The following is a 243,793-nucleotide window of genomic DNA, read 5'->3' on the forward strand; positions in this document are numbered from 1 at the left end:
CCACAGAGATCTCCCACATGCCCACTTCAAGCCATGAAGCCCAGCACCATGGTGAGAACAGCAGTGTCCCACAAGTCTGGTGCCAGAGAGAGCTTGGGCCCTCTCAGGCATTGCACAGGCGCAGGCTGTGGGGGTGCCCCAGAACTTGGCTTGGCTTGTAAACTTCAGTAGGTCAAGCAGGTGGCAGGGGCCGGGCCAGCCCAGAGGGGCAGGATTGGGAGCCTGGGGCAACCGTCTGAATGTCAGGCCTGTGTGTAGGGTGTACGTGTAACTGTCTTTTGAGGAGTCAGCACGGTGACCACCATGTGGGACTTCGTGTGTGCTTTTGGCTGCTTTGCTCCCTGAGGCACTTCAGCTCCTGGGGCAGAGCCCGTGGCCTGAGGAGCTGCCTGCTTGAGTGGAGGGAGGATCTGCACGGGAATAGGCCTCAAGCCTGCGGTACTCCTCGGGACCTCATCTCTGTGTTTCTCCTCTTGCCATGTAGCTCCACGTGATTTGTTTTGGTTTGGTTTGGTTTCTCTAAAGTGTATATGAGTTTGGAGGTTGCTTGAGACTGAGGACATGTTGGAAGCTTCAGGGATGGATTTGTGAAAAGGATTGTGAGTCTGTGAGGTAACACCTCACACCGTTAGATGCAAGACACCATCCATCCTCAGATGCACTTTTTAAAAAACGAGAAAACAAGAAATCTTAAGTTGAACTCCTTTTCGACTTAGAGAAAAGGGGGGAAAACAGGTCACAGAGTTGTTATAACCCATAATTTTCCCTTCCCCTGATGTTAATATCTTACCTAACCACAACTAAAATTACTAAGAACAGGAGGGTAATATTGGTACAATATTTTAAAATAAACTACAGACCTTATTGAAAATTCACCAGTTTTCACTAATGTCCTTTTTCTGATCCAGGTTCCACACTGCAGTTGGAATGATTCCTCAGCTGCCTCTAGCCTTTAATATTTCCTCAATTTTTCCTTGTCTTTCATGACTTTGGTGCAATTTTCTTTTTCTGTTACTCTTAGAAAGAAAATATTTTCCCCAATTCGATTATGAAAAAATTCTATGAAGTAAATTACTTTTTCCTTATATATTTTATATATAAATCATAGATATATATTTCTTATTGGGTGCATAGTATTATCATCTCGGTCTGTGTTTTCATGCTTTCTGTATAAAAAATAACGATTTGATTTAGCACAAAATCGTATGGCTGTGTGATTTCCATACAGTGAGTGCATCCATCCTTCACTTTTTAATTCATGATGTCCAGTTACTTCATCTGCACAATGAAAGTTCTCATTTACCTTGAGTGACAGCGAATTCTGATTTAGCTGTTAGTTATTTCCTGTAACCACTTGCTCTTCTCACTTCCATTCTTTTGATTGAGGAGGCAGTCCTCAATACAATTGGTTCTCCTTCGAAACCCCTCATTTTTTCCTTTGCAAGAATCTACAGGGCCGGCCCGTGGCTTGGCGGTTAAGTGCGCGCGCTCCACTGCTGGCGGCCCGGGTTCGCATCCCGGGCGCGCACCGAGGCACTGCTTCTCCGGCCATGCTGAGGCCGCGTCCCACATACAGCAACTAGAAGGATGTGCAGCTATGACATACAACTATCTACTGGGGCTTTGGGGGGAAAAATAAATAAATAAAATCTTTAAAAAAAAAAAAAGAAAGAATCTACAATTTTGTCTTTGGCCATCATCCCATTGCCTCTTATGGTCCTGGTTGTGGTTTTCTTTTTCTCTAGCCTTCTTGGGCTTCTAAGAGCTTCTTAAAAGTGTTAGTTGGGGTCAGCTCTCCGTTTTGGAATCTCCAAATATTGCCTCTGATCTTTCTCCGTCTTTTATTCCTCTAGGATTCCAATTCCACATACGTTAGACTTTATTACTGTATACCTTTTGCTTGTACTTTCTCTGTACTATTTTCTTCTCCTATTTTATTCTGGACTTTGCGTCTTATATTCTATTTTAGTTGGTTAACGTATTCTTCAGCCGTGTCTACTATGTTCTTAAACATGTCTCTTCAGTTCTTTCTTTCATACTTTAAATTCATGGATATGCCCTTTGTAGCTTTTTACTTTTTTCTGGTGAGGAAGATTGGCCCTTAGCTAACACCTGTTGCCAACCTTCATCTTTTTTTTTTAATTTGGCCTAGTAGTTTTCTTTTTAACAGATAATTCCTTTCAGCATGGTTGGTTTTTTTTTTTTTTTTGAGGAAGATTGGCCCTGAGCTAACATCTGTTGCCAATCTTCCTCTTTTTTTTCTTTTTCTACCCAAAGCCCCCAGTACATAGTTGTATATCCTGATTGTAGGTCCTTCTAGTTCTTCTATGTGGGATGCCGCCTCAGCATGGCTGAGGAGCAGTATGTAGGTCCAATCCAGGGATTGGAACTGGTGAACCCTGGGCTGCCGAAGCAGAGTGTGTGAACTTAACCACTATGCCGCCAGGCCAGCCCCTGTAGCTTTCTACTTTTACATGAGTTCCTATTTTCTGCCAAAAGTGAAATCTCTTTTATGTATGTTAACATTGACTGTAGTTATTTTTGTACCTGTCCTATATCTGTAAATCAGCTTTATTGTCATATAATATATATCAAGTAAAATGCATCACTCTGAATTTTGAAGTTTGATGTGTTTTGACAAAAATACCTGGAAATAGCGTGAATTCACAAGTGCAACCTCAAATGTGGGAGCAGGCAGAACCTGGTAAGCCACTGAGGACAATGTTAGTGAAAGCAAGCAAAGTCTGGAAGAAACTATTTATTTTTTATTGTGTTAACTTATTTTAATTAAGTTAATTTAATAACTAAAACCATTTCCTTATAAGCACCATTAGAAAGATGACAAAACTATAGCAGAGAGGATTTAAACCAATAGCCTAAGCACCCAAAGATGGTAATGTGTAAGCTAGGACTCAGAGCCAAGCTGAATGAAACCCGGGTTTGGGCTCTTCACCACCAAGCTCTACAGTCTCCCGTAATCCACCGAGGAATTCGACCTGAAACAAACTCAGGTGGTTAAACCTTAAAACAAACATAGTTCTTACTACATTGTTCTAGATCAGACCCTGCCCCTTAACCCAAACCATTCTGACTCTAAACACACTCAACTGCCATGCATGACAGTCCCTCAAAGCAACGTCCTTGTCACCTAATGAGTGAAACAAACAGCTCGTACCCTCCCTTGTTTTCAAAATCAGTTCTGTGGAGATGAAATCTATCTACTATCTCCTTTCAGCTAGGCCTAATTCTTCCCAAACAAATACTATCTAAAATAAAGGCCTTAACATTTACCTCTAGGAGGGAGACAATCCCTGTAAACACAGAAAGTTGAAAGGCTTGCCAAATAAATCCGTAAACACTAGGCAGGGGTGAGACAAGCACTGGGCAGGGTCCTCCCTCATCACCACTCCTGAACCCCGTGACCCCATCATTCAGGCTGAAGTATCCATGTGAAGAAGGAAAGCACTTGTTAGTAAGACAAACAAGAAAGCCCTTGGAAAACAAAAAAGCACGTTGAATTTCCTATTTCAGAAGGAAATTCCATGTTCCAGGGAATGAGGCTTCTAGGTAAGCAGCAGCCATGCTTACCTGCTCCTAAGGCACTTCTCTTGGAGAAATGCAGAGCTGGGGAAGGAGAATGGCCTTAGGAGAGTAGAAGGCTTTCTCATAACAAATTAACACCAAGCCATCCTGTGGCCTTTTCCCTGTGTAAGTTGATGCAGATCCAAGAGAGACTAGAACCATCTACTTTTCCTAGTTTCTCAAAGGAAGGGCACAGTCCCTGCCACCTAGGGCTAGACTCTCTCAAGTGTCACTTACCTGGGAAAGAGCCTGGCTTGGGAAGGCTCCGAGGATGTATTATCACTCCCCATTAAAGAAGTAAGACTTTGCTCAAGTGGTGCAATGAGCTAGCTCCTGTATTCCAGCTAGCTAACATTTTCTTCAACTATTCACCGTTGCTTGTAGTAATGTAAAAAATGTTCCTCTTGAACTGAGTGATCTAGCTAAGATTTCCAAGCAGAATGTTGAAGGTGTAACCTGATTAACTTTTTCTTATAGTAAAATGTGACAGGAGACTATTAAACAAAAGGAAGTAGATGTTTTGACTTTAAAAACAGTCAGCATCTCCACATGGTAAATGATGCGAAAATTAAATGCAACTTCAAGGCAAAGATCAACTGAGGGCACTGCCAGGAAAATGTGGTATAAAGTTGAAGCTGTGACTGTACAACCCTTTTTTAAGAGCTCAAAAATACTCAAGCTGGTTTCCTAGAGAAGTATTCAGTGAAACAATAGATCTCCTAAGAAACATAAGATTGCTTTCCCTCTGCTGTCTCAGCAATAGCCCAAATAGCCCGGAAGCATTTATCTTGAAAATATTTGTGGCTGTGTCTTTTGTCTAATGGAATAAATCCCCAAAAGATTTACAGGAAATTCACAAGGTTTTAAGAGAATTGTATTGGTAGAAACTTGGACCTGAAAGGAACAGAAACTGTACAAAATGAAAAGAGGCCTTTTGTCTGGAAAACTTATACTGGCAGTAAGAAGGCTGGGAAAACTGCAGTAGCAAACACAGGCCATCCTTCATAGAAAAAGATGGATGACTCAAAAGGTGGAACTAAATGTACAGAAGATGGAGCCAAGTGCCACAGAGAGTTCCTCCTGAGCAGGAGTAGGACTGACTCCTAATCAAGAAACTTCCAACATTTGCACAGCTAGATTTCCTAATTGCTATGAACAAGTAACTCCTGTGCCTCCCATTTTCCCATTTTTTTTGTACAGGAGTTATCCTCTGCCCACCATGGTGTGTTAGGTATCGGTAGGGGTTGGCGGGGGTGGGGTGGGGTGGGTAACATCTCTTCAGGTCATAGGTCTTTGGATCAAGAGGAAGTCTAAGCAAGATAGTGTACTGAGGAAATTACACCTAAGGAGTCTCATATGTACCTGCATGACTCAGATACTGAGATCTGGACTTCAAGCAAATGCTCTAACAGGAAGAGATTTGGGGAGACCTTGGGAAGAGATAAGTATATTTTGCACTTGAGATGAATATGCACCGACACACCGCTTCTCTGGCCATGCCGAGGCCGTGTCCCACATACAGCAACTAGAAGGATGTGCAACTATGACATACAACTGTCTACTGGGGCTTTGGGGAAAAAAACAAAGGAGGAGGATTGGCAATAGATGTTAGCTCAGATCCGCTCTTCCTCAGCAAAAAGAGGAGGATTAGCATGGATGTTAGCTCAGGGCTGATCTTCCTCACAAAATAAATAAATAAATAAATAAATAAATAAATAAATAAATAAATAAATAAATAAATAAAGATAGCTAATCTTTACTGAACAGATTTTATTCACCAGTAACTATTCCAAAGGTCTTTATCTGAATTAATTCAGTTAATCTTCACAATGACATTATCAGAAAGTTAAAAATAAGTAATCTGAAGCACACAGTTCAAATCACTTCGTAAGAAAACACAGGTGGCAAATGGCGAAGCTAAATTGATGCTGAATAAGACTCATGTTATAGGTGAAAGCTTCTCTTACATCCAGAAAGTCAACATAGTTATTCTCCACATGTATTTTCTATCATTATAATATAATCAAATATAACTTTGTTTTAGTGGTAACAGAATTCATATTTTTCCTGTATAAATCCTCTGATGCTCAATAAATTGTGAGTTATAAGGCAAAAGAAATTTGCAGTCACTGGGTTTTTTCTTTTACAAACTGTGTGCTGTTCCATAACGGAAACTGAAAAGTCAAGGGCCTCCTACACCAAACATGTTGTGAATCATCAATGCTGAGTACAGCGTGAGTAGGTCTATACACATAACTGACCTTCATAAGGCTTCTCACCAGTACAAATTCTGTTACATAGAAGGACAGCTAAGGGACAGATGAAAATGTTTCCCACTTTTCTTATATTTCTAAGGTTTCTCTCTAATATGAATTTGGTGATGTTAAATAAGGATTATTAAATAAATGAAAGACATTATTCAAATACACAGGATTTCTCATCTGTGTATTCTCTGGTGCCTCTTCACCCGTGAAAGACAAATGAAAGCGTCCCCACATTTCTTACATTCATAGGGTCAATCATTACTAGGAATTCTTTGATGTTGAGTAAGATGTGCTCTCTGCCTAAAGGCCTTTCTACATTCCTGGGATTCATAGGGTTTCTCATTAGTATGAGTTCTCTGGTGTTGAACATATGCTGAATAAGAGAGAAAAGCCTTCTCACAATCTTTACATTCATAGGGTTTTTCACAAGTGTGAATTTTCTGATGTTTATTCAAGTTGGAAAGCCAAGTAAAGGTCTTTCCACATTCCTCACATTCATAGGGTCTCACACCAGTATGAATTATCTGATGTTGATTAAGAATTGAGCAATTATTAAAGACCTTGCCATATTCTTTACATTCAGAGGGTTTCTCACCAGTATGAATTCCTTGATGCTTAGTTAGATATGCACTCTGCTTAAAAGCCCTCTTGCATTCCTGACATTCATAGGGTTTCTCATTAGTATGAGTTCTCTGGTGTTGAGTCAGCATTGAGCAATCGTTAAACACCTTGCCACATTCCTTACATTCAAAGGGCTTCTCCCCAGTGTGAATTCTCTAGTGTTGAATAAGAGTTGAACGATTAGTGAATGCTTTCCTGCATTTGTTACATTCATGAGGTCTCTCACCAGTGTGAATTTTTTGATGTCTGTTAAACTCAGAAACAGAAGCAAAGGCCTTCCAACATTGCTTACATTCATAAGGTTTCTCACCAGTATGAATTCTTTGGTGTCTAGTTAGATGTGCACTCTGCCTAAAGGCCTTCTTGCACTCCTGACATTCATAGCGTTTCTTATTAGTCTGAGTTCTCTGGTGTTGAGTAAGTGTATTATTAAATACCTTGCCACATTCCTAACATTCAAAGGGTTTCTCCCCAGTGTGAATTTTCTGGTGTTGATTAAGAGTTGAGTGACTATTAAATGCCTTCCCACATTCTTTACATTCATAAGGTTTCTCACCAGTGTGAATTTTCTGATGTCTATTAAAGTCAGAAACAGAAGCAAAGGGCTTCCAACATTGCTCACATTTATAGGGTTTCTCACCAGTGTGAATTCTTTGATGTCGAGTAAGATGTGCACTCCTCCTAAAGCTCTTCCTACATTCCTGACATTCATAGGATTTCTCCTTAGTATGAGTTCTCTTGTGTTGAATCAATGCTGAACAACGGAAAAAAGCTTTCCCATTCTTTGCATTCATATGGTTTCTCACCAGTGTGAATTCGATTATGCTGAGTGAGGTGAGCATGATTTCTAAAGGTCTTTCCACATATCTGACATTCATAGGGTTTCTTATTAATATGATTTATTTGATATTGAGTCAGCTGGGAGCCATAAGCAAAGTCTCTGCCATATTCCTTAAATTCATCCCATTTCTTTCCAGTAAGAATTCGCTGTTTGATATAATTTGTGTAAAATATAAAGGCAGTCCCACATATTTCATCAAGTTTGTCACCACCGTGAATTCTCACCTGTTGAGCAAGGTCTTCACATTTCTCACACTCATAGAGTTTCTTTCCAGTATGAATTATCTGATTTAGAACAAGGGATGTAGCCTGGATTAATGTTGATATTTTTTCATATGGGACTGTCACATGCCTGAAATATTCCTCTTTACTTTCCTGTTCTCTCTCAAAGAATCCCTTGTATTTCCAATCATCTCCAAAACAAGATTCCTCAAAGCCTTGACCTCTGACTTTTTCTATTATTTTCCACTTTAATGATTCCTTTCCAAAAATGCCACTCTTTAGAGATAATTCCTTAGTCTCACACATGGACAGCAAATCTGGAAGAAAATAATCATCATATTTTCCTGTTTTAGGAGAAATGAAACTTCTACATTTAGAAGCAGAGTCAGAAAATAATGCTCTAAAGAAGTAAATAGCTTAGATAAATTTTAAATGTTGGCATTCAATTTGGGAAAAAAAATGGTTGTAACGGCTATATTAATATCAGATAAAACAGACTTCAGGGCAATCTATATTAGCAAAGATAGTTTTATCATAATGATAAAAGGGTTAATTCATCAGGAAGACTTAACAATCAGAAATGTGTAGGCGCATAATAACAGAACCACAAATTATATGAAACAAAAATTGACATAATTAAAACAAGAAATAGACAACTCTATAATCATAGTTGGAGATTTAACAATTATCTCTCAATAACTGATAGAACAACCAGAACAAAGGAACAAAAAAGTCAGTAAGGAAATCGAGGATATAAATAACTATGCTCACTCACCACCTTCAAGTAGTTGATATTTATAAAACACAATGCCAAAAACTGGAGAATGTACATTCTGTTCAAGTACACATATACATTCAAAATAGACAATATGCTGACCTTATGGTCTTTAAAAAAAAGTCTTAATACACTAAAAAGGATTGAAACCATGCAGACTATATCCTTTGACTACAATGGAATTAAATTTAAAATCATTAAATTATCTAGGACAACCCCAATATTTGGAAAATAAACACAACACACAGGAAATTATAAAATATTTAGAAATGAACAATAATGAAAACATGGCATATCAAAACGTGTGTTATGTAGTTAAGGTAGTACTTAGAGGGAAATCTATAGTTTAAGTGTTTATATTAGAAAAGAAGAAAGGTGTAAAATAAACAACCTAAGGTTCTATTGCAAGACAACAGAAAAAGAAGAGCAAAGTAAACCCATAGTCAGTAGAAGGAAAGAAATAATAAGGATAAAAGAATAAATCAATGAATTAGAAAACTGACAGATAGTAGAGAAAATTAACAGAGCCAAAAGCTGGTTCATTGAAAAGGTCAGCAAGCTTGATAAACCCTTAGCAAAAGTGACCAAGGGAAAACGAAAAGAAAAGAAACACAAATATCAGGAATAACAGAGGGTTTCTAATTACAAATCCTACATAAATTAAAAAATAACAAATTAAACGAGTAAATATTAAATAAGAAAATAATATGAACCTTCTCATGCCCTTCTCATACAACATGTTAGATGAAATAGACACATTTCTTCAAAGACAGAAACTATCAAAGATCACTCAAGAAGAAATACACAACATGAATAGCTGTGTAGCTACCACAGAAATTGAATTTATGGTAAAAGTGTTGCCTTAAGGACAAACACGGCCCAAATGACTTTACTGATGAATTCTACCAATTAATCAAGGAAGAAATAATACCAATAATGCACAAAATCTTTTGGAATATAGTAAAAGCACCCAAATCGTTGCAGGAGCCCGATATGACCCTGCTACTAAAAGCAGAAAAAGGCATTATTAGAAAACTACAGATTTCCCTCATGAATATTAGTGCAAAAATCTTCTTTAAATAGTAACAAATAGAATCCAATAATATATATAAAATGCACAATACAACATGACCTAGTGAAGTTTATCCCATGAAAACAATTTGGATTAACATTTGAATATCAATTAATGTAATTCAACACATTAACAGATTAAAAAAGCAAAATGATAATGATCACTTGGATAAAGGCAGAAAATACTTTAGACAAAATTCAACACAGAGTCATCAAAAAAATTCTTACCAAGCTAAGAATAGAAGGGAACTTACTTTCTCAAGTAATGGGCATCAAAAATCTATAAAAAACATCATATTCAATAGTGAAATACTGAAGCCTTTTTCTCTTAAATCAGAGGCAATGGGAGTAATCGATATGTTTATAATCTTGATTATGGTCATGGTTTCACAAATATACAATCAAAATTTATCAAATTGTACTCTTTAATATAACCAGTTCATTATATGTCAATTATGTCTTGATATATCTGCTATAAAAAATAAGTTCTTTGTAAAGATCTGATATTCTCCTCGTTTCCCAGACTTTCTCTCCCAAGGTCTTGGGCCTTTGAGGGAAACTTTCCATATGATATCTCAAACAAAAGACTCCACTACTCTGACCAGTTGTGGCTTCCCTGCAATGTATTCCTATTGCTCCCCAACACTCTGACTCACCTGGACACCATCCTGCTTTCTCGACCACCCAGGGTTCTTTCCCTGGTTCCAACAGGGAAATCACTGCTGGCTTAGAAATGGCAAGTCTTGTTCAAAGAAATAGGATATTAAAAATAAACTTAAAAACCAAAAAAATATTTTGATTTAGAATTGATTTAATCTAAGCAAATTCAGGTCAAACTGTTCATCAGAAGAATGATGGAAACAGAAAATCACCATTTGGCAAACACCAGAGTAATCACTGTTGCATGAAGCAATCATTGAAGCTAAAATAAGGGGGGAAATTGCCATGAGAAAGAGGACAGTTGCAGAGTCTCAAAGTCCTTCACAACAAGCTACTTATTGATTGCAAACGTAAAGCTAGTAGCTTTACAATGCAGGACCCAGGAGGACACCACTTTCACCAACTGATCAAAGTTAGCATCACCAGCAATAAGATATATGGACATCATTTATCTCCTGATACGATGCACTGAAAAGGGTGTAACATCACTTCTGTGGTATTCTTGCCAAAAATCTATAACCTTAATCTAATCATAAAAATTATCAGACAAACCCAAATCCAGGAATATTCTATGTAATAGCTAGCCAGCATAGTTCAAAGTATTAGGTCATTAAAGAGAAAGGAAATGTCCAAGATTGAAGAGGACTACAGAGACATGACAACTACATGCAATGCAGGATCCTGGATCAGTACAAGTACACTATCACGATAACTGATAACATTTGAATAAGGAATATAGGTAATTTAATAATATTGCATCGAAGTTCATTTTCTGGTTTAGATCATTGTATTATGCTTATGTAAATCGTTAACATTAGGGGAAACTGACTGAAGAGTATATGGACACTTGCTTAGTGCTTAGTTCTAACTCTAAAATTATTTCAAAATAAAAAGTTTAAAAAATGCACCTCAGAAAAGCTTTTAGATAAAAAAAATGTTGAAAAGGTTGGAATATGGTCACATTAGACTGACCTAAGGATCACAAAGAACAAAAAGACAACTGAGCGGGGAAAGGTATTACTTAAATTCAAAGATACATGAACTCTATCTCCAGCTTTTTTGGTAAGAAAAACAAGAAGCTTCAAGACACAACCAAGAGTTCTTCTTGTAAAATTCCTTCAATATTAAATGCAAAAATCCTAGAATGTAGCTTTCAAACATAAAAATAGCAGGGTATGTGTTTTCCTAAATTTTAGATAATCAACAAGGAAAGTCAATTACATAAAGAGCAAGGGGAAGGTGTGAAAGTCGGTGACAAACTGGAAATCTGAATGTGCCTAAAAGAGGTATTATTCCACAATAAAGCTCAAGCCAATTTTTTGAAATGGGGAACAGAAATTTAGATATTTAATGCAGCCCTAGAATTCCCAATGGAGAGAGTATTTTCTGAATGTTATGAGAGGTTCGGGGATTCGATCGGAGACGTAAAAGACACTTTCCACTCCAAACAAATGGACTGGAGGTATATTTTATTATATAGAGGATAGTAAAGGTGACAGTCTGCAAACAGATCCAAATAGGTCAAATATTAAGAGGGAAAAAAACATCAGCCCGACTGGAAAGGGAAAACACCCACATCGGCTGAAGAGAAATGACACAAATCAACCAGAAGGAGAAACACCAGGTTAACCGAAAAGAGAACACATCAAATCAATTACTTCATATCAAATCAATTACTTCACATCAAATCAGTTACTCACAACATTCACGCCCCACTGCCGGGAGAGCCCTGTCAATCGACGCGGCTGGGCAAGGATCACACGTCCTGGGCAAGGTGTCCCTTCCACAGGTGGAACTCTCACCGGGTCTCAGTTTCCAGCAGTTTTTATACCATCAGTAATTTTCAGAGTAAGCAATTACAGAGTTTGCAGAGCAAGCATTTAGTGTTCCCATGTACAAAATGGTTATCAGTGGCGTACGTGCACTGAGCCCCCTGGCTAACATCCCGGCCCAGTAGTTGTGTACGTGCATTGTTCTCTTTGGTTATCGTCCCAGCCCGGCACAGATGGCCAGTCCATCCCGTGCTACGACGCTCCAAGAGCCTTGAAATGTTACAACTTGCAACTCCCTCCGTGATAGAAAGGCCAGTTCCCGGGAAAAGGCCAGTTCCCACCACACAGAAAGCAGCTTTTATATTTCTTTTTGTGCTGGTGGCTGTAGGTCAATGGAGCGGCCAAACATGGCTGTACTCATGTCAAGACATATTCGGCCGTGGCCGTCTCCATTAACCATAAGACACCATACGCACAGACAATGAACTTCGTACACAAGTACATAAGTCACATCCAAGAATCCAAAATCCAATGACTACAATAATTATAAAACTATCTCGCAATAAAGGACCCAAACCCCAAGGTAGCCAATCAAATAATCCCTTAGAATATGAAATGTTATTAACTTGATCTTGCAAATCATGTACAGCATCAAAGATAACATTAGATAAGGTAAGACTTAGGCCTAACAAACTAGCTGGTAGAAGTCCAGATCAGCCCCCATTACAGAGGATAGCAGAAGGCAGGGTAATAGAGAAATTATCTGATATTGTGAAGTTGCGTGCTGTTTCTGAGACCAAATTTCTCGGCCATTCATAGTCCAGGTTATAGGTCCCACTGGTGTAGAGCAGTTGGTCTAACAGTGCAGGGTCAAAGGTTGTCCTACAGAGGCAACTAATGCCTCTGTGTGTAGGTCTGCAGCAGACATGGAGGTGCAGCACAGCATAGCGAATACAGCAGGAGTATCTATTCACGCAAAGAAACAGAATTTTTAGGAACATGATATAACTGTTTATTTCCTGGATACATAACTATGAGTGTTGCAGTGGGCCCTTGGGCCACTACTTCTGCGGCACGGGGAGCCTCATTGGGTGGATGTGTCACCCACACTTTTGCTCCAGGTTTCCATCCATCTGTAAATCCAAATCCTGTATTCCTCTTTTAGTTAATTCACTTGGAGGTTGTCCTTGTGACACATTTGGAGTCAAGAGGGGAAGCACCAATAATTGTCCCACTCGTTCCCCAGACTCTACAGTTAGTACTGTGTCACTACCATTATATAATATAAATTTTATTTCTCCTTGGTAATCTGGATCAATGACTCCTCCTAGTACATCAATACCTTTTGCTGCCAGTCCAGAGCGTCCTTTTAACAAACCAAAGGTATTTTTGGGAAATTGTACCCCTATCCCGGTAGGGACTATAGACTGCTTCTTAGGGGGCAGTTGAATAGAATGAACAGTAGATAAATCCAATCCAGCCGCTTCGGCCGTGGCACGAAAAGGCGGTTTAGCAGACTGAGTCAGGGGCCAATATGTTAAGGTCATAAGCTCATGGGTGGCGGCTGCCACTTCTGTAATCTTTGTTGGTAACAACCTTGACAGAGGAGTCTCATTAGGGCCTAGTGGCCTGTTATTTAACACATTTAGAGCAGTACTTAGATGGTTGTGCCACCCCTTTAATGAGCCATGACCGAGTTTCCTCAATTGTTGTTTAAGCAATCCATTCATTCGTTCTATGAGGCCTGCAGCTTGGGGGTAATAAGGTATATGATAAATCCATTCTATATAATTTTCCTTGGTATAGGTTTGAATCAACTTACCTGTAAAGTGGGAACCGTTGTCACTCTGAATTTGTCTTGGTGTTCCATAATATAACCTAATTGTATCTAATAATTTTATGGCACTCTGTTGGGTGGCCACTTTAGCTGGTATAGCCAATAAATAACCAGAATATGTATCAACAGCAGTGCAGGCATAAGTATATCCACAAGAATTTGGCAATGGTCCAATAAAATCTATTTGCCATGTATGGGCGGGAAATAATCCCTTTTGGATATGACCTTGGTAGGGGTGTGGAACTCCCCGTTTATTTAACTGTTGGCATAACTGACATTGTTTTACTGAAGTGGCAATATCATCATGGGTGACAAGGATTCCCCTTTGTTTTGCCCACCTGTATGAAGTTTATTCTCCCAAGTGTCCACTCTTTTCGTGGATTCATTGTGCTAAGCCTGGGTTGTGCGTTGCACGAATCTGCACCAGCTGATTAGCATGAGAGTTATACTTTTGTTCTGTAGAAATTAAAGAACTGTGAGCATCAACATGAAATACAGTAACAATTGTATTTTGGCATCATAATCATATGTCTTTTTGTAATTTCTTTTTTAAGTTAAAAACACTTTAATTTTGGCAGAAGTTTATCAAAAATATCAAAAGATTTTAAAACACTTGGTCAAATAGGAAATAATGCCTAGTTATTTATTTAATCAAGTGGATAACAAAAATAGTGAAAGGCAAACAGAGAGTTAAAACAGTCAAAACACAAAAAGAAAAACCTTAATAGAGAGACTTCAGTCTTTTTGAACATAGGAAATTACTTTAACAAAACATAGGTGTTTTGTCTTTTACATAGACTTACTCAAAAGAACACCTTTTAATCTCTATGTAAAGAGCAGACCAAAAGTTTAAGAAAATTACCTTTATAAGAGAGAAAGCCAAATTTTAATTTTTTATCAGCTTACTTTAGCCAACTTGATCATGTGCAAAACTCCTCAGGGCTTTACTTTTACAAACCTTTTGTCACTTATTTTTTACATTTAGAATTTGTCCTACACCTTTTTTTTTTTTTTTAGTACTTTAGGACAAATTTATTTTTCTTAACAAAACAAACATAAATATCTCTATTCTTTATACTTTCTTTATGGACAACATACCTTTTGCTTTTTTTGTATACAGACTTTCTAGAAATGTGTACTTTCTCATAGAAAATTCTTCAGCATGCACATAACATGTTTATCAATAAATGTAAGCATCTTTCAGTTTTTTTTTTTTTGAGATAAGAGACCATAGGCAGACAAATTTATGCTTAGTAACCAATTTTTAATGTTTTATCTTATGTGGAAACGACCCAGAGACTCAATAAATTTTTATCAACTTAATTTAGCAAAACTCTAAAGCTTCAAGTTACCAAAAAGATTTTGGAAGCTGTTTTTGAAATAACTTTGTCTTTTAGAAGCCTCTGTGTATTAATTAAAGATTGCATTTCATCGTGAGAGGTTTTGAATCCTCTCTTTTAAGGGTGACCCTTAAGGTGAACTCATCTGAAACAGATTCTCCAGAATAGCCATCCCAATTTCAAATTACTTCAAAAGTTTACTTATTTTCACTTGTTTAATTTCAGATCAGGAATTCCGGGGGAGTTGAACTGGGGAAGCTCAGCAAGAGAGGGGAGGGGAGCAGCAGATTCAGCTTCGGCTGCTGGCATGTTTAATTACTTAATTATTTTCTCTTAAAGAGGTAGTACAGTATTTCTGATTCTGTTTAAAAACCTCAAAAGATTAAAATAGGCTTCCCACTAGTGGTTTAACTTTTTAGCTGGCTTTTTCCAATTGCATAAGCAAATACATCAGTTTTGGTAAATTGAAATTGCCCCATTTTGGTGACTTTTTCTCTCTGGAGTCTATGGAATATTGTGGCAATGTGGTGTTACAATAAAAAACTTATCTTCTTGGACATGGGCTCCTAGCTGAATATAGCCCATTTAGCCAAGAGGTGGCCCAGAGGGCTCTCCTTGGGGACAGATGGAACTTCCCCCCTTCAAAATTATAAACATACAGAACAGACAGTTAAATGGGATCCCAAACAGAACAGATAGATGCATCTAACAGATTCCGGGTAAAAGTCCTACAATTATTCCCACTCCAGTAGGGATAGCCCTGCCTCTTAAAGAGACAGGACTCCAGATGGAGGGGAAGGGAGTTGTTGGTGTAAGCAAAAACAAACAAACAAATAGGCAAACAAACAAATAATTCTAGAGGCTGTTTCCCCATCATAAGAAAAATGTGCCCAGGGTCAGCGGTGCCAGGTCAGATGGAAAGCACTGGGAGCAGTCCCTAGGGCAAATCACCTAGGCAGCTGCTGGACTGTTTCCCAGGACATCCCACCCGGCCCGGGCCCACTGAGCCATGGACAAAGAGCCTCCCGGCTGGCTCGCCAAATTATTATTGGATACACATTTAGGCTCACTATTTGTCACTTAAGAGGGGCCAAATAAAACTAGAATGCCAGGCTCACGGCAAGGAAAGAGTTTCTATTTTGGGTGACATCAGCCGGGACTGTAAATTTGAAACTTCTTTTTTCAAGAGTACATTCTCCCTTGTATTTTATCCCTATCTTCCATAGCCCGACGATAAGCAGTCAATAAACATTAACCTCGCCGTGCCAGAAAAGAAACATTATCTCTTTTTTCCTACTGTCTGCAAAGTTTTGGTCACATCCAATGATTCATATCTTGCAGACGAACATCCCAAGATTCACATAATCCTGACCTATGAGCCCACTCCCCAGCCAGAGTGCAAAAGGGAGGGTCTTCCCATCCTGGGATCTCTTCCAACTTGGCTTCAGTTACCTTTTGTTTGAACAGAAAAGCCATCTCCTTAATCGAATCCTGCTCACAGCGCCAATTATGTTATGAGAGGTTCGGGGATTCGATCGGAGACGTAAAAGACACTTTCCACTCCAAACAAATGGACTGGAGGTATATTTTATTATATAGAGGATAGTAAAGGTGACAGTCTGCAAACAGATCTAGATAGGTCAAACATTAGAAGGGAAAAAACATCAGCCCGACTGGAAAGGGAAAACACCCACATCGGCTGAAGAGAAAGTGACACAAATCAACCGGAAAGAGAAACACCAGGTTAACCGAAAAGAGAACACATCAAATCAATTACTTCATATCAAATCAATTACTTCACATCAAATCAGTTACTCACAACATCCACGCCCCACTGCCGGGAGAGCCCTGTCAATCGACGCGGCTGGGCAAGGATCACACGTCCTGGGCAAGGTGTCCCTTCCACAGGTGGAACTCTCACCGGGTCTCAGTTTCCAGCAGTTTTTATACCATCAGTAATTTTCAGAGTAAGCAATTACAGAGTTTGCAGAGCAAGCATTTAGTGTTCCCATGTACAAAATGGTTATCAGTGGCGTACGTGCACTGAGCCCCCTGGCTAACATCCCGGCCCAGTAGTTGTGTACGTGCATTGTTCTCTTTGGTTATCGTCCCAGCCCGGCACAGATGGCCAGTCCACCCCGTGCTACGACGCTCCAAGAGCCTTGAAATGTTACAACTTGCAACTCCCTCCGTGATAGAAAGGCCAGTTCCCGGGAAAAGGCCGGTTCCCACCACACAGAAAGCAGCTTTTATATTTCTTTTTGTGCTGGTGGCTGTAGGTCAATGGAGCGGCCAAACATGGCTGTACTCATGTCAAGACACTGAATTACAGGGGGAAGCTGACCTTACCCAGTGATACAAAGTTCCTGTAGTTCTCCAACATCACCTCTCTGTATAAGTCCCTCTGAGCAGGACCCGGGCACTCCCACTCTTCCTGAGACAGGTCTACAGCCACATCCAGGAACCTCACCAACCCCTGAAAGGAAAAATCCATGAAACGTTTTCTTTACTATTATATTTCAGACGAATGATAAGGACAAAAATACGAGTTCTCCTAGGAGGCATTCTATAGTAAGCAACAGGTTGGAACTGGAACCTTATAACACGGGAAGGGACAGTAAGGAAATGCATACATACACGTTGTTGAACACCCCTGTGCTGTGGGGTGAATACAACCTCCTGTGGGAAACTTCTATTAGTCAAAACAAGCAGAAAGCAAACAATGTAAGGCATGACCATTAAGACTCAATAGCTCGATAAACATGCTAAATACCATATGCCTCTGTGAGTAAAGGGGTAACTCAGCAAGTTTGGACAGCTCAAATTCTGCAAATTCCAAGAAAGAATTGGCCTTTGACTGGCTTCTAGAAGATAATTTCTGAGCCCTTGGAATGCCCTGCCTGATAGAAGTGTTTCCGTATGCCTGAGACCTTGAGCTGTATCATTTGGACCTCTGCGGGACTGTAGACTGAGTAGCTAAAGTCAGTCGTGTGAGCACAGAATGTACCCCCAATAAAATCCCTGAACACCAAGGCTTGGGTCAGCTTCCCTGATTGGCAATACCTCAGACGTGTTGCCACACATTGTGGCTCGAGAATTAAGCACACCCCCGTGTGACTCCACTGAAATGGGACACCTAGAAGCTTGCAAGTGGTTTCTCCTGGACTCTGTCCCAGATACCTTTCCCTTTCCTGATTTTAATTTGCATCCTTTCACTGTAATAAACCGCAACTGTGAGTAAAACAGCTTTTCTGAGTCCTGTGAATCCATCTAGTGAATCATTGAACCTGAGGGTAGATTTGGGGACGCTCGACACAATTGGCACCGGAAGGGGGATTTGCTAGAACGACCCTGACTCACTGAAACATAGCAAAAGCATCATTTAAACCTTTGATGCCTGGTTGGCTACTGAGTCATCCATGGTGTGAGACAGTAGCTGCACTGCGATCAATTACTGAAGTAAAAGTTACCAATGGAATTTAGAAATGATAGACCCAACTCCCAAGGAGTTGGCTAGATACACAAGAAAATGTAAAATAATATTGTCTGTAATAGCTAAAACGAAAGTAAAAGGGAGCCTGTGAGTGGGTCCTGGCACTGCACCAAGGTCAGATTTTGGCGGGTCTGAGCCATGGCCACCAGCCTCAGAGCTATTACCAAAGGGAACAATTACACTGGAACAACAAACTGCACCTCTATGACCTCTGATCACCAAGAAGGTAGTCTAGGTGGTGGAGGAGAGGACAAAACCAGGAAACTGCTGAAACCAAGAAACATAGCATGAAAGAATTGTCTCACTTTGTAAATATCATCAGCTTCCTGAAGAATCTGTACTAAAATGGACCGTGAGAGTGACTAACTTAGGAGCAATCTCTTTAGTTTTGAATGTTGCAGAAGGGAGGACGACGTTTGAGTTGATGCAGGATACATGGCTTAACACTGAACAATCACAGATGGCTGTATATGATCCAGACACATAGCAGACTGCTCCTGAGGGGACAGGCAGCCGGGTGAGCTGGATAGAAGCGCTGTTAAGTTTATGTACTCTTGGATGGGGGACTGTCCTTCCCCCCCTTTAAATGCCAAGTAAAACTCTCCAGGTGACGTGACTGCTAAGCTGCATAATCAAGACACGTTGAGTTGGCTTTATGATGATCAGATGTTCATGAACTTACCCAGTGCATGGCAAATGCTGTGATTTAGGGGGTCCCTTTTGGACGGGCATTCCATGTAACTTTACTGCTGCAAAATCACACGATGGTCCGGGAAGGTGTATCAGATTTGTCTCAGCTTCCCCCTGTGGGTCTTACAGATGCTAAAGATAATTTGAGTGATTCACAAGAGAATGGGGAAAGATAAAGTCTGTCAAAGGACTTGTCCCAGAAGGGTGGAAAATCTTTAAACAGTTATTAAGAAATGGGATGAATAAAGTGAACACTGATGAGGTCAAAACAAAGGTCTTCTGCAGCACTATGAGTGGTTGGGGGGACCAATGGGAGCCCTTGCTGATCCCCTAACATTGAAAGGCCCTAAACAAATCTGCTCTATTTATACTGGTTTGAAGGAATTTAAAAGGCTAGAAGGCAAAGATAACAGTGAGAAACCTGACCTCAGATCAGTGGGGGCGATGGTCCAGCAAATTAATCAGGATGCAGAACCAAGCTGGGGAACCAAGGTCATATGCACATGTACAGGTAAAATGGCCAGGGATGGAAAGGAAACTCTTCTGAGGTTCCTTGACATTGAAGCCCAATGCAGTGTCATTCTAAACCTGTTAGTGAAGCCCTAACAGGGGCTACAGTTAGACTGGGAGGATATGGGGATGCAATGGTTGATAGGATTAAGGTGAAAGTTTCGATGGAAACTGGAATATCTGAACGGACTTTATGTAGAAGTCGTTGCATCTCCTATACCTGAATGTATAATTGGGAAGGATATTATGCCTCACCGGGGAACATTTCCTCTACCTAGTATAGTAAAACTGAAGGCATGTAAGTTTGCCTTCCAGCCAATGTTAACTGGACATGCTAAATAGGAATCTACAGAATTGACCAAGCCCACACAGGTCGTTAATTTGAAACAGTATAGAATACCTGGTGGATACAAGAGATTACCACTCTAATTAATAACATGTTAGAAGCTGGAGTACTAGTACCAATAAATTCTCAGTAGAACATCTCTGTGTGGCCTGTGAAAAGTGGGGACAGCTCACATAGACTAACAGTAGATTACTGAGGCTTGAATGAAGTGGTACTACCTACAGCATCACCAGTCCCTGATATGATGTGACAGTGTGAATAATACAGCAAGCTAAAGGAGACCGGTACTCAGTGGTTGATCTCGCAAATGCTATTTTCTTTTTTTAATTTTATTTATTTATTTTTTCCCCCAAAGCCCCAGCAGATAGTTGTAGATCACAGCTGCACATCCTTCTAGTTGCTGTATGTGGGCCGCGGCCTCAGCATGGCCGGAGAAGCGGTGCGTTGGTGTGCGCCCGGATGGAACCCAGGGCTGCCAGCAGTGGAGCGGGCACACTTAACCGCTAAGCCACATGGCCTGCCCGCAAATGCTATTTTCTTGATCTCGATCTTGGAAAAGAGTAAACTCACAGTCTGCCTTCACGTGGGGAGGATCCCAATTTATATTTACTGTATTGCCACAGAGTTATTTGAATTCACCAGCTGACTGTTATAATTTGGTTAGAAGGGACTAAACTTGATGCAGGTCCCGAGTGTAACAATACACTACACGGATGACATGATAATATCAGAAACTGAAGAACAAGCTAGGATTGATTACTTGGGGGGAAGGCCCCACACACAGATGTAGCACGTGGACTACATCAGAGGGCTGCTGGTAGCCCTGGGAGGCTATAAATGGATTCTGACAAGAATAGACACTCACCGGGGGCGGCCCCATGAAGAGCGCGCGCTCCGCTGCTGGGGGCCCAGGTTCGGATCCCGGGCGTGCTTGTCAGGCCATGCTGTGGCGGCGTCCCACATAAAGTGGAGGAAGATGGGCACGGATGTTAGCCTAGGGCCAGTCTTCCTCAGCAAAAAGAGGAGGATTGGCATGGATGTTACTTCAGGGCTGATCTTCCACACACACACACAAAAAAAGAAGAAGCTGAAATCTCTGTTCAGTTCTTTAGCTTTAGCTGGGCTGCATAGGGTCTGCCCCACACATGCAGAGTTCAGGAGTCAACCAAAGATGTGGATAGAGTTTATACAAAGAATTTGCCCCTACCTCAACTCTCTCCTTTGTGGAATTCTCCCTTTCGCATCCCCAGCCACCTTTCTTCCAGCTGCTGTAGTCCTTCTGAAGAAGGACGGCCTCTAGTTCTTCAAGCCATTGTAACTGCTGATTTTTAGCCGTCCTGTGTGGCACCGCCTGGGACCTGCACTCAGGCAAAAAGTTGCTTCTTTAATTTTAAAAGAATATCAAGCAATCTTGTCTAGTAGTTATTTCATGCCTTCTCAATAGGGTGAGGACATCCCTACAGGGACAAAAATTGCTTCTTGTGGGGTAAAAAAAAAAAAAAAAGATGGTTTGTGGCCCTCCAAAGGACCACAGTACATAAACAGATATATATCTGTACTATTCAAATTTTATGGGGGAGGGGTGAGAATTAGGGGGAAAATATCTAAAAAGGCTTCTGGGGGAATAATGGAAAAAGATTAAGAAAAAATGAATTAATTGATAATTTATAGATTCTTTTGGATTTTCTATGAACACAATCTTATCTGTAAATAATGACACTTTTTTTCCTTTCAAATCACTATACCTTTTATTTATTGCCTTACTGAATTGGTTAGAATCTCAAGTACAATATTAAATAGACAGCATGATAGCAAGTAACTTTGTCTCATTCTTAGACTCCAAGAGAAGGGTTTCACCATTTCACCAGTAAGAAGGCTGTTTTCTCTAGTAATTTTATAGATACCTTCATTTGACTGAGGAAGTTCCCTTCTTTCTGTCTTTGCTAAATGGATGAATTCTATGAAATGTCTTTTCTCTATCTATTGAGGTGATAATATATAATGATTCTCCTTCATTCTCTTAATATGCTAAATTACATTGATTGTCAAATGTTAGAACTACTCACATTCTGGGAATAATCTCAATTTAGTCATGATACATTATCCCTTTCAAATATTGCAGGATTTAATTTATTATTATTTTCTTGTGTTTTTACATACATGTTCATGAGTGAGAGTAACCTATAAATTTCCTTTCTCTTGAATGTCCTTGTAAAGTTTCAGTATCCATGTTTGCTTACTTCATAAAATAAATTGGAAGGTGTTCCAACCTTTATCAGTTCTCTGAAGACTTTGTATAAGATTCGTTGGGTTTTTTTCCCTTAAATCATTGGTGGAATACAACAAAGAAGCCACTTGAGCCTGAGTCATCTATTGGAAGGGTTTATAAAAATGGATTTAGTTTCTTTACTAGATCTGACTCTTCAGAGTGCCTATTTTTCCCACTGGCAAAGTTGGTTTGTTGTATGTTACTATGAATTTGTCTGTTTCACTTAAATTTTGAAATTTAATGGTATAAATTCTGTATAAAATTCTTTTATTTTTAATGTCTGCAGGATTCATAGTGACCCAATTTTCATTCCTGACTTATTTTCTCTCTCCTACTGTCTCTCCGATAGAAATGGAAAAGTAAATGTGGCATGTTTATATGAGGAAAAATAATTGTGGCAATATGACGCAGAAATGAATAATCTAGAACTACATGCAATGGGTGAATCACACAGAGAGTGTTGAGCAAGAGAATTCAGACACAAAAGAGTATATACTGTATGACTCCATTAATATAAATTAAGAAGATTGCCAAATCAATCTTTGCTGTTAGAAATTTGGGTAGTGATCATCCTTGGTGAGTGAGAAAGAGAATAGAAGAGATAATTTGGGATTCTAGTAATGTCCTGTTTCTTGATCTGGGTACTATTTAAATGAATAGGTGTGTTCAGTTTCTGAAAATTCATGCAGCAGTACACTTAGGCTATATGTGCTTTTACGTATGCACATTACACATCAAAGAAGCCACTGTTACAAAATCAGGAGGACTTCTGCTTTCTGCTTCAAAATGTAAAGAGCTTATAAGTCATCACTCTTGTCCTCACAGCAAGAAAAAAGCTAAACAAACTGAAAATTAACAACTCTTCTTATATCCCCTAGAGAATTGAGTTATGTACCAGGGCAAACCTATGGTCTGAAAACCGGAGAGACAGGCAAAGAGAGTTGTAGATTACCTGTAGAAGCTGCTAGAGCCAGGAACTGGTAGGAATTGATGAACTGCTGGAAACTGAGTATGGACTAGCTTGAGAGTTAAAAACTCCTTGGGGCGCCCACACTTTCTTGAGTTTTACCTCCAAGAGCACCACCAATTTCTCAGAGTGAAGATCAGAGAAAAATCCCCTCATGCTTCCGGTAGGGGGAGGGGAAAGTAACCATTTTGAGATATTTCCAGATATTCTGTTGTCCACCTGTCCTCAAGGGAGACTAACTTAGCAGAGGCTAACGAACGTGGAGGAAGGGAAATACCCAGCCCCCTCTAGCCCTCCTGTGTCACCTAAAGCTGGTCAGGGGAGGGGAGGACCTGAAAAGAACTTGTGAAGGTCACAGCCCAGGGTAACAGACAAACTAAAAGACTAAGACCTAGTTATACTAGTCTAAAATGCTTCACCACCCCTACAATTCCACTACATCAACAGGACTCCTGTATAAAAACAGGATTATAGCTGGGAAAAAACCCATGATAATCTCAATTGATCAGAAAAAATACTTGACAAAATTCATACTCTTTCATGATAAAAACGTTAAACAACAAAATCCCTGCAAGTTATTTTGTGGATATCGACAAGCTGATACTAAAGTTTATATGGAGAGGCCAAAGACCGAGGACACAACACAATATCGAAGGAGAACAAGTCAGGGGACTGACACTACTGGACTTCAAGACTTTCCATAAAGCTACAGTAATCAAGATGGTGTGGTATTGGTGAATGAATAGGTAAATAGATCAATGGAACAGACTAGGGAGCCCAGAAATAGACTCACACAAACATAGTCAACTGATCTTTGACAAAGGAGCAAAGGCAATTCAATGGAGAAAAGATAACTTTTTCAACAAATGGTGCTGGAACAACTGGACATCTAAAGGCAAAAACATGAATCTAGGTACAAACCTTACACTCATCACAAAAATTAACTTAAGATGGATCATAGACCTAAATGTAAAATGCAAAACTATAAAACACCTATAAGAAAACACAGAAGAAAATCTAGATGACATTAGGTATGATGATGACATTTTATTTATTTATTTATTTATTTATTTATTTATTTATTTTTCCCCCAAAGCCCTAGTAGATAGTTGTATGTCATAGCTGCACATCCTTCTAGCTGCTGTATGTGGGATGTGGCCTCAGCATTGCGGGAGAAGCGGTGCATCGGTGCGCGCCTGGGATCCGAACCCAGGCCACCAACAGTGGAGCGCGCACACTTAACCGCTAAGCCATGGGTCCAGCCCTGATGATGACATTTTAGATACAACAAATCCATGAAAGAAATAATTGATAAACGGATTTCATTAAAATTAAAAACTTCTCTGTGAACAACACTGTCAAGAGAATGAGAAGACAAGCCACAGACTGTGAGAAAACATTTGCAAAAGATACATCTGATAAAGGACTGTCATCCAAAATATACAAAGAACACTTAAAATTCAATGAAGAAAACAAACAACCTGATTTAAAAATGGGCAAAAGACCTAAACAGACACCTCATCAAAGAAGATATACACAAAGCTAATAAACATATGAAAAAATGTTCAACATCACATGTCATAATGGAATTGCAAATTAAAACAACGAGATACCACTACACACCTATTAGAATGGCCAAAAGCCCAAACACTGACAACACCAAATATTGGCTAAGATGTGAAGCAACAGAACTATCATACATTGCTGGTGGAAATGCAAAATGGTAGAGCTACTATGGAAGGCAGTTTGACAGTTTCTTACAAAACTAAACATATTCTTACCATGCAATCCAGCCATCATGTTCCTTGGTATTTGCCAAAATGAGTTAAAAACTTATGTCCACACAAAAACTTGCACATGAATGTTTATAGCAGCTTTACGAATACTTGCCGAAACTTTGAAACGATGTCCTTCAGTAGGTGAATGGATAAACTATGCCACAACCAGACAATGGACTATTAGTCAGCGCTAAAAAGAAATGAGCTACCAAGACATTAAAGGACATGGAGGAATCTTAAACACATATTACTAAGTAAAAGAAGCTAATCAGAAAAGGCTACCTACTGGATGATTCCAACTATATGACATTCTGGAAAAGGCAAAACTAGGGAGATGGTAAAAAGATCAGTGGTTGCCAGGGGTAAGGAAGTGGGAGGGATGAATAGGTGAATCACAGAGAATTTCTATGACAGTGAAAGTATTCTATATGATACTACAATGGTGGACACATATAATTATACATTCGTAAAAACTCATAGAATGTACAACACCAAGAGTGAACCCAAATGTAAACTATGGACTTTGGGTGATAATGATGTGTTAATGTAGGTTCATCATAACAAACGTATCACGCTCCTGTCAGATGTTGATAGTGGGAGAGGTTGTGCACGCGTGGAGGCAGGGTGACTATGGGAACTCCGTACTTTCTGTTCAATTTTGCTGTGAACCTAAAACTGCTCTAAAAATAGTCTGTTAAAAAAGAGAAAACACAGAAGCAGTTACACAGGTGTCATTCCCCATGATGTGCTGGGTTCACTGCTCTCATCTGAAGTGGAGAGCTCTCACTGTAACCTCACAAAGCATCTCCTTCTCAATGCCTATTACATCTTCTATGTGTTTACTGCTGTTGAAGGGAGATCTTCAAGTCAACACCACCAACCTCAGTTGATGCACATGGGCCATTTGGCTAATCGAGGGACCAGGCCTCAAACATTCCACTTGATGATCATGATCTCAGGATGCGTGAGACAGAGAAATCTTTTTCTCTACTTGGCTAAATTTGAATATCCTTCAAGATTACAGAGTTTATGCAATGAGTTACACATCTATGCATTAGAGTATCTTCAAGTTTTTTGCTTCCAACTTTTGGCATTGGAGGGAAAAACTGGACACCTTTGGGGGTCAGTCAGAGCCACAGGCGCTATCAAGAGGTTGTTCACAAGGTATGAAATAATAAGATCTTTCTTCTTTCCCTCAAGGACTTTAGTTTGTTTACCAGGTGAAGTCATTCTCTTCAACTTTCTGGCACTCCCAGACATTCCTATATAAATTCATTTTACAGGAATAATTGAGTTTCCTCTGAACTTCTTATAAATTTTCTAAGTGATAAGATGAAAATGCTTAATAGGGTTATGGGTGCCCAAGAAAGTAGCCATCTCTGACAAGTCTCATAGATGTAGATTTCCTACATGAAATAAAGAGAATCACACTGTTCTAACTAGATTTCGTGTTTTGTTTGAAAAGAGTTCCTTTCGTTAAACGTTGTTCTTGAAAACAAGACAACACAATGTCAGTGGTAGGCAGAATAAGAAAATTATCCTGAAATAAGCAAAAATATAAGCTGGGGAAACCAAGGGTTTTGTATCAGTTAGCTTATTGTGGTGCCAATGAGGAACATGGAGGTGGAGAGATTATACAGTCACCTTGGGCTAAGAGAAACCTTGTGCCTCCAGTTAGTGATGTGCCAGCGATCAGGGAGAGCAAAGTGATTGAATTACTGGAATTTAAAGAAAAGAACATAAAGGAACACAGGAAGTCAATCTATACCTAAGAAGACACCCAGAGGTTGAACAATGGGAAGTAATGTACTCAATCAGTCTATGTTCTTTCATAACTGTGAAAAGAGACACTCCTCTTCAAATACAAACCAAAATATGCGTTCACATTCAAATTTCTGTTATGGATAATATTAATAAACTCAAGAATCTTTTTCTTTCTTTTCCAAAAGACAATGAGTAATAAATATTAGCTTTGCTCTGTTTGATTTCTGTTCTGAGACCAGCAGAGAAAAGAGCCTAAACAGACTTAAATTAAACTCTGTCAAAATAATCCTGGAAAGTATGCAGTCCAATTTACTTTGAAACACTGAGGCAATCAGATTGTAATTTATGGACCCAGAGGTCAGACTGAGCTGGGCATTTACATTTTAAAAAATTACCTTAAGACATTGATGAGTAGAAAAATGTTTCCTTTCTCACTCCTTTCCTCTATTGCATTTTTATTGTGAAACATACAAATACAAAATATAGATACAATGTAAAAGAGTTATTATTCAGTAAACATCTGACTCCTAAACAGATAAAGAAATACAGCACTACCAACTCCCAGAATTCCTCTGCATGTCCCTACTGATGCTAAACAACTCCTTCCCCCCAGCGGTGACCAACATCCTTGTAATTATTGGGAGCACTTTCTTGCTTCGTCTTTATGCATTTATGACATATTTTTACATGCCTAAAGTATAACCTAATTTTGCCTGTTTTTTCCCCTGTATAATTAGAGAAATTCAGTATGTATTCTGTTGCGTCTGGCTCCTTTCACTCGGTATAAAGTACTTAAGATTCATGGTCAGTCTTCTAAATTATCCCATTCTATTAATATACCGTTTGTTAATCTCGTCTATTGTTGGTAGACATTTGAGTTGGTTCCATTTTTGGTAGTTACAAAAAAAATTATGTTGTGACATTCTTGTATATGTCTCCTGGTTATAGTTAACATGCATTTATGTAGTGTATAAACCAAGGAGTGGAAATGTTACAAGAGAGGGTATGTTTAGTATCTTCAACTTTACCAGATATTGCTGTTTTCCCCACAAAGTTAATAACCATTGACAGTCCCACAATGTATAATTCCCATGACTGCACATTCTTGTTGACACTTAATATTGTCAAATACTTAATCTGAGCCTTCTGGTGTGTGTGTGTGTGGTAGTGATCATAGTGTTAATTTCCCTAGCCTTTTCTTCTCATTAATTCTGCCCATGTCAAGATGTATGAGTGTGGCAGGGGTGAGAGGGGGGTTCTAGATTCCTACATCGTCCTACATGAAAGTTTGTGGGGCATAGATGCCTTCCATTTTACTCAGTATTTCAAGCACACAGGCCAGTGGTGTGGTCAGGGCACGGAGCCACTTCTCAAGGACCAGGGTCTAACCCTCTTGCTTCCCTTTAAGATATGCTCCTTCCTCCAAATGATTAAGCAACCTCAACTACTCTTCAGGGAACACAAAATCCTCACTATGCCTAACCATGGGTCGAGTCCTTCCAATTATTTGTTGGCTTCCCCATATCTTATATTTGAACACTGAAAGAGAGGGTTCAAATTTTGTTTCCTTCTTTCTGTTTAACCTGACCAAAATGTCATGGATATTTCCTGGCTTATTGCTAAACACAGGAGTTAACTTTAATAATGTACAGGGCTGAAGGGAAACCTCATTGATAACTTATTATCATTATATACATGGAATTCATCAATGATGCTAATGAAGAGATTGGGGTGACCTATGAAAAAGTGTAAAGAAAATATACTTGATGTCTTAACCGAGGAAAATGAATCTACAGAAAATAATTATGAAAAAAAGGGAAGTATTAAGAAGCACCTGTAGATTCAAGAGTATTAAGGAGAAAAAAGGAGTGTCACCAACATTTTCTATGTTGCTCATTATGGAGAGTATGATGAATTCCTAAAAGGTCAAGCGACTGTGACACTGTTGTATATGTTGATAATTTACATCTCTAGTGTTGTAAATAGGAAATGTATAATCATTGTTCCTTTTCCACTTAGATTACTATTATCTTATTGAGAAAAATTTGAATTAAGATTATTATCTGTGGACTCATTATGTATGTTAAAAATAAGTCTATACTTTTTTTCTAGGATTTACTTTTATTAATTAATTGCCATTCAGGTGATTAGGATGATTACAAATAATTATCCAATCAGATCTTAATGTTTTACAACATTTTTCTCTTTGGTTATGCTTGGAAAATCTATCCCCAAATCAATATTACAAACCATAAACAAGATTTTCACCAGAACACTTTTGCATTTATTAATTCAGGCCGTGTTGAATATATCTTAACGTGAAGTGCTGTTAATATTATTTCATTCCTACACACCGTTGTTAAATGTAGCTGACTCGACTTACTGAATAAACCAGCCCATTCCCGGCAGTATCAAAAGTCACTTTTCCCATGTATTATCTCCAAGCTGCAGCCACCTTCCGGACACTAGACGGGAGTGCCCGCCCGCAGGAGCTCACAGGCGGTCAGGCGCGCGCTGACCCCCAGGGCCGCACCACTGACCCTACGGCGAGGCTCCGAGCGCCCAGGCCGGAGGCTCGGGCAGCCCGGTCGCCCTGCTCCGCCTCCGCACAGTGGCCTCCCCTGGACCACAGGACGCGCGCACGGCGGCCTCGTCTCGGGTCCCCGCCCGCGCTGCACGCCCCGGCGCCGCGCGCCCCTGCTGGAGAGACCTGAACCCTGCGGACGCCGGCGCTGGGCGGCTCTCGGCGCGGCGTGCGTCCTAGACTTCTGCGCTTCGGGCTGCTTTTCTAACAACCAGGGCGCTCACGGACTTTCAGGCCCGAACTACATTTCCCAGAGGGCAGCGGTCACACCGGATCTTCGGCTTCCCTTCCGTTTTCGCGCGGTTCTCGCGCTTTGCAAGGTGAGTTGAACTCGTATTTGGATGTGTTAGGCGCAGCACGCCCGCCGGCTGGCCTCTGGGCAACCGAGTTAACCCGGCGCCCGACCTGAACCGATGGGGGTGGTGGAGGAAGCGCGTAGTATGGACGGCCGGTCGTTACGGGAATCTCAGGCCTGTGGTGCCTGAAGGGCAGAGGAGGGTGGTGTGTGTCTGCAGGGACAGATGGGGAGTGTATGTGTGTGTGTGGTGTGAGTGTGACTGCCACTGAGAGTGAGCGGGCGGATTGTGCCTCCGTACCAGTCAGTGGTGCGATTGTGAGGCTGTGACAGGTGCGTGGCTGTGCTGGGGTGACGGGCATTTGGTGGCATGTCCCTTACCTGTGCTGCGATTGGACTCTCTCTGTGGAGTCACTGTCCGGTGGCTCTGGGTTCCCTGCTGCTCCCTCCGTCTTCTCACAGCTTCCTGCGGCTGCCGCAGAGAAATGACCGCAAGAGGGAAGTCAGAGGTTGGGAAGGTCTGGGAAGTTCTCCACTTGGGAGCTCTGAGGGACAACTACACGTCTCAGAACCTCGGCTTTCCCAACGCTCTGACCCCAGGAACTTGCTGTAGACTCATATGCATAGTCCAGGCTCAGCCGTATTCTCCATCTGTCTGTTACGTGTGTGAGCAGAGCGGGTGTAGATCTGGAGAGTGCTGTATAACGAAATCATTCTGTGCTCCAAGAAAAGCCTGGCGTTCTCTGACTCCCTAAACCGTCTTGCCAGTCCCCAAAAGAAGGACCCTGATGCGGAGGAAAGAATGGTTTTACATCCAAAAATCAATGTTTGGGCTTATTGGTTTTTGGTTTCATAAAATTATTGGTTTTAGGACGTGCTTTCCTTCCTCTGAAACGTCCTAATCGTGATCCGCTTTCTTTCCAGTGGATGGTAGGTACCATTGAGGTGAATCTCGTTAACATTCTCATTCATTGGGCATATAATTCAAATCCCCCTGTGTATTCTCTTATTGTAAACAGAACCCAAAAAGATTAGGTCCTTTCGTCAATTTTCCTGATAATGATGATATGAAAAATTAGTGTTCAGGGTTATGGAAATGTATAAGTAAATAATTAACCCATATGGTTAAATATTATGCAGCTAATAAGATTATGTTTATACAGAGTTAGACCTAAGAAGGAAAATGTATAGTATGTACTGTTAAGCAGTATTCATATTTATCAAGAGTAGTACCCAGGAAAATTTAAGTTATATATGAATGTTACTTAAGAAGGTCAGATTGTGAGAAGTTTTGCAAGGATTGCATCCAAAATAATATTTTGTTTACTGAAGAAGGGTAGTGGTGTGGCTACATTTATTGAGCATCTACTGTATACCAAACACTCTTCTACCTTTCATACATTCTCTGATTCAGTCTGTAAATGCCACTTAACCTGTATTGTGTTCTCAATAGAATCTTGGCAAAGAAAGTGTTTACATTAGGGAGATATAACAAAAGGATATTCAAGGGCTAAGGTGTAATTTGTTTTGCTTGTAATATTTTCCCATTTCATGCATAGGGTTCAGGTTTCATAAATACAAGAATGAACACCTTGTTCTATAATATTTTTTCTCTATAATATCTTCAAATACATTTGTCATGTTGAAATGTCTTTTGAAATATTGTGAAATAGTTATGTTCTGGTGATGGAATGCATGAAGGCTTGTTGCAAAAAATGCAGTATCCTAAGGAACTTATGATAAAGAAATATAAAGTACTCTTATTCCGACCACCCAGAGATACCCTATTAATATTTTTTCATTGATTTCCATTGAGTATATATGTATTATTTTGTTTTTGAAGAGTAGGATCATATTAATTGAATATAAGAGTCAAACCATAAACAAGAATCAACTCTGAGTTTGCAAAAGAAATCCATGAGTTTCATTATATATTTGTGCATGTGAGTGGAAGAGGAAAGTGACAATTTCTTGTTTGAAAAACCTTCCAGGTATTTACACCTTTTAGATAATAGAAATACCATTAAAAATTACCAGGGCAGCAAATATCAAATAAGACAATCTTTCAGAATAAGATTTTTAAAAAGAGATTTAAGGTTAGTTTTACAAAACTTTGCAACAATAACTGATTTTTAGGTGTCTTCCAAATAACATTTCCAAGTACGGATTGTAATAAAAGAAAAGAACTGATAACTTTATTCACATTTCTTTCTTTCATGGATTAAGGGTATTGAACTTCTTAATGTTCTCATTTTATGAGACACTTGATCAGATTAGATTCTTTGAGCAAGTTATGATTCGAAAAAGTGTCTTTCTTTTTTGCTGCTGCTACTGGGGAGGAGGGAAATTTCCTCCTCCTCTTTCCTGTAACTCAATATTTTATTAATAAGAAATGCATTCTCAAACTGAAGTCCTCAGTTTTTTTGGGGGTGGGGGTGAATGTTATAAGAGCAGGGCTGAGAAACACAATTTTACTCTTAAAAGGAGAAAGCAGAATTGTTTCTTTTATAATAAGCAATTAGGGGACATGAAATGTTCTTCAGTAAAAATGCTAACATATTAATACCGTATTACAACATGCTCTTAAGTTTTTATATAGATTATATTTCTCCAAGATATTCATACTTAGTAGGTGATCTTTATATTCTTGATTTTATTGATGAAAAACCAGGGCACTAACATGTCGTGAACTCTACAAACACAGCTTCACATTTAGAATATCTGATAACATACTTTATGCCTTAAATTTCAACAGGATACCATTCCTACGTTATGTATACTTATATAAAGCCTGGACCGATATCATCCTGATTAATAATGGTATACATGCCACCATAGAGCAGAACCAAATTAACTAACCTGTTATCTACTGTTAAATTTTTATGTTTCTAATTTGTGGTTATCAAAAATAATGTGTTGAACATCCTTGTACATCCATTTTTTGTATTTCTATAGATATTTAATTAACATAAATTCCTAAGAGTAGATTTGGGGTAAAACAATGAGACTTAGTAAGTGCTTATATGCCAGACCGTGCAATTTTAGTATCTGGTGTGATAAAAAGACTCATAACATAGTTGCTACTTTTATGTTCCCTCTAGTAAGTAAGGTAAACCCTGAATGGGAATAAATGCATCAAAGGCCACTTGTGACAAAGTCAATGACAAGTAACGTGACTTGGGATTTTATAAGGCAGCGATGTCATTCTGACTGTAGCCACAACTGTCAGGTTATGATCAAACTATGCTGACCTGTGAAAGCACTGAGATGGTAAGAATTTGTGTTGTAAATTTTTACCTTACATTTTTATTGAGATATAATTCACTACCTTAAAATTCACCTTTTTAAAGTGTACAATTCAGTGGTTTTTAGTATGGTCACAAGGTTGTACAATCAGCAGCACTAACTAATTACAGAACATTTCATTACCCTAAAAAGAAACCCCCTGCTCATTAGCTGTCACTTCCTATTCTGTCCTTCTCCCATACTCTCACAACCACTAATTGGCCATCTGTCTCTATGGATTTGCTTATTCTCAAAATTCCATACACATGGAATCACGCAATATGTGTCCTTGTATGTCTGGCTTCTTTCACTTAGTATGATGTTTTCAAGGTTCGTCCATATTGTAGAATGTATAAGTACTTCATCCTTTTTTAAAATGTGGTAAAGTATACATATCATAAAATTTGACATTTTAACCATTTTTAACTGTATAGTTCAGTGGCATTAACATTATTGTGCAAACATCATGACCATCCATCTCCAGAACTTTTTCGTATTCCCCAACTGAAACTGTACTGATTAAACACTAACTCTCCATTCCCTTCCCCTGTGGCATCCACTTGCTGTGTCCATGAATATGACTACTCCAAGAACCTTATATAAGAGGAATCATACAATATTTGTCCTTTTGTGACTGGCTTATTTCACTTAGCATAATGTCTTCAAGGTTCATCCATGTCGTAGCTTGTAGCAAAATAACCTTCATTTTTATGGCTGCATAATATTCCCTTATATGCATAGACCACATTTTCTTTATGATGGACATTTGGGTTTCTTCCACTTTTTGGCTGTCACAAATAGGAACATTTGTGTACAAGTTCTTTTTGTGAACATATATTTTCTGTTCTTGGGTATATAACTAATGGCAGAAGTGCTGGGTCACATGGTAACTCCTACATTGCATTTTTAATTCTCATGATGATAAATGCTAAGTGAGACTAATAGGATAAGATAATTCAGCAGCTGTCTGGAGGATGTGACTAACAGGGTGGGAAATAGTTCTGTAAAGAAAACTTGCAAAAGGCTGTAGCAGTGAGACCAGCATCAATACGTATGAAACTATGCTCAGGGACTTCACCCATCTTTTTAGATAGTAATCCAACAATGAGCATACATAGAAATCTTAGTGGTTGTGTTACTGGTAACTGAAGGAAACAAAAACCATTTAGTAAAACAATCCAAATTTAGTATATTTCTCTAAGATCAAGTAAACTCTGTTAAAAGAATGAACTTTCCACATTTTAGAAAACAGCTTCCACTTCACATATAACAAATGTTCATACATATATATATTTTAATTTAAGACATGGCTAATGAATCAATAATTTAAAATATATTTAAACAAACAAACCCCATCAAGATTAAAAGAAGAATATGTGGTATATGTACACAATGGAATATTATTCAGCCATAAAAAAGGAAGTATTGCCATTTGCAACAACATGGATGGACCTTGAAGGCATTATGCTAAGTAGGATGTCAGAGAATGACAAATACTGTTACCATATGATCTCACTTATATGTAGAATCTGAAAAAAAAACAAACTCAAAGATACAGAGAACACATTGGTAATTGCCAAAGGTGGTGGGCAAAATGGGTGAAGGGAGTCAAAAGGTACAAACTTTCAGTTACAAAATAAATAAGTCCTGGAGATGTAATGTACAGCATGATGACTATAGTTAATAATAACTGTATTGTATATTTGAAAGTTGGTAAGAGAATAGATCTTAAAAGTTCTCATCACAAGAAAAAAAATTGTAAATATGTATGGTGATAGATGTTAACTAGACTTATTGTGGTGATCATTTCACAATATATACAAATATCAAATCATGTTATATGTCAATTATATCTCAATAAAAAATTATGTAATATTCAGGTCTAAGTCTAATGCAACAGAATAATATCTCAAAAAACTTAAACTAATTATTGAGGCATGACCTTCTTGAAGTTGCTTTGGGTATTTTCTGTCAGCTTTGTTTTCTAGGTGTCTGGTTATTTGATCCCTGAGGTGAAGTTTTGAGATTTTATGACTGTCAGATAACATAACAATATCATGGAACATCAAATATACTTTGGATAAGACTAGCTGTGTGAGCCTCACCTTTCTTTTTTTATTCACCAGTACTATGAAATGCATGTGTCAAAGGAAATCTTTTCTTCAAATATCTATGTCATTGAAACAGCAAAGAGACTTTTCTCCTGTATGTAGGCAATTATTACTACTTTCCAAGAAAAAAAAAAAAGATAAGCACTGTTAATGTATGAGTGTATAACTTTCCAGACTTTTTCTCTCTACTGAAGTCTGATAATCTCTCAGTCTTTGAATATTGAGATACGCACATATTTTAAAAATAGTTATCATGTGTAACTATGGTTTTGTAATCTGATTTTTCTACTGACAGTATTTCTGAAATATTTTCCATGACTTCATTATTTCCCCCGTCTTCACATTTATTACATGGATACGTTGTAATGTGTTTAAGCAGTTAGTTTTTCTTGAATTAGAATGTTGAACCCTGCCTCACCATTTCTCTGTCTTTTCTAACATGTTCAATCTCACCCAGTCCCAAGGCCTTGAAGTAAGATGTGGTTTGGATGGTGTGGCTCCTTTTCAATCCTGGATGGTGTGAAGGGAGGGAGGAGGATCTGCTCAGGGCAGGGCTGAGCAGCCTAATCTCAGGTGCAGAGCAGCTTCCTCAGAATGGAGGACCAGCCAGAAAACTGTCTGCTGAAGTGTTTGTTGTTTCCTGGGGATTGGGGGAAGAGTTTGGATTTATCTAAAATCCGTCTAGTCTTTGGAAATTGTGTGTTTGTATAGTAGGAGGTATTATGTAAAATGGAATGGAGGAGTTAAAAGTTTAATTTGTTTCATGGTAACACTAAATCATGCTTGCTCTCATGGTCTCTTTTTCCTTTCCCAGTTCTGGATTCTCTTTGTTCTTCTCCAGTAGAGGAACCCCAAGGAGGATTGATCAGTTTTTGCAGGTGTAAAACCATGGCATACGTAAGTTGGTGTTTCCTTCTCACTGAAATAATGTGATGTAAAAGTTTTCATTAATGTTCTGAAGCTTCCTACCCAAAAGAACTGCATTGAATTATCAGTTTCAGAGTTCCTCCTATACTAGTGAACAATGGTTCCAAGTAACTCAGTGTCCTCCTTATGTGGCCCAGTCTCCTTTAACCAATATTTATGTATTCACTGACCAGATTATTAATTATCTCCTGTGTGCCCCATTTACATTAAGAGCAGTAATAGAGGAAGGAAGAAATCAAGTCCTGTAAAGAAATAATTTGAGCTTCCCATGTCGGGACTGTAGTTGGATAAATTAGAGATGAAGATCCCATTTGGCCAACATGGAAAGACACACATTCTGCCAGACATGAGTTTTCTAGGTACATGTGATAAAGCTTGGTAATGAGTGGTCTCTGCCTTAGTGTAGGTTGAGAAGTAATGCTTTGTGAGGCTTTTAGAATTGAATAGTAATATGAATTAGGGCTTGCACTATATGGATCATGGTTCTTGGTAAGGAATTTCTGAATAGTAAATATGATGAATATTTTATTATTGACTAGGATGTGCTGCAATTGAATGACTTTGATATAATTCTGGATCATCCTACATTAGCATTCTCTAAATCAGGAACCAGAAAAGTGTTCAGTGAGGCACTGTTGATGGCCATAAAAGAGAATAAAATCATAAGTAGTTTAAGTAAGCAGAGATGAAGAACAGAAAAGACCTTAGAAATGTTGTCCAACCTAATGTATAGAAACCTAATCTAAAGATGATTAATTCTGTTATAACTGTAAATTTGAGTGCTATGCAGCCATTCAAAATATTTGTTAAAACTAGAAAACTACGTATGATAGAATTTAACATAATGAACTTGAGGATCAAAGACATTCCTTAGTTTTATCAAACTCTCCTGTTTTTCTGTCCCTTGTGACAATGTCTTTGTTTCAATTGGAGTGTTTAGTCCATTTACATTTAATGTAATTATTGATACAGTTAAATTAAGATCATCCATTTTATTATATTCTGTTTTTTCCATCTGGCTTTTGTTGCCCTGTTTCTCTATTTTGTCTTCTCTTGGGTTAATTAAATATTTAAAATTCTATTTTAATTTGCTTTTCTGCTATACTTTGTGACCATTTTTAGTGGTCACTGTCTGTAATCATAATATATAGCTTAACTATTCACAGTCTATTTAGAGTTAATATTGAACTCTACTCTTACACATAAAGTGTAAGAACCTTGCAATGTGTAGGTCCATTTATAGCCCCCTATCTTCTATATTACAATTGTCATATGTATTGTATCTACCTTTATTTAAAACTGTAGTACCATGTCTTTAATAACATCTTTATTGACATGTAGTACACAGCACATATTTAAAGTGTACGCTTGGATTCATTTTTTTAATTGCAATATAATTAACATATACCATTATATTAGTTTCAGGTGTACAACATAATGATTCAATATTTGTATATACTGCAAACTGATCATAATAAATCTAGTAAACATCCATCACCACAGTTACAAATGGATTCATTTTGAAATGTTTATACATCCATGAAACCATCACTATAATCAAGATAGTGAACAAATTCGTCACCCCCCAAAGCCTTTGTAATCCCTCCCTTGCAGCCCTCCCTGTCCCCTCCCACTCTGCCTCCAGGCAACCACTGATCTGCTTTCTGTTACTGTAAATCAGTTTGCACTTTCTAGAAGTGTATATAAATGTAATCAAACAGTATGTATTCTTTTTTGTCTCGTTTCTTCCACTCAGCTTAATTATTTTAAGATTCATCCATATTGTTGCATGTATCAGTTCAATCCAAAATATAGTTGAGTAGTATTCCATTATATGGATATATCATAATTTATTTATCCTTTCTCCTGTCGACAGACGTTTGGGTTGTTCCAGTGTGGAGCTATTATAAGTAAAGCTGCTGTGAACATTCCCATGAGAGTCTTTGAATGGGTCTAAGTTTTTATTTCTCTTAGGTCAACACCTAGGTGTGAAATTGCTAGGTAGTATGGTAGTTGTATATTTGACTTTAGAATGAATGCCAAGCTGTTTTCCAATTTTTCAAACCATTTTATATTCCCACTATTAATGTATGACAGTTCCAGTGACTCCACATCTTTACCACCCTTCTTATAATCAGTCTTTTGAATTTTAGCCATTCCTTCTAAACCCTGTTTTTAACCGAATGTCACAAATTTTGACATGTTCTGTGTTCATTATCATTCAGGTCAACATATTTTAAGTTCCATTTGAAATTTCTTCTTTGACTCATGGGTTATATAAATATGTATTGCCTGATTTCCAAACTTTTTCCAGATAATTATTGGTTTTTAATAATTCAGTTGTGCTCTGAGAACATATTCTCTGTGATTGGATATTTCTGAATTTCTGAGATTACAGTTTTATTTCCCAGCATATGGTCTATCCTGGTGAGTATTCCATATGCACTTAAAGGAACAGGTATTCTGCTGTTGTTGGGTGGAGTTTTCTATAATTGTTAATTAGGTCTATTTGTTTGGTAGTGTTGTCTTTATCATTACTGATTTGCTATCTGTTTCCTGAGAGAAGGGTGTTGAAGTCTCCTAATTTTGTTTTTTTCCTATTACTGTTCACTTCTGTTAGTTTCCTATGTTTTGAAGCTTTTATTATGTATGTTCACACTTGTGAATGTAGGCTTGAGGAACTGGATACTTCATCATTACGAAATGATTTTCTTACCCTGGTAATATTCCTTGTTTTGAAATCTACTTTGTCTGATATTATCATCACCACTACAGCTTTCTCTGCATTAGTGTTTCCCTGATATTCTCTTGTCTGTCCTTTTACTTTTGACCTATCTTTCTTATATATATATATTTAAAATGAGTTTCTTGCACATAGTGTGTAGTATTGTCCTTTTGTTCCCCCAAAGCCAACGTGACATTCTCTTTTAATTGTAATCATTAGCCAATTTATAATTGATGTAATTATCTATATCAGTAATTCTAAAACTTTAACATGTAAGAGTCACGTGGAGAGCTTGTTAAACCATGTTATTCTGGGCCCCATCCCCAGTATTTGTGGTGGAGCCCATGAATCTGCAGGTCTGTCAAGTTTACAGGTCTTTCTAATGCTGATCCAATACCACATATCTATGTATTTACATTTGAATGTACCATTGGTGCCTTATTTTCTGCCTGTCTGTTGCTTGTTTCCTTTTCCCACTTCCTTGCCTTATCTTAAATTGTATTTTTTCTTTTTTTTGCATTTCCACTTTGACTTCCTAAATATACCCTTTTATTTTATTTTTTGTGATTATTCTAGGGTTTCCAGTATGTATGTTGTTTAGTTTATCACAATCCATCCTAACATATAAGAACATTTAACAGTATATTTACCCTTTCCCCTCCTATCCTTTGTGTTATTTTTATCAGACATTTCACTTCTGTCTATATTATACATCCTACACTTCTGTCTATATTATACATCCTACAATGCATTATTTTTCCTTTATACATTTAATCCTCTTTTAAAGAAATTTGAAAAATTCACTTTCATCACTTCCCCTCCGAAATTCGTACACCTGGCAGACACAGCCTAAGGAGATCTCCCAGAGCTTCTTTTTATCTATTAGTTTACAGGGGAAGTAAAGTTTGATTGGAACACAGCCATGCCCATTCATTTCTATATCGTCAGTGGCTGCTTTCCAGCTGCAACAGCAGAGTTGAGTAGTCGCAAAAATATGTATTATCTGGCCCTTTATGAAAAAGTGTGCTAATCCTCAGTTTACAGTACTAGAGGAATTACCTGAATGAATGTCACTAAAGGGGTGATCCACAGTGGTGGTGCTGGAGGGCCCCTGCCCTGGGGCTGCTTCCCTTCTCTCTGCTTTCACTCGCCAAGAGGGCATAAACCAGAGAGTAGCTTTTGGTCTTCTAAATATACGTTAGTGACAAGGTAGCTGGCAGACTTAGGGGCTTAAGAGTTCCTTAATAACCAGACACCAAATAGCCAGACACCAGAGGAGGACAATGCAATAAAGCCACATATAACACTTGAGGCAGAATTATTGATATATAAAGACCAATAATTTAAAATAGGCATAATAAACATACTTAGGATAAGGGTAGGTATTATTAATTTATATCAGGAATAAGAAATCATTAAAAGATCTGGTAGATATGTTAGGGATATAAAACATGAGTTCCAATAAAAAACATAATAGTTGTCATGGCATCAGGAATGATACAGCCAAAGAATAGCTTGGTAGGCTGAAATATATATTTGAGGGACTTGCCCAGAAAGCAACAGGAAAGAAGAAAGAGACTGAAATTAGAAAATAAAACTGTATAGAAATGGAGGACAAAAGAAGTACTGATGTCTAGAAAATAGTAATCCCAGAATTAGGAGAAAAAACAAAAAAGAGTAGGAAATATTTGAGAAATGATGAAAATTTCCCCAAATCAATTAAACATTAAAGTGCACGTTAGGAAAGGATACATTAGTAGCAGGGTAGCTGATACATCCAAGGCACTGAGTTCCTAGGACAAAATAAACAGACATGAAATCCCAAATAAAGAAAAATAGGCAGATGGGGCCAGCCTGGTGGCATAGTGGTTGAGTTTGTGTGCTCCACTTCAGCGGCACGGGGTTCACAGGTTCAGATCCTGGGCGCGGACCTACACACTGCTTATCAAGCTATGCTGTGGCAGGCGTCCCACATATAAGGTAGAGGAAGATGGGCACAGATGTTAGCCCAGGGCCAATCTTCCTCAGCAAAAAGAGGAGGATTGGCAACAGATGTTAGCTCAGGGCCAATCTTCCTCACCAAAAAAAGAAAAAAAAACCAAAAATAAGAAAAATAGGCAGAGCTGAGAGTGGGAGAAGAGTGGAGCCTTTGAGCAGCACACACAGCCTCTTCTCTCCTCTCTGCACCTCACTTGCACAGCCTGCCCGCCCTGCCACTTGCCCGCCGCCCAGAACATCTTCCACCATGGCTACCTCAGCGAGTTCCCACTTCAACAAAGGCATCAAGCAGGTGTACATGTCCCTGCCTCAGGGTGAGAAGGTCCAGGCTATGTATATCTGCATCAATGGTACTGGAGAAGGACTGCTCTGCAAGACCCTGGACAGTGAGCCCAAGTGTGTAGAAGAGTTGCCGAGTAGAGTTTTGATGGCTCTAGTACTTCTCAGTCTGAAGGTTTCAACAGTGACATGTATCTCGCCCCTGCTGCCATGTTTCGGGACCCTTTCTGCAAGGACCCCAACAAGCTGGTGTTCTGTGAAGTCTTCAAGTACAACCGAAAGCCTGCAGAGACCAACTTAAGGCATACCTGTAAACAGATAATGGACATGGTGAGCAACCAGCACCCCTGGTTTGGAACAGAGCAGGAATATACTCTCGTGGGCACAGATGGGCACCCTTTTGGTTGGCCTTCCAACAGCTTCCCTGGGCCCCAAGCTCCATACTACTGTGGTGTGGGAGTGGACAAAGCTTATGGCAGGGATACTGTGGAGGCTCACTACCAGGCCTGCTTATACACTGGCGTCAAGATTGCAGGGACAATGCCGAGGTCATGCCTGCCCAGGTGCACCGAGGAGGCCATGGAGAAACTGAGCAAGCGGCACCAGTACCACATCGGAGCCTACGATCCCAAGGGGGGCTTAGACAATGCCTGACACCTAAGTGGATTCCATGAAACCTCCAACATCAACGACTTTTCTGCTGGTGTGGCCAACCATAGTGCTAGCATCCGCATTCCTCGGACTGTCAGCCAGGAAAAGAAGGGTTGCTTTGAAGACTGTTCCCCTCTGCCAACTGTGACCCCTTTTTGGTGACAGAAGCCCTCATCTGCACGTGTCTTCTCAAGGAAACTGGTGATGAGCCCTTCCAGTACAAAAACTAAGAGGACTAGACTTGCAGCCATCAAACCCCTCCTAATTCCACATCCTGCTCCCACTGTCGCCCTTCTCTCAACTGTCCTAATAGCTGTAACTCAGAGGGCAGAATATCAAGGTCTTTTTTAAAAAAAAAAGGAAGGAAAATAAACCTAAATATGCCATAATAAACTACAAAACAGCTTTTATGGATGCGAGAACATAATGAAGTAATATAGGTAAATACTGTAGAAAACAATCATAGGATCTAGAATCCTGTATCCAGCCAAACTGTTTTTTAATATGACAAAGTAAAAATATGTCAAGCTAACTTTTTCTCAGTTTGCCTATAGAAATTCACTTTGCAAATCATCTTAGAGGAAGTTCTCTACAAACAAAGAACAAACCCACGGGGTTTGCCGGTGGAGCAGCGGTTAAGTGCGCATGCTCTGCTTTGGCGGCCCGGGGTTCGAAGGTTCGGATCCTGGGCGTGCACTGACGCACTGCTTGTCAAGCCATGCTGTGGCGGCGTCCCATATAAAGTAGAGGAAGATAGGCACGGATGTTAGCCCAGGGCCAATCTTCCTCAGCAAAAAGAGGAGGATTGGCATGGATGTTAGCTCAGGGCTGATCTTCCTGACAAAAAAAAAAGAACAAACCCAGGACGATATGGCAAGAGATGTAGGAGTAAGAATATTGTTTAATGTCTAAAAAGAGGAAGGACAAAAGATAAAATAAAAAGTATATTTTAATAATTCAGAACTAGGGCCCGCCTGGTGGCGTAGTGGTTAAGTGCACACGCTCCCCTGTGGCAGCCTGGGGTTCGGATCCCAGGCGCGCACCGACGCCCTGCTTGTCAAGCCATGCTGTGGCAGCGTCCCATCTAAAGTGGAGGAAGATGGGCACGGATGTCAGCCCAGGGCCAGTCTTCCTTAGCAAAAAAGAGGAGGACTGGTGACAGATGTTAGCTCAGGGCTAATCTTTCTCACACACAAAAAAAATAATTCAGAACTAATTCTCTAGACATTATCAACATGATCATGAGGATGCTAGAGGCCAAAGGAACTCAGCACATGTTAAAATACTTGCAGAGAAATCTGCTAAAGTGTATAACATTTAAACCAGCAGGAGAAAACTTGGTTCAGGTAATAGAAAGCTAGAAGGAGCAAAAAGAAAATCCAGGGAAATATGAAATTAAATGGTAGAAATAAGCTTAATATAAAAATAACAATTTATGGATAACTCAACAGCTAAAAGACTTTGGATGTTTTTACAAAGTTTGAAATTATATTGCCTAAAGGGACACAATCATAAATGTTTTTTAAAAATTGGAAAATACATACTGAGAAATAAGAATGAAAAAGAAAAGTGGAAGAAAAATCTTAATATGGAACATAATTGAATTTCTTTTAAATAGATTTTATTTTTTATAGCAGTTCAAAGTTCACAGGAAAATTGAGGAAAAAGGAATACAGAGTTCTATACACTACCTGCTTTCACACCCACACAGCCTGCTGTACTATCAACATTCCACACCAAAGTGGTACGTTTGTTACAACTGATGACCCTACATTGACACATTATTATCACCCAAAGTCCATAGTTTACATTAGAGTTCACTCTTGTTGTTGTACTTGCTGTGGGTTTGGATAAATGTATAACGACATGTATCCACCATTATGGTATCATACAAAATAGTTTCACTGCCCTAAAAATCCTGTGTGCTCCATCTGTTCATCCCTCTCTCTCCCCTAACCCCTGGCAACCACTGATCTTTTTACTATCTCCCTAGTTTTGCCTTTTCCAGAATGACATATAGTTGGAATCATACAGTATGTAACCTTTTCATATTGGCTTCTTTCACTTAGTAGTATGCATTTAAGGTTCCTCCATGTCCTTTCATGGTTTGATAGCTCATTGCTTCTTAGCACTGAGTAATATTCCATTGTCTGGACATACCACAGTGTATTTATCTATTCACCTGCTGTAGGATATCTTCGTTGTTACCAAGTTTTGGCAAGTATTAATAAAGCTGTTATAAACATTTATGTGCAGGTTTTTGTGTGGACAAAAGTTTTCAAGTTATTTGCATAAATACCAAGGAGCGCAATGGCTGGATCATATGGTAAGAGTATGTTTAGTTTTGTAAGAAACTTCCAAACTGTCTTCCAAAGCGTCTGTACTGTTTTGCATTCCTACCAGTGGTGAATGAGAGTTCCTGTTGCTCAACATCTTCACCAGCATTTGGTATTGTCAGTATTCTGGCTTTTGGCCATTCTGATAGGCCTGTAAGGGCACCTCATTGTTGGTTTAATTTGCATTTCTCTAATGACATATGATGTGGAGCATCTATTCATATGCTTATTTGCTATCTGTATATGATGTTTGGTGAGGTGTCTGTTCAGGTCTTTTGCCCATTTTTTAGTCAAGTTGTTCATTTTCTTATTGTTGGGTTTTAAGAATTCTTTGTATATTTTGGATAACAGTCCTTTATTAGATGTGTCTGTTGCAAATGTTTTCTCCCAATCTGTGGCTTGTGTTCTCATTCTCTTTTCACAATTGAATTTTGAGGGGAAACGTCATAGAAGAGAACGTAAACTTGGTAAAATTTATATACCAACAAGTGATAGCAACATTATACTAAATGCAGAAACTTTAAGAGAACGAGCTTGACTAGAGGTTCCAATAGAACTGCTACTTTTTAACTTAGTTAAACTCAGTGATTCTGAAGGTCCTAAAAACCTAAGAGGAAAGGCAAGTAAATAGATATTTTAAGGATAGAAAGAAAATAAATAAATTTTGGTGATCTGGAGACATTATAGTTATCTATATAATGAAGCAAACTTCAGAGACAGATTATTAGAATTGACAAGTTTAGAAGGATTGCTTCATACTAGATAAACTTATGATTATCTAACGTTTGTATCTTATATTATGAACGAAAACAAACCATTTAAAAAATTGTATGTAAACTTTGACCCCAAAATGGAAAAGAAATAATGTATATGTGTGACTGTGTGTGTGTTCTTGTGTGAGAAAGAGAAATGTTATCTATAGAGCATAATCATGTCTTTCCCCATGCGTGGCTCTGCTGCTGATGCCGTTCATGACAGTGTTTAGAGAACCAAGAGTTTTATGAGAAGGCTAAATTGGTTTATAACATTAAAAAAAAGAGGGAATAAGAGAAAAGATACAGAGACTGAACAAGGGGTAGAAGTGGGTTGAGTGAGGGAGCAAGGCTAAGGCTGGAGACCTCAGGCCACAGGAGGAGAACTGGGGGCAGCCTGCATTCTCTTCGGGGAGGCTTCAGAGAGGCAGGTGGGTAAAGAGAACTTTTAGGAAGCATTGCTGTGACTGTGTGGTTGAAAAAATACATACAGTATTTTTCAATACTATTTGTTGGAATATTGAGTTTTTAAGAATTTTCTCATCATACCTTCAGCTTAAGGCAAGAAGAGGATGATTTAATTTTTATTTATAATACCTATATATGTGACATGTTATAAATCATGTATATAACAAATGGCACATAATATTTACTATATGATATGCAATGTAGTATATAAAACACGTATTATAGGATTTTATGTGTATATACATATATAATTTATAAAGTATGTATGCATTAGAAAGGATTATAGGTTATGAAGGAAGAATTTTAAATGATTGCTTCTTGAGAGTGGGAGATTTAAAACAAGTAATTTCTTATTTTGCTTTATATACTTTTCTACCCTTCATAACTAAAAAGTAAGATTTGATAAATAGTCTCCTGCATGACTTAATGACAAAAGGGAACACAGAAACTGATTATAACTGGTTGATGTTCATCCAGCACCAGCCATGAGGCTGTAGTCAAGGAAAGTTTTGGGTATGGTGCTCTCAGCACCTGTGTGTTTGAAGAAGAGTTGAGAGAATGAGGCAGACTGTCTTAGACACAGACAGAGGTGGAGACAGCACAAGACAAGGACAGATGGGGAAAGAAGGCACAGAAGATCCTAGACGCCTTTTATCTTTAAGAAAAGAGAAGGGATGAAAATATTAAATGTATGGAAGGCATCTGAGTATTTGCTTAAGAACATAGATAGAATGTGTACAAGCACAACTCTCTGACTTATTGGCAGTGCAAACAGGGCAAGTTACTCAACCTCTCTAGGCCTCAGTTTGTTTACATATAAATACAACAAAAATACTTATTATATGGTAATTAATAAAGATAATGTTCACAAACTACATTAATATATTGTTTCAGTCATTGTTAAACCCCATATTACTACTGGAACAACAGATGTGAGAAAACATATTTTTTACTCATATTAAGCATCAGCTACAACTTGTTTAGTAAGATACAGTCTTGCTCCTTTTAACACCCAGGTAATGATGTACATCCATTGTTGTCTTATTACTCCTGATTGGCTAGGTATCTCGTCAATTCAGGATGGGCCTCTCACGACTCTTACGGGGGCCAATTCTTGCAGAGTTCTCCACCTCTTCCTACCATGGGGGAAGGCCCAAGACAGGCTAAACAAGTTGAGGTTCCTTGTCACAGTAATGGGTTCAGGGATAAGCCCAAGATGCAAACTAGACCAGTGAAAATCCTCTCCATTATTTTCTTGGGAGCTCCCAGGAAAAGATCGTCACCTATTTATTATTTTAAGGATGAGGAAAGGATAAGATAGCTTGTTTGGCTGTCCCATAAAGAGTCTGAGAACGAAGCTCACACAGGAGAAAGCAGAGCCAGAGGAGCCTGTGAGAGACAGAGTCTCATGACTCTTGAATCCCACCAGGGCCAATGGGACCCCATCCCTTGTAATTCCCAGTTATTGAAACAATAATATATTGTTTTAGACTAAGCTAGCATGAAGTGTTTCATTGACTTCCAACAAAAGACAACTAATAGAGTAAGTCAATGAACCTGCTGCCTTCCATGCTATTGGATTTCTGCTTTCATATTTTTAGGATCAGGTGTCCTTACCCCAACTTAGAATAGGCTTGTTTGCTCCCTTTTTTCCTCAGAATTTTCTAAACCTATAACTCTTATAAGAGTTTTCTTGATTTCCTGCCCATTATTTACAGCCAGCTCCTCTGGTTATTTTGTAGAATAAAAGGATATAAAACCAGCTTCTGGCGAGACCTCTGTTTTTTGTCATTCATGCTACCTTCCTTATTCCTTTTTTTTTTTTCCTGAGGAAGACTTGCCCTGAGCTAACATCTGTTGCCAATCTTCCTCTCTCTCTCTTTTTTTTTTTTTTGCTTGAGGAAAATTAGCCCTGAGCTAACGTCTGTGCCTGTCTTCCTCTATTTTTATATGTGGGTCGCCATCACAGCATGGCTGATGAGTGGTGTAGGTCTGCCCCTGGGGTCTGAACCTGCGACCCCAGGCCGCTGAAGTGGAGCACACTGAACTTAACCACTACACCATGGGGCTGGCCCTGCTACCTTCCTTTTTGACACATTAATTCCTACTGTTGAGAGGGGAGGAATGGTTGAATATAAAGGGGATGCATAAGAGAATTTTTATCGTACTGTTCTGAATGGTACTCAAGTAGTAGATTCATAATTCTATGGGTTTGTCAAAACCCACAGAACTATACATAACAGAGAGTGAACTTTACTGTTTGTAAATTGAAAAACAAACAAAAAGCAACCAGCATGTCAGGGATCCCAAGACGGAATACAGACTTGGACATAAGTGTCTAACAGTATTACCAATGTATGACATATCCTCACTATAGTGGGTGGGGAAAGGGAGTTGACCTAAGTCACTTTGGAAAACAGTGTTTTGATTGGATACTATAAACCTAAAAAAAACTGCAAATAAACAGAACTCTGGTTGGTAAATTTGGCTCTCACAGGGATACGGGTTTGCAATTCTGAAATTACTTTATGTGTGTTGAACAAATAAAATTATAAGGGAACTCTGATTCTCACTGTCAATGGGGGACAGCTAGAATGCACCTTTTGTTGCTAGACTGGAGTTAGCAGAATGAACTCACATTACAGACAAATAGAAAGAGAAATATAGATAGGTGTGTATACATGGACTAGCATCCATACATCTATTTCCTAGCTTTGTCTGTTGAGAGGGCCTGAAGGAGTGACACCTCAGTATCAATGAGTACATCCAGCACCCAGATTTTGTTTTCTAAATACTATTCTCCAACAAAAGGAACCAACGCTCCATGGAGAAATGGCTGACTCTAGGACGGAGATAGAGTAAATATGAGATGAGCGTGAACATCTTGTAGTGTCAGAAAGGAATTGCTCACCAAAGAATAGCAGCATATTGAGGATACAGAAACCAATCTGAAAGAGTTCCCAATGACCAATATGGAGCAATTTGAGAAAAAAAATAATGGCAGTACTGGATTATAACCCACAGAATAAAATGCATATCCATGAGTCCATACTTATATACAAAAAACATGACTGAATAAACAAGTAACAGAGGGAGAACAAATCTTCCTTAAAGAACAATTCCAAATAATTTATGTATGGAGTTTAATTCCCCTCCCCGTGAGTGTAGGCTGGACTTAGTGACTTGATGCCAAAGAATAGAGTGTGGAAAATGAAAAGTAGTACTTGACATTGATACCACTTTAACCATATGGTCCAAGTCAGTATCATCAGTGATAAGTCATGTTAATGCAATGTGATGTGATCAGGGCTTGGCAAACTTATACTGTAAAGGGCTAGATAGTAAATACTTTCAGCTTTGTGGGTCATATGATCTATTAAAACTATTCACCTCTGCTCCTGGAGTATGAAAGCAGCCAGACAATACAGAAAGGAATGGATTACCACCTGGCTGTGCTGCAATGAAAATTTACTTACAAAAACAGAATTTATGCAGCATTTGACCCACAGGCCATAGTTTACAGACCTTTGTTCTCAACACATATTTTTTTCCTTTCTTAACTCATAGAATCAAATTCTCTCCAAGACTTTTAGGTCTCATGGATCAAAATATGGGTGAGGGGTTACATATGAAAGTCATTGATGGGCAAAAATTCTGTTTTGTTGCTGCTGTTGAGGTATTTTTTTTATAATTTTATTTATTTTTTTTTTCCCCCAAAGCCCCAGTAGATAGTTGTATGTCATAGCTGCACATCCTTCTAGTTGCTGTATGTGGAGAAGTGGTGCGTCGGTGCATGCCCGGGATCCGAACCCAGGCCGCCAGCAGCAGAGTGCGAGCACTTAACCGCTAAGCCACGGGGCCAGCCCGTTGAGGTATTTTTGAGACAATGCTGTAACTTACTCTTTTAAGATTATGAGATCAGAATGCTTTTACTTGAGCATCTTTATATTGTTGAGACCTACATTTCTAACATCATATGGTTTCACTGTCAGCCAAGAATTTCTCATACATTGATAGTCTGAGTGAGAAAAGGAAATGATTAGGAAAATAGAAAATAAGAATGCTGGGTGATGTTAATGTTCCTCTTCTGGTTTATGGCCGTGATTTTAATGAGTCCAGCCTGCATATGTTTTTCTCTGATTGTATCAGTTGTATAAGATCAAGTGTCGAGTGAAAAAGAGTTGGATTTAACTAAGGTGGTGATCTTTCAGCCAATGTGAAGCAGAGAGGAGCATGGAGATGAAGGTGTAAGCAAAAGAGTGGTTATAATGAGACTATGCTATGCAAGAAGGGAGGACAGAATGGGAGTTGATGGATAGTGAGGTGGTAGGTAGTCAATGAATGGTTTTTCTCTGTTCATTCTACACAAAGGAATGATTTCATTAAAAAAAATGCAATCATTTAATCAGCTCATTCCTTTGAGTGAAGATTCAACCAGAAATTCCATAACACTTATCATCAGACAATAGCTGAGTTATCTATCTGAATCATTAAACCAAGGAATATGAACTCTTATGAGATAACAAAGAATATGCAACCTGAGCTTCTTGGGCTCTGTGGATAAGGAGAGAGATCACTCAGAGCAGATTCCAGATGCAAAGATCTGGAAGGCCAGGAGGCAGGAAGGAGGATAATTAAGAGGTGAAGGGGAGGGCCGGCCCCGTGGCTTAGCAGTTAAGTGCGCGCGCTCTGCTGCTGGCGGCCTGGGTTCGGATCCTGGGCGCGCACCGACGCACCGCTTCTCCGGCCATGCTGAGGCCGCGTCCCACATACAGCAACTAGAAGGATGTGCAACTATGACATACAACTATCTACTGGGGGTTTTGGGGAGAAAAAGGAGGAGGACTGGCAATAGATGTTAGCTCAGGGCCAGTCTTCCTCAGCAAAAAGAGGAGGATTGGCATGGATGTTAGCTCAGGGCTGATCTTCCTCACACAAAAAAAAAAGAGGTGAAGGGGAAATCACAGGAATATTAATTCCTTCAACTCTAATTAATGAGAACCTAATACACAACAGGCACTATTCTAGGTGATGGGAACGTAGTCTACATGGGGCTCTGTTCCAGTGGAAGACGGTTTGTGGAGATAGTGTTTATAGTTGGGAGAGAAGCCTTATTCTTCCAAGAGGCATTTGCAAAAACAAAGGATAAATTAAAAGTTTGGGCCTTGATAATAGCAGAGATTTGAGGAGTTTTCTTGAATGAGGAAAAAGGGTAAGAACTGGCTGTGATAGTGTGCCTTGAATTATTAACACCCGGGTTCCAATCTGTATCTGTCCTTAAATATTGGTTTGATCTTGATGAAGTTACTTAAGCCCTTTAATTTCAATTTTCTCATCTCCAGATTTGAGAAAAAGATACCCATATTCTAAGGGCCTCTTGAAAATTTAAAAAGAGGATATCTATAAAATGCCAACATGGGTTGTTGTTGGTCATTGTATTGACTGCCATCACGGTGGTATCAGAAGTTAGGAAGATACTATTGTGTTCCCAGCCGTGCTCGCTTAGTATTTGAGGGACTTCAAATACTTCAATTAACCCTGCAGAGCTTTGGTTTTCTTATCTTTGAAATGACATAAGAACAGCACCTACCTCTTAGTGTTATGCTGTTTATCAAGGGACGTTTAGAAGCTCCAGGTACATAGTGAGAATTGAGTCAGGCTGTGGTCTCCTGGTCATAGTTTTGAAGATGGATTCCATAGCTTACTAGAGATGTATGATATGGGGCAGGTTATTTAACCTCTGAAAAATAGAAATAATAATAGAGTGCAGTTCATTGTGTTGATGTAAGGGTTAAGTCTGTTTCAGAAAGACAAAGTTTAAGATCATTGCCTCTCACACTTAAAACAGTACAATTAAACCCTGACAACATTTTTGAAAAGTATGTCTTTATATTGCGCAGTATCACTCCTTGGTGAACTATGAAAGAATGGTCTAGGTTTGAAGTTTGAAAATCTGCCAAGGACCTGTACCCAAGGGGCACAAGGAAATACCAGTTTGGGCATATTAAATAACGAGCTTTCCTAGTCAATACATATATCTATGGCTGGCTGGCTGGGAAAAATCCGTGTCCGTAGGTGGCCTGTTCTAGGCGCGGGGGCTGTGCCAGCGACCAAAATCCAAAATTTAGCTGTTGCGGGGCTCCCTCCCAGGAACACTGCGGCCACATGTCGGGTCACTCCCACAGAACCATGGCGGGCACCACCGGACACACAGCCTGAGATTCTGGACACCCCTGCCTGACCGCGGGCCCCGCAATCCCCTTCTTCGGCCTTCTGATGAAACCTGCGGCTGCCGCAGCCCTGGACTGGAAACGCCCAGCCCCGACTCACCGCGCCTGCGCAGTACACCGAGACAGGCCATCCCGGAAGTCGTACAGACACAGCTCGTTGGTGGCGGGTCCAAAAGGCAGTAGAGCCGTTTGAACTTTGGAGATCCCACTCCCAAAGAATTTTCTTCTTGAAATTTCCTAGGGGAAATTTCCTCCACATTTCCTAGAGGTCACTGGGGCTGAATTAACCTCGATGGGAGGAGGGGTTCTGGTGTTCTGGGGATGATTGGGGGCCACGTGGTGGGATAGTGGCTTCAGAGGAAGAAACCACCGCAGGGTGTTCTGCGCACCTAGATCGAAGCCAGACTTAAACCTGCGGTGATAGAGGTCGAGATTTTAGAGCGGCGCTAGGTGAGGAGGCTTGGGGCGTAGACGGGACACGTCACACTCATGTGTGCCTGAGAAGCAGAGGTGGGGGATTGTGTGATGGGGTGACCCAGGGTTGGGAGTGAGCTTGCCGCGTGCATGTCTGTGAGTGCGTGTAGCAGGCTAGACTGGAACTCCGTGACGGCGTCTGCGGTTGTGACGCTGGGAGTGGTGTGTGATTGTGTTCCTGTGATTAGGTAGACTGGCCTTTATGTGAGCTTGGATTGCTGGGCTCTGTGCGTGTCACTGTGACCGGTGGCTCTTGGTCCATGTACCGGTTCTTCTGTCCTCTCATCTCACAGCCACGTGCGTCTGCAATAAAGACGTGGCCCCAAGAATGGTCACATTTTGAGCACTAGCATGGAGGTTTCTAGCAAGAAAGCGCACACCTCAACTTGGGGTAGGAATTTTTAGAGGTGCAAAGTGCCCTTCAAGCCAGGCTCCTGGAAAGACATGGGAAGGCCACCAGAGTTACCGTGGTGGAAGCCCTTCCCTTGCTGCGCTGTGGGGGCAGCTACAGGTCTCAGAACCACAACATTCCCACACCTCTGACCTCAGGAACTGGCTGTGAATTCAAATACAGATTTCAGCCCCTCCTCCTATTTCCTGTTTTTATATGTAAGGTCATGACTCACTTCTGTGTTCCTGTCATTCTTCAAAAGAAGGAACCCAAAATGGAGGAAAGAATTGTTGCATTACAAAAATAATAAAGGTTAAGAAATATTGTCGATGCCTAAACATCAAGCTTCAAGTGAGTTTCCTTGTTCACAAAATTTTTATTTGGACATGAGAACATTTAATTTTCTTTGCCTGAAGTGTACTAGGTAGAGGCCCATCTTAGGCCTTCTATCCCAATTAATGTCAGAAGTCATTGAGATAAACCCGCCTTCACAATGGCTCTTGTTTCTGTCTCCTCTCCAGGTAATCTTCACGTTGAATTGGTAGTTCATTCGAATCATGCAGTTGGGCTTTATGTTAGATGGTGATTAGGCAAGGCAGCTTGGGTTTATGTGGAGTCACACACCAGAGGCCTAATAGTCAACAAATGAGAAAGGCATCTGCTTTGTGAGGCTTTTGGAAGTGGGCCTGTAGTTGGGTATTTGAGGATAGAGGTCCGTGTCAACAAGGAGTGGAGCATGTTCAGGTGGTGGCTAAGTCATAAGTAGTAGTACTGGTCAGGTGTTGTTTCTGGTCTGGCAGCCTGGGTTTTTTCAGGCACGTTATTGTGTGGATCGTAAGAGGCAGTGTGGTGTGATATTGAAGAGAATGGGCCCTGAACAGCCCATGTTTGGTTTGAATCTTGGCTCTGCCACTTCCTAGCTATGTGAGCTTAGGCAGTGTATTTCTGCAGCTTCTGTGTTCCACAGCTCTCAGATGTTTGTTATAGTAGTACCTACTTCATAGGAAACAACGAGGATAAAAATGTAAAGCTCATGGCAACAGAGCCTGGAACATAGGAGTGCTCAATAAAGTTTAACTGGTGTTATGTCATGGTTCTGGGCAATTCCCCTTCAAGGTTCAGTAGTAACAGAAATATGGAGGTAATTGATGGATATTTGCAAGGTAAGAAAATTATCCAGAGGCTCAACTGGTTAACAACAATGGTTCTTAATCTTCAGTTGAACCTTTGATTGCTCTTATGAGCTTCCAGGGACCCACAAACCATTTGAAATCGGATTCAGAAGTGTTGTGTATTTCACGATTATCAAAGGTGAATATGACCAAACAGATTCCGAACCATTAGTTGGGAAACAAAATGGTAATACTGGAGACAATCTGTATAAACTGAGTGCTCAAGATTACAGAAATGGTTGAGTAAATCCCACTACATACTACATACATACATGGGAAAAATAACATGCAGCTAATGAAATTATGCTTATAAAGATTCTCCATAGGAAGGAAAAATATACAATGTCATGTGAAACAGTATTTGTAAGCTATGAAAAGTACTACTCAAAAGCATTTTAAAAGTTATATATGGGGCTGGCCCCGTGGCTTAGCGGTTAAGTGCGCGCGCTCTGCTGCTGGCGGCCAGGGTTCGGATCCGGGGCGCGCACGGACTCGCCGCTTCTCCGGCCATGCTGAGGCCGCGTCCCACATACAGCAACTAGAAGGATGTGCAGCTATGACGTACAACTATCTACTGGGGCTTTGGGGGAAAAAATAAATAAATAAAATTTAAAAAAAAATTAAAAAAAAGAAAATCCTTCAAAAAAAAACAAAAAAGTTATATATGAATCTTATTTAACAGTATAAGATTATGTTGGACATTTTGCAAGGTTTGTATCCAAAATATTTTAATTATGCTTTTGTGAAAGACACGTCTTTATCCACATTTATTGAGAATCTACTGTGTACAAATCTCTTTTCTGTCTGCTTTTTTTTTTTAAAGATTTTATTTATTTATTTTTTCTCCCCAAAGCCCCAGTAGATAGTTGTATGTCATAGCTGCACATCCTTCTAGTTGCTGTATGTGGGACGCGGCCTCAGCATGGCCGGAGAAGCGGTGCGTCAGTGCGCGCCCGGAATCCGAACCCGGGCCGCCAGCAGCGGAGCGCGCCCACTTAACCGCTAAGCCACGGGGCCGGCCCTCTGTCTGCTTTTTACACATTCTTTCAGTCTGCTAATTCCACTTATCTGGTTTACGTTCATTCACAGAAAAATCTTGATAGTTAAACTTTTGAATTATACTGATGATATTACTCAAGGATGTCCAAGAAATGGTAGGTGAAATTTATTTCAATGACATTGTTTTTCCATTTCAGAGCTAGAGTTCATAGTTTACCTAATGAATGGAAAGAGTCTCCTCATATTTTTATTTTAAAAAGTATTTTGGATAATATTGATGCTGTATTTCCAGGTAGGAATTATATCTGGATGAATCTGGAGAATCCAGTAATCTAAAGAACTAATGAACGAGCAAGATAAGATTACCCCCCCACACACACACCCCCCCCCCATAAATCACTAATTATGTTTTGGTGTAGATTTTTCCGGTTATCTGTAAGCATATATTTTTGGTCTTGATTCTGCAATATAAAATCACTGTATTTGATCATACAAAGTGACAAAGAATTTCCGATTCTTCTTTTTTTGTGTGTGAGGAAGATCAGCCCCGAGCTAACATCCCTCCTAATCCTCCTCTTTTTGCTGAGGAAGACTGGCTCTGAGCTAACATCTATTGCTAATCCTCCTCCTGTTTTTTTTTTTCTCCCAAAAGCCCCAGCAGATAGTTCTATGTCATAGTTGCACATCCTACTAGTTGCTGCATGTTGGACGCGGCCTCAGCATGGCCGGAGAAGCGGTGCGTTGGTGCGGGCCTGGGATCCGAACCCCGGGCCGCCGGTAGCGGAGTGCGCGCACTTAACCGCTAAGCCACGGGGCCGGCCCAGAGAATTTCCGATTCTTAATTTACAAAGGGAATCCATGGGTTTCATTGCGCCTCTGTGCATGTATGGAGAAGAAAGAAGGCCATGATCCCCTTCTGACTTGAAAAACCTTCTGAGTATTTTTCTCCTTTTAGGAGCATAGATTTGCCAGTTAAAATTAATTACCAGGAAACAAGATTATCACCCAAGATACCATTTTAGAATTTGATTTTTTTAAAAGAGATTTAATGTAATTTCACAGAATATAGAAATGATCTCTGATGTCTGGATGATTCCAAGTATCTGTTGTATGAACAATTCCAATTATAGATTTATACTAACAGAAACATGGAATAGATAGTAAAAGTTATGAATAGTCATATGTGTCTCCATGTTGTACCAAAAGCAGTATTTAGAGTCCTGTTAAATTTCTTAGTTTGGCATCTGATCAGATCAGATTCTCTATGCTCCTGTAGGGTGAGGAAATGGTTTCTCTGTACCTACTTGGGGCAGGGGAAGGGCACATTTTCTCCTTAAGTGTTTGAGAATCTTTTTTGCTAATATTGTTTATTGAGTAGAATTACGTGCTTAAAGCCGGTATTTGACAGTTTTTAGTTAGCATTATAAGAATGCCGGCTAGAGAAACTCAAATTTTATTGTGTAAGAAAAAATGGAATTAGCCAAATTGTGTTTCTTTTAAAATAGTAAATTAAACAACATGTAAGGTTCTTCACCTCAAATAGTAATAGCTAACTTAAAAACATTAAGCAATTATTTTATTAGGTATTTTATATGGATTACTTTACTTAATCTTCTATCTTATATGGTAGGTAATATTCTTTCCCAATTTACCAGTGAGACTTCAAGGCACTGACATGTTACTATCAGAGCTTAAATCCGAAAGTCATGTCCTAAAAGTCTGACAAGAGTCTGTATTCATTACACCTCTGAAATATTGGTTATTTTTAAAACCTACCTGGCTCACTCAGTAATTCATCAGAAGTGCTTTTTCTTCATTTGTTCGTGTGGATCAATATCATAATTATTGATGATAGCATAGTATGCCAGTGTATATTACAACATAATTCTTTTAACATGTTGTCTATTGTTCAACATGTTTCCAGTTTTTTGTCAAAAATTCACTGAAAAATATTCTTCTGCATATAACTTGTGTACCTCTATTTTTATTTCTTTAGGATAAATTTCTAATAGTGGAGTTTCACATGAAAAATCAGACATTTTAAGGGCTTACAATATATCTGACTTTGTAATATTAGCGTTTGGGGTGATTTAATGACTAAAAATTCTTAGCTGTTACTTTTTTTTTTTTTTTTTTTTTTTTTTTTTTTGTGAGGAGATCAGCCCTGAGCTAACATCCGCCAATCCTCCTCTTTTTTTTTGCTGAGGAAGACGGCCCTGGGCTAACATCGGTGCCCATCTTCCTCCACTTTATATGGGACGCCGCCACAGCATGGCTTACCAAGCAGTGCCCATCTTCCTCCACTTTATATGGGACGCCGCCACAGCATGGCTTACCAAGCAGTACTTCGGTGCGCGCCCGGGATCCGAACCAGCGAACCCCGGGCCGCTGCAGCGGAGCGCGCGCACTTAACCGCTTGCGCCACCGGGCCGGCCCCTTAGCTGTTACTTTTAAATGCTAGTAATTCATCAAGCAACATAAACTATGAATAATAAGTATAAGTCAGTATATAGTAAAGACTGCTAGAAAGATTCAGGTGACATACCTTGGGAATTCATGGGAAAGTGGCATTGGTTAGATTCTGGCCATACTGTAAGGTATGAACAAGTTATACTGAGCCCATGGAATCTCTGTGGAGGTAAGTGGAATTTATTCTGTAAGCTTTTGCCTTCTAATTTTTGCTTCAAGTGATGTTGGTTGCAAAAGAGACTAACCGGATAAGTTGGTTCACCGGTTGCCTGGAAGACATTGTGGCTAAGTGGCAAGATAAACCCTCCTTAAGATCAAGAAGACTTTAGAGTTCTCAGAGCTTTTTCCCAAGTTCAAGAAGAGAATGTTTTAAAATTCAATGAAGTCTCTGCTTTCGGAGAATAACTTCTTCTAATACATACATCTGTATGTGTGTATGTGTGTACACATATATATTTTTAAGTTAATGTATGGCCAATGTTAAAATAATTATGAAGTATATTTAAAACAAAAAGAAAATCAAAATCACAACTAAAAGAAAAGTAATATAGGATTGTGTAACATAACAAAATGGGTAAATTATGTTGATGTTCTATGTCTAGCTATCTCGTTTTTTATGATCTAATCATATTGTACATTCTGTTTTTTAATCTTATTTTTCTATTGACAACATGTCTGGAATATTTTCTATGTCCTTAAATGTTTTCCTACTTAGCATTTAATGGCTGCTTTATATTTTATTGCATGTATATTTGATATTTAACTAACTAGTCAGCTTGGCTAGCCTGAAACAGAGAACCAGGCCTAAGGAATTTCTTCTCTGTTGTGTTCATCTCCCGTATATTGACCAACTTCAACTGACCCTGAGGCCATAAGAGAGCCTCTAGTTTGGACGATGAGGCCTCTTTCAGCCTTGGAAGGTGGGAGTGAAGGCAGGTGGAGCTACTCATGGGAAGACTGAGCAGCCCAATCTTAGGTCTGGATCAGCCTCCCCAACACGGGAGCTTGTCCGGGAAATCTCCTGCTCCTCTGTTTGGATCTGGCTTCAATGCCGACGTGACTCATTTTACAACTACCTCTGTGTAGCCAGGTGTCCTGGGACTGGGGGAGAGCTTATATCTTGTTTTTCCCTAAATTGTGCATTCAGTTGTGGGAGACTAATTTTGGAAGACAAAATGGAAGAACAAAAAGATTTTATTAAGTCATGTTGGGAGCACTACAACCTTTTTTCTTCTCTTAGCTCTGGATTCTCTGGAAATTGAATTATTTTCAATGGAGGAACGCTGAGGAGGACTGATCAGGCCTTACATTTCTAAAACCATGACCTGCGTAAGTTGATTATTCCTGTCTCCTTGCAATATTACGATTTTAGGTTATGTGGATTTTTTCATTAATTAACCTGAAGCTTCCTACTTGAGGGCCTCATTCAATTATCTGGTCCCCAGTTTATCCTACAATCAGAAAAAGTGATAGCAAATAGCTCAGTTTCCTCCTTATGAGTGTTGCTATCCAGTGTTTGTGCATTTATTATCTACTTTACTCAATCCACTTATGTGCTTATTCTTGAATCAGAGGCTGTGATAGAGCAGTAAAGGAGTGATGTCCCATGAGGGAAATATTTGAGTTTCCTTTCTAGGTCTCTGGTTTGATGAATTAGAGATGTTGGTCTCATTTAATTACCATAGGTAGACTTTGAAATTCTCCACAGACCTAAGTTTTCTTGGCAGATAAGATAGAAATTGGTATCAGTTGGTCTCAGTCTTAATATGTGAAGAAATCTCATGTTCTTTGAGAATTTTAGAATGATTGGAAACATTTATGTCATGCATCTTACCAAGGACTTATTGAGAGACAAATATATCTATTTTGTGGTCGAATGTTATCTGTTGAATTTGGGTGACATCTATTTGATTATAGCTCATCCTACATCAGTACACACTTAGGAACAAGAAACATGTTGAGTGAGTGATGGAAGATGGCAGTGAGTAAGAATATTATCCTAAGGAGTAAATGTGTTGATTTCTAGAATTGATGAAGACCTTTGACATTTTCTCCAACCAAGTATATAAATGTCAAGGATGGATTAAGTCTGAGATATCCGTAACAAAGTGGATTGTTACACAGCCAAAATTTATTTGTCAAAACAAAGAAAAATGCTTATGATATGTTCTGACAAAGGATGAACTCGAGGCTTATGGAAATACAAAATTTTTCTCAAAGGCTTTTTTTAATATAGAAGTTTTTATATTCAATTTGGGAGGGAAATCCCATCTTTTTTTTTTTAACTCTAAAGGGAAAATAATTTAGAACGTTGCATAGGAGCCGGCCCAGTGGCGCAGCGGTTAAGTTCATGCATTCTGCTTCAGCGGCCCAGGGTTCGCAGGTTCAGATCCTGGGCGCACACCAACGCACCGCTTGTCAAGCCATGCTGTGGCGGCATCCCACATAAAGTAGAGGAAGATGGGCACGGGTGTTAGCCCAGGGCCAATCTTCCGCAGCAAAAAGAGGAGGATTGGCAACAGATGTTAGCTCAGGGCTAATCTTCCTCACAAGAAAATAAATAAATAAAAATAAATAAATAGAACCTCGCATTTATTGAGAATTTAGGCATCATGCAACTAGCTGACTATGTGGTTCTATCTGATACTTTATTGAATAGAGGAATGTAATTTTATCCATTCTCCAGCAGTTCTAAGTTATTATGGTAGCCCACAACCTAGAGAAAGATTTGTCTGTAGCAATAGGATTCTTCAGGAATATGGAGACACTCTGCTTTAACTTTCTACCTCACTTGTACTATATCACTCCCTTCTCTAATGCACTCCTATGACCTCCTGTCTTTCCATCTTGAAAATGTTTTTTAAATTTCATACTATATGGGTTTGCAGTTTCAGGAATTAGTGACATTCAGGGATGTGGCCGTAGACTTCTCTCGGCAGGAGTGGGAATACCTGGACCCTATTCAGAGGGACTTGTACCGGGATGTGATGCTGGAGAACTATAGAAACTTGGTCTCACTGGGTAAGTTTATCTGCCACAAGAAATTTAGAATGTGCTCTGTGGCATATTAACTTCCAACACAGTGAATTTCAAAGCTGTCTTTCAAGATGTAAGTTGAATTTCTTTTTCTTGTTCCCAGAGGAAGGTTTGAGGTCTGTTAGTTTGGCAGTGACTCTACCACTAACCATCATCATTTTCTCTATCTTTTAGTGACATGCACATCTCCCTCTGGCCATGCTTGTAGTTGCCTCCCTTCCTTAATGGCCAAGGGGCTGGAACAAAATTCTTTATATTTATTCATTGTATAGCTATTGTCCGAGAAGCCTGGTTTCCCATTGTGGTCACGCTGAAAATTGCTATAGATGTGCTGTGTCATCCTCTGATCCACCTGCAGGGACAATAGGTAGAGGCAGATTCATGATCAGCTCTGACTATCAGAAGAGCCTCTGTGACTTATATAGTGGTGGATTGGATGAACAGTATTCATTTAAAACCGAAGAGTCCACATTTCATTTCCTGCAACCAGTTTTATGTGATTTATGGTTGAAAGTTACAGTTCATGAACATTGCATTTATAATTGAATGAATATTTTATAAATGAACCAGGATACTTCTTGTTTTTCTCTTAGGGAAATAAACTCATTATAATGGGTATTATGTCCCAGACACTGTTCCTGGGGGAGAGCAGGAATATATATATACACATACGTACCTATGAGCATTTAATCATCAACCAACCATATGATAATAGTATTATCATACCCATTTTACTTGCCAACATTGTGAACAGTGAGTTGAAATGACTTGCTCAAAGTCACAAAGTTAGTAGGTATTAGATGAAGAATTTGTGCCCGAGCCCTCTGGTTCCAAAGAGTGTTCTCAAACATTGTTAACCTTTTTGGATCACTTTATTAAACATTCTCTTAAAAGGCAGAGCCTATATGAGTTTAAATTAAAATAAAGTTTCACCATACCTGCCTGGTTTCTTAAATCATCTCATCCTTCTATTTGAAGTCTTTATCAGTAACATTTAACCTTTATTTCATTACAAATTTAACCAAAGCTAAAGATTTTGTGAGTTTTGTTTTTATTTCTATATCATGTGACATTTTTTTCTTGTAAGCAGGACATTCCATTTCTAAGCCAGATGTGGTTGACTTATTGGAGCAAGGAAAAGAGCCCTGGATGATTTTAAGGGAAGAAACACGAAGACAGTACACAGGTAAGGAAGGCAAGGAAGGCAAAGGGAAGCCATCAGGCTGGTAGCAGCCCATGTGGTAAGGGAGAGGAGATACATTCCTGTGTTGTTGTTCGTAAAGCCCTCCTCCAAGGCACCAAGACTTGTGGAGCACGGGCTTGTGACCTGGGGAGGAAATAAAAATCAACATGAGCCATAAAGGAAACTTCACTTTACTCCATCTACTAATCACCTCATTTCTCTTATATTTCAAACCCATTTTTAGGCATGAGGAATCTCGTTTTTCATTAGTGCAATATTTTACCTGTATTTTGGACTCAACTGCTCTCCAGCTCCCCTTTTGCATACACACACACACACACACACACACACACACACAGATATCAATGCAGTGACATTGAACAAGACTTATAAAGTCCCTGCTGTCATGGAATTTACATTGTACTAGAGTGAGGAGATATAACAATAAACAGGTAAACACACAGATAAAAAATATTATGCAGTAGAATGAGCTATGCTGGAAAGGAAGCAGAGCTTAGGCCATTTTAGGTAAGGTGGTTGGAGATGACTTTTCTGAGATGGTAATATTTGAGAAGAGATATGACATAAGGACCTAGGCTGTGTGTTTGTCTGGGAAGAATATTCCAAGCTGAATGAACAGCTTGGAAGGCTTGGGATGGCTGGAGCAATGGGGGAAATGGAGGGGAGACTGGAGGGAGGGTGCTGGAGAGAGCTTTGTGAGTCTGAGGAGCATCTTTGTAGACCAGAGCAGAGGTCCTAAGGAGAGAGCATCAAGAAATGAGAGGTCTCTTAGGAGGGGTCAGATCATATGAAGTTTCGTTGGATTTGAATTGTTAGGAATAATAAGTATTAGAATCTATTATGTAAATTGTTTTTCTAATTTTTAACTTTTAAACCATTTTTTAAAATATCAAGCATGGAGAACCACATAAAACAAATATCTGAGCTTAATGAGTTATAGAGGGCAAACACCCATGTCACTACACCCAGGTCAGGAGATAAAACCGTTTTTCCACAAATAACTTCAGTGTCACAAAAGGTTGTAATAATAATGCAGAAGATCCTTGTATATCTTTCAGCCAGTCTTTCCAAACGAGGAGACGAGCTTTTCTAGTCAACCCTGAAGCCTTCCACGTATCTCCACCCTGTCAGTCTTCTCCCTCCTGCCAAGTGTGACCATTATTTTGATTTTAATGGTAATAAGTTCCTTTCTTTTTTTCTCTCTCCAATTTCTTTATATGTCTTTTAAGTCTTCTTTAATCTTTAAGTTTCCTCTTCGCCTGGCTTTTTTGTTCCTAACCATTCATTTGCTGAAGAAACAACATCTTCCATTCTGTATTTTGCTGATGCCATCCTGGGATTTACTTAAACTTGGTCTCTGACCTCTCCGTATCTTACTACTTAGTAAGATCAGGAAGCTTAACTGATTTAAATTTATCACACTGACCTAAGCTTATTGCTTGCTGTGTTAAAGGAATGCACCACCTCTAAAGCGTTATGGTCGTGTCTCAGAGCGGCAGAGGCAAAGTTGGATGTTATTGACAACTGCAGGTTTGGTTTAAGGCCAGTCTTTCAATGTGGAGACTTGATTAGGATTGGGTGAAGATCAAGATACAACAGTGGAAAACTAGTGGAAATAACTAGGTGCGAATTTTGAGGCTTGGGATTCAAAGAATCCTAGAGCGCAAACTCCATTGACGTTTTCTGTTGAAGAGTTGATGGATCATGCAGGAACTTCCTGTAATGAAGAGAGTGGGATGGTTACATCACCAGAGAGACAGGAAGGTCCATGCAGGGACTGGTAGTTCTGGTTCTCTGTGTCCAGGCTGAGGGGGGAAGTAGATGGTTTAGGTTCTTAGCATATACTGTCTGGTTGTCTCCCTTTTTGTGATTTTAACAAGCATTGATGCTCAGTGCCCAATGCGTTAATTCATTAGACGTTCCAAAATGATCATATTTTAATTCTAACATTCCTTCTCACTTATTAGGTAGAAATAGTCTATAAACAATTTTTACGTCATCTACTACTTGATAACCTACTGATACAGTTTGTATAATAAAGGCTAAATAAATGCTTGGTTCTTTCTCTTTATTTCTTTTTTCCATACTTAAACAGTTGTTACCTTAGCATCCTTCCCTGTTGACCAGAGAGTTATTTTATTGTCGTTATAAATTTATGGAGTTAGGCATATTAATTGTATTTTTAGGCATATTTAGTTGTATTTTAGCCCACTGCAGTTATTATCCTTATTATTGCTCAAACCTTTGCCTCCCAGGTCACTGGGCCTCATAATGTTGCCTCTCAACTCCTTCAGATCCCTATTTGTCTTTAATAACTTCTTTACTGTCTGTTATGACAAGATGTTCCAGGCTTATCTTGTACATTTCCTGTCCCAAGCTTTTAATCAGTCATGTCTGAGAACTTTTGATTTCATTTAGTGGGAAATGTTATTTCATGACCACAATCTGCGTGTTAGAGGTGCCCATTTTTTTGTGGGTGGGAGATTATTTCTAGGCTTTTTACTGGACAAAAATAGAAAAGATAGATTAATTGATTGATTTAAAGTAGATAAGTGTGTATGTGTGTTTACATATTTAAATAAAAAATAAAATACCTGTTGAGTTCACATGGTAACTTCCTGGCTGAGTTTAATAATAAACAGTGTTTAATTGAACTTTTCCTAGCCAAATTTAGGACTAAATGGTGTTTAATTGAACTTTTCTATCTTTGATCTGTATCTCCTTTGTTCAGCACCAATTCTCCAAGACTCTGGTGGTGATAAAATTAACGTATCACACAATCCTTCATTTCTTTTATCCTTTATGACACACAAAACATTCTCAGAATATTTATAACAACTTTACTACCAACGTGATTACTGAAAAGTTATGTTTTTGAGTATGCCCAAACTCCTCTGATTTACAGTTTTACTGTAATTATATTTTAAAATATAAAGCCATTGTATAATACACTCTCTCCCTTACAACCCTTATTTATTCTTCAGCTAATACAGTCATGCGCCACAGAACGATGTTTTGTCTAACGACAGTCCACATATATGACGGTGGTCCCATAAGGTTAGTACCATATAGCCTAGGTGTGTAGTAGGCTATACCATCTAGGTTTGTGTAAGTACACTCTACGGTGTTTGCACATCAATAAAATCACCTAACGATGCATTTCTCGGAACATAGCCCCGTTGTTCAGTGGCACGTGACTGTATACATTTTTAAGTTTATTATTATATTTAATGCTAAAGCACCAGTGGCCTCACTGCAGTGATTCATGCCCGTGGGAGTTCACATGGCCTTCCAGGAGCTCCCTTTTCTACGGATGCTGGAGCTACAGTGCTAGGAGATGCGATTCACGTCAGGCAAGTGTGGGAAGTGCCCTGACTTATGAAGTCAGCTGCTCCACGGATGGTTACAATGTCTGATATAAGGATTCTCTAGGCATAGCTTCCAGAGTCTTCGCAAGGACATGCCCCTTAAAGAAATGCTATCTCTTGAGAAACCCAAAATATGGTCTTCTGTCAGTCTGGCCAGGTGCAATTCAGCAATTGGGTCAATTTTACCATCAGTGATGAGACTTATTAACATAGTTGACACATTCTGGTTTGTCTGTTTTTAGGGAAGCAGAGTTAGAGAGTTAACCTAAGACCAGATCCTCATGCATAACGGAAAAGTGTTTTGTTAACCCTTTGCCCACGTCACCCAAGAGATTTCACAGTGCTGTAAGAATTTTATGCAATACATTGTCCACCTTCAAATTTTCCCAATTATTCTAAAAATGTCTTTTTAAATATTTTAAAACCTAGGATCAAATTAAGGAACATCTATCATATTTAATTGCCATGACTCTTTAATAGCTTTTAATTTAGAATATTCTCCCGCCTTGTTTTTCATTAAATTGACATTTTTGCATAGTCCAGTCCACTCGATTTTTTCAGAATATACTACAATCTGCAATATATTACACTTACTTATTAGTAGGATCAAACTAAACATACATGGAAAAATTACTACTAAGAGATGTTGTATTCTTCCTGTTGTATCTCATTAGGAGATAAATAGTAACAGTTCCACTGGCAATGCTAATATGATAACTTGGTGTTATGAGAGGTTCGAGGATTCGATGGGAGACGTAAAAGAAACTTTCCACTCCAAACAAACGGACTGAAGGTATATTTTATTATATAGAGGATAGTAAAGGCGATAGTCCGCAAACAGATCCGAATAGGTCAGATATTAAGATGGAAAAACATCAGCTCGACTGGAAAGGGAAAACATCCACATCGACTGAAGGGAAATGACACAAATCAACCAGAAAGAGAAACACCAGGTTGACCGAAAAGAGAACACGTCAGATTGGTTACTCACACCATCCATGCCCACTGCCGGGGAGAGTCCCATCAATTGACACGGCTGCGTGAGAATCTGATCGTCAGAGGTCCTGGGCGGGGTGTCCCCTCCACAAGTGAGACTCTCACCAGGCCTCGGTTTCCAGCAGTTTATATAAGCAGTTACAGAGTTTACAGAGCAGGCATTTGGTGTTCCCATGCACAAATGGTTATCAGTGGCGTATGTGCACTGAGCCTCCTGGCTATCATCCTAGCCCCGCAGTTGTGTATGTGCATTGTTTACCCTGGTTATCATCCCAGCCCGGCACAGATGGCCAGCCTGCCCCAGTCGGTGGCCCCTGAAGGGCCTTGAAGTTTTTACACATTGCAACTATCTCCGTGGGAGAAGGGCCAGTTCCTACCACACAGAAAGCAGCTTTTATATTTCTTTTTGTGCCAGTGGCTGTAGGTCAATGGAGCAGCCAAACATGGCTGTACTCATGTCAAGACATTTGGTTAGTGGGAGTTTGTGCCCTAGGCAATGCTAATATGATATAGCTTGTTTTAGGTGCTTTCTATGAATGTATCATTTTCTCTTCATTTATTAACAAGTAACCTGTAGTGAACGTTCTGTTCCCTAACAAACGTTCACCTATCGATGGCTGAATCAGTTAAAATGATGGTGATTTTTCTAATTCTGTCATTCTCTCTACATTCATTTACTGACATTCTTCTCTAATCAAGACTTTTTTTTTAAATTATGATGGACTCTTAAATTTTATTTATTCAATGTGTTTTTTTCAATATTTTTAATTTGGAAATAATTTTAGATTTCCAGAAAAGTTACAAGGATAGTACAGAGAGTTAAGGAATACCCTTCATCCAGCTTCCCCAACTGTTAACACCTTCTATAACTGTAGTATATTTATCAAAACTAAGAAATGAACATTTGTACAATACTGTTGATGTTATTTAATGATAGACTTTATTCAGATTTCACCAGTTTTCCACAAATGTCTTTTTTCTGTTCTTGGATCAAAGCTAAAATGCCATTTTGTATTTAGTCATTATGTTTCTCTGATCTTTTCCAATCTATGGCAGTTCCCTGGACTTTGTTGCCTTTCCTATCCTTGATATTTTTTAAGAGTACAGTTATTATGTAGAATATTCCTCAATTTGGGTTGGATTGATATTTCCTCAGAAGTAAATTGAGGTTCTTCATTTTTGGTAACAGTCCCACAGAAGGGATGGTATGTCCTTCTCAGTGCATTATATCAGAGAGTCCATGATGCAGATGTGTCTTATTGCTGGTGCTATTAACCTTGACCTATTTGGTTCAAGTACTGTCTGCCAGGTTTCTCCATTTCAAGTGACTCTTTTTCCTTTTATGATTGATACATATCTTGGGGGAGATACTTTGAGACAATGCAGATAACCTATTTCTCCTCATTTTTAGCATCCATCAGTGGATTTTGCTTGGATTAATTCTTATTGTGCTGTTTGCCTGATGGCGATTTTGCATTTTCTTCCTTCTACATTTATTAATTGGAATTCTTCTGTCAGGAAGAACACTTCTCCCTCTTTATTTATTCAATTATATCAGTATGGATTTATAGAAGTTTATTTTATTCCCTAGGTTTTAATCCAGTTGTAACATTACTACATTTGCTCAGCTTTTGTTGTTGGGAGCTCTTTCAGGTTGGCTCCTGTGCCCTGACAACATGCCCCCATCCTTTAGTGAGCATCTCTTGCTTTCTGGCACTACAAGGTGCTCCAAGATCATCTTATATTTTCTTTGCCCCAGACCTAGAGTCAGCTACTTCTCTCAGGTTCCTTTTATTAGAGGATGGCATTTAGAAATCCACATCTGGGCACTAGGTGTGCTCATTGCTGCTGGGATGTCGTGGGTGCTCGGCTTTGTTGGCTGATAGAGCTGGGGAACGTGTATGGATTTGTGCCAGTATGGCTAACCACACAGAACACTTGCCTGTTATTTCAAAGCTGCAACACCAAAACATGCTTTACACAAATCTTAAAACTCTAAATCACACGTGTGAACAATGTCAGCCTTCATAGTTTTAAACAGATTAAAGTCAGTTGCAACTCTCATCACTGATACTGAGAAAAAAAATTTTATTCATTTTATCATGTTCAAATTGCATATAAACTAATGTTGTTGCTACACTCGCAGTGCTATCGAAGCATTTATCCAGTTCCGTCCTTGACCGAAGACCAGTGAAGATTGTTTTGCCATCATTAAATTGGGATTAAAAAAACCAATAATATAATTTTTGCTCCTCTAACTTAAACTATAAATTTAAAAAAGAAATTTGATTGAAACATCATAGTAGTAAAAAAAATGACTTAAAGCTAAATAAATGTTTGTTGTATTAAATTTTTATAAACTTCTGGGTTACAGTTGACGACTTACACTAAACACATCACAGCTTGCAACTTAACCCTGCTAGGACTTGAGGGGTATATGACTCACGCTACTTGTGACTCACAAGAGAACAGTAACACCCACACTCGCCCACACATTGAGTCCACTGAGCGCACACTTGAAATAAAAGGTTCTAAACACTTATTTCCATTTGTGAACTGGTAAAAAAAAAAGTTCAAGGAGTGGCATGATACCTGCACGCTGAGTGGCCCAGTACATCTGCTAGTGGCCTTATGCTGTAAAGAAAGAACAAGAATTCACATCTTGACTGTATTAAGTCTTTTAATTTATTGTCTATCTCTTTTCTTACAGGTAAGTTTTCATATATTCCAATAATTCCTATATATTTTATATATCTTTGTATTATTACCTAGGTACTGTATAATTTTGTTGATTTAGTTTGGGACATATATAATTAGTTATTATTGATATATTAGAAAGCAATTAATTTTTGTGTGAAGATATCAGCCTCAGCTTATATGTCTTGGTTATTCTGATAGTTTGAATGATTTTGAATTAGTACTAGGAGTCTATCAAGATGTTGTTCACCCTCTTTCCAATAAATCTAGTAAGCTTAGCTTTGCAAGTTAAACAGAAATGTCTGGTGGTCCTTGGAAGTCAACAGTATACAGACCCTAAGCAATAGCTTATGAGAACTGTAGTTAAATTTTGGAAAATAAATATTATCAGATAATGTGAATATATACAAACTAAGTCTGTGTGAAAATGAAAAAAAAAGGGGGAGAATTCATCAAGTTTTAGGACCAGACTGGGGTAATTTTTAAGGTAGCTTTTGCAAGGCAGAGAACTGGCTGGAGTTGGGCAGAGTGTACGACATCATGATTTTGGTTTGAGTGGCACTGGGAATGGAGATACTTGTCTTGATGAGTGAGCAGTTAGTCTTGAGAGGGGATTGTGTTGGTTTCAGTTCTCAGTAACCTCCCCCACTCCCTCATTTTGGTCATTCTACAGCAGAAGATGAAGGGTAGACATCATGTGGGGACATGAGTGCAGATGTACAGTGCTGTTTGATGTTATCATGGTCATTTTTAGAATTTCTCCTGGTAATTATTCTAACTTCTCTATAGTTCATGTTTTCTTCTTCTTTAGGTTGGGAGATAATTTGTTGGAACATTTGATGGAATATATCTAATAGCATTGACTATATATATGGCTACATAGTAGCATTTTATTATTCTATTATATAGTATGAAATTGTATGTATGGCTATATAGTAGCATTTTTATTATTCTTTGGAGGTCACACTTTTGAACAAACAAATATTTAGAGAAGGATTATGATCAGAGATTATAGTCTGCTTCTAAATCAGGAGCCAAGAGAGCCCAAATTAAATCAAAAGAACTGATCCAATACCTAATCCAAAGAGCCATTATGACCAAATATTGGGGATATTAGGCAAATTTCCTAATGATATTACTTCTTTGCTTTCTGGGTCTTTTTGCTAATATTAAAGATTCCACTGAGGTCTCTCATGAAATAAGTACAACAGTGTTCCCATTAGCACATCCACATGCCACCTTGAGAAACCAGTATTATGTCTAAAGCAGCTCGGTTTTAAGTGACCACCCCGTGCATTTCATGCACCTCTCAGGTGAGAATTTCTATGTTTTAATCACGTGATCTTAATCTCCTATTTCTGAAATAGCATGTATGATTCTCACCACTTTTCAAGCCTCTTAAAGCATGACGTGAAGAGGTTTGGAGGAAGATCAGGCCAAAATTCCCCTTCAGTGGTTACAGTTTTCCAAATGGCATCAGGCCCAGTTTCTCTCCTTGAATGAGATGATCTAAAAACCTCTTATTCTGAGAAAGGAAATCAATGGGCCAAAACTGATCGTAGGTAAAAGTAAGATAAGTTTACTGAAATGTAATGAATCTGTGCCCGATTCGTAAACAGCAGATAAAAGGCTTTTGTGCTGCAAACATAATACCAGTCATTAGGGGTCTCCCAGAGATCTGTTTTCTGCTCAGACTTCCGTAATGGGGTCGTCAGTGGTAAGATAATACAGGGGAGTATGTTGAGCTAAAAGAGCATGGTGTTGAGCCAAGTAGTGGGCTTTCTTGTAAGGTTTATAAAAGTGATTAAATTTATTTGTTTGTTTGTATTTCAATCCATTTATTTATTTATTTATTCATTCATTTATTCATTCATTCATTCATTCTGGGAAAGATTCACCCTGAGCTAACATCTGTTGCCAATCTTCCTCTCTCTTTTTTTTCTTTCCTCCACAAAGCCCCAGTACGTAGTTGTATATTCTAGTTGTAAGTCTTTCTAGTTCTTCTTTGTGAGCTACCACCACAGCATGGCTACTGACAGACGAGTGGTGTGGTTCCATGCCCGGGAACCAAACCTGGGCCACTGAATTGGAGCGCACTGAACTTTAACCACTAGGCCATAAGGGCTGGCTCTGATTAAATTTATTTTTTCTTTTTATCTTTATCAATGCTTATTCTGTTTCATCAGTTTATGCTCTTTCCAATTTTGAAATCTGTGAGTCATATTCACTTATTTTCATTCTGTTTGTTGTTTTAAGTATTTAAGGCTATGAATTTTTCTGTGAGCATAGTGTTTGCTGTGTTACGGAGTTATGTAATGTTTTTATACATGTTGTAATTTTAGTTTATTTTTGACCTTTGACCCAAGAGTCAATTAAAATAGAGTTCTTTTAGTTTATGTAATGGAATTTGATGTTCTCTGATATTGCTGTATTATTTCCAATTGTATTATATTTCTTGTCAGAGATTAAAGTCTGTGTTACTTATTTTTCAAGAACTTGTTGAATTTCAACTCAACAACTTATTGACACAGTATGTGGTCAAATTTCCGTGGATGCTCTGAGGTCAGTTTTTGTAAGTGTTCTATGGCTGCTTAAAATAAGGTTTATCATCAGGGATGACTTTTGTAATTAGATCTGAGCAGTGTTTATTTAAATTTATCCCATTGATTTGTGAGAGACTGAAAGATATATTATTCTTTACCTCTAATTAGTTATTTTTTTCTCCATGTAAATCTTTTAATTCTTGTTCTTTGAAGATTGATGCTAGGTGTTATGTTGTATAGCTGTTCCTAACTCTTAGTCATTGTTATTCTATTATTTAATATTATGGAGTGCCTTTCTTTGGCCTATTTTTGTAATTATGCCTTCCCACTATTTTTGAGATTAAGAAACTTCTTTTTTACCTTGCCTTCTGTACCCTTTCCTATCCTTTATTTTCACACTCATTTTTATTTTAAGTATTTATTTTGTATAAAATATAAGAATTTTTTCTGGAATGCAGGGAAAAGCTGTTTAATAGAGTCCTTCACCTTTTTACATTTATTGTATGACAGTTTTCATTTCTTTCACCTTATTTTGTTTTATGCTTTCTGGTTTCATCATTTTTAAAAAATATTTTACTCTATGTTCTTTGTTCTTTTTTTATATATTATTTGATATGCTAGCTTTAAATGATAATCTTTTGCCACAGACTCTTAGAAAAATTGACCACACAACATTCACAGATGTTTGCCCAAAATTCAGCATTCTAACACGAATTATTTCTTTATTCTTTCTCCCAAGTTCTCTAGGAATATTATTTCTATATTTTAATCCCTGTATTTTGTGTCTGTCACTATAGTCACCATATTTTTCTAGTTATCCATTTCCTAGGTGGAGATAATGACCTAGTGGGCTGTCATGATGTGCTCATGTAAATAAATTGGGAAAGTTCTTGTATATTCAAACTATTTGTTATTTTTGTGCTTGAGTGATAGTTTGGCTGGATATAAAATTCTTAACTCATCTTACTTTTCTTGAGAACTTTGTATCTAGTTCTCCATTATGTTCTCAGTTTAAATAGCGCTAAGTGTACGTCTGATGTCCACTATATATTCCCCCCAACTTTGAAGTGACTTGATCTTTTTGCCTGGGAACTAAAAGGATTTTTGTTTTTTATCTTTTGTGGTCAAAATAACTCTAATACTATGTGTTTTTGAATTGACCATTCTGAGTTAGTTTTCCTTGGGATACATTGTGCCCTTTCAATGTATAATTCATGTGTTGATAATCTCAGGAAATTCTTCTTAAGTGATATCTTAAAATGTTAATTCTCTCCAGTTATTTTTATTTTGACTTTGGACATCATAATTTTACATATATTTTATTTCTTTTGCCTATCTTCCATAGCTGCTGTTTTTTCTTTTTCTTTTTCTTATTGAAATTACTCTGAGATATAACACAGTTTTGCATGTACAAATGTACACCAGTATGTAACTATCACCCAGGTCAAGAAATTGAATATTGTCATTACTCTAGAATTTGTATGTACGTTGCTGATCACAAACCCTCTTTTTACTAAAAGGTTACCATATTCTAACAGTTTTGATAATGATTTCATTTCTTTATAGTTTTTAGCATTTATGTATGCATCTCAAACTACATTGTTCTGTTTTATTTAGGAACTCTGTTATTGGACTCATTCTTTACATTATCTTTATGCTTTCTTCTTTCCCTAAACATTGTGCTTTAAGATTCACCTATGTTTTTGTAAGTAGTTCTAGATTATTCAGTTTTTTGGTATTGCTGTTTACTATTCCTTTTTTGTGACTGTGCCACAATATACTTTCTATTCTATCATTGATCGACATTTATATTCACTGCAGTTTTGGTTATTATGAACAATGCTCTTATTAACATTATTGTAAATTAATTCTGTTGCAAATGTCTGTGCTTCTATTCTCTAGTGAAATTACTGATTACATCAACTTTTGTAGATGATTTCAAACTGTTTTCCAAAGAAATTGTAACAATTTGCACTCCCAAAAGCGGTATATGAGAGTTTCGCTAACTGCACATCTATGTCAACTTCCCAGACTTCATAATTTGCTAATCTTATAGACACATGGTACCTTACTGTTTCTTTCTCTTAGGTTTTTTTTCCATTTGAAATTCACTTTTTTAAAAAAAGAAATAATTTTAGACTTACAGAAAAGTTGCAAAGAAAATTGCTATATACCCTACTTTCAGCTTTCTCTAATGTCAGCATCTCAGTATCAGCTATCAAAATCAGAAAGTTAATGGTGATACAGTACCATTAACCAATCTACAAACTTTACTGAAATTTCACCATTTTTCTCACTAATGTCGTTTTTCTGATCAAAGAGCCAAACTGGAATCTCACATTGCATATTTGTCTTTCCAGTCTGTGACAATTCCTCAGTCTTTTTGTTTGTTTGTTTTTAATGACCTCACCACCTTTGAAGGGTGCTGGTCAATTATTTTGTAAAGTGTCCCGAAACTGGACTTTGTCTGATGTTTTCACATGATGAGATTGGAGTTCTGCATTTTGGGAAAGATTACTATAGATGGAGTGTGCCCTCTGACTGCATCATATCAGGTTCTGTGATGTCGATACTGGTAACACTAACTCTGATCACTTGGTTGACGTGGTGTTAAGTTTCTCCACTGTAAAGTTACTATTTTTACCTTTGTAATTAATAAGTATATTGTGACTTTGAGACTACATATCTCCTGTTTGGCATCATGCTTTCAGCCACTCTTAAGATCTAGCATTGGTTCTTCTCTGTCACACTTATTATTGTTTGTTAATGGTGATTTTTCTATTTCCATCATTTCTTTTACAATTAATTATTAATTGGGATTCTACTGTAAGCTAGAGGTGTTATCTTCTCTGTTTATTTAATTATTCAATTATTTATTTATATTAATGTGGACTCATGGATATATATTTTATTCTGTGGGTTATAATCCAGTATTATCATTTACTTTGTTAGTCAAATTGTCTCAGCTTTGGGCATTCAACAGGGTTGGCTTTTGTGTCCTTTTGATATGTACCCATCATTCTTTGAGAATTTTCTTCCTTTCAGGCTCCAGGTTCATCTTTTATTTTCCCTGCTTCCAGCCCCAGAATCAACCAGCTTTCCAAGAAGCTGTGGTTCCTTTGACTGGAGGATGATTTTTAGAAACCAAGATCTGGGTATAGGTGAGCTCACTGCTACTGGGGTATTATTGCTGGAATGATAATAAATGCTTATATACAGCTGCATCGATGTACGTGTGTGTGTAGACATTTTTATACATATTAAAAACCATGAAGTCATACTCTTACTTCCAATTCTAACCTAACTCCACAGGGTTCAATCTAGCGTTTCTTTTCTCCTTATTTGTACTTTGTCTGACAGTGAAAGACCTCCCTCTCTTTCTCCACACTTGTTACTTAACTTACTTACTTAATTCCTTATTTGTTCAGTCCTAGTAAACCCATAAAATCGTTTCATAATTGCCAACCACTTTTTCTGTGAGAAGCAAATTTGTTATCTAGAATATAACATTTGTACAGTTCTCTTTGCCTTTAGCATTACAGTGTCCAGTGAAAATAATGTGTTCTAAAATTGCTTAGTTCTTTTCATCCTCTTCAGAGTGATTATATTATTCATTTTTAGTAGAATTAGCTTTATTTGTTATTTTAGGAACTCCCTCTCCTGGACTACATCCTGTTTGATATTTATTTATTTATTTCTGGAATATGTGAAATATTATTAATGTTCTAAGAGTGAGAACCATATAGAAAAGAATTCTCGGTGAAGTGTTGTTACTCCCTCATTTTTAATACCCTATTCCCATTCTTTCCACCCCATTCCCAGTCACTCCTTCTACGTAAGTGATCTCATCAGTTTCCAGTTTATTCCTCCTGATTTAGTTTACACAAACCTGTATATGAGATCCCATTCTTACATGTACTTGAGCTGTCTTAGATTCTGAATTGCATTTTGCTGTTTTCACTTAATAGTTTATCCTGGAAGTTACTTCAGACAGTTCACAGAGGTCTTCCTCATTGTTTTTATGCTTAGTACTCCTGTGTGTGCATGTACCATAGTTTATTCAGTCACTCGCCTATGTATGGGCTTTTAGGTTGTTCCCTCAATGTTTTGCACTTATAAATAACACAACAATGAATAGCCTTGTCCATATGTATTTTTCTGTTGTTGGACGTGTAGCTTCAGGGTTGATTCCTACAAGTATGGTTGCTGGTTAAAAAGTAATTGCATATGTATTTTTGGATGATATTGCCAAAGGCACCCTCCAGCAGGGTTGTACCAGTTTGCATTTCCACTAGCCGTGTATGAGAGTATCCCAGTAGCAGTGAACAAACCTACTGCTCGGATCTTGGAGAAATATCATTCTCCAACAGAAAGCTCAACAACAGAATGTGTTGTCATAACTTTTAATTTTCACCAATGTGATAGGTGAGAAATGGTATCTCGTTGTTTTAATTTGCATTTTCTTTGAATGAGAGTGAACATTTATTCCTATGTTTAAGAGCCATTTCTCTATATTTTTTGAATTGTTGGGTTCATGTCATTCCCCCATTTTTCTATCTGGTTTTTCATCCATTGTCCCTCAACTTTTAAGAGTGTTTTTATATATTAGGAATATTAGCCCTTTGTCTGAAATATATGTTGCAAACATTTTCTCCTAGTTTCTCAGTTGATTTTTGACTTTGGTTATGGCAGTTTATTTTTTTTTAACGTAGTCAAATTCATCAATCTTATCTCTGAATTTTTTGTCATGGTTAGAAACTATCTCAAAGTTAAATATATGTATTTTTTTCTATTATGTGTATGGTTTTATTTTTTACATTTAACTCCCTAATCCATTTGGAAACCACTGTGTAATCCAAGGTCACAAAAATTTACTGCTATGTTTTCTTCCACAGAATTACTAGTTTTAGCTCTTACATTTAGGTCTTTGATCTATTTGGAGTTAATTTTCGTATGTGTAGGTATAGATTCTTTTGCAAATGAATGTCCAGTTGTTCCAGCACTATTGCTAAAAGGACTCCATTGAATTTTGTTGGCACCCTTTTCGATAATGAATTGACCATAAATTCAAGATTTTATTTCTTGACTCTGAGTTCTATTCTATTAATCTGTCTATCTGTCTTTATGCCAGTACCATACTGTCTTAATTTACTGTAGCATTGTAGTAAGTTTTGAAATCAGGAAGTGCGAATACTATTACTTTGTCCTTTTTTATTTTTTCAAGCTATTTGGAGTCTCCCGTATTTCCATATGATCAACTTGTCATTTTATGCAAAAAAAGCAGTTGACATTTTGATATTGATGTGTTGCATCTTTAGATCAGTTTGTGGAGCATCATAGTCTTAATATTATTTAGGTATTTAATTTCTTTCAACAGTGTCTTTTACTTGTCAGTGTATAGATCTCATGCTTCTTTTGTTAAATTTATTCCTACGTATTTTATTCTTTTTGATACTATTGTAAATGGAATTTCTTTCTTAATTTTGTTTTTGGATTGATAACTCTTGATTTTAGTGAGTTGATTTTATATCCTAGTGTACTATCATATCACCTACAAATAGCCCTAGTTTTATTTCTTCTTCTACCTCTAACTGATTTATCATGTCTAATTGAATTGGCTAATATCTTTAGTACAGTCTTGAATAGTTGCAGAGATAGTGGGCATCCTTGATTTGTTCTTCATCTTAGCAGAAGTGCCTGTAGTGTTTCCCCACTTAGTAAGATACTAGCTTTAGAAATAAGGGGTGTGTGTGTGTGTTTTGTTAGGGAAGTATCCCTCCTATTTGCTTAGATTCTTCTTTGCTAATATTTTACATATTTTCCATTGATATTCATAAGTTTTTTGGTTCACATTTTCTTTTAATGTCTCTTATCAGGTTGAGATGTCAATATTATATTTTTTCATAAAAATTACAAAAGAATTAGGAAGTTTTCCTTCATTTTCAATGCCCTGGAACAATTTATAGAGCATTAGCACTATAGCTAAAAGCGGTCTTGGCCTTCTGCTACCTGTCTCCCAATATTTCCTCCAAAAAGAATATTGAACAAAGGAATGATAGAGTAGTAAATCTAAACAAAATCCACATCCTTAGCATAACTTAAAGGCAGGATACCAAAAGTTCCCAGCATATGTAAGAAAAAGACTAAAGTTGCAAATCCCAGGACACACTCCCCCAGTGAAGGCAGTTCTCCTCGTTCTTTAATAATGAAATTAATTAGTATCAAAAGAACACTGCAGTGAGGTGACCTTCGTCTGGTTTCACCAGTTGATAAGATTTTGCCGTATCTGCTTTATTTGTCTCAATACCATATTTACCGAGCTCTTTGAAACTGTGTCTTGGACCTCATAACTTGACCCCTAACCATTTAGTAAGCGTCTCTTAAAAATAAGCATATTTCCACAAATAAGGGTGTGTTTTTAAAAGTTTATATAAATATTTTTCACACAGAGGAGGTTCTGTTCTATGTAATGGCTAACATTTTCCTCAGGAATCATTCTTTCTGCAGTTACTGATGTAATCATATGATTTTTTTTCTCCACTGTTCTGTGACTACGTTTGTTGAATTCTGTTTATTGACTAACCCTGCATTCTGGAATCCAATTTGGTCATGGTGTGTTGATATATTATCCCTTTTCAATATTTCTAGATTTGAATTTTTTATATTTTCTTTAGGTTTCATGAATGAGATTGGCCTATAATCTTCCTTTTTTATTATCCTTTTTAAGGTTGGATATAAAAGTTTCATTAGCTTCATAAATGTGTTGAGGAGGATATACCCTTCCCCCGTCTTGGAACGTTTGAAGAAACATGCCAGAAAAACCATCTAGGCCTTGAGTTTCCATTGTAGATTTTTTTTTAACTTATTCAAATTATGTAATGCTTATAGAATTTTTGAAGTTTTCTGTGTAGAACCTATTTTTTTAGAGATTTATGCATTTCATGCAGGTTATTTACATAATGTTTTTTTTTTTCATGATGTCCTGCATTTGTGAGGTGTGGAGGGCCTATGTGAGGTCCCTTTTAGCCTTCCTGCATTGAATAATGTTAGATTCTCTTTTTCATCAATCTTGAGAGAATTATATTAGTAACACTGGTTTAAAATAAAATATTTGGCAGGTGGATCTTCTGTGGTGTTTGTGGACTTTATTTTGTAAAATTACTGGACATTTTTCTTTTCTTTCTAATTCGTTTTTGTTTGTTGCTTTTTTCTAGCTTCTTGTGATGAATGTTTAGATCATTAATTTTTAGGTTTTCTTCTATACTCATGTATTTACGTATGTAAATTTTTTGTACTTCTTTAACTGCATTAAACATAAATGGATGCCAGCATATTATGATTCAGTTTAAGATAATTTCTATATGGAAATTTACAAAATAGTGCCTTAGATCCAGGTATGCTTTTTCTTTCTCCCAGCTTCTTATTTTTGAAAATTATCAAGCCAAACAAGAATATTAAAAATATACATGTAGTTAATTACCCTTCACGTAGAGTTAACTTTGGTTATTAACATTTTACCTTACTTTTTCTCTCTATATGCACCTTTCTTCTTGGCCCACTTGATGGTAAGTAGCAGTTATCATTAAATTTCACCTCTCAAATACTTCTATGTGCATCTCCTAAGAATAAAGACATTCTCCTACATAGCCACAATATTATTATCTTAGTAATTCAGTCTTATCATATAATACAGAGTCCGTATTTAAATTTTTATACTTTTTCTAAAAATGCCATTTGTAAAATGTGTTTCTAGTATCCATTCTAGATTCATACATTGCATTTGGATGTTGGGCTTTTTATCTTAGTGTCATCCTACCACTTATTTCCCTGTGAGTTTGGTTTTTTTGAAGTTTTCAGTTTTCTTGTGGAATGTCTGCTTTCTAGGTTTGAAGTTTTCCCTCATGATTAGAATAAGGTTAAACATTTTTGCCAAGAATACTGTAGAGGTGGTGTGTAATTATCTTTCTTTAAATAAACTTTTTATTTCATAATTATTTTAATTTACAGGAAGTTACAAAGATAATACAGAGAGTTCCTGTGTACACCTCTTCTAATTTCTACCATTGTTAACATCTTACATCATTCAGATACATTTGTCAAAAGTAAGAAACTGACATTGGTATTAACTAAACTCTAGACTCTATTTGTATTTCACCAGTTTTTCCATTAAAGTCATTTTTCTGTTCCAGGACCCATCCAATCCGGGGTACCACACTGTATTTATTTGTCATGTCTCCCAGTCTCTTCTGGTCTGTGACAGTTTTTTAATCTTTTTTTGTCTTTCATGACTTTGGATGTCTTGACAGACTCTGCCTGGTGTCCTGTAGAATATCCCCTAATCTGGGTCTGTTGTTTTTGTGATGGTTAGACTGGAGATAGAAGCTTTTAGAAAGATGAGGTGAAATGTCCTTTTCATCCCATCATATCTGGGTACGTGACATCCATGTGACATCACTAGTGATGTTAACCTTGATCACTTGGCTAAGGTGGTGTCTGCCAGGTTTCTCCTCTCTAAAGTTACTGTTTTTCCTTTTCCAGACTCTCTTCTTTAGAAGCAGCTCACTAAGTGTAGCTCACCCTGAGGGCAGGGGTGCAGGATTGGGATTTAAGCTCCACCTTCTGTAGGATAGAAAATCTATATATTTTATCTGGAATTCTTGGATAAGAAAGAATTGTCTCTTTCCCACTTATTTATTTCAGTGTGGACTTGTATATTTATTTTACACTTTGAGTTATCATCAAATGTTACATTATTTCTTTTGCTTTGGACATTGGTGGCTCTTTTAGGTTGATTCCTGTGTCCATTTAAAATCCCCATCCTTTTGTTTTTTGAGGGTTTCTTTCCTGGTACTACTTTCAGATTCATCTTGACTTTTCCCTTCCCTGGTCCTAGAATCAGCCATTTCTCCTAGGAGCCCTGGTTCCTTTTATTGGAGAATGGTATTTAGAAACCACCGTCTGGGTGCTGGGTCTACTCATTGCTACTGGCATGTCATGGCTTCTGTGCCCTCTCAACGACCTCTCTAGGTAATAAATGTATGCATACTCACCCATGTATACTTACGTATATCTATAACTGTTTTATAATGTATCCATCTGTATCTATATCAAGCTAAACATGAGTTCATACTGATGCCTCCGACTCCCGTCCAGTACAACAGCATGCTAGATTCTAGCCTTCCTGTCTTGTCTATCTGTAACTTTTTTCTTTGACAGTGGGGAAAACTGGCTCTCACCATCCACCATCCATTTACTTACTTGTTCACCCCCAGTGTACAGGTGACATAGTTTCAGAATAGTTAACCTGTACCTGCATGAGAAACAAATTTACTAACTCAAGTAGTGTTTATGTACACTTCCTTTTGCCTTATAATTTTCAGTCAAAACATCGTTTTTCAAAGTTTGTAATTATTATATCATAGGGTACAGTTTGGTTGGTATATTGATCAACTATAAGCACTTTTTAATTTCCAAATATATGTTGATTGTCTGGTTGTCTTTGTAATATTGATTTCTAGCGTTAACTTTTTTTGTGATCAGATGACAGACATACTCTGCATGATTTCGATCCTTTGAAATATATTGAGACTTGCTTTATAGCTCAGCTTATGGTCTATTTTTATAAGTAATTTGTCTGTGACTGAAAAGGAATTGAATTCTGCAGTTTTGGCTTATATCCATGAAGTTCTAGATCCTTATTAATTAAATGTTCCACTCAGACTTTAAATTGTGTCAATATTTGGTGTATTTATTTCATGCCATGTTAATAGATGAATACAGAATTAATAACCCTTTTAAGGAATCCTCCATGTTGCATTATAGAAAATTAGAAAATAGAGGCAGGTAAAAATTTTTTCAAAATATTAAAATCTTATATTCCTACCACTTTAAAATACCTTAGTGGATGTACATACAAACATCCATATACATGTTTTTCTTTTTACCAAAGAGACACCACATTCTTACTGTTTTATAACCTGACTGCCCTTGTCAATAATTTTTCTATTTTATATTTCTATTGTATTTTGACTTTATTACATCTTCAAAACCCAAATTCTATTCATATTACCCCATTTGGCCCAATTTGATTTGTTCAATTCAGTATCCCCATGCAAGACTATGCATTCTGTCTGGTTATTATACCACTGAAATTCCCCTTAATCTAACACATTCCCTTTATTTATGACACTGACATTTTTAAGAGACAAGACTACTGATACTGCAAAATTTTCCATCTTCTGAACTTGTCTGGGTATTGTCCATGGTATAATTTAGCTTATTGTCTACTCTGTGTTTTTGTAAATTGGAAATTATTTTCAATCTTGAGGGATTCATGTTAAACATCTGTGTGAAGTACATCATATGTGGTTATGTGTATTTTATCAAAAGATACAATATATATTAGATCGCACCGTTAGTTTTGGAAGATTAAAACTCAATTAAGATAACAGTCTGATTCCCCCATTGTTCAATTCTATTTTTCATGTTATAACTGAATAGAAGTCCCTCTGATCTGGCTTTGGCATTATGGCACCAGTCAGTTCTGTAGTGGTTGTAACGACACTCTTTATACTGATCTTAATAAGATTAGGAATTTCAAGGTGGTTTTTTAAAAAATTCTATCATGATTTCTACAGTTTTTTATTGACATGATCAACAGGCTTTTTGGTTACTTTGAAATATAAATTGATCGGAATGGGCAGGAAAATATATTTGATTTTGTACTGACAATGCATTGTTTAATGAAAAAAATAACTGAGAAATGGTTTCTGTTCTCTAAAGAATCATTACATTTTATTTATCTTTCATTTACTTAATATGTTTAACCCAACATAATCAATTTTTCTGCCCTCTTTTTCACAGTATTGGCCACACACAGCTTAATACTCAGACACATACGTTTTTTAACAAAGCCATAAATCTTTTAAATTTTCCCTACTTTTTTGGCCCAAGGTTGGGGAGAATTATCCTATATCTTCTCTGCCCCATTCTTGAAATTAAACATTCTTTAAGGATTTTCTGATCCATAATAGTGGTAAATATTTAGAAATGACAATGTAAATGATCAGAGTGTTTATTGCTACTGGCCTTTTTGACATTTTTTCTATTCTATGGAAATTAATCTGTTTAAGATTTTTGTCTTTTGTAGGGTCAGTTTTGATCAGTTTTTTTCCTGTGTTTGTCTTTCACTTTCATGTCTTAATTTTTTGTTTGTTCTCCCCTTTTCTTGATAGTTTAGTTAGTATATCATCGCACATTGATTTTTTTTAAAGAGGTACCTTTTTTTATTTATGTATTAATTCTGTTCTTTTCCCAAACCATTATATTCTGGGTTTTATCTTTATTCTTTCTGTTTTCCTTTAGCTTACTTTGATGTTTTTTCTAAATGTTTTAGTAAATTGTTTATTTAATTTGTGTTGAGGTAACAACTTTTCTCTGAGCATTATAGCTGGAAGGTGTACCTTCTGAAATGTCGTATTTTCATTTTTTGCGTGTCTGTGTTTCTTTAGTTTTACTGTTTATTTCCTTAGTATAATAAAGATTCTGACTCTATTTTTGATTTTTGACTGCTGACAGCTTTCAGGCCCCACCTATCCTTCTGCCCACTTGTGGGCAAGCTGATCAACAGCCTCTGGTGCAGTGGGAAGCGCAAACCATGCAAACCCTGCCCCGTGCACAGGCGCCCCTCAGCCCTGTGCCACACCCTAGCCCCACAAAAACCCCAAGTCAGTCTCTTTTCCCAATCTCTCAAGTCATTTTCAGACCTACTTGGGAACCACCCTACTCTCTCCAGGAAGCCTCATTGTAAGAATAATAAATCTTTTCATACTTTCTTGATGTATGTATATCCCAGTCTCAGATTTTGTGTGAGCATCCATCCTACCTCTGCTGGTTGTCCACTACATTAATTGCCCTGGTATTTTGTTAATAGAGAGCCTTTATTTTTCTAGATAGAATGCTTTTTATTTTCTGATGTTACTGTTATTTTCAGTGTTATTTTTTGAGGTCAGAGAATGTTTGTATCATCTCACTTGTTTTACACATCCCACAGTTGTCACAGAAAATACTCTTTGCCCTTGACTCATGTCCCCCTCATTCCGTACTGATCTTCCTTAGTCTTTTCCCGAATCTGGATTGCCATCTTCCAGCTTATATCTAATATTTCCCTTTAATCGGTCCCAGGAACTCTGGTACTCGAAAACTTTCCCCCATATTATAGTTTCCTTATTCTCTCCAGCATCTCCAAATGGAAAGAATTTCTTAAGGTTTTTCATTCAAATACATTTCTGTGAATTGTCTGAAAAAGCATCAGAATACTTATCTGGGAAGTACAAGAATGGTTGGCTTTGACAATAAAGGAAAGGAAGCGAGGACATGGGAAAAGGTATGAACAAACACAGATTTAGCATATTTAGAAATGAGGAATACGAGGAATATGAGGAATAATAACACTCAACTGAAGATAAATAAGAACAATAAATTATTTAGCACCTATGATATATCAGGACCTTGTAATTCAGTGATGAAACAATGAAGGATTGTGTCTGCTTTGGGGGAAGTTTAGGGAAATGTAAATCAAGAGAATATCATACAAGGAAATGAATGATATCATAATTGAAAACAAAGGTATGGTGGAAGGAATGAAGTGCTAGAATATATTAAAAAAAAGAGAGACATGGACATACTTAGAGTTAGCACAGGTCAGCCTTTCTAAGGGGTGGGATATTTATCCTGAGACCTAAAGGATGAGAAGGATCCAGCCTAAAGAGTGCCCAGGTCCAAGGACTCTGGCTAGATGAAATAGTCTATGGAAAGCATTAAGTGATTGGGAAGGTTGTACCACATTCTAAGTGCTGAACAGAGGGGATGTGAAAGGAGATAGAGAGCAAAGGGGTCAGTGATTTGACATGGAGCCATACAGGTGAGCAGGAGTCCAGCTGTCTTTGGAAAGAGATTTGGACTGTATTCTGAGAGTAAAGAGAAATCACTAGAGAAACTTAGGATGAGTGCTTAAACTTTGATCTGCAACCAAATCAGTGACAGAAAGATTCAAAATAAAGGTTTTTTTCCTCTTAATTCTAATTTATTTGGTCTGTGACAGTGCCAGGATACCAGATTTATAACAAGCTTGCCAAAGATTCTGGCCCACACCTAAATTTCAGTAACTTCACTATCTTATATAACTTCTCATATACCTCTCAACTCTTCTTGGCCTTTTTAAAATTTCATAACTATGTTTTAGAATTCCGTAAGCCCTTCGCTTTTTATGAGTGTTGGTTCTTATTTCTTTCATAGAAGTTTCATATTCTCTGGTATAAGAAATACAAATATTTTTTGTTTTCTTCTTTTGTTTCAGATTTGGATTTACAGTGTGAGGTAATCAGCTATATAGAAATGCCCACTTATGAAAAAGATATATCTTCTACCCAACATCAGAGCATATATAACAGAGAGAAACGCTATGAATGTAAGAAATGTCAGAAGAAATTTAGTAGTGGCTATCAACTTATTCTACATCACAGGTTTCATATTGGTGAAAGACCCTATGAATGCAAAGAATGTGGGAAGAACTTTCGTAGTAGCTATCAACTTACTCTACATCAAAGATTTCATACTGGTGAGAAACCCTATGAATGTACAGAATGTGGGAAGAACTTTAAAAGTGGTTATCAACTTACTGTACATCAGAGATTTCATACTGGTGAGAAAACCTATGAATGTAGGGAATGCGGGAAGGCCTTTATTTATGCCTCACACATTGTTCAGCATGAGAGAATTCACACTGGGGGGAAGCCTTATGAATGTCAGGAATGTGGGAAGGCCTTTAGTCAAGGTGGACACCTTAGAATTCATCAAAGAATTCATACTGGCGAGAAACCCTATAAATGTCAGGAATGTGGGAAGGCTTTCAGTAGGCGCTCAAACCTTGTTGAACACAGGCAAATTCATACTGTTGAGAAACCATATGTATGTGAGAAATGTGGGAAGGCCTTCAGAAGAGGGCATCAACTTACTGTACATCAGAGTGTTCATACTGGTAAAAAACCATATGAATGTAGAGAATGTGGGAAAGGCTATACCACTGCCTCATACCTTATTCTACATCAAAGAATTCATAAAGGTGGGAAACCATATGAATGTAAGGAATGTAAGAAAACCTTTACCTTGTATAGAAATCTTACTCGGCATCAGAATATTCATACTGGTGAGAAACTTTTTGAATGTAGGCAGTGTGGGAAGGCCTATACTACTGGCTCAAAACTTTTTCAACATCAGAAAACTCACACTGGTGAAAAGCCCTATGAATGTAAGGAATGTGGAAAGGCCTTTAGTTTGCATGGGTATCTTAATCAACATCAGAAAATTCATACTGGTGTGAAACCCTATGAGTGTAAGGAGTGTAAAAAAACTTTTACCTTGTATAGAAATCTTATTCGGCATCAGAGTACTCACACTGGTAAGAAACTTTTTGAATGTAAGGAATGTGGGAAGGCCTATAGTACTGGCTCCAACCTGGTTCAGCATCAGAAAACTCATACTGGTGAGAAGCCCTATGAATGTAAGGAATGTGGGAAGGCCTTTAGCTTGCATGGGTATCTTAATCAACATCAGAAAATTCATACTGGTGTGAAACCCTATGAGTGTAAGGTTTGTAGGAAAACCTTTACTTTCTATAGAAATCTTACTCTGCATCAGAGTATCCATACTGATGAGAAACCTTTTGAATGTAAGGAATGTGGGAAGACCTTTAGACGTAGTTCACACCTTACTGCACATCAGAGCATTCATGCTGACCACAAGCCCTATGAATGTCAGGAATGTGGAAAGGCCTTTAAAATGTATGGATACCTTACACAACATCAGAAAATCCATACTGGTGGGAAACCCTATGGATGTAAGGAATGTGGGAAGGCTTTCAGTCGTGCTTCAAACCTTGTTCAACATGAGAGAATTCACACTGGTGAAAAACCATATGTGTGTAAGAAGTGTGGGAAGGCCTTCAGATATGGTTCAGCCCTTAAAGCACATCAGGGAAGTCATACAGATATGAGACTCTAAGAACACACGGAATAGGAGAATGCCTTTAGGCATGGCCCAAGCTTTGTTAACCTCAGACAATTCACACTGGTAAGAAATGACTGAATGTTAGTCTTTGAGGTATGTCTTTACCAAACAAGAGAATTCATAATGCAGTTCATGCCACTTTAGAAAGCCTTCAGTGCCACTCCTGTTTTAATGGAATATCTGACTATTCAAACAATGGCAAATTAAGAAAAAAATGGGAATCCCAATTTCTTCATGCCTACAACATGCATGGCATGGAATTTTTAATTAAATTTGTTAATTTCATGCATGGCTTAAAAAAAGCCTTCTGTATTAGTTATCAATGGCTGTGTTACAAATTATCCCATGTCTTAATGGCTTATCACAACAATAAACAATTCTCACAGTTTCTGTGGGTCAGAAACTCAGAGGTGACTTGAGTGCATCTGGATTGGGTTTTTCGTGAGACCGAAGTCATCTGAAGGTTTGACTAGGGACTGAAGGATCTGCCCCAAGGGGGCTCACTCACATTGGCTGTGGGCTGAGAGAGAGAGAATCAGGAGAAAGCCATCCTCATCCACAGTGGACCTGATACAGATGAGGAAATCCTGGACTTGGAGTTGAGGCTGTAAATGGATGAGACTCTGGGGCTTCTTGAGCTTATTTTACATGAGGTAAGAATATAAACAGTTCGTACTCTGAGAACCAGTGGTGATGTTTTAAAAATATATCCACAAATTATTTGAAACTGCGCCCTTCAAAACTGAAGCCTAATTCCCCTTCCTTTAAATGTGAGCTGAACCTAGTCACTTGCTTCTAATGAACAGAATGTGCACGAGAGCTTTCTCCTGGTGCTCATGCTCACTTGCTCATTCACTCTCTCGCTCAGTCAGATCAGCTCATCTCTAATAGCAGCTGAGGCTTCTGACAGGCCCTTTTATAAAAGAGAATTTCACTGAATGGTGATTCTCTTAGGTATCACTTCTGTGGTCTTAACCAAGGGTTTTTTATAGTCCTACTCTACGGAGGCCAGATCATGCTGGGAGGAGCATAATTGACTGATATCCCCACCTGCTCCCTGTCTGAAGTAACCACCATGTTAATGTAGAGGCCAGGCTGTCACGGGCTGCCCCCAGCCAGTTTTCTGAGAACAGTGGGGTATTAATGCAGGTCAATTCTGGACCTCCTCAACTGTGCAACCGGATCAAGAACTCCCCATTAGCCTGGCTGGAACTCGTGTCTTAGAACTGCATGCACTTGAATAGTTTTCCTACACAATCTCCCTTCGTCCTCTCTTCTTCAGGGTTGTCAGACTTCATCAGAGCCTGAAGACTCACACTGCCGCCCTGGTTCTCCTCTTTTCCCTTTCTAGGCAGTTACCCCAGTCTCCTGTGTGTATCTGATCCTGAGTTGTTTGCTCTTCAGAGGACCCAGGTGAACACGCACCCTCTCGTACCTTTAGGTTATATTTTCCTAACAGAGCCCCGGATTTGATCTGTGTCCAAAGACTATTTCTAAAGTTTAGCATCATTTGCCTTCTGAAGAGGCTGAGAATTTCCAAAACCAGCAGTCTTGGTTTACTTGTGTTTAGCAGTCCTTCTTCACCTGATCTAACTTTTTGCACTTTACTCGAGGCAGCAAGAAGCTAGATGGTGGCTTCAGCACTCTGCCTGGATGTCTCCTTGGCTAAATCACCCAGTTCATGAGGTATATTTTCTACTTTCACATTATCACATGCGATGATGTCACTAGACTGTCTGCTACTACACAGCAAGGATCCCTTTGCCCCCGTCTCCAGTGACATTTTTCTCAGTTTTCTGTAAGCCCTCTCTAGTAGCCTCCACAGAAGCCTCCAAGTGTCTGCTAACAGTATCTTCAAGGCCCTTCTAGGTTCCACCCACTTTGTGAACCCAAAGCCACTCTGACGTTTTATTTTGTTTCACTCGCATCCTCTTCTAGGCACCAAAATCTGTCAGTTATCTCTCGCTACATTCCAAAGTACTCCCAAAATTAGTGGCTTAAAATCTGAATAAATGTGTATTTTTCTTGCATTTCTGTGGGTCAGTAATTTGGGAGCAGCCAGGCTGGCGGTTCTAGGGGTCTCCTGAGGTTGCAGTTATCTCCAGGCTTGAGTGGGGCTGGAAGATCTGCTGTCAAAGATGGCTTAGTTATGTGGCTGGGAAGTTCATACTGGCAAGTTATTTCCTCTCCACTAGGACCTCTCCATGTGCCGTGTGTGAGTCCTTGGGACGTGATAATTGGCTTTTCTCAGAAATGATCCTTGTTACAATCTAGCCTTGGAGTCACCCCTGCCACATTCTGTTCATTAGCAGCGAGTCAGTAAGTCCAGCCCACATTCAGTAGGAGAGGAATTCAGCTTCAGTTTTCGAAGGAAGAAATGTCAAACCATTTGCAGACATATTTTTTTTTTTTTTTTTTGTGAGGAGATCAGCCCTGTGCTAGCATCCGCCAATCCTCCTCTTTTTTTTTTTTTTTTGCTGAGGAAGACGGCCCTGGGCTAACATCTGTGCCCATCTTCCTCCACTTTATATGGGATGCCGCCACAACATGGCTTGCCAAGCAGTGCGTCGGTGCGCGCCCGGGATCCGAACCAGCGAACCCCGGGCCGCCGCAGCGGAGCGCGCGCACTTAACCGCTTGCGCCACCGGGCCGGCCCCTGCAGACATATTTTTAATCACAACACCACTCAATCATTGTTAAAACTCTCAAAAATTAATACTGATAAACTTGTTAATGTTATGTATGCAGAAATGCTTTTAACCATAACATACCTTACCTGTCATCATTGCTGTTCTACCATCTTACTACCTGTGTGTCACTGGCCAAGATATTTATCGTCTTTAGGCATCATTTGTAAAGTTCATCAGGAACCTACGCGATAGTCCTGTAATGGGGATTAATTACAGTAGTACCTGTGAAACCTTGGAAGATTATCTGGCGTGTAGCCTATGTTCAATAAACATGAGCTGTTTGTATTACCATCATTATTTGTTTTACTGATAGTTAATTTTTATGAGTAAGATTCTAATGATTTAATTAATTTAGAACAGCTTCTCAAAGCCACTCATCTATTATTAAATTTTAAATAATTTTGGAAATAAGTATATGATTTAGTGTGTGTAAAAATTTTGATAATAGCATCAATTCATATTCTCTGTTCACAATTTAACATTAAGTAGGAGTTAATAATGGGATAGGAAAAAGTAAATTGTCCTTTTGGAGATTTTCCAAAATTTGTAATATAAATATTTATTTTCTAATCAGTATTTACTCTAGGTTAATATGTTGCATTTGGGGTTTTTTTCCTATTTTTTTTCCTCTAGGGTAGTACCACCATTTTCTTTATGTCTTTGATTTTTTTCTAACCTGTCCAAAGAGTGCCCACATTCTTGATTTGTATCCTCATGGTATGGTTTAACTCGTTGATATGTCCCTTATTTTTCCTATAAATTGGAAATTATGTCCAGAGACTTCATTAAGTTGAGATTAAACATTTTGGGCCAGAATATTTCATGATTGATGCTGCATACTTCTGAAAACACAAATGTCAGTTTTTTACATTATTATTTATACTAAGGTGGCAACTACCAGCTCTCCATTGAAAAGATCCATTTTGCAATTAGAAACTTGATTGGTGTTACATTGATACATTCATTTGAAAATATAATCCCTTTAATGCATGTAGGAAATCAGGATTGAAACAAAATTTTATTTTGTTCATCTATCCATGGCATCTATACAATGCCTGTTAAAGGCTAGAGATAGTTAATAAAGCTTTGGATAGAAGCAATAGTTAACTTCTGAGGCTAGAAGAAAGCAAAATAAACTCCACAACAATATTAAGAAAATCAATAAAACTAGATATAGAGATTAATGATTTGGAAATAAAAATGTAGTTTTTACTTAACCCACCCCCCCCCGCCCTTTCTGTGGAACATGAACTAAATCAGTAAATAAAGTCAAGAAAAATTTTAAAAGATGACACCATTATAGAATCATGACTAACAACAAGGATAGATAGAGAGATGAAGGAAATTTTTTAAATTAAAAGTTAACGCATGTTTATACCAAAATATTTACAAATCTCTAACACGTTTTTAGATGAATTATATTTGTAAAGAGTATTGTTTATCAAACATGACCCTACATGATGTAGGAAATCTGAATTTTAAAAAGACAACTGAAAACAAGATCTCTGTGCTTAAAATGTACAGTCTAACTAACGGCTCCTCAATAAAAATATCAAGGAAGATTTTATTCCTAATAAAAATTTTCATCCATTGTTACATGTTTAATAGAATTTTTGTCACAACATTTTGACAGTAGCTCTTTAAAAAAGGAAAAGTTAGATGAATTTCATGCATTAAAGTAAATGGAGAATTTCTGAATATATCTGCAAATTCTAAGGTTCTTTTAAAACAGTTGTGCAACAGAAAGTAATTTTTCTGAAACAGTCAATTTGGAACTCTTCTGGATCAATATATTCTAGACAAAGAAAAGGAGCATTGGTCTAACTCCCTGTTTTTTATTTTGATTTTTCTAAGCTTTATATGTTGTTTTGCAAATGGGATGAATTATATATATATGATTCCATCAATTTTATTGATGGAATTATTTTTTAACATTTTGGAAATAGAAATGCAGCTTACAGTTGTTAGCTACCTAAAATCACTTCCAGCCCTATAAAAGAATCATTACCTTTACAAACTAACGAACATCTCACATTATGCATTGTCAGCCAAAAGTCTGTAGTGTTAATGTTATCAGTTATTATAATCTGCTCATCCAGACCCCTTGTGTTCACACAGGGAATCATTCCTTGACATCATTTCCCCTATGCAATTGTAAGGGGATTGTGTATACACGTAACACAATGCAGAATGGTTTTGCTATAGGTCAGAATACCACTGGTACTTGATGGTACTTGAAAAATGGTTTGTATTCTCAGATAAGTCAATGAAGCACTGAATACTAAATCCTGCTCTTGGAACAACCTTTAAAAGCACATGGTCAGCCTCTCAAAAGACCGGAGTGTGTGCTGTGTTGAAGCCTTGTCATAACCCAGTGTATCTAAATATTAGATACACTGGAACTTCCATTCCCCATGTCTGCTAAAATTTGAATGTGAAACCATATGCTGAAGTGCTGCCAGAACCTAAACGGGTGACTCTCAAACTGGAACTTCAGTCACTGTGTCATGTGAAGGAGCCCTAGTGGGTCAGCAGTCACCTCACGTGAAGACATGCAATTAGCTGCCTTTTTCTGTACACATAGTACTGTTACCTTTTACAAAAGGAAAAACCTTCCAGCTGAAGCTGGAATATTCCTAAATGTTTTAAAACTCAATTGATCAATATTGAGGCTACTGATAATTTTTCACTATTAAGTCAAACTCTAGCTTGAATATTGTGAGTTTCAGATGGAGTTTGTAAACAGCAGTCTGTAATTAGCAGTCTGTAACTGCACAGTCGTAGCTTATATGTACTAGGGCCTTTACTAAATGCTGCTCTCTACTGTTGTAATTTATCATCTGATAACTGAAAATGTAATGTCCTGTAAGTCTACTTGTCTACTTAAAAATATATTTATTTTTTTAACTAGCCCGTTAAGTATCTTGTATATGTATTTATTGGCCAATCGTTTTATTTTCTGTGACTTTCCTGTTTGTTTCTTTTGCCCATTTTCTCAACTTACTGATTTATAGAATATACACATATACCCTGGACCTTGATTCTTTCCTTCTTGTGTATGGTGCCTTTTTCCTAGAGTGACTTTTTAAAGTACATTCATGATTTATCTTATCATACTGATAATTTCCCCCCTTGTACCATCATATTATATTTGGATATGTTCAACCTAACCAAAAACTGCTAATCTATTTATATTTTTAATAGAATGTGGGATTTCTAAGTATTCAGTCATATCTATGAATAAAAATGAATTTTTCTTTTCAAATACTTATTATTTCTTTACTTTTCTTAAAATAAATATCATTATGTTGAAAATTAGGAGTATTAGCCAGAAACTCATCCTTTACCCAATTTAATGGAAAATGGGTAATATTTTACCATTACCAGTATTTTACGATTAAACTGATATTTGCTTTGTTATATCCAAGAATGTTCTACAGTTAGGGCTAAATTCTTATTTTTTTCAAACGCCATTGCATCTTTTGCTGTGTTCCTATATTGTTCTCCTTTAACATGTTAATGTGATAATTTATACTGATTTGTTGTTTTAAACCATTTCTGGAATATAACATGCTCAGCCATGGCATATTATTCTTTTGATAAACTGCTCAGTTTTTCTTGTGACTAACTTGTTCAGAAGTTTTGTAGAAATATACAAAGTTGATATTAATATTGATGTTTGTATATTAACATTCAAAATTAAGAAATTAATATTCTTAATTTTTTGTTATTGCCATTATATGTTCATTAAAAATTAGATAGAACTTGCCTCTAAACTCATATGATCCTGTGTTTTATTTCATTTTCCTTCATGTGGTTTTAATATTAGAGTGTTAACTACTTTCCCAAATTCATCTGACACGCTAGTATTTCCATTTCTACTTTGTTTGAACGCAGCAGATTACCTGACTACCTGCCCCAGCACCATTCCTCTGAGCACTTCCCATCTTGGTAGTACCACTGGATCCCACATAAAAGGAGCATCCCCAAATGAGCCCCACAGTGAAAATCAAGTGTCAACGTGTTCTTGGCCAAGAACACACTGGAGCTCAGGCCTCTTCTACAAGAGTATAAAATGCCGTTTGGCTGCTTAGATATGTTTGGATACTTACCAGCAATCTTAACGATAGTGTAGATTCTTTAATGTATGAAGGGTTTTAAAGCAGGGTGAGAAATATCCACTAATAGCTTTACTTTGTTTAATAGGCAATGCTTAAAGTTACAATTTGTCAAATAATTATCATTTCATTAAACAGTCAGCATTCCTCTAGATTTGCACTGTCACATACAATAGCCACTAGCTACTTGTGGCTAATTAAATTTAAAGTTAATTAAAATTAAAAATTAGATTCATCCCTGGAACTAGCCAATAACCAAGTGTTCAATAGCCATGTGTATTGGACTTTACAAATAAAGAAGTTTTCTATCATCATAAAACTTTCTATCAGATAGGAATATTCTGAATACCTACATTCTACTTACATAAATAAAGAGAATCTTATGGATTTAACAAATTAAAAATTGCCAAGCTTTTATTCAACATTTGTAAAACTAATTGAGTACCTTAAGGCTATATATTAAAAAGCATAAATCTTTATCAGATATTTGAAAGTATCTTAATTCTTTTCTAGTAGAAGCATATGCAAAAAATATTCTGTTTTAAAAAATAGTAAATTGGAAAAAAACTTGATTTACATTTTGTTTATTACTATTTTTATGTTTATACTTGTTCATATTCTTATTTCTTACCATTTTTCCCCTATGATTTTGGTAATGGGACAATTATAGATAATTCCTGCAGTTTCCATGTTTTTACCTGAGAGACACACACATGACGTGTAATCGCAAAAAGAGAACGTTTTAGGATCTAGCTTATCAACCAGATATTTCTTGATCGGGGCCCAGGTCTCGGTGACCTTATGGCAGAGTCACTAAATGTCTTTCCTTTATTTTCTTCTTAAAGAAGCATTATTGGGATCCATTAAGATAAAGTTTTAGATTTTTGCTTCCCGTAAGATGGAGTAATGGGGATAGGAAGTACCCTTTCACCTTAAACAATTTAAAAGTAGAAAAAAATGTGTGAAATGACAGTTCTCAGACATTAGACAACTGTCCAAGACCATGATCCCTGATCGCATAAACAATCAAGGTGAGCCCTATTATTTCTCTCAACTTAATATTTGGAGATTTCCAGGTCACAGCACAGGGAGGGTTAGCAGAGGCAGAGCCCGGTGTTCTTCCTGAATTGAAACACAAAGTTGGGAATTTTGGGAAGCCAAGGTACGAAAAACAGAGTACTAGACAGGAAAGAACTGTATAGAGAGAGAGCGCTCTGTACAATTGCCAGGGAGTCACCTAGAATCTTCAGCTGAGTATTGATCAGTTCATGTGTGTGAAGAAAACACCCTGAAGCTGTGGAAAGAACCACTTGAAATGAGTAGAAAGAATAATCCTCATAGTTCAAATAGGTCCAGGAATAGTTGGTGTTACCAATAGCTAGAGTGGGAAAACTTCATAATACGTGGGACCCAGGGTAGAGTATTCAAAAGTGGACTGCCTTAATAGGGAGGAAAACTCAGTCAGTCCTATGACAGTAAAAAAAAAAAAAAAAAAAAAAAAAAAAGCCCTTGACTTTTTAAAAGCTGTTCTGATCTTGCCTAACAAAGCTTAAAAATGAGCCTTGAAGGTGACATCAGCAACATGGCGGAGTGAGCTCTTCCCTTTGTCTCTCCTCCTCTAAATTACAACTAAACAAACATTCATTAACCAACAGAGGATACCCACAAAGCACAACAGGAAGCCTGAGAGACCCACACAGCTATACATCTGAAGGTGGCTGGACTGGATCCCCAGGAAGCAGTGGAATTAGGTGAGTGCACCCCTCCCGCTCTGCAGAAGCAGCGAGCCAGGTCACAGAGCCTCACACAGCGGCCAGCATGACTCTAAGAGGAGTCAGGAGCAGCCCAGCCTGCATGCCAATGCTACTGGAGGGGTAGCCTGGCCTATGGGAGCACCCACCTTGCCACGGTGGCCTCACCAGTGGGAACGCTCCCCCCACCAGTGGCCACATCTCAGCCTCCGTGAAGGAGTCCCACCCACCAAACACAGCAGCTCAGCCAACCACCGGTGAGCACAGTGCTGGCCCATGCCTGTGCAACCCACCCCCTGAGCACAGAGGCCCCGCCTCCATAAGAGCGACCCACCAAGTGGCTGTAGCCAGCCTGTGCAAATGCAGAGCAGCTGTACCCACAAAACTTACAGCAGAGAGGGCGGGATCAGAAACATAGCTTCTGTTTTCCCTCAGTGGTGGCAGGTGGAATCTGTGACCTGATACTACCACAAATGCGCCAGCAAAAGATCAGTTCATCAAACACCATGAAAAACTATGGCAAAACTTCAGAGCAGAAAGAAAATGACAAGTCTCCAGAAACTAATCCAGAAGTCACAGAAATTTACAATCTAAATGACAGAGAATTCAAAATAGTTGTCATACAGAAACTCAATGAGTTACAAGAAAACTCAGACAGACAGTTCAGTGAACTCAGGAATAAAATTAATGAGCAGAAGGAATACTTCACCAAAGAGATTGACACTCCAAAAAAACCAAACAGAAATTCTAGATATGAAGAACACAATTAGGGGCTGACCCCGTGGCATAGTGGTTAAGTGCACATGCTCCACTGCTGGCGGCCTGGGTTCGGATCCCAGGCTCACACCGATGCACCACTCGTCAGGCCATGCTGTGGCAGTGTCCCATGTAAAGTGGAGGAAGATGGGCACAGATGTTAGCCTAGTGCCAGTATTCCTCAGCAAAAAAAAAAAAAAAAAAGAGGAGGATTGGCATGTATGTTAGCTCAGAGCTGATCTTCCTCACAAAAAAAAAACACAATTAATGAGATAATAATCTAGAATCCTTGAAAAATAGAGTTGATGTTACAGAGGACAGAATTAGTGATTTAGAGGATAGAAATATAGAAATGCTTCAGGTGAAGGAGGAGAGAGAATTAAGATTTTTAAAAAATCAAGAAATTCGACAAATATCTGACTAATTATGAAAAGCAACATAAGGATTATTGGTATTCCAGAGGGAGAGGAGAGGGAGAAAGGAACAGAGAGCTTGTTCAAAGAAATAATAGCTGAAGACTTCCAAAACCTGGGGAAGGAACTGGACTTACAAGTACATGAAGCCAAATAGAACTCTTAATTACAACAATGCAAAAAGACCTTCTCCGAGGCATATATTAGTAAAACTGGCAAAAGTCAATGACAAAGAAAAGGTATTAGGGGCTGCAAGGCAGAAGAGAACAATCTACAAAGGAACCACTATAAGGCTTTCAGGAGAAACCCTACAGGCTACGAGAGAATGGAATGATATATTCAAAATACTGAAAGACAAAAACTTTCAGCCAAGAATACTGTATCCAGCGAAACTGTCCTTCACATACGATGGAGAAATAAAAGCTTTCCCAGATATACAAAAGCTGAGGGAGTTCATCACCACTAGACCTCCTTTACAAGAAATTATGAAGGAAGCCCTCACACTGGAAACAAAAAGGCAAAGGTTTACAAAGCTTTAAGATGGGATAAATAGACAGACAAAATCAGAAAATTGCAGCAATCAGAACAGGTTAGCAAATACTTAATTATAACATAAAAGATAAAGAGAAAGAAATCATCAAAAATAACTCTAAACACTTCAATTTAGTCAAAAACTCACAAGACAAAACAGAATAATTTGTGATAACAATAACTCAGAGGGGAAAAGGAAGAGGATAGAACCTGCTTAGGCTAATGGAGATAAGAGGCTATCAGAAAATAGAGTATCTCATCTACGAGATCTTTTATACAAACCTCATAGTAACCACTAAACAAAAAATCAGAGCAGAGCCACAAATCATGAATAAAGAGAAAACTGAAAAAACCACTATGAAAAACAACCAAATTAAGTGACGTCAGCATCATGGCGGAGTGAGCTTTCCTGTGAATTCTTCCCCCACAAGATACAACAAAAGCAACAGCCACAGACCAACAACGGAATCCCAGACAGTGAAAACCTAGAGCGGAGGGATCCACACTGCCGCACATCTGAGAGCGGAACGTGCTGGGCCCCCGGAGGAAGTGGGGAGAGGTAAGGAGAACTCCGCTCCCTCCCCATCAGATCAGCGATCCCGGTCCGCGCCGCTCCCAGAGAGGGGGGAGGGGCGGCCCTCGGCGGGAAACTGTAGCTCTTCGGGCTCTCTCAGCCAGTGGGAAACTCCCGCACAGAGGACTCAGAGGAGCCACAGGGCTACCATCAACATCTGAGCACCCCAGAGAGCGGATAAAGAGGGGCAAACGAGAAGCCTCCCACGTCAGGGACCCAGAGGGCAAAAGAGAGAGCTCCCCCCTCCCCGCAACCCGGAGTCTGCAGCTCGACCAGACCTAGCGATCTGAGGCAGACCTGAACAAACTGGACTGGACCCGTGGATCGCAGTGGGGAAAAAACAAAACAAAACAAAACAAAACTGCAGATCGCAGCAGAAAAACTGGGGCAGAGCGCAGGGGGCTTAGACTACACAGCCCTTTACCACCAGACAGTGGCGGCAGGTGGAAATTGCAACCAGAGACTTCCAGGATGAGGAAAATCAAAACCAACACATAAACCACAATGCAAAAATATATGAAATCACCAGACCAGAAACAAAATGACAAGCACCCAGAAATCAACCCCGAAGACACAGAAATCCATAAACTAAATGACAGAGATTTCAAAATAGCTATCATAAAAACACTCAATGAAATACGAGACAACACAGACAAACAATTAAATGAGATTAGGAGTTTCTTCACAAAAGAGATTGAAATCATAAAGAAAAACCAATCAGTGCTGATGGAGATGAAGAACACAATGGAGGAGATAAAGGAGAATCTGGAATCTTTAAAGAACAGAGCTGACAATATGGAGGAAAGAATTAGTACTTTAGAGGATAGGAATACAGATATACTCCAGATGGAAGAAGAGAGAGAACTAAGACTAAAAAGAAATGAAGAAAGACTCCGAGAAATATCTGACTCTATTAGAAAATGTAACATAAGAATTATAGGTATTCCTGAGGGAGAGGAGAGGGAAAGAGGAACAGAGAGCCTATTCAAGGAAATAATAGCTGAAAATTTCCCAAATCTGGGGAAGGAGCAGGAAATACCAGTAAGCGAAGCCAACAGGACGCCTATATATATTAACAGACAAAGGCCTTCACCATGACACCTAGTGGTAAGGCTAGCCAGGGTCAACGACAAAGAAACAATATTAAGGGCAGCTAGACAAAAACAAAAAATAACGTACAAAGGAACTCCCATCAGGCTCTCAGCGGATTTCTCAACAGAAACTTTTCAGGCTAGAAGAGACTGGAATGATATATTCAAAATACTAAAAGACAAAAACTTGCAGCCAAGAATACTCTATCCAGCAAAAATATCCTTCAAATATGATGGAGAAATAGTAACTCTCCCAGATAAACAAAAGCTAAGGGAGTTCATGGCCACGAGACCCCCACTACAAGAAATACTCAAGAAGGCCCTCAGGCCTGAAAAAAAGAAGAGAAAGGGAACACAAAGCTTGGAGTAAGGAGAAAAGTAGGTAGACAAAATCAGAGAAATAGTAGATCTTTACCGGAATAGGTTAGCACCCACTTAAATACTAAACTCAAAGATCAAAGGAAGAAATTCACCAAAAATAAATTTAACCTCATCACTGTAAACACACAGCCACAACACAAGATAGAATAAGGTATAACAAGAGCAACTTAGAAGGGGAAGAGGAAAGTGACTGAATTGACTTAGTATAAGGAAATAGGAGGCTATCAGATAATGGACTATCTCATACACAAGATTTGTTGCCCAAACCTCAAGGTAACCACTAAACAAATAATCAAATTAAAACCACATATGATAAACAAAGAGAAAACTAGAAGAATCATAAGACAGAACAACCAAACTGAATTGGCAGTCCAAAGGAAATGGGACAAGAAACAAAGGAAATGCAAAAGAACCAGAAAATAAGTGACAAGACAGCAACATTCAGCCCTCATATTTCAATAATTACCCTAAATGTAAATGGATTGAACTCTCCAATCAAAAGATACAGAGTGGCAGGATGGATTAAAAAGCAAGACCCAACAATATGCTGCCTTCAGGAAACACATCTGAGCACTAAAGACAAGCACAGGCTCAGAGTGAAAGGATGGAAGACAATACTCCAAGCTAATGGCAAACAAAAGAAAGCAGGTGTTGCCATACTCATATCAGACAAAGTAGACTTCAAGATAAAACAGGTTAAGAAAGACAAAGAAGGGAAATATATAATGATAAAAGGGACACTCCATCAAGAAGACATATCACTTATAAATATATATGCACCCAACATAGGAGCACCAATGTACATAAAACAACTATTAACAAACCTAAAAGGAGAAATCAACAACAACACAATAATACTAGGGGATCTTAACACCCCACTTACAGCAAGGGATAGATCATCCAGACAAAAAGTTAATAAAGAAATATTAGACTTAAATGAAAAACTGGACGAGATGGACCTAGTAGACATATACAGAGCACTCCACCCAAAAACAGCTGACTACACATTCTTCTCAAGCGCGCATGGAACATTCTCTAGGATAGACCATATGTTGGGAAACAAAGCAAGCCTCAATAAATTTAAGAAGATTGAAATCATAACAAGCATCTTTTCAGACCATAAGGCTATGAAACTGGAAATGAACCAGGAAAAAAAAACTGGGAAAGTGACAAAAATGTGGAGATTAAACAACATGCTACTGAACAACCAATGGATCATTGATGAAATTAAAGGAGAAGTCAAAAACTATCTGGAAACAAATGAAAATGATAACATGCCATATCAAATCATATGGGATGCAGCAAAAGCGGTCCTGAGAGGGAAACTCATAGCGATACAAGCCCACCTTAACAAACAAGAAAAAGCCCTAATAGGCAACCTTAAATTACACCTAACAGAACTAGAAAAAGAAGAACAAACAAAGCCCAAAGCCAGGAGAAGGAGAGAAATAATAAAAATCAGAGCAGAAATAAATGATATTGAGACCAAAAAAACAGTAGAAAGGATTAATGAAACAAAAGAGTTGGTTCTTCGAGAAGATAAACAAAATAGACAAACCCTTAGCCAGGCTTACTAAGAAAAAAAGAGAAAAGGCTCAAGTAAATAAAATTAGAAATGAAAGAGGAGAAATTACAATGGATACCATGGAAATACAGAGGATTGTAAGAGAATACTATGAGAAATTATATGCCAACAAATTGGACAATCTAGAAGAAATGGATAAATTCTTAGACTTATACAACCTCCCAAAATTGAACCAAGAAGAAACGGAGAATCTGAATAGACCAATAACAAGTAAAGAGATTGAAATAGTAATCAAAAACCTCCCAAAAAATAAAAGTCCAGGACCAGATGGCTTCTCCAGTGAATTTTACCAAACATTCAAAGAAGATTTAATACCCATTCTCCTCAAACTATTCCAAAAAATAGAGGAAGACGGAACACTTCCTGAATCATTCTATGAGGCCAACATCACCCTGATACCAAAACCAGACAAAGACAATACAAAGAAAGAAAATTACAGGCGAATATCGCTGATGAACATTGATGCAAAAATTCTCAACAAAATATTGGCAAACCGAATACAACAATATATCAAAAAGATCATACACCATGATCAAGTGGGATTTATACCAGAGACGCAGGGATGGTTCAACATCTGCAAATCAATCAACGTGATACATCACATCAACAAAACAAAGAATAAAAACCACATGATCGTCTCAATAGACGCAGAGAAGGCATTTGACAAGATACAACATCCATTTATGATAAAAACTCTCAATAAAATGGGAATAGAAGGAAAGTACCTCAACATAATAAAGGCCATATATGACAAACCCACAGCTAACATCATACTCAACGGGGAAAGACTGAAAGCCATTCCTCTGAGAACAGGAATGAGGCAGGGCTGCCCACTCTCACCACTCCTGTTCAACATAGTACTGGAGGTTTTGGCCAGAGCAATTAGGCAAGAAAAAGGAATAAAAGGAATCCAAATAGGTAACGAAGAAGTGAAACTCTCACTATTTGCAGATGACATGATTGTATATATAGAAAACCCTAAAGAATCTGTTGGAAAACTGTTAGAAACAATCAACAACTACAGCAAAGTTGCAGGGTACAAAATCAATCTACAAAAATCAGTTGCATTTCTATATGCTAATAATGAACTAACAGAAAGAGAGCTCAAAAAGATAATACCATTTACAATTGCATCAAAAAGAATAAAATATCTAGGAATAAATCTTACCAAGGAGGTGAAGGACCTATACAATGAGAACTACAAGACATTATTGAGGGAAATCCACGATGACATAAAGAAATGGAAAGATATCCCATGCACGTGGATTGGAAGAATAAACATAGTTAAAATGTCTATATTACCTAAAGCAATCTACAGATTCAATGCAATCCCAATCAGAATCCCAATGACATTCTTCACAGAATAGAAAAAAGAATACTAAAATTTATATGGGGCAACAAAAGACCCCGAATAGCTAAAGAAATCCTAAAGAAAAAGAACAAAGCAGGAGGCATCACAATTCCTGACTTCAAAACATACTACAAAGCAATAGTAATCAAAACAGCATGGTACTGGTACAAAAACAGACACACAGATCAATGGAACAGAATTGAAAGCCCAGAAATAAAACCACACATATACGGACAGCTAATTTTCGACAAAGGTGCTAAGAACATGCAATGGAGAAAGGAAAGTCTCTTCAATAAATGGTGTTGGGAAAACTGGACAGCCACATGCAAAAGAATGAAAGTGGACCATGTGCTATCGCCATTCACAAAAATTAACTCAAAATGGATCAAAGACCTGAAGGTGAGACCTGAAACTATAAAACTCATAGAAGAAAATATAGGCAACACACTATTTGACATTGGTTTTAAAGGAATCTTTTCGGATGACATGCCTACCCAGACTAGGGAAACTAAAGAAAAAATAAACAAGTGGGACTTTATCAGATTAAAGAGCTTTTATAAGACAAATGAAACCAGAATCAAGATGAACAGACAACCAACCAGCTGGGAGAGAATATTTGCAAAACATACATCTGACAAGGGGTTGATCTCCATAATATATAAAGAACTCACACAATTGAACAACAAAAAAACAAACAACCCGATCAAAAAATGGGCAGAGGAAATGAACAGACACTTCTCCAAGGAACATATACAGATGGCCAATAGGCACATGAAAAGATGCTCAACATCACTAATCATCAGGGAAATGCAAATCAAAACAACACTAAGATACCACCTCACGCCCGTTAGAATGGCTATAATCACCAAGACAAAAAACAACAAATGTTGGAGAGGATGTGGAGAAACAGGAACCCTCATACACAGCTGGTGGGAATGCAAATTGGTGCAGCCTCTATGGAAAACGGTATGGAGATTCCTCAAAGAATTAAAAATAGAGATGCCCTATGATCCAGCCATCCCACTACTGGGAATCTATCCAACGCACCTGAAATCAACAATCCAAAGAGGCTTATGCACCCCTATGTTCATTGCAGCATTATTCACCATAGCCAAGAAGTGGAAGCAACCTAAGTGTCCCTCGACTGACGACTGGATTAAGAAAATGTGGTATATATATACAATGGAATACTACTCAGCCATAAAAAAAGACAAAATCGTCCCATTTGCAACAACATGGATGGGCCTGGAGCGTATTATGTTAAGTGAAATAAGCCAGAAAGAGAAAGACAAACACTGTATGATCTCACTCATATGTGGAATATAAACCAACACATGGACAGAGAAAACTGGACTGTGGTTACCCGGGCAGTGGGGGTGGGGGGTGGGCACAAGGGGTGAAGGGAGTCATATATGGGGTGATGGACAAACAAAAATGTACAACCCAAAATTTCACAATGTTAGAAACCATTAAAACATCAATAAAAAAAAAAAAAAAACCAAATTAAAATGGCAGTCAGAAATACAAGGGAAGAGAAACAATGGAAATATAGAACAACAGGAAAATAAGAGATAAAATGGCAGCATTAAGCCCTCATATATCAATAATCACTCTAAATGTAAATGGATTGAATTCTCCAATCAAAAGATGTAGAGTGCCTGGATAGATTACAAAACAAGACCCCAAAATATGTTGCCTCCAGGAAACACATCTCAGCTCTCAAGACAAACATAGGCTCAGAGTGAAGGAATGGAAGAGGATACTCCAAGCAAATGGCAAGCAAAAGAAATCAGGTGTTGCCATACTTATATCAGACAAAGCAGATTTCGAGATAAAAAAGACAATAGGAGAATAGGAGACAAAGAGGGGCAGTATATAATGATAAAAGGGACATTCCACCAAGAGGACATAACACTTATGAACATATATGCACCTAACACAGCAACACCAAAGTATATAAAGCAACTATTAACAGACCTAAAGGGAGAAATTAACAGCAACACAAAAATAGTAGGGGACCTCAACACCACACTTACATCAATGGATAGGTCATCCAGACAGAAAGTCAACAAGGAAAGAGTAGCCTTAAATGAAACACTAGAGCAGATGGACTGAATAGATATATATTGAACATTCCATCGAAAACCAACAGAATATACATTCTTCTCAAGTGCACATGGAAAATTCTCAAAAATAGACCATACGTTAGGAAACAAATCAAGCTTCAATAAATTTAAGAAGATTGAAATCCTATCAAGCATCTTTTCTGAACACAATGCTATGAAACTAGAAATCAACTATAAGAAAAAAGCTGGGGAAGTTACAAAGATGTGGAGACTAAACAACATGCTGCTGAACAACCACTGGATCAATGAAGAAATCAGAGGGGAAATCAAAAAATACCTGGGGACAAATGAAAATGAAAATACAACATACCAACTCTTATGGAATGCAGCAAAAGCAGTTCTAAAAGGGAAATTTATAGCAATACAGACCCAACTCAATAAAAAAGAAAAATCTCAAATAAGTAATCTTAAACTACACCTAACAGGACTAGAAAAAGAAGAACAAACAAAGCCCAAAGTCTGCAGAAGGAGTGAAATAATAAAAATTAGAGCAGAAACAAATGAAATAGAGGCTAAAAAAATAGTAGAAAGGATCAATGAGACTAAGAGCTGGTTCTTTGAGAAGATAAACAAAATTAACAAACCCTTAGCTAGACTAAGAAAAAAAAAGAGAGAGAAGCCTCAAATAAATACAATTAAAAATGAAAGAGGAGGGGCCGGCCCTGTGGCTTAGCGGTTAAGTGTGCACGCTCCGCTACTGTCGGCCAGGGTTTGGATCCCAGGCATGCACCGACGCACCGCTTGTCCCTCCATGCTGAGGCGGCATCCCACATACAGCAACTAGAAGGATGTGCAACTATGGCATACAACTATCTACTGGGGCTTTGGGGAGAAAAAGGGGAAAAAAAAAAAAGGGGGGAGGATTGGGAATAGATGTTAGCTCAGGGCTGGTCTTCCTCAGCAAAAAGAGGAGGATTGGCATGGATGTTAGCTCAGGGCTGATCTTCCTCACACACACACACACAAAAAAAAAAAAATGAAAGAGGAGAAATTTCAACGGATACCACAGAAATACGAAGGATTATAAGAGAATACTATGAAAAACTATATGCCAACAAATTGGATAACCTAAAAGAAATGGATAAATTCCTAGACTCAAACAACCACCCAAACTGAGTCAAGAAGAAATAGAGATTCTGAATAGATCAATCACAAGTAAAGAGATTGAAACAGTAATCAAAAACCTCCACAAAAACAAAAGTCCAGGAGCAGATGGCTTCTCTGGAGAATTCTGCCAAACATTCAAAGAAGATTTAATACCTATCCTTCTCAAATTATTCCAAAACACTGAAGAATATGGAATGCTTCCTAACTCATTCTACAAGGCCAACATTACCATGATACCAAAACCAGACAAGGGCAACACGAAGAGAGAGAAAAAGAGGCCAATATCACTGATGAACATAGATGCAAAAATCCTCAACAAAATATTGGCAAACCGAATACAGCAATACATTAAAAGGATCATACACCACGATCAAGTGGGATTTATACCAGGGACACAGGGATGGTTCAACATCCACAAATCAATGTGATACACCACATTAAAAAAATGAGGAATAAAAATTACATGATCATCTCAATAGATGCAGAGAAAGCATCTGACAAGATCTAGCATTCATTTGTGATAAAAAACCTTCCATGAAATGGGTATAGAAGGAAAGTACCTTGACATAGTAAAGGCTGTATATGACAAACCCACAGCCAATATCATACTTAACGGTGAAACCTGAAACATCTTTCTGAAAACAGGAACAAGACAAGGGTGCCCATTCTTGCCATTCTTATTCAACATAGTACTGGAGGTTTTGGCCAGAGCAATTAGGCAAGAAAAAGAAATAAAAGGTATCCAAATTGGAAAGGAAGAAGTGAAACTCTAGCTGTTTGCAGATGACATGATTCTATGTATAGAAAACCCTAAAGAATCCACTAGAAAACTATTAGAAATAATCAACAACTACAGCAAAGTTGCAAAGTACAAAATTAACTTATAAAAATCAGTTGCATTTCTATATACTAATAAGAAACTAGCAGAAAGAGAACTCAAGAATACAATCTCATTTACAATCACAACAAAAAGAATAAAATATCTAGGAATAAATTTAACCAAGGAGATGAAAGACCTACACACTGAAAACTATAAAACTTATTGAAAGAAATCAAAGAAGATATAAAGAAATGAAAAGATATTCCATGCTCATGGATTAGAAGAATAAACATACTTAAAATGTCCATATTACCTAAAGCAATTTACAGATTCAATGCAATCCTAATCAGAATCCCAATGACATTCTTCATGGAAATAGAACAAAGAATCCTAAAATTCAGATGGAACAACAAAAGACCCCGAATAGCCAAAGCAATCCTGAGAAAAAAGAACAAAGCTGAAGGCATCACAATCCCAGACTTCAAAATATATGTCAAAGCTACAGTAATAAAAACAGCATGATCTTGGTACCAAAACAGACACATGGATGGAACAGAATTGAAAGCCCAGAAATAAAACCACACTTCTATGGATAGCTAACCTTTGACAAAGGAGCCGAGAACATAACAATGGAGAAAGGAAAGTCTCTTCAACAAATGGTTTTGGGAAAACTGGACAGTCACATGCAAAAGAATGAAAGTAGACTATTATCTTACACCATACACAAAAATTAACTCAAAATGGATTAAAGACTTGAAGGTAAGACCTGAAACCATAAAACTCCTAGAATAAAACATAGGGAGTACACTCTTTGACATCAGTCTTAGCAGCAACTTTTCAAATATCATGTCTACTCAGCAAGGAAAACAAAAGAAAAAATTAAAAAGTGGGACTACATGAGACTAAAAAGCTTCTGCAAGGCAAAGGAAACAATGAACAAAACAAAAAGACAACCCACCAACTGGGAGAAAATATTTGCAAATCTTGTATCTGACAAGCGGTTAGTTTCCAAAATATATAAAGAACTCATACAACTCAACAACAAAAAAACAAACAACTTGATCAAAAAATAGGCAGAGAATATGAGCAGACATTTTTCCAAAGAATATATACAGATGGCCAATAAGCACATGAAAAGGTATTCAATATCACTAATTATTAGAGAAATGCAAATCAAAACTACAATGAGATATCACCTTACACCTGTCAGAATGGCTATAATTACCAAGACAAAGAATAACAAAATTGGAGAGAATGCGGAGAAAAGGAACCCTCATACACTGCTGGTGGGAATGCAAACTGGTGCAGCCACTATGGAAAACAGTATGGGGATTTCTCAAAAAATTAAAAATAGAAATACCATATGATCCAGTTATCCCACTACTGGGTATTTATCCAAAGAACTTGAAATCAACGACTGAAAGAGATTTATGCACCCCTATGTTCATTGCAGCATTATTCACAATAGCCAAGATGTGGAAGCAGCCCAAGTGCCCATGAACTGATGAATGGATAAAGAAGATACGGTATATAAATACTTTGGAATACTAATCAACCATAAACAAAGACAAAATTGTCCCATTTGCGACAACATGGATGGATCTTGAGGGTGTTATGTTGTAAGGGCATCATGAGTGGATGGCCCAAGAACCAAGGACCACCGGACGTGGAACCAGAGCTCCGGGCTCAAGTTAGAGGAGTCTTAGACATTCTCTTTGCCCTTTTTGACCCAGAGAGACCTGACTTTATGGACGTTATAGTGCTTGTTTTGCTGAGAGCACATATTAGAGCAAAGAAGACTTAACACCTAGCCGACTGCAGAAGAAGACTTAACACCTAGCTGACCACAAAAGAAGACTTCACACTGCTGCTTATGCCCCTCCCCTACTCTTTCCTCCCCCTCCCTCCCGGAAAGCGTCTGTACTCAATAAATTCCCTAGCGCACCAAGGCTCGGGGAGGCAGACTTCTGGAGTTGACCTTGAGTGATGCAGCTGCTCCTCGGTCCTCCAGCTCTGCCTCCCCCTGCCGAGGCCACTGACTGGGTTGCACCACACTACTTGGGTCTGGACTCTCATTTAAGACTCCTTGAATCTCCACTGGTAACCCCCCCCTAGCTTGGTAGGTAGAGCCCCTCACAGCCCACAAGGTGCCAGTTGAGTCCCTGCCTCTGCCCCGGGTTCCCGAGGTCACCCGGCGTGCCCAGAGGAGGGAACCTATCATTATGTTAAGCAAAATAAGCCAGACAGAGAAAGAAAAACACCATATGATTTCACTCACATGTGGAAGATAAACAAATATGTGGACAAAGAGAACAGATTAGTGGTTACCAGAGAGAAGAGGGTTAGGGGGTCAGCCTAAGGGGTAAAGGGGCACATATGTATGGTGACTGACAAATAATAATGTACAACTGAAATTTCACAATGTTATAAACTATTGTGACCTCAACAAAATAAATAAATAAATAAAAATAGAAATACCATATGATCCAGCTATTCCACTATTGGGTATCTATCCAAAGATCATGACATCACTAATTTAAAAAGACATATGCACCCCTATGTTCATCACAGCATTATTTACAAAAGCCAAGACTTGGAAGCAACCCAAATGCCCATCAACAGATGAATGGATAAGGAAGATGTGTTATATACATACAATGGAATACTACTCAGCCATAAAAAAGGAAGAAATCATGCCATTTGTGACAACATGGATGGACCTTGAGGGTATTATGCTAAGTGAAATCAGTCAGGCAGAGAAAGACAAACACTGTATGATTTCACTCATATGTGGAAGATAAACAAGCAAACAAACACATGCATAAGTATAACAGATTGGTGGTTACCAGAGGGGAAGGGGGGTGCGGCAAAAAGGGTAGAGGGACACATATGTATGGTGCAGATGGAAACTAGACTTTTGGTGGTGACCACGATGCAATCTATACAGAAGCTGAAATATGATGTACACCTGAAATTTACATAATGTTATAAACCAATGTGGCCTCAATAAAGTAAAAAAATAAAATAAACAAGAAATACAACAACAGCAAAAGAGAAATCTGGCTGACACCAATTTTACCAAATGATTCAAGTTAACATCATCAGTAAAAAGACATATTAACCTCATGGATCCCCTGATATGATGCACTGATGAAGGCACATCACCTTTGTGGTTCTTCCCCCAAAATGTAAAATCTCAATCTATTCATGAGAAAACATTAGAAAAATTGAAGGAGATTCTAAAAAATACCTGTATTTCAAAAGTGTCAACATCATGAAAACAAGGAAAGACTGAAACATTGTCCCAGATTGGAGATGCCTAAGAAGGCATGACAGATAAATGTAATGTGGGATGCTATTTGAATTCTTGAAGAGAAAAAGGACTTTAATGGATAAATTGCTGAAATCTGAATAAAGACTATGATTTAGTTAATTATATTATACTAAGTTGATTTCTTGGTTTTGGCAATTGTACTACGTTTATGTAGGATGTTTATGTAGTATGTTACGTAAGATGTATTAGGGATGCTGGGTGAAATATATGCAGAAACTCGACTATTTTTTAACAGCTTCATTGAGATGTAATTCACATACCATACAATTTGCTCATTCACAGTGTAGGAATCAATGGCTTTCAGCATATTCACAGATTTGTGCAACCAATACCACAGTCAATTTAGAATATTTTCAATACTTCCTCCAAAAAACCTGCACAACTCTTAGCCGTCACCTGCATCCTCCCTTGCCCTAGGCAACCACTAATCAACTTTGATTTGCATGTTTTTTAGATTTGCCTGTTTTGGACGTTTCATATCAATGGAATGGTAAAATTTGTGGTCTTTGTGACTGACTTCTGTCACACAGCATAATGTTTTCAAGGTTTATCTCTATTGTAGCATGTATCAGTACTTCATTCCTTTTTCTTGCCAAATAATATTCCATTGTGTGGATATACCAAATTTTTTATATCCATTCATCAGTTGACGGACATTTGGGTTGTTTCCATTTTTGGTGTCTTATGGCTAATGCTGCTATGAACATTTGTGTACAAGCCTTTATGTGGACATCTGTTTTCACTTCTTTTGGGCATATACGTAGGAGTAAAATTGCTGGGTCATATGGTCACCACATGTTTAACTGTTCGCAGAGTCGCCGTGTTGTTTTCCAAGCAGCTGTGCCTTTTTACATTTCTGCCAGCAGTGTATGAGGGCTACAAATTGTATAAATATCACTTGTTGTTGTTTGTCTTTTTAAATTATAGCCATCCTAGAGGCTTTGAAACAGTATTTCACTGTGGTTTTGATTTCCATTCTTCTGATGGCTAATGAGGTTGAGCGTCTTTCTGTGTACTTATTGGTTATTTATATATTTCCTTTGGAGAACTGTCTATTCAGATCTTTTACCCGTATTTTAGTTGGGTTATTTGTCTTATTTTTATTGAATTGTAATAGTTCTTTATATGTTCTAGATACAAGCTTCTCATCAGATAAATGATTTGTAAATATTTTCTTCCATTCAGTTGTCTTTTCACTTTCAGAATGGTGTCCTTTGAGGAAAATAAACTTTGATGATATCCAGTTTATCTATTTTTTTCTTCTGTAGTTTGTGCTTATGGTATCATATCTAAGAAACCATTGCCTAATCCAAGGTCATTATGATTTATGTCTACATTTTCTTCTAAGAGCTTTGCTGTTTTAGCCCTTTCATATAGGTCATTAATCCATTTTGAATTTGTTTTTGTGTGTGGTGTGAGTTAGAGATCTAACTTCAGTCTTTTGCATGAGGATATCCAGGTGTCCCAGCACCATGTATTGAAAAGACTATTCTTTCCCCACTTGAATTGTGTTGGCACCTTTGTTGGCAATCACTGTAAATATGAGGGTTTATTTCCAGACTCTTACATCTATTTCATTGATCTCTCTGTAGTATTTTTGCCACTCTGCTGTTGCAAAGTCTAAAATTAGTTCTACATTTAAAAAGTAATGTCGGGGCCGGCCCCATGGCCTAGTGGTTAAGTTCGGCACACCCCACTTTGACAGCCTGGGTTTAGTTCCTGGGGATGGACCTAGACCACTCATCAGCAGCCATGTTGTGGTGGCGACCTACCTACAAAATATAGGAAGATTGGCACAGACATTAGCTCAAGGCGAATCTTCCTCAGCAAAAAAAAACAATGTTATCAATTTTTGGCATGTAGCTTTCATTGTCATTAAATTTTCCCTATTTTTACTTACTCTGCTGTTTTAAACTCTCAATGACTGAGAGAGATTTGAGAACCTTAAATAACATGATTTTATGTCAAAACTGTCCATTTATCCTCATAGATTTGCCCATTTTATGTTACTGGGATATAAAATAAGATACATACAGTTTCAGAACTGTTACATCTTCCTATTGAATTAAGCGTTTTATCAATATATAGTGATTTTTTTGTCTACATTCATTTTTTTAAATTAATGCCTATTTCGGGCCGGCCCTGTGGCTTAGCAGTTGAGTGCGCGTGCTCCGCTGCTGGCGGCCCGGGTTCGGATCCCGGGCGCGCACTGACGCACCACTTCTCCGGCCATGCTGAGGCCGCGTCCCACATACAGCAACTAGAAGGATGTGCAACTATGACATACAACTATCTACTGGGGCTTTGGGGGAAAAAATAAATAAATAAAAATGATAAATTAATGCCTATTTTGTCTGATCCCAAATTATATTAACTCTCTTTTGTTAAGTGTTTAACTGGTATAATTTTTATCATCTTTTCTGTTGCAACCTCTCTTTCTCCTTAAGCTTTAGATGTGACACTTTTAAATACCCATACCTGCATTTTTAAATTAATGTTTAAACTTCTTTTACATTTAAAAAGAGTTAATACATTTAAATTAACCATGATTGTTTATAAACACGAATCATTTGTAGTTGTCTAATATTCTTTCCGTATTTTTCTCCTAATTTCTTGTTTTCCGTTACATTTACTTATTCTTTCTCAACCCATTTTTTCTTCTATCACTTTGGAAAATATTTATTCTTGCTCAATTTTGTAGGCTGTTAACATAGAAATATACCAAGCATTTTAAGTTAAGAAAGTCAAATTTTAATTGATATTTCTACCATTTTCCATACACCTGACATTTGTTAAAATGCTTCAACTTAAATCCTCCCTTACAACCGTGGCTATTGTGTAGTTCCTAAACATGTTTTTCTTTTATTTTCAACCCAACAAATTAGACATTACATTAGCATTTCGCACAGTAAATGGTAAGAAATATACAGGACATACAGTAGGAATAGCTGATATATTTTGTACACAAGTCTTTTATCAGACATATATATGATGACTATCTTCTCCTAGTCTGTCGTTTATCTTTTCCCTCTCCTGATAGTGTCTTTTTTTTTTATTGATGTTTTAATAGTTTTTAACATGGTGAAATTTTGGGTTGTACATTTTTGTTTGTCCATTGTGAAATTTTGGGTTGTACATTTTTGTTTGTCCATCACCATATATATGACTCCCTTCACCCCTTGTGCCCACCCCCCACCCACCACCCACCACCCACCACCCACCACCCCCATTGCCCATGGTAACCACAATGCAGTTTTCTCTGTCCATGTGTTGGTCTATATTCCACATATGAGTGAGATCATACGGTGTTTGTCTTTCTCCTTCTGACTTACTTCACTTAACATAATACCCTCCAGGCCCATTCATGTTGTTGCAAATGGGATGATTTTGTCTTTTTTTATGGCTGAGTAGTATTCCATTGTATATATATATATATATATATATATATATATATACCACATTTTCTTGATCCAATTGTCAGTCAAGGGACCCTTAGTTTGCTTCCACTTCTTGGCTATGGTGAATAATGCTGCAATGAACATAAGGGTGCATAAGCCCCTTTGGATTGTTGATTTCAGGTTCGTTGGATAGATTCCCAGTAGTGGGATGGCTGCATCATAGGGCATCTCTATTTTTAATTCTTTGAGGAATCTCCATACCATTTTCCATAGAGGTTGCACCAGTTTGCATTCCCACCAGCTGTGTATGAGGGTTCCTGTTTCTCCACATCCTGATAGAGTCTTTTGATGAACAAAAGTTCTTAATTTTAATGAAGTCCAAATTATTAATATTTTTTTTGTGGATTGTGCTCTTAGCTGTCTCTTTAAGAAAACTGTCCTAGGCCAGAGGATATTTTCATACGTAAATTTAGTAATTTTAATGTTGTAAATTTAGTAAATTTAATGTTGTAGCTTTCCCATTTAGGTCTATGATCTATTTCAAATTAATCACTGTATTATATTCATTTTTCTGCCAAGGAAAATTTTCCCATACAGATATCCCTTTGCTCCCAAGAGCATTTTTTTTTTTTTGAGGAAGGTCAGCCCTGAGCTAACATCCATGCCAATCCTCTTTTTGCTGAGGAACACAGCCCTGAGCTAACATCCATGCCAATCCTCCTCCCTTTCGTTTTTCTCCCTTTTTCTCCCCAAAGCCCCAGTAGATAGTTGTATGTCATAGTTGCACATCCTTCTAGTTGCTGTATGTGGGACGCCACCTGAGCATGGCCAGATAAGTGGTGTGTCGGTGTGCACCCGGATCCAAACCCGGGCCACCAGTAGCAGAGTGCGCACACTTACCGGCTAAGCCATGGGGCCGGCCCCGCAGGCAACAGTCTCTGATTTTTTTTTTCTAAATTTTGCATAGATTTCTATTGTATGGATATACCACAAATTCTGTATCCATTCACCTATTGATGGACCTTTGGGTTGCTTCCAATTTAAGCTATTATGAGTATAGCTGTTATGAACATTTATATACAAATTCTTATGTGGAGAGCCCACTTTGGCAGCTCATATAGTAAAATCGAAAAGATACAGAGAAGATTGATAAATGTAATCTCCATGGTAGCCACAAAGAAAATAGCTATGGAGTATACACAAAAGGAAATGAGAAAGGAACTTAAATATTTCACTACAAAAGAGGACAGTAATATAGGAAATGGAGGACAAAAAGCTATAGGGCAGACAGAAAACAAATAGCACAATGACAGAAGTAAGTCCATCCTTATCAGTAATTACTTTAAATGTAAATGGATTAAACTCTCCAATCAAAAGACAGATTGGCAAAATGGGTAAAAACACATGACTCAACTATATACTGTCTACAAGAGACTCACTTGACATTCAAAGACAAATAGGTGGACAGTGAAAGAATGGAAAAGATATTCCATGCAAGTAGCATCTGAAACAAAGTGGGAGTGGCTGTACTAATATCAGACAAAATAGACTAAATCAAGGAAGGTAACAAGACAAAGAACATTATATATTAATAAAAGGTTCAACAGAGCAAGAAGATATAACCATTATAAATATTCATGCACCTAATGATAGACCATCAAACTATATGAAGCAAAAACTGACAAAATTGAAGGGAGAAGTAGACAGTTCTACAGTAATAGTTGGAGACTTCAATACCCAACTCACAATAATGAATAGAAGAACCAAAAGATAACTAAGGAAGTAGAGGACTTAAGACAATAAACCAACTAAATCTAAGAGACATACATAGAATACTCTGCCCAAGAACAATGGTGTACACATTCTTTTCAAGTACATATGGGATGTTTTCCACGACAGACTATATGTTAGGCCACAAATTAAGTCTCAATAGATTTTAAAAGACAGATGTCACACAAAGTATATTTTCTGACCACATCAAGATGAAGTCAGAAATGGTAACAAAAGTAAAACAGGGAAATTCACAAAATTTTAGAAATAAAGTAATATACATTTACACAACCAAAAGATCAAAAATGAAATCACAAGGACAATTAGAAAATACTTAGAGACAAATGAAAACAAAAACACAACATTCCAAAACTTATGGGACACAATGAAGTCAGTGCCAAGGGGCAAGTTTATAGTTATAAATGTTTACTTTAAAAAAAAAAAGAAAGATATGAAGTCAACCTAACTTTACAATTTAAAGAACTAGAAGACGAAGAACAAAAATACGCCAAAGCTTAAGAGACCAAAGGAAATAAGAAAGATTAGAGCAGAGATAAATCAAATAGAGTATAGAAAAGAGAGAAAATCATTAAACCAAAAAAACATTGGTTCTTCAAAAACATTGAGAAAATTGACAAATCTTTGGCTAGCTAGACTAAGGAAAAAAAAGCTCAAATTACTAAAATCCGAAATGAAAGTGGGGACATTACTAATTATTCTACAAAAAAATTTAGAGTACTATGAACAATTGTACACCAACAAAATGTATAACCTAGATGAAATGGATAAATTCCTAAAAACACAAAGCCTACCAAGACTAAATCATAAACAGAAAATCTGAACAGACCTATAATTAGTAAGGAGATTTAAGCAGTAATAAAAAATCTCCCAACAAAGAAAACGACAACACCGTCTCTGGCGAATTCTAAAGAATTCACGTCTTTAAACTTTAAACTTCTTTAAAGTTCTAAAGAAAAATTAATACCAACCCTTCTCAAACTTTTCCAAAAAGTTGAAGAGGAAGGAACACTTCCTAACTCATTCTATGAGGCCAGCATAACCCTGATACCAACGCCTGACAAAGATACTACAAGAAAAGAAAACTACAGACCAATAACCCTTATAAACATTAATGTAAAAATCCTCAACAAAACACTAGCAGACAGAATTAAGCAGCATATTAAAAGGATTATACACAACGACAAAGTGAGATTTATTCCTGGAATGAAAGGAGGGTTCCACATATAAAAATTGACCAATGTAATATGCCACATGAACAAAATGAAGGAAAAAACCCACATGATTATCTCAATTGATAGATAAAAAGCATTTGACAAAATTTAGCACCCTTTCATGATAAAAACTTGCAATAAAATAGGGATAGAAGGAAACTACCATCACATAATAAAAACTATAAATGAAAAACCCACAGCAAATATACTACTCAATGGTGAAAGACTGAAAGCTTCTACTCTAAGATCAGGAACAGGGCAAGCACGGATGCCTGCTTCCACCTCTTCTATTCAACATAGTACTGGAAGTTCTTGCCAGAGCCATCAGGCAAGCAAAAGGAATAAAAGTCATCCAATTTGGAAAGCAAGCTGTAAAATTATCTGTTTGTAGATGATAGGATCTTCTACGTAGAAAAACCTAAAGCAACCACAGACAAGCTTTTAGAACTAAAAATTAATTCAGCAAAGTAAAAGGATACAAAGTTAATATACAAACATCAGTTGCATTTCTATACACAGTGAACAAATGAAATGGTAATTTCAAAAACAATTTCACTTACAATAACATCAAAAAAAAAAAAAACTGAAGAATTAACCAAAGAAGTGAAAGATTTACACGATGAAAAGTACAAAACATTGCTGAAAGAAATTAAGGAAGACATAAATGGAAACACATCCCATGTTCATGGATTGTAAAACTTAACATAGGTAAAATGTGAGTACTACCCAAAGTGATCTACAGATTCAGTGCAATCGCTATCAAAATCCCAATGATGTTTTTTTGCAGAAATAGAAAAACCCATCCTAAAATTCATATGAAATCTCAAGGGACCCCATATAGCCAAAATAATCTTGAAAAAGAAAAACAAAAGTGGAGGACTCACACTTCCTAATTTTAAAACTTAGTACAAACCTATAGTAATCAAAACAGTGTAGTATTGGCATAAAGACAGATATATACATCAATCAAATAGAATAGAGAGCACAGAAATAAACCCTCACATATATGTTCAAGTGACTTTTGACAAGGCTGCCAAGACCATTCACTGAGGAAAGGACAGTTTTTTCAAAAATGGTGCTATGAAAACTGCATATCCATGTGCTAAAGAATGAAGTTGGACCCTTACTTAACACTATATACAAAAATTAACTCAAAATAGATCAAGGACCTAAATGTAAGATGTAAAACAATAAAACTAGCAAAAGAAAATATAAGACAAAAGTTTCATGACATTACGTTCTTAGATATGACACTCAAGGTCCAAGTAACAAAAGAAAAAACACACAAATCAGACTTCATGAAAATCAAAAAATTTTGTGCCCCAAAAGACACTATCCAAAGATGAAAAAGACAATCCACAGGATAGGAGAAAATATTTGCAAATCATATATGACTGATAAGGGATTAATTTCCAGAATATAAGGGAGAACTTCTAAAATCCGGCACCAAAAAAAGCAACATCCTGATTCAAAAATGGGCAAAGTACTTGAGTAGACATTTCTCCAGAGAAGATATATGAATTGGCAATAAGCACATGAAAAATGCTTAATATCACTAATTATTAGGGAAATGCACATCAAAACTACAGTGAGCTACTACCTCACAACTGTTAGGATGGCTACTATCAAAAAACAAACAAACAAACAAAACCCAGAAAATAACAAGTGTTGGCAAGGAGGTGGAGAAATTGGAACCCTTGTGCATAGTTGGTGGGTATATAACATGGTATAGCTGCTATGGAAAAGAATATGTAGGTTCCTCAAAAGGTTAAAAATAGAATTTTATATGATCCAGCAATTCCACTTGTGGGTATATACCAAAGAGAATTGAAACCAGTGTTTCAAAGAGATATTTGTACACCCATGTTCATAGCAGCATTATTCACAATAGTGAAAATGTGGAAGCAACCTAAGTGTCCACAGATTAATGAATGCATAATCAAAATTTGGTGTATACATACAATGAAATATTATTCAGCCTTAAAAAAGAACCAAATTCTGCGATATGCTCTAACATGGATGAACTAAGGACATTATGAGGACATTATGCTAAGTGAAATAAGCCAGTCACAAAGACACACACTGTATGATTCGACTTATATGAAGTACTTAGAGTAAACAAAAGCATAAAGACAGAAATTATAATGGTGGTTGCCAGCGGCTTGGAGGAGGGGAGAATGGGGACTTACTATTTAATAGGTGTAGTGTTTCAGTTTTACACGATGAAAAGAGTTATGGGGATTGATGATATTGATGGCTGCACAACAGTGTGAATGTATTTAATAACACCGAATTGTATGTTTAAAAGTTGTTAAGATAGGGGACCGGCCCCGTGGCTTAGCAGTTAAGTGAGCACACTCCGCTACTGACAGCCTGGGTTCGGATCCCAGGTGCCAACCAACGCACCGCTTGTCCGGCCATGCTGAGGTGCCGTCCCACATACAGCAACTAGCAGGATGTGCAACTATGACATACAACTATCTACTGGGGCTTTGGGGAGAAAAAAAAATGGAAAAAAAAGGAGGAGGATTGGCAATAGATGTTAGCTCAGGGCTAACATCTATTTAGCCTTCTAAAACATCTATTTTTTTGTCTTCCTCAGCAAAAAAATAAGAGGAGGATTGGCATGGATGTTAGCTCAGGGCTGATCTTCCCCACCAAAAAAAAAAATGTTGTTAAGATGGTAAATTTTACATCATGTGTATTTTACCACACATGACAAAGGCAAGCAATAAAAAAATTTATTATGTGGACATGTTATTATTTTTATAGGGTAAATGTACTCAAGAGCAGAATTTTGAGTAGTCGGTGTATATGTTTCACTTTTTAGGAACTTGCAGAGAGTTCCAAGGTGGTTGTTCCATTTTACATTTCCACTAGCTTTCCACTAGCAATATCTGAGTGTTCCACTGGCTCCTTATCCTCCCTAACACTCGTTATTGTCACCCACTTTTAATTTTAGTTATTATGTTTGGTATGTAGTGGTATCTTATGTTGGTTTTAATTTGCATTTCCATGGTGGCTAATGATACTGAGCTTCTTTTCCTGCACTTACTAATAATATATATCTTTTGGAGTGTTTGGTCAAATCTTTTCCCCTTTGGAAACACTATTGCCTTAAATTTGAAGTGTTCTTTATTTTGGACACAAGTCCTTTTTTAATATCACAAATATTTCCTCCCAGTGTCTGGCTTACTTTTTCATATTATTATCAATGTCTTCCAAGGAGCAAACATTTTTAATATTGATGAACCCCAGTATGCCAAATTTCTGTCTTAGGACTTTTTGTTTTTATATTCTATCTAAGAAATCTTTGACTTTCCTAAAGTTACGACGACTTTTTCTCTATTTTTTTCTTGACCTTTTAAAATTTTTGCTTTTATATTTAGATCTCTATCCATTTTGGGTTAATTTTTATAATGGTGTGAGTAGGGATCAGGGCTTATCTTTTCCCCCTATGGATATCCAGTAATTCCAGCACCAGTTTTAAAAAAGAGTATCCTTTCCCCGTGTCCTACCAACAGCATCAATATCACCTGGAAATTTATTAGACATGCAAATTCTCCTTTCCCACTTCACACTTAGTAATTTAGAAACTCTGGGGGTGGGGTCCAAAATCTCTGTTTCACAAGACCTCTAGGTGATTCTTAGGCACACCAAAGTTTGCAAACTCCTGCCTATGCCAGTACCACGTTGTCTTGCTCACCGTGATTCTTATGGTAAGTCTTAAAAACAAGTATTGTGAACCCTCTAGCTTTGTTCTTTTCTTGATTGCTTTGGATATCCTTATGTTCTTTACAGTTTCCTACAATCAGCTTGTCAATTTATATTTAAAAAGCATACTTATGAGGCTGGCCCAGTGGTGCAAGCGGTTAACTGCGTGCGCTCCGCTGCCGTGGCCCGGGGTTCGTCGGTTCAGATCCCGGGCGCACACTGACGCACTGCTTGTCAAGCCATGCTGTGGCGGCATCGCATATAAAGTGGAGGAAGACAGGCACGGTTGTTAGCCCAGGGCCAGTCTTCCTCAGCAAAAAAAGAGGAGGATTGGCAAATGTTAGCACAGGGCTGATCTCCTCACAAAAAACAAACAAACAAACAAAAAGCATACTTATTATGATTGGGATCGTGTTAGATAAATTTGGGGATAACTGAAAATTGAACTGTGTTCAATCATCTGCCCCATAAATAACGTTTATCTTTCTTCTTTATGTATGTCTTTCGTTTCTGTTATCTATCACAGTTGTCCCTGTACACATCCTAACATATCTTCTGTAAAATTTATTCCCAGATATTTTATATATTTTCAAGCTATTATAAATGGAATTGCTGTTGTTTACATTTCATTTTACAACTGTTTGCTGCTAAGTCTGTAAAAATATAATTGATTTTGTGTCTTAACCTTTATATCATGACCTTGTTGAATTACTTCCTTAGTTCTTATGGTTTTATAGATTGCTTAGGATTAATGTGTAAAAAATTACATCATCTTTTATAGAGTTTTAATTTTTCCTTTCTGATCTTTATGTCTTAATTTCTCTTCCTTGAATGAGGTGGCTTGGATTTCCAGTACAATCCTGAATAGAGATATTAAAAGCTATAATCCTTACTTTATTCCTGATTAGTAATTCAATATTAAGATTGATGTTTACTGTAGGTTTTTAAACCTTACCTTCATTTATTCCATTTCTAATGCTCTTCTTTTCTAAAATTTTTGCCATATCTGAGTCTAGTTCTGTTGCTTGATCTTTGGATTGTGTGGGGGTTTTTTTCTTGCCTATTAGCATACCTCGTAATTTTTTTGTTGAAAGCTGGACATGATGTATCTGGTAATGCCAATGAGGTAAATAGGCATTTATTGAGAAATCTCAGTTTACAGCAAACATTTAACACTGCATGACTCCTAGACAGATAGCTGTAGGTGTCACAGCCTTCAATTTCTTTTAGTGTCCTTGATTTTATCTCCCCTGTTGTGTTTGGGTGTCCCTAGAAACTTTCTTTGACGGAGTCTGTGGATTGCAGCTCTCTCAGAAGTAATTCACTATTATTTTATGGTAGCCCTGTTGATGTGGAGGTAAGGTATTTGGGAGGGGAAACATGCTATAATCTTCTGATTGGGGCATTCCCCCTACCCTCCATGATCTAGAGGCCTTGGCATGTGACCTTTACAAGAATTTCTTAACCTTTTTGTTTTTCTCCCTTTATGTGAGAAAGGAAGGTTAGAAGGAGCTAGAATTGGGTAATTTCCCTTCCCCAGGTCACATAAGTCTATATTATAGTAGTGGAGGGCTGACTTTCCTTGAAGAGAACAGAAGGAAAAACTGAACACTGAGATTATTTCCTCTTCCCTTGCCAACTTTTCTCTGTCCACAGTGAGAACTGGTTGGGTTCTTAGAGGTACAGTTCACAACATTGTGGGGTTCTCTCTAATACCGGGCCCTGCTGGAGCTTTTAACATTCCAAATAGGCCAACACTCCAGCAGTTTGCCAATTACATTTTAAGTGTTCTGGTAGTTCTGGCTCCAGCAGCAGGCTTCCACTCCTTGGCTTCTCCTCTTGGGAGGCTATAATTCTCTGTTTCTCCAGGTTTCAGGTCAGCAGTTTGCCCTGTAACCACAATTATCTAAGGAATGTAAGAAGAGTTGTTTTTTCAGTTGGTTTAGCTTTCTTCTTGTGACTATAGGAGTGACGACTTCCACTCTCTTTACCTGTTGGAGTGTAAATCTGCAAGCTTGCGGTAGGTTTTTCATATATGACCTTTATGGGATTGAGGTAGTTTTCTTGTGTTCCTCTTTTGCTGAAAGTTTTTACTATGAATGAGTGTTCAATTTTGTCAAATGCTTTATCTGAATCTATTGAAATGATCATTTAAAAATTTTTTTCATTCAATAAAATTCACTTTTTGTGGTATACAGTTCTATGAGGTTTGAGCCTGCATGTAGTTTTTTACAACCACAATCAAGATATAGAAAAATTCTATCACCTCAAAAAGTTCCCTCATGCTGCCCCTGTGTGGTCAAACCATAATCTTACCCTTCACCTCTAGCAACCACTGATGTGTTCTCTGTCTGTATAGTTTTGCTTTTCCCAGAAAATCATATAAATAGAATCATACAAAATGTAGCCTTTTGAGTCTGGCTTCTTTCACTTAATATAAGGCATTTGAGGTTCAGCCATACTGTTGTGTGGATGAACAGTTTGTTCCTTTTTATTCTTGAGTAGTATTCTGTTGTATGGAATACCAAAAATTTATTCATTTACCCATTGAAGAACATTTTGATCGTTTCCAGATTCTGGTGATTATGAATAAAGTTGTTATAAATATTGTTTATAGATTGTATGAACATAAATTTTCCTTTCTCTAGGGTTAAGTCCCCATGGTTGGGAATGGTGGGTCATATTTTAGGTATGTTGAGGTTTTTACGAATCTGCCTAACTGTTTTCAAAGCGCCTATACCATTTTGCATTCCCACCAGCAATGTGTGAGATTTCCAGTTGGTCAGTATCTTTACTGGTACTTGCTATTGTCAGTTTTAATTAGCCTTTCTCTAATGGTGCTGACTGCTTTTCATGTGCTTACTTACCATCTGCATCTCTTCCTTGATGAAATGATCATATAGTTTTTATCTTTTATCATTATAGTTTGATTACTAATATGTTTGATTTTCAAATCTTATGCCAACCAATTGTTCCTGGAATAAATCCACTTGGCAGTTACTGTTCTTATATAGCTGTAGTCAATTTGCTAATAGTTTTGTGTGTACATTTTTCACGGTATTGGTGTATCATTTTCATGTACTATCTTTATCAGATTTCAGTATCAGGGTTATGCTGGCTTCATAAAATGAGTTGAGAGATATTCCCTCCTCCTTTTTTTTTTGGTGAGGAAGATTAGCCCTGAGCTAACATCCGTTGCCAACCCTCTCTTTGCTGAGGAAGATTGGCCTTGGGTTAACATCTGTGCTCATCTTCCTCTATTTTATATGGGACGCCGCCACAGCATGGCTTCACAAGCAGTGCACCAGTCCGCGTCCGGGATCTGAAATTGCGAACCCCGGGCCGCTGAAGCAGAGCGCACACTTAACTGTTACACCACTGGGCCGGCTCCTATTCCCTCCTCCTTTTAATGAAAGAGTTTGTGTAAAATTAGTGTTATTCTTCTTTTTTTTTTTTTTTATTTATTTTTTCCCCCAAAGCCCCAGTAGATGTTATACGTCATAGCTGCACATCCTTCTAGTTGCTGTATGTGGGACGCAGCCTCAGCATGGCCAGAGAAGCAGTGTGTCGGTGTGCGCCCGGGATCTGAACCCGGGCCGCCAGCAGTGAAGCGCACGCACTTAACTGCTAAGCCATGGCGCCAGCCCGTTATTCTTCTTGAACATTTGTACAACTCAGTAGTGAAGTACTCTCTGCCTCAAGTTCTCTTTGTGGGAAGGTTTTTAATTATGAATTTAGTAATTAAATAGGCACAGAATTATTCAGATTTTCTGTTTCTTCTTGAGCCAATTTCTGAAATTTGTAAGAACTGTATATTTCATCTAAATTTTGTATATATTCATCTAAACTGTATATATTATATATATATTCATTTTGTATATATTCATCTGAATTTTGAAATTTATTGCCATAAAGTTTTTCATATTTTATTTTCCTATAAATAACTTAATAGATGTTTGCATGGTATATCTTTTACCATTCTTCTACTTGTTTGTGTCAATATCTTTATCTTTAAAATGGGTTTCAAATAGCATATAATTAAGCCTTTTTTTGTTTTTGTTTTGCTGATTTTAACAACTTGGATCTTTTAATTGGAGTATCCAATGTTACAGATATGGTTGGGTTGACATTTACATCTTGTATTATTACTTATTTCCTCTTTCCCTACTTCTTTTGGTTCAATTCAGTATTTTTTAGTATAGGTATTTATAGGTGTAGTGTAGTATTTAGTATTTTAGTATTTAATATAGTATTTAGTATAGGTAAAATTGAAACAGAAATCATATTCTTATGCTTGGACTGTCAGAGCAGCCCAGGACATTGTCTCACAGTTTACACATGTCGTCAATTAACAGCTGGCTAACCATGTTTCTGTGAGTCAACAGCTGAACCTAGTTTCCCCTATTCCTGCCAGATCTCCTCTTTTAGCTTCTGTACCTCTTGGGACATGTTAAGTCGTTAGCTCCATGAAGAAAGGTGCCAGCTTCTCCTGCAGAATTCCCCCATCATCAAAGTTGAAGTCTTTGAGGACACTAGATGTTACTGGAAGTTACAGTCCATCTTCATGGGTCCTAGCTCATTTTCTAAGATTCCACTTTGTCCTTCCCTCACTTCATGAACAACTTTCTTGCCCAACTGCCTGCCCTGCTAACTTGAAGTTCTACTATCAGACTGAGAAGCATTAGCTTTATATAGACTGTTTAACCAGTTCCCACTATAATTTACTTAACTAGTTTCCTGAGTAAATACTTGAGTATGTTTCTGTCTTCAAAACCTGTCTTTAAATCCCAAGAATTTTTATGGTACTATTTTCATACTTTTTTGAGGTCATAGCTCTATAAACCTTTGAACACTTTATTTTTGGCTTAAGACTTGAAGGCTTACATTTCTAGCCCCCTTTTTGAATTGTCTCTTTGTCCAGCTATCCTATATTCATATTTTAGATCTATATATTCAGAAATTACAATATAGGTAATTGGTCTGTTTGGATTTCTCTTTTATGGTCAATTTTGGTTAATTTTTCCAGTCAATTATCCATTGTATCATTATACAGTACTCTCATAATTTAAATAAATTCCTCCATGTTTCTTATTTACTCCTTTTAACTTCTTATTCTTTATTTCTTTTTAGTCTTTTTTGATTGAATTTTGGTAATAATTCACTTTATTATTTTATAAGTACCAGCTCTTCAATTTATTTGTTAATCCTATGCTGTTTTCTAATTCATTACATTCTCTTTTTATCATTATTTTTCTCCTTTCCTGTAGTTTGTTGTTTATTTCCTAAATTTTGGATGCTAAACTATTTATTGATCCTAAACTAATTTTCTTTTAGTCTTTGAATTCCCTAAATGTTGATATCGAATGCCCAAGATTATGAGGTGTACTTATTTTCTTGTATTGTGATTTACTAAAATTCTTCTGTTTCCGTTTTTTATTTCCATATTTTCCTAACATTTATTATGCAGAGGATATTTCTCTTCCACATGAAAAGGCTCTTAGTTTTTTGATATTATTAGTTTCTATTATTACTTTATCATGGAGAATGTTGTTTATGTTGTTTCAACTTTTTGTATACAAGCCGTACTCTAGTTACAAGTAGATATTTTTGCCCTCACTCATGTCCTGGTAACTCAGCACTTTCGATTTTGCTCAAGCTATTGCGTTATATAGACTATAGACTGTTATCCTGAAGCCCACTTATGCCAATTCTCTTTCATATAGTTCTTGCCATTCTTCCTGTTGACCACATTATATAATTCAGGTCCCCTCTATTGCCCAAAGACCCTAAATGCTCAAAATTGCCTAAGAGTAGTGTTTATATTTGATACATGTGTGAAATTTCATCAACATACTCTTCGGGGGATGACCAGAATGATTGGCCTTGGTTAAAAGGGAAATTGAGAGCAGGCCTTAGAAAAGATATGAAGGAATAAAACAGATTGAATATCTGTAGGTTGGGTAAGTAATGTAAAATCTCAAGAGAACATAACTAAATAAAAACTCTAAGTATCTCATTTGATATATAAAGATAAGCACACATAGCCGTCCATAGGAAAAAATGAACCACAGTGGTGGAGACATCTATATTTTCTAGGGGAATTGTAATTACAGAATGATCAGGCATAGATATTTGCCTTTCTAAAATTTTATATTTGTTATATACTTATATATATGGGAATGGTGTGTTAGAGCTGACCAGTAACCTGACACCAGAGCCAACTGTGCACATCTCTCTCTAAGTCTGTATTCACTGAATTATATTGATAGCTTGAAATTGACCATGATGGGAGTGTTTACACTATAGACACTGGCAAACACTACAAAATAGGGCTGTCTCTCTGTGTGTGTAGAGGTGGTTGTTAAACATTTATCAGCACTTCACTGCATAAACTCCTGATTTTCTGAGTTCTCCTTTCAATTTTTCAAACTTTATAATTGTACTGTAGTGTTCTCTCAACCATCTCTAAATGAGGAAGATTTTGAAATTTCTATAAATTCTACTATAGAACATTTTCTTTTCCTGGTCCTGGAAAGAAAATGGTTTTATCTTCTTATTTATTTTAGATTGGGAGTCAAGTTATGAAATAATCAAGGATGGAAAAATTTTCATTTCTAAAAGAAAACATTCATCTCTTATTCTACATCACAGAATTCACAGTAGTGAGAAAACTGACCAACATAAAGAGTTTGAGGCCTTTAGTCATCTTCCAGATCTTAGAGTACATCAGAGAATTCCTACTGGTGAGAAACCCTGTGAATGTGAAGAATGTGGGAAAGCCTTTAGTCGTGCCTCAAACTTGGCTCAACATGGAAGAGTTCATACTGGTGAGAAATCCTGTGTGTGTAAGGAATGCAGAAAGGCCTTTATGCTGGGAGACTTAGAACACATCAGACAATTCATACTGGTGAGAAACGCTATGAATGTAAGGAATTTGGGAAGGCCTTTAGCGTGTATAGACTACTTACTTGACGTTACAGTATTCAGACTGGTGAGAAACCCTTTGAATGTAACAAATGTGGGAAGGCCTTTAGGCTCAATTCAACCCTAAAGTACATCAGACTATTCATAGTGGTGAGAAGCCCAATGAAGGTAAGGAATGTGGGAAGGCCTTCCGTCAAAAATCACAACTTTTATGTCATAACAGAATTCAGTGAATGGTGAGAAACCATTCAAATGTAAAGAATGTGGGAAGGCCTTTAGAAGTAATTATGCAGTTATTGTACATCAGCAAATTCATACTGGTATGAATCCCTGTGAATGCAGAGAGTCTGAGAAGGGTGTTTGTAGTAGCCATCCATGTACTACACATTGCAGATGTGATCCTGTTGAGAAACCTTATGAATGTAAGGCATGTGGGAAGGCCTTTAGTATGTATAGATGACTTACTAGACACCACAGTATTCATAGCGGTAAGAAACCATTTGAACGTAACAAATGCAGGAAGTTCTTTAGGCTCAATTCAACCCTTAAAGTATATCAGAGTATTCATACTGGTCAGAAACCCTATGAATGTAAGGAATGTGGGAAAGTCTTCAGTCAATCTGCACACCTTGTACATTATAACAAAATTCATACTGGTTATAAACCTCGTGAATGTAAAGAATGTGGAACGGCCCTTCATTGTGCTTCATATCTTGTTACACGTGAGAGAATTCATACTGATGAAAAACCCTGTGTGTGTCAAGAGTGTGGCAAGGCTTTTAGTTATAGGCATAAAAGTACTGTACATCATAGAATTCATACTGGTGAGAAACGCTATGAATGTAAGGAATGTGGGAAGGCCTTTAATGTGTTTGGACAACTTACTCAGCATCAGAGTATTCATAGTGGTGAGAAACCCTTTGAATGTAACTAATGCGGGAAGTGTTTTAGGCTCATTTCAACCCTTAAAACACACCAGAGTGTTCATACTGATGAGAAACCCTACAAATGTAAGGAATGTGGAAAATCTTTTCATCAAACATCAAGCCTTGTACTACATGACAGAATTCATACTGGTAAAACGTCCTATCAGTGTAAAGAATGTGGAAAGGCTTTTAGTCATGCCTTACATCTTGTGAGTCATGAGAGAATTCATACTGGTGATAAACCTTATGAATGTAAAGAATGTGGGAAGGCCTTTCGTTGTGCTTCATATCTTGTTAGACATGAGAAAATTCATACTGGTGAGAAACCCTATGTATATCACGAGTGTGGAAAAGTTTTTAATAATAGCCATCAACTTACTGTACATCATAGACTTCATACTGGTGAGAAACCCTTTGAATGTAACAAATGCAAGAGGTCCTTCAGGCTTAATTCAGTCCTTCAAGTACATGAGAGAATTCATACTGGATAAAGACTTTATGGCATATATATGTACTAGACAATATACTGTACGTCGATGGATTTATACCACTGAGAAACAGTTTCAATGAAGACAATGTCAGAAAGCTTTTAGATATGGATCAGTTCCTATAAGGCATCCATTCATACTAATGCAAACTCCATGGAAAGTATATAATGTTTGATGTTTTTTAGTTATGACCAAAATATTGCTCAATGCAGAGAACTCATACAGTATATATCACAAGAAAGCCTTTTTAACATTCCCCTATTTACGGATTATCAGAATATTCATACTAGAGGAAAATTTAGAGAATGTAGGAAAGCCTTTTTCTTTATACTTTATGTATAAAACCTTTTTAGCACCAATCAATTATTAAATTTGAGAAAAATCATAATACAGAAAACATCTATTAATGTAACAGATATGGGAAGCCTTTGGCCACTGTACCTATCTTAACCATCATGATTGTGTTTGCACTCCTTACACCTTGTGTGACGGGTAAGGTATTGATCCCCTTTGGGCATCATTTGTAAATGTTGATAGCAGTACCTACGGTATACTGCTGTTCTTAGAATTACATGAAGTAGTACATGAAAAAAACCTGGAGAAGTATTTGGCATATACTTTGTATTCAAAAGACATTAGCCACTATTTCTAACATAAGCATTATTTATGTTATTGTTAATAGATTCTTAGGAGATAAAGAGCCTATAGGTTTATTGAATTAAGAAAAGTTTCTGTAACTACTTATCGCTTTTTGAATTAGAATTCATTATGGATAAAGTCAGATTGCAAGTAAAAAACATGAGAGGATCTTCATTCAGATCTCTTAAGGTACATCAAACACTTAATCTTGGAATGAAATTCAGATATATAGATTTTGAAAATTTGAAAATAGCAAGTAAGTTACATTCCTTTTGCACATTCAGAATTGATTACAAATTAAGAAAAGGATATCCGTTTTGTAATTTTCTCAAATGTTTTATTATGGATAATTTTAAACACAAAAGTTATGAAAACAGTACAACAAATATATGTTAACGTACTGCCACATTAGCTTTCTCTTTCCTATACATCTTACTGAATAATTTCAGTGTTATGAACATGATGTTTCTTCCCTTTCATATATCAATGCATCTGCTAAAAAGACAATTTCCTACTTACTCAGATTGCCATAAAATCACACATAAGAAAATGAGTAATAATTTTCTCTTCCAATATTTAATCCATATTCAAATTTAAAAATTTTTACCAGGAATGTCTTTTATAACTAATTTTCAAATTTGTATCCAGTCTAGGTTTATTTGATTATCGTGACTCTTTATCTGCTAAACAATGGCGGATAAAACATGGCCCACAAACCAAAGGCAACCTGATACCCATTTTTGTAAAGTTTGATTACAGCACTGCTATGCTCATTTGTTTGTTTTCTACAGCTGCTTTCTTGCTAGTATCAGAAGTTGAGGAGTTGGGACAGATACTGTAAAGCAAAGAAAACCTATAATATATATTACCTTGACATTTTGTGTAAGAGTTTCATTTTGTTTCATGAACAGTTGCATGAAATTTGCCAGTTACAGCAATCTTGTTACTTATTTTTCATGAGTCGCTTCTTCCAGGTTTTTTTGTTTCTTTTCCTTTTTACCAATTTTTTAAAATTTTGGTAAAATGCCAAATAGCATACAGTTTACTATCTTAACCATTTTTAAATGGTTCGGTTCAGTGGCATTAAGTACATTCATATTTTTTGTAGCCAGTACTGCCATCTGTCTCCAGAATTCTTTTCATCTTGCAAAATTGAAATTCTGTATCCATTACACACTAAATCATCATTCCCCTTTGCTCCTAGTTGCTGGCAAAAATTATTCTACTTTCTGTCTCTGTGATGTTAAATATTCTTAAATACCTCATGTATGTGGAATCATGCAGTATTTGTCTTTTTGTGACTTGCTTATCTCACTTAGTATAATGTCCTCAAGGTTCATCCATGTTGTAGCATGTGTCAGAATTTCCCTTCTTTTCAAGGGTGAATGATATTCCATTGAATGTATAAATCACATTTGGCTTATCCATTCATTCATATATACACATGGGTTGCTTCCACGTTTTAGCTATTGCGAAAAAAACTGCTATGAATATGGATGTACAAATCTCTCTTCAAATCCCTGCTTTCAATGATTTTGAGCATATAACTAGAAATTGAATTGCTGGATCATATGTTAGTCTATTTTTAATCTTTTGAGGAACCACCATACTGTTTTCCTCAGGGAGTGTACCTTTTTTCACTCCTACCAACAGTGCAAAAGGGTTATAGTTTCTCTACATCCTCATGAAGACTTATTTTATTTTTTTTGCTAGTAGTCATCCTAATGGGTGTGAGATGGTATCTCACAGGAGTTTTGATTTGCATTTCCCTAATGATTAGTGATGTTAAACAGCTTTTCATGTACTTATGTCCACTAGTATATCTATCCAAAGTCCTTTGCCCATTTATGAATTGGGTTCTTTTTTGATTTTTGTTGAGTTTTAGGGGTTCTCTATATATTTTGGATATTAATCCCTTATCAAATATATGATTTACAAATATTTTCTACCATTTTAGTGTATTAATACTGTGTGGCTGTTTTAGAATTATTTTATTGAGGTCATACTGGCTTATAATGTGTAAATTTCAGGAGTACATTATTATATTTCAGTTTGTGTATAGACTGCATCGTGTTCACCAAAGTCTAGTTATTATCTGTCACCATACATACGTGCCCCTTTAACCCTCTCGCCCTCCCCCCCACCCCCTTGTCCTCTGGTAACCACTAATCTGTTCTCCTTATCTTTGTGTTTGTTTGTTTATCATCCACATATGAGTGAAATCATACAGTGTTTGTCTTTCTCTCACTGACTTATTTGGCTTAGCATAATACCCTCAAGGTCCATCCATGTTGCAAATGGCAAGACTCTGTATTTGTTTATGGCTGAGTAGTGTTCTGTTGTGTGTATATACCACATCTTCTTTATTCATTCATCCGTTGACGGGCACTTGGGTTGCTACCACATCTTGGCTATTGTGAATGCTGCTGCAATGAACATAGGGGCACATACATGGTTTTGAATTATTTATTTCATATTTTTTGGATAAACACTCTGTAGTGGAATAGCTGGATCATATGGTATTTCTATTTTTAATTTTCTGAGAAATCTCCATACTATTTTCCATAGTGGCTACACTAGTTTGCATTCCCACTAGCAGTGTACCAGGCTTTCCTTTTCTTCACATCCTCCCCAACACTTGTTATTTCTTGTCTTGTTAATTATAGCCATTCTGATGGGTGTGAGGTGATATTTCATTGTAGTTTCCTTTTTTTCTCTTTTTGCTTAGGAAGAGTCACTCTGAGCTAACATCTGTCACCAATCTTGCTCTTTTTTGTTGTTGTTGTTGCTTAAGGGAAATTCGCCCTGAGCTAATATCTGTTGCCAACCGTCGTCTCTTTTGCATGTGGGTTGCTGCCAGAGCATTGCCACTGACAAGTGGTGTAGGTCCAGGCTCAGGAACCAAACCCAGGCTGCTGAAGCAGAGCGTGCAGAACTTAACCACTAGGCCACTGGGCCAGCCCCTGTAGTTTTGATTTGCATTTCCCTAATAATTGGTGATGTTTAACATCTTTTCATGTGCCTGTTGGCCATCTGTATATCTCTGGAAAAATGTCTGTTCATATCCTCTGCCCATTTTTTGATTGGGTTGTTCATTTTTTTTGTTGTTGTGTGAGTTCTTTATGTAGTTTGGAAATTCACCCCTTGTTGGATGTATGATTTACAAATATTTTCTCCCAGTTGGTGGATTATCTTTTTGTTTTGTTGATGGTTTCCTTTGCCATGTGGAAGCTTTTTAGTCTGATGTAGTCCCATTTGTTTATTTTTTGTTTCCCTTGCCTGAGTAGACACGGTATTTGAAAAGATACTGCTAAGACTGGTGTCAAAGAGTATACTGCCTATGTTTTCTTCTAGAATTTTTATGGTTTCAGGTCTTACATTCAAGTCTTTAATCCACTTTGAGTTTTTTTGTGTATGGTGTAAGACAGTGGTCTACTTTCATTCTTTTGCATGTGGCTGTTCAGTTTTCCCAACATCATTTATTGAAGAGACTTTGCTTTCTCCACTATATGTTCTTGGCTCCTTTGTCGAAAATTAGCTGTCCATAGATGTGTGGTTTTATTTCTGGGCTCTCAACAGTGTGTTTTGATGTACAAGATTTTTTAATATTCATGAATTTCAATTTGTCTATTTTTTCTTTAGTTGCCTGTGTCTTTCATATCATTGCAAAATCCAGTGTTGTAAATCTTTTGCCCCACATTTTCTTCTAAGAGTTTTATAATAAAGTTTTAGGTCTTCCTAATTTAGATCATGGATTCATTTTGATTTAATGTTTTTCTTTTTTCCCCCAGCTTTATAGAGATATAATTGACATATGACATTGTCTAAGTTTAAGGTGTGTACACTTATATATTGCAAAGTGATTACCACAGTAGGGTTAGTTAACACCTCCATCACCTCACATAATTGCCATTTCTTTTTTGTGGTGAGAACATCTTAGATCTGCTCTCTTAGCAAGTATAAGTCAGTCTCTTTCAAGTATATAGGTGAGCATAGTCATCATGCTGTATCCGTTAGATCCCCAGAACTTATTCATCTTATAACTGGAAGTTTGTACCCTTTGACCAGCATCTCCTTTTTTCCCCCACTCCTCCATCCCATGGCAACCACCCTCCTACTCTGTTTCTATGAGTTCATCTTTTTTAGATTCTATATGTAAGTGATATCATGCAGTATTTGTCTTTCTCTGTCTGACTTATTTCACTTAGCATGATGCCCTCAAGGTCCATCCATGTTGTTGTAAAGACTTAATTTTTGTACATGGTGTTAGGTAAGAATCCAACCTCATTCTTTTGTGTGTGGTTATCCTGTTTTCTCAGTACCACTTGTTGAAAAGTCTGTCTTTTTCCCCTGTTGAATGGTCTTGATGCCCTTGTGGGAAATCATTTGACCATATATGTGAGGGTTTATTTCTGAACTCTCTTCTATTCCATTGGTCTATATGTCTGTCTTTATTTCAGTATCACACTGTATTGATTACTTTTGCTTTGTAGTAAGTTTTGAAATCAAGAATTGTGAGTTCTACTTTGCTGTTTATCTGGATGGTTGTTTTAGCTATAAAGCAGTGACTTTGTCTAGAAGTACATTTTAGTGATTTGGAAATGAAACAATAATCTTGAACAGAGGTGCACCAGAGGTCTCCAAGACCACTCTCAGGCCCTATGATTCATAAAGAGGACTCAACAGGCATTCAGAAGAGCTGCTAGAATCAGACTTAAGGTTTATTACATTGAAAGATACAGATTAAATCAGCAGAGGGAAAAGTCACATGGACAAAGCTGAGGAGAAACCAAGCAAAAGCTTTCAGGTGTCAACCCAGTGGAGTAACATGGAGATGCTTAATTCCTTCAGCAATGATGTATGACTACCTATGCAAAATAGTGCCAAACAGGGAAGTTCATCAGAACTGTAGTGTGCAGGGTTTTTATTCAGGGTCTTATAGGCCTGCACCATCCCTTTCACTGACCTTAGTTACTAAACTTAGCTACTCAGTCTTCAGCACCACAGAGGTCAAAGTGATACAGCATGGCCCAGGGCCTCAAAGCTTACAAAAACAGGCATTCACCATAAGTCACATCATTATCATAAACTAGCTGGCTAAACTAATACAGAATATCAAGCCGGATATGCCAAGAACTCAGAGGTTATCTCCCAGGAGCCAGCGAAGGTCCAGTCCTGAACACAGACCTTTCTTTAGAATGTATAGTATTTCAGCTGCCTGAGTTAACCCTTTTCAACACAGTCAGGCAGTGTTTAGAATCATAAACTGCTCAAAGAATCTGTCTGTTCAAGTATCAAATAGAGAACGTTAACAAGAGGCTCACTACCCTTATTTTGTACAATAAAAAGATGTGTATAAATATTACTTATTCTCTGTTTCATGATATATTATTCCTGGAAATTTATTTGGAGGATACCTAAAAACCAGAGATTATTGCAAAGCTTTATAAAACTAACCATAAATCTCTTTTTAAAAATTTTATTCTGAAAGACTGAAACATTTTTGTCTTATCTGATATTTTGGTGCCCTGTTAGTTAAATTGATGGTACTTCTACCCTTTAAACTGTCTAGAAGGTTTTTCAAATAAGTAGCTGATTCTTACTGACCTCATCCATGCTCATACCCAGATATGTAATGAAACTCACGGATTCCTTTTGCAAACTGAGTGATTCTTAATTGTCTCCTTATTTAAGTTAATGTGATTTCACTCTCCAAAAACAAAACAATATACGTAAGCACACAGGAAAAAAATATTAATGTATCATGGTGGAGGGAATATTTAAGTTGTTCCACAGGATATTGAATTCCTACATGAATTACATCACCAGAAATTATCACAAAGATATTTCAAAATGTACCAAAGATATTTCAAAAGCGTATAAAGGAAAAAAACGTTATAGAAGAGATTGTTCATTCCAGTAATTATGAAAGCTGAATCTTATGCCTGGCATGGAAGTCAGAACTACTGAAACAGATTATGCCTACAGTCTGTGATATCCTACATCTCCACAAAACAGTCACTTTCACTGCAAGATTTTATTGATAATGAACACTATACAGTTGGGGCATTTGCATATTGAATCAGAGGATAAATGAAAAGTGGAAGTCAGAAGTGTTTGGTTAACAATAGATGCTCAATAAACTACTCCCTTTCTCCAGTAAACAGTTAATTATATATTATATTTAATCTCTAATATTAAGTGGGATTCGATATAATTAGGCATGAGATAACCTATAAAATGTTGATGACTTCTCTTTTTTCCCCTTAACTCACTTCATGCCCTGAATCTATAGATGAATTTTCATGCTCCACTGTTTTTCATAATGAATTTCTGTAGCTTCATTTTTCTCAGTTGAGCATCCTCTATACTTTTTAATAGGTCACCCCAATCTCCTCATTAGCATCCTTAACAAATTCCATGTGTGTGATGATAATATAATGATGAATTATCAATGAAATTTCCCTTCAGCTCTTTCCACTAATGAAGAAACTCCTGCCTTTAGCAACAAGCCAAGAGGCATCCATTACATTTTAGTCAGGTTAAACAGAAAAAAGGAAACATCTAAACTCGCCCTTTCAAGTTTCAAATATGAGCATGGGAAAGCAACAAATAAATTGGAAATACCTGACCCATGGTTAGGCAGAGTGAGGATTCTGTGCTCCCTCACAAGGAGGTGAGCTTGCTTAGTCATATTTTGTAAAGAGCATATCTCAAACAGAAGCAAGAGGGTTAGATTGTGCAGGGTCCTTGAGAAGTGGGCCTGGGCCCTGGCCACACCACTGGCCTGTGTGCTTGAAATACCAGGTAAAGTAACATCTGGTGTTGCACATTCTATGGGTTTATTATGACATATATAATATATATTATACATATTATAATAACACATATTAAATATAATATACATATTATTAAATATAATACATATTATGACATAATTATGTCATTATAAACCCATAGTTTCTCAACCCATAATTATATATCATTATTCATACATAATGACATATATCGAAGTAGTATAATACATATTATATATATATAACATGATACAGAGGATTTGCACTGCCTTAAAAATCCTAAATCCTCTGTGCTCTGCCTATTCATTTGTTCCCTCCTCCTCCCCTCACAACCACTAATCTTTTTATTGTCTCCATAGTTTTGCCCTTTCCAGAATGTCTTATAGCTGGATTTGTGCACTCCACTCCAGTGGCCCGGAGTTCGCAGGTTCAGATCCCGGGCGCAGACCTACGCACCTCTTTTCAAGCCATGCTGTGGTGGTGTCCCATATAAAGCAGAGGAAGATGGGCATGGATGTTAGCCCAGGGCCAATCTTCCTCAGCAAAAAAAAAAGAAAAAAGAAAGAAATAGTGCCAACAGATGTGAGCTCAGGGCCAATCTTCCTCAAAAAAAAAAAAAAAGAATGTCTTATAGCTGGAATCACACAGTCTATAGCCTCTTCTGCTTGGCTTCTTTGAATTAGCAATAGGCATTTAAGGTTCTTCCATGTCTTCTCAGGCTTGATAGATCATTTCTATTTAGTGATGAATAATATTCCATCGTCCAGATATTTCACAATTTATCCATCCACCTACTGGAGGACATCTTGGTTGCTTCCAAGTTTTTGCAATTATGATTAAAGATGGTATAATCATTTGTGTGCAGGTTTTCTGTGGACATAAGTTTTCAGCTACTTTGAGTAAATACCAAGGAATACCATTGCTGGACTGTATGCAAAGAGTATGTTTAGTTCTGTAAGAAACCTCCAAACAGTCTTCTAAAGTGGCTGTAGCATTTTGCACTCCCATCAGCAGTGAATGAGCGTTCTTGTTACACCTCCTCACTAGCTTTTGGTGTTGTCAGTATTTTGGATTTTGGCCATTCTAATAAGTGTGTAGTGGTACTTCCTTGCTGTTTTAATTTGCAATTCTCTAATGACATACGATGTTGAATATCTTTTCCTATGCTTATTTGCCATCTGTACATCCTTGGTGGGGTGTTCAGGTGTTTTGCCCATTTTTTTAATTGACTTGTTTGCTTTCTTTTATTGAGATATAATTGACATATAACATTAGTTTCAGGTGTATAACATAATGATTTGATATTTGTATAGACTGCAAAATGATCACAATAAGGCTAGTTAATATCTGACACCATATATAGTTACAAAATTTTTTTTCCTGTGATGAGAACTTTCAAGATCTACTCTCTTAGCAACTTTCAAATACGCAATACAGTTTTAACTATAGTCCCCGTGTTGTACACTACATCTTCATGACTTGTTTATTTTGTATCTGGAAGTTTGTACTTTTGACCTTCACCTATTTCACCCACACCCCACCCCTCACCCCTGGCAACCACCAATCTGTTCTATGTAACTATGAGCTCTGTTTGTCTGTTTGTTTTTTAGATTTCACATATAAGTGAGATCATTTGGCATTTCTCTTTCTCACTTATTTCATTTAGCATAATGCCCTTGAGGTCCATCAATGTTGTTGCAAATGGCAAGATTTCTTTCTTTTTTATGGCTGAAAAATTGATTTGTCTGTTTTCTTATCGCTGAGTTTTAACAGTTCTTTGTGTATGTTGGATAATCATATACGTCTTTTGAAAATATTTTCTCTTGACATTGTCTTTTGTAGAGCAGGAGTTTTTACTTTTTTTTTTCTTTTTTTGGTGAGGAAGATTAGCCCTGAGCTAACATCTGTGCCAATCTTCCTCTATTTTATATATGGGTTGCTGCCACAGCACGGATGACAAGTGGTGTAGGTCCACACCCGGGATCCAAAGCCGCGACGCCAGGCCACCGAAGCAGAGGGCACTGAACTTAACCACTAGGCCACAGGGCCAACCCTGCCTCATGGATTTTGGTGCTGTTTTGTTAGGCATATATACATTAAGAACTATGGTATTTTCTTGGAGAACTGACCTCTTACTAATTGCATGATGTCCTTTTTGTGTGTGTGTGTGTGTGAGGAAGATCAGACCTGAGCTAACATCTGATGCTAATCCTCCTCTTTTTGCCAAGGAAGACTGGCCCAGGGCTAACATGCATGCCCATCTTCCTCTATTTTATATGGGATGCCGCCACAGCATGGCTTGACAAGCGGTGCATCGGTGTGCGCCCAGGATCCAAACCTGTGAATCCCGGGCCGCCAAAGCGGCACACATGCACTTAACCGCTACGCCACCGGGCTGGCCCCCGTAATGTCCTTCTTTATCCCTGATACCTTTCCTTGCTCTAAAGTCTGCTCTATCTGAAGTTAATATAACTACTCCCACTTTCTTTTGATTAGTGTTAGCATTGTATGTCTTCCTCCTTTTCATTATCTTTAATCTATGTGTGTGTGTCTGTGTATGTATATTTTCTTGTATATGTGTGTGTGTGTGTGTGTGTATATATATATATATATATATTTTTTTTTTTGGTCTGTAAACTGTGTACTTCTTCCCACCAGGAGATGAGGGGGTCACTGGGAGCTGTGCAGGCAGAATACCAGGGGCCGCAGGGCCTGGTGCAGGTGGGTCATGCCAGTGCATTGCCCTCAGGGGAAGGGGGAGCTGTTCCAACTCGTGTCAGCATGTTCATGTCATAGTCGGTTGATATAGATCCTGCTGGGGCTGACGTGCAAGCATTCAGCCAGCAGGCTGCACAACACCTTGTTGTAGGAGTGGTTGTGTGCACCACCAATCTTGCCAACGATGTGCACCCAGTATGTGAAGCTGCAAACCCGGGCCGCCAAAGCGGAGTGCACCAGACTTGAACCACTGTGCCATGGGGCAGCCCCAATCTCTGTCTTTTAATTGGTGCATTTAGACCATTGACATTCAAAGTGATTACTGATATAGCTGGATTAATCACCTCTGTTTCTATTTTCTATTTGTTGCCATTGTTCTTTGTTCATATTTTTGTCATCCACTCTTTTTCTGCCTTTTTATTTTAATGGAGCATTTTATATGGTTCCATTTTCTCTCCTTTCTCAGCATATCAATTATACTTATTTTTTTTTACTCTTTTTAGTGGTTGCCCTAGAGTTTGGAATATACATTTGCAAGTCCACTTCAAACAATAATACTTCTTGGGTAGTGTAAGCACCTTATAATAATAAAGTATTCCAAGTTTATCCATCCCCTCACTTGTATCATTGCTCTCATTGATTTCACTTATACAAAAACATACATAAGCATATATATGCATACCTGATCTAATACATTGTTGCTATTATTATTTTGAACAAAATTTCCTGGTAGATCAATTAAGATTAAGAAAGATAAGTTTTTATTTTACCTTCAGTTATTCATTCTTTGATGCTCTTCATTTCTTTATGTGGATTCAAGTTGCTGACCTAGATTATTTTCCGTTTCTCTGAATAATTTCTTTTTTGCTTATTAATGATTTTACATTTATTAATAGATATTAGATATTACATTTTCATCATTTTCAGAGAAAGTGTAGGTTTTCTGCCCTGTAGGAACTGTTTGAAAGTGAATATACTGAATATTATGGAAGAGGACTCAATCATAGCTATTATCAAGTAATAACAGTGAATATGTGGTTTCTTAATACTGTTTCTAGTCAAACTATTTTGCAAACACTGAACAATCTATGTCACATTCAAGTAAATATTTTCATTGAAAATTTTATAAGAATAAATAATTTTGAAGCTGGGCTTATTTTGTTTGCTTGTTTTTAAAATTTCAGGACATACTAAGATTCTCTCTTGGGATACTGCTTTCTCTTATTAGTGCAACTCACCTTAGAGTTCTCCTTTGTTTTTTGTACTGATCTTCAATGTTCTTTTCTTTTTCTTTAAAAAAAAGGCTTTATATCTTTGATATATAAAAATTATGTATATGTGAGGTGTATCTGAAGAACTTCTTTTAACATTTCTTGCAAGGCAGGTATACTGGCAACAAATTCCCTCAATTTCTTTTTGTCTGAGGAAGTCCTTTTTCTCCTCCACTTTTGAATATAATTTCACTGGGTACAGAATCCTAGGTTGGTGTTTTTTTTCTCTCAACACTTTAAATATTTCACTCCACTCTGTTCTTGCTTTTATGTTTATTGAGAAGTCAGATGTAATTCTTCTCTTTGCTCTTTTAAAGGTAAGGTGTTGGGGCCGGCCCACTAACCAGGGGTGTAGTGGTTAAGTTCTGTGTGCTCCACTTTGGCAGCCTGGGTTCGTGGGTTTGCATCCCAGGCGCGGACCTACACCGCTCATATAGCTATGCTGTGGCGGTGTCCCACATACAAAAAAAATAGAGGAAGATGGGCACAGATGTTTAGCTCAGGGCCAATCTTCCTCACCAGAAAAAAAAATTGTCAAAATTAGAAAAAATAAAGGTAAGGTGTTTTTTTCTCTGGCTTTGTTACAATTTTTTTCTTTATCTTTGAATTTCTGCAGTTTGACTATGATGTGCCTATGGGTTTTTTGTGTTTTTTTGGCATTTATTCTGGTTGGTGTTCTCTGAGCTTCCTGGATCTGTGGTTTGGTGTATGACATTAATTTGGGGAAATTCTTCCTTCAAATATTTCTTCTGTTCCTTTCTCTCTTTCTTCTCCTTCTGGAATTCCCATTCTGTGTATGTTTCACCTTTTGTAGTTGTCCCACAGTTCTTGGATATCTTGTTCCATTTTTATGTTTTGCTTCGCTCTGCTTTTCAGTTTAAGAGGTTTCTACTGACCTAGCCTGAAGCTCAAAGATTCTTTCCTCAGCCATGTCCCGTCTACTATTGAGCCCATCAAAGGCATTCTTCATTTCTCTTAAAATGTGTTTCATCTCTAGCATTTCTACTTCATTCTTTCTTAGGATTTCCATCTCTTTGCTTACATTCATTACCCATCTGTTATTGCATGTTGTTTTTTTCTATTAGAGCATTTAGCATATTAATCATAGTTTTAACTTCACAGTCTGATAATTCCAACATCCCTGATGTATCTGTGTGGTTTGGATGACTGTTCTGTCTCTTCAAACTGTGTTTCTTGCCTTTTAGTATGCCTTGTAACTTTCTGTTGATAGGTAGACATTATATACTGGGTAAAAGGAACTGCAGTAAATAGGCCTTTAATAATATGGTGGTAAGCTGTGGGCGCAGGGGAAACATTCTATACTGCTACAATTAGGTCTCAGTCTTTTAGTGTCCCTGGTGTGTGAACTTCACAAGTGCTCCTCATTTTTTTTTTCTAACGCCCACAGGTAGTACAGGAGGGCAAGAGGGAGTTGTATTTGGGTATTTCCCTTCTCCCACATAGAAGGCTAGGGAGGCCAGAGTTGATTATTTCCCTTCCCCAAGTTGGTTAGGTTGTGATAAAACCCCAATAGTTTAGGCTATGGTAAAATAATTTCTCTTTGGTGCAGGACTTGTTAAGTACAAGATACTCTGGTATATTTCAAAATGGTTCTTATTCCCCTCCCCCGGAGGGAAGCCCAAGGAGATTTTTTTATGATCTTCACTGTGAGAATGTGGTAGAACTCATGAAGGTAAAATGCACAAAAGTGTAGGGCCTGCTCCGGCAATTAGTTAGTTTTCTAGCTGGGTACTGGTTCCTGTGGAGGTTTCTATTCATAGGTTTCTGCTCCAGGAAGTTTTAATTTTCTGTGTCTCCAATTGTGGGGGCAGCAGTTTGATCTGTGACCTCATTTTTCTGACAAATCTTAAATAGCTGTTGATTTTATAGTTTATTCAGCTTTTTACTTGTTGTTAGGAAGGTACAGCAGCTTCTAAACTCCTTAAATGCTGGACCAGAAACTGGAAGTCTTGCTTCAGTGTTTTTTGTTTGTCTTGTTTTGATTTTATCAACGTGAAGCATTGTTTGCCTCGATTCTCATTTAACATGCTTTTGAAGATACATCTCACCTTTTTTTTTTAATTTTTTTTGTGTGTGTGAGGAAGAACAGCCCTGTGCTAACATCTGCCAATCCTCCTCTTTTTTTTTTTTTTTTTAGCTAAGGAAGACTGGCCCTGGGCTAACATCCGTGCCCGTCTTCCTCCACTTTATTATTATTTTTTTTAATTTTATTTATTTATTTATTTTTCCCCCAAAGCCCCAGTAGATAGTTGTATGTCATAGTTGCACATCCTTCTAGTTGCTATATGTGGGACGCGGCCTCAGCATGGCCGGAGAAGCGGTGCGTCGGTGCGCGCCCGGGATCCGAACCCGGGCCGCCAGCATCGGAGTGCGAGCACTTAACCGCTAAGCCACGGGGCCGGCCCCTCCTTCCACTTTATATGGGACGCCACCACAGCATGGCTTGCCAAGCGGTGCGTTGGTGCGTGCCCGGGATCCAAATCGGTGAACCCCCAGCCACCGCAGCAGAGCACGTGCACTTAACCACTTGCGCCACCAGGCCGGGCCCACATCTCACCTTTTTTGATCAGCGAAAATTTCTGTATTTGTACTAAATGTGGACACATTCACAAGAAAATTGAGTTTCCTCACAGCTCTGAACTTTGTTGTGTTCATTGAGAAGGTCTGGTATAACAAAGTTTTCCTCAGCAAACTGCAATAATACTCCACTGTTAACTGCTTCTGTTTCCAATGTAGAGTTCCACATATCCTCTCTGGCTCCTCAAAAGTTAATAACAGTTTTTTAAATGGTTTGGGATTAATAGGAATTTCTATGCTTGGGATAATATCCCTATGGTAGAAGCCTCTGTTGGGAAAATCTCCTGAAATCAACTTGATAAAGCTTCTATTGTCTTGTTCATTCCTCTGTGGTTGAGACAGAAAATGTTATAGAACTTGCCCTTTTGGTCCTAGGTCATTTTATCCAATTCCAGCAATCACTGCGGCCCCAGAGTCTCAGATCTTTATCTGGTTCTCAAGGACTAAATAACCTGATATTGATGAGATCAAATTCTATGACATTTCCATGACCTGATGATATATGTCCCTCTGAAAAAACAAAGTCACATAGATACAGCAATGCTGTGAATATCTTTTAGAAGAAGAATGTGTCTCCTTAGTGAATGTTGGTTTTTTCTCTTATATTTAAGCTAGTAAAAGAGGTAAAAGAAAAAAATAGAATTGGTATAAAATAAGAGAGGAATGGGCTTCTCTTTGAGTTTGGGCAGAATTCTTGAAATCTATATAGCAAAGAACCTCCAGCTTCTCTCTTGAATGATTCCTTTTGTGAGTGCATTTCAAGACTCACTCTCTAAAATTATTCTTAAAAAAAATAGCTATCAGTTGTGGTAACACAGTTGAGGTCAGAATTGTTACATAGTCTGGAGGAAATTTTAATTAGGAGTAATAAAAATTATTTTTCAAGTCATTTTCTCTTAATAATCTATCAGTCATAAGAAAGTAGTCCAAACTATATAGAAGAGTCTTTCAGTATCAATATATATTAATATCAGCATTATTTCTAACTACATAATAGTGAAAACAATTAAATGCCCAAAAGATTGGGATGATTATACAAATAATGGAACACCCTTAATATAATTATGCAGTCATTAAATGTTTGTAAAAGGTTTTTTTTTCCCCAACCCATTTTGCCCACCCCCTACCCCCACACTCTGGCAACCACCAATCTGTTCTCTATGAGGTTGGTTTTTTTTGGTTGTTTTTAATGATTCCACATATAAGTGAGATCATACTGTATTTGTCTTTCTATGCCTGACTTATTTGACTTAGCATAATGCCCTCAAGGTCCATCCATGTTGTCGCAAATGGGAGGATTTCCTTCTATTTTATTGCTGAATAATATTCCATTGTATGTATGTGTGTGTGTGTATATTACATTTTCTTTATCCATTCATCCGTCGATGGACACTTAGGTTGTTTCCATGTCTAAGCTATTGTAAATAATGCTGCAACGAACAAGGGGTTGCAGACATATTTTCAAGATAGTGATTTTGTTTCCTTCAGATAAATACTCAGAAGTGGATTTGCTGGATCATATGGTAGTTTTGATTTTAATTTTCTGAGGGACCTCCATAATATTTTCCATAGTGGCTGCACCAATTTATATTCCCACAAACAGTGCACAAGGGTTCCCTTTTCACCACATCTTTGCCAACACTTGTTATTTCTCATTTTTGATAATAGCCATTCTAACAGGTGTGAGGTGATATCTCCTTGTGGTTTTGATTTGCATTTCCCTGATGATTAGTGATGTTGAGCATCTTTTCGTGTACCTCTTGGCCATCTGTATATGCTTCCTTGGAAAAACGTCTATTCAGATCCTCTCCTCATTTTTTAATCAGAGTTTGTTTTCTTTCTATTGAGTTGTATGAGAGTTTTTAAAAATTATTTTTATTGTTTTGAGTTTTTTTAAATATAATGTGGAAATTGTTTTATTATGATACTAAGTGTCAAAAGGAGGAGATATTACATACTAAGTAACAGTGCTTTAAAATACACACCAGGGGCCTGCCCTGTGGCTTAGCGGTTAAGTGCACGCGCTCCGCTACTGGCGGCCCGGGTTCGGATCCCGGGCGCGTACTGACGCACCGCTTCTCCAGCCATACTGAGGCCGAGTCCCACATACAGCAACTAGAAGGATGTGCAACTATGACATACAACTATCTACTGGGGCTTTGGGGAAAAAAAGGAGGAGGACTGGCAATAGATGTTAGCTCAGAGCCAGTCTTCCTCAGCAAAAAGAGGAGGATTAGCACGGATGTTAGCTCAGGGCTGATCTTCCTCACCAAAAAAATAAAATGCACACCAAAAAATACTTATAACACACATATTGAAATGGTTACATTGGTTTTTATAGAACAACTGTATTATGGATAATTTGACTCTCCTTTATGTTTTTTTTCCAAAATTCCTCAGATAGTTTTACTAATTTTTCTAATGAAATTTACCAGAGAGCAAATATTTCATGTTGCTTCCTTCTTTCTCTTGTAGTATAAAGCCTAAAATTACACGTGCTGTAATCTTTGATACCTTTAAACCTGGCAAGGATCCAAAAGCCTAACCATGAATTCCTCTGTACTTACAAGATGTGCCCAGCACCGAGGTGGAAATGCTTTCACCCAGTTAGTTCCCATATCAGCCAGACCATCTGCACTCCACCTGGTTGTCAACCTATTGTGATTCATCCCCCTGTCAGCCACAAAATTAATCAAACAAGCCAGTCACATCCTCCCACAGGAAACAGAGGGCACTTCATCCTCGTTAGTATAAATCCTGCTCGCACAGCTCGTTTTACTCTGCTCCCGAGTGACAGCACCCTGTGGCATGTGGTGTCCTCCTCCCCTAGGATATGAGGCTACGTGACTAATAAACTGCTGCTGTCAATCCCATCTGTCCAGTGTCTGGGAGTCATGTATTCACACATCTCCAGAACCCCAGGGCAGGACTCCCTCCGTCAGCAGTGGCTGACAAAACACCTTCCTACTCGTTTTCACCGCTATTCCATGAGTTTTCAGCATCTCCGCTAAATAGGATTTTTACAAAGCTCAATTAACTTTCAAATAGAAGTTCTAGATCATGTTGTCAGCCTAGTTTTTATGCATTTTCAGCAGCTGAGCTAGTAAAAATCATCTTAGTCTGTCAGTGAAATTTTATTTTGCTGAGCATACAAACCTAAAAGGAGTAATATGATACTTTTGCTCTATTTATAAAACAGATGAGGCTAAAATTACAGGTAAGGAATCCTCATTGAGCTTTGACTCAAAGGGAAAAGGACTCTGAGATAATTTCTTCAGGTTGGGAGAATGTGGAGTATTAGAGTAAGAACTGATAGTGACAATGGGAAATGTTGGTAGCAGAAAAAGACATTCATACACTGCTGTGAAAATATAAAATGGTATAATCATGATGAGAAATCTGTCAACATCACAAGTTAAATCGCAAATAGCAAATCCACTTTTGAGAATGTAACTTCATATAAGCCTACAAATGTGCAAACTGAAGTTTATGGAGGGATATTAATTGGAATATTGGTTGTAAGAAAAAAATAGGAAAATCCTTAATTATCTATTTGTAGAGTTTTGTTTCTTAAAAAAAGGTGCAGCTACACATACTGTGGCTTTGCAGTTGTTGAAAATGATGACACTCCTTATATACTGATTTGGAAACACATTTGTGTGAAGAAAAAATATATACTTATGTATGCATATAGCATACAGAATATTTGAAATTGCATATGCATATTATATTTATTTATATGTGTATACATATATGTGGGTATATCTGCATATCTTATTTGAGAATAACTTATCTGGAAGGAGACACTAAAATCAAAATGTTGTACATGCTACTGTTACCTATTGTACATCTGAAATATATGGCAAAAGAGGTTGTTCACATTTTTTAAAACTTTATATACCTTTTGAAATGTTAATCTGTGCATGGCTTGCATATTTAAAATATGTGGTAATTCTGGTAACTAAAATATGGGCATCCTTTGATGAGAAGTTTACATTTCCCATTTGCTGAACTTACTCAAGAATCTAAATACACATGGATGCAGCCTTGATTCTTCTGATAGCCCATTCTTCCCAGATTTTGAGCCTCAGGCTATAATTTATCTTCACGGTCCAAACAACTGAGAAGTGCAGTGTTTTTCAATGAGATCTAATAACCAGGCATTATAAATTAAAAGATGTTTCTCAATCTATGGGCTTTTAAATGCAATCAAGCCCATCAATTCATAATACAGCAGAGAGGGATGAAAAGAACTGCTTAACAACAGTCAATTTCTGTGGACATAATCTTGTAAAATGTTAATAAGATATTGCTTTTTGTTTTAACTTTCAGAGAATTCCTGCAATCAGTGATCTTGAAAAAGGGACTAAAACTCATTCTCTTTTTTTCCTACAATGAAAAGATCTTAATATACAGTAAAGTCTCACTCGATCAAGCTTTTCTCACCTGGAAACAGGCTTTGCCAATAAACAGTATAATATTATACACCTTATGTGACCTCAGAAGTTTCAACTATAAAACAGCAATATTAAGTACCTGTGGCATTTAGGGTGAAATGAGCGTTTGGGGGAAGGGATACACTTACCTGCACACGCATAACACACGCACAGTTTGGTTAGATTATGAACCCACCTTCAGGAGCTCGCACGCGATGGTCCTCCGAGTCACATCACTGATTCTACAGGGCGGACTCTCACACACAGGCCTGAGGCCTCGGAAAGGAAGAGCTCCGCAGGCCCCTTCTCAGAATTCCTTGGGTGGGTCCCGCCCAGACTCGCCTCCTCCGGGCGCCGACCACCGCTGTGCTCGCCTCGGCCTCAGGTCGGGCCTCCAGCATGGCGGCTGCGCAGCCCAGTCCGGGGGGGGCCCCTCCCAGAAGTCTCCGGGGCTCGGGCGGGGGCGAGCCGCTTTCCCCCCGCACTTTAACTAATCCGGTCTCCGCCTCACTTAGTCAGAGGGGGACTGCGGCCTAGGGCTCCTTGTTGGTGTCCCTGTCCTTTGGTGCACGCCGCACGTGAGTGGCCCCATCTGAGGAAGAAGTGCGCGTGGGTCGTGCGGAGAAGACTCTGCGGCCGTAGCCGGAAGCCCGCGGGACGGTGAGCGCGGGGCGCCGAGCGGCCGGCGGGGTCCGTCCGCAGCCTCCGGCCTGGGGCGCTGGAGCCGCGCGGGAGGGAGGGGGATCCGAGGGAGGAAGAGGCGGGGAGGGTGAGGGGCCAGGCTGCGTGGGAGGGGTGCGGGGGCCTCGGTGGCGGCGGGGGGCGTGGTGAGACCAGGAGAGGCTCGTGTCTTTGTGTGACGGGGACACGGGGTGCGTGTCCGATGTGTGAGCGTGGGTGGCGGTGGCTCTGTGCTGTCATGGGACACAGGGCTCTAGGTCCCTCCTTCTGCCCTCCTCTCAGCCCTCTTCCGCCGCCACGGAGATATGGCTCAGTTGGGAAATCAGATGTTGAGTTCTACGTGACCTTCTGATACGATGGGAATTTAGATCAGGAATTGTCCCCGAGGCAGGCTCCCGGGAACATATGGACAGAGACTCCAAGAACAGAATTCCTTCCTGGGACTGTCCTCCCTGGGGGTTCTCTGGGGTCGTTTACAGATTTGAGAACGACAGCATTCCCTGAGCTCTGAGGGCGGAACCTGCTGTGAGCTCTGATCCAGATTCCACCCTCTTCTTCCTTCATTGTGGTTGTGTGTGAGGTCACAACGGGTGCAGCCTTGGAGGCTGGAACATAATTGCTCGGCATTGTGTTTATTCTAGATCATTCACTCTTAAGATTTCTGTAGATCGGAAGTATCGAAAATATGAAGGTAATGTCATGTGAGTGCACGTCTAATTACTAGACAGATGCGAAAGGTTTTCAGAACAGGAGTCCTTTATATGTGTGGGTCTACAAGGCACCACAAACCCCTTGTAGTTGTATAGAGACTTATTGCATGTATTTGTAAAAATGCATTTTTCGAGGATTTATGTAACCAAAAAGATTTAGATCTGAGTTTTTGATCTGCGATGAAAGATTGTTATACCTTCGTATGGTTTTGCACAAAATTAATGATCGAGATAATGGGAATGGTTAAGAAAATCACTGACATTCACAGGATAGAATATTATGCAGATAATAGAATTTCTGTTTATAAGAATTAGTCATTATGAGAAAAAATGGCTATGATCTAATGGTAAGCAATCTTTGTATTGTAGATAATAGTACTTAAGAAAACTGGAAATTATATATGCAGCTCATTTTGAAAAGAGAATTTTGTGAAAACTTCTTACAAGGATTGTATTCAAAATGATGGTTTAATCAGTTATTCAGAGAAGAAAGGAAGTTTAGCCGTGTTTAGTGAGCATTTTCTGTGTACTCAAAAGTTTTCTACCTATTTGCTATACATATTCTCATTAATTTGCAAAGGCAATATCCATTTCCAGTAATGTTAAAGTATTTATAGTGAAATGTCTCTTAGTTGTATCAATACAGTATAGCTAAAGAATATTCAAGAACAGGTAAGTGGTATTTGTTTCAATCACATTGATTTTTCATAGCAGGCCTAATATCTACAGATTTTTTAAATGAGGAAAATATAGCCTCTTCCCAAAGTGATGTCTATAAATATTTTTAATACTTGGAAGTATCTTTATGTTGTATGTATGATGATGGAATGAATGCAGGCTTATTGCAAAAATACTGTATTTCATACCGAATTTAATATTAAGAAGAAAGCAAGATTAACCCATAATCTGTCTATCTAGAGATAATCACTTTTAATATTTTCATGTATTATTTCTCCAGTGTTTTATTTTTCCATTTCCATGTGGTTTTGTTTTGGCAGGATAGAATTGATCAAATAAAGGAGACAAAGAGCCCAACTCTTAGTTTGAAAAAGAAATCTTATTCAATCATAGGTTTCTTTATATCTCTGTGCATGTAGAGAGAAGAGGAAAGGGCCAGGAACTTCTTTTTTGAAAAGTATTCCAAGTAGTGAAAGCTTTTAGTTAATAGAAATATTACTTAAAACTTAATTACCAGTACACCGTATTACTAAGACACTCTTTCAGAATCAATAATTTAGAGATTTAAGATTACTTTCAGAACAAAATAGGACTAATGTCTGATTTCTAGGTGTCTTGAAAGTACAGATAGTATTTCCAAATGTAGTTATTATACCAGAAAATAAAGATTATGTTTATAAATATTATATAACTCTCTATATTGTGCAGAAGAATAAGATTCATCCTCCAGTTAATATTTTCACATTTATCACGCTGTTCTTTGAACAAGGTTATGATGCCAGACAGAGTTTTTCTTGCTCTCTGTAGCTGCTGGGGACGTTTTCTCTTTTCTTGTCTGGTGATCTCTCTCTTTTTTTAACTGATGATTTTATTAAGCAGAATTCTATTTTCTCAGATGGTGGTCTTGAAATTTTAAAAATCAGAGTTATACGAAAGAGAAAGCCAAGAAGCACAGTTTTAATATAATAAAAAGAGAAAGCACTAAAATTAATTTCCTTTTATAATAAAAGATTAAGAGACATGGAATAATTTTCATATTCAGTAATGATAGATAATTTACATTAGTCATCATGATATACATTTTACTCTGTGTATGGATTAGGCTTAGTCTTCAAAATACTCATGTCATAGGGGATATTCATATCCCTACTTTGCTGATGAATTAATAGGCATTGAGATATTTTTAACTCACTTCAAAGCTCAATATCACTTCCTGAAAGTCTGAAATCAGTGCCTATTTTCTTAATTTCAACAGGATACCACCTCTTAAATTATGCATACTTTTTTAAACCTGCCTTCTTCACCAAGCAATTCTTTTAATATTGTTTTCCATCAATTATGTGGTTTAATATCATCCTTATTAATAATGGCATAGTATGTCACAATATAGCAGAGCGTAGTATATTTAACCTGTTTGCCTACTGTGAGATTTTTATCTTTCTAATTTTGGACTATCAAAAACTATTCTCTGATGAACATCCTTATGCATATACTTTATGAACCTCTATAGTTATTTCCTTTAAAAATTTTGTAGAAGTGGTGTTTTGTGGTCAAAAATCATGCTTCTTTTAATTGTCTACAATATGGCAGGCCTGAAAATTGTAATATTTGGAGTAATGCAATCACTAAAAAGACATAATTGCTTCCTTCAAAGTACTTGTAATCTATGAAGGAAGTTAAAATCTGCGTAGGAGTAATTGTAAGGTAGAGTGTGATAAAGGCCAATGGAAAGATTCAGATGACTTGCCTTGTGAGTTCACAGAAATGAGACATGTGTGTGACTATAGTGACAGACAGTATATGAAGAGAATATACTGGGATCTGTGTGGCAATAAATGGACTTTGTACACTCTTTATATCTTGTAGATTTCATTAATATTACAAGTATGGTAGATTTCATCAGTGATATTAGATGTATAGTACATTTCATGAATGATATTAGATGTCCAGCAGAATTAATAGATAAGATAATTCAGCAGCTATCTGGAGGATATCATGACAAAACTGACAGGTTTAGAAACAGTTCTTCTATCAAAAAGATCTGAAAGAAAGCTATATTGAGACTGTCATCAGTTTGCAAAAGAAATTACTCAGGGACTGTTCCCCAGTTTTTGTAGATTAGAATTCCAACATGCCTGAGAAGAAATGATAAAGTGACTTCCTATATTGGGATCCAAAGGAAACAAACAAAATGTAAGCCATTTAGTAAAACAATCTGAATTTAAAGAACAGAGAACTTTATGGAAGTCTCAAACCTAACGAATTAAAAAAAACACACATTTCAAGTTACTGTCAACTGTTACAATGATTATGAAATAAACTTTAAAAAAATCAAGATCTAAGCGAAAACAAAGAGAATGCTGTTGTCAAATTCTGCTCATGGCAGAGGTATATTTTACATCTTCACTAGTCTTATTTGATTGTTTCATGTATTAACTAAAAACAACTTAATAAACAGTGATTCATTCTAAAAACATCCCCCGAAAAACAAAACAATACAAAACATAACCAAAAATATAAGAACTGTTAATATATGGCCATATAAATTTCCAGACTTTTTCTGGCTTCCATTTTATGATTGTCTGTCTGCCATTCTTCTCTCTGTGTTGATTAATATACTCTTATGTCTTATAAAAATATATATATTCGTCAACCTGATTTTTCTGTTGACACTGTGTATGGAATATTTTTCGTGTCCTTAAAAGTTCTTCCCAACTTTAAACCTTTTAATGACTACTTTATATTTTGTACAGTGTTGGCCTGTCATATATTTAGTAGGCTTTGCTAGATAGACTCAGAATGCTGAACATTCCTTGTCGATCTCTAATATTTTGATCAACTTCATCCAACTTCAAGGCCACAAAAGAGGTTCTGGTTTGGATGATGTGGCCTCTTTTCAGTCTTAAAGTTGGGAATGGGAAGAAGAAGGTATGTTAAGGTAAGTCCCGTGTGCGAACACTCAAGCCCAACTCGTCTCAAGGTCTTTCTCTTCTCCCAGGTCTGGGTTTTCTGGACTCTGCTTTTCTGGTAGAGGAACCCAGAGGACTGATCAGCTCTTGCAGCTCTAAAACCATGGCCCGTGTAAGTCGATGTTTATCTCCTTGTTGAAATGGGTGTATGTTTTTTTTAGGTCATGAAGGTATTTTCATTAATTTTCCTAGGGTTTCCTAAAAGGCCCCTCAAATAACCTGCTTCTCTTGTCCAGTGAGCTGTGATGCCACATTACCTAGGGCCCCTTCTATGTCGCCCATGCTCAACTAATTCGTGTTCATGTAATTATTGACCAAATTATTCAACATATTTTAAGTGGGCGATCTTTTGTTAAGAGCAGTGATGGAGTAGTGAAGCAGTTAACTTCTTTGAAGGACAGATTTATGCAATGTGGGTCAGGTCTATAGTTTGGTGAGATGGAGACAATGGTTCTATTTATCCGCTTTAAGACTGAAATTTTCTGCATATCTGAGATTTCCAGGTAGATGAAGTAAAATTTGTCATTGAATGACCTGAATCTTAATGTAGGGTGAGATCTCCTGCTTTGTATGGATTAGTATATGGTGGGAGCTTTTAACATGGAGGTCGTGGATTTGGTAGGAAAGCCATGAGACATAAATACTAAGGCTATTTTGTTGTTGAATGAGACGTGCTAAGCTTGGGTGACATCTATGTAATTGACCAACTTTCTTCAGTATCCTTTAACTGAAATGTATTGTCTATTATTATGTAATTAATTGCCCTGAAACATAGTATCTTAAAGCAGTCAACATTGGGGCCGGCCCCGTGGCTTATTAGCGGTTACGTGCGTGTGCTCCGCTATTGGCGGCCCAGGTTCGGATCCCAGGCGCACACCGTCGCACCGCTTGTCAGGCCATGCTGAGGCGGCATCCCACATACAGCAACTAGAAGGATGTGCAACTATGATATACAAATATCTACTGGGGCTTTGGTGAGAAAAAGGGGGAAAAAAAAAAAAGGAGGAGGATTGGCAATAGATGTTAGCTCAGGGCTGATCTTCCTCACAAAAAAAAAAAGAAAAGAAAAAAAAGCAGTCAACGTTTATCTCACATTTTCAGAGGGTCAGGAATCGGGATGTGACTCTGGGTCTCTTATAAGGCTATCAACATGTTGGTCAGGGTTGCAGTCATCTTAAAGCTCAACTTTGGGTGGATCTGCTTCCAAGCTCACTCAGTGGTTATTGACAGGATCCAGTTCTTCATGGGCTATGGGACTGAGGGTCTCACTTCCTCAGTAGGTGCTGGCTGGAGACTGCCCTTGGTTTATTGTTATGTGGGCCTCTCCATAGGGCAGCTCACAGCATGGTAGCTGGCTTCATCAGAGTGAGCAAGTGAGACAGCAAGAAAGGATGAGCAATGTGCAAATCATAGTCTTTTATAACCTAATGTCAGAAGGGACGTTCCATCACATTTACTATATTCTATTTGTTAGAAACAAATTACTCTCACTAGGTTCAGCCCACATTGAACGTGAGGGCAGTACGTGAAGACATAAATACCAGGAGATGGAGATCATTGGTACTCAATGAAGTTACCTACCACACTCAAAATAAGGAAAGTGTTTAGTGAGAAATGGTAAATGGCAACAGAAATGAATATCATATGTAATAGGTGAAAACTGAATCTTGGAATTGGGGAAGACTTTCCGAATTGTGCAGCCTAACTGTATAAATTATTAAATATGATATATCCGTAAAATATAATGACATGTGCCAGAAAATATATGGATTTATTGAAACAAGTAAAACTGCTTATGGTAAAATTTGACATAATGAAGTAGTTGATGCTTGAAGAAAGTCTTAATTTTACACAGTTTTCTAAAACTTGGAGAAAACATCCCATGATTTAGTATTTCTCTTCCCTTAAAAGAAAAATATTCCTCAATAGCTCACATTTGTTGAGAATTTATGAGGCGGATACTATTTGTACTTTATTCTCGTATACACTTTTTTATTTAGTAGTGAAACTTTCTTATTTTGTCCATTTCCGAAAGGTTTCGATATTTAGAAGTATCCCAGAGTATGGAGGACGTTTTCTCTGTGTCAGCAGGCTTCTTTAAAAATATGTCTACATTCTGCTTCAGTCTCCTTCTATATCGTAGATTTCCAGCCTGTATGCTTCCCATAGTGCTCTTTTCCTGCACAGAAGTCCTTTGTCTCATCTGCTCCCACTTTCAACATATTTTCTTTAATTTCCCCAGTAATATGTATATTTACTGTTTCAGGGATTATTGACGTTCAGTGATGTGGCCATAGACTTCTCTCAGCAGGAGTGGGAATGTCTGGACCCTGTTCAGAAGACTTTATACCAGGATGTGATGATGGAAAACTATAGAAACTTGGTCTCACTGGGTATGTTTATGGGCCTCAAATAATTTAGATTAATTTAGAATCTGCTCTATAGTCTATGTATTTTTTCCACTGCAATTTTCAGCTCTGCCTTTCAAGAACTAGTTAAATTTGTTTTCCCTCTTCCCCAAAAAGAAGTTTGAGTTTTGTCAGGGTTAGAAATGGCAACTCCATTAAACACCTTCATCCTCCCTACCCCTCAGTAACATTTTTACCTCCCTCTGTTCTTTTTTGTCTTTGCTTCTCTTGCATAATGACCAAGCACCTACATTAGAAATCTGTGGCATGTATTGTAAAACCATTGTCAAAGGATCCAAGGTTCTTTTTTATTTGTCCTTCAAATTGCTGTCATACTCCATTTTATTGTCTGGTCCAGTTTTAGAGATATCCGCTTGACAGAGGGTCCTCAGTTGCTCTCATTATCAGAAGAGCCTCTTCAGTTTATGTGGTGGTGGATTGGATATTTGGAATTCATTTAAAACTGTACCGAAAGCAGTCTGTTTCCTAAGACAAAGTTCCTCTGGTTTGTGGTTGCAAGTTGTAATCCATGAAAATTACATTTAAAATGGAATGAATATCTCATAGTTGTCTCTTCTTATGTACTCTAGTAACGTAAGAGCATAACAATAATAATGTTAATAGCCAACATTGTGATTACTGTGTAGTAGTCAGTACTCCAAGCACGTTATCTGATTTAACTGATTAAAGTAACTGGGAGTCTTAACTTATTTAATCCCCAACAATGCTATTATTATCCCCATTTTGTAAGTGAGAATACTGAGGTATTTTGGGTTTAAGTGAATTGCCGAGAGTCATCCCCGGCTGGAAGGTGGCAAAGACAAGAATTGATCCCAGGCTCCAGGGTGTGTTTTCAATAACATGCTTGCCCTCTAGAGTTAGAGGACATAGGAGTTTAAATTTTAAATACACAGTAAACCAAAAACTTTACCTTACCTAACAGATCTCTTGTTCTTTACTTCTCTAATTTTTCTCTAAAATATTCACTATTTTTATGATCTTTTGATTATTATAATTATAATTTTAATCTTGACTAGTGACAATTTGTTTCTCTATCCTCTGGCATTTTTTTCTTTGTGAGCAAGCCATTCCATTTCTAAGCCAGATGTAATTACCTTATTGGAGCAAGGAAAGGAGCCCTGGATGGTTGTAAGGGAAGAAACTAGAAGATGGTGTCCAGGTAAGGAAGAGCAAGTCAGGCAGGAGAATTCATCTCTGTAAGTGATAGCCCAAGTGGTGAACACACTTGATAAACACATCCGTCAAACATTGGTTAGAAAGCTCCCTTCTCAAATGGGGAAAGGAAATATCTCAGTATGAGATACCCAGTGAACTTCATCTTAACCTCATTAACCATTCAGCATGTTATTTTTCTCATATTTCCCTCCCAATTTAGTGCTAGACGTTCTCCTTTTTCCACAGTGTAGCCATTTTACCTGTACATATTGTGGACCCAAATTCTTTCCAGATCATCTTTTTCACTGTGACTCCGTTGTCTGAAGATACATTAATTCCTATATCTGGCAAATATTTGAATACTGAGAGCCTAGCACTGTGCTTGGCACAGTCAATCCAGTAATACTATATAGGGCAGATGATGTTTCTGCAGTACTGGGGGTTATACTATGTTAAGGCAATGATAAACGTGCAAACAAATAAATAGATAAAGAATATCATGTAGTGAAATGTATTATGAAGGACACTAACCAAGAACACAGCAAATTTAGGTAAGGTGGTGTGGTCAGGAACCCTTTTCTGAGAAGGTAACATTTGTGCAGAGACATGAAGTGAGGGCTCAGGCTTTTTGAGTATATGAACGAGAACATTCCACGGAGAGTGAATCACACGTACAAAGACCTTCAAGGGGATATGAGGTTTGTGTGTTTGAGGAGTGGCATGTAAATCAGAGTTAGTGAGTGGTGACTAAACAGGGTGTGAAGCTTGTACGTTAGGAAGGGTCAGATCTTATAAGATTTTGTGGTTCATTCTGAAGAATTAGAATTGGTTTCTAAGAGTAATTAGGATCCCTAATCTAATTGAAGGTTTTTTATTTGGTTTTTTAAAAAACATTTTTACTTTTTCATTAATTATAAGACTTATACAGAAACCTTGATAAAACAACTACATATTTTTGTTAGTCATTTTTGTATCCATATATTTCTTTATTCTTTTTTGTGTTAAAATTTTGCTGTGGGATTTATTCTCATATTTCTTTCTAGGTTGGTATTCTTTTTTTTTTTTTTTTTGAGGAAGATCAGCCCTCAGCTAACATCCATGCTAATCCTCCTCTTTTTGCTGAGGAAGACCGGCTCTGAGCTAACATCTATTACCAATCTTCCTCCTTTTTTTCCCCAAAGTCCCAGTAGATAGTTGTATGTCATAGTTGCACATCCTTCTAGTTGCTGTATGTGGGACAAGGCCTCAGCATGGCCGGAGAAGCGGTGCGTCGGTGTACGCCTGGGATCCGAACCCGGGCTGCCGGTAGCGGAGTGTGCGCACTTAACCGGTAAGCCACGGGGCTGGCCCTAGGTTGGTATTCTTTATTTTTCATTTATTTGTGTACTGTATTACCTAATTCTGAGTTCTTCTACTTCACATTTATGATCTTTTATATCTCAAGGTATTTTCTTGTCTTTTAGCACGTTTTTGAATAGTATGGTAGTTTTTCCCTGTTTTCCAGGCATTTGTTTTAGATATAAAAGATACCTGTCATTAACTTCAGTAATTTCATTTCTTGTATCTAACTTGACTTTGGGTCTTTTTTTTTTAGTCATTATATTTGAGGTTAGTTTTCCTCAATTTTGAGAATGGAGTCATAGTTCTGGATACCTTGTCTAAATTTGTTTTGAGCTCCCTCTTCTGTTACTTTTCTTAAGAATTAAATTATCATGGCTTGGAGAAAGGATGGAGCTATTCAGGAGCATAGTTTTTTATACTATTGTAATTAAGTTTGTATTAATCTGCTTTAGATGGTTATACATTAAGATGTTAATCATAATTCCCCAGAAAACATTAAGAAAATAACTTAAAAAATTATATAAAAAAAGAAGCAATAAGGTAAATCAAATGATACCCTAGAACATATCTATTTAACACCAAAGAAGGCAGTAATTTAGAAATATGGAGGGAAAAGGCCTAAAACATACAGAAAATAAGTAACAAAATTTCCGGCATAAATTCTATTAGTAATTACAATAAATGTAAACTGAGTACACACTCCATTTAAAAGACCAACGTTGGCAGAATGGATTAAAAATAAAAAACGTGTTCTAACTGTAAGAAACACATTTTATAGTCAAAAACAGAAATATATTAAAATAAATGATGGAAAAAGATAAGAGTATGCAAAGTATAATCAAAAGAGCTGGAATGGTTCTACTAATATCAGAAAAAGTAAACTTAAGACAAAAATTGTTAGTAGAAGCAAAGAAAGATGTTTTATAATAATAAAAGTGTCAATCCATCAGTACGATATAACACTAATGAATATATATCACCCAATGAAAGTGTTCTATAATATATGAAGCAAAAACTCAACAGGATGAAGGAAAAAATAGAACATTCAACTATCATTGTTGGAGACTACAGCATCTCACTTTCAATAATAGATAGTACAAGTAGACAGAAAATCATGAAGACAGTGGAAGATTTTAACAAAATTATAAACTTACTAGACCAAACTCAGTTCTGTGGGATACTCTGTCTAAAAAACAACAGGATATCTATTATTCTTAAGTAGATATGTAACATTCTTCAGGATTGAGCATATATTAGGCTATAAGACAAGTTTCAGTGAATTTAAAAGGACTGAATCATACAAAGTATAGTCTCTGACCAAAATAGCCTGAAATGAAAAATTAGTAAGAGAAAGAAATTTGGAAAATTTAATATGTGGAAATGAAACAACACACCCTTAAATAATCTGGTAATAGGAGAAGCGAGAAATAAAATTAGAAAATACTTTGTGTTGGATGAAAAGTAAAAGGCAACATAGGAAAGTTTATGCGATGTCACTAAAGCAGTGCTAGGAAGCAGATTTCTAGCTGTAAACCCCTATGTTAAAAAAGAAAGATCTTCAATCAACTACCTTCTGCTTTAAGAATCAGGAAAAAGAAGAACAAAACAAATCCAAACCAAGCAAAAGGAAGGAAATAATAAGATTAGAATAGAGATAAATGAAATAGAGAATAAAAAATTAATAGAGAACATCAACAAACCAAAAGTTTGTTCTTTGAAGAGTTAAAGAAAGTTGATAGAGCCTGCCCCATGGCTTAGCGGTTAAGTGCGTGGGCTCCGCTGCTGGCGGCCCAGGTTTGGATCCTGGGCGTGCACCAACGTACCGCTTCTCCGGCCATGCTGAGGCCGCGTCCCACATACAGCAACTAGAAGGATGTGCAGCTATGACATACAACTATCTACTGGGGCTTTGGGGGGAAAAATAAATAAATAAATAAAATCTTAAAAAAAAAATAAAGTTGATAAACCTTTAGATAGGTGAAGAGAAAAAGAGATAAAACTCAAATTACTAAAATCAGGAATGAATGAGGAGACATTTCTCCTGACCTTATAGAAATTAAAAAGAAGTATAAGGGAAATTTATGGATAATTGAATGCCAACAAATTGGGTAACCTAGATGAAATGGACAGATTCCAAGTAGTACACAAAATACCACATGTGAAACCAGAGTAAATGGAAAATCTGAATAACTATATAAAACAAGTAAAGATATTGGAACAGTAAGCCAAAAACTTCCTGCAAGACAAAGGCCAGACCTAGATAACGTCCCTACTGAATTCTACCAAACATTGGAATAAGAATGAACACCAATCATTCACAAACTCTTGCAAAAATAGTAGATGGAGGAACACTTCCCAACTCATCCCTTGAGGCCAGTATTACAATGATAACCATGACCAGACAAATACAAGAAAAGAAATCTATGGAACAATATCTCTATATGCAAAAAGTTCAGCAAAACTAGGAAACCAAGTGCAGCAACATATAAAAAGGATTATACAGGGGCTGCCCCTGTGGCATAGCAGTTAAGTGCTCGCGCCCTGCGATGGCAGCCCAGGGTTCGCAAGTTTGGATCCCGGGCATGCACCGACATACCACTTGTCAAGCCATGATGTAGCAGCGTCCCCTATAAAGTGGAGGAAGATGGGCGCGGATGTTAGCCCAGGGCCAGTCTTCCTTGGCAAAAAGAGAAGGATTGGCATCAGATGTTAGCTCAGGGCTAATCCTCCTCACAAAAAAAAAAAAAAAAAGGATTATACCTCATGACCAAATGAGCTTTATCCCAGCCATGCAAGGTTGATACATTAATTGATTTTCCTTTATTGAAATACATCTTGTCTCTAGAATAAAGGACAAAAACTACATGATCATCCCAACAATGCAGAGAAAGCATTAGATAAATCCAATACCCTTTCAAGATAAAAACTCTCAACAAAATAGGAGTAGAAAGAAACTTCTGCAACCTGGTAAATGCCATCTACAAAATGCAGCTAATGTACTCAACGGTGAGAGACTAAAAGATTTTCCCACATAATCAGGAACAAGAGGATAACCACTCTTAACACCTCTATTCAGCATTAGTAGCTGGGGCAGTTAGGCAAGAAAATGAAATAAAAGGCATGCAGATTGGAAAGGAAGAACAAAACTATGTATTTGCCAGTGTTATGATGTGGTATATAGAAACTGCTAAGGAATCCATAGGAACATAATTAGGGCTAATAAATGAGTTCAACAAGGTAGCAGGATACAAGATGAATATACAAAAAAAATTGTATTTCTGTACACCTGCAATTAATAATCCAAAAATGAAATTAGGAAAATAATTCCATTTACAATAGCATCGAAAAGAATAAAATACTTAAGTGGACCGCCGCGTGGTGGGGGCCAGCCCCATGGTGTAGCGGATCCAGTTCAGATCCTGAGTGCAGACCTACTCACGGCTCATCAAATCATGCTGAGGCAGCATCCCACATAGAAGAAATAGAAGGACCTACAACTAGGATATACACTTATGTACTGGAGCTTTGGGGAGAAAAAAGAAAAAGAAAGAGATTGGCAACAGATGTTAGCTCAGGGCCAATGTTCCACACACAAAAAAAAGAATAAAATACTTAGGAGCAAATTTAGCAAGAGATTGTTAAGTGCAAGGTTGTACACTGAAAACCTCAAAATATCAAGAAAAGAGAATATCCAAATAAATGGAAAGACATCCCATATTAAGGAATCAGAATATTTAATATTGTAAAAATGGTAATATTTCCCCAATTGATGTAAATATTCCCCACAATCCACATCAAAATCCCAGCTGACTTGATTACAGAAATTGACAAGCTGATCCTAAAATTTATATGGAAGTGCAAGGGACCCAGAATTTTAAAAACAAAACAAAACAAAAAAAGCTTTAAAAAGAGGAAAGTAGAAGGAATCACTTTTAACAATTTCAGAATTTATTACAACGCTGCAATGATCAAAGCAATGTGGTCCTGGCTTAATGATGAACACGTGTATATAAATGGAACATAATTCAGAGTGCTAAAATAAACCAATATATGTATGGTCGTTTGACTTTTTAATGGACATGTCAACACAGTTCACTGGGGGCTGTGCAGGAGGGGGAGAATCTTTTCAACAGATGGTTCTAGGTCAAATGTATATTCACATGCAAAACAGTGAAGTTGGACCTCCACCTTCTGCCATCTACAAAAATTAACACAAAATAGATCAAAGACCTAAATGTAAGTGCTTAAACCATATATTTTAGAAGGACATATAGGAGTAAATCTTTGTGACCTTAAATTAGGATTTTTTAAAAATATGACACCAAAAACTCTGGCAATCAGGACAAAATAGATAAGTAGGACTTCATAGAAATTAAAAAGTTTTGGGACTCATAGGACACAGTCAAGAAGGTGAAAAGACAACATGCAGAATGGGAGAAAATGCTTGCAAATCATATCTACTGAGCCCCTAGTATTCAAAATTTATAAATAACTCCTAAAACTAAACCACACAATGACAAACTAACCCCGTAAAATGTTGGGTAACAGATTTGAAAAGACATTTTTCCAAAGAAGATATCTAATTGTCCAGTAAGCACATTAAAAGATGACTGAACAGTGTTTGTCATTAGGGAAATGGTCATCCAAAACACAATTAAACAGCTTCATGCCCACTAGGATGGCTACAATCAGAAAAGGAGATAAAAAAAGTGCTGGTGAGGGGCCGGCCCAGTAGCACAGTGGTTAAGTTTGCACACTCCGCTTCTGCAGCCGAGGATTCACAGGTTTGGATCCCAGGCTCGGACCTACACACTGCTCATCAAACCATGCTGTGGTGGCCTCCCACATTCAAAATAGAGGAAGATTGGTATGAATGTTAGCTCAGGGACAATCTTCCTCAAGCAAAAAGAGGAAGATTGGCAGCAGATGTTAGCTCAGGGACAATCTTCCTCACCTAAAAAAAAAAAAAAAGTGCTGGTGAGGATTGGGAGAAATTGAAACGCCCATGTGTTGCTGTTGGGAATGTAAGATGGTCAGCCACATTGGAAAGTAGCCTGTCAGTTCCTTGAAATGTTAAACTTGGAGTTACCATACAGCTTAGCAGAGTGCACTCTCTTACAGCCTTTATATTTTTTCCCAAAAATCACCCTTTTAGTGGGGTTTTGCAGTGAGCCATTCCCCTGCTCCCAGCCCTCTCAAGCCTCCTTTCCAACTTCATTGTCTTCTTCAAAGCAATTTCTATCTTCTAGTATGCCCTGTGATTTACTTACTTATTTTGCAAGCTGCCGAAGGACTGGCTTTCCTTCTCATCTCTTTCCTTCATAGCTAGCTACATACTCAAGAGAATCGGAAACGTACATCTCACAAAACCTCGTACATGGGTGTTCGTAGCAGCATTGTGCATAATAGTCAAAAAGTGGAAACAACCCAAATTTCCCACTGTAATGAAGATATACAACATTTCCATTATGTGAAAGATTCTCATTGTTTCCCTTCCCAGTCACTTCTCACCCCCCATGTCCACTCCCACCCAAACCACCACTGACCACTTTCTGTCAATGTAGATTAGATTAGCCTTTTCTATGATTTTTAAAATAGGGAATCATCCATTATGTACCGTTATGTTTTGCTTCCACTGGTCAATGTAATGATTTTGAGATATATCTGTATTGTTGCATGTTATCACTAGTTTTTTCATTTTTTTTGCTAAGTAGTATTCTGTTGTTTGGTTATACCATAATTTGTGTTTCTAGTCACCTATTGATGGGCTCTTGTGTTGTTTCCAGTTTGGGGCTATTATATATGAGTAGAGCTGTTATGAACATTTGTGTACAAATTCTTATATGTACAGTTATTTGTATTTTTGTACTATAAATGCCTAAGAGTGGAATTTTTGGGTGGTAACTTCATGTTTAACAATTTTAGAAATTTTATATTATTCTTTTCCACTTACTCTGTTGGTATTGTCAGCTCTTTAAATTCTAGATATAGTTGGTACATAGTGATATCTGATTGTGGTTTTAATTTGCATTTCATGATGACTAAGGATCTTGAACTTCTTTCATTTACTCATCATTCATATTTTTTGGAGTGTTTGTCAAAATCTTTACCCATTTGAAAGCATTATTTTCTTATATTTGAGGAGTAACCATTCTTTATTTTCGATACAAGTCTTTGTGTAACAATATTTTTTCCCAGAATGTGACTTACCTATTAATTTTATTATCAGTATCTTACAAGGAGCAAAAGTTTTTAATTTTCATGTATTCCAATTTATCAGATTTCTCTTATGATTTTTTTTGGTATATTATCCAAGAAATCTTTGCCTGCCCCAAGGTGGCAACGTTTTTTCCTTATTTTTTCTTGACCTTTTATAATTTTTTCTTTTATGTTTAGATCTATATCCATTTTGATTTAATTTTTGATTATGGTGTGAGTACGTTTCAGGACTCGTGTTTTTCCCTATGTACATGCAGTTATTCCAGCAACATTTAAAAGAAATTATTTTCTTTCCCCCTTGGGATTGCTTTGGTACCTTTGTCAAAAGTGAAATCATTGTATGAATTTGTATCTGTTTCTGATCTCCGTGTGTTTTTCATGTTGGCATGGAAAGTAGAAGTCCTGTTGTAGGATTTTTATATCTGATCTTTATGGAATTGAGGTAATTTTCTTCTGTTGCTAGTTGGCAACATTACTGTGAATGTGTGTTCAATTTTGTCAAATGCTTTATCTGAATCTGTTGAAGTGATTATTTTTCAAAACTTTACATTCAGTAAAATTCACTTTTTGGGGGTATGTAGTTCTATGAGATTTGACAAGGGCATATATTTGTATAATGAAGAGGGAGGACGACTATCCTCTACGCACTCTGGGTCCTTTCTGGCTGGGCTACAAATTAAATTGACATGAGACCAAATAGCAGGAGAAAATCAAACAAAGTTTAATAACATGTATACATGGGAGAAACCAGGGAAACTGAGTTTCTTGACAAAATGGCAGAGGTTCTCTTCTTAAATAGATTTAGATAAAGACAAAGAAGGATGTTGTGCGTTGGGGAAGAGACAGCTATGGGAGATTACCAGAAATCACAGTAAACAAGAGTATGCAGATTTAAGTCCTCTCCTTCCATACTGATAAGAGTTTCCAGAGATAAGGTCATCCCCCCCTCTTCTCAGGACAGAGAGGGAGATGCCTTTACAAATGGAGATTTCTCTTACAAATGTAAATGTTATGAAACAGAACTTCAATAAGAATGGGCTTAGGAAGGACCCTCCCAGTCTAGCCATACCCAGAGTTAAATTCGTTTCGGCAGTTGGTGGGGGAGGTCAAATATCCATCAGAGAAAATAATCAAGGTAAAGAGACATATTTTGAGGTGGCCAATTTTGATCTCCCACAATACTACCACAATCAAGATACAGAACAGTTCTATTACCTCAAAAAATTCCCGGATGCTGCCACTGCTTGGACAAACCATAATCCTACCTTTAACAACTAGCAACCACTGGTGTATTTTCTGTCCCTATTGTTTTGCCTTTTCAGATTGTCGTATAAATAGAATCATATGTGTCTTTCGAGTCTGCCTTCTTTCATTTACCTTAATGCATGTGAAATTCAGCAGTATTGTGTATTCCTATATTAACCATGTTGTTCTCATTCAAATAGGGTGTTTAGAGTATTTATATTCAGTGTTTTTGTAAATATGATTGGTTTTACATCATATTTTCTCTTTTCCTACTTCTTTTGGCTCAATTCAGTATTTTTCAGAATTCCATTTTATCTACATTATTGGTTTATTAAAATATTCCTTTGTTTAAAGTCGCTTTAGTCTTTACAATATGCATCTTTAACCTCACAGTCTACCTCAAATAGTATTGCATATTATATATATGGCTCTTACAACATTCTACTTCTTTTTCTAGTACATGCATTTGTGCTATGGTTGTCATATATTTTTGTTGTTGTTTTTACATGTGATAAATCCCAGAATACATTGTTTTACTTAAGCTGTTGCAATCTCTAAGCCTTTGGAAACCTTCCTCTGTAGTTTAACAAGGTAGCTCTGGTCACTCTTTAGTGGATTTTTCTTGTCAAAATAGCTCAAGTGAAACATTCTCCATATTTCCTTTTCTAGATAATTCTGGGTTAGCCTAGACCAGTAGAGACATTTTGGGTGAGATTGGCAACGTGAAAAAGAAGCAGAAACCATATTCTTCTGCTTGGAATGTCGGTGGGCCCGGACATTGTCTCACAGCTCATGCATGTGGTCACTGAACAGCTTGGTAGCCATGTTGGCATGAGTCAGCAGCTGGACCTAGTTTCCCCTGTCCCCGCCTCATCTCCTCCTTCAGCTTCGGTACTTCTTGGGGCGTGTTAAGTCTTTAGCTCCAGGAAAAAGGTGCTAGCCTCTCCTGCAGAATTCCCCCTGGTCAGAGTTGGAGGATTGGAGGACACAAATGTCAGCACAGGTTCCAGTCCATCTTTTTCTAGGGTTCTAATTTGTTCTTGCTTCTCTCACTTCACGTCCAACTTTCTTGCCCAACTGCCTGCCCTGCTAACTGGAAGTTCTAAAACCAGACTGGGAAGTAACAGCCTGATATAGACTGTGTAACCAACTCCTGATAAAATTTGCTTATTAGCTAGTTTCCTGAGTACATCCCTCGTTATGTATCTGTATATGTCTTACGTGTTTCGCTTCAAACTCTGACTCACATAACTCATTTATCTCTCAAAGAAATTATTTGATGATAAAATAAAAGTCTCTTCTTTTTACCCACATATTCACGATTTCTTATGTTTTTCATTCTGTTAGGTAGATCCACTTTTTGTATGGTATTGTTTCTCTTCTGCTTAAGAACTTCCTTTACCATTTTGTGTAATGCAGATCTGCTACAGATTAATTCTCTCATTGTCTGTAGAAGTTTTTATTCTGTATTTTTTGAAAGTTATTAGTGTTGGTATAGAATTCTATTTTGAAATTTTGTCTTTTCAGCAGTTTACAGATATTGTTCAGTGGCTGGTATAATTTCTATGGTAATTCTTTTTCTTATTCCTCTATAACTAGTGTGTCTTTTTTCCTTGATTACTTTTAAGATTTTGTTTTATTTTTATTATTGTTTTCAGAAATTTGATTAGGAGTGTCTTGGTGTGTGCATTTTTATGTGGGTGTTTATCTTGCTTGGGCCTTGCTGAACTTTTTGATTTGTGGATTTGTATTTTATTTCAAATATAGAAACATTTTGGCTACTTTATTCAAATATTTTTTCTTCAAAGAAATGGTTCACCTTTCTTTCTGGGTCTCCATTATACATATGATAGACCTCTTAATATCATCCCATAGATCCTTGAAATTTTTTTTTTTTTTTTCCCCATCATTTTTCTTTTATTTCAATTTGGATAGATTCTATGTCTTTATGTTCTCTGATCTTTTCTTCTTTAATATCTAGTCACTTTTTAAATCACATCCAATGAAATGTTCACTTCAGATATTACGTTTTTTTCTCTAGAAGTACCATTTGGTTTATTTTACTATCATCCCTTTTCTTCTCTCACTATGTTGAAATTGTACTTTAAGTACCTGAACATAGTTATAGTAACTTTTACTGTCCTGTCTGCTAGTTCCATTCTCTTTGTTGTTTCAGGCTACACTTTATTAAATTGACACCTCTCTGGGCTATCAAATATCTTCTACCAATGTGTTCTCTGGTGTTTACTCAAATTATAAACTCCCTGGTATTTCTTTGGCTGGCTTTGTAGAGTTACACTGTGTGCATACATAGCTCAATACTGAACAAAAACTCACTCTGGATTGGACTGAATGCATACTAAAGGTGCAGTTTAGCACCTTCCTCTGTACATCCTGCTGATCAGCATCTAAATCCAGAGTCTTGATCACACTCAGATTTGCTCTTTTTGAAAAGATTATAACGTGTTCTTTTCTTTGAAGGGACCTCATGTCTGATTGTCTCCTTTTGTGACATTAGCAGCCAATTCTCACTGCCCAGATAGTTTAATTCATTGAGAATTGCAAAATCATCATACTCTAATTCTGTGATTTCTTTCCCTTTTCTAGCATAAAGTTTTTATTGAGGTATAAGTAACATAAACTGCACATTTGTAAAGTGTACAATTTGATAAATTTTGATATCTGTATACATACACCCATGGAACCATCACCACAATCAACATAATGAACACATCTCGCCTGTGCGTTGGGTTCGTAGGGCTGCTATAGAAAATTACCACAAACCAGGTAGTTTAAAATAACAGAAATTTATTATCTCACAGTTCTGTATTTTAGAAGTGTGAAATCATGGTGTCAGCAGACACTCAAGGGGAGAATCCATTTCTTGCTTTTTTCAGCCTCTGGCTGCTGCAAGTGTTCCTTGACTTGTGGCCGCATCATCCAGTGTCTGCTTCCATGGTCATATTGTGTCCTTCTCTTCTCTCTCAAAACTCTGTCTGCCTCTCTCTAATAAGGGTACCAATGATTGCATTTGGACCCTACCAGATTATCCAGGACAAGCTCCTCCTCTCAAGATCCTTAACTTAATCAAGTTTCTTCAAGTATTTTGAAGAAAAAATATTTGAATAAAGTAGCCAAAATGTTTCTACCATGTGTTGTTCACTCACCTAAGGTAGCATTCAAAGTTGAATATGTCTTGGGAGGGGGTCGGGGGGTGCAGGTAGCATGTTTTTAGCCTCCTATAGTCCGCAACAGTTTCCTCGTGTCCCTTTGTAATCCTTCCTCCTCTCCCTCCACCTTCCTTAGGCAACCACTGATCACGTTCTGCCTTCTGTCACAATAGAGTTAATTGCATTCTCTACAGTTTCAACAGAATGATACGGTGTGAAATTTTTTGTCTTGCTTCTTTCACTCAGCATAATTATGTTGAGGTTCATCTAGGTTGTTATGTGACATTTGGGTTAAATGGACATCTGTTCAACTGTTGATGGACATCTCTAGTTTTTGGCAATGGCAAAGATGCTATGGATATTTGTTTATAACTTTTTGTATGGACATATGCTTTCATTTCTTTTGGACAATACCTAGGAGTTGAATGCCTGGATTGTATGGTCGGTCTATGTTTAAATTTCTAAGATTTTAAATTTAGATTTAGATAAATAATATTATAAATTTAAATTTGTAAGAAACTGTTTTACTTTGTTGTTCTATCATTTCACATTCCCACCAGCTGTTAGAGAGTTCTGGATCCTCCGTATCTTATGAATAATTGGTATGGTCAGTCTTTTTAATTTTGGCCTTTCAGATAAGTATATAGTAGCATTTTGTTGTAGTTTTCATTTGCTTTTCCATAATGACTAACGATGTTGAGCATCTTATTTGTTGTCTTCTTTGGTGCAGTATCTTTTAAGATCTTTTATCTCTTCTGTTAGGTTGCTTGTTTTCTTATTGAACTTGGGACTTATTTCTCATTTTATACATAAAAAGATAGCCTTTTTGACTATTTTCTTATTTACTATGATTTTTCTTTTCATTCTTGTAGCAGTGTCTTTAACTTGGAAAAAATCCAATTTATCAATTTATTCTCTATGAATCATGGTTTTTGGTGTTGTGTCTAAGAATTCTTTGCCTATCCCGAGGTCATAGATATTTGTCCCTGTTTTCCTCTAGAAGTTTTACAGTTGTATTTTTTACATTCAGGTCTGTGATCCATTTTTTAGATCATTTTTTTTCATCAAAGTATAGATTCTTTTTTTTTTGCATATGGCTATCCCAGTTGTTCTCACATCATTTTTTTTTTTTAATTTTATTTATTTATTTATTTTTCCCCCAAAGCCCCAGTAGATAGTTGTATGTCATAGTTGCACATCCTTCTAGTTGCTGTATGTGGGACGCGGCCTCAGCGTGGCCGGAGAAGCAGTGCGTCGGTGCGCGCCCGGGATCCGAACCTGGGCCGCCAACAGTGGAGCGCACGCACTTAACCGCTAAGCCACGGGGCCAGCCCTCTCACATCATTTCTTGAAAAAAGTATCCTTTCCTCACTCTGTTGCCTTTGCACACTGATGAAAGTAAGTTGTCCATATATGTATGGATGTACTTCCTATTATCTATTCTGTTGATTGCTGTGTGTTGACATGAATGCTAAACTTGCTGATTATTGTATCTTCATAATAATTCTTATAATTAAGTAGTACTGTCCTACTATGGTCTTCTTTTCAAAGTTGTTCTGTTTTAAGTTCTTTCCATTTCCCTATGAATTTTAGGATCAGCTTGTCAATTTCATCATCAACCAAAAGAAAGTCTGCTGGGATTTTTGTTAGAATTACATTTAAGGTATAGATCAATTTTGCAGTAATTATTGATATCTTAACAATACCAAGTTTTTCGACCCATGAACATGATATATCTCTCCATTTATTTAGATCTTTAACTTTTCTCAGCAGTTTTGTAGTTTTTAGTGTACAAGTCTTACACATCTTTTGTGAGATTCATCCTTAAGTATTTTCGATTTTTTTATGCTACTGTAAATTATATTTTTAAAATTTGAGTTCCTGGGTCTGGCCCCGTGGCTTAGCGGTTAAGTGCGCGCGCTCCACTACCGGCGGCCCGGGTTCGGATCCCGGGCGCGCACCGACGCACTGCTTCTCCAGCCATGCTGAGGCCGCGTCCTACATACAGCAACTAGAAGGGTGTGCAACTATGGCGTACAACTATCTACTGGGGCTTTGGGGGAAACAAAGGAGGAAGATTGGCAATAGATGTTAGCTCAGAGCCGGTCTTCCTCAGCACAAAGAGGAGTAGCATGGATGTTAGCTCAGGGCTGATCTTCCTCACAAAAAAAAAAAAAATTTGAGTTCCTGAGTGTTCTCTAGTATTTACTTATTGGTCATGTATGCTTCAATCTGGCTAAACTCAATTATTTTCTAGTAGCTGTTTTATAGACTACATTTGACTTTCTATACCTGTGATCAAGTAATCTGTGATCAAAGATATTTTTGTTTCTTAATTTCTCTTCTGCCTGCTTCTGTTTATTTTCCTGCTTTTTTGCGCTGCTTAGAACCCTAGTCCAATGTTAAGTAGAAGTGGTGAGGGCATAGCTTTCTATTCCTGATCATATGCGGTAAGCATTCATTCTCTGCCCATTGCGTATGATGTTACCCGTGTGTTTTGGGCAGATGGTCTTTATTAAGTTCTTTTTTCCTAGTTTGTTGTGAGTTTTTATCATGGATAGATTTTGTTAAATCCTTTCTTTTTTTCTTTGCATCTTTAGACATGATCGATATGGGTTTTTTCCCCTTTTTTTTTTTTGTTAATTTAGTGAAATATATTGACTGAATCTTCAAATATTAAATGAATATCATATTCCTGGGATTGGTCATTGCTATGGTCTGAATGTTTGTGTCCCCGTGAACATATGATGAAATCCTAACCCCCAAAGATGATGACATTAGGAGGTGGGACCTTTGGGAGGTGCTTAGGTCGTGAGGGTAGAGCCCTCATGAGTGGGATTAGTGTTCTTATAAAGAGGTCCCTCTCCCACTTTCACCATGTGAGGACAGAGTGAGAATGCACTGGCTGTGAACCAGGAAGAGGGCCCCCACCAGAACGTCAAGAGATCTTGGACTTCCCAGCCTCCAGAACTGTGAGAAATAAATTTTTGTTGTCTATAAGCTACCCAGTCTGTGGTATTTTGCTATAGTAACTCGAACAGACTAAGACAGGCATGATGTGTTATCTTTTTTAATATAGTGATGGATTCTGTTTGCTAAGATATTGTTTCGTATTTTGCATATATGTTTAGAAGGTTTTGTAGTGTGTAATTTTCACTTCTTCTACTGTTTTTGTTGTTGTTGTTTTGTATTAGAGTAACTGTCTGCGTAGAGTGAGTTACTCCTCATCAGTTTTCTGGAAGAATTTGTTTAAAATTGATACTACTTCTTCCTTAAATATTTGAAACAGCTCTCCAGTGAAGCTGCCTCCACTTGGGATTTTCTTTGTGGGAAGGTTTTCAACTACCAGATTAAATTGTTTACTGGTATAGTGTTCCCACACTGATTTTATACCCTTCTCATGCTTGTGTCGTCATTGGTAAGCCTGAGTGTTATACTGATCCATATCCAAATACAAATTAGGAAATTGCCTTCTCTGGCTGTTTCCATCCCAGGATTTCTCCCTCACTTACCAGTTTGGCAGCGCTGCCTCCCATTGTTTTTATAGCCATAAATATATTGGAGTTTATGTTGGAATTTTCATAGCCCATGCTTGCCTCACCATAATTGGGACCTACCCTTGAGGCAAGGACGTGAGAGTGAGTACAGAAGCAAGAAAATTGGCTCAATCTGGGTTGCTTTGTTAAGGTTTGACTCTTTTCCAAAACCCTCCTGCTCTAATTTACAGTCCTTGTGTCATTAGTTTTTGTATTTTGTCGAGTGTTTATAGTTGAAATCAGTCAGAGAGGGGGACAGGCTCTAGGGACTTAATGCCACCGTACTGGAACTAGCACTTCTTCATTTAAGGAGTTATTTAATGGTTAAAAGTAATTTTTTTCTCTTGTAACATTGCTGATTTGTTGCTTTTTATTTCCTGGTTTATATCTATCACAATCATTTTTATGCTACTATTTTTGCAGTTTGGGTCAGTCATAGTTCTCGGAGTCTTTGAAGTCTTCCTCTCTTTTTGGCATAAGATTTCTAAGCTCGCTTTTCCTGCTCACTTTCTATATTTTCCCTTTGTCCAACTATCCTGTATCCATATGTTAGATCTAGATTTTGAGAAATTACAATATACATGTTAAAGTATTCTTATTACAACTGTCTTTTCTGGCAGCTTTTTTCTATGTCTTCTGCCATCTGCTTGGTTGAGACTTTCTCTTGTGTGATCAGTTTTGATAAATTTTCTTAGAAAGTTGTCCATTCTCTCAAAAGTGTTCATATAGTACTCTTATAATTTAAATAAATTCGTCTGTATATCTTATTTTCCTCTTTTCATTTCTTATTTTTATTTGTTTACTCTCTTTTTTGATTGGTTTAGCTAATATTTCCGATAACAATTTTTTAAAGTGCCAGCTCTTTATTTGTTAATGCTACTGTTTTCTAACTCATTATATTCTGCTTTTATTTTTATTTTTTCTGCTTTCCTCTACTTTGTTATTTATTTTCTAGGTATTGGGCTTTGATCCTCAACTCATTTCCTTTCATAGAGATAATCATTTAAGTTTTGAGTTTTCTGAGTGGTGAAATTGCATCGCCAAGATTCCAATATGTACCTATTTTCTGTATAGACATTTACTAGAATTATTCCATTTCAGTTTTTTCTTTCCATAGCGATCCAGCATTTTTGGAGAGGGCATTACCATTTCCGCATGGAAGGGCTTTTGGTTTTCTAATATTTGCTATTAGTTTCTATCGTTACTCTATTTTCAAGAGTGTTGTTAATATTATTTCAATTTTTTGTACACATACCATACTCTAGTCACAAGAAGATATTTTTTGCCCGCAAGTCATAGCCTTGTCATTAAGCACTTCTGATTTTGCTCAAGATGTTGCTTCATGTAGACTTTTATCCTTCAACTCACAACTGCCAATTCTTTTTCATATAATTCTTGGCAGTCTTGCTCTAGATTCTGTTGTATAATTCAGGTTCCCTCTTTTGCCCCAAGTCCCTAAATGTTCACAGTACCATAAGACCCATTATGTGTCAGAAAATGGATTAACATCTTCTTCTGGGGATTACCAGAATGGTTGGCCTTGGTTAAAAGAGAAAGCTAGAGAAAGACCTGAGAAAAGATATAAGGAATAAAACAGATTGAACAGCTGTAAGGATAGTAAATAGTTATCCTCTCCTAAGATTTTACTAAGTAAAGATTCTCAGTATCTTAATTGTTATGAAGAGCAAAGAAAAGCACACCTGGCTATGCATAGGAGGGAGTGAACCACAGTGTGGAAGTGTGTATTTTTAGGGGAGTTGGAATTGAAGAATGATCAGGTATAAATAATTGCCTTTTTAAATTTAATGTGTGTCTATATTTATATTTTAGATGCAAGTGGTATGTTAGAGCTGGCTTGTATTGGCTCTCTAGGGTCAAGATTTTACATATCCTAAGTCTGGGTTCGTTTACATTATATTGATGGCTTGAAATTGCCTGTGGTGGGAGTATTTACAGTTTAGACGTTGGCAAACAGTACACATCAGGACTGGATGTGTTGTGTGTGCGCATGCACGCATGTGTAGAGCTGGTTGTTAAACATTTACCAGCACTCTACCACAGAAATTATTTTCTTAGCTCTCCTTTTGTGTTTTCCAGTTTTATAACTGTATTTTAGACTTCTTTAAACCATCTCTAATGATTGAGAGTTTGAATTTAGTCTTAATTCAATTATAGAACATTTTCTGGTCAAGGAAACTTTTTTTTTTCTATTTGTTTTAGATTTGGAATCAAGATATGAAATAATCAGCTCTGGAAAAATGTACATTTATACAAAACATTCATCTTTTACTCTACAACACAGAATTTATAATGGAGAGAAACCGTATGAATGTAAGGAATGTGGAAAGGCCTTTAGTCCTCCTACAGACCTTAGAGTACATCAGGTAATTCATACTGGTGAGAAACCATATCAATGTAAGGAATGTGGCAAGGCTTTTAGTCATCTTACAGATCTCAGAGTACATCAGAGAATTCATACTGGTGAGAAACCTTATGAATGTGAAGAATGTGGGAAAGCCTTTAGTCGTGCCTCAAACCTTGCTCAACATGGAAGAGTTCATACTGGTGAGAAATCCTGTGTATGTAAGGAATGCGGAAAGGCGTTTAGTGACGTTGGAACACTTAGAATACATCAGAGAATTCATACTGGTGAGAAACCCTATGAATGTAAGGAATGTGGGAAGGCCTTTAGTCAAGCCTCAAACCTTATACAACATGAGAGAATTCATACTGGTGAAAAACCCTATGAATGTAAAAATTGTGGGAAGTCCTTTAGTCACACCTCACATCTTGTTAGACATGAGAGAATTCATACTGGTGAGAAACCCTATGAATGTAAAGAGTGTGGGAAGCCTTTTAGGAGTAGCCATCAACTTACTGTACATCATAGATTTCATACTGGTGAGAAACCCTATGAATGTAAGGCATGTGGCAAGGCCTTTAGTGTGTATGGACGACTTACTCGGCATCAGAGTATTCATAGTGGTAAGAAACCCTTTGAATGTAACAAATGCAGGAAGTCCTTTTAGGCTCAGTTCAAGCCTCAAAGTACATCAGAGTATTCATACTGGTGAGAAACCCTTTGAATGTAACAAATGCGGGAAGTCCTTTAGGCTTAGTTCAGTGCTTAAAGTACATCACAGAATTCATACTGGAGAGAGAGCTTATGGAATATATGTATAGTGGACAATGGAATTATACCACTGAGAAACAATGTAAGTGAAGAGAATGTGAGCAGGCATTTTCAAAAAGGCTTATAAGGCATTAAATAATTTATACAGGCATGAACTGCTTGAAATTTAAATAATCGTTGACGTTTTTCAGTTATGGCCCAAATATAGTTCACATTCAGAGAATTTGTTTTGTATTTTATATAAGAAAGTCTTTTATGGCATTCCTCTGTTTCTCTATTCACTGGGTGTCCAGGCTGTGTGGCCAATGTCACAAGGCAGATAAGGGCCACTCAGAAAAGAGACCAGTGCGTGATTTGAAGTCATGGAGAACAGAAAACATACACACCAGGATCAAGTAATACATTGTTTACTTACAGCAATACAGGAGATTTAATGCACAAGATCTAGCTCCTTGCAGTGCGTCAGTAACCTATGGCCAGCAGATCAAGTCCACATCTGATAGGGGTGATGAGCTGCCCACAACCACTTTGTGCTACAATGGCAAGGCACCAACCTCTTCCCCATGAGGTCTGACATCCAGAAAACTGGGGGCATGCCTGAGAGCCATTGACATCTGTGATTAAGCAGAACAAAGGAGTACACACTGAGTCTGACACAAGGGAAGATATTCTCGCACAAGGCAAAAAGCCCCTCACAGGCTGTGAGGGCTCTTTATCTTTAGGTAAGGAGGTGTTGCATGCTCAACAAGGCCTATTCTTTTTCTTTCTCCCAGCTTTACTGATGTATAATTGACAAAATTATAAATGTAAGGTGTACAAGTGGTGCTAAGGGGGAAATTTATAGCTATAAATGCTTATATTAAAAAAAAAAAATCAAGAAAGATCTCCAGTCAGCAGCCTAACTTGACAAGTTAAGTGACTAGAGAAAAAACAAACTAAACACAGAATTAGCAGACGGAAGGAAATAATAAAGATTAGAGCAGTGATAAATGAAATAGAGAAAATCATGAAATGAAAAGTTGGTTTTCAAAAAGATCAACAAAATTGACAAGCTGTTAGCTAGATGGACTAAGAAAATAGATGGACTAAGAAAAAAAGAAATGAAACTCACATTACAAAAATTAGAAGTGAAAGTGGAGACACTACTACCGATTCTACAGAAATAAAAGGATTGTAAGAAAGTAGTGTAAACAATTGTATGCCAAGTAATTGGATAACCTAGATTAAATGGACAAATTCATAGAAACATAAAACCTACCAAGACTTAATCACGAAGAAATAGGAAATCTGAATAGACTAGTAACTAGTCTATAACTAGTAAGGACATTGACTCAGTAATCAAAAATCGCTCAACAAAGAAAAGCCCTGGACCTGATGGCTTCGCTGGTGAATTCTGCCAAACATTTAAAGAAGAACCAACAGTAATACCTTTCAGACTTTTCAAAAAAAATAGAAAGGAGGAAAGACTTCCTTACTTATTCTATGAGGCCAGCCTTACCTGTCACCAAAGCCAGTGAAAGACACTACAAGAAAGAAAACTACAGAACAGTGTCACTTATGCACATGGATGCAAAAATCCTCAACAAAATGCTAGCAAACAAAATTCAGCAGCATGTTAAAAGGATTATACACCATGACCAAATGAGTTTATTCTTGGAATGCAAGGATGGTTCAGCACATGAAAATTGACCAACGTTGTATGTCACATCAACAAAATGAAGGAAAGAAACCACATGATCATCTCAATTGATGCAGAAAAAGCATTTAACAAAATTCAGCACACTTTCATGATGAAAACCTGCAACAAAATGGAAATAGAAGGAAACTTTCTCCACATAATAAAAGCTACATATGAAAAACCCACAGCAAATGTAATACTTGATGATGAAAGACAAAGCTTTTCATCTAAGATTAGGAACAAGGCATGGATGTCCACTTTCACCACTTCTATTCAACATAGTACTGGAAGTTCTAGCCAGATCAATTAGGCAAGAAAAAGAAATCAAAGACATCCAAATTAAAAAGGAAAAAGTAAAATTATCTCCTTGCAGATGATATGATCATATGTATAGAAAATCCTAAAGATTCCATTAAAAAGCTGTTAAATTTAATAAATGAATTCAGCAGAGTAGCAGGATACAAAATCAACACAGAAATATCAGTTAAATTTTTATACCCTAACAATATGAAAAAGAAATTTCAAAAACAATTTCATTTACAATAGCAGCAAAAAAAATGAAATACTTAGGAATTAATTTAACTAAGGAGGTGAAAGCTTTGTACAATGAAAACTACAAAACATTGCTGAAAGAAATTGAAGATGACATAAATGGAAACACATCCCATGTTCATGGATAGCAGTCTTAATATTGTTAAAATGTCAGTATTACCCAAAGCAATCTACACATTCAATGCAAGTCCTATCGAAATCTCAATGATATTGTTTTGCAAAAATACAATACCCATCCTAAAAATTCATTCGGAATCTCGAGGGACCTCAGATAGCCAAAACTTGAAAAAGAAGAACAAAACTGATATGGCTCACACTTCCTGATTTCAAAACTTAGTACAAAGCTATAGTAATCAAAACAGTGTGGTCTTGTGACATAGGCAGACTTATAGAGACCAATGGCATAGAATAGAGAGCCCAGAAATAAACCCTCACAATATATAGTCAAGTGAATTTTGATAAGGCGGCTGAGGCCGTTCAGTGGGGAAAGGACAGTCTTTTCAACAAATGGTGCTGTGAAAACTGGCTATCCACGTGCAAAAGAATGAAGTTGGACCCTTACCTAATGCCGTGTATAAAAATTATCTCAGTGGGTCAAGGATCGTAATGTTAAAGACCTACAACAGTAAATCTCTTAGACTAAAATGTAGGATAAAAGCATCATGATATTGGATTTGGCAATGATTTCTTGGATATGACACCAAAAGCACCGGTAACAAAAAATAGACAAATTGGACTTCATGAAAATTAAATTATGTGTATCAACAGACACTCTCCATCTGGAAAAATACCATTGAAACTAATAGAATATCATTTTCAACAAGTCATTTTTGGAAATCACTTTCCTTTAGCTATATATCTCCTTCATTAGAAGAGAATGTGTGGGTCATTGTCAGCTAAAAGAGAAAAGACACTATCCATACAGTAAAGAGTCTCATGACAGCATGGGAGAAAATATTTGCAAGTCATATATCTGATAAATGATTAATATCCAGAATATAGAGAAACTTTTAAAACTCAACAACAAAGAAACAAACACCTGATTCAAAAATGGGTAAAGGACTTGAATAGAGAGTTTTCCGAAGAGGATATATGAATGAGCAATGAGCATGTGAAAAGATGCTTAATATCACTAATCATCAGGGAAATGCAAATCAAAACTACAGTGAGATACCACCTCACCCATTAGGATGGCTGCTATATTAAAACAGAAGAGCAAGTGTTGGTGAGGTTGTAGAGAAATTGGAACCCTTCTGCAGTGTTGATGGGAATGTAAAATGGTACAGCTGTTATGGAGGTACAGCTGGAGTATGGCGGTTCCTCAAAAGATTGAAAATAGAATTACATATAATTCAGCAATTCCAATTCTGGGTATATACCCAAAAGAATTGAAATCGGGGTCTCAGTGAGATAGTTCTACACCCATGTTCATGGAACCATTGTTCACAATAGCTAAAAGATGGAAGAAACCCAAGTGGCCATCGTTGGATGAATGGATAAGTCAAATGTGATATATACATAAAATGGAATACTATTCAGCCTTAAAAAGGAAGGAAATTTTGCAATATGCTACAACCTGGATGAACCTTGAGGATATTATGGTACATGAAATAAGCTATCACAAAAGACAAATATTCTATGATTCCACTTATATGTGGTACTTAGAGTAGTCAGAATCATGGCTACAGCTTGTAACGGTGGTTGCCAGTGGCTGGTAGGAGCGGAGAATGGGGAGTTATTATTTAATAGGTACAGAGTTTCACTGTTACAAAATGAAAAGAGTTATGGGGATGTTAGTGATGATGACTGCACAACAATGTCAATGTATTTAATACCACTGAACTGTATACTTAAAAATGGTTAAGATGGGGCGGGCCCGGTGGTGTAGCGGTTAAGTGCGCATGCTCCGCTTTGCGGCCTGAGGGTTTGCAGGTTCAGATCCCGAGCATGCACCGACGCACCACTCGTCAAGCCATGCTGTGGTGGCGTTCCATGTAAAGTAGAGGAAGATGGGCACGGATGTTAGCCCAGGGCCAATCTTCCTCAGCAAAAAGAGGTGGATTGGCATTGGATGTTAGCTCAGGGCTGACCTTCCTCACACACAAAAAAATGATTAAGACGGTAATTTTTATGTTGTCTGTATTTAAAACAGTAGCAACAACAAAATTGCACAGACTGGGTGGCTTAAATGACAGAAATTTATTTTCTCATAGTTCTGGAGACTGGAAAATCCAGATGTCAGCAGGTTTGGTTTCTTCTGAGGCCTCTCTCCTTCGCTTGCAGGTGGCTGCCTTCTCATTACATCCTCACATGGCCATTTCTCTGTGCGTGTGCATCTCTGGTGTCTCTCTGTATGTCTTGAGCTCCTTATAGGGACATTAGTAAGATTGGATTAGGGTCCACCCAGATGATGTCATTTTAGCTTAATTACCTTTTTAAAACCCTATCTCCAAATACATTGTGAGGTACTGGGGGTCAGAATGTCAACATATGAATTTTAGGGAAACACATTTAAGTTCATAACTTTGGTCAAACTGATGCAGCATGGCCCGAGGCCTCAGGCATACACAAACACTATTTTTAGGCAGGATATTGCAAGGGCTCAGAGGTTATCTCTCAGAAGCTGGTTATGGGTCAGTCCTTCTTGCAATGTGCAGGGTTTGGGCAAACCAAGGCTGATGTGTTAACTGTTTACTACACACCATGCAAGCACTAACCAAAAATAGCTAATTAAGAAAATAAGGATAACTAGAGATAATGGGACATAATGATAAAAAGGTGAACTCACCAGAAATGTACAGTGTAAAATTTTGCATAAACCTAATAATATATCTTAAAAATATATGAGGTAAAATAACAACACTGACAAGAGAAATAGAACAACTGGCAAGTATAGCGGAAGACTTCAACCCACCTCCCTTAATATATGAGAGGACAAGCAGATAAAAAACTCAATAAAAAGAAGATCTGAATACATCATTTAACAAACTTGACATATATAGAATATCATACCTAGTAATGACAGAAACACTGTTTTCCCACGCATATGGAACATAAAAATCGATCATGTGGTTGAACCATAAGATCATATGGTTGAACCATAACACATTTTAGAAGATTAGAATTATTCAGATCATGTCCTAGGAGTAAAAAAGGATCTTATCTGTTAAAGAGTATCCACAAAAAACCTTATTAATGATGAAATATTGAAAACTTTCCCCTGAGATTTAGAATGAGACAGGATATCCATAATCACCCTTACTACTTACTGTTGTATTCAGTGCAAAAGGCAAGTAGGAAAAGACCAAAAGGTTGGAAAGGAAGAGATAAAGGAGTCATTATTGTGTACATAGACTATCTAAAAGAATTTTAGGTAACTTATTGGAATTAAGGTGTAAAATTAGTAAGGTTCCTGGCTATAATGTTAATATAATTAAAATTGTATTTATATGTACCAGCAACAAACAATTTTAAATGATATTTTTAAATTATCACTTACACTACTATTAAAAAACATTAGATACCTAGTAATCTAACAAAAGACATGCAAAACCTCTACACAGGAAATTATGAACGTGATTGACAGAAATTAAAATACACCTAAATAAATGAAGGGATATCTACCATGTTTGTGGATTGAAAGACTCAATATTGAAATAATTTTAATTTTCCGCAACCTGAGCTATATATCTAGTGCACGCTGTCCTGTTTCTCCCCACCCCACCCCCCCAGTCAGCAGTTTTGTGCACCTCACAAGCTGATTCTAAAATCTATTTGCAATTGTAAAGGACCAAGAGCAGGTAATATGAATTTCAGGAAGGAGGAGGAGGAAGAGGGAGAAACAACAGCAACAATGAGAAAGCTGGATGACTTGTACTAGCAGGCATCAAGACTCACTATAAAGCTACAGTAGTTATACAGTGTAGCCTTGGTCAAGGACAGGCAAAAAAGTCATTGGAACTGAAGAGTCCAGAAGCAGACCCACACATGTATGACAAAGGTAACACTTTTGTTATTGATGGGAGGAAAAAGAATCTTTTCTAAAATTATTGCTGGGTGAAATGAATACATGTATGGAAAAAAGTCTTGATGCCTGCTATACCCCCCTGTACAAACACCACTCATTCATAAGGACTGAAGAACTAAATCTGAGGAATAAACAGTAAAGTTGTAGGAAAAAAATATATAGTATCTTTATAACATTGAGAGTAGGTAGTAATTTCTTAAATAGAATGTAAAAAGCACAATGTCATTGAGGAAGACAATTGATAAAGTTGATAACATTGAACTTGAGAGCTTATATTTGTCAAAAGACAAATAGTTTGCAAGAGGGTAAAAAGGAAACCCAGAGTGGGAAAATATTTGCAGTGCATATATCTGACAAAGGCCTCCTATCCAGAATGTATAAAGAACTTCTCCAAAGCAATAAGAAAAAGACAAGCAGTAGAAAAAGGGGGAAAAGACATGAACTGTACTGTACAGAAGGGATATGCAAATGGTCCAAAAATGTGAGAAGGTGCTCACCCTCATGAGTTTTCAGGGAAATGAAAGTTAAAACCACAGTGTAATAGCCACACACACCTACCTGAATTGCTAAAGATCTTAAAACACCAGTGTTATTAGCTAGACTGTGGAGCAACCAGAACTCTTATATTTTGTTGGTGGGAATGTAACTTTGTACTACTTTGGGACACTTTCCAGTGTCCACTAAAGGTGAGCATACACGTACCCAATGACACAAAAATTCCACTTCTGTGTATTTGCCGAGCAGAAGTGCATAATACATGTGTTCACCAAGACATGAGCAAGGATGTTCATAGCAGCATAATGGATGCATAAATGGTGGTATATTCACATGATTGGAAACTACAGCAATGAAAAAGTTGATACTGCTAAACACAGAAATGTGTTTGAATATCACAAACATAACATTGAGGGAGGAAAAGCCAGACACAAAAAATACTTTACAATTCCAGTTGTTCAAACCTCACAAACAGGCCAGACTAATCTACTGGCAGAGGTTGCAGTAGTGGCTACCACTGTGGGAGGAGGATTAATGACAGAGGGTATGAGGCATGCAGGTATTTTTCTATTTCTTAATCTGGGTGCAGATGGGAGTTTATTGAGTCTGTGTAATTGTGATTTGTGTTCTTTTCCATATATATATTATACCTCAATAAAAGTAAAAATTAAGGTGTACAATGTCATAATTTGATATACATATATTGTGAAATGATTACAAGTTAACATATTTATCATCTCAGTTACTGTTATGTTTGTGTGTGTATTTGTGGTGAGAATATTTTATATCTCGCTTAGCAATATAAAGTATGCTGTACAGAATTATTAACTATAGTCATCATGCTGTACATTAGATCCCCAGAACTTGTTTGTCTTATAACTGAAAGTTTGTATTTCTTGACCAACATCTCCCCATTTCCCCCAGCCCCTGGCCACCACCATTCTACTCTCTGTTTCAATCAGCTTGACGTTTGTAGATTCCAGGCATAAGTGAGATCATATAGTATTTGTCTTTCTCTATATTACTTATTTCACTTAGCATAATACCTTCAAGTTTCATCCATATTGTCATGAATGGCAGGATTTACTTTTTAAAGGCTGAATATACAAAGGAATATCCTATTCCATTGTATATATACATATTTTCTTTATCCATTCAGGTTGTTTCTGTGTCTAGGCTAGTGTGAACAATGCTGCAGTGAACGTGGGGGTGCAGATATCTCCTTGAGATAGTGGTTTCATTTCTTTCAGATATATACCCAGAAGTAGGATTGCTGGATCATATGATAATTCTATTTTTAATTTATCGAGGAACTTCCATAGTGTTTTCCATAATGGCAATAGCAATTTACATTCTCACTAATACTGCACAAGGGTTCCCATTTCTCCACATGCTAACCAACACTCTCTTATCTTTTTGATAATAAAGCCATCCAAAGAAGTGTGAGGTGATATTGTGTTTTTAATTTGCATTTCCATGATCATTAGTGATGTTGAGCACCTGTTCCTGTACCTATTGGCCATTTGTATATATTCTTGGGAAAATTTTCTGTTCAGGTCCTTTGCCTATTTTTTTTTTTTTTTTTTTTTTTTTTTGGTGAGATCAGCCCTGAGCTAACATCTGCCAATCCTCCTCTTTTTTTTTTTTTTTTTTTTTTTTTTGCTGAGGAAGACTGGCCCTGGGCTAACATCCCTGCCCATCTTCCTCCACTTTATGTGGGATGCCGCCACAGCATGGCTTGCCAAGCAGTGCATCAGTGCGTGCCCGGGATCCGAACTGGCGAACCTCGGGCCGCCGCAGCAGAGCACGTGCACTTAACCGCTTGCACCAGTGGGCCGGCCCCTCCTTTGCCTATTTTTTAATCAGGTTTTTTTTCACTGTTGAGTTGTGTGAGTTGATTATATAATTTAGGGATTAACCACTTATTAGATATATGGTTTGCAAATATTTTCTCCCATTCTCTAGGTTACATTTTCGTCTTGTTGATTGTTTTCTTTGCTATGCAGAAGATTTTTAGTATGATGTAGTTTCTCTTTATTTTCAACTTTTGTTGGCTATGCTTTTGGTGTCGTATCCAAAACATCATTGCCAATGCCGCTGTTTAGGATCTTTTTTCCTATATTTGCTTCTACAAGTTTTACATTTTCAGATCTTAGATTCAAGTCTTCAACCTATTTCAAGGTAATTTTTGTGAGTAGTGTAAGGTAAGCATCCAGTTTCCTTCATTCTTTTGCTTGTGAATATCCAGTTTTCCCAACAGCATTTACGGAAGAGACTATCCTTTCTCCATTGTGTATTCTTGGCACCCTTGTCAAATATTAGTTGACTGTATATGCGTGGGTTTATTTATAAGCTCTTTATTTCATTCCATTGGTCTAGGTGTCTGTTTTTATGCCAGTACCATACTGTTTTTATTACTATGGCTTTGTAGTATTAGTTTGAAATCAGGACGTACAGTGCTTCTTTATTCTATCTCAAGATTGCCTACTTCGAAATCTGTGTCTTCTGTGATTCCATGTGAATTTTAGGATTTTTTTTTTCTGTTCCTGTGGAAAATGCCACAGGATCTGATAGGGAGTGCACTGAGTCTGTAAATCACTGTGGATATTATGGACATTTTAACAATATTAATTCTTCCAATCCATGAACATGATATATCTTTCCATTTATTTGTTTTCTTCAATTTCATTCATCAATGTCTTACAGTTTTCATTGTATAAATCTTCCATTCCTTGGTTAAATTTGTTCCTAGGTATTGTTTTTGACGATATTGTTAATGGGATTGTTTTCTTTTTTTTTCGGATAGTTTGTTGTTAATGTATAGAAACACAACTGATTTTTCTGTTTGTTTTGTGTCCTACAACTTTACTGAAGTCGTTTATTAGTTCTAACAGTTTTTTGTGGAGTTCAGGCTTCATTATTATGTGGCCAAGTGGCAGTCAAGAGACTGCATGCATGAGACTGCCTTTCCCAACACTGTATTTATGGATTATCAGAATATTTATACTAGAGGGATATTAAGAGAATGTATGAAACCATTATTCTTTATGTATAAAAGTCTTCCAGGACCAGTCAATTATAATTAAACTTCAGTAAATTTATACCACAGAAAACCTCTGTTATGCTAGCAGGTGTGGGAGAGCCTTTAGCTATTGTACATATCATAAACATGATTGTCTTTCCACAGTTTACAGCCTGTGTGACATTGGGCAAGATATTTATCCTGCCTGGGGGAAATTTGTATATGGTGATAACATAGCTACATTATAGTGTTGTTAGAATTAAATGAGTTTGTTCATGTAGAAAAATTAGGAAACTATTTCGCATATAGTCTATGTTCAATAAACATTAGCCACTTTGTCTAGTATTATCATTATCTGAGTTATTGTTAGTGGACTCTTATGAGATTGTGAAATAATAATAAATACATATATTGGTCTCTGCCGCGGTTCCTGACACAGGGCTCCTAAAAGCTTTGTAATTTCCTAAGTGGTAAGACCACTAGAAACATCTTTTGTTTCATTGAGGCAACTCTGGGTGGGCTCCTGGATGGCTCTTGAATGAGGGCTGGTCACTAGAAAAAACAAGCCATCATTAGAAGCTTGGAATTTTCAGTCCCGCCCGCCCCCCACCCGCCACACACTTTTATAGAGAGGGGAGACGGGCTGGCAATGGAGTGAATAATTGATCATGCATTGTAAGGAAGCCTTCATAAAATCCCAATAGTAGACAGTTTGGGGAGCTTCCAGGTTGGGAAACACATTCATGTACGTTGGCAGTGGGTGACGCACCCCCAACTTCACAGGGACAGAAGCTCCTGCATTTGGTACTCTCCCAGACCTCATCCTGTGTATCTCTTCATCTGGCTGTTCATCTGTAGCCATTATCATAAGCTTTAATGAACTGGTAAATGTAAGTAAGTGTTTCCCTGAGTTCTGTCAGCTGCTCTAACAAAGTAATTGAACCTGAGGTCATGGGAACCTCCAATTTGTAGCCAAATCAGACAGAAGTTGTGGGAAACCTGGGCACCTGCTACTTGCCGTTGGCATCTGAAGACGGGGAGGAGCAGTCTTGTGGGACTGAGCCCTTTACCTGTGAGATCTGACACTGCCTCCAGGTAGGACACCCAGCTGGTGTTGCAGAGAATTGCTTGTTGTGGGGAAAAACCTCCACATTTTGTGACCAGAAGTGTTGTGAGTGTTCTGTGTGAGAAGTAAAGGAGACACACAGGAGAGAGAACTGGATTTTTCCCTACTCAGGACAAGACTGGACTTATATAGAGATATAAGGGCTCTATATAAGGACTATATAAGGACTTTTTCCTTATATAGAGATCAAGACTATGGATTTAATGAATTTAGAAAAGCTTCATGTAATTACTTTCCCTTTTTGAATTTGAATTAATTCTTTCTGGATCAACTGCTTGAATGTAAAAAGCATGAGAGCATCTTCATTCAGCTCTCTTAAGGTGAATCAAATACTTAATCCTTGAACAAAATTTACATTGATAGATTTGGAAAGTGTACAAAATTTTTAAATACCCAGTAATTTACATTCTTTGTCTGAAATTCAAAATTGATTATAAATTAACAAAAGGATATCCATTTTGTAATTTCTCCATACTTTTTTAGTATGAGAAATTTTAAACATACAGAAAACTTACCATAACAGTACATGAAATGTAGATTAATATATTGCCATGTTAGCTTTATATTTTGTATACATTTGCAGTATAATTTGACAGTGTTATAAACCTCATGATGTTGCATTTCCTAAAAAAACAATTTCCTTACTATCCAAAGTGGCATATATTCACACATAAAATTAACAGTAACTACAAATTCCAATATCAACCCATATTCAAACTTTTTTGATTTTCCCGGGAATGTCTTTTATAACTACTTATTTTCAAAATAGTATCCAGTCTAGGCTTGTGCGTTTGATTATCATGACCAATTGCTTTAGAACAGTGGCTAGCAAATTGGCCCACACACTAGATGCAACTGCCGCCTATTTTCATAAAGTTTTATTGCATCACTACTGTATGTACTCATTTGTTTACATATTATCTATGGCTGCTTTCATACTACATAGAATAGTTGGGGGGCCGGCTCGGTGGCTCAAGCGGTTAAGTGCACGCGCTCTGCTTCGGCGGCCCAGGGTTTGCAGGTTCGGATCCCAGGCGCGCAGCGATGCACTGCTTATGACACCATGCTCTTGCGGCATCCCATATAAAGTAGAGGAAGATGGGCACGGATGTTAGCTCAGGGCCAGTCTTCCTCGGCAAAAAAAAAAAAAAAAAAAACAGGAGGATCAGCATTAGATGTTAGTTCAGGGCTTATCTTCCCCGCCTGCCAAAAAAAGAAGAGTTTAGTAGCTGTGACAGAGACAATATGGCCCACAAAACCTACACTATTTACTATTTACAATCGTCACCTATCCAGAAAATGTTTGCCACCTCTTCAGTAAAAACTCTGTACTGTTTTTTCAAGACTTTGGTTTTTAGAAGAGTAGAGGAAAGTTGTCTCCTAGAATGCCACACATTCTTGGAGTTTTTTTGTTGTTGTTGTCCTATTCCTCATAGTTGCAGTAAATTTAAAGTTAAACCAAGAGGTTTTATTGGGTTATGATTGAGAAATTTTGGCACAGATACTTCATAGGTGATGTTGTATACATTAAAAAGCATATAATTTGGGGTTCCTGCTCTTGGATAGGTGACCTTATGTAAGTTATGCCTTAGGAGGCCTTCAGTGTGCTTCCCTCAGTTCTCAACGTTCCAGGGGTGGCCCCTATGTGGGCTACGTGTGCCCTTCTGTTGTGGCCTATTTGCTCTCCTTGTAGGAGCCCAGGGAGGCCAAGTTATGCTCCTGGCCAGCTGTTGTAATGCTCAGCGGCTTGTAGTTAGTTGTGGGCCCTTCAGTCTCTTTATCAGGTGTGGGGAGCCCCAGCACAGTTGGCTGCAAGTTCTAATACCACATTTGTGTTGCAGTATTTCTTTTAAGTGAGTAGACCCCCAGCGTGGCAGGTTGTTAGGCTCAGGGGCTTACAATTGCTATAAGCCTCTAGCCTTTAGGTCTCTTATCAGCTCTCTGAGGATTGCAGCTGTGTAGGGCTGGCCTCAGGCACGGGAGCACCCAATTGTTTCAGGCTTTGGAAGGTGGGGCAAACCCCCTATGTGGGTCTTTAAGAAGCACAAGTCTTCTGCAGCTGACAAGCCCTGCCGCCCACAGGTCCACACACACAGTCAACACAGTCCTGCCCCCTGTGCGCGCCCCGACCTCCCGAAGCCGACCCAGTCTCTCCACAGCGGGAGCCCCACACACTCCACCACCACCCCACACTCTCCACCCGCTCCTTGTGCACGCCCTGCCCCACTGAAGTCGGCTCAGTTGCCAGGCTGCAGGGAATCCAGTCACCAATCTGTGCAGGCCCACAAGTTGCCTGAGGGCTTGTTGTTGGGTGGGGCCAGTCTCTAGGGTGGGCTGCCTGCCCTGGCTGAGCTGGATTAAATCGGTGCTCTAGCGGGTGGGGCAGACCCTGGGCTAGCCGGCCTCAGGGAGAACTCCAATGGCGTCTCTGTCAGCATGCCCACACCAGGCCACAACAATGGCCGCTGCCACTGTCCCAGTCCCTGGAGAGGTCTCGCCTCTCACCGAGATGCACTCAGGGCCTATTAGATGAGTCTCTTTTCACCAAAGCACAGTGCACCTTTCTTTCTGGTGATTTTAGGTTGCTTTCTGAAATGGGTGAGTTTGCGCGTGGGCTCTTTAAGAGCCGGTTTTAATGTCTTTGTGAACCAGCTTTTCTGGGGGTACTCCCCAAAGTTTTAGTAGCAGGCAAAGTCAGATATTATGCCACTCGTCTCGATTGTGCTGGGTCCACAAAATGCCCATAGCGGGGCTGCTCCCCCGCTCAGGGCCCTGCTCCTCCAGGGAGGCTGCGGACCTTTGGGGCTGCTCCCGGGCAGCCGTGAGGCACTGCGGCTTGTGAAGGCGGCGTTTTTCCTCTCCAGAAAGGAGTTTCTGCCTCTTCCACCTCAATTAGGATTGTGCTTTGTTGCAGGAGTTCCTCTTATCCAGGTTTCAGTTCTGTCTCAGGGGTAATTTTTCCTTGAGTAGTTGTAAATTGGCTGTGTCCACGGGAGGAGGTGAGTTCAGAGTCTGCCTACACCACCATCTTGACTTCTTGGGATCAGTAATAGTGCTTTAAAATGCACACCAAAAAATCCTTGAAAGACACACACTAGAGTATTCCGGGAAGATGGTGTAGTAGAAAGTACCAGGGACCTGCCTCCCTGCCTAGACAACAATTGCTCTGGCAGCCTCTGTCTGATGTAATGATTTTGTGACTAGAGTCTGTTGAAGGCATGCAACTTCTAGCTGAAGGCTTGGTTAATTTTGGGGATCTATGACCTTAAACTGGTTAAGATGGTCAATTTTACATGTGTATTTTACCACAATAAAAAGTTGGAAAAAACAAAAAGTACGCATATTGTTTTCTGTTGTATAGGTGTATTATGAATGGCTAGTCTCTCTTTTATGTTTTTTATTTCCAAATTGAGATAATATTCATTTTAATAATGAAATCACTAAAGAGCATATATTGCAAGTTGCTTCCTTCTCTCTCCTGTATTCTAAGGCCTAAAATTTCATGTGTTGTCAATAATTTGAGCCTCACAGGGTCCCAAAGCCCTACCCATGAGTTCCTCTGCTCTAACCAGATATGCCCCCCACCCAGCAGAAAAGGCTCCCAACCGGCTTGTTCCCATATCAGCCGGACCAGTGGCACCCAACTAGGTCCTTGAGCTGATGGGCTTCACCTCCCTACCAGCCCACAATATTATTCAAGCCAGCCAGTCACATCTTCCCCTGGAAATCAGGGGGCACCTTGTCCTCTTGTTACCACAAAGCCTGCCTCCCACAGCCCCTGCTGGTTTACTCTGCTCCCAGATGCAACCACCCTGTGGCATGTGGTGTCCTACCCCAGGATGTGAGGATGTGCGACTAAGAAACTGCTGTTCATCTAATTTATCTAGTGTCTGGATGTCGTGTGTTTAGGCATCTCCAGAACCCTAGGGTGGGACTCCCTCTGTCACCAGGACAGTGAAAGGGGAGGCCAGCAAAACACCTTGCTACTCATTTGTATTGCCATTTCATGAGCTTTCTGTGTCCACACTGCATAGGAGTTTTGTAGAACTCAAACTTCAAATAGAGGTGTTGGATTCTGTTCTGAGCCTAGTTTTTATGCGTGGTCTGAAGTTGAGCTACTCAGAATTATCTTAGGAATATGTCTGTGATGGAAATTTCATTTTGCTGAGTCTGTAAACCTAAGAGGAATGTTATTACACTGTTGTCCTATTTGTAAGACAGATGAGGCTAAAATTACAGGTATAGAACCCTTACTGAACTTGACCCAAAGGGAAAAAGACAGATGATTTTTTAGGTTGGGAGAAAGTGGAGCATTAGAGTAAGAAGAACTGAGAGTCAAAATGAGTGGTGTTGGTTGAGGAAAGAGACACTCATACACTGGTATGAAAAGGTAAAATGGTATGATCACGCTAAGGAGCAATTTGTCAACAGCACAAGTTAAGATTCAGAGAGCTAATCCACTTTTGAGAATTTAACTTACATATAAACCTACAAATAAGCAAACATGTTCATGTTGGGATATTAATTACAGCATTGCTTTTAAGAAAACATAGGACATTTCTTAATATACATTATTAGAAAACTTGTTTCTTCAACTAGGGTGCAGCCATACGTTGGCCTTTGGCAGCTGTTGGAAAGGATGACACTGATTTTTTTTTCGTGAGGAAGATCAGCCCTGAGCTAACATCTGATGTCAGTCCTCTTTTTGCTGGGGAAGATTGGCCCTGGGCTAACATTCATGCCCATCTTCCTCTACTTTATATGGGACGCTGCCACAGCATGGCTTGACAAGCGGTGCCTTGGTGCATGCCCGGGATCCGAACCGGTGAACCCCCCACCACTGAAGCGGAGCGGGCGCTCTTACCCGCTGAGCCACCTGGCTCAGTGTCAACCTGGCTGGCCCAGGATGACACTCTTATATACAGATTCGGAAACACTGGTGTGTGAAGAAAAAGAAATATATACGTAAATATGCATATAACATATAAATGTATTTGCAATTATATATGCATATAATATACACATATGTGTACTTATATATATATGTATTGTGTGTATATATACAAATGTGTATATAGAGCAAGGGCATATTTGTATGTGAAAATAACTCTCTGGAAGGATACACACCAAAATCAAAATGTTGTTGACTCTAAGGTGAGCTACTGAATGACTGGGATACGTGTAACGAGTGGTTGCTTATCTTTTTATTTAAATATTTTAATAACTTTTTAACTGTTATGCATTACATATTTCAAATATGTAATAGTGGTGATAACTGAAATATGGTCATCCTTTGATGACTACCTTAATACTTCCCATTTGCTCAACTTTCTCATGAATCTACATACATATGGACACAATCTTGATTCTTCTGAAAGCACCTTCTTCCCAGATTTTACGCCTGTGGCCACAATTTATCTTACTGTCCAGATGCCTGAGAAGCAAAGTTTTTTTCAATGGGATCTCACGATGAGGAATACAAATTAAAGATGTTTTCAATCTATGGGCTTTTATGCAGTCAAGCCCACCTCATACATAATACAACAGAGAGATCTGAAAAATTTGCTGTAACAAAAATCTGTGGTGGGCATAATATTGTGAAAAAAAGTATTTTTTTTCCTAATTTTCAAACAACTGCTACAGTCAGTGATCTTAAAAAGGACCCAAATTCGCTCTCTCCTGTTCTACAATGAGAAGACGTTATACAGTAGAGACACTTCATCCAGCTTGTCTCACCTGGAAACATGGCTTTGCCACTAAACAGTGTAACTTTGTGCAGGATATGTAACCTCGGTTGACCTCAGAAGGTTCAACTCTAAAATGGAAGTATAATAGTAACATCTGTGACATTTCAGGACAAAGATACGCACATATGTAGAATGATAGCTTATGAACCCATGTTCAGGAGCTTACACTCAGCCAAGCACGGGATGGTCCTCGGTGTCACATCACTGATTCTACAGGGTGGACCCTCACACACAGGTCTGAGACCTCGGGGAAGAAGAGCTCCGTAGGCCCCTTCTCAGAATTCCTGGCCCGGTTCCGCCCAGACTCGCCTCCTCCGGACCCCGACCACCACTGCACTCGTCTCCGCCTCAGGTCGGGGCCTCCAGCATGGCGGAAATCTGCGCCTGCGCAGCCCAGTGCGGGGCCACTCCCAGAAGTCTCCGGGGCTGGGGCTGGGGCTCGGGCGGGAGCGGGCCGCTTCCCTCCCGGACTTAAAAGACTCGAACTCAGCACGTCACCTCCGCCGGTCCCAAGGGGACTTCCGTTGCTTGCTGCTTTTCCGTTTCTCTTGGTGCACGCCGCACGTGAGTGGCCCCATCTGAGGAAGAAGTGCGCGTGGGTCGTGCGGAGAAGACTCTGCGGCCGTAGCCGGAAGCCCGCGGGACGGTGAGCGCGCGGCGCCGAGCGGCCGGCGGGGTCCGTCCGCAGCCTCCGGCCTGGGGCGCTGGAGCCGCGCGGGAGGGAGGGGGATCCGAGGGAGGAAGAGGCGGGGAGGGTGAGGGGCCAGGCTGCGTGGGAGGGGTGCGGGGGCCTCGGTGGCGGCGGGGGACGTGGTGAGACCGGGAGAGGCGCGTGGAGTTCTTGTGTGATGGGGACACGGGGTGCGTGTCCGATGTGTGAGCGTGGGTGGCGGTGGCTCTGTGCTGTCATGGGACACAGGGCTCTAGGTCCCTCCTTCTGCCCTCCTCTCAGCCCTCTTCCGCCGCCACGGAGATAGGCTCAGTTGGGAAATCAGATGTTGAGTTCTACGTGACTTTCTGATACGATGAGAATTTAGATCAGGAATTGTCCCAGAGGCAGGCTCCCGGGAACATATGGACAGAGACTCCAAGAACAGAATTCCTTCCTGGGACTGTCCTCCCTGGGGGTTCTCTGGGGTCGTTTACAGATTTGAGAACGACAGCATTCCCTGAGCTCTGAGGGCGGAACCTGCTGTGAGCTCTTATCTAGATTCCACCCTTTTCCTTCATTCTGGTTGTGTGAGGTCACAGCGGCTGCAGCCTTGGAGGGTGGAACATAATAATTGCTCAGCATTGTGTTTATTCTGGATGATTCACCCTTAAGATTTCTGTAGATCGGAAGTGGAAAATATGAAGTTAATGTCATGAGTGCTTGCATGTCTAATTACTAGACAGATGCTCAAGTTTTTGAGAACAAAAGTCCTTTATATGTGTGGGTTTACAGGGCACCACAAACCCCTTGTAGTTGTATGGAGACTTACTGCATGTATCTGTAAAAATGCGTTTTTCAAGGATGTATATAACCCAAAAGCTTTAGATCTGGGTTTTTGCTCTGCAGTCAAAGATTGTGATACCTTCGGATGGTTTTGCACAAAATTGATGATCAAGATAATGGGAATGCTTAAGAAAATCATTGACATCCATGGGATAGAATATTATGCAGATAATACAATTTCTGTTTATAAGAATTAATCATTATAAGAAAACATGGCTATGACCCAGTGTTAAGCAATGTTTGTATTGTAGGTAATAGTACTTAAGAAAACTGGAAATTATATACGCAGCTCATTTTGAAAAGAGAATTTTGTAAAAACTTTTTGCAAGTATTGTATCCAAAATGATCTTTTAATCAGTTATTTAGAGAAGAGAGGAAGGAGTTTAGCCACATTTATTGAGTATTTTCTATGTACTCAAAAGTTTTCTACTTTTTTGGTATACGTATTCTCATTAATTTGCAAAAGCAATATCCGTTTCCATTAATGTTAAAGTATTTATAGTGAAATGCGTCTTAGTTGTATCAATGCAGTAAAGCTAAAGAATATTCAAGGACAGGTAAGTAGTATTTGTTTCAATCACATTGATTTTTCATGGCAGGTGTCTGGGGAAGAGGGAGAATCTCCCTCTGCCCTTTTCCTTAAGGTTCTTATGGCTGGCCAAATAATTAACAAGACAGGTTAGCAGGAGAAAATAATACCAAGTTTAATAACATGTATACATGGGAGAAAGCAGGGACACTGTGTTTCTCAACACAATAGCAGAAATTCTGGTCTTAAATACCATGTCCAACCAAAGACAAGGAGGATGTTGGGGGTGGGGGTGTCAGTTATAGGAGATTATCACTAAAGCACTGTAAACAAGAGTAAGGTTTATTATGCAGTTTTAAGGCCTCACCTTCCACATTGATAAGTTTCTAGAAATGAGGTCATCGCCCCTCTTCCCAATACAGAGAGGGAGGTACCTTTACAAATGGAGACTTCCCTTGTAAATGATTGTCTGGCAACTCCTGCAGGGCCATCTAGAGGATGTGGCCAGAGAGACAGAACTTCTGATAAGATGGGCTTGTTGGTGCCTTTTTTATTGTAACCTCTATCTTACATTATCTTTATAGCCGTCATGATAATAACTCTTTCCTGAAACAGATCTTTTGTTTTAAATTTTTCAGGCAGTTTGAGAGGGAAAACTCAAATATTCTTCCTGAGTTCTCTGAGTCCTTATTGTCTTCAGCTCAAAATAATCTGCATACCAGAGTGGTGCTTCCTGGGGTAGCTTGCGCTGAGCACCATCACAGGCCTAATATCTGCACATTTTTTAAATGATAAAAATATAGCCTCTTCCCAAAGTGATGTCTATAAATATTTTTAATACTTGGAAGTATCTTTATGTTGTATGTATGATGGTGGAATGAATGCAGGCTTATTGCAAGAAAATTTTATTTCCTAAGGAATTTATGAAGAAGAAAGCAAGAATACCCCATAATCTCTTTCTCTAGAGATATCCCTTTTAATATTTTAGTGTATATTTCTCCACTGTTTATTTTTCCATTTCCATGTGGTTTTGTTTTGGCAGAATAGAATTGATCAAATAAAGGAGACAAAGAGCCCAACTCTTAGTTTGAAAAAGAAATCTAATTCAATCGTAGGTTTCTTTATACCTCTGTGCATGTAGAGAGAAGAGGAAAGAGCCAGGAACGTCTTATTTAAAAAGCATTCGAATACTTAAACCTTTTAGTTAATAGAAGTGTTATTTAAAACTTAATTACCAGTACACCTATTACTATGACACCCTTTCAGAATTAATAATTTAGAGATTTAAGATTACTTTCAGAAAAAAATAGGACTAATCTCTGATTTCTAGGTGTCTTGCAAGTGCAAATAATATTTCCAAATGTAGTTATTATACCAGAAAATAAAGATTATGTTAATAAGTATTTATATAACTCTCTGCCTTGTGCCGAAGATTCATTCTCCATATTAAAATATTAAAATATGGAGAATGAATATATTTTAATATTTTAATATTAATATTAAAATATTTAAATTTTATCATGCTGTTGCTTGAACAAGTTTATGATGCTGAACAGACTTTTTTTTGCTCTCTGTAGCTGCTGGGGACTGAGGAAGGGGACATTTTCTCTTTTCTTGTCTGATGATCTCTCTCTATTTTTAACTAATGATTTTATTAAGCAGAATTCTATTTTCTCAGATGGAGGTCCTGAAATTTTAAAAATTAGAATTATAAGAAAGAGAAAGCCCAGGAAGCACAGTTTTAATATAATAAAAACAAGAAGCACCAGAACTAACTTTCTTTTATAATAAAAGATTAAAGGACATGGAATAACTCATCTTTAATAATGATAGATGATTTACATTATTCATCATGATATACATTTTCGTGTTTATATCGATTATCTTGCTTAGTCTTCAAAATAGTCCCTTGTAGGTGATATTCTTTTCCCTATTTTGCTGATGAATAAACAGGCGTTGAGATATTTTTAACTCACACAGCTCTAAGCTCAATATGGATTCCTGAAAGTCTGAAGTCAGTGCCTATTTTCTTAATTGCAACAGAATACCACCTCTTAAATTACGCATACTTTTTTAAACCTGCCTTCTTCACCAAACAATTCTTTTTTTTTTTTTTGAGGAAGATTGGCCCTGAGCTATCATCTGTTGCCAAGCTTTTTTTTTTTTTCCCTTTTTTCTCCCCAAAGCCCCAGTAGATAGTTGTATTTCATAGTTGTACATCCTTCTAGTTGCTATATGTGGGACGCCACCTCAGTGTGGCTTCATGAGCAGTGCGTAGGTCTGCACCCAGGATCCGAACCAGCAAACCCCCGGCCGCCGAAGAGGAGCACGTGAACCTAACCGCTATGCCACTGCGCTGGCCTCAAGCAATTCTTTTTTTTTTTTTGTGAGATGATCAGCCCAGTTCTAACATCTGCCAATCCTCCTCTTTTTTTCTTTTTTTTTTGCTGAGGAATACTGGCCATGGGCTAACATCAGTGTCCATCTTCCTCCACTTTATATGGGATGCCACCACAGCATGGCTTGCTAAGCAGTGTGTCCGTGCGTGCCCAGGATCCGAACCGGCGAACCCTGGGCCGCCGCAGCGGAGCGCGGGCACTTAACCGCTTGCACCACTGGGCCAACCCCCCCAAGCAATTCTTTTAATATTGTTTTCTGTCAATTATATGGTTTAATATCATCCTTATTAATAATTGCATAATATGTCCCAATATAGCAGAGCATAATACGTTTAACCTGTTTGCCTGCTGTGGGATTTTTATGTTTTTAATTTTGCAATATCAAAAATTATTCTCTAGTGAACATTCTTGTGCATATACTTTGTGAACTTCTACAGTTATTTCCTTTAAAAATTTTCTAGAAGTGGTGTTTTGTGGTCAAAAATCATACTTCTTTTCATTGTCTCCGTATGCCAGGCCTGGAATTTGTAATATTTGGACTAATACAATCACTAAAAAGACATAATTGCTTCTTTCAAAGTACTTGTAATCTGTGAAGGAAGTTAAAGTCTACATAGGAATAATTGTAAGGTAGTGTGTGATAAAGGCCACAGGAGAGATTTAGGTGACTTGCCTTGTGAGTTCACAGAAATGAAACAGTGTGACTATATGATAGTCAGGATATGAAGAAATTACACTGAGCACATGGGATCTGTGTGGCAATAAATGGATTTTATACTATACTGTTTATATCTTGTAGATTTCATCAGTGATATTAGATGTATAATAGATTTCATCAATGATATTAGCTATATAGTACATTTCATCAGTGATATGAGATGTCCAGCAGAATTAATAGATGAGATAATTCAGCAGCTACCTGGAGGATATCATGACAAAACTGACAGGTTTAGCAACAGTTTTTCTATCAAGAAGATCTGAAATAAAGCTGTGTGGAGACTGTCATCCGTTTGCAAAAGAGATGACTCAGGGAATGTTTCCCAGTTTTTTGTAGATAGAATTCCAACATACCGACATGAGGAGAAATGATAAAGTGAGTGCAGGTATTGGGATCCAGAGGAAACAAAACAAAATATAAGCCATTTAGTAAAACAATCTGAATTTAAAGAACAACGAACTTTATGTAAGTCTCCAACTTAACGAATTAAAGCAACACACATATGTCAAGTTACTGTGTTAACTGTTATAATGATTATGAAATAAACTGTAAAAAAGTCAAGATCTAAGCAATAAGAAACAGAATGCTGATGTCAAATTCTGATCCTGGCAAAGGTACATTATACATCTTCATTAGTCTTATTTGGTTGCTTCATGTATTGACTAAAAACAACTGAATAAAGAGTGATTCATTTCTAAAAACACCCCCCCCCCAAAAAAACAAAACAATACAAAACATAACCAAAAATATAAGAACTGTTAATATATGGCCATATAAATTTCCAGACTTTTTCTGTCTTTCATTTTATGATTATTTGTCTGTCTGCCATTATTCTCTCTGTGTTGATTAATTTATTCTTATATTTTATAAAAATAAATATGTTCGTCAACCTGATTTTTCTATTGACATTACGTATGGTATATTTTCCATGTCCTTAAATGTTCTTCCCAACTTTAAACCTTTTAATGACTAGTTTATATTTTGTGCAGTGTTGGCCTGTCATATATTTAGTAGGCTTTGCTGAATAGACTCAGAATGCTGAACATTCCTTGTCCTTCTCTAATATTTTGATCAACTTCATCCAACTTCAAGGCCATAAAAGAGGTTCTGGTTTGGATGATGTGGCCTCTTTTCAGTCTTGAAGTTGGAAATGGGAAGAGGAAGGTCTGCTCAGTGCAGGACATAGCTGCCCAATCTCAGGTCCACATCAGCCTCACCACAACGGCACATTGGCCAGAAAATTTCCTGCTGAAGTGTCTGGGTCTTGCTTCAATGTGGAAATGACTCTGCAGCTGAGACCCTGGGACCTGAGTGAGGAAATAAATTTGTCCAGAATCCAAATTTATCCAAATTGTGTGTGCTGCGAGGTGATTGGGAACGTGTAACGGAAGAGCATAGCGGTAGTATTAACGTAAGTCCCGTGCGCGAACACTGTAGCACAACTTGTCTCAAGGTCTTTCTCTTCTCCCAGGTCTGGGTTTTCTGGACTCTGCTTTTCTGGTAGAGGAACCCAGAGGACTGATCAGCTCTCGCAGCTCTAAAACCATGGCCCGTGTAAGTTGTTGTTTATCTCCTTGTTGAAATATATGTATGTTTTTTAGGTTCATGTAAGTATTTTGATTAATTTTCTTGCGGTTTCCTAAAAGAAAGACCCCTCAAATAACCTGCTTCCCAGCTCTTGTTCCAGTGAGCTCTGATGCCAGATTACCTAGTGCCCCCTCTATGTGGCCCGTTAGGTAACTAATGTTCGTGTAATTATTGACCAAATTATTCAACATATTTTAAGTGGCCGATCTTCTGTTAAGGGCAGTGATGGAGTAGTGAAGCAGGTAAATTGTTTGCAGTAAAGATTTGTGCTTTGTGGGTCAGGTGTGTAGTTTGGTGAGATGGAGACAATGGTTCTATTTAAGTATCCACTTTAAGACTGAAATTTTCTGCATATCTGGGATTTCCAGGTAGATGACATGAAATTTGTCATTGAATGACCTGAGTCTTAATGTAGGGTGAAATCTCGTGTTTCGTATGGATTAGTATATGACTGGGGCTTTTAACATGGAGGTCATGGATTTGGTAGGAAAGCCATGAGACATAAATACTAAGGCTATTTTGTTGTTGAATGAGACGTGCTAAGCTTGGGTGACATCTATATAATTGACCAACCTTCTTTAGTATCTTTTAACTCAAATATATTATCTACTGTTGTATAATTAATTACCCTGAAACATAGTATCTTAAAGCAGTCAACATTTATCTCACAGTTTCAGAGGGTCAGGAATCGGGATGTGACTCTGGGTTTCTTACAAGGCTGTCAACATGTTGGTCAGGGTTGCAGTCATCTTAAAGCTCAACTTTGGATGGATCTGCTTCCAAGCTCACTCAGTGGTTATTGACAGGATCCAGTTCTTCATGGGCTATGGGACTGAGGGTCTCACTTCCTCAGTAGGTGTTGGCTGGAGACTGCCCTTGGTTTATTGTTATGTGGGCCTCTCCATAGGGCGGCTCACAACATGGTAGCTGGCTTCATCAGAGTGAGCAAGTGAGACAGCAAGAAAGGATGAGCAATGTGCAAATCATAGTCTTTTATAACCTATGGAAGGGACGTTCCATCACGTTTACTATATTCTATTTGTTAGAAACATATTACTCTCGCTAGGTTCAGCCCACATTGAAAGTGAGGGGATTACATGAAGACAGTAGTACCAAGAGGTGGAGATCATTGTTACTCAATGAAGTTACCTACCACACTCAAAATAAGGAAAGTGTTTAGTGAGAAATGGTAAATGGCAATAGAAACGAATATCATATGTAGTAGGTGAAAACTGAATCTTGGAATTGGGGAAGACTTTCCAAATTGTGCAGCCTGACTGTATAAATTATTAAATACGATTTATCCAGAAAATATAATGTCACGTGCCAAAAAATACATGGATCTATTGAAGCAAATAAAAATGCTTATGGTAAGATTTGATATATTTAAGTACTTGATGTTTGAGGAAGGTCCTAATTTTATGCAGTTTTCTAAAATTTGGAGAACATCCCCTGATTAAGTGTTTCTCTTCCTTAAAAGAAAAATATTCCTCACTAACTCACATTTGTTGAGAATTTATGAGGCGGATACCATTTGGACATTATTCTTGTATACACTTTTTAGTTTAGTAGGGAAATATTATTATTTTGTCCATTTCCAGAAGGTTTCAATATTTAGAAGTGTCTCAGACTATGGAGGACGTTTTATCTATGTCAGCAGTCTTCTTTAAAAATATGTCTACATGGGCCGCCCCTGTGGCTTAGCAGTTAAGTGCTCGCACTCCGCTGCTGGCAGCCCGGGTTCGGATCCAGGGAGCGCACTGACGCACCGCTTCTCCGGCCATGCTGAGGCCGCATCCCACATACAGCAACTAGAAGGATGTGCAGTTATGACACGCAACTATCTACTGGGGCTTTGGGGGCAAAAAAATAAAATAAATAAAATTTAAAAAAAAAATGTGTACATTCTGCTTCAGTCTGCTTCTACATCGTAGATTTCCAGCCTACACGCTTCCCATGTTGATCTTTTCCTACGTAGAAGTCCTTCATCTCCTCTGCTCCGACTTTCAACATATTTTCTTTTCTTTTTTTTTTTTTTGTGAGGAAGATCAGCCCTGAGCTAACATCCATGCCAATCTTCCTCATTTTGCTGAGGAAGACTGGTACTGAGCTAACATCTATTGCCAATCCTCCTCCTTTTTTTTTTTTTCCCCTTTTTCTCCCCAAAGCCCCAGTAGATAGTTGTGTGTTATAGTTACACACTCTGCTAGTTGCTGTATGTGGGACGCCGCCTCAGCATGGCCCAACAAGCAGCGCGTTGGTGCGCGCCTGGGATCCGAACCCAGGCCGTCAGTAGCGGAGCGCACGCACTTAACCACTAAGCCATGGAGCCAGGCCCTCAACATGTTTTCTTTAATTTCCCCTGTAATACATGTATTTACTGTTCCAGGGATCATTGACATTCAGTGATGTGGCCATAGACTTCTCTCAGCAGGAGTGGGAATGTCTGGACCCTGTTCAGAAGACTTTGTACCGGGATGTGATGATGGAGAACTATAGAAACTTGGTCTCACTGGGTATGTTTATCAGCTTCAAATAGTTTAGGTTAATTTAGAATCTGCTCTATAGGCTATGTGTTTTTTCCACTGCGATTTTCAGGGCTGCCTTTCAAGGAACTAGTTAAATTTGTTTTCCCTCTTCCCCAAAAAGAAGTTTGAGTTTTGTCAGGGTTAGAAATGGCAACTCCATTAAACACCTTCATCCTCCCCACCCCTCAGAAACATTTTTACCTCCCTCTGTTCTTTTTTGTCTTTGCTTCTCTTACATAGTGATCAAGTGGCTACATTAGAAATCTGTGGCATGTATTGTAAAATCATTGTCAAAGGATCCAAGGTTCTTGTTCATTTGTCCTTCAAATTGCTGTCATACTCCATTTTATTGTCTGGTCCAATTTTAGAGATATCCGCTTGACAGAGGGTCCTCAGTTGCTCTCATTATCAGAAGAGCCTCTTCAGTTTATGTGGTGTTGGATTGGATATTTGGAATTCATTTAAAACTGTACCAAAAGCAGTCTGTTTCCTTAGACAAAGATCCTCTGATTTGTGGTTGAAAGTTGTAATCCATGAAAATTACATTTAAAATGGAATGAATATCTCATAGCTGTCTCTTCTTGTGTACTCTGGTATCATAAGAGCATAACAATCATAATGTTAATAGCTAACATTGTGATTACTGTGTAGTAGTCAGTACTTGAAGCACATTATCTGATTTAACTGATTAAAATAACTGGGAGTCTTGACTCATTTAATCCACTCAACAGTGCTCTTATTACCCCTACTTTATAAGTGAGAATACTGAGGTATAGTGGGTTTATGTCAATTGCCATAGGTCATACCCAGTTGGAAGGTGGCAAAGACAGGAATTGATCCCAGCCTCCAGAGTGTATTTTCAATAACTTGGTTACTTTATAGAGTTAGAGGACACGGGAGTTTAAATTTTAAACAAACAGTAAAACAAAAACTTTACCTTACCTAACAGATCTCTTGTTCTTTACTTCTCTCATTTTTATCTAAAATACTATCATTATGATCTTTTGATTATTATAATTATAATTTTAACTTGACTAGTGACAATTTATTTCTCATAGTATGCAATTTTTTTTCTTTGTGAGCAGGCCATTCCATTTCTAAGCCAGATGTAATTACCTTATTGGAGCAAGGAAAGGAGCCCTGGATGGTTTTAAGGGAAGAAACGAGAAGATGGTGTCCAGGTAAGTAAGAGCAAGTCAGGCAGGAGAACTCATCTCTGTAAGTGGTAGCCCAAATGGTGAACACACTTGGTAAACACATCCGTCAGACATTGGTTAGAAAGCTCCCTTCTCAGTGAAGAAAAGGCTTGTAATGGGGAAAAGAAATATCTCAGTATGACATACCCAGTGAACTTCATCTTAACCTCATTAACCATTCATCGTATTATTTTTCCCATATTTCTCTCCCAATTTAGTGTTAGACATTCTCCTTTTTCCACAGTGTAGCCATTTTACCTGTACATATTGTGGACCCAAATTCTTTCCAGATCATCTTTTTCAGTGTGAATCCGTTGTCTGAAAATACATTAATTCCTATATCTGGCAAATATTTGAATACTGAGAGCCTGGCACTGTGCTTGGCACAGTCAATCCAGTAATACTATATAGGGCAGATGATGTTTCTGCAGTACTGGGGGTTATACTATGTTAAGGCAGTGACAAACATGCAAACAAATAGATAAAGAATATCAGGTAGTGAAATATATTATGAAGGACACTAACGAAGAACACGGCAAATTTAGGTAAGGTAGTGTGGTCAGGAACCCTTTTCTGAGAAGGTAACATTTGTGCAGAGACATGAAGTGAGGGCTCAGGCTTTTTTAGTATATGAGCAAGGACATTCCAAGGAGAGTGAGTTACACATGCAAAGACCCTCAAAGGGGAATGTGGTTTGTGTGTTTGAGGAGTGCATGTGGATCAGAGTTAGTAAGTGGTGACTAACGGTGTGAAGCTAGTATGTTAGGAAGGATCAGATCCTATAAGATTTTGTGCTTCATTATGGAGAATAGAATTGTTTTCTTTTTTTTTTTGTGAGGAACATCAGCCCTGAGCTAACATCCATGCTAATCCTCCTCTTTTTGCTGAGGAAGACTGGCTCTGAGCTAACATCTGTTGCCAATCCTCTTTCGTTTTTTTCCTCCAAAGCCACAGTAGATAGTTGTATGTCATAGTTGCACATCTTTCTAGTTGCTGTATGTGGGACACAGCCTCAGCATGGCCAGAGAAGCGGTGTGTCGGTGCACGCCTGGGATCCGAACCCGAGCCGCCAGTGGCGAAGCATGTGCACTTAACCACTAAGCCACGGGGCCGGCCCAGAATTGTTTTCTAAGAATAGTTAGGATCCCTAATCTGATTGAAGTTTTTCGTCTTCGTTTTTTAAAAAGCATTTTTACCTTTTCATTAATTATAAGACTTATAAGAAAGTCTATATCAAACAACTATAGATTTACTTGGTACTCAATTTTTGTATCCTTTTCGTATCCAAATATTTCTTTATTCATTTTTGCATTAGCATTTATCTGTTAGATTTATTCTCATATTTCTTTCTAGGTTGGTATTCTTTATTTTTCATTTATTTGAAATTTGCTTGTGAACTCTATTACCTAATTCTGAGTTCTTCTAATTCACATTTGTGATCTTTTATATCTCAAAGTATTTTCTTGCCTTTTAGCCTGTTTTTTAATAGTATGGTAGTTTTTACCTGTTTTCAGGGCATTTGTTTTAGATGTATTTATATTGTCTCTATACCGGTCATTAACTTTAGTATTTAATTTCTTGTATGGAACTTGACTTTGGGCTTTTTTTTTTGGTCATTTATATTTGAGATTAGTTTTCCACAGTTTGGAGAATGGAGTCAAAATTCTGGACACCCTTTTAAAATTTGTGGTGTTTGAGCTCCCTCTTCTGTTACTTTTTTTAAGCGTTCAAATTATCATGGCTTGGAGAAAGGATGGAACTATTCAGGAGCTTAGGTTTTTATACTATTTTAATTAAGTTGGTATTAATCTGATTTAGATTGTTATAGAGTAAGATGTTAATCGTAATTCCCAGGAAAGCATTAAAAATAACTAAAAAAATTATATAGCAAAAGAAACAAGGGAAATCAAATGATACCCTAGAACATATCTCTTTAACACCAAAGAAGGCAATAATTAAGAAAAAGAGGGGAGAAAAAAGCCTAAAACATATGAAAATAAGTATCGAAATTTCAGGCATAAATTCTGTCGGAAATTACAATAAATGTAAACTGAGTACACACTCCATTCAAAGGACCAACATTGGCAGAAAGGATTAAAAGTAAAAAGCTTGTTCTAACCGTAAGAAACACGTTTTAGGGACAAAAACATAAATAGGTTAAAATAAAGGATGGAAAAAGATAAGACTATGCAAAGTTTAAGCAAAAGAGAGCTGGAGTGGTTCTGCTAATATCAGAAAAAATAGACTTAAGACAAAAATTGCTTAAGGGTCAATCCATCAATACGATATAACAATAATAAATATATATCACCCAACGAAGGAGATCTACAAATATATGAAGCAAAAACTCAACAGAATAAAGGAAAAAATAGAGCATTCAACTAGCATTAATGGAGACTATAGCATCTCACATTCAATAATAGAACAACTAGACAGAAAATCATGAAGGCATTGGAAGATTTTAACAAAATTATAACCTTACTAGGCCTAAAGCAGTTCTGTGGAAAACTCTGTCCAGAAAACGACAGGATATCCATTATTCTTAAGTAGATATGTAACATTCTTCAGGGTAGAGCATATATTAGGCTATAAAAAGTTTCAGTGAATTTAAAAGGACTGGATCATACAAAGTGTAGTCTCTGAAAATAGACTGAAATGACAAATTAATAAGAGAAAGAAATTTGGAAAGTGTAATATGTGGAAATTAAAGAACACACCCTTAAATAATCTGAGTCAAAGTAGAAATGACAAAATTAGAAAATACTTTGTGATGGATGAAAATTAAAACGCAACAAGGAAAGTTTATGTGATGCAACTAAATCAGTGCTAAGAAGCAAATTTGTAGCTGTAAACGCCTATGTTAAAAAAGAAAGATCTTCAATCAACTACCTTCTGCTTTAAGAATCAAGAAAAAGAACAACAAAGTAAATCCAAACCAAGCAGAAGGAAGGAAATAATAAGATTAGAATAGAGATAAATGAAATAGAGAATAAAAAATTAATAGAGAACATCAACAAACCAAAAGTTTGTTCTTTGAAGAGTTAAAGGAAGTTGATAAACCTTTAGATAGATGAAGAAAAAAAGAGAAAACTCAAATTACTAAAATCAGGAATGAAAGAGGAGACATTTCTCCTGACCTTACTGAAGTTAAAAAGAAGTATAAGGGAAATTTATGGATAATTGAATGCCAACGTATTGGATAACCTAGATGAAATGGACAAATTCCAGCAAATACACAAAATACCACATATGAAACCAGAGTAAATGGAAAATGTGAATAAATATATAAAACAAGTAAAGATATTGAAGCAGTAAGCCAAAAACTTCCTGCAAGACAGAGGCCAGACCTAGATAACGTCCCTACTAAATTCTACCAAACATTTGAATAAGAATGAACACCAATCATTCACAAACTCTTGCAAAAATAGTAGATGGAGGAACACTTCCCAACTCATCCCTTAAGGCCAGTATTACAATGATACGATGACCAGACAAATACAAGAAAAAGTATCTATGGACCAATATCTCTTATGACCGTATATGCAAAAAGTTCAGCCAAACTAGGAAACCAAATGCAGCAACATGAAAAGGATTATACATCATGACCAAATGAGATTTATCCCAGGAATGCAAGCTTGGTTCAATAAAGGAAAATCAATTACTGTACTGTATCTTATCACTGGAGTAAAGTGCAAAAACTACATGATCATCCCAGCAATGCAGAGAAAGCATTTGGTAAATCCAATACTCTTTCGAGATAAAAACTCTCAACAAAATAGGAGTAGAAGAAAACTTCTGCAACCTGGTAAAGGCCATCTACAAAATACAGCTAATGTACTCAACGTGAGAGACTAAAAGACTTTCCCACATAATCAGAAACAAGAGGATACCACTCTTAACACCTCTATTCAGCATTAGTAGCGGAGCAGTTAGGCAAGAAAATGAAATTAAAGGCACGTAGATTGGAAAGGAAAAACAAAACCATGTCTGTTAGCCAGTAATGTGATCTGGTATATGGAAACTGCTAAGGAATCCACAGGAGAAAAAAAGAAAATGGGTCTAATAAATGAGTTCAGCAAGGTAGCAGGATACAAGATGAATATACAAAAAACAATTGTATTTCTGTACCCTTGCAATTGATAATCCAAAAATGAAATTAGGAAAATAATTCCATTTACAATAGCATCAAAAAGAATAAAATACTTAGGAGCAAATTAAATAAGAGAAATGCAAGATTGTACACTGAAAACTAGAAAATATCAAGAAAAAAAATAAATAAATGGAAGAGAGCCCAATTTAATGAATCAGAATACTTAATATTGTTAAGATGGTGATACTTCTCCAATTGATGTAAATATTCCCCACAGTCTATCAATATCCCAGCTGACTTGATTACAGAAATTGACAAGCTGATCCTAAAATTTATACTGAAGTGCAAAAGACCTAGAACTGTAAAAAAAGAAGAAAGAAAAAGAAAAAAAAAAGGTTTAGAAAGAGGAAAGTAGGAGGAATCACTTTTTCCAATTTTAAAATTTACTACAAAGCTACAGTAATCAAAGCATTGTGGGCCTGGCATAATGGTGAACACATGTATATAAATGGAATATAATTGGGAGTCCTAAAATAAACAAATATATATAGGGTTGTTTGATTTTTTAATGAGGACATCAACACAGTTCATTGGGGGAAGTGGTGGAGGGGAAGAATCTTTTCAACAAATGCTTCTAGGTCAGATGGATGTTCACAGACAAAACAGTGAAGTTGGATCTCCACCTTCCGCCATCTACAAAAATGAACACAAAATAGATCAAAGACCTAAATGTAAGTGCTTAAACCATGTATTTTAGAAGGACATATAGGAGTAAATCTTTGTGACTTTGAATTAGGTTTTTTTTATAAATATGATACCAAAAAAAGGCAACCAAGACAAAATACGTAAGTAGGGCTTCCTAAAAATTAAAAAGTTTTGGGATTCATAGGACACAAGACAGTGAAAAGACAACACGCAGAATGGGAGAAAATACTTGCAAATCATATCTACTGAGGTTCTAGTATTCAAAATTTATAAAGAACTCCTAAAACTAAACCACACAAAGACAAACTAACCCCGTAAAATGTTGGGTAACAGATTTGAAAAGACATTTTTCCAAAGAAGATATATAACTGTCCAATGAGCACATGAAAAGATGACTGAACAGTGTTAGTTAGTCATTAGGGAAATGGTCATCAAAAACACAATTAAACAGCTTCACGCTCACTAGGATGGCTACAATAACGAAAGTAGATTAAAAAGTGCTGGTAAGGATTGGGGGAAATTGAAAGGCCCATATGTTGCTGTTGGGAATGTAAGATGGTCAGCCACATTGGAAAGTAGCCTGTCAGTTCCTTGAAATGTTAAACTTGGAGTTACCATACAGCTTAGCAGAGTGCACTCTCTTACAGCCTTTATATTTTTGCCCAAAGATCACCCTTTTTAGTGGGGTTTTGCAGTGAGCCATTCCCCTGCTCCCAGCCCTCTCAAGCCTCCTTTCCAACTTCATTGTCGTTAGCAATTTCCATCTTCTAGCATGCCCTGTGATTTACTTACTTATTTTGCAAGCTACTGGCTTTCCTTCTCATCTCTTTCCTTCATAGCTAGCTACATACTCAAGAGAATCGGAAACGTACATCTCACGAAAACTTGTACATGGGTGTTCATAGCAGCATTGTGCATAATAGTCAAAAAGTGGAAACAACCCAAATTTCCCACTGTAATCAAGATATACAACATTTCCATTATGTGAAAGATTCTCATTGTTTCCCTTCCCAGTCACTTCTCACCCCCCATGTCCACTCCCACCCAAACCACCACTGACCACCTTTCTGTCAATGTGGATTAGATTAACCTTTTCTATGATTTTTTTAAATGTAGAATCATCCATTATGTACTGTTAGGTTTTGCTTCCATTGGTCAATGTAATGATTTTGGGATACATGTATATTGTTGTGTGTATCACTAGTTCATTTTTTTTTTTTTCTTTTGCTAACTACTCTTCTGTTGTATGGATATACCATAATTTGTATTTCTAGTCACCTATTGATGGGCTTTTGTGTTGTTTCCAGTTTAGGGCTATTATGTATGAGTAGAGCTGTTATGAATATTTGTGTACAAATTCTTATATGTACATTTATTTTAATTTTTATAGTATAAATGCCTGAGTGGAATTGTTGGGTAATAACTTCATGTTTAACAATTGTAGAAATTTTACATTATTCTCTTCCACTTACTCCATATCTTTTCCAATATTTAGTATTTTCAGTACTTTAAATTCTAGATGTAGTTGGTATATAGTGATATCTTATTGTGGTTTTAGTTTCTGTTTCCACGATACCTAAGGATCTTGAGCTTCTTTCAGTACTGTTCATTCATATTTTTTGGAGTGTTTGCCCAAATCTTTACCCATTTGAAAGCATTATTTTCTTATATTTGAGAAGTAACCATTGTTTATTTATGAGTCTAGTCCATAATAACATTACAAATATTTTTTCCCAGGGGCCGGGCCGGTGGCATAGTGGTTAAGTGTTCGCGCTCCGCTTTGGTGGCCCCAGAGTTCGCAGGTTCGGATGCCGGGCACACACCGACGCACCGCTTGTCACACCATGCTGTGGCAGCGTCCCATATAAAGTAGAGGGGGATGAGCATGGATGTTAGCCCAGGGCCAGTCTTCCTCAGCAAAAAGAGGCGGATTGGCATCGGATGTTATCTCAGGGCTAATCTTCCTCACACACACACACACACACACACACACAAAGTATATTTTTTCCCAGAATCTGACTTACCTGTTAATTTTATTAACCATATCTTACCAGAAGCAAAAGTTTTTAATTTTTATGTATTCCGACATCAGATTTTTCTTTTATGATTTTTTTGGAATGCTATCCAAGAAATCTTTGCCTGCCCCAAGGTGGCAACGTTTTTTCCCTATTTTTTCTTGACCTTTTATAATTTTTTCTTTTATGTTTAGATGTATATCCATTTTGAGTTAATTTTTGATTATGGTGTGAGTACGTTTCAGAACTCCTGTTTTTCCCTATGGATATGCAGTTATTCCAGCAACATTTAAAAGAAATAATTTTCTTTCTCCCATTGGATTGCTTTGGCACCTTTGTCAAAGGTGAAATCGTTGTATGAATGTGTCTCTGTTTCCAGTCTCGGTTGTGTCTTTCATGTTGGCATGGAAAAAGGAAGTCTTGCAGTAGGTTTTTTATGTGTGACCTTTATTGAAGTGAGGTAATTTTCTTCTGTTGCTAGTTGGCTGGAATTTTTTATTATAAATGAATGTTCAGTTTTGTCAAATGCTTTATCCAAATCTATTGAAGTAATTATTTTTCAAAACTTTACATTCAGTAAAATTCACTTTTTGCGGTATGCAGTTCTATGAGATTTGAGAAGAGCATATACATAACTACTACCACAGTCAAGATACAGAACAGTTCTATTACTTCAAAAAATTCCCTGATGCTTCCACTGTGTGGACAAACCATAATCATACCCTTAACACCTAGCACTCACTGATGTATTTTCTGTCCCTATTGTTTTGCCTTTTCCAGATTGTTGTATAAATAGAATCGTACATGTCTTTTGAGTCTGGTTTCTTTCACTTACCGTGATGCATGTGAGATTCAGCAATATTGCGTCTCAATATTTTGTTCCTTTTTGTTGTTGAGTAGTATTCTGTTGTATGGATCCCACAATTTATCCATTCACTAATTGAAGGGCAGTTTTATTATTTTTCAGTTGTTGGTGTTTATGTATGAAGCTGCTGTAAACATTGTCTTTAGGTTTATGTGTGAACATAAATTTTCATTTCTCTAGGGTGAATCCTAGGATTGGAAAGGCTGGGTCATATTATAAGTGTGATAGCTTTATAAGGATCTGACAAACTGTTGTCCAAAGTGCCTCTAACATTTTATACTTTGACCAGCAGTGTATAGAGTTCTAGTTGCTTGGTTTCTTTACCACTACTGGCTATGGTGAGTTTTAATTTGCTTTTCCCTGATAGCTGATGATGCTGAGCACTTTGAATGTGTTTACTTACCATCTATATCTCCTCTTGGATGAAATGATCAGATGGGTTTTATCTTTTTTTTTTATTAATATTAATTTTATTATTATTTTATTGCTTGATTAAATTTATCTTGATTGATTTTTGAATCTTAGCCAAGCATTTATCCCTGAGGTAAAGTCACTTTTTTTATATTGCTAGGTTCAGGTTACTTATATTTTTATGTACACATTTGTGATTAATACTGGTCTATAATTTTTTATTATCTTTGTCAGATTTTGGTGTCAGGTATACATTGGCCTTATAAAATTACTTGAGAAGTATTCCGAACTCCTCCTTTTAATGAAAGAGTTTGTGTAAGATTGGTGTTGTTATTCCTTAAAAGTTTGATTAAAATTTACTAGTGAAGCAGTCCAAGCTTCAAGTTTTCTTTGTGTGAAGGTTTTTCATAACGAATTCAGTTAACATAAGAGATTATTCAGATTTTCTGTTTGTTCTTGAGCCAGTTTTGGCAAATTGTATCTTTTCAGGAATTGTGTATTTCATCTAAAATGTGAAGTTTATTGACATAGTTTTCTTTATATTTCTTTATTATCCTTTAAATATCTGTTAAGATCTTTAGCAATGCTTTCCTTTTGTTTCTTATATTGGTACTTTGATATTTGTACATACACTCCAGGTTTCTTCTACATGGCATTTGTGTGGTATATCTTTTACCATCCTTTTCATTTTATCTCTTGAGATCTTTATATTTAAAATGGGATTCTTGGGGCCAGACCGGTGGGGTAGTGGTTAAGTTCTCGCACTTGTCTTCAGTGTCCCAGGGTTCACAAGTTCAGATCCCAGGCGCGAACCTACAAACCACTCGCTAAGCCATGCTGTGGTGGCATCCTATATGCAAAATAGAGAAAGCTTGGCACAGATGTTACCTCAGGGCCAATCGTCCTCACCCACATGAAGGGATTTTTATACACAGAATATAATTGCATTCTTTTATTTTCCAAATTAACCAACTTGTTCTAATTTAAATGGAATGTTTAGAATATTTACGTTTAGTGTTTTTGTACATATGATTGGTTTTAAGTTTACATCTTATTTTCTCTTTTCCTATTTCTTTTGGTTCAATTCAGTATTTTTTAGAATTTCATTTTATCTACATTATTGGTTTATTAAAATATTTCTTTGTTTAAAGTTGCTTTAGTCTTTACAACATGCATCTTTAACATCACAGTCCACCTCAAATAGTATTGCATAGTATCTTTAAAGCTCTTACAACAGTCTACTTCCATTTCTAGTACATGCGTTTTGTACTATGGTTGTCATATTTTTGTTGTTGTTTCTATGCATGATACATCCCGGAATACATTGTTTTATTTAAGCTGTTCCAATCTCTCTAAGCCTTTAAGCCTCTCTAAGCCTCTCTAAGCAGAGGAAACCTTCCTCTGCTGTTTAACAAGGTACTTCTGGTCACTCTTCAGTGGATTTTTCTTATCAAAATAGCTCAAGTGAAACATTCTCCATATTTCCTTTTCTAGATAATTCTGGGTTAGCCTAGACCAGTAGGGACTTTTTGGGTGAGATTGGCAACGTGAAAAAGAAGCAGAAACCATATTCTTCTGCTTGGAATGTCGTTGGGCCCGGACATTGTCTCAGAGCTCATGCATGTGGTCACTGAACAGCTTGGTAGGCATGTTGGCATGAGTCAGCAGCTGGACCTAGTTTTCCCTGTCCCCGCCTCATCTCCTCCTTCAGCTTCGGTACTTCTTGGGGCGTGTTAAGTCTTTAGCTCCATGAAAAAGGTGCTAGCCTCTCCTGCAGAATTCCCCCTGGTCAGAGTTGGAGAGTTGGAGGACACAAGATGTCAGCACAGGTTCCAGTCCATCTTTTTCTAGGGTTCTACTTTGTTCTTGTTTCTCTCACTTCACTTCCAACTTTCTTGCCCAGCTGCCTGCCCTGCTAACTGGAAGTTCTAGAACCATACTGGGAAGTAACAGCCTGATATAGACTGTGTAACCAACTTCTGATAAAACTTGCTTATTAGCTAATGTTTCCTGAGTACATCCCTCGTTATGTATCTGTATATGTCTTATGTGTTTTGCTTCAAACTCTGACTCACGTAACTCTGACTCATTTATCTTTCAAAGAAATTCGATGATAAAAGTCTCTTCTTTTTACCCACATATTCACGATTTCTTATGTTTTTCATTCTGTTAGGTAGAGCCACTGTTTTACATGGTATTATTTCTCTTCTGCTTAAGAACTTCCTTTACCATTTTGTGTAATGCAGGTTTGCTACTGATTAATTCTTTCATTGTCTGTGGAAGTTTTTATTCTTTATTTATTTTTTATTTTGGTGAGCAAGATCAGCCCTGAGCTAACATCCATGCCAATCCTCCTCTTTTTGCTCAAGAAGATTGGCCCTGGGCTAACATCTGTGCCCATCTTCCTCTACGTTATGTGGGAGGCCGCCACAGCATGGCTTGACAAGTGGTACCTTGTCAGTGCCTACCTGGGATCCGAACTTGCGAACCCCGGGCCACTGAGGCAGAGAGCACGCACTTAACCGCTACACCACCGGACCGGCCACTGTTCTTTATTTTTTGAAAGTTATTATTTCTCGTATAGAATTCTAGGTTAAAATTTTTTCTTTTCAACCATTTACACGTATTGTTCAGTCACCATCTGGCTGGTATAATTTCTATGGTAATTCTTATTCTTATTCCTCTATATTGAATGTGTCTTTTACCTCGATTATTTTTAAGATTTTATTTTTATTATTGTTTTCAGAAATGTGATTAGGAGTGTCTTGGTGTGTGCATTTTATGTGAGTGTGTATCTTGCTTGGGCCTTGCTGAACTTCTTTGATTTGTGGATTTGTATTTTATTTCAACTATAGAAACATTTTGGCTACTTTATTCAAATGTTTTTCCCTCAGAGAAATGCTTCACCTTTCTTTCTGGGTCCCGATTATACATATGATAGGCCTCTTAATATTGTCCCATAGATCAGTGAAATTGTTTTCCTTTTTTTCCCATCATTTTTCTTTTATTTCAGTTTGGATAAATTCTGTTTCTATGTCTTCATGTTCTCTGATCTTTTCTTCTTTAATCTCTAGTCACTTTTTAAATTGCCTCCAATGAAATTTTCATTTCAGATATTATATTTTTTTCTCTAGAGTGCCATTTGATTTATTCTCATATCATCCCTTTTCTTCTCACACTATGTTGAAATTGTCCTTTAAATACCTGAACATAGTTATAATAACTTTTACTGTCCTATCTGCTAGTTCCATTCTCTTTGTAGTTTCAGGCTACACTTTATTAAACTGATACCTCTCTGGGCTATCAAATATCCTCTACCAATGTGTTCTCTGGTATTTACTCAAATTATAAACTCCCTGGTTTTTCTTTGGCCAGCTTTACAGAGTTACACTGTATACATACATAGGTTATTACTGAACAAAAACTCACTCTGGATTGGACTGAATGCATACTAAAGGTGCAGTTTAGCACCTTCCTCTGTACATCCTGCTGATGGGCAGCTGAATCTAGAGTCTTGATCACACTCAGGTTTGCTCTTTTTGAAAAGGTTAAAACTGATATGTTCTTTTCTTTGAAGGGACCTCATGTCTGATTATCTCCTTTTGTGACATTATCAGCCAATTCTCACTGCCTGGATAATGGAATTCATTATGAGTTGCAAAATCATCATAGTCTAATTCTGTGATTTCCTTTCCTTTTCTAGCAAAATTTTTATTGAGGTATAACTAACATAAACTTTATATATGTAAAGTGTACAATTGATAAATTTTGGTATGTGTATATATTCACCCATGGAACCATCACCACAGTCAATATAATGAACACATTTCTCGCCTGTATGTTTGGTTCCTAGGGCTGCTATAAAAAATTACCACAAACTAGGTGGTTTAAAATAAATTTATTGTCTCACAGTTCTGTATTTCAGACGTGTGAAATCAAAGTGTCAGCAGACACCCGAGGGGAGAATCCATTCCTTGCTTTTTTCAGCCTCTGGCTGCTGCAAGTGTTCCTTGACTTGTGGCCGCATCATCCAGTGTCTGCTTCCATGGTCATATTGCATCCTTCTCTTCTCTCTCAAAACTCTGTCTGCCTCTCTCTAATAAGGGTACCAGTGATTGCATTTGGACCCTACCAGGTTATCCAGGACAAGCTCCTCCTCTCAACATCTGTAACTTAATCAGTTTTTGTATCGCGTAGGGTGTTGTTCCCTCACATAAGGTAGTATTCTAAGTTGAATTTGTCTTGGGAGGGTGGGGCGGTAGTTAGCATGTTTTTAGCCTCCTACAGTTCACAACAGTTTCCTTGTGTCCCTTTGTAATCCTTCCTCCTTCTCTTCTTCCACCTTCCTTAGGCAACCAATGATCTACTTTCTACTTTCTATCACAATAGAGTTGATTGCATTTTCTACCGTTTCAATAGAATGATACGGTGTGAAATTTTTTGTCTTGCTTCTTCACTCAGCGTAATGATGTTGAGGTTCATCTAGGTTGTTATGTGACATTTGGTTAAATGGACGTCTGTTCAACTGTTGATGGACATCTCTAGTTTTTGGCAATAATAAAGATGCTGTGAATGTTTATGAGTATGGACATACACTTTCATTTCTTGTGGGCAAATACCTAGAAGTTGAATGCCTGCATTGTATGGTTGGCATATGGTTAAATTTGTAAGATTCTAAATTTAGGTTAGATAAATAAGATTATAAATTTAAATTAGTAAGAAATTATTTTACTTTGTTGTTATACCATTTCACATTCCCACCAGCTGTTAGAGAGTTCTGGATCCTCCATATTTCATGAACAATGGGTATGGGTCAGTCTTATTTTTTTTTATTGATGTCATAATAATTTATAACATTGTGAGATTCCAGTTATACATTATTATTTGTCAGTCACCATATAAATGCACCCCTTCACCCCTTGTGCCAATCCCCAAACCCTCTTCCGCCTGGTAACCACCAAACTCTTCTCTCTGTCTGTGTGTTAGTTTATATTCCACATATGAGAGAGGTCATACGCTGTTTGTCTTTCTCTGTCTGGCTTATTTCACTTAACATAATACCCTTCAGGTCCATCTGTGTTGTTGCAAATGGGACGATTTTGTCTTTTTTTATGGCTGATTAGTATTCCATTGTATATATATACCACATCTTCTTTATCCAATCATCTGTTGATGGACACTTGGTTTGCTTCCACGTCTTGGCTATAGTGAATAATGCTGCAGTGAACATAGGGTGCATAAATCTCTTTCAACTGTTGATTTCAAGTTCTTTGGATAAATACCCAGAATTAGGATAGCTGGATCATAAGGTATTTCTATTTTTAATTTTCTGAGGTATCTCCATACTGTTTTCCATAGAGGCTACACCAGTTGGCATTCCCACCAGCAGTGAATGAAGGTTCCATTTTCTCCACATCCTTTCCAACATTTATTATTTTTTGTCTTGGTGATTATAGCCATTCTCATGGGTGTAAGGTGATATCTTAGTGTAGTTTTGATTTGCATTTCCCTGATGATTAGTGATGTAGAACATCTTTTCATGTGCCTATTGGCCATCTGTATATCTTCCTTGGAAAAATGTCTGTTCATATCCTCTGCCCATTTTTTGATCAGGTTATTTGTTTTTTTGTTGTTCAGATGTGTGAGTTCTTTATATGTTATGGAAATTAATAACCACTTATCGGATATATGGTTTGCAGATATTTTCTCCCAGCTGCTGCGTTGTCTTTTCATTTCGATGCTGGTTTCCTTTGCCTTGCAGGAGCTCTTTAGTCTGATGAAGTCCCACTTGTTTATCTTTTCTTTTGTTTCCCTTGTCTGAGTAGACATAGAATTTGAGAAGATCCCTTTATGACCAATGATGAATAGTGTACTTCCTACATTTTCTTCCTGGAGTTTTATAGCTTCAGGTCTCACCTTCAGGTCTTTGATCCATTTTGAGTTAATTTTTGTGAATGGCAATAGCAGACAGTCTACTTTGAGTCTTTTGCATGTGGCTGTCTGGTTTTCCCAGCACCATTTATTGAAGAGACTTTCCTTTCTCCCTTGTATGTTCTTGGCTCCTGTGTTGAACATTAGCTGTCCGTATAGGTGTGGTTTTATTTCTGGGCTTTCAGGTCTGTTCTCTTCTGATCTGTGTGTCTGTTTTTGTACCAGTACCATGATGTTTTAGTTGCTGTTGCTTCGTAGTATGTTTTGAAGTCAGGGATTGTGATGCCGCCAGTTTGTTCTTTTTTCTCAAGATTGCTTTAGCTATTCGGGGTCTTTTGTTGCCCCATATGAATTTTAGGATTCTTTTGTTTTATTTGCATGAAGAATGTCCTTGGGATTCTGATTGGAATTGCATTGAATCTGTAGATTGCTTTAGGTAATATAGACATTTTAACTATGTTTATTCTTCCAATCTACGTGGATGGGTTATCTTTCCATTTCTTTGTGTCATCGATTTCTTTCAATAATGTCTTGTAGTTTTCATTGTATAGGTCTTTCACGTCCTTGGTAAGATTTCTTCCTAGATATTTTATTCTTTTTGTTGCAGTTGTAAATGGTGTTACCTCTTTGAGTTATCTTTCTGTGAGTTCGTTATTAGCATGCAGAAATGCTACTGATTTTTGTAGGTTGATTGTGTACCCTGCGACTTTTCTGTAGTTGTTGATTATTTCTACTAGTTTTCTGATGGATTCCTTAGGGTTTTCTATATATAAAATCATGTCATCTGCAAATAGTGAGAGTTTCACTTCTTCGTTGCCTTTTTGGATTCCTGTTATTTCTTTTTCTTGCCTAATTGCCCTGGCCAAAACCTCCAGTACTATGTTGAATAAGAGTGGCGAGAGTGGGCACCCTTGTCTTGTTCCTGTTCCCAGAGGGATGGCTTTCAGACTTTCCCTGTTGAGTGTGATGTTGGCTGTGGGTTTGTCATAAATGGCCTTTGTTATGTTGAGGTATTTTCCTTCTATACCCATTTTGTTGAGAGCTTTTATCATAAGTGGATGTTGGATCTTGTCACATACTTTCTCTGCATCTATTGAGATGATCATGTGGTTTGTATTCCTCGTTTTGTTAATGTGGTGTATCACACTGCTTGATTTGTGGATGTTGAACCATCCCTGTATCCCTGGTATAAATCCCACCTCGTCATGATGTATGATCTTTTTAACATATTGCTGTATTCAGTTTGCCAATATTTTGTTGAGGATTTTTCCATCTATGCTCATTAGCAATATTGGCCTGTAATTTTCCTTCTTTGTATTGTTCTCGTCTGGCTTTGGTATCAGGGTGACCTGTGTTAGGAACTGCGTAGACTGTGTTAGGAAGTGTTCCATCTTCCTCTATTTTTTGGAATAGTTTGAGAAGGATTGGTATTAAATCTTCTTCAAATGTTTGGTAAAATTCTCCAGAGAAGCCATCTGGTCCTGGACTTTTATTTTTGGGGAGGTTTTGATTACTGTTTCAATCTCTTTACTTGTGATTGGTCTATTCGGATTCTCCATTTCTTCTTGGTTCAGTTTTGGAAGGTTGTATGATTCTAAGAATTTATCCATTTCTTTTAGATTGTCCAATTTGTTGGCATATAGTTTCTCATAGTATTCTCTTATAATCCTTTGTATTTCTGTAGTATCTGTTGTCATTGCTCCTCTTTCATTTCTGATTTTATTTATTTGACCCTTTTGTCTTTTTTTTCTGAGTCTGGCTAAAGGTTTGTCTGTTTATCTTCTCAAAGAACCAACTCGTTTCATTAATCCTTTCTACTGGTTTTTTTGGTCTCAATTTCATTTATTTCTGCTCTAATTTTTCTTATTTCTCTCCTTCTGGTGACTTTGGGCTTTGTTTGTTCTTCTTTTTCTAGTTCTCTTAGGCGTAATTTAAGTTTGCTTATTTATGCTTTTTCTTGTTCGTTAAGGTGGTCCTGTATTGCTATGAATTTCCCTCTCAGGACTGCTTTTGCTGTATCCCATTTGAGTTGGTATGGCGTGTTTTCATTTTCATTTCTTTGCAGATATTTTTTGATTTCTACTTTAATTTCATCAATGATCCATTGGTTTTTCAGTAGCATGTTGTTTAGACTCCACATCTTTGTCACTTTCCCAGTTATTTTCTTGTAGTTGATTTCTAGTTTCATAGCATTATGGTCTGAAAAGATGCTTGTTATGATTTCAGTCTTCTTAAATTTATTGAGGCTTGGTTTGTTTCCCAACGTATGGTCTATCGTTGAGAATGTGCCATGTGCGCTTGAGAAGAATGTGTAGTCAGATGTTTTTGGATGGAGTGCTCTGTATAAGTCTGTGAAGTCCATCTCGTCTAGTTTTTCATTTAAGTCCGCTGTTATTGACTTTTTGTCTGGATGATCTATCCATTGATGTAAGTGGGGTATTAAGATCCCCTACAATTATTGTGTTGTTCTTAATATCTCCTTTTAGGTTTGTTAATAGTTGCTTTATGTACTTTGGTGATCCTATGTTGGGTGCATTTATATTTATAATTGATATGTCTTCCTGGTGGAGTGTCATTTTTATAATTATATGTTCCCCCTCTTTGTCTCTCATTACCTGTTTTATCTTAAAGTTTACTTTGTCTGATATAAGTATGGCAACACCTGCTTTCTTTTGTTTGCCATTAGCTTGGAGTATTGTCTTCCATCCCTTCACTCTGAGCCTGTTTGTCTTTAGAGCTGAGATGTGTTTCCTGGAGGCACCATATTGTTGGGTCTTGCTATTTAATCCACCCTGCCACTCTGTGTATTTTGATTGGAGAGTTCAATTCAGATTTACATTTAGAGTGATTATTGATATCTGAGGGGTTAATGTTGCTGTTTTATCACTTATTTTCCGGTTCTTTTGCATTTCCTTTGTTTCTCGTTCCGTGTGTTTCAGACTACCCATTCAGTTTGGTAGTTGTATCTGATGACTCTTTTAGTTTTCTCTTTATTTATCATATGTGATTCTGTTCTGATTATTTGTTTAGTGGTTACCTTGTGGTTTGTATAAAAAATCTTGTAGATGAGATATTCCATTATCAGATGGCCTCTTATTTCCTTAGGTTAAGTCAATTCAATCCCTTTCCTCTTCCCCTTCTAAGTTATTATTGTCACAACTTATCCATCTTGTGTTGTGGGTGTGTGTTTAAAGTGATGAGGTTATATTTATTTTTGGTATTTTTCTTCCTCTGATCTTTGATTTTTGTATTTAAGTGGTTGCTAACCTGTTGTAATAAAGAGCTACTATTTTTCTGATTTTGTCTACCTATTTTTCTCCTTACTCCAAGCTTTGTATTTCCTTTCTCTTTTCTTTTTTTTCAGGGATTAGGGCCTTCTTGAGCATTTCTTGTACTGTGGGCCTTGTGGCCATGAACTCCCTTAGCTTTTGTTCATCTGGAAAAGTTATTATTTCTCCATCATATTTGAAGGATATTTTCGCTGGATAGATTATTCTAGGCTGAAAAGTTTTTGTCTTTCAGGATTTTGAATATATCGTTATAATCTCTCCTATCCTGTAAAGTTTCTACTGAGAAATCTGCCAAGAGCCTGATGGGAATTCCTTTGTACGTTATTTTTTGTTTTTGTCTAGCTGCCCGTAATATTGTTTCTTTGGTTTTGTTTTGTTTTGTTTTTTTGTGAGGAATATCAGCCCTGAGCTAACATCCATGCTAATCCTCCTCTTTTTGCTGAGGAAGACCAGCTCTGAGCTAACATCTATTGTCAGTCCTCCTCCTTCTTTTCCCCAAAGCCCCAGTAGATAGTTATATATCATAGTTGCACATCCTTCTAGTTGCTGTATGTGGGACTCGGCCTCCACATGGCCGGAGAAGCAGTGCGTCGGTGCGCGCCCGGGATCTGAACCCAGGCCACCAGTAGCGGAGCGTGCGCACTTAACCACCAAACTACGGGACCGGCCCCCGTAATATTGTTTCTTTGTCATTGACTTTTGCCAGCTTTACTACTATATGCCTTGGACAGGGCCTTTTCGTGTTGATATATTTAGGTGGCCTATTGGCCTCATTTACTGATATTTCCAGTTCCTTCCCCAGACTGGGAAGTTCTAAGCTATTATTTCCTTGAATAGGCTCTCTGTTCCTTTTTCCCTCCCTTCTCCGTCATGAATACCTATAATTCTTATGTTGCATTTCCTAATTTAGAGTCGGTTATTTCTCAGGGAATTTCTTCATTTCTTTTTAGTTTTAGTTCTCTCTCCTCCATCTGGAGCATATCTGCATTCCTATCCTCAATAATGTTAATTCTTTCCTTCATATTGTCAGCTCTGTTCTTTAAAGATTCCGGATTTTCCTTTATCTCCTCCGTTGTGTTCTTCATCTCCAACAATACTGATTGATTTTTCTTTATGGTTTCTGTCTCTTGTGAAGAAATTCCTTATCTCGTTGAATTGTTTATCTGAGTTTTCTTGTAATTTGTTGAGTTTTTTTATGATACCTATTTTGAATTCTCTGTTGTTTAGGTTATAAATATCTGTGCCTTCAGGGTTGATTTCTGGGTGCTTGTCATTTTCCTTCTGGTCTTGCGATTTAATGTATTTTTTGCATCGTGCCTGCTGTATTTGGCTTTTTTTCATCTTCCTAAAAATATCTGGTTGCAATTTCCACCTGCCGTCACTGGGTGGATGTCAAGGGTTGTGTAGTCTGAGCCCACTGTGATCCGTGACTGCTCTAACTGACGAACTGAGCTGAAGTGCTGGGCGTTTAGGGGGAATGGGCTCTCTCTTTTGCTTGCCGGATCCTGGGGGGCTTCTAGTTTTTCCCTCACTATCAGCTTTTCTGGGGTGCTCAAATGTTGACGGCACCCCTGCAACAGTTCCGACTCCTGTGTGGGAACTTCCCACAGGCTGTGAGAGAACTTGGAGAGCAACGGTTTTCCCGCAGAGGGCTTCCCCTCCCCCGCCCCAACCCCAGGAGCCCCGCCCAAACCCCAGGAGCCACGAGGACCCAGAGATGCTGATCTGATGGGAAGGGGTAGATTTTCTCCTTACCTCTCCCCACTTCCTCCAGGGGTTCCAGCACATCCACTCTCAGTTGTGTCGCTGTTTGGGTCTTTCAGCTGTCATTTTGTGTTGTGTGAGTGTCCTTTGTTGGTATGTGAATGTCGTTTTTATTGTATCTTATCGGGGAAAGTTTACAGGAAAGCTCACTCCACCATGATGCTCACATCACTCCCTGTAACAGTTTTTTAAAGGACCACCTCTTTGATTGATTTGTTAATGCTACTGTTTTCTCACTCGTTATATTCTGCTTTTACCTTGCTTTTTTTGCCTTCCTCTGCCTTGTCATATATTTTCTACATATTGGGCTTTGATCCTCAACTCATTTTCTTTTAAAGAGAAAGTTTAAGTTTTGAGTTCTCTGAGTGGTAAAATTACATGCCCAAGATTCTATGTGCTTATTTTCTGTATAGTCATTTACTAAAATTCTTCCATTTCAGTTTTTTCTTTGCAAGTGATCCAGCATTTTTGGAGAGGGCATTACCATTTCCACATGGAAACGCTTTTCGTTTTCTCATATTTGTTATTAATTTCTATTTTTATGCTATTTTGAATAATGTTAATATTATTTCAGCTTTTTGTACACGTACCATAATCTCGTCACAAGAAGAAATTTTTTGCCCCCAAGTCATAGGCTCCTCATTAAGTGCTTTTGATTTGGCTCAAGATGTTGCTTCACATAGACTTTTATCCTTCAACCCACAACTGCCAATTCTTTTTCATATAATTCTTGGCAGTCTTCCTCTAGACTCTGTTGTATAATTCAGGTTCCCTCTTTTGTCCCAAGTCCCTAAAAGTTCACAATACCATAAGACCTGGTATGTTTCAGAATATTGCCTAACATCCTCCCCCAGGGATTATCAGAATGGTTGGCCTTGGTTAAAAGGGAAGGCTAGAGAGGGACCTGAGAAAAGACATAAGAAATAAAACAGGTTGAACAGCTGTAAGGACAGTAAATAAAATCTTAGGAGAGGATAACTAAGTAAAGATTCTCAGTATCTTAATTTTTATGAAGCGCGAAAAAAAGTACACATGGCTGTATAGAGGAAAGTGAACTACTGTGGTGGAAATGTGTATTTTTATGGGAATTGTAATTGAAGAATGATCAGGGATAAATAATTGCCTTTTCAAATTTAGTATGTGTATATATTTATAGTTTAGACGGAAAGAGTATGTTAGAGCTGGCTGTTAGTGGCTCTCTAGGGACAAGATTTGACATATTCTAAGTCTGGGTTTGTTTACATTATATTGATAGCTTGAAATTTCCTTTGGTGGGAGCATGTACACCATAGACATTGGCAAGCACTACAAATCAGGGCTGGGTGTGTTGTGTATGTTTCTGTGAGTGTGTGTGTGTGTGTGTGTGTGTGTGTGTGTGTAGAGCTGGTTGTTAAACATTTACCAGCACTCTACTGCAGAAACTTATTTTCTGAACTCTCCTTTTATGTTTTCAAGTTCATAACTGTGTTTTAGAGTTCTTTAAGTCATCTCTAATAGGTGAGATTTTCACTTTTGTCTTAATGCATTTGTAGAACATTTTCTTGTCAAGGAAACATTTCTTTTTCTTATTTGTTTTAGATCTGGAATCAAGATATGAAATAATTATCTCTGGAAAAATATACATATATACAGAACATTCATCTCTTATTCTAAAGCACAGAGTTTATAACGGAGAGAAACCCCATGAATGTAAGGAATGTGGGAAGGCGTTTGGTCGTCCTTCAGACCTTAGAGCACATCAAAAAATTCATACTGGTGAGAAACCGCATGTATGTGAGGAATGTGGCAAGGCCTTTCTTCGTCTTTCAGACCTCAAAGTACATAACAGAATTCATACTGGTGAGAAACCCTATCATTGTGAAGAATGCGGGAAGACCTTTAGTCGTACCTCAAACCTTGCTCAACATGGAAGAATTCATACTGGTGAGAAACCCTATGAATGTAAAGAGTGTGGGAAGACTTTTAGGACTAACCATGAACTTATTGTACATCATAGACTTCATACTGGTGAGAAACCCTATGAATGTAAGGAATGTGGCAAGGCCTTTAGTGTGCGTGGACGACTTATTCAGCATCAGAGTATTCATAGTGGTAAGAAACCCTTTGAATGTAACAAATGCAGGAAGTCCTTTAGGCTCATTTCAACCCTCAAAGTACATCAGAATATTCATACTGGTGAGAAAACCCTTTGAATGTAACAAATGTGGGAAGTCCTTTAGGTTTAGTTCAGTGCCCAAAGTACATCACAGAATTCATACTGGAGAGAGACCTTACGGAATATATGTATAGTAGATGATAGAATTATACCACTGAGAAACAAATTAAATGAAGAGAATGTTAGAAGGCTTTTTCAAGATGGCTTATAAGGCATCAAATAATTTATATAGGCATGAACTGCTTGAATTTACTTTTTTTTTTTTTTTTTTTTTTTTTTTGGTGAGGAGATCAGCCCTGTGCTAACATCTGCGAATCCTCCTCTTTTTTTGCTGAGGAAGACTGACCCTGGGCTAACATCCATGCCCATCTTTCTCCACTTTACATGGGACACCGCCACAGCAGTGCGTCGGTGCGCGCCCAGGATCCGAACCAGCGAACCCCAGGCCACTGCAGCAGAGCATGCTCACTTAACTGCTTGCGCCACCAGGCAGGCCCTGAACTCCTTGAATTTAAATAATGTTTGTAGTTTTTCAGTTATGGCCCAAATATTGTTCACATTTGGAGAATTTGTTTTGTATTTTGTATAAGAAAGTCTTTTATAGCATTTTTCTATGTTTCATCACTCTGTGGCTATCCAAGCTGTGTGGCCAAGGTCACAAGGCAGGTATGTGCCACTCAGGAAATAGACCAGTGCCTGATTTGAAGTCATGGAGAACAGAAGACATACACACTGGGATCAGGTGCTACAGAGTTTACTTATAGCAAAAGAGGTGGTTGAATGCGCATGATCTAGCTCTTTGCAATGTGTCAGTAATCCCATGGCCCCATTTGGAGCAGATCAACTCGAAATCTTTTTTGACTTTTTCTTTTTTGTGTGTGAGAAAGATCAGCCCTGAGCTAACACCCATGGCAATCCTCCTCTTTTTTTTTTTTTGCCGGGGAAACTGGCCCTGGGCTAACATTCGTGCCCATCTTCCTCCACTTTATGAGGGACACTGCCACAGCATGACCTAACAAGTGATGCATCGGTGTGCGCCAGGGATCCAAACCCGGGCCGCCAGCAGCAGAGCACACATGCTTAACCGCTACGCCACAGGGCCAGCACCTCAACTCGAAATCTGACAAGGATGTTGAGCTCTACACAACTCACTTTGTGGTGCAGTGGCAAGGCACCAACCCCTTCCCCATGAGGTCTGACGTCCAGAAAACAGTGAGTGTGCCTGAGGGCCATTGACGTCTGTGATTAAGCAGAATAAAGGAGTGCACACTGAGTTTGACACGGAAGATATTTTCGCACAAGGCAAAAAGCCCCTCAGAGGCTGTGAGGGCTCTTTATCTTTAGGTAAGGAGGTGTTGCAGGCCCAACAAGGCCTATTCTTTTTCTTTCCCCCAGCATTACTGAGGTATAATTGACAAAATTATAAATGTAAGGTGTAGAAGTAGTGCTTAGTGGGAAATTTATAGCTATCAGTGCTTGTATTAAAAAAAACAAGATCTCAAATCAACAACCTAACTTTACAACTTAAGGAACTAGAAAACAAAATTCAAAGCCAGCAGAAGGAAAGAAATAACAAAGATTAGAGCAATGCTAAATGAAATAGAGAAAATCATGAAACCAAGTTGTTTTTTCAGAAAGATCAACAAAAGTGCTAAGCCTTTAACTAGATGGACTAAGAAGAAAAGAGAGGAAACTCAAATTACTAAAATCAGAAGTGAAAGTGGGGACATTACTGCTGATTCTACAGAAGTAAAGGGATTATAAGAGAGTGCTGTAAACAATTGTATGCCAAGTAATTGGATAACCTAGATGAAATGGACAAATTCCTAGAAACTTAAAACCTACCAAGACTTAATCACAAAGAAATAGGAAATCTGAATAGACGAGTAACTAGTCTATAAGTAGTAGGGACATTGACTCAGTAATCAAAAATCTCTCAAGAAACAAAAGCCTTGGACCTGATGGCTTCACTAGTGAATTCTACCAAACATTTAAAGAAGAACCAATACTAATCCTTCTCAAACTTTTCCAAAAACTTGAAGAGGAGGGAACATTCGTAACTTCTTCTGTGACACCAGTATTACCTGTTACCAAAACCAGTGAAATAGACTACAAGAAACAAAACCACAGAATAATGTCCCTTATGAACATGGATGCAAAAGTCCTCAACAAAACGGGAGGAAACCGAATTCAGCAGCATATTAAAAGGATTATACACCATGACCAAATGAGATGTTTTCCTGGAATGCAAGGATGGTTCAGCATATGAAAATTGGCCAATGTAATATATCACATCCACAAAAGGAAGGGAAAAAACCACATACTCATCTCCATTGAGGCAGAAAAAGCAGGTGACAAAATTCCACACCCTTTCCAGGTAAAAACACTCAACAAAATAGAAATAGAAGGAAACGATCTCCACATAATAAAAGCTATACGTGAAACTATTTCTACACAATAAAAGCTACGTATGAAAAACCCACAGAAAACATAATACTTGATGATGAAAGCAAAAGCTTTTCATCTAAGGTTGGGAACAAGGCCATGATGCATACTTTCACCTCTTCTATTCAACGTAGTACTAAAAATTCTAACCAGATGAATTATGCAAGAAGAAGAAATCAAAGGCATCCTAATTTGAAAGGAAAAAGTAAAATTATCTCATTGCAGCTGATATTATCATATGTGTAGAAAATCCTACAGACGCCATAAAAAAGGTGTTAGGTCTAATAAGTGAATTCAGCAAAGTACCAGGATACAAAGTCAACACAGAAATATCAGATGCATTTCTATACACTATCATCAATATGAAAATGAAATTTTAAAAACACTTCCACTTGCAATAGCATCAAAAAGAATGAAATACTTAGAAATTAACTTAACCAGGGAGGTAAAAGATTTGTACAATGAAAACTACAAAACATTGCTGAAAGAAACTAAAGAAGACTGAAATAAATGGAAACACATCTCAGGTTCATGGATAGAAGTCTTAATATTGTTAAAATGTCAACATTACCCCAAGCGATCTATAGAATCTATGCAAGTCACATCAAAATCCCAATGATATTTTTTGCAAAGTACAAAAACCCATCCTAAAATTCATTTGGAATTTCAAGGGACCTCAAATCGCCCAAACAATCTTGAAAATGAAGAAGAAAACTGGTAGACTCATACTTCCTTAAAACTTACAACAAAGCTATAGGAATCAAAACAGTATGGTCTTGGCATAAAGATAGACATATATAGGCCAATGGAATAGGATAGAGAGCCCAGAAATAAACCTTCACATATATAGTCAAGAGATTTTTCACAAGGATGCCAAGAGCATTCAATGGGAAAAGGACAGTCTTTTCAAAAAATGGTGCTTGGAAAACTGGATATCCACGTGCATAAGAATGAAATTGGACCCTTACCTAACACCATGTACAAAAATTATCTCAAAATGGAAGAAGGACCTAAACATAAGACTTGAAACAGTGAAACTCTTAGAATAAACCATAGGACAAACACTTCATGACATTAGATTTGGCAGTGATTTCTTGGATATGACACCAAAGGCACAGGTAACAAAAGAAAAAATAGGCAAAATAGACTTCACGAAAATTAAATGTTGTGCATCAAAAGACACTAGCCATCTGACAATGCCATTGAAGCTAATGGAGTATCATAATCAACAAATCAGTTTTGGAAGTCACTTTCCTATAGCTACACATCTCCTTCATTAGAAGAGAATATGTGGGTCATTGTCATCCAAAAGATAAAAGTATCCACAGAGTAAAAAGGCACCCACAGAATCAGAGAAAATATTTGCAAATCATATATTTGATAAGTGATTAATATCCAGAATATAGAGAAATTTTTAAAACTCAACAACAAAAAACCACCCAATTCAAAAATGGGCAAAGGACTTGAATAGATATTTCTGCAAAGAAGATATATGAATGGGTAAGGAGCACATGAAAAGATGCTTAATCATTAGGGAAATGCAAATCAAAACTACAGTCAGATATAACCTCACACCCATTAGGATGGCTACTGTAGTGGAAAAAATGAGAAAAGAGCAAGTGTTGGTGAGGATGTAGAGAAATCGGAACCTTTCTGCACTGTTGATGGGAATGTAAAATGATACAGCTGTTGTGGAAAACAGTATGGAGGTTCCTCAAAAGATTAAAAGTAGAATTACATATGATTCAGCAATTCCAATTCTGGGTATATACCCAAAAGAATTGAAATCGGTCTCAAAGGGATAGTTCTACAACCATGGTCATAATGGCGTTGTTCACAATAGCTAAATGATGGAAGAAACAGAGTTTCCATCATTGGATGAATGGATAAGCCAAATGTGATATATTCTGCAATATGCTACAACCTGGGTGAACCTTGAGGACATTATGGTAAATGAAATAAGCTGTCACAAAAGGCAAATGTTGTGATTTCACTTATTTGAGGTACTTAGAGTAGTAGGAATCATAGCTAGAACTTGGAATGGTGGTTGCCAGTGGCTGGGGGGAGGGGAGAATGGGAAGTTACTCTTTAATAGGTACAGAGTTTCTGTTACAAAATGAAAAGAGTTATGGGCATGATGGTAGTGATGGCTGCACAACAATGTCAATGTATTTAATACTACTAAACTGTATACTTACAAATTATTAAGATGGTCACTTTTATGTTGTATTTTAAAACAACAACAACAAAATTGCACAGACTGGGTGGCTTAAATGACAAATTTATTTTCTCATAGTTCTGGAGACTGGAAAATCAAGATGTCAGCAGGTTTGGTTTCTTCTGAGGCCTCTCTCCTTGGCTTGCAGATGGCTGCCTTCTCATTACATCCTCACATGGCCGTTTCTCTGTGCATGTGCATTTCCAGCTGTCTCTCTGTATGTCTTGATCTACTTATAGGGACATAAGTAAGATTGGATTAGGGTCCACCCAGATGACCTCATTTTATCTTAATTACCTCTTTAAAGCCCTATCTCCAAATACATTCTGAGGTACTGGGGGTCAGAATGTCAACATAGGAATTTGGGAGAAACACATTTAAGTTCATAACGTTGGTCAAACTGATGCAGCATGGCCCAAGGCCTCAGGCATACAAAAGCACTGTTTTTAGACAGGATATTCCAAGGGCTCAGAGGTTATCTCTCAGAAGCTGGTTAAGGGTCAGTCGTTTTCTTGTAATATGCAGGGTTTGGGCAAACAAGGCTGACGTGTTAACCGTTTGCACACACCATGTAACAAAAAGAAAGCTAATTAAGTAAATGAGGATAACTAGAGAGAAAGAGGAACATAGTGATAAAAAGGTGATCTCACCGGAAATGATAAAAAGGTGATCTCACCAGAAATGTGCAACTTAATATTTTGTGTCAATCTGAACATAACTTAAAAATATATGAAAAAGGGGCCGGCCCAGTGGCATAGTGGTTAAGTTCATGCACTCCTCTTTGGTGTCCCAGGGTTCACAGGTTCGGATCCCAGGTGCAGACCTACGCACCACTTATCAAGCCATGCTGTGGCAGGCGTCTCATATATAAAGTAGAGGAAGATGGACTCGGATGTTAGCCCAAGGCCAATTTTCCTCAGCAAAAAAAAATATATAGATATATATTTACATGAAATAAAATAACAGGAGACATAGAAAAATTGGCAATTACAGTGGAAAACTTTAACCCACCTCTGTTAATATATGAGAGGACAAGCAGAGAAGGGTCAGTAAAGAGAAGATCTGAATAATATGATTAACAAACAACATATATAGAATACCTTACCCAATAAATGACAGAAACACACTGTTTTCCCATGCATATGAAACATAAAAGTTGATCATATGGTTGAACCATAAATTTAAACACGTTTTAAAAGACTAGGATTATTCAGATCATGTCCTAGGAGTAAAAAGGATCTTATCTGTTTTGTTTTGTTTTTATCATTTTATTTATTTATTTTTCCCCCAAAGCCCCAATGGATAGTTGTATGTCATAGGTGCACATCCTTCTAGTTGCTGTATGTGGGACGCGGCCTCAGCACGGCCAGAGAAGCGGTGCTTTGGTGCGCGCCCGGGATCCAAACCTGGGCTCCGAACCCGGGCTGCTAGTAGCAGAGCGCGAGCACTTAACCGCTAAGCCACGGGCCCGGCCCAATCTTATCTGTTAAAGAGTATCCACAAAAGACCTTGATGATGAAATATTGAAAACTTTCCCCTTGGGATTTGGAAAGACACGGGATATTCATAATCACCACTACTACTCAACATTGTCTTGGAGACCTTAGCCAGTGCAAAAGGCAAGTAGAAAAAGACCTAAAGGTTGGAAAGGAAGAAATTAGTCCTGATTGTGTACATAGAATGTCTAAAAGAATTTCAGGCAACTTATTGGAATTAATGTGTGTAATTAGTGAGGTTGCTGGCTATAATGTTAATATTTTTAAAATCATATTTGTATGTACCAGCAACAAAAAATGGTTTTTTTCTTGGTGAGGAAGACTGGCCCTGAGCTAACATCCGTTGCCAGTCCTCCTCTTTTTGATGAGGAAGATTGGATTTGAACTACCATCTGTGCCCGTCTTCCTCCATTTTGTAAGTGGGACACCACCACAGCATGGCTTGATTAGTGGTAAATCGGTCTGCTCCCGGGATTTGAATCTGCGAACCTTGGGCCACCAAAGCAGAGCACGCTAACTTAACCACTACGCCACTGGGCTGGCCCTCAACTGACAATTTTAAATGATATTTTTTCAATTGTCGTTTACAATAGTATTAAAAAACATCAAATACTTAGTAATCTAAGAAAAGACATACAAAACCTCTACATAGGAAGTTATGAACTTGATTGAGATAAAGTACACCTAAATAAATGAAAGGATATGTACCATGTTTGTGTACTGGAAGACTCAATATTGAAGTAACTTCAGTTCCCTGCAGTCTGAGCTATATATTTAATACACACTGCTCCCCACAAATCAGCAGTTTTAGGGGGCGGTTGTGTATGTGTAGCTGACAAACTGGTTCTAAAATCTACTTGAAATTGTTAAGGACCAAGAACAGGTAATATGAATTTCAAAAAGGAGGAAGAGGGAGGAACAACATCAGCAACAACAAAGCTGGACAACTTGTACTAGCAGGCATCAAGACTCACTATCAAGCTACGGTAATTATCCAGTGTGGCTTTGATGAAGGACAGGCAAATAGATCAATGGAACTGAAAAGTCCAGAAACAGGGCCAACATGTATGACAAAGGTAACAGTTTTTTGTAAATGGGGGGAAGAAGAATCTTTTCCAAAATTAGTGCTGAGTGAATTGAATATATGTATGGAAAAAAAATCTTGATGTCTTCTTTACCCCCCTACCACACACACCCCTCATTCATAAGGATTGAAGAACTAAATCTGAGGAATGAACAATAAAGTTGTAGGAAAAAAATGAAATATGACATTGAGAATAGGTAATAATTTCTTGAATAGGATATTAAAAGTACAATGCCATTGATGAAAAAGTTGATAAATTTAATCCCATTGAACTTAAGAACTTATATTTGTCAAAAGACACTTAAATAATGTGCAAGAGGGTGAAAAGGAAACCCACAGTGGGAATAGATATTTGCAGTGCATATATGTGACAAAGGCCTCCTGTCCATAATATATAAAGAACTTCTGCAAGTCAATAAGAAAAAAACAACCAATAGAAAAATGGGGAAAAGACATGAACTGCACTTCACAAAAGGGATAACCCTCATGAGTTATCAGGGAAATGAAAGTTAAAACCACAGCGTAATAACCCCACACACCTATGCAAGTGGCTAAAGATCTTAAAACACCAGTAGTTATTATCTAGACTGGAGCAATTGTGTTGGTAGGAATATAACTTCGTACTACTTTAGGAAACTTTTCCAGTGTCCACTAAAGGTGAGCATACACATGCCCAATGACACAAAAATTCCACTTCTACGTATTTGCCAAGCAGAAGTGCATACATGTGTTCAACACAACATGAGCAAGGACGTTCATAGCAGCATAATGGATGCATAAATGGTGGTATATTCACATGATTGGAGACTGTACAGCAATGAAAAAGTTGCTGCTGCTAGACACAGAAACATGTTTGAATATCACAAACATAGTATTGAGCTGTGGGGAAAAGCCAGACAAACAGAAAAAACGTTTTACAATTCCAGTTGTTCAAACTTCACAAACAAGCCAGACTAATCTGTTGGCAGAGGTTGCAACAGTGGCTACCACTGTGGGAGGAGGATTAATGACAAAGGGTATGAGGCATGCAGGTCTTTTTCTATTTCTTAATCTGGGTGCCGGTGGCAGTTTATTGAGTCTGTATAATTATGATTTGTGCACTTTTCTGTATATATATTATACCTCAATAAAAGTAATTATTAAAAAAATGAAGATGTACATTGTCATGACTTGATATATATTGTGAAATGACTACAAGTTAACACTCATCACCTCACTTAGTCACCGTTTTGTTTGTGTGTGTATTTGTGGTAAGAACATTTTGGATCTCAGCAAATTTAAACTATACAATACAGAATTATTAACTATAGTCATCATTCTGTACCTTAGATCCCCAGAACTTATTTATCTTATAAGTGAAAGTTTTTTGACCAACGTCTACCCATTTCTCCCAGCCCCTGGCAACCACCATTTTACTCTCTGTTTCAATGAATTTGACTTTTTTAGATTCCAGGTATAAGTGAGATCGTACAGTATTTGTCTTTCTCTGTGTTACTTATTTCACTTAGCATAATACCCTCAAGTTTCATCCATATTGTCGCAAATGGCAGGATTTCCTTTTTAAAGGCTGGATAATTCCTTGTATAAATACAGATTTTCTTTATCCGTTTATCAGTTGACAGACACTTAGGTTGTTTCTTGTCTTGGCTATTGTGAATAATGCTGCAGTGAACATGGGGCTACAGATATCTCTTTGAGATAGTGGTTTCATTTATTTCAGATGGATACCCAGAAGTAGGATTGCTGGATCATATGGTAATTCTATTTTTAATTTATTGAAGAACTTCCATACTGTTTTCCACAATGGCAATACCAATTTATATTCTCACTAGTAGTGCACAAGGGTTCCCTTCTCTTCATGTGCTAGCCAACACTTATCTCTTGTCTTTTTGATAATAACCATCCTAAGAAGTGTGAGATGATATTATGTTTTTGACTTGCATTTTTCTGTGGAGTTAGTGATTTTGGGCACTTTTTCATGTACCTATTGGCCATTTGTATATAGTCTTTGGAAAAATGTCTATTCAGGTCCTTTTTTTAATCAGATTCCTTTTCACTATTGAGTTGTATGAGTTTTCCTTATATAATTTCCAGATTAACCCCTTATTAGATATGTGGTTTGGAAATATTTTTTCCCATTCTGTAGGTTACCTTTTCATTTTGTTGATTGTTTTCTTTGCTGCACAGAAGCTTTTTAGTTTGCTTTCATTTCACTTTATTTTTCACTTTTTTTTGGGGGGGGGTGAGGATGATTGGCCCTGAGCTAACATCTGTTGCCAATCTTTCTCGTTTGTTTGAGGAAGATTGGCCCTGAGCTAACATCTGGCCCAGTCCTCCACTACTTTGCATATGGGACGCTACCACAGCATGGATTAACAAGCACTGTGTAGGTCTGTGCCTGGGATCCGAACCCGCAAACCCTGGGCCACTGAAGCGGAGCACTCAACCACTACGCCACTTTATTTTCACTTTTGTTGCCTGTGCTTTAGGCATGATATCCAAAAACATCATTGCCAAGGCCAATGTTTAGGATTTTTTTTACTATATTTTCTTCCGCAAGTTTTACATTTTCAGGTCCTAAATTCAAGTCTTTAATCTTTTTCAAATTAATTTTTGTGAGTAGTGTAAGATAAGCGTCCAATTTCATTTGTTCTTTTGCATGTGAATATCCAAATGTCATTTATTGAAGAGACTATCCTTTTCCGATTGTGTATTCTTGGCGCCCTTGTCAAATATTAGTTGACTGTATATGCATGGGTTTATTTATAGGCTGTTGATTCTGTTCCATTAGTCTGTGTGTCTGTTTTTATGCCAGTACCATACTGTTTTGATTACTGTCGCTTTGCAGTATTTGAAGTCAGGAAGTGCGGTGCTTGGTTATTCTATCTCAAGATTGCTTTGGCTACTTGGGGTCTTCTGTGATTCCATATGAATTTTAGGATTTTTTTTTCTATTTCTGTGGAAAATGCCATTGGAATTTTGATAGGGAGTGCGTTGAATCTGTAAATCTCTTTGGAGAGTATGGACATTTTAACAATATTAATTCTTCCAATCCATGAACATGGAATATCTTTCCATTTATTTGTTTTCTTCAATTTCTTTCATCAATATCTTATAGTTTTCATTGCATAAATCTTTCACTTCCTGTGTTAAATTTGTTCCTATTATATTGTTTTTGATGGCATTGTAAATGAGATTGTTTTCTTTATTTCTTTTCAGGTAGTTTTTTGTTGCTGTATAGAAATACAACTGATTTTTGTTGATTTTTTATCACGCAACTTTACTGAAGTTTATTTTACTAGTTTTTTAGTGGAGTCGAAGGTTCATTATTATGTGGTCCAACGGAGGTCAAAAGACTGCATGCACGAGACTGCATTTCCCAACACTGTATTTATGGATTATCAGAATATTTATACTAGAGGGAAATTAAGAGAATATATGAAACCATTATTCTTTATGATTTATGTATAAAAGTCTTCCAGGACCAATCAATTGTTATTAAACTTCAGTAAATTTATACCACAGAAAACCAATTTACAAATTTTGAGATAATATATCTGGAGATAGTACATACTAAGTAATAATGCTTGAAAATGCACACCAAAAAATCCTTGAAAGACACACACTAGAGTATTCCGGGAAGACGATATAGTAAAAAGTACCAGGGATCTGTCTCCCCACTGGGACAGCAGTTGCATTGGCAGCCTCTGTCTGATGTAATGATTTTGGGACTAGAGTCTGTTGAAGGCATGCAACTTCTAGCTGAAGGCTTGGTTAATTTCAGGGATCTATGACCTAAAACTGGTTAAGATGGTGAATTTTATATGTATATTTTACCACAATAAAAAAGTTGGAAAAAACACATACTGAAATATCCACATTGTTTTCTGTTGTATAGGTGTACTATGAATGGCTAGTCTCTCTTTTATGTTTTTTATTTCCAAATTGAGATAATATTCATTTTAATAATGAAATCACTAAAGAGCATATATTGCAAGTTGCTTCCTTCTCTCTCCTGTATTCTAAGGCCTAAAATTTCATGTGTTGTCAATAATTTGAGCCTCACAGGGTCCCAAAGCCCTACCCATGAGTTCCTCTGCTCTAACCAGATATGCCCCCCACCCAGCAGAAAAGGCTCCCAACCAGCTTGTTCCCATATCAGCCGGACCAGTGGCACCCAACTAGGTCCTTGAGCTGATGGGCTTCACCTCCCTACCAGCCCACAATATTATTCAAGCCAGCCAGTCACATCTTCCCCTGGAAATCAGGGGGCACCTTGTCCTCTTGTTACCACAAAGCCTGCCTCCCACAGCCCCTGCTGGTTTACTCTGCTCCCAGATGCAACCACCCTGTGGCATGTGGTGTCCTACCCCAGGATGTGAGGATGTGCGACTAAGAAACTGCTGTTCATCTAATTTATCTAGTGTCTGGATGTCGTGTGTTTAGGCATCTCCAGAACCCTAGGGTGGGACTCCCTCTGTCACCAGGACAGTGAAAGGGGAGGCCAGCAAAACACCTTGCTACTCATTTGTATTGCCATTTCATGAGCTTTCTGTGTCCACACTGCATAGGAGTTTTGTAGAACTCAAACTTCAAATAGAGGTGTTGGATTCTGTTCTGAGCCTAGTTTTTATGCGTGGTCTGAAGTTGAGCTACCCAGAATTATCTTAGGAATAGGTCTGTGATGGAAATTTCATTTTGCTGAGTCTGTAAACCTAAGAGGGACGTTATTACACTGTTGTCCTATTTGTAAGACAGATGAGGCTAAAATTACAGGTATAGAACCCTTACTGAACTTGACACAAAGGGAAAAAGACTGAGATGATTTTTCAGGTTGGGAGAAAAGTGGAGCATTAGAGTAAGAAGAACTGAGAGTCAAAATGAGTGGTGTTGGTTGAGGAAAGAGACACTCGTACACTGGTGTGAAAAGGTAAAATGGTATGATCACGCTAAGGAGCAATTTGTCAACAGCACAAGTTAAGATTCAGAGAGCTAATCCACTTTTGAGAATTTAACTTACATATAAACCTACAAATAAGCAAACTGATAATTCATGTGGGGATATTAATTTACAGCATTGCTTTTAAGAAAACAGGACATTCCTTAATATACATTATTAGAAAACTTGTTTCTTCAACTAGGGTGCAGCCATACGTTGGCCTTAGGCAGCTGTTGGAAATGATGACGCTTATGTACTGATTCCGAAACACTTGTGTGAAGAAAAAAATATATATGAAAGTATGCATATAACATAAATGTACTTGAAATTATATATGCATATAATATATACATATATATTTATGTCGGTACTTATATTTATGTGTATTGTGTGTATATATATATATAGCAAGTGCATATTTGTATGTGAAAATAACTTCTCTGGAAGGATACACACCAAAACCAAAATGTTGTTGACTCGAAGGTAAGCTACTGAATGACTGGGATACATGTAAGGAATGGTTGCTTATCTTTTTACTTAAACATTTTAATACCTTTTGCATTGCTATGCATTATATATTTCAGATGTGTAATAGTGGTGATAACTGAAATACGGGCATCCTTTGATGTCTAAATTTGCTCAACATCCTCATAAATCTAAATACATATGGACACAATCTTGTTTCTTCTGATAGCACCTTCTTCTTCCCAGATTTTACGCCTGTGGCTACAATTTATCTTACTGTCCAGATGCCTGAGACGCAGAGTATTTTTCAATGGGATCTCATGACCAGGAATACAAATTAAAGATGTTTCTCAATCTATGGGCTTTTGTGCAGTCAAGGCCACCCCATACATAATACAACAGAGAGTTTTTATGTGTGAACATCTCTGTGTGGTTTTGTTTTGACAGAACATAATTGATCAAATAAAGGAGACGAAGAACCCTACTCTTAGTTTGAAAAGGAAATCTACCCAGTCATGGATTTCCTTATATCTCTGTGCCTTGGGGAGATGGATGTGCCTGGGATCTCCTTGTTTAAAAAACAGTCTGTTTTCACCTTTTAGATATTATAAATGTTATTTAAAATTTAATTATCATGGCAACAAATTACTAAATAAGACAGCCTTTCAGAATTAATAATTTAGAGATTTAAGGTTACTTGCAGAGAAAGTAGTACTAGTTTCTTATTCCAGTTGTCTTGCAAGTCCAAATAATATTTCCAAAGATAGTTATTATAACCAAATAAAAATTGTAATATAAGTCTGCATATTATGCAGAAGAATAAGAGTCCCTCATTTGTTAGGATTCTGCGTTTTATCATGTCCTGTTGTCTATATATATGTAGGTTAACGGTGCCGAATGGAGTTTTTCTTGCTCCTTGTAGCTGCTGGGGACTGGGCAAGGGGACATTTTCTCTTTTCCTGTCTGATGATTTCTCTCTTGTTACTAATAATTTTATTAAGAAGAATTATATTTTCTTCAAGATAGGAACTGAAATTTTAAAAATTTAAGATAAAGCCCAAAAAGCACAAATTTTCTCTAAGAAAAACATGATGCAGCAAAGTTAACTTCCTTATGTAATAATGGATGAAGGGACATGTAATGACTTGCATCTTCAGTAATGATTGATAATTTATATTAGCCATTATGATACACCCTTTTAGTGTTTATATGGATTATCTTGCTTAGTCTTCAAAACAGCCTTATGTAGTCAGTGATATTCTGATCCTTGGTTTGCTGATGTGGAAAGAGAACACTGAGGTATTATTAACTCTCACAGCTTAAAGCTTGTTTTGAATTCCTAAAAGTCTGACAACAGAGCCTGTGTTCTTAATTTCAACAGGATATCACCTCCTAGGTTATGCATACCTTTTTAAACCTGCCTTCTTCACTGAGTTAATGTTGTTTTCCATCATTCCCTATGTATTAATTATTAATGAAGCCATAGTACGTCACCACATTGCAGACCCTCATAGGTTTAACCTGTTGCCTACTGTTAAATAGTTATGTTTTTAATTTTTAGTTATCAAAAATTTTTCTCTGATGAACATCCTTGTGCTTTACATAGTTCTATAGTTATTTCCTTTAAGAAATTCCTAGGAATGGAATTTTGTGGTAAAAAACCAGACTTTTGCCTACAATATGCTAAACCTAGGAATTGTAGGATTTAGGGTAAATCAGCTGCTTAAAAGACAGAGTTGCCTCCTTTAAAATGCTTATTATCTAAAGTGAAGGTAAAATCTGAATAGGAATAAGTGTAAGGCAGTGTGTGATGAAGACCACTGGAGACATTTAGGTGACTTACCTTGTGAATCCACAGGAAAGACACATCACTCTGTCTATAGCAACAGTCAGGATATGAGCAAAATATGCCAATTGTATGGAATATCTATGGTGATAAATGGATTTTGTGCTGTGACTTTTATATTTATAGTTTTCCTCCTAATTTTGTTAGGTGCAAAGTGAAACTAAAAAGAAAAAATACAGACATATATTTCAAGTTAACCTCTGGGATTGTTACAATAATTATGAAATAAGCTTTAAAAGGAAAAATCATGGTGCTGGTCCTGTGGCCTAGTGGTTAAGTTTGGCATGCTCCGCTTTGGTAGCCTGGGTTCGGTTTCCAGGCACAGACCTACATCACTTGTTAGTAGCCATGCTGTGGTGGCAACCCACACACAAAACAGAGGAAGATTGGCATAGATGTTAGCTCAGGGCTAATCTTCCTCAGCAAAAAAAAAAAAAAGGAAAAATCAAGATCAAAATAAAAAGCACTCTTATTAGATGGTCGCATAACCTTCTAGACTTGTTTATCTACTTATTTCAGTGATCTGTTTCTCTGCCACTCTTTCTCTATATTGATTGATACTTTCATATATTTTTCAAAAATACATAGTTCAATCTAATTATTCTATTGATAGTATGAATATTTAATCTGGAATATTTTCTATATCCTTAAATATTTTCCCCAACTTCACATTTGATATCTACTTTGTATTGTAGTATGACGATGATTTGTTATATATTTAACTAGTAAGCTTTGCTGTATTCCAAATAGTGAACACTGACTTTCTGCTCCAATGTCTTAGTCAACTTCACCCAATTCCAAAGCCACAAAAGAGGTTCTGGTTAGGAGGATATGGGCTCTTTTCAGTCTTAGAAAATGTTAATAGAAGGAAGAGGATCTGCTCAGGGCCATGACTGTACTGTCCATCCTTAGGTCTGCATCTGCCTCATCAAAATGACACTGTGGCCTGAAAACTTCCTGCTGCCATATCGGGCCAGGTCTGGCTTCAATGCAGAAATGTCTGTCTTCTATGACTTTGTTCAGTAGAGAGCCCTGGGATTTGGGGGAGAAGGTAGATTTCTCTAGGATCCTAATCTGCCCAAATTGTGTGTGATGGGATATAGTTTGGAACCTGGAATGGAAGATCATAACGTTATTAACTTAAGTCCTGTTGGAAACACTAAAGCAAAACTAGTCTCAAGATCTTTCTCTTCTTCCAGCTCTGGCTTTCTGGATCTGTGCTTTTCTGTTAGAGGAACCCTGAGGACTGATCTGCTCTTGCAGGTCTAAAACCATGGCCTGTGTAAGGTGATGTTTCTTTCCTTCTTGAAATATGTGGGTTTTGTTTTTTTTTTTAGGTCTTGTGAGTATTTTTATTAATTTAATAAAGTTTACTACCAAAAGAGGGCCCTCAAATAACCTGCTTCCCGCCTCTTGTTCCAGTGAAAGGTGATGGCAAATTACCCAGCATCCTCTCTATGTAGACTGTTCTAAAATAACTAGTGTTCATGTTATCACTGAGAAGTTATTGAACATACCTTAAGTGCCCATTCTTCTACCAAGGGCAAGGATGGAGCAGTGAAGGAGATGAGTCCTTTGAAGTAAAGATTTATGTTATTCGAGTCAGGTCTGTAGTTTAGTGAGATAGAGACAGTGGTTGTTGGTTATATTTTACCATCCATGAGAAGACTTTGAAATTTTCCACAGACTTCAGATTTCCAAGTAAAGATAGAAATTTGGTATTGAATAACCTACATCTCAGTGCAGAGTGAAATCTCACGGTTTGTGTGGATTAATACAGGCATATCTCTGAGATATTGTGAGTTCAGTTCCAGGCCACCACAATAAAGCAAATATTGCAATAAAGTGAGTCATGTGAATTTATTGGTTTCCCAGTGCATATAAAAGTTACGTTTACACTATACTTTAGTCTATTAAGTGTGCAATAGCATTATGTCTAAAAAACAATATACCATAATTTAAAAATACTTTAGGGCTAGCCCGGTGGCATAGCGGTTAAGTGCACGTGCTCTGCTTCAGCAGCCCTGGGTTCACAGGTTCGGATCCCAGGCGCACACCAGTGCAGCACTTATCAAGCCGTGCTGTGGCAGCGTCCCATATAAAGTAGAGGAAGATGGGCACGGATGTTAGCCCAGGGCCAATCTTCCTCAGCAAAAAGAGGAAGATTGGCATCTGATGTTAGCTCAGGGCTAATCTTCCTCACACACACACACAAAAAAAACTTTATAGGGGGCTGGCCTGGTGGCATAGTGGTTAAGTTCTCACGTTCCACTTTGGTGGCCCAGGGTTTGCGGGTTCAGATCCCGGGTGCAGACCTACACACCGCTCATCAAGCTGTGCTGTGGCAGCGTCCCATATATAAAGTAGAGGAAGATTGGTGCAGATGTTAGCTCAGCGACAGTCTTCCTCAAGCAAAAAGGAAGATTGGCAACATATGTTAGCTCAGGGCCAATCTTCCTCACCAGAATAAAAAAATTTTATTGCTGAAAAACCCAAACCATCATCTGAGCCTTCGGTGAGTCGTAATCTTTTTGCTGGTGGAAGGTCTTGTAAAAAATGCAATATCTGCAAAGTGCAATAAAGCAAGGTATGCCTATATATAATTGAGATCTGCAAACTTGGAGGTTGTGGATCTTGGCAGGAAATCTCTGAGATAAATATCAAGACTAGCCTATTGTTGAATGGGACATACTAAATTTGGGTGAAATCTACATAATTCATTATCCTTCCTCAATATTCTTTACCTCAATGTATTGGTCATCTATTGCTATGTAAAAAATTATCTCAACACTTAGTAGCTAAAGCAATAAACATTTATCTCAGTTTCAGTGGGTCAGAAATCTGGACATCACTTAGCTTGGCTCTCCTGCTCTGGGTCTCTTACAAGGCTATCAAGATGTTGGTCAGGGTACGGTCATCTTAAGGCCAGCATTGGCTGTATCTACTTCCAACTTACTCCAGTGGTTTTTGACAGGATCTAGTTACTCATGGGCTGTTGGCTAGAGACCACTCTTGGTTGAGCAAGAGAGACAGCAAAAGAGGGCAAGCAATATGGAAATCATATTCTTCTATAATCTACTCTCAGAAGTAACATTTCATCCCTTGAGCAGTATTCTGTTTATTAAAAGCAAGTCACTTGGTTCAGCTCACACACGTGGGAAGGAGAGTATGCAAGGGCATAAATACTAGAAGATGATCATTGGTAACCTGAGTAGAAGCAGCTTACCACACTAAGCATAAGCCAAGTGTTCAGTGACAGATGATAGATGGCAACAAAAAAAAGATATCATAAATAGTAAGTGAACACAGAATTGGGAAAGACTTTACAAATGTGCATCCTACCTGTATAAATGATTAAATCTGATATGTCCATGAAATATAATGTCATATGCCAGAGAATACATGGATTTATCGACAAGAAAAAATCTGACATAATTAAGTATTTAATGCTTGAGAGAATTCTTATTTTTATACAAACTATTTTCTAAAATTAAGACTTTATACTGCATTTCAAAAAATGTCTGATTAAATTTTCGCTTCTCTAAAAAGCAGAAATTTTCCTCAACAACTCACGTCTACTGAGAATTTATATGACACATCTCAAGCAGGCATTATGCTTGTATTCACTATTTAGTAGTAAAACATTATCATTTTATCTATTCTCAAATAGTTCAAATATTTAAGAGTGTGCCAGGCAATTTTGTCTATTCCAGCAGGCTTCTTCAAAAGTATATCTTCTGCTCAGTCCCCTCCCATATTAAAGATTTTTAGCCTACATACTTGCAATTGTTGCTCTCTTCCTGCAGTGCAGTCCTTATCTCCTCTCCTTCCATCTTCAAAATATTCCTTTAACTTCCCCAGTAATACATGGGTTTGCAGTTTCAGAGATCTATGACATTCCGAGATGTGGCCATAGACTTCTCTCGGCAGGAGTGGGAATATCTCGACCCTGTTCAGAAGATCTTGTACTGGGATGTGACGATGGAGAATTATGGCATCTTGGTCTCATTGGGTATGTTTATCAGCTTCAAATGATTTACAATAATTTAGAATCTGCTCTTTAAAGATATATTTTTTTCCACTGTGATTTTCCGGGCTGGTTTTCAAGAAAGTAGTTAAATTTCTTTGTTCTTTTTTTCCAAAGAAGTGATTTGAGCTTTGTCAGGTTGGAAATGGCAGCTCCATTAAACACCTTTATCTTCCCTTCAGTGACACTAAACCTCCTCTAGTCTTATTTGCAAGTGCCTCTCTTCTTTTATGAATAGGGTCTAGTTTAGAATTCTCTGGCATTTATTGTAATCATTGTCAAAAGATCCAGGTTTCCTATTTGTTTATGCTCAGAATTTCCATAGATACTTTATTTTAATATCTGATCCACTTTCAGGGAGATAAGCTTGACAAAGGGTCCTGAATTGCTCTAATTGTTCTAAAAGAGCCTCTACAATTTGTATAGTGGTAGATTAGATAAATGGAATTAATTGAAAACTGAGGCATACACACTGTATTTTGTAAGAAATTTTTTCTGTTTTTTGGTTTAAGTTGTAATCTATGAACATTACGTTTAAAATGAAATGAATATCACATAGATATCTCTTCTTGTGTACTCTTCATAAAACAACATCAGGGGGGCTGGCCCGGTGGCGCAAGCGGTTAAGTGCGCGCGCTCCGCTGCGGCGGCCCGGGGTTCGCTGGTTCGGATCCCGGGCGCGCACCGACGCACTGCTTGGTAAGCCATGCTGTGGCGGCGTCCCATATAAAGTGGAGGAAGATAGGCACTGACGTTAGCCCAGGGCCGTCTTCCTCAGCGAAAAAAAGAGGAGGATTGGCGGATGTTAGCTCAGGACTGATCTCCTCACAAAAAAAAAAAAAAAAAAAAAAAAAAACAACATCAGGGATGTTGATAGCTGACATTGTGCTCGGTATGTAATAGGCAATGCTCTAAGCATTTTACATATATATATCAACTTGTCTAATCCTCCTAACAGATTTATTATTCCCATTTTACAACTGAGAATACTGAGGCACAGTGGGTTTAGGTTACTTTCCCAAGGTCAGACATAGTTGGAAGGTGGCAAAGGTGAGAAATGAACCAAGACTCCAGAATCTTTATTTTTAGCTCTTGTATTATGCATACTCTCAAGAAAAAGAGGATATATGAGTGTATATTTTTAAAAACCCCTGCCCTACCTGATTTCTTGTTCTTTAGTTCCCTTACCCTCTCTTCTCCAAAGCCTTATTCAATATTGTTTTGACCTTTAGTTTATTATTATTATAATTTTAACTAAACAATGTTTTGTTCTACATTATATGACTTTTTTTCTTTGTAAGCAGGCCATTCCAATTCTAAGCCAGATATGAGTACATTATTGGAGCAAGGAAAAGAGCCCTGCACGGTTGTAAGGGAAGAAACAAGATGCTGTACAAGTAAATATGAGCAAGTAAAACTATGGGGATATATTTGTGTAGGTATAAAAGCCCAAGTGGTTAAGGAGGAGACACACTTGAAATGTTTGTTGGAAAGCTCCATTCATATTTGAGAAAATACCTGTGATGTAGAGAGCAAATAAATACTCTGCGTGAGCTACCCAGTGAATTTCATCTTCACCTCTTTAACCACTCACTTTGTTATTCTTCGCATATTTCCATCCCACTTCAGCGATGGGCATTGTCCCTCTTCCTCACGCACCATTTAATCTGTATTTTGAACTCAAACACTTTCCAGTTCCTCTTGTGCACTTAGATTTATGTATGTGATTTCATTGCCTAAAAATATATTCATTCTTATATCTGGCTAATAAAATGGAGTTTATAGTATATTAGGTAAGACATAAGTAAACATGTAAATGAATAAGTATATATATAACATCATGTAGTGAAATGTAGTATGAAGGAAACTAACCAAGAACAAGGCAAATTTAGGTACAGTGAGATGGTCAGGAACACTTCTCTGAGGAGGTGATTTTTGAGCGGAGACATGGATGGTAAAGAGCCCAGGCCATTTGAGTGTACAAGGAAGAGCATTCTAGGAAGAGTGAACAACAGATGCAAACGCCTGAAAGGGAACATGTGTATTGTGTGTTTCAGAGCAGCAGGTAGATCAGAGCAGAGTTATTGAGGGGTGACTAACAAAACATGAAGTCAGTATGTTATGAGGCATCAGACCATATAAGGTGTGGTGATTCATTAAGAAGAATTACAGTTGTTTTCTAAGATTATTTAGGAGCCATGATCTGATTATATTTTTTATAACTTTAATTTTCAAAAATTAAATTTTTTTGTTAATTATGAAACTTATACATAAGTCCAGATAAAATAGATTAGTGATTTGCTTTCTTTCATATACTTTTCATATATTTCTTAATTTTTATTAAAAAAAATCTTTGTCCTAATATTAATCTAGTGGCATTTTTCCTATTTCTTTCTAGGTTAATATCCTGAAATTATTTTTTCTTTTATCTCTACTGTATTGCTGAGTTTTATCACTTCATTTCTGAGTTTTTTTAATTCTGATTTATGTTGTTCTTTCATTTCTTGGAGCATTTTCTTAAAGTCAGAATACTTAATATTGTTAAGATGGCAATACTACCCCAAATCGCATTGGCTTATCTGCAAAAATTGACATCCTGATCATGAAACTCATGCGGATATGCAGGGGATCCAGAGCAGCCAAAAAATCTTGACAAAGAAGAAAGTGAGATTCACACTTTCCAATTTCAAAACTTACTACGTACCAAAACTTAATGGGATGCGTTGACAGCAGTGCTAAGAGGGAAGTTTATACCTATAAATACTTACATTAGAAAGAAAGATCTCAAATCAACAACCTAACTTCATATCTCAAGGAACTAGAAAATGAAGAATGAACTAAACCCAAAGATAGCAGAAGAAAATAATAAAGAGTAGAGCAGAGATAAACAAAATAGAGAATAGAAAAACAATAGAGAAAACCAATGAAACCAAAAATCCTTTTTTCGAAAATATCGACCAAGGTGAGAAACTTTTACCTAGATTGACTAAGCAAAAAGAGAGAAGACTCAAATAACTAAAATCAGAAATGAAAGAGGGGGCTATAAACAATTGTATGCTAACAAATTGGGTAACCTAGATGAAATCCTGAAAACGTACAACCTACCAGTACCAAATTATGAAGAAATAGAAAATCTAATCAGATTTATACTAGTAAAGAGATTGAATCAGTAATCAAAAACCTCCTAACCAAGAATAGCCCTGGATCCAGTGATTTTACTGCTGAATTCTAAACACTTAAAGAAGAATTAACACCAGTTCCCCTCAAAGTCTTCCAAAATATTGAAGAGGAAGGAACATTCCCAAACCTATTCTGTGAGGCCAGCATTACCCTGACACCAAAGCCAGACAAACACACTACAAGATGAGAAAACTACAGATTGATATTGCTAATCAATATTGAGGCAGAAATTCTCAAAAAAATGCTAGCAAACTGAATTCAGCACATAAAAATGATTTACACCATGACCAAATGGGATTTTTGGAATGCAAGGCTGGTACAATATATAAAAATCAAGCAATGTAACATACCACATTAATAGAATGACGGGAAAAAAACACATAGTCATCTCAATTGATGCAGAAAAAGCATTTGACAAAATTCAATACCATTTCATGATGAAAATACTCCAGAAACTACGAATAGAAGGAAACTACCTCAACATAATAAAGGCCATATATGAAAACCCCACAGCTAACATCCTACTCAAGGGTGAAAGACTGAAAGCACTGTATTTGCTGCATCCCTAAGTTTTGATGTGTTCTGTTTTCATTTTCGTTTGTCTTACAGTATTTTCTAATTTCCCTTGTGATTTCTTTAACTCATTGGTTGTTTCAGTGTGTGTTGTTTAATTTACAAATATTTGTATTTTCTAGTTTTCCTTCTGGTGTTGATTTCTAATTTCATTCCTTTGTGATCAGAAAAAATGTTCTATATGATTTCAGTCTTTTAAAATTTGTTAATATTTGTTTTGTGGTCTAATGTGATCTGTCTTGGAGAATGTTCTATGTGCACTTGAGAAGAATTTGTATTCTCTCGTTGTTGTGTAGAGTGTTCTCTGTATGTCTGTTAGGTCCAGTTTGTCTAGTGTTGTTTAAGTCCTCTATTTCCTTATTGATCTTCTGCCTGGTTGTTCCCTACACTGTTGAAAGTAGGGTGTTGAAGTCTCCTACCATTATTGTATCGCTGTCTATTTCTCCCTTTAATTCTGTCAATGTTTCCTTCATATGTTTTGGAGCTCTGATGTTTGGTGCATAAATATTTACAATTGTTTATCTTCCTGGTGA

The 243,793-nt window shown here is 37.6% G+C and overlaps 3 protein-coding genes and 2 pseudogenes across 20 annotated transcripts; 4 read left to right on the forward strand and 1 right to left on the reverse strand.

The window, feature by feature from the left end:
* Positions 1-6,019: 6,019 nt before the first annotated feature.
* Positions 6,020-9,481, reverse strand: LOC131397959 (zinc finger protein 135-like; annotated as a pseudogene).
* A 20,037-nt stretch (positions 9,482-29,518) lies between these two features.
* Positions 29,519-86,075, forward strand: LOC131396785 (zinc finger protein 573). 13 transcript variants are annotated; one of them, XM_058529192.1, is made up of 6 exons: positions 29,519-29,705; positions 35,891-35,973; positions 58,188-58,276; positions 59,836-59,968; positions 61,071-61,169; positions 84,149-86,075. In XM_058529192.1, exons 3-6 carry the CDS (start codon positions 58,268-58,270, stop codon positions 85,849-85,851), a joined length of 1,944 nt encoding a protein of 647 aa, XP_058385175.1. In that variant the 5' UTR covers positions 29,519-29,705; positions 35,891-35,973; positions 58,188-58,267; the 3' UTR covers positions 85,852-86,075. The 13 variants fall into 13 exon arrangements, with proteins under 13 accessions (XP_058385175.1, XP_058385177.1, XP_058385173.1 ...); XM_058529194.1 differs by lacking the exon at positions 29,519-29,705 and adding an exon at positions 43,913-43,982 and having other exon boundaries at positions 32,697-35,973; XM_058529196.1 differs by lacking the exons at positions 29,519-29,705; positions 35,891-35,973 and adding exons at positions 42,062-43,400; positions 43,913-43,982.
* LOC131396799 (glutamine synthetase-like) lies at positions 39,483-42,051 on the forward strand (annotated as a pseudogene).
* Positions 86,076-93,668: 7,593 nt separating the features above from the next.
* Positions 93,669-126,940, forward strand: ZNF607 (zinc finger protein 607). The gene is given in 5 exon segments (XM_058531055.1): positions 93,669-93,696; positions 125,166-125,465; positions 125,468-125,644; positions 125,647-125,753; positions 125,756-126,940. Coding segments are annotated over 5 exon segments (1,797 nt in total).
* Positions 126,941-145,895: 18,955 nt separating this feature from the next.
* LOC131396797 (zinc finger protein 607-like) lies at positions 145,896-242,272 on the forward strand. 6 transcript variants are annotated; one of them, XR_009216686.1, is made up of 8 exons: positions 189,796-189,955; positions 195,922-196,004; positions 198,427-198,553; positions 199,651-199,746; positions 236,680-236,762; positions 239,360-239,492; positions 240,812-240,904; positions 242,018-242,272. XR_009216686.1 is itself a non-coding variant. In XM_058529231.1 (6 exons), the coding sequence occupies exons 1-6, from the start codon at positions 153,986-153,988 to the stop codon at positions 240,825-240,827; spliced, it is 495 nt and encodes a 164-aa protein (XP_058385214.1). In that variant the 5' UTR covers positions 153,875-153,985; the 3' UTR covers positions 240,828-240,904. The 6 variants fall into 6 exon arrangements, 5 of the variants coding, with proteins under 5 accessions (XP_058385213.1, XP_058385214.1, XP_058385215.1 ...); XM_058529231.1 differs by lacking the exons at positions 189,796-189,955; positions 236,680-236,762; positions 242,018-242,272 and adding an exon at positions 153,875-154,022 and having other exon boundaries at positions 240,809-240,904; XM_058529232.1 differs by lacking the exons at positions 189,796-189,955; positions 236,680-236,762; positions 242,018-242,272 and adding an exon at positions 153,875-154,022.
* The last annotated feature ends 1,521 nt before the right edge of the window (positions 242,273-243,793 follow it).

The sequence above is a fragment of the Diceros bicornis genome, chromosome 34 (assembly GCF_020826845.1).
Source record: "Diceros bicornis minor isolate mBicDic1 chromosome 34, mDicBic1.mat.cur, whole genome shotgun sequence".
Lineage (NCBI taxonomy): Eukaryota > Metazoa > Chordata > Mammalia > Perissodactyla > Rhinocerotidae > Diceros > Diceros bicornis.

What these genes read in the sequence shown, in the direction of transcription:
- LOC131396785 (XM_058529189.1), top strand. Translation starts at nt 59,824, where the DNA reads ATGGGTTTGCAGTTTCAGGAATTAGTGACATTCAGGGATGTGGCCGTA. An exon ending in TAGAAACTTGGTCTCACTGG is followed by an intron (nt 59,969 to 61,070) that starts GTAAGTTTATCT and finishes TTTTCTTGTAAG; the next exon opens with CAGGACATTCCATTTCTAAG. An exon ending in AACACGAAGACAGTACACAG is followed by an intron (nt 61,170 to 84,148) that starts GTAAGGAAGGCA and finishes CTTTTGTTTCAG; the next exon opens with ATTTGGATTTACAGTGTGAG.
- LOC131396797 (XM_058529229.1), top strand. Translation starts at nt 153,986, where the DNA reads ATGGTTGTAAGGGAAGAAACTAGAAGATGGTGTCCAG. An exon ending in GCTCTAAAACCATGGCCCGT is followed by an intron (nt 196,005 to 198,426) that starts GTAAGTTGTTGT and finishes TTACTGTTCCAG; the next exon opens with GGATCATTGACATTCAGTGA. An exon ending in TAGAAACTTGGTCTCACTGG is followed by an intron (nt 198,554 to 199,650) that starts GTATGTTTATCA and finishes CTTTGTGAGCAG; the next exon opens with GCCATTCCATTTCTAAGCCA.